At 39.0% G+C, this 257108-nt stretch overlaps 9 protein-coding genes, 2 long non-coding RNA genes and 2 pseudogenes across 22 annotated transcripts; 6 read left to right on the forward strand and 7 right to left on the reverse strand.

The window, feature by feature from the left end:
• The first annotated feature begins 7193 nt into the window (after positions 1-7193).
• LOC127631102 (homeobox protein aristaless-like 3) lies at positions 7194-15553 on the forward strand. Of its 2 annotated transcripts, none has more exons than XM_052109079.1 (4): positions 7194-7570; positions 12130-12404; positions 12787-12912; positions 13635-15553. In XM_052109079.1, exons 1-4 carry the CDS (start codon positions 7234-7236, stop codon positions 13995-13997), a joined length of 1101 nt encoding a protein of 366 aa, XP_051965039.1. In that variant the 5' UTR covers positions 7194-7233; the 3' UTR covers positions 13998-15553. The 2 variants fall into 2 exon arrangements, with proteins under 2 accessions (XP_051965039.1, XP_051965040.1); XM_052109080.1 differs by having other exon boundaries at positions 12133-12404.
• Positions 15554-18786: 3233 nt separating this feature from the next.
• LOC127630794 (RNA-binding protein 15-like) lies at positions 18787-32069 on the forward strand. 4 transcript variants are annotated; one of them, XM_052108581.1, is made up of 5 exons: positions 18787-24511; positions 26775-26846; positions 27432-27530; positions 27729-27816; positions 31924-32069. In XM_052108581.1, the coding sequence occupies exon 1, from the start codon at positions 18915-18917 to the stop codon at positions 21477-21479; it is 2565 nt and encodes an 854-aa protein (XP_051964541.1). In that variant the 5' UTR covers positions 18787-18914; the 3' UTR covers positions 21480-24511; positions 26775-26846; positions 27432-27530; positions 27729-27816; positions 31924-32069. The 4 variants fall into 4 exon arrangements, with proteins under 4 accessions (XP_051964541.1, XP_051964538.1, XP_051964540.1 ...); XM_052108578.1 differs by having other exon boundaries at positions 27432-27816; XM_052108580.1 differs by lacking the exon at positions 31924-32069 and having other exon boundaries at positions 27729-29047.
• A 258-nt stretch (positions 32070-32327) lies between these two features.
• LOC127630795 (monocarboxylate transporter 5-like) lies at positions 32328-57765 on the reverse strand. The gene is made up of 11 exons (XM_052108582.1): positions 57555-57765; positions 57250-57381; positions 56043-56169; positions 51363-51495; positions 51024-51156; positions 50770-50913; positions 49336-49497; positions 47444-48025; positions 40928-41139; positions 34014-34107; positions 32328-32538 (listed from the first exon to the last, which is right to left on the reverse strand). The coding sequence occupies exons 3-11, from the start codon at positions 56063-56065 to the stop codon at positions 32333-32335; spliced, it is 1689 nt and encodes a 562-aa protein (XP_051964542.1). The 5' UTR covers positions 56066-56169; positions 57250-57381; positions 57555-57765; the 3' UTR covers positions 32328-32332.
• A 595-nt stretch (positions 57766-58360) lies between these two features.
• Positions 58361-61249, reverse strand: lamtor5 (late endosomal/lysosomal adaptor, MAPK and MTOR activator 5). Its single transcript, XM_052109043.1, has 4 exons — positions 61200-61249; positions 61045-61106; positions 60613-60730; positions 58361-58642 (listed from the first exon to the last, which is right to left on the reverse strand). The coding sequence occupies exons 1-4, from the start codon at positions 61232-61234 to the stop codon at positions 58582-58584; spliced, it is 276 nt and encodes a 91-aa protein (XP_051965003.1). The 5' UTR covers positions 61235-61249; the 3' UTR covers positions 58361-58581.
• A 10941-nt stretch (positions 61250-72190) lies between these two features.
• LOC127631344 (uncharacterized) lies at positions 72191-78555 on the forward strand. Its single transcript, XR_007968937.1, has 3 exons — positions 72191-72548; positions 76719-76844; positions 78407-78555. It is a non-coding gene; the product is annotated as an uncharacterized LOC127631344 (long non-coding RNA).
• A 1386-nt stretch (positions 78556-79941) lies between these two features.
• On the reverse strand, positions 79942-94715 carry LOC127631342 (uncharacterized). 3 transcript variants are annotated; one of them, XM_052109453.1, is made up of 12 exons: positions 94552-94715; positions 94212-94323; positions 93879-93994; positions 93744-93781; positions 93538-93624; positions 93233-93434; positions 88819-88928; positions 88173-88481; positions 87864-87966; positions 87515-87633; positions 87384-87421; positions 79942-80127 (listed from the first exon to the last, which is right to left on the reverse strand). In XM_052109453.1, the coding sequence occupies exons 7-12, from the start codon at positions 88856-88858 to the stop codon at positions 79942-79944; spliced, it is 795 nt and encodes a 264-aa protein (XP_051965413.1). In that variant the 5' UTR covers positions 88859-88928; positions 93233-93434; positions 93538-93624; positions 93744-93781; positions 93879-93994; positions 94212-94323; positions 94552-94715. The 3 variants fall into 3 exon arrangements, with proteins under 3 accessions (XP_051965413.1, XP_051965414.1, XP_051965415.1); XM_052109454.1 differs by lacking the exons at positions 93233-93434; positions 93538-93624; positions 93744-93781; ... (1 more) ...; positions 94212-94323; positions 94552-94715 and having other exon boundaries at positions 88819-88957; XM_052109455.1 differs by lacking the exons at positions 79942-80127; positions 87384-87421; positions 87515-87633; ... (1 more) ...; positions 88173-88481; positions 88819-88928 and having other exon boundaries at positions 92353-93316.
• A 10157-nt stretch (positions 94716-104872) lies between these two features.
• Positions 104873-125586, reverse strand: LOC127631238 (zinc finger protein 335-like). Of its 3 annotated transcripts, none has more exons than XM_052109305.1 (28): positions 125447-125586; positions 123569-123778; positions 123205-123475; positions 122962-123039; positions 121473-122363; positions 121200-121346; positions 120937-121110; positions 120500-120758; positions 120165-120342; positions 119832-119944; positions 119602-119620; positions 118630-118746; positions 117723-117799; positions 117360-117520; positions 116191-116408; positions 115800-115869; positions 115569-115642; positions 114315-114589; positions 113567-113696; positions 113268-113474; positions 112976-113118; positions 112558-112697; positions 112247-112326; positions 108365-108451; positions 108074-108157; positions 107810-107875; positions 107209-107302; positions 104873-105579 (listed from the first exon to the last, which is right to left on the reverse strand). In XM_052109305.1, exons 2-28 carry the CDS (start codon positions 123755-123757, stop codon positions 105458-105460), a joined length of 4464 nt encoding a protein of 1487 aa, XP_051965265.1. In that variant the 5' UTR covers positions 123758-123778; positions 125447-125586; the 3' UTR covers positions 104873-105457. The 3 variants fall into 3 exon arrangements, with proteins under 3 accessions (XP_051965265.1, XP_051965263.1, XP_051965264.1); XM_052109303.1 differs by having other exon boundaries at positions 112247-112338; XM_052109304.1 differs by having other exon boundaries at positions 112247-112338; positions 123569-123764; positions 125447-125533.
• Positions 125587-125950: 364 nt separating this feature from the next.
• LOC127631129 (matrix metalloproteinase-9-like) lies at positions 125951-131606 on the reverse strand. Its single transcript, XM_052109127.1, has 13 exons — positions 131338-131606; positions 130650-130888; positions 130385-130533; positions 129849-129977; positions 129196-129369; positions 128864-129037; positions 128566-128739; positions 128295-128450; positions 127981-128179; positions 127742-127875; positions 127503-127653; positions 127311-127414; positions 125951-126738 (listed from the first exon to the last, which is right to left on the reverse strand). The coding sequence occupies exons 1-13, from the start codon at positions 131470-131472 to the stop codon at positions 126638-126640; spliced, it is 2019 nt and encodes a 672-aa protein (XP_051965087.1). The 5' UTR covers positions 131473-131606; the 3' UTR covers positions 125951-126637.
• Positions 131607-154506: 22900 nt separating this feature from the next.
• zgc:110353 (uncharacterized protein LOC550482 homolog) lies at positions 154507-165298 on the forward strand. Of its 2 annotated transcripts, none has more exons than XR_007968869.1 (6): positions 154507-154848; positions 155042-155102; positions 155379-155526; positions 155755-155851; positions 156094-157066; positions 163185-164053. XR_007968869.1 is itself a non-coding variant. In XM_052107954.1 (6 exons), exons 1-6 carry the CDS (start codon positions 154593-154595, stop codon positions 164279-164281), a joined length of 957 nt encoding a protein of 318 aa, XP_051963914.1. In that variant the 5' UTR covers positions 154507-154592; the 3' UTR covers positions 164282-165298. The 2 variants fall into 2 exon arrangements, 1 of the variants encoding a protein (XP_051963914.1); XM_052107954.1 differs by lacking the exon at positions 163185-164053 and adding an exon at positions 164144-165298 and having other exon boundaries at positions 156094-156350.
• A 6570-nt stretch (positions 165299-171868) lies between these two features.
• On the reverse strand, positions 171869-173279 carry LOC127631147 (uncharacterized). Of its 3 annotated transcripts, none has more exons than XR_007968923.1 (5): positions 173172-173275; positions 172858-172928; positions 172576-172678; positions 172029-172313; positions 171889-171946 (listed from the first exon to the last, which is right to left on the reverse strand). It is a non-coding gene; the product is annotated as an uncharacterized LOC127631147 (long non-coding RNA). The 3 variants fall into 3 exon arrangements; XR_007968924.1 differs by having other exon boundaries at positions 171902-171946; positions 171988-172313; positions 173172-173279; XR_007968922.1 differs by having other exon boundaries at positions 171869-172313; positions 173172-173267.
• Positions 173280-176801: 3522 nt separating this feature from the next.
• On the reverse strand, positions 176802-178471 carry LOC127630640 (tubulin alpha-8 chain-like; annotated as a pseudogene).
• Positions 178472-223056: 44585 nt separating this feature from the next.
• Positions 223057-229100, forward strand: LOC127631022 (adenosine receptor A1-like). The gene is made up of 2 exons (XM_052108962.1): positions 223057-224220; positions 227467-229100. Exons 1-2 carry the CDS (start codon positions 223763-223765, stop codon positions 228146-228148), a joined length of 1140 nt encoding a protein of 379 aa, XP_051964922.1. The 5' UTR covers positions 223057-223762; the 3' UTR covers positions 228149-229100.
• An 11492-nt stretch (positions 229101-240592) lies between these two features.
• Positions 240593-241786, forward strand: LOC127630568 (5' exonuclease Apollo-like; annotated as a pseudogene).
• The last annotated feature ends 15322 nt before the right edge of the window (positions 241787-257108 follow it).

Below are 257108 nucleotides of genomic sequence, written 5' to 3' on the forward strand. Positions count from 1 at the left end.
GTAGGGTTAGATAGAATAAATAGCTCGTACAATTAATAAGAGTCCTGAACCAACCAGTGTGTGAACGAATCTCTGACTGTGTATCCTTTGTGCAAGAATAAACCATGTCCTGCACGAATTCGATACTCACACAGGAGATAGACATAAATACATATGAAAGGTCGAATTATGACCAGTGGGTGGTTCTGTGAGGGGTCAGAGCGCGTGTCCACTGCCTCGGGGCATCAGGATGAGGAAGGGCTTCGTGGGGCGTGAAGATGTCCCGCGCTGTTCCTGTGCCGTCTCGCTTGTACAGCTGCCACAGTCTGGTGTTCAGACTGTGCCCACAACCAAAGGCCACGGGCCAAATCATTATCCTGCTTGCAATACATTGTAGATTTCAAGTTCATAAAACCATACACGTATCCTCCCGGACTTTCATCATTATTTAAACTGCTCTTTTTGAAATCTATGTTGTTAAGCGTTTGATGTTGTCGTTTTGCAGTGGTGTACCATCAACAACACACGACACGATTAAGCGATTTGTGTCGAATTTTCTCGAATTTCTGGCTGACACCGCTAATTGAAAATAAGAGTATATAAAATGCCGTTTTCTTCTATTGAACCTTGTAATCATATGAAAATCCAAATCGTAAAATATTACGAATTTTCATGAGATCTTGGATCAAACTTGCAACCTTTTGATACATTTTTTTTAATTGACGTTAAAAGTGCCTCAAACAAAAACAACATGAAATTATAAGTTCAAGTTCATTTCTGTACTACCAACATTTTAAACACACCGAAATATATAATTTTACGCGAAATATTGTGCATATTCATGTAAAAATATAGGCTGTAATAGTCCTAATGTTTATAAATATAATCGCCTTCATTCTTCATATGATGGCTTGAGAAAGACAGCTGTTACCCCCCTAAAATGGAGGGAAAAAACCTTTGGGTATGTGTCGGTTTTATTTTATTTATTTATTTATTTTGCAATTTAGTAGGCTACTAGCCTATTCCCTATTGCGCCATTCAGCCACCTCATAATTCGGTTGTTTCTACTAAATAATAAGTAGGCTACTAGATAAGTGGTCAAATTAGAAAGCAAGAACCCAATTGAGGAGAAAGAACAGATTTTCTCAGCTTAAATATTTCTTGTTGAACACTTTCTTATATTTTTAAGATTGTCATAAAAAGAATATTAGGCCATAAATACAATCATATAACGACACATGAATGATAAACCAACAGAATGCATATAGCCTAGGTTTAACCATTAAATATAATTGATATAGCCTCCTTACAGTATTTAAAATATATTTAAAGTAGGCCTACTTTGTGGGAAAATCTATAATAAATATTTTAGCTCTATTATAGTTCTCCCTTTGTGTTCGACTAGCTATTAGCCTGCTATACCAGAAATGTGACAGAGAACCTGATTGTTAATACGCGAACAGTAGGCTTACATATTTTATTGGCCGCTTTGCTATGACTGATTATGTCTTCCACAGAACAGACTGAAAACTGGCATGGATTTACTACATGCTTTGAAGCGACATGACCACTCATTCGTTTTTCGGTGACAGTTTAAAAGGGCTCTTTCTATTCCCCCTTACACATGACTCATGAAACAACCAAAAAGCTTGTGTCGAAATAATGGTCTATTTTATTTAGGAAACCAAATTGGGTACGAAAGAATAATGCCACAGTCACAAAATGTTCAAGACAGTAAATTATTCTTGTTTTCTAGCTCGCAGAAATTTCATGGTGTTATTTTTACATCGATCAAAAGTATTCTTAACTTATCTGTACTTTCCCAGCCAAAATGGTCATCCAAACGATGACACTATGTCAAAAATGCAAAAGAAACATCAGAGTAATAAATGTTATACCGCCTGTAAAGTGCAGGTCAATGAAAAGCTTCGAAAAGAAGCCTGTAGGTTTCCATGGGACACTTTAAACTTCCTTCTTGGCATATGCATAGGATGCCAGGAAATGGGGATCTCAGGAGAGAGTGCAATGGACGTTGGCACATGCTACATTAAACTCTCCTAATATTGTTAAATAAAATACATATTAGGAGTAATAATGAATACCATGTTTGACAGACCTTTATGGATTTAGTGCAAGGTGAGGTACAAATTGCATGTCAGAACAATTATATTTAGAGATGTTAGAAGACAGATGTTAGGATATTTTTTTCAGAGCAGAGGTCCTGCATGGGACAGAGGAGAGTAAAGGAGTGGGATGCTTAGCCAACTCTTCCGGATTTAGTCATAGCTAAGGAGAGGGTCCCTGCCTCAGGCTGCAGCTAATGAAAATCCCATGGCTGAGCATCTGAGCTTTAGAATCTTCTTTATGGTCATTGTGTGAGCACCTTTAATTGAATTAGAGCCACAGTTCACAGAGACTCAGTGCCACAAGCTCCCCCCATTCTGTATAAACACATTTAGGGATTATTTATTTTTTAGCTGTGGCATGCGTCCACAGCAGCCAGGTTAACTGATACCCAGATGGTTTCGCTGAGGAGCCTGTTTATGGATTCCTGCAGTCAGAGAGGAGGAAAGTGAGGATATGTCGGAATGTCGCTGATTAGAGTTACTCATCTAGCAATAATATGACCTCTGCGTGAGGAAAAATGTTTTCAGGCCTGCAAAACCAGCTCTATGTTTATACTCTCTGTTCTGTATAGCTACATTTTCTGTTGTTTGATGGATGGATGAGTGAGTGAGATGAGTGGGTTTTTATAATGCATAGGCTAGAGGAAATTCAGAAAGTGCCCCTGAGAAAAACATGGCCTCTGTACACTTTTTGTATAGCATAAATGTTAACTTTGAAAGTCATCATTGCATCAACTTTTCGTAATGTAGTCATCTCAGACCATGTTAATCTCATGGAGACTGGAGTGGTTGCGAAAGTGTTTGGGGTTGTTGGGAGGACAGTCCGTCTGTTCATACCCAATATCCCTTGCACGCACACACATACACACTGGCCCTCTCGGAGTGCTTTTCTGAAACAGACTCCCGCTTCCCAGACTCCCTCTGTCATATGTTATGACCCAGAGGTCGCAGCTGTCAATCAGAGCTTCAGCTTCAGCTGGCCATCAAACTGCTAGACAGAGAGAGTGGGAGCGAGAGAGAGGAAGAGAGAGAAAGAGCCCTCAGAAGAAAATCCATCCTCTTTTTATGGGAGCATCTCTTTGCATGCAGGGCATATAATTGAATTACTGCTCCATCCTGCCCTTTCCCTTCACATGTTCCAGTGCAAACCTGTTGGCTTGGCATGTTAGAATGATTAAGACATCCACACATTATCAGTTTGTGATTCTGATTGTTTAACAGTACAGAGGTTGCCCTGTTTGAACATAACTAATGCTGGTCTTGACCAAATTAAGTCCTAATCCCTAAATCATCCACAAAAAGTGTAGAGTGCACATTCTTAAAGGGGAGAAGTCCTTCACTCTTCAGAGCCTTAAACGTCTTAGGCATGATTTTGTATTTATAGTAAGTGTCCAACATAAAGTTTGATGTGGATTGTAGGTATGAACTGGATGGATTCTATCAACACTCAAAAACTGATCTTGTTCTAAATATTGAAATTATGTATATTCCTGGGAAGAAATAAAGTGAGAGGGATGGATAGATAGAAAGGCCAGCTTTGTGTCAATTGAGGATCTTGGCATGGTCACATCCAACTCTGCTCTTTCTGCTCAGAGTTTATCAGAAATGGGTGAACTGGGAGAGAAGGAGAGGGGTAGAAAGAGAGACTATGGGCCACATACTGGACTGATTTCCTGCATGGGGTCATGCCAGGGACAGGTTCAGCCGCCCCAGGTTCAGGAAACAAGAGTGGCCACAAAGCCACAGCAAGCAGGGTCAGCCGTTTGATGACTTATCAGAAATCGAAAAGGCCGCAAGAGATTTTCAGGTGGGAAGAAATTGGTGTTTCATCCTAATCTTTAGCCTGAGTTTTTGTGACTTGGGTTTAATGGATATTTTAATAAGGAGGCTTGATCTATCAATCTGTCTGACAAGGCTTTGTCAACCAAACATCAAAGTGTGTCTAATTTCACATTTTAGAATGGTCAGTTCCTATTCAGTTACATATATTAATAGAAATGTATGAGGAGACCTACTTGCATTTTCAATCATTAATATGTCAGCACTACAGTATTCTGAATATATGTGTGTGGTTTTTGCTCTTAAAATGGCAGCTGATCTGTTTGATCAATAGAAGGAGGCCACATTCCCTTCTGCTTTGTTGGTTGCCATTGAAGAAATGGAGAGAATCAACTCTCCGTCTGCTTTCCTGCAGATTCAAATTAAATGGCTGTGGTTGTGTGCAAGCCAACCCTGTCAACAAAAAAAGTCAAGAGCTAGTTCCTGAGGCCATCCAGTTCTGGAGTACATTTTCTCCACTGGGTTTTTGATTGCATGAACATGCCATTACCTCAGGCTAGAGTAGAATGTTTTCAAAACTTGTCTCAAACACAAGAAAAGTTGTCTAGGGTGCATTTATTAACATTAAAAAAAGATATTGAAGTTCAAAGAGTAGATGTAGAAATAGGCATAATTGTTGTGATCATCACCATTAGCAGCATGCATTCTGAATTCACTTATTAATAAATTAAATTATTTGTATGTATTTGTAGGATATATTTACTCTGCTACAATGTTTACTTCACAGCTGATTCTTGTTTTTAACACATTTATCATGTTCAATTTGCCTTTAAATGACAAGCACCTACATATGATAAGTTGGTTTAGTTTAATTAGACAGACAGCGTGCTGTGGTCCTGTTGTGCACAGGGTCTCCAATTTGCGCCCATGTTTCTAGAGCTCCCACAACATCCTAATCTAAGTCATGTTCTTCATTAATTGGGTTACAAACATGCCACTGCAACAACGAGGGTCAGTCTGGTTTATAGTGGTCATGTCTTTTTGATTAACCTCTGCTCGGTAATTAATGGTGGTTCCTCTGTCTCTTTGTGGATCATCTAATGAAAGACAGCGTTTTTATTCTAACTTTACCATCTTCATCTAATCTGTGAATGGCTCATTCTGGGCCATTACTCAAAAGTGTCAGCAAATTCGGTTTCCTCTGTTGCCATTTTTTTATAAATAATTATTCATTTGTATATACATTACCTATTATTTTGAATATTATACTGAACCCCCAATAACCGTATTTCAAAAATAAAAAAGCAGTTCGATTCTTCAAAGTATGCAACAATTAAAATCTTACATCAGAATCTGAGATTTATGTTTAGTCTTAAAGAACAGCATCATAGAAGCGATTAGGGTTTTTTTTATTAATTATCATTTTAATTAGCGAAAAACTCAAGTGAAACAAATCCGCTTGTCAGGGGAAGTTATATCTGCCCTGTCTTGGTAAATTCAGCACAGAATAAATCAGTAGGCTACTTTGTTGGCTGACGAGGCAAATGGGCTAATGTTTACACTTGTCCGTCAGGTTGGCTCCGTGAGTCCTTATAGATATCCAAAAAAAAAAAAAAAAAAAAAACTGTTAGACATCATGGAGAGCAGTGCGAGCACCGTATAAGTGCTGTATGTTTAGAGACGGATTGCAGAGATTGGCGCAGCCACACCATAATCAACCGTTTTGAATTTCTTTGATTTATGGATGTCCAAACTAAACCAAAACTTTGCAACTGCACACTGGAAGATGAACTGACAACACTTTGGACAGCGGCACGTGAGATGTGTTTGCTTGTCAAACTGAGAGAGAAAAAATACAATTAATTTATTTCATTATTTTTTATTTTTTTTATTTTTCTATATTAAACTTAAAAGATAACTGGGGAATAAACATTTCGGGCTGTTTTTTTTAAGACCTAAACTAATAAAAAAAAAAAAAGAAAGAACATTCTGTTTACTTTACATTTTATTTTCTGATAAAATATCATTTAGATATTGGACCTTTAGGTATCTCTCTCTCTCGCTCTCTCTCTCTCTCTCTCTCTCTCTCTCTCTCTCTCTCTCTCTACATATATATATATATATATATATATATATATATATATATATATATATATATATATATATATATATTTTTTTTTTTTTTTTTTTTGATGTAATTGGTCTTTAATGTTTTATAATCATGGACTTTAAATAAGCGGTTGGGTACTTTTAGTTATTGCACTTTAATCATGCATTGAACAAACGCGCTCCTTTCTCCAGTAATTTAGCTGGTGGTGTGAACATCTCTCGTCGTTCAATAAAACAATATCAATTGATTGTGTAACTGTTAAAACTATAGCCCTTTATATTGTATTGACAGATTTGAGGTAGGCCTATGTGGGAAGGCTGAATATTCAAAAACGCACTGAAAAGTTTTCTTATTGTATAATATACTACTATAGAGATAATAAAAAGTTCATTTTTAAATAGTTTTAGGCTATTATTTTATTAGTATTACTATAATATAGGCATTTTGCATCTGTGTTATTGTTAATGTACTTTATCTCTTGAACTAACGTGAGCATAGCCCAGATTCAACCATAGCCTCAGTATGAATAGACACTTTTCTGTCTGAAAAATGGCAAATATAAAGTACAATGATTTATTTACTAAAGTGTTTGCGCCTACTTTCCTTTCCTTTTATATTTGGCCTAAATCTTAATCAAGATTTGTGAAAATAAAATCTTTTATGCGATAATTTTCCAGCTTTTCCAGAAACTTTGAAATTGAAACATAAATAAAACTAAAAGGCCTAATGACATTTCAATATGGTTTGTGTATAGTCAAATCTCAGTAAATACAAATTACCATAATTTTGCCATCGATTCTTATTCCATATGGGGCGTCTCATATACAGCATTTTATAGCCCTCTTTTGCACGACTGATCAGTTCTGGGTTTTGCTTTGACAGCGACCAGCAGTGTCGCGCATAAAATCTTGGACTCAATATCTCAATATCAAATCTGGACTGAAGTTATAATATGTCATAAGGTCATGCTTTCGATAATTACAAAACAATAATAACCCATACTCATTATTTTATCTCCATTTAGGCTATATCGATTTTTTTTTATTATCGGAAAAGATATCGTTAATTGACAGGAGCCGCACGTGATTGAGTGCAAGGCATATTGAATCTGCTGTCTCAGTCGCCCCCTCCCAGTTCACGGGGAGGGGGGATCACCCTCTCGTTCGCTTATACACAAACTTGTTCTCTGTCGACAGCATCCAGGTTTACTGTCTGCGCTCTGGCGCTCGGGACGAGGTGATGGAGACGGGGAGTTGTTTGTCTTTCTCTTCGCCCCAAAACAGGATCACGGCTGAAAAATCCCCTTGTTTGGAGCATAATTCCGTCTCTTTCTTTCAGTGTGAAGATCTCCAAAAGTCCCTACATCTTCCCCTAGCGCAGCGACTAGAGTTTTTTAACACACAGTCAATGGGACGTTATGCTGACGCCGGTTCTGCGGACTTTGCGCACGGTGTTACCGCAACTCCGCGCTCATCGCCTGGAAAGCATACAAAGTATCTAGAAAATATGAACCAGGAGCAAAAGACCTTATCGGTCAGTGAGAAGAATTCGTCATTTTACGAGAATAATTCCGATGGTAAGTGAAAACTTTTTAGTTCAGTACTGCATGTCAGCGCCAAAAAGAGCGCTTTGGTCGTGGTGGTGTATGGGTGTTGTAATGATGATAATAATAGGCCTAATAATAATAATACACAAATAAATCTCATACGTCATCGTTTACTCAGCATTATTAAAACTCTTAATAAGACTAAAGAAAAAAGGACAGAGGACATTGTGGAGAAATATCACGGAAAAGCTTAAATATAGGCCTATTTCGTTTGCACATGCTATTTCATTTCCAAACTGTTTATTGGTGTGTATCTGATTCATGGGCCTAATATCATTAAATGTATCCAATTATCCAGAATTATGTCACAATGAATGTGTTTGATACATTACATGTGTTGATTATGCCTTTATTTGATAAATGTTTTTTTTTTTTTTTTTAATGATTACATCTAATTTAGTTAATTTAATGTACTAATTATTTATTTTTGTTAACCCAACGTGCTTTGTTAAGCACTTTGAAATTAGACGGCTGTATTTGACAATGTGTCATTAGGCCTATTTTAACTGTGTTTTTGCACATTTTAGAGAGGCAATTGTCAAATACAGATCTTCAAATAACAGTTCGAAAATTATTATGAATATGTAACATCAATAGGACGAAGAACCTACCAACATTCAAATAAATAAAACTAAACATAAGGGGCATAGGCCCTATTTCTTTAATGTATTGTATTTTCTATTGTATTTACAAAATACAAGAAACATCTTGAAAAATTAACTGGCCCTAATTAAGGGAAGGTGATGGTCTTTATTTTACAACAGTTTCCTCTTTTAGGCTGTAAGACAGTTTTGTCTGTCTGTTTATGTTCAGGTCATATTATCATATAGTCTAAAGGGTCATGCTACATTTTAATATTAGGCCTATAATATAAATAAATAATTGATTGCGCCTTAGTGATTGACCTTTTAAGTGTCTGCTCGGGCTAGAACTATACATTTCAACAGTTATTTGTTATTACTTGGTTATTATATAAACCAAGTTATAAAAGAGACGTCGGTGGATTGCGGAACTCCTTTGTCTCCGCAGGTCTGAGGTCGTGTCATGTGGTCCGTTTTGTTTGTTTTCAAATGTAGGCCTACCCTGTGACATATCCTAAACACGAACACTGACTTCCCGTCAAATATAACAGATTTTTAAAACATTCTATGACGCTTGAGGATTCTTTCTACATTTTCTCCAAACTTAATGGCATAAAGTTGCGAAATAGCTACAATCCTAAAATTGTATTAACTAGTTTATTATTATTTTTTAAAATTTTTTTTTTCTGGTTTAACGCCCAGAACTTAGTGCAGCATTATGGGAGCCAGGTCCAAAGATGAACAAATTCTAAACTTTCACCAATATGTTCAGGAGTTTGTGTGCTGCCAATCATAGAAATTGCACGTCATCTTTTCGAGGGGCTGAATTTTGAGAAACATTTCTTAATTTAATAAAGAAATAATGCTGGCTATAAGACAGGTTCCTGAAATATTGATGCTCAGTTTCATAGAGATTAATGAAAGTATAAGAAAATGCATTATACGTGATAGCCCATTGTGTGGATCATTGGGATTTCCGCTTATTCTGGCTGTGCTCCTTCGGCTGGAAACTTATAAGAATCACACAGAACAGGATTCCAATGACGGTCATCAGTGCTACTGTGATTCTGAATTACATGTAGGTCTACAAATCATATAGAGGGACACTATGTGAATAAAGAATGTCTGGTTTGAAGTCTGCACTTGCATGCAATATGTGACTTCCATTTTGTAACAGACAATGCAACTGGAGCATATTTGAATCTGCCATTATAGGAAGATGAGGAGGAGGAAGAGCCCAAACAGCAGACTCTCACTCAAATATATATATAGACAGACATATTTTCTTGTATATAAATATATATATATACAAGAAGATGACCCTGCATTAGTAACACACACACGTGTGTGTGTGTGTGTGTGCGTGTGTGCGTGTGTGTGTGTGTGTGTGTGTGTGTGTGTGTGTGTGTGTGTGTGTGTGTGTGTGTGTGTGTGTGTCTTACTATTGCAGGGTCAAATATTTTTTCTTGTTAAATCAATGGCACTGTTGAAATGAAGAATAGGCCTATAGGCCACCATTTAGTTATAGCCATTATCATGTTTAGACAAGCTGTGTGAGTTTTCTTTTTAGGAAAGTGTACAATGGCTTTGTAATGACCAAAATGCATTAACATAGGCTACATTAAGTGTCTGATCACATTTGAAGCAAGGAGAAAGGACTGTTTAAATTGCACATGAGTGGTTCGAGGCTCTCCTTAGTTTACGAACGTTTTTACGAGCTATTTATAGATAACGATATTATTGGGAAATTAAGTAGCCTATTGTACATGCGACTAACCTTCTACTTAGTGCTTCGAAAAACCCAGCCATACATTTAGCATTTCCATATGAACGTGTAGGGCCTAAACTAGTAAGTTCATGTTACGGAAAGAACTGCTATTACTGCTATTACGCGATACGGGACCTGTTATATCAAGTAGATTGGCATTAGGCATTTGATTGGTATACCTAACATGGAGGAGGTGTGTCGAGCAAATTTAGCATGGAGTTGATTGGTCACAGGAAAATAGTGTGAAATTGCCATGCTTAATATTATGACATTTTAATTTTGTGTAGCCAGCACTGAGAGGCCAACACAATCTGTTTTGTCTCATGGCTTGCAGTGTTAGCCTGCCAGGATATATTACTATGTTTTTGCTGTGTTGCAGAGATTAGGGGGTCTATCATGTTACTGATACATCACTAGACTCGATTTATAATCTATAATCTCTGAAAGACTGAAATTAATTAATTTAACAACTTCATCTTGAATGGAAATTAATACATTTTGAGAGATTAATTTGAAGACAAACAGAAATTTAAATAAATACAACGAGAATTTAGGTCATTGAAGGTCTTTATTCTTGACTTGTTCTAAAAAGACTAAGATAAATGACAGTATGGGATATCCATGTTCCTAAATTTGAGTTTAGTATTTTCCCAAATACACTTATGTGGATGTAGTGAATGGTTTGCTCTGATTTGGTGAGATTAAATTAGGAAGAACCATAAATATTTTTCCGCCTCATGAAATCACTGAGCAGAGAGATACTTTGAGCTTTAAAGCAAACTGCCTAAGGATATTTTATGACCCGCGATTGAGTGTATCAGTATTAACATAAATATTTTTACTCATTCAGACGCAAAACAGTTGAGTTCTTGTTAGGGGACTATGTATCACTGTTATTCTCAGACATTACTTTGAATCTAGATGTGTCTTTGTTATTATTATAATTATTTGTTTTAATTAAGTTATTTTGCCATTATATTGACCAAGAAGATCATGGTTTAAATGATTCAACCCATATTATGGCTCTAATTCTTTCTATGTATGACATACTCAGACAGCTATAAGAAATCTCAATAAGACATTTTAAAACTTTTGAATCCAACTACATTAGGACATCTAGAACATAATGCACTAGACATGTTCTTTACCTTCGTTTCCATAGAACTTAAGAATTAAATGAATTCATTTGATTTCTTTTTAGTGTGTTGTTTATTTTACACTAATTTAAAAAAAAAATTGCATTAGAATTTCCCCAAATTCCCATGAAACCGACATTTACAAACACGTTCTTTTTTTACACAAGTGTAAATTAAAAAGCCTTCATTTATTTTAAAACATCACTTCCCGTCTTTATAGGGAGAAAAAAACGCATCCTGTTTAAATTCTGTTTATTATTATAATCGTTTTTCCAGATTTCTCCCATCTATTTATTTATTTTTTTGGTCTAAAATGTTCTGTTTCTTACCACTATTTAACCTATCATATACATTTTTTTTATCGGACATTGTAATGAAGTGTTTTCTTTCGGTCCTGATCAAGCAACTCTTAATCAAGACAAGTTTAATCAAAACAAGCTCTACTGACAGTGCTTGTTATTGTCTTTGTTTAAGTATTTGTAATACAGTGTGTCTGTACAAGATTATTTCAATGGCCTGCTATTTAAACTATGAAAAGCAAAGATATTTTTGATTTTATGTGACTGTTGCTAATAATTTTTAAGCCAGTAATGGGAATTCATATATTAGATAATAACTTTTATACTTTAATTTTTTTTTTATAAATGTATACATTTTAAAAACTAATTGCATTTTAATTTTAAATGAATTTGTTCTTATTATGCTACTTAATATTACAATTATTTTGAGGTCACTTATCCTTGTCAGACAGCTATAGCTTTATTACAGGAGAGGATAACTAATTATACAGTATTAATGACAGCAGTGGGTCATTCAGCTTCTGTTTTGTTCAGCATATAAGGTCTCTGCAGCTGACATGTATGAAGGGTGAGCAGACAAAAAAGCACTGTAGCTACCTACTCATCTTTATACTATGTTGAATTAGCTTGTGCACAGTCTTGTATATATTAGAGGCCATACTGATCTCAAATCTGCTTTTAGTGCATGGCAAATCCCGTCCAACACTGCATGCCCTCAACAGCAATCATTTTATCTTGGTGTCAGCAGGAGATAAGCCCTTATCCAAGACCCTTGGCTATCCCACTCTGGACTCTGAGTGTTGCGGAAAATTAAAAGAGCCGTCCAACGGATTGACTGGAGACTCCATCGCTGACTCCATCGACCTTTCTGGCATGAACAAGAAACGGCGAAACCGGACGACGTTCAGCACCTTTCAGCTGGAGGAGCTGGAGAAGGTCTTTCAGAAGACACATTACCCTGATGTGTATGCACGGGAACAGCTGGCACTGAGGACGGAGCTCACAGAGGCAAGAGTGCAGGTGTGTTAGACTCCATGCATAGCCTATAATAACTTGCCCCAAGGTGGTTACCTGTAAATGTAAGAAGCAATGGATATTCTGATGTACATTAGAATTAGGATGTAATGCTTTCTATTCGATGAATGTTGCTCATTTAATAAATTCCTTGTTAAAAATGAATTGTTAAAATTGTCGTTTAGAAAGATTAATAAACAGTCTCGTATTAGTAGCCTACAAAAATGGTCATTTAGACCCGTTAATAAACAGTTTCACAATAGCACACGAACCAAATGTAATTATTTAAACATTTTAAGGTGGTGGATGTCTATAATTCTAACAGGGCAAGCAATGCCTCATCACAACAAATTTATTCTTTGCACCCTCACCCCACCCTCCACCACAGGTTTGGTTCCAAAACAGACGGGCCAAATGGAGGAAACGAGAGCGCTACGGGAAAATGCAAGAGGTGCGAAACCACTTTGCTGCAACATATGATATCTCCCTTCTCCCTCGCTCCGACTCATACCAGGTACACACATGAATACACAGACTCATAAGAGAGAGAGAGAGAGAGAGAGAGAGAGAGAGAGAGAGAGAGAGAGAGAGAGAGAGAGAGAGAGAGAGAGAGAGAGAGAGAGAGAGAGAGAGAGAGAGAGAGAGAGAGAGAGAGAGAAAGAAATTAAGCCTTTTTACTGGGGAGCTGCTTGGCTTCGGGTTGGATGGGACAGTAGTGCACTTTTTCATAGGCTATATTTGTTGTCCAAAACATAGATTACATTTTGGTTTCTATGGTCTGATATTCTGGTCACGTGCAATAGGCTAGCACAAACGTAATGTAAAAACATAATACAACTTGTTACTGTTCTCACACCAGAGCTGAACTCTTGTCATGCCTTCTGAGACATTATTGAGAAGTTTCAGACAAAAGAGGAGAAAACACATTTGTTATTTCTATGTGCAACATAAAATACTCTATGTTTGGACACAAAACTACAAAAATGAAAACTAGAGTGGAATGTAATACTCTGTGTAATCTGGGAGATTGAAAATGTTGCATTTCAATCACTGATTTTTTAAATAGTTTTTTAAATATATTATTCATTTCTAAATAAGTGTCTTTTGTTTATTATTATTATTATTATTATTATTATTATTTTGATATCATGCAATCATTGTAATTAATTCATGGACATATTACAATCATTTACTAATGTCTATCTTTTGTTTTTTTTGCCTTGTATGTTCTTGTAGACGCAAAATAATTTATGGCCAGGCAGCGTGGTAACGGGAGGTGCAGGCGGAGCAGGCACTAGCTGTGTCCTGGGATCGGAAAACATGGCGTCATCCTGTATGACCTCTTATCCCCATCCCCACAGCAACCTAACTGGGCTTATGGGTATGTCCGCATCCCCAGGCCATCCTCATCATTACCATCACCATCACCCACCCCACCACTCCAGCATCAATGGGATATACTCACTCCATGGCTTCCCTGGAGGCCTGGGATCCCATTCCTTTGAACCAGGACCAGAGTCTGAATTCAAACCCTCTGGCCTTGTGGCCCTGCGGATGAAAACCAAAGACCCAGGCAGCTTGTTATCCTGGCCAACATGACCGTCAAGCTGCAGCGATTGTAATGGCATCACTGAGCCAACAAACAGTTAGCATGCCTGCACATACAGGCATATACTCATAAACGAAGAATTGCACAATGCTTTTTAACACTCAATACACACCTCTTTTTTTGCAGACAAAGATATTTCTCTTTGTTTTAATCTGTTTCCATATGGAAGCATCTTGTTTGTTTGTGTGAGTATATTGTAACCCTGTGGGCCCCAAAGTCTTGGCACACAACTTGCCTTAAAGAAATATTTCACCCAAAAATGAAAATTCTCTCATCATTCACTCATCCTAATGCCATCCCAGATGTATATGACCATTTTTCTTCAGCAGAACACAAGCAAATATTTTTAGAAGAATATCTCAGCTCTGTTGGTCCATTCCTTGCAATTGAATGGTGGCCAGAGCTTTGAAGGTCCAAAAAGTATATAAAGGCAGCAGAAATGTAATCAATAAAACTCCAGTGATTAAATCCAGGTTTTCAGAAGCTATATGATATGGTGTTGGAGAGAAACAGGGCAATATGTAGGTACATATTTTACTATTAATCTCGACTTTCATTTTGACATTCTTCTTCTTTTGTTTTAGTCTATTCACATTATTCATGCATACCTACTGTGCAGAGAGTAAAAAAAGAACATAAATATCAATCAGTTTCTCACCCAAACCTATCATATCACTTCTGAAGACATGGATTTAATCACTGGAGTTGTATGGATTACGTTTATGCTGCCATTATGTGCTTGCATTTTCTGGATTTACAGAGCTGAAATTTTCTTCTAAAATATTGTGTTTAGCAGAAAAAATAAAGTAATTCACATCAGGGATGGCATGATGGTGAGTAAATTATGAGAGAATTTACATTTTGGGATGAATCATCCCTTTAATGTAAAATTTTACAAACATTTCTTGAATACTGAATTTTGCAAAAACAGTGTAATATTAATTACCAAAGAATATGTGCAGCGTGTTTAAGTATGTTAATGACAATCTCATAGTTTCAGTGTATGCAGACAAGTGTTTTAGCCCCATTATGACAGTCAATAAATGATTTTACATTTCCTGACTTTGTGCATTCAAATACATCACCACTAACGATCCACAATATATTGTTGTGCCAGTTATAGCTAGATAAATACTTTACATTTTGGATTAAATGTTTTTTTATTTGAGAGAGGAAACAGATATATTGTATTACTGTATTCTAATCTCTCACTCTGTGCCATTGTAAAATGCTGTAAAGTCTGTCAAGTGTCACTCAATGCATCAGAAGCACATGCCAGCCCTGCTAATATAAAACCAACTGAGCAACCAAAAACCCCTCACTATTGAACTGATGATGGATTCCAAGGCTCTCCATCACACCCACCAACCATAGGTCTGGTGTCTGACAACAGGGGCAGAACCACAAATCATGTTATGAGTCAACTTACATGCTATGATCCAATGGTTTTGACCAAAAATCTAAACAAATATTGAAAAGCACTGCAGACGCAAGGCTCTGGTGGATGCAATACAGTGTTTAAGGAAATAAAGTGTTACCTAACTGTTTGAAGGCAAAATTGTAATAGCAATTATTTTAAAACAATAGAAACTCTATGGATTTAAATGGATTTTAAATCAATTACAAATAAATGTACATAAATCCAAAACAATTATTCAGTTTTGGCTGGTTGAAAACTTGTATAACTAAACTGTACATCATAAGGACAGAGCTTCTAAAGAACAACAAGCATAGAAAGTGTATTTCTAAAACAAGTTAATGTCAGAAATATAGTTTCTCATGTTGTTTGTGTGTTTTGTGTGCCAATCCAATGTGTGAAATTTTTTATTTATTTTTTTGTCCCAGAAATGTGACTGGTATGGACTTTTCAGCTTCATAGGTTTTGTGACTGCATACCAATCCTGACAGCCACTCTTTCAGAGTGATTCACTTAATTTAAATGACACATAAGACCAAATTGTTTGAGATGAAAAAGCTGACAATCTGCAGTGGCAGGATTTTCAAAGCTCCTCTCATTTACCTAATTCTCTGAACGAGAACAAATCGACAATCGCTTTGGGGCAAGCAGTTCCTGCTGCTTCTTTCCATTGTGCATTCAGGATGACAAAAATGCTGGATCACATTAAGTACCAGTTTAGCGGACCATGCCGTGTTTTGAGAGAGCTGACATATGGTTCCAATAATAGAGGATAGAAAGGGAGGCTAACACAAACTCTCTCCACACCCACAGCTTTGAATTCCAGCCTGACCTTTCAAGACAGTGGAGCCAGCTCGAAATGCAAACTCATTTCAAATCCCAGATTAAAAGATGAGATAAAAACATACAGGAACACAAGAGAAGCGTAACTAAATTGATGAGAGTACAGTGAAACTGGCAGGATGTTGTTGGTTGAAGAATGCAGTGCGTTTAGTGTGCTAAAAGATGTAGGCTGAGTTACCACAGACACACCAGATATACAGCTCTGGAAAAGAATTCAGAGACCACTGCAAAATGTCTGGTTTCTCTGGATTTAGTATTTATAGGTATGTGTTTGAGTAAAATTAACATTTTTATTTTACTCTATAAACTACTGACAACATTTCTCCCAAATTCCAAATTAAAATATAGTCATTTAGAGCATTTATTTCCAGAAAATTACAACTGAACAAAATAAAAAAATATGCAGTGTTTTCAGACCTTGAATAATGCAAAGAAAACAAATTCATATTCATTTTTATACAACACAATACTGTTTTAACTTAGGAAGAGTTCCGAAATCAATATTTGGTGGAATAACCCTGATTTTCAATCAGAGCTTTTATGTGTCTTGGCATGCTCTCTACCCGTCTTTCACATTGCTGTTGGGTGACATTATGTTACTCCTGGTGCAAAAATTCAAGCAGCTCTTCTATGTCTTCCTCTTGATCACATTCCAGAGGTTTTCAATGGGGTTCAAGTCTGGAGATTGGGCTGGCCATGACAGGGTCTTCATCTGGTGGTCCTCCATCCACACATTGATTGACCTGGCTGTGTGGCATGGATCATTGTCCTGCTGGAAAAAACCAATCCTCAGAGTTTGGGAACACTGTCAGAGCAGAAGGAAACAAGGTTTCTTCCAGTATAACCTTGTACGTGGCTTGATGTCTTGCACCCACTGTGAAATCTGCTGGAGGATCTGTAGATCCAAAGAAATTAATAATATTGCAGTGGTCTCCGGAGCTATTAGCCAGATATTGATGAACTCAAACTAGAGCAGAAATGTGTAAAGTATAGGAGTTAAGTTTTACTTGTTTTGATGCAAGGCTTATAGCAGAAAAATGTGGTTTTGAACGTCAAGTCAGCAGTTGAATTTGTGTACTAGTATGTCTGTAGGCCTATAAGTAAGCTATATATTATGTTGGATTTTGTATTTGTATTAGGTGTAATCCATTTATTTCAATTAGATAGTGTTTTATTATATTTGTATAGGAAGTTTCTTTTTCTAGCACTTAACATTCTCAATTGGATGCTTGTTTCTGTTGATGACACAAGTCTCATATGTGAAGCAAAAGCACCTTTTATATATCACTCTGGATAAGAGCATTTGCTAAATACCTTAAAGGTAAACATATCTATTCTTTGTATTTCACATTATTTGTATTTATTGTATCCTCATACACAGCAACCCATAAAAAAAATCAATTATACCCTTTCTGAAAATGTATTTATCTAAAAAAATTACATTTTATATGGCTGAAACCTCTTTGACAGCTAAATTCAGCATTACACAAACATCGAGTTTACACTATTTAAATTATATATATATATATATATATATAATTACACTTCCGTTCGCCTCAGAGAAACATGCAAACGTCACCATCTGTTGGGCATAAAGTGAACTACAAGATTTGTATATTTTTTTTTATTTTATATTACAATAAACATTTTTATAGATTATGCATTTCTAATTTAAATTAAGTGTAAGGTAAGTGTAAGGAAACACCTCTTTCAATTGCAGACGAAACGGTCTAAACACTTTCAATTTCTTTCTCCCACTATCAATGATTTATTATTTGATTTAAAAATTGAATAAAACTCAGAGGTAAATAAAATGTGTATTTCCTGAAAGCCTGAGGGAAAGTTCGTTGAATGACACATCCCCCGTTTATGAAGGGGCTCAGATAAATATTTAACATTTGGAGCAAAAATTGAGATGATATTTGGTAAGAATGAGTGAACAAATGTAGGGAACGAGATAAAGGGAATGATTTCGGTAACCCCTACAAAATGGCCGACACCCGAAATTGTGCACTATTTAGTGAATAGGGGGCGGTTTCGGACACAGCTTGGGACTGTGCACAGCTAACGCAGGGTTCCCAGAAAGCAGGCGAAATGGAGGCTGCCATCTTTGCTCACGGGCGCTCAGTTCCGGGATCGGGTGTCACGTGACTGATCAGTCGTCAATGGGAATAGATAGGGAAAATATAAATCAATTCCACGCTTATAAGAGCCCTTCAAAAACAATTAGTTGCCTGATGACGATGTGCTATAATGTAATAAAATTATTTATATTGAAATAAAACACGGCTACTTTTGAATGACTTTTTAAGGAGAAATCTGCTTTTTGCCATCGGATGGTGTAGATCCAACATCTACCAGCAGGTGCTAACAGTGACCAGCTAACCAGCCTGAGTGTACTGGGCGTATGGGCAGCCTCGATCGACAGACACGACAACCAATAGTGTTGACGTTTCTCATACCTTCAAGCCAATCAAATTCGGCGGGCGAGATATGTTTTAGCTTTGACAAGATGGCGAATGCGGTTGTTTTACCGCAGGGAAACTGAACAAAAAATAACATTTCTCACTTAAATTCGCCGACATCGCGGTAGTATAATTGTTAAAAAAGTTTATAGTTAGCTGCGCAAAGCTTGAGGATATCTAACATGAAAGGAAAAGAGCGGTCGCCGGCGAAAAAGCGTTCAAGGGCCTTGGATGAAATACGAGACAGGGGAGGAAGCCACCCAACCAGTAAGAAAATGGGGGTTATATCGATTTCTGGTGGTGGAAGCAACAACGGCAATAGTTCATCTAAAAGCGAAGGGGGTTCTGCAAGACGGGGATTGATCGGAGACAAACGAGATGGCCGAGATTTTGACGGACATGTCTCAAGTCGGACTGGAAATAATCACGGATACACCAGCCCTGTTGCAAGCTCGAGCAGCAAGAATCACGTCTCGAGTCTGTCTTTAGAGGCAACCGCCCGCAGCAACTCGCGCGGGGAATCGCGCGCTCCGCTTCCCACCAACGAAAGTGAGTACAAAACTTTAAAAATCAGCGAGCTCGGCTCCCAGCTGAGTGACGAGGAAATCGAGGATGGGCTTTTCCACGAATTCAAAAAATTTGGTGACGTGAGTGTTAAAATCAGCCGAGTGAACGACGAGAGAATTGCATTCGTGAACTTTAGAAGACCGGATGATGCCAGGGCGGCAAAGCACGCACGAGGCCGCTTGGTGCTGTATGACCGTCCATTGAAAATCGAGGCGGTCTATTTAAATAGAAGGAGAAGTCGGTCTCCAGTTGACAAGGACCATTTTTCTGTCGTAGCAGGCCATAGACATTTGCATACGCAGAGGCCACTCTCTCCAACTGGCCTAGGCTACAGGGACTACAGGTTACAGCAGTTAGCGCTCGGTCGGCTTCCTCCTCCCCCACCCCCTCCTTTACCCAGAGAGCTTGAAAGGGAAAGAGAATTTGCCTTTTATGAAGCAAGGGCAAGGCCTGCTTACATTGCGGAGAGGGCCGCTCCTTTCCGCGAGGAGGACTTTATCTCTCCAGAGGACGATCAGAGAGCCAACCGCACACTGTTTCTGGGAAATTTGGATATTACCGTCACTGAAAACGATTTGAGGAGGGCATTTGAAAGATTTGGGACCATCACTGAGGTGGACATTAAAAGACCCACTCGTGGCCAAAGCAGCACCTATGGCTTTCTCAAATTTGAGAACTTGGACATGGCCCATCGTGCAAAAATAAGCATGTCTGGGAAAGTTGTTGGCCGAAACCCCATAAAGATTGGATATGGCAAAGCGACCCCCACCACACGGCTATGGGTGGGTGGTCTTGGACCGTGGGTCCCTCTGACTGCATTAGCAAGGGAATTTGATCGCTTTGGAACTATTAGGACTATAGACTACAGAAAAGGGGACACCTGGGCTTATATTCAGTATGAAAGCTTAGATGCCGCTCAGGCAGCCTGCACGCACATGCGTGGTTTTCCTCTCGGTGGTCCAGATAGACGGCTGAGGGTGGACTTTGCTGACACAGAGCACCGCTACCAGCAGCAGTTCTTGCAGCCCCTCCCCTTGCAGCACTATGAAATTGTGGCCGAGTCTTTCGTCCATCGTGCCACCCCTGAGGCCATCAGGGTCCGAGAAAGGACTCCTCCTCCACTGCACTTCAGAGACCGAGAACTGTATGCTGGGGCTGAGTGGCCAGCACCTGCCATTCGGGAACGTGTAAGAACTCCTGCATTTGAGCCCCTTGAACACTTAGAACGTGAACGACGACGAGAGGCGTGGTCTCTGGAGAGGGAGCTGTCAGGCAGGGACCCTGCACGTAAACGCCGCCTCATGGAGGATGGGAGACATCTGGAGTGCTCTCCTGATAGCAGCAGCGAGTGGGCAGCCCGACGTCGCAGACCGCCCTCCCTAGAGGGCAGCCCAGGGGGTAGCAGCCGTGACGGACGTTTCAGTGACTCTGAGCGGCCTTTGAGAGCCGACCGGGCATCCCCAGCACGAGAGAGCCGCAGCATCCTGGACAGAGCCCCCGGCGATAAGCGCCTTAAAAGCAGTGGCTGCCTCTCAGAATCCAGTATCACCGCTAGTCCAGCAGAGAGAAAACGCAAATTAGGTGATTCAGCCAAAGGTGCCTCCAAGAGAGACCGAACTGAGGGCAGCTCCAAAGGCAGCAACCCTTCAAAGCAAGATGCAGGGGGGAAGCTGAGCATGGCCTGGAATGGCATGTTACTCCTGAAGAACAGCAACTTCCCAGCTAGCATGCACCTCCTAGAGGGAGACCTGAGTGTTGCCACCAGTCTCCTTATCGACAGCAGTACAGGCGGCAAGGTCAGTCAGCTACGCATCACACAACGCCTTCGCCTCGACCAGCCCAAGATCGACGAAGTGTCTCGCCGCATCAAAGTTGCAGGCCCGGTTGGGTATGCGGTTCTTCTGGCCGTCCCAGGCAGCTGTGAGGAGACTTCGTCTTCGGACCCAGCAGCATCAACACAGAGGCCCCTGCGCAACTTGGTTTCCTACCTGAAGCAAAAGCATGCCGCTGGTGTCATCAGTTTACCTGTCGGGGCCAGTAGAGATAAGGACAATGCTGGGGTCCTGCACGCTTTTCCGCCCTGTGATTTCTCTCAGCAGTTCTTAGATTCATCTGCGAAAGCTCTTGCCAAAACAGAAGAGGACTTCCTGGTCATGATCATAGTTCGAGGAGCATCTTAACAATCATAACACAAACCAAAGTATTGTTAATTCCAAGCTTCTCTTAATGTCTCTTAACTGCATGCTGTGTAAAGCAGAAGTGGTACCACAGTAAAGGGCATATGTTATTACCTATTCTGCCAAACCTGTACAAAAAAAAAAAAAAAAAAAGAGAGAAAAAAAAACTGTAAGACCCTTTCATATAGCAAAATTTTGCTGTATGGCAATATGTTTGTTTTACGTTGCAAGTTTATTCAGATGTCTAGTTTTTGTTAAGTTTTACCCTGCATAAAAGAAGGAACGATACTGGGCATATTAGAATAGGAACATTTTAATTTGGTATTGGTCATGAATCAACTAACTAGTTATACTTCATGTATTTCAGTCAGACTGCAGAACATCTTGTACGAAATAATTTCTGTGAATGTTGATTTATTTGGTTATCAACTGAACTGATTTAATGGGTTCAACTTTGGTTCATGTGTCTTGATGCTTTGAACAATCACTTTGCAATGGATAGTGTAATATAGGTAGATATTGTAGTCCTGTAGGCAACTAAAAATAACAACAAATACTTCTTGATCTGCATGTTGATGCTAGTGTTCCATACAGTAGTAGCCTGTTGCAGAGGTTTATCCAGCTTAAAAATGAAGATGTAGACAAAAGAAAGTCATCAGTGTTATATTGATTTGTAGTAGAAAACAGGCTACATGTTAACACCATAACTTACCTTATCACATAAAAAATATACATTGTGAACAAATTTTGATTGTAAAGTAGATATTTCATAGCCCTCCATAGACCAAATCATAACATCAAAGAAATTGTGTTTAAAGAAAGTTATTCTCACATACTGTTTTCACATTTTTGGGTTATATTTCAAAGAGTTTTGAATGAAGCTAAAATCTGGTTTCAAAGTGAGATTGTTTAATGTCTCAGTTTAAATGGTAATTGATTGTCAGAAAATAATAATAATTGTAATCTGACTGCTTAAAGTGGTTTTAATTTTATTTTTTCAATAGGACTGTCATAATTTTTCCCAGATATAATCAGCTAACAGTGATAATGTTAATACTGCTGTTCTAATGAAGGTCTCTTTATAAACAAGTTTTAATAGGATTCTCACATTAATGTTAAGTGTATATGGCCTTTTATGTAAGATTTTGTCAGCACCACCCATAATTAGCTAAACATGCCAAGTATATGTACAAATCAAGCCCCAAAACTTTGTACAATTGTAAGACAGTTCTAAATGTTTTTATTGATATGCCTTAGTTGACAATGTAGACCATATATTTAATTATGATTTTAGTTGAAAGGCCAGTTATGTTTGAAATAATACACAATGTTGTCATTCCTGGGTGTGTCATTGTTCAAATGGTTTTAAAATAACTGTCTGCTCTTTCTCTAAACTCCTGAAAAAATAGAGTTTGTGTTCTTAGCCTGTTTAGCTAATTACAGTGTACTGATCTGATGAATAACTAACATCTTTTCATGTATGACTTTTATATTCTACCTACTAAATTGTGTTTTAAAAGTTGATTGATTTGTGATTTAACAATATAATAACAGCTGATTGTGTACATGAATTATTGGACATACTGCATGTTCAGTCACAGCCTCACAGGACAGGAAATGGACCGTTCAACAAGTGGACTTCACATGGCTGGAACCAGAAATGATTGTTTGAAATGATTCAGGAGCCCTTTGGATGCACAGGGGGAAGAGCTTTCCATTTAGTATTAGTGTACTTGCACAGAGAGAGCATCTACCTGCTTGTGTAATTGTTTTTGTGCTTACAGTTCCCGTATTTAAACGGAAATAATGACACTCTTGATTTATGCTGTGTTTACCTGATTTCTTGATTGGGGAAAAGAGGATTCGGTCACACTCCTTGCACAGCTCTGACGTGGCTGTTTGTACACATACACAAAAAGTGCACTGGCCCCTCATTTGATTATATCACGCTATCAATAAATTGTTTCATTTGAGGGAGAAATGTTTATTCGTTGGAAATGAATTGAAGAACGCCTGCTGCTGCTTTTTTCGGTTGTGTTTCGGAAGGAATTGTTGCTCAATTGCTTGTTTCTGCTCAGGAAAGAGAAATTCTCCCCTTTGTTTTTCGGCCCGGGATCAGGGATGGCAGTGAGAGCAAAGGGAGAGCGCTCTTTTGTTGCTCAATGTTGTTGTTGATCTATGTTTCCCACCCTTGTGTCCCCCCTCCCTCCCACATGCTAAATAACCAAGGATTCTGCTGCCCCCAGTCCTCAGACAAATCCGAGAGAAGGGGGCTGTTCTGCAAACCTATGAGAATGTAGCTCTGTTCGGTTCTCGGAGATGAACGCAGTCAGTGGAGAGATGATGTTTGCGCAGACCTTCATCTAAACTGAAATATCGGTTTCAGTACCTTCACTGGGGTCATTGAATTCTCACAGGCATGATGGCTGTTTCCTGCTGTTTCAAGCTTCCTCAGCCAGAAGTATCCAGGTTTGCTGTAACATGGCCGGCCACACTGCTGTTCACACTATGCGTTGCCAGCACAACTGCCAGCACTATAGAGGCCGAACAAACCATATAACAATGATTTCCATTTCACAGAGGATCAGGCGTTTGTTTATTCCATCCTTTGATTTCTTCTGATTTGAGTTTGTTTTGCTCCATTGAAAATCATTGAAGGAAGAGGATTTCCGTGATCAGAGAGGAAAGCGATTTAGAAAAGTGAAAAGCATTTTTAGCCTTCAAAATTGTGTTCGTCTTGAAGCGAGTTTGATAGTTTTGTTTACTTAAACATTTACTTTCAGAAAGAAATTTTAAAAACCATTACACGTTAAATTGAACCTGTTTTGAAGAAACCATCAAAGAAAATCAAACATTTCCTTCTGTACTGCCCATCTGAACGCTTGCCAGGAGCCTCATCAGAAGAGAATGAACACACCTTTCTTCCATTGCTAGGAAAAAGTCCAGTCAGCTGCATCAATTTACATGCTGCTCATTCATGTGTCTGAAGCGCAGATGTGAGGATTCAGAGTCAGACCTGTGCTCTGGTATTAGTGGTGAGTAGGGGGCATACTGGGGCTTACCTCATATGGGGCATTAGACACAAAATCTACCTGATTCAGGTAAGTTTATAGCAAGCACCAGAGTAAATAGTTTTGAACTTTTACCAGTGGTTGTAATTTTTATATTTATGTGTATATGTTTTTTTTTTTTTTTTTAAGAAAAATACAGAAATATATTTAGTATTTAAAGGAATAGTTCGACCCCCAAAAATTCAATGATGAAATCATTTACCCACTCATGTTGTTACAAAGCCTTATGAATTTCTTTTTTTCATGGAACACAGCATTTGTTAGGGACTGACAGCTTCCATCACCATTCAATTTAAATGTAGCTTTCTTTTTCAATACAATGAAAGTTAATGGTGGCTGAGCCTGTCAGTCCTCAACATTCTGCATAACATTTCCTTTTGTTTTCCACAGAGGTAATAAGGTCACAGGGGCTTAGAACAATATAACAAAGTAGTTGTTTTTGGGTGAACTAACCCCATAAATTAGCAAATGAAAGGCAACTGGTGGTGTAAACAAATTAATTGATAAATTACTATTAATTGATAAACATACTTCTTTTAAATCTATATAAAACCTAGAACAACCGTTGACTGCATTATATTTGCAGATGTGGATGAAAGAGTTGATGGTATCCATTAGTTGAAGTATCGCACACTGTAGATTATACAGGAGTTCAGCTGTCAGTGCAGTATTCAAATAATTCAAGCATTTCAAGTTACACTGTAAACAACTCAAAAGAATGCTAGTAACATTTTCTTTTTAAATAATATCATATGTGTCCTTTAATTTGTATTAATTTGTAATATTCCTAATTTAAAGCATTTACTAGATATAAAACTGGAGATAAATCATTGCTAAATCATAACTGTATTGTGAAATCTGATTGCTTAGTCACTATCTTTGAAACTATAGGCTATTTTTACAAAACTCTACCCACTAACCATAAAACCTTACAACAAACCAACAAAACATTATACATCTCTTGTAAAAGCAAACAATTCTTGAAAAAACTCTTCAAACTCTTTTAAAATATTGTTTTTGCGTCAATACAGTACACACAAACCATCATTTGAATAAGCATATGAAGCACCAACTATGCTTTGATAGTGTAAATGAAAAACACTTGTGGTTTTTGCTTTTTCTGTGTGCAGGGCATAGCAGTTTGCAATAAAGTTTTGTCATACATATTAATTGGCAATTGACAAAATAGTGTAGTAATGTAGAAATCAATGTTTACAAAAATTGTAAACTAAGTGTAAAGCAGTGAGTTGTTTACAGTTTAGCAAAAAGTGTGTTATAAAATTACAAACTGAGTGTAAAGGAGAGAACGTGCATTCAGTTTGGCACACTTGGTAAATGCATTGGCTACAAGAGTTAATGGTTTCAGAGATAGTTCTTCAAGAATCGCTGTTCGTGTTTAAGCATTCAGAAAAAAATGTAACAGATAAATTCTACTTATTAATTTATGATGTAGTGTCCCCAGCTCACATACTTTCTCCTGTGCTTTGTTAGTACTGTAGTGGGGTGGATTATTTGAGTTCTAAAGACATAATCAGGGCTCTATCACAATTACAATGATGTTAATGTTTGGGTCTCACAGGATCCTGTATTGTTTGAGCAGTGTGAGATTTTTATAAAGAGCCCAAGCTTGTACATAAAGGGTATAGATCACCCAAAAAATGAAAATTCTGTCATTTTTTCGCCCTCGTTTAGTTCCAAACCTGTATGACTTTCTTTGCTCAGTGGAAAACATAAGGATATATTAAGTAAATGTTAGGTAGGTAGCGTCAGTCAACATTATCTTTAATTGCATATTTCTTTTTTTCTGTACTGTGAACAGTGACTGAGGTTTGTCTGTCCCTAATATTCTGCCTAACATCTTTTGTTTTTATAGCCTTATCCATTTTTTTATTATAATTTTATGAAAGGTCAGCTCAACTCATTTATTGACCAAAGGTGTGAGGAAATTGTCAGACCAGTTGCTCTCTGCAAAAAGGGCTTGGGCACAGGCAAACATTAAAAGCAAGACATTATAGAGTTATCTATTTATGGTTCATGTTATTTGATTATTTTATATATATATATATATATATATATATATATATATATATATATATATATATACTTTGTTCATTTTAACATTGATAATTCAAATATAATAAAATATAATGCAAATAATCAGTTATCTGATAGCACTCTGAACATGTCACACAGACGTAGTCTCTAATATTTATAATATCTCTTACAGTATCTTCACCACAGTGCTCACTGACTGGCTTGTTCTCAGATGCTATGGAATGGGCCTGGTAACTTGGTAACTGTAGGTCTCCACAGTAACATTCTAGCCCCTCCCCTGGCTTTATTTACATAATCTCTTTGTGTAGCCTAGCTACTGTCCCCTACCCACTGCCACTGTCCCCTACCCACTCCTCTGAGTAATAAAAAAAGACCACTGTAAGTCCAACAGTCTAAAACATTAGCTCAATGTTCTTAGTTGTAGCTTAGGTCTCTCATAGCCTCTGCAAAAGCTACCACATGATGGCTGTAAGCTATTTTAGGTCTTACAAGTGGCTTTCAACCATTTGATCTTATTAAGAATACTACTTATCGTAAGTTTTTATTTTATTTTTTTTATTCTAGTCAGATGCCCAAACTGAACAAAATTTGAATTTCTTCTTTAAAGAGTTCATTCTGAATATATTATACCTGCACTGTTCATTTTAATAGCCATTATGAAGGAGGAGAGATCTGTAAAAAACAAAACCCTGTTCTACCTCTGTCTGTCACTTGGATTCAGTTGTTCAAGTTATAGATTACCTATCTTCTAATAGGTTCCTTTACTTGAACACCAACCACCACCATGAGCATCACTCAGATATTCAGAGTATATTTGCCTATTTTTCAGCTGATGTCCTGATCGGAGTCATTTCCCGGTTGACAGATTTGAGTGTCCTGCTGAGTGATAAAAGCACAGTTGGTCATCTTCAGATAAAACTGTTAGACGGTTTGTTAATTTTTAGAAGTCTCTGCTCTCATGCAGAGACTTCAAAGATACTAAAAGAAGCATATTTAATTATGCATGTAGTTATTAGCCTGTTAATGAACTTTGATTTTTGCCAGATGTTGTGATACCCACATGAGATGAAGTTTTAAGATTTCCCTACACGTTTAAATTATTATTATTTTTTTTGTTTGTCCACAGAACATGTGTTGCATTATAGCTATCCGTTCATCAGTGATTAATCATGAAAAGAGTGCAGCGTGTCAGACCACATCACAGCTCACAGTCTGTAAGTGCTATTTAAATTTTTTGCAAAGTAGAATTGAGTAGGTTTGTATTAATACAAATGATGATAATTTATATATATATATATTAGGGCTGTCAGTCGATTACATTTTTTAATCGAATGAATTACATGGTGTCCCGATTAATTAATCACTATTAATCGCATATACAAATATTTGCTGAGAAAGCCCCTCATATAACAATAACTCGATATATAATGATTATACATATTTATATCAATATATAATTATACATAGTTATCTTTAAATATTTTAAAAAATATTTGTATGTATATATATATATATATAAATAAATATTCAGATAATTAAAGTGCATTACATTCTTGTGGCAGAAGAGTTCATCATTGATAAGACAATACAAAAAGTGGTTTTAGAATACAATGTATTGTTTACTACCATATTATTGATCATAAGTCAATCATTGGCATACAGTTCACAGCAATCCATTTCACAAGTGAATTTGTCAGTCAGTTGGAGATTTATTATGAGGGCTTGTTTAAGTGCCCGTCAATTTACACCTACGTCAGACGTCTCGGGTGTGTTGCGTCATAAACATAAAATATTTAGGTCACTTCACTGTTTTCTTCACTGTATAAACTGCACGTTGCTCATACAGCTGAAATTTCACTTACTGCCCTCTGGAGTAAACAGGTGGTACTACAAGCGTGCATTACTCAGGAATCTTCCTTATTATGGTCCGTGGGCATGCGATTAATTGCGTTAATTTTTTTAACACGTTATTTGTTGTAAAATGTATCGCACTGAATTAACGCGTTAAATCGACAGCCCTAATATATATATATATTAGAATGCTGCATAAAAATTTTTGTTGTTTGTAAAATGTGATTTGTTCTCAATAAAGGTATATTTTTACACCACTTTGACTTTGTGTAATATTGTGATGAAAGAATAGTTGGAATAATGAATGTGCTTTAGGTTTACAGAATACAAGTTATGCTAATATTTTTTTTTTTCAATAATTAAGATAATTGATGGAGTTCAGACATGGAGTTCTCATAATTTGCCCTTTATAGCCAAGAGAACCTTTTTTGTTTTTTACAGAATGGCATTCAAATCCACTGCTGGCTTTAATTGCAGTCATGGAAAAATGTGACAATTGTGGAAATTGTCAACAAAAAATTATCCAAAACCTTTGACAAACGTTAAAAACAATCAAATTAAATAAAAAAGTGAATAATCACTGACTAACAGTACAATAGCTGCGTAGATCTCTGTCAGTGGCATTAAGAGAATGTTATTGTGTCCCCTTAATTGTCTTAAGGCGACCTTTTGAGTTTACGACTAATTTGCTTCATACAAAAATACTGAAATACAAGATTACTTCTAAACCATTTCTTTATTGAGAAATCAAAAGTGATAATAGTAAAAAGCTTTCTGGCAGCATCACTAGTCTTGAAACTAGTTTATGTTAACAATAACTGAATTGCTCAGAGACATGCTCATTATTTGTGGTTTCTATTAGGAGCTTTCCAAGAATGTTTTCTGTTAAATTGTTGCATTTTTGCGTGTTTTGCTCATCATCATTCAAGGAAAAAAGAAAAGATTTTCATTACAACATTGTTGATGAAAGAACTGGGTATAACAGCATCGCTATAAAACACGGATAATTGATACAAAATCCCAGCGGTAGTACATAGTTTATGCCGCAGGAGGGCAGGAGTTTACACAGAACATCTCTATCAGGCAGAATTGCAATGTCTGAACACTAGTGTACATGTGTGTCTACAGTACATATTGAGGACGTTCAAATACAATAATGAATAGATTGATACACTAAATCTCTGTTGCATCTTTGGCTCTCATTAAAGGATTGGTTAACACAGTCAGTGCCTACAAAGGCAAAAAGTGCTGATAAATGTACAGTAGTTTCACTGTAGGTTATTCAGTTGAACCAAAACATAAAATAAAACTGACAAAAATATAGAAAACAGGAAACTCCCAATATATACATTTGCTGTCAGGGCCTCCAGTACAGGTTCACAACATGTGAACCCACAAGTCAACTGACCTAATTCTTCAACTTTTGGCTAATTGGTAATAGAATTTACACTGATCAGCCACAACATTAAAACCACCTGCCTAATATTGTGTAGGTCCCCCTCATGCTGCCGAAACAGAGCCAACCGCATCTCAGAATATAATTCTGAGAAACTATTCTTCCCACCACAATTGTACACAATCATGCCACAGCCCAAATCACTGATACATTATTCCCCCAATCTGATGTTTGATGCGAACATAAACTGAAGCTCCTGACTCTCATATGCATAATTTTATGCACTGCACTGCTGCCACATGGTCGGCTGATTAGATAATCGCATGGATGATCGTTGGTGCCAGATGGGCTGGTTTAAGTATTTCTGTAAATGCTAATCTCTTGGGATTTTCATGCACAACAGTCTCTAGGATTTACTCCGAATGGTGCCAAAAACAAAAAACATCCAGTTAGCAGCAGTTCTGGGGACAGAAATGTCTTGTTGATGAGAGAGATCAATAGAGAATGGCTAGAGTGGTTCGAACTGACAAAGTCTACGGTAACTCAGATAACTGCTTTGTACAATTGTGGTGAGAAGAATATCATCTCAGAATGATATTCTGAGATGTGGGTTTGTGCTGTTTTGGTGGCACGATGGGGAGCTACACAATGTTAGGCAAGTGGTTTTAATGTTGTGGCTGATCAGAGTTTTCACTTAGAAATTTCCCACTGCAATCCGACTTAGTCATTGTTAACAACAATATGACTTTGATTTGGCACCAGTAAGAAAAAAAGAACATGTCTGGAATATTAAAATTGTCATTCTGGCCCAGAACATCTTCCAATCAGTGCACCAATGACAAAAGCAAACTTATCAATAGATGTTTAGCCATGTTGCTGTCAGCCATTGCACCCTAGCTTATACAGTTCTGCACTCTGTACTAAACTTTGTAAATAACAAACATGACCATGTAGACAAAGGAAGCAGTGCCCTGCAGGCATCTTTAACGGCTTATTGCATAGAACCACCATTTGACAAAATACATGTTTTTGTATATTAATACATGTAAATCGAACCTTATTCAATTCTAGTACACAGTGCCCCCAAACAGTATTTAAACACTTTTTTGGACACTTAAAGTAATAATTTACCCCAAAATAAAAATTCACTCATCATTTATTCACCTTCATGCCATCCCAGGTGTGTAGGACTTTCCTTCTTCTGCAGAACACAAAGGAGTATTTTTAGAAGAATATCTCAGCTCTGTAGGTCCATACAATGAGGAGAATGGTGGACAGAACTTTTAAGCTCCAAAAATATCAAAGGCAGTTAAAAGAAATCAATATAGGTGCATTATAAACTGTTCCATTCATCCAAAAACACTGTTTTTAATCCATTAACTGATAAGGCAGCTGCCATCGTTTTCCAATGCATCCAAAGTTTGTATAAAACAGCCCTAAACAAACCAAAAAAAATGATAGTTCATTCCCGGATTCAAAAGTTCTGGCAACCATTCACTTGTATTGTATAGACCTATAAAGCTCAAATATTCTTCTAAAAACCTTAATTTGTGTTCAGCAGAAAGAAAGAAAGTCATACACATCTGGAATGGCATGAATGTACGTCAATGATGAGAGAATTTAAATTTTTGGGTGAATCTTCCCTTTAAGTAACATTTAAATATGTATACATTTACTTGAATTGGAAGACAAAATATCAAAATATTTGCAGATGCAACAAATGCTACTCCTTTTCTTAGAACTAAGGTGATTGTTTTGTGGATGTATAAAGTCAGCTCCCTCAAGTTCACACAGGTGTCCTTGCAGGGTAAACACAGGTGTACATAAAATTTGGTATCCAGAAAGTGTCCCATATATATATATATATATATATATACATGTTTAACAATTACTGCATTGATTTTTAATTTGAAAACTGCTTTTTGTTAAATATATATCTTGAAAATAGTTTTTGTGCTATACAGTATTAAGCCCAACTTGGTTTTATATTTTGTTGCATAATGCAAATGCATTCATCATACAACTTCAATTGTGGCAGAGATTGTGGCTAAAGTCTGTAAATTGTCTTCTGCAGTCCGGGATATACCATCATCCCAGTGGAAGCATCTGAGGATTTTTCTGAAGAAAGATCCTTGCCAGAATGATTATGTGCTGGTCTGAAACTGTAAATGTCTGATAGTCTTTAAAGGTGAGAAAACACATGAGTGGCAGTAGGGATGCTTACCATGTTGTTGTAGCAATTTGATTTATATAAAAAAATTCAACAAACATCCATTCTTATTGCATTGCACTGTACTGTACTCCAGCATCAATATTTTGTTGGTAATAATAAAGAAATCTCAGCTAAATATTGAGCATTCAACTGATTATTTTTGACATGCTGTGGTACGGCCAAAGGTTCAGCTCAGGTTCTTTAGTGTTCAGCCCTTGGAGGGTGAACCACATGACATGGTGGAAATTGAGATGGCTTAGAGTTCATTCCTTTATATGACAAACTTTCTCTGAGGTGCCGTGCAGAAACAGCCGTTACTCCAAATCAACTCTTCATTTAGAGTCTCCTGTCGTTTCTTTCTGGCTTCCCAGCGTCTCACCAGTGGCTCCAGGAAAAGAGAAACTGATGATAACAGGTAACATACACCTGCCAGGTAGAAGGAGCAGTCATAGGTCTGAGTGTAGTCATACAGGAAGCCTTCGGGACAAAACGCAAGCGTAAGACATTCAGTATATAAGAAGTCTTGACAGATGGAATGTTTTCGTAAAGGTGAATGTGTAATTTCTGCACCACAAGCATCCACAAATGGAATTGCAAAAATGATTTCTGCTTGTGCACATCACTTATCTAGCAACATTGTCCAAGTAGGTTAAGATGGATGCTTTCTTGCACAATATGTGAGATCAGTATGAAATCGAACACTTATTGTGATGGATAGATAGAGAAAATTTTTTCGAGTTTTGACCCATAACCTCTCCACACCTGTTTTCTTACTGGATACACTTTAGAAGATACAAATCAAAACTATGGTAAATAAAAGCAGGTTTCTAGTGTCTATGCACTGGGTCATGTCCAGAAAGGCCTTCGGTAGGGTAGACCGATCAGTTTTGCTTCCCTGGCTTCTCATTATTTATGGGGGGCAGGGGGAAAGTGGAGGGGGGCCCTGACAAGATGGTTCATATTAGCATAACTGTGTTACAGAGTTCAAGGCAAGGTCTATATTCGCCTTCCTAAAGAGGCCCCTCTGCAAAGAGGCTAGCATTTCCAAGAATTTTACCTGTCTTAAGAGCTGTTCAAATGTTTTTCCACATAAGGAAATCTTGTAATGTTGTGGTATTTGCATCTGTATATTGTTAATAAACAGCAGCTAATAAGATAAATAAACTTCTGTTCCATCACCCTGAAAGAGTTCAAGCCTGTGGACTACTAAACAAAACAGAATGCTTTTTTTAAGCATTACATTATGATGAACATAACAGCATTTAAGATGAACATAACAGCATTTATTAAATGCCTTAAACTTCCTTACAGGCATAGTTCACCCAAAAATGAAAATTCACCCCAAATTTCCTCCCTCTCATGTTGTTCCAAACCCATTTTACTTTTTTCTTCTGTAAAACACAAAAATAGATGTTATTCACTATGTAATCTCAGTCACTGTTCACTTTCAATGCATATTTTTTCCAGACAATGAATGTTAATGGTGACTTGAGGCTGCCATTATTCCTAACATCTCCTTTTGTGTTCCACAAAAGAATGTCATACAGGTTTGTAATGATATATGAGAGAATAACAGAATTTTCATTTTTCTGTGAACTACTCCTTTAAAAAAATTATTGTTGGGAGGAATATGCTATACTCTAAACAAATGATAAAACCTGAAGAAAAAGTGCTCAGTGCTGCTTCAAAATGCTTTGAATCTAACCAGGTAGCTAATCCTATTTTTGGATCAGTTAATGTGTATCCCATGTGTGCTCCACTCAAAAAGAAATATGAAACTATACACCCTTAACGTCCTCTCAACACGCACATGCACACACAAACACATTAACAAGATTTGTCAAGTCTTTCAAGCACTTAATTATTCCCCCTTTTTTTGAGACATGAAGGCAAGGTTCACCTATTGCAGATTATCGCTTTACGATCATGGCCCTCCTCCAAACACTACATACCTGCCAGAGGAGGACCTGTTAGACAGCCAAGCCCCACAAAGAACATGGAGAACCCCATCGAGTTGTTTAGCTTTTCAGGACCCACCAAGTCCACCTGGAAAACATAAATATGGAAATATATGACACACAAGTTAAACAGAAAAGAGATTATATGAAGACTTCTCTGCCTAGGCTCAAAGAAATTGAGTTTTGGTTAGAACATTTTCAATATTGAACAAGGACATGATATTGAACATTACAGAAACTTTTATTTTTACATATATATAATTGAGGGAAACATAAATTCTGTTCTCTACTAGAAAATCCTAAAGGAGAACATCTGGTCATCAGTCTGTGTGTTGAAGCTCAAGCGCAACTGGATTATACAGCAAGAAAATGATACAAAGCATTGGAGTAAGTCCACCTATGAATGGCTCAAATGAAGCAAAATTCAAGTTTTGGAGTGGCTTAGTCAAAGTCCTGACTTGAACCCAATTAAAATGCTGTTGCAGGACTTTAAACGGGCAGTTCATGCTCAAATCCTTCAGTGTGGCTGAACTAAAGCAGTTCTGCAAAGACGAGTGGGCCAAAATTCCACCTCAGCATTGTGAAAGACTAATCTCCACTTATCAGAAGCATTTGGTTGCAGATGTTGCTGCTAAAGGTGTTACAACCAGGTATTAAGTTTAAGTTAAGTTTTTCACATGGGTGATATAGGTGTTGTATAACTTTTTTGCTTAAATAATAATAATAATAAAAATAAAATATATATATATATATATATATATATATATATATAATGAAAACTGTATTTTGTGTTTACTCAGGTTGCCTTTGTTTTATGTTATATCTCTTGTTTGAAGATCTAAAACAATTTAGTTTGAAAAATACACAAAAATAGAAGAAACCAGGAGAGGGCAAATTCTTTTTCATAGCACTGTATAGAAAAAGTATTTTTCACACTTTACAAATTCTTTTGGTGCTTTCAGGTTTACTTACATTGCTGAATAAGAAAAGAGCAACTGTTAGTATGGAAAGGAGGTGTTTAACATTAAGTCCCGAATTAGAACGTACAGTAGCTGATATGCATATAAAGGCTACACATGACTTAAGACATTTTCTACAGAATTCATAAAGAACCAATATTTGATCAGTTTGTAAATTTGAAGTAACGTTTGCCACAGCATTTCTACACATAATGACTACTTCATATAAATATAAATATTACAAGCAATGTTCAATTAACCCTGAAGTGTGTAATTTCAGTGCCACTGAACGGAATTGCAAAATGAAATTTGTTTTCAAACAGCCTTCCAAATACACCCCCATCTGCTGTTGATCAAAAAACATATAGTCCCACCCCCCAACTCACGTAATTTGTTGAGTCAGTAATGTTGAGTTTGGCTGGACAGGTCGCAAAGAGAGCTATTTTTATAGCGCCACAGACACAGTGTTTAAAGTTTTCGAGAAAACCATTCAACGAATGGCTTCATTATAGTAATATTTGCATATTGCAAGCCAGGTCAGACACTGAAAAAGTTGTTTTTTCAGGTCCAAATATGTTACCAGCAGAATCTTGACAGAGTCTTTTTCCCCAAGGGGTTTTATGTACTAACTTTGAACATCTGGTTCACCGAGGATGATTCCATAGGTTGTGAAAAATATTTGGTAAAACATTAGATTCCTTCCATGGAACAAGTGCCAATGCATACAGCAGTCAATCAATCTATTCCTCTCTCCTTACACTATCTATGACGTAGAGTAACAGTAAAGAACAGGCATGTCAACATACTAGAAAGAAGACCTTTGACCAAATATATTGAGTAAAGAGCAACACACGTTGGAAGGTGTGTACTTTTACCGATGAGTACTAACATCACAACTCTCCAAACTAACCATATTAAGGTGAACAGCTAGACATAATGATAAGGCTTGAAACTGATCTATTAACTTATTAATACAGCTGCTGGAAACATTGCACTAAAAAGTCACCACAGAGCTGAAACTACAAACATAGAGAACGTCTAGGTTACGTATGTATCCTCCGTTCCCCGATGGAGGGAACGAGACGTTGTGTCAGAGAAGCGACACTAGGGGTCTCTCTTGAGCGCCGATATTCACCTCTGGACTATGAAAAAAGGCCAATGAGAGTTGGCAACCAGTATTTGCATGTCCCGCCCCCGGACATACGGGTATTTAAGTGGCGCAAATACGGGAGTTCATTCAGGATTTTTCTGAGGAGCCGGAAATGGTCCGGCCACAACAGTGGCTCGGCTCAGCGACGTGGCAGGGGAGACACAACGTCTCGTTCCCTCCATCGGGGAACGGAGGTTACATACGTAACCTAGACGTTCCCCTTCTGTCGCTCTCTCCACGTTGTGTCAGAGAAGCGACACTAGGGGTCCACTTATAAAAGCACCATGCGCTGAGCCGTGTACGTGAACTGCTGATACAGGAGCGAGCAGGTATTCTTACGTGCAGGACGACCAACTGTATCAGGCTTCACGTACCCTTCCCCAATGCCCCATTTAAGCCATCAGGATTCCTTATCGTTACCCTGAAGGGGAACAAGGTGCTGGCCGCCAACCTGGGAACGGGCCAAGCCTGGCCGGGCCTCTTTTCTCTCTATGTTTCTCGCATAGAGCAACTTAGGGCGGGGCCCTTACACGCATTGAGGGAAGGGGGTCTTAGCCCTTATCCAGGGCGGAGAAGACCCTGCAGAGGCCACGCCTACCCGAGAGGGGAGGCAAGTTTAAGTGGCAAAACCATCAGAGGCCTGCTTAGGGCCTCTGTGGAAAAGTCGGTGCGGTGGTGGATCCAGCTTATAGAGGGAGGAACATACAGCACGGCAGCCGAGGCAGCCATGACTGCCTAAGGGAACACGGGAGTCAGCTCGCCAGAGGGGACAGAACCATGGTGTTACACACAGGGGGAGTCCGAAGGAGGCCTTACCTGTGGAGCACCTATACCAGTACAGGCTAGCTTCCAGTACCCGCAGTGGCTTGGGTCAGCGAGTTCCTCCGCTGAACTGCGACCCACGAGGGCTAGGGAGGAATCGACCAGTGTCCCAAACCTGAGATCTCCTGGGAATGAAGGCGCACTGTTTCCCCTGGTTAGGGGGAAGGGCGCTAGGTGCAAGCGATTCACCTGGTCAGATCGTGGGCGTGCCACCGAGTTCTACGGGCTCGGTACCTGAGAGAACATGGGACGATACTGACTCAACTCGGAGATTGTAGAAGTAGAATCTCGCAAAATTGTTAGGTGTTGCCCAGCCCGCTGCTCTACAAATGTCTGCTAAGGTAGTGCCCCTAGCCAGTGCCCATGAGGACGCAACACTCCTGGTGGAGTGAGCTCGGACCCGCAAGGGGGGGCACGGCCTGGGTGTGATAAGCCAGGGAAATGGCGTCGACAACCCAGTGGGCGAATCTCTGCTTGGAGACAGCATTCCCTTTCTGCTGTCCCCCAAAGCAGACGAAGAGCTGCTTAGAGCATCTGGTGGTCTGTGTGTGTGGTCCAGATAAATACGTAAAGCACGTACTGGACACAGCAGTGAAAGGGCTGGGTCTGCCTCCTCCCGAGGCAGCGCTTGCAGGTTCACTACCTGATCCCTGAAGGGCGTGGTAGGAACCTTGGGCACATAGCCCGGTCGCGGTCTTAGGATCACGAAAGTATCTGCAGGACCGAACTCCAGGCAAGCGTCGCTAACAGAGAACGCATGCAGGTCCCCGACCCTCTTGATGGAAGCGAGCGCGATCAGCAGGGCAGTCTTGAGAGAGAGGGCCCTGAGTCCAGCTGAGTCAAGCGACTCGAAGGGGGGTCTCTGGAGGCCCGTAAGGACGACCGAGAGATCCCAGGAGGGGAACAGGTTAGGCCGGGAGGGAGTTATCCTCCGGGCACCTTTTAGGAACCTGACGATTAAGTCGTGCTTACCAAGAGACTTGCCGTCTACCGTGTACGTGGTGGGCCGCGATAGCGGCGACATACACCTTGAGGGTGGAGGGGACAGCCTCCTCTCCAGCCTCTCCTGAAGAAACACGAGCACTGACCTAACTGCGCACTTCTGCGGGTCTTCGTCTCGGGAAGAACACCAGTCCGCGAACAGATGCCACTTTAGAGCGTAGAGATGCCTGGTAGAGGGGGCTCTGGCTTGATTGATTGTATCTATGACGGTCGGTGGTAGGCCGGCTAGATCTTCCGCATCCCGTCCAAGGGCCAGACGTGGAGGTTCCAGAGGTCTGGGTGCGGGTGCCAGAGCGTGCCCCGTCCCTGAGAAAGAAGGTCCTTCCTCAGGGGAATCCGCCAGGGAGGGGCTGTCGTGAGGAGCGTGAGGTCCGAAAACCAAGTCCGGGTAGGCCAGTAAGGGGCTACCAGAATGACTTGCTCCTCGTCCTCCCTGACCTTGCATAGCACCTGTGCAAGAAGGCTCACTGGGGGAAATGCGTACTTGCGCAGCCCCGCAGGCCAGCTGTGTGCCAGCGCATCTGCCCCGAGGGGAGCCTCTGTCCGGGCATACCAGAGCGGGCAGTGGGAGGTTTCTTGGGAGGCAAACAGGTCTAACTGAGGCTTGCCGAACCGGTCCCAAATCAGCTGGACTGTCTGGGGGTGGAGCCTCCACTCTCCGCCGGGCAAGCTTTGTCTTGACAGCGCGTCCGCTATCACATTGAGGTTGCCGGGGATGTGAGTGGCGTGCAGTGACTTGAGTCGCTGCTGACTCCAAAGGAGGAGACGACGGGCGAGCTGTGACATGTGGAGGGAGCGTACTCCGCCTTGGTGGTTTATGTAGGCTACGACCGTGGTGCTGTCTGTCCTGACTAGGACGTGTTTGTTCCGAATTAACGGGAGAAACTTCTTCAGGGCCAGAAAAACAGCCAGCAGCTCTAGGCAGTTGATATGCCAGCGCAACAGGCCTTGGTTCCACCAGCCTGCGGCTGCGCGCCCGTTGCATACGGCGCCCCAACCCAATTTGGAGGCGTCGGTTGTGACCAGAACGCGTCGGGACACCTGCTGCAAGGGTACTCCTGCCCTTAGGAGGTCTGTCCAGGGTTTGAAGGTTTGGCGGCAGGCAGAGGTAACTTTTATGTTGTGCGTGCCGCGGCGCCATGCTCGTCTCGGGACTCGAGTCCGGAGCCAGTGCTGAAGTGGTCTCATATGCATCAACCCCAGCGGCGCGGCCGCCGCGGAGGATGCCATATGCCCCAGGAGCTGTTGGAAACAGTTTAGTGGGACCATGGTGCCTGGCTTGAAGGAAGCGAGGCATTTCAGCACTGACTGAGCACGCTCGTTGGAGAGACGTGCTGTCATTGGGACTGAGTCTAACTCCAGACCGAGAAAAGAGATGCTCTGGACCGGGGAGAGCTTGCTCTTTTCCCAGTTGACCTGAAACCCCAAACGGCTGAGGTGGCTGAGCACCTGGTCTCTGTGTGCGCATAGTAACGCTCGGGAGTGGGCCAGTATGAGCCAGTCGTCGAGGTAATTGAGTATGCGTATGCCGGCTTCTCGGAGCGGAGCAAGAGCTGCCTCTGCTACTTTCGTGAAGACGCGAGGGGACAGAGACAGGCCGAAGGGGAGGACTTTGTACTGATACGCCTGGCCGTCGAACGCGAACCTTAGGAAGGGGCGGTGTCGAGGGCGAATTGAGACGTGGAAGTACGCGTCCTTCAGGTCTACCTCTGCGAACCAATCTAGATGCCGGACGCCAGATAGAATTAGTTTCTGGGTGAGCATTTTGAACGGGAGTTTGGACATGGTCCGATTGAAAACTCGCAGGTCCAAGATCGGTCGTAAGCCGCCGCCTTTCTTGGGTACAACGAAGTAAGGGCTGTAGAAACCCTTCTTCGTTTCGGTTGGAGGGACAGGCTCTATCGCGTCCTTTAATAGAAGGGAGGCGATTTCTTCACGCAGGGAGAGGGCATGTTGGCCGTGTACTGCGGAAAAATGTACGCCCACGAAGGGGGGGCGGAGACCTGGCAAACTGAATTGCGTAACCAAGTCGAATGGTCCAGTGCAGCCAGCGTGATGGGTTGGGCAGTGAAAGCCACGCCTCTAAACTCCGTGCTAGGGGCACCAAGGGGACGGGTTTTTTGGACGTACCCGGCGGTGCTTCGCAGCGGTGCGGAACAGGTAACGCGGCGTCGGGAGGCAACGTGGCGTCCCGAGGCTCTGGTGCTGAGAATGAACTCAAAGCACTTACCTTGCTCCGCGCACCTGGCAGGGGGCGGGTTCGTGACTGAGGAGGAGGTCTGATGTTAGCGTCCTCTGGACTCGTCTGAACCGGCTGGCCGGGGAACAGTCGTGGCGCTGAAGGCGGGGACACCGCGTCCGTGGAGCCGGGACTGTTGAGGCCTGAAAGCAGAGTGCCGTGAGAACGGCATTTGCGGGCCATGTGCCCCAGAGACAAAGGAAATAGCTCTTTTATTGAGAATTTGGGTACCGCAGCCCATGTTAGGGGGTGCGGCAAATCAACGCCGCTGTGTTTTGCTCTTTTAGAGGAAATTACTCTTTTAAATAAAATCACTCTTTTAGGGAAAAAACTCATGAGAGTTTTTAAATCTGCACTGTCGATGCGCCCAGGGGCAGGAATGCACAGCCGTGCAAACAGGAGAAAGCCGCTGTTGTGCGCCGTAGAATCCAACAGCATGCAGCAGAGGGATAACAGGAACTCGGTGTGTACACGCAGCAGTTGCAGACACGACCATCGGCACCGAAGAAATTTTCTGAATGAACTCCCGTATTTGCGCCGCTTAAATACCCGTATGTCCGGGGGCGGGACATGCAAATACTGGTTGCCAACTCTCATTGGCCTTTTTTCATAGTCCAGAGGTGAATATCGGCGCTCAAGAGAGACCCCTAGTGTCGCTTCTCTGACACAACGTGGAGAGAGTGACAGAACGGGAACTATTATTATATCTTTTTCATTTAAATCTACCAGTACTCACCAGTACAGGAAGTAGAAGGGCCATGTACCCCCCACAGAAGATGGCAAAGAAGACAGCGTAGAACATGAGCAAGATGTAGGAGGTGGCTAGAGGGGACAGAAGATTAACCACACCACACAGGATGAGGTAGGCCTTATGGTAGTGATATTTGTGAACAAGATTCCTGTCGGCCACCCAGCCAGATGCAAGCTGAGCCACTGTCTCTGTTATACCTGTGAGAAAGAAAATATTTAATTAACTCATTGTTTGAACTCAAATGGCTCCTCTTTTTTGTGACAACTACAATGACACTAAATTTTTTGAGAAACTCTCAAGACATGCTATCTGATCCCATGAAAACCAGGAAGTAATTATATTTACATAATCAATGATAAGCACAATACATTTTCCCTCTATGATTACATTTTATTTCACTGATGGTTAAGTTTAGGGTTGGGGTTTGGGTTAGGGCGTATGGTTAATACAATGTGCATTACTGTTGACTATATTACATCATTTACAACTAAAAATACAACCTGTTTTTGGTGCTACTCTGTGGACTTTTCCCCAAGAAACTGGAGCTCACACAGGCCCATACATTCAACAACAGTTCCAGCTTCAGCCACTGGGGGCATGTGGTTTGAAGTTTGGTAAACATTGACATTTCAGCTGAAGAATTTATGGTTGAAGAACAGAACTAGAACTTACTGTTGCCAAGTTCACAGTGAGACCAGTCTGGGCTGTCAAACTCCGTAAAAGACCAAAAACTCCATAAATGTATCATAAAAGTAGTCCATACATCTTGAGTGCTACAGCTTTGTGTGTCAAACAGACCATAATTTAAGTCAGTATTCACTGTAAATCTTCCACTACGCTGCAGCTCTAGTTTGGTAACACCATATGCAAATACTAGTGGCGTTTGGAGTCAATAACGTTAACCCTGGTGCAATGCATCTAAAGCACCATATTTTAATTTAAACGTGAGTGTGAATGAGATTTGTGAGCTCTGGCTGAGAGGCAGATGTTTGCTTCAAAAGACATTGAATATAATGGAGAATTGCAAGGTGCCTTTTTGGTATTTTGGCCAACATGAATGTGGCAGGGCGGAGGGCAGGGCCAGGTCGTGATCCTACACACCCGGTCCCGTATTAGGCTAATCAAGCCTCCGAGAGGGATAAAGGTCGTCTGCAGAGGATCATATTTATATTTATGCATTTGGCAGATGCTTTTATCCAAAGTGACTTACAGTGCACTTATTACAGGGACAATTCCCCGGAGCAACCTGGAGTTAAGTGCCTTGCTCAAGGGCACAATGGTGGTGGCTGTGGGGATTGAACCAGCGACCTTCTGATTAACAGTTATGTGCTTTAGCCCACTACGCCACCTCCACTCCAGGATCATGCAGGGGAGAGAGATCGTTTACAGACATGTCCGTCATATGCATGAGTTTGTCTTTTGTTTAAGTTTTATATTAAACTATTATTTACATTGCCAAGTCAGTTCTCGCCTCCTCCTTTCCATTGTTCCTTTTACAATGAACTGTTGTTGGATGGAAAAGGGGGCATGCACATTCTTCAAAATTTCTCCCTTTGTTTTTCACAGAATTTTTTCTTTTTCTTTTTGGGAGTGGACTATTCTTTGAATCAACCGTATATCTATCTGCATTATTAGCATACTGACAGGGCTTTTCTCACAATTTACATTATTGCAGTTGACGTCTCTGTTGGAACCTAAGAGTGGCAGTAGAACAATAGAGGTAAGATAACACATTTTGTTGTGTGTTGTTCAAAGCTTTCTCAGAGCTGGTTTGTATTTGCTGTTGTCTATGCTGCAGTCAGAATGTCTGTCAGTTCAGCGTCCATGTGTGGCAGAGCTTTATTGAACAGTCCAGGAAAAGACCAGAGGCAACAATGTTCCACAGATTAATACATAAACAACAGATCCAAAGTGTGACACTCACTGCTGACATGAAATCTTTCAATCTATAGAGCCTGTCACAAATTATTGGAGAAATAACTAATGAGTATACTGGTTTAAAAATGTACAGACCCTATGCATTAGATGTTTTTAATAATATTGTTTTAAGAAATATAAGAAAATTTGTATTCATTTTTTCAGTGACATAGAAATGGTGTACAATCTTAAATATTTCTTCTTTATTTTACTCCATAACTTTGTATTAATATTGAAATCCTAAAACATTCTACATATTTCCTAGTTTAAATGAAATTCATCTCAGGTTTTCAATATGGTCTCAGAGTTTTGAACCTTAATGTTCAAAGTATGTTTGCACAATACCCACACACACCATGATCTTGCATGATCTACCATACTGACAAGTTGAGAAACTCAACTCCAACACACTAGTGATGGCTTGAGCTGATGCTGCAATTCATACACATGTGGGGTCATTTATTTCTAGCCAGACATAAAACAAAACAGCTGCTCAATGTTTGCATGTCCTCGTGAGTCATTAAAGGTGACGTCCTGATGTGCCTCTCTCGGACCCAATGACATTTTGTGATTTGTTTGTGTATTTAAATTCCAGCAGGGCCTTTGAGTTTCACAGCTGTTTCTGTCATGCTTTGCACAATACATTTATTTAAATGACGGTGCCTTGTTCCTAAATCTCTGTAGTGTATAACTGACTTTCACTGGGGTAATCAGGCATGTGACAGGTATCTCTGCCTTTGTGGAGTTCACTCAGTGGTTACATAAGGACTGGACGAATGCAATGTTCCCACTACATCAGAGAGGGACAGTGAGTCCACATTGAGGAACAAAGAGCCCAGATGAATGTCTGATCACTAACAGCTCATTAAATCACAAAAAGTGTTTGGCTCAGCTCCACACTCGCTTTTGTCCACATTGCTGCCTCAGTAGTGCACCGCACAATGTCAGCCACTTTAGAACTGGGCATGGGACTAGGAAGCCTCACTGCAGCTATTTGGATTGTTGTCTAGCGACTTCCCTCAGCTCACGACAGTGAGTGACCTACTACGAGAAGCAGCTTTCAGTGGCCTGAGCCTTGGTTACCTTCTCACCTTGTCTGAAGTGAAAACAACTTTCTGAGTACAAGTGGGAGGGTGTGGGGAAAGGGAAATGTTTGGAAAATTGGGAATATTGGAAGCACTTCTCTGTTAAGATTTCTTTAGATCTGACAGCTTGAATCAGCACTGTGTCTGGCAAACATTAACAGAACAATGACAAATGAGTATGGGTAAATTATGCATAACATTTGAGTTTTTTTGTTTTTAGGTTAAAATATATATATGCATGTGAAGGGAAGTGTTTAATTTAGGAACTGTGGCTGATTACCATTTATTTTCATTCAGTTTTCCACAACCGTTCCATGTAATCTCTCCTTTAGCCCTTAAACGCCCACCTCGGGTTGTTAGTGACCCGGAACCTCATTCCACCCCCTGTACCTCATCCATTTTTTTGTTGTGGTTGAGCCAACATCTCTTTAGTATCTCAACCTTTCCTCATATATATATATATATATATATATATATATATATATAAATATATAATTGCCTAAGTTCCAAAAGTGTATAGGGTCATTTGAGACTCTAGGTATGTAATAGTGTCACTCCCATAAATGATATTTTTATGATTTTATATATATATATGATTATGATTACAAGTTTGCCATCACAGGATATCTATTTCTTTGTTTATCACAAGACATATGACATGTTTATTCATGTAAATGACTATTATATCATGTCGATTTACTGTGCAACAGAAGTGAATTATCAGTATCCAACATGTGTGTACTCATGTTTTTTTGTTCCCAAAAATGGTGCTGTTGTTTCAGAGATTGGCTTGATTTGAGATCGCTATTTAATGAAGAAAGAACATGGAAGTAAACTATAGCGAGTGTAACACATTAACAAGTTGTGCACCTATTTAGACTCAAAAAGTGCATTTGCATACACCTTAGCCAAATACATTTAATCATAGAAAACATTACCTGTTTTAGGTCAGTTACGATCACTACTTTATTTTAAGAATGTGAAATATCAGAATAATAGTAGAGAATGATCTATTTCAGCTTTCATTCCCAGCGGGTCAGAAGTTTACATACACTTTGTTAGTATTTGGTAGCATTGCATTTAAAATTGTTTAACTTGGGTCAAACATTTTGTGTAGCCTTCCACAAGCTTCTCACCATAAGTTGCTGGAATATTGTCCCATTCCTCCAGACAGAATTGGCATAACTGAGTCAGGTTCATAGGCCTCCTTGCTCGCACACACCTTTTCAGTTCTGTCCAAAAATGTTCAATCGGATTGAGGTCAGGGCTTTGTGATGGCCACTCCAATACCTTGACTTTGTTGTCCTTAAGCCATTTTGCCACAGCTTTGGAGGTATGCTTGGGGACATTGTCCATTTGGAAGACCCATTTGTGACCAAGCTTTAACTTCCTGTCTGATGTCTTGAGATGATGCTTCAATATATCCACATAATTTTCCTTCCTCATGATGCCATCTATTTTGTGAAGTGCACCAGTCCCTCCTGCAGCAAAGCACCCCCACAACATGATGTTGAGATGGTGTTCTTCGTTAGACCAGAGGACATTTCTCCAAAAAGATCTTTGACCTCATGTTCACATGCAAACTTTAGTCTGTCTGTTTTATGACAGTTTTGTAGCAGTGGCTTTTCCTTGCTGAGCAGCCTTTCAGGTTATGTCAATATAGGACTCGTTTTATTGTGGATAGGTCGGGGCTGATTTATTTGGATTTTCCCATGATATCAAGCAAAGAGGCACAGAGTTTGAAGGTAGGCCTTAAAATACATCCACAGGTACACAATTCAGTACACCTCTTATCAGAAGCTACTTGGCTAATTGTTGAAAGGCTTGACATCATTTTCTGGATTTTTTTTTATAGTGTATGTAATCTTCTGACCCACTGGAATTGTGATATAGTCAATTAAATGTGAAACAATCTGTCTGTAAACAATTGTTGGAAAAATTACTCATGTTATGCACAAAGTAGATGTCCTAGTTTTTTTATATTAAATCTGTGGAGTGATCAGGAAATTTGTTTTAATGAGTTCATCCTAAGTGTATGTAAACTTCTGACTTCAGCTATATGCGTTATGTGTCACAATATTTGACTGACAGCCAGTTGCGCATCATGAAATTTCAGGGTGAAAGTCATGAATCCTGTTCTAGATTCGTTCTGATATTTTGCATCATCTCTTTGATACTATATATGGAAAATCAAAAATCTAAATATATCGGAATATATCCTTATCTATTATTTTCTAATTATCTTGAAAATGCTTTGCGAATTTTACATTATCTGGGCATTGATCCATTTGTGATAGATATACTGTACCTGACCAGATTATGGCATAATGTTTTGTGAAATACCCATGCATTTAAGGGGTAATATTTAAAAGCTGCATGCATAATCATTATAAAAGTATTAGAAAAATGCTGTTTATTGGAGTATAGTATGTCACACTGCAGGACATGTCAACAACAAAAACAATTTCTGTCAAATATGATTAAAAATGGAAATATACAAAAATACAGCTAATTTAGGTAAACTCATTAACACTCTGGGTGTGTATTTTTGTTTTACATTTTGTATTCACTGTGGCATTATCGACAGGATACTTACAAATACACTGGTTTTAGCCACTGGGCCAAAGTTAAGTTTTTATGTAAGAGCAATCATTACATAACACTGCAGATTTTAAACTGCTCACAAATAATTAATGTGAAGTTGGCTGTATTTTTGCATCAGTCCTTAAAACCACATATTAAAGCATGTCTAGCTGCAGAGCACAATGGCCATAATGCATCTTTCCAACCTGGTCTCACAGAATGAACGTTACTCTATATACATTTTTGCAAACTGACTTTTACGTTCTGCTTTCTTCATTTCCATGCAGTTTCCTGGTGAAATGAACAATAGAGGCACTACAACAACTATGTGGTTTAATCATTGTCACACAAATCATGAGTACAATTGCTGATTTTAATTTTATAAAAACTTGTTTTTCATTTATTACTCATCTATTACTCACCCCCCACTAAGTTATATCAAAATATATCAAATGAAACATTTTAACACCTGTATTGCAAATGCCCTGGGACCAATTATCTCCAAGGGCCCCCCTCTACCCAAAAGTTGTTGAGCGGGTGGCTCCCACAATAACTTGCTTTACACTAAGGTTGTCATTGCATTGTTTACTGTTTTGCAAAGATCAGCACTGCTTAGATCCTAATGATTTCTCCTTCTGTTACACATTATTAGTGTACAGTTGAATGCTTTCATCCAGAAAAAAGCAATAACAAACATGCTGACTTGAGGACAATTTTTTGCAATGGGTTTTTGTAATTCAAACTTTTGAATTAGAATTACCATGTAACCTATGTTACCAATCTATTATCTCTAGATTCCCTGCCAATGCAAAACTACTTGTAAAAAGCACATTTGCTTAAAATAGATGACAGTGGAAAATCAAGACTATAGGGTTACAGAGGTTGATCAAAGGTAATATGAGGAATCAAGACTCACCAGCCACAGAGATAATGAAGGAAGCATCCATGGGGTCGATACCCAGGTTCCGGGCCCTTGCAGACAAATGGAAGTAAGGGATAAAATAGGCCAACTGACTAAATATCACTGACCAGGTGTAGATACAAAAGAAAGGGTTCTTCAAAAGAGAGAAGTCCAACAGTTTTTTGGGTTTTGTAGGGATATTTTCTGTTCTGGTCTTTTCAAGTAAAGTATCCACAGGAGAAACCCCATTAATCTCAGGGGCAGACTTAATTTGGCTGCTATCTGTTCCATTCACCCAATTCTGAATGGGTTTGTTTAGTTTCAAATGTGGGGGAGTGTTCTGCCCATGTGTTGGGTTCTCTATGATAAGGGTATCCCTATGATTGGAGGGTGAGCTATCCATTTTGGAGATGCCATTGGACACTGGTGTGTTTCCATTCATGCTGTTCTTAAAGGGGTCTTTTTCAGATCCGTGAGAGACTTTATCAAGGCTGGAGTTTGCGGAGGGAGAGTCTGCAGGTCTAACATTAATGGGCCGCAGAAGCATCCCAGAGGCCACCAGGTTCAGCATCAGACCACCCAAAATCAACAGAGCTCCTTGACACAAAAGAGATGCCAGAACAGAATAGGCACGAGTCATCTCTCTGATGCTGTTACAAATAAAAAACTATATTTGTTTATACAGTACCAGCTGAAAAATTTTATTTCATATTATAACATTGTTTAATATTCCTATTTTACACATTAGAGAATTATAATAAATTCATCAAAACTATTAAATAACAAATGAAAAATTATGTAGTGACCAAAAAAATATAAATCAAATCAAAACTCTCTCACTAAGCACTTCAATAGAAACACTATGGTCCTAATAAAGTGCCCAACGTAGTCTTCTGCTGTTGTAGCCCATCTGCCTCAAGGTTCGACATGTTGTGCTTTCTTAGATGCTATTCTGCTTACAAAAATTGTACAGAGTGGTTATCGGAGTTACCGTAGCCTTTCTGTCAGCTCTAACCAGTCTGACCATTCTCCGTTGACCTCTCTTATCAACAAGGCATTTCCGTCAGCAAAACTACTGCTCACTGGATGTTTTTGGCACCATTCTGAGTTAACTCTAGAGATTGTTGTGCATGAAAATCCCAGGAGATCAGCACTTACAGAATTAATTAAACCAGCCCGTCTGACACAAGTCATCCGACAATCAAAATCACCAAGATCCAATTTTTCCCCCATTCTGATAGTTGATTTGAATATTAACTGAAGCTCCTGGCCCGAATCTGCTTGATTTTATGCACTGCAGCCACACGATTGGCTGATTAGATAATCGCATGAACAAGTAGGTGTACAGGTGTTCATAATAAAGTGCTCGGTGAGCCTATATTATATATGTTATATTCTTTTAAGTAGATAAGCATTTCCCTAGATTATAGCTCTGCACACTCTGGGCTTTCTCTCAACCAATGTCATGAGATATTCATGCTTTATAAACACTATTAAAATAGTTTCTATATATTTTGGGCACTTCTTGGCTGATTTTACGTCCTTATCTAGTCAACTCATTTACAGTATTTAATTATTATTATTTATTTATATTTTTTGGTGAAGAGTTTCATCAGTAGGTACAATTTATACTGGTCTAGTATTAAAGTAGCTTCAAGCGTTTAAGCATAAGCCTTAAGATCGAAAGGTTTCTAAAATTATTAGAAATATACATTTAACTGTGTCCAAACTTTTGACTGGTAGTGTGCGGTACGATAGACTAAGGCTGTGTCTAAAAAGCATAGATATACAATAATATTTTATTGTGGAAACATATTGAATAATGAATATTTAAAGCATTAATCAGTGAAAGATGCACTGTGTATTGCATTACAAATTTTCGAATAAAAAGGATGAAATCCAATTACCCTGCCAAGAATACTGATCCAAAAGCAGCTGAGTGAAAGGAGCGAGGGCAAAGGTCAGACCCATGCCAGAGCGTCCAATGGAATATGCAGTTGCCAGCCTCTTCCGGAAATAGATCACTATTACAACAGATGTGGCCTGATAAAGAAGTGCAAACCCAAGACCTGGAAAGAACAAAGTTTCATTAATGATAACTTTTTCATGACATATCTTTAAATGGTTGAAATTAAATGATCACTTGTTAACCTTCAGATATGTAATAAAATGTATAATAGACAGCTCTTTAACAAATTAAGAGACCACAGCAAAATTATCAGTTTCTCTGGATATACTACTTATAGGTAAAATGAACATTTTTTTTTATTCTATAAAGTACTGACAACATTTCTTCCAAATTCCAAATGAAAATATTGTCAATTAGAGCATTTCTTTGCAGAAAATGACAACTGGCCAAAATAACAAAAAAAGATGCTGTGTTTTTAGACCTCAAATAATGCATAGAAAAAAATGTCTTAATCATTTTTAAACAACACAATACTATAGTTTTAACTTAGGAAGAGTTCACAAATCAATATTTGGTGGAATAAACCTGATTTCCAATCACAGCTTTCTTGCATCTTGACATGGTCTCTACCAGTCTTTCACATTGCTGTTGGGTGACTTCATGCCACTACTAGCACAAAGACTCAAGCAGCTCGGCTTTGTTTGATAAATCCATCCATACTGGAAAAAACAACCCTCAAATTTGGAGAACATTGTCAGAGCAGAAGTAAGTAAGTTTTCTTTCAGTATAACCTGGTACGTGGCTTACTTCCTGCATCCTTCACAAAGATTAATCTTTCCGATTCCAGCCTTGCTGAAGCACCCCCAAATCTTCACCAACCGGGCAGATTCATCTTTGTGAAGGATGCATGAATGAAGCAATGTACAAAGACGAGCTGCTTGAATTTTTGTGCCAGGAGTGGCATGAAGTCATCCAACAGCAATGTGAAGACTGGTGTCAAGATGCATGAAAGCTGTAATTGGAAATCCGGTTTATTCCACCAAATATTGATTTCTGAACTCTTCCTAAGTTAAAACTTTAGTATTGTGTTATTTAAAAATGATTAAGAACTTGTCTTCTTTGCATTATTCAAAGTCTGAGAACACTGCATATTTTTTGTTATTTTGTTCAGTTGTCATTTTCTGCAAATAAATGCTCTAAATGACAATATTTTCATTTGGAATTTGGGAGAAATGTTGTCAGTACTTTATAGAATAAAACAAAAATGTTAATTTCACTCAAACACATACCTTTAAAGAGTAATCCAGAGAAAGTTATAATTTTGCAGTGGTTTCTTAATTTTTTCCAGAGCTGTATAAATGTAAATATATATATATATATATATATATATATATATATATATATATATATATATATATATATAAAAACTCACCTACAATCAGACCCATGCTAATGTAAAGGTACAACACACTGTTGGCAAACATGCTGGTGAGAAATCCAGTGCTGACGAGAACTGCCCCCAGTATTGAGGTAACCCTGTTGCCCAGCTTGGCACAGGCCACAGAAGCCAATGGGCCTAATGGGTCACAAACCACACTGAGATCATGACCACTTAATGTGACAGAATCTGATATTGGATTGGGAGTTGATCCTTTGGATCAAGGATGGTTTCTATGGTGACTGTACCTCCAGAGAGCCTGAGGCTGGACATGATGGATCCAATCCAGCTGATGCTCTCAGACGAGCCTCCAAACTCATCCTGCAATGCCACAAAGAAGATCCCAAAGCTCTTCAGCGTGCCCATTACCAACACGTTCACCTGAAAAACACACTAACAGCAGTCCTGATCCAGTTCATTTCAATTCAATTCAATCAAATTCACATTAATTAAATGAAATGTAAAAATAATGAATGCTTATTATTTATATTTAAAATAATTTTTATGTTTTCTTTATGAAAAATAATTTTATATCATTGCAAAAAAGCTTTAAGTCAGCATCCATAATAGCAGGACTGAGAACATACCAGGAAACAATGCAGAACCACCATCCAACCCCAACCTCCATCTGGTGGGACTACGTCCACAACCTCTTTCTTTTCCTTCATCATGGAATTGACTGTACGTTCATAGCAAGGGGTTTTGGTTGCCTTGCCCTCACTGAAACCATCAAAACATCCACTTAAAAATAACAACCAATGAGCAATAAAGCTTCAAAACATCAGTCTTACAAGTGTCAACAGACTCTAAACAACATTCTTCTCAGCATGGGATGCATGAGGGCGAGTAATTGATGAGAATTGTCTTATTTTGGGTGAACTATTCCTTTAAGCATCTATTTCTACTTGATCTAACCCTTACAAATTACATTTGTTGGCTTAAGCATACAAGTCTGGTTGATTTTTATTTATTTTTGCCTTTATTACAACCATTTAATTTAGAAGTTACCACATAAAGCAAATTTTTAGGTTAACTGACAAAACATTTTTAGTCCTACTTTTTACCATGACTCTGTGTTACAGTTACTATTTAATCTCATCTATTGGTACTCCAGTATTCTCTTGCACATATTGCATTTGGTGCAGAATTTAGACCCAAAAAGTGCCAGCACTTTACAATGTGCTTTAATCTGCTGCTATTTTTGTAAATCTGTAAAAGTTTTCTGTCTCAACAGGCAGTGAACCATGTTTTTATCTGTACAATGGGTTGTTCTATTTAAAAGTATTGAAAATTTGAGTCAAGCTGAGGATGCCGCTGGTTTACACAGATTATTTGAAAAAGGTGAAGTGTTTACTATGGATCAGGCATCGAGACTGCTTTCTTTACAGCTGATACAGCTGATTACATTACGTCATGTCCAATGTTCAAAATTATAGCCAGACTAAAAGAGACTGAGCCAAAACAATCCAATGCTTAAAAGACCAACTTACCTAGCATGCAATTCCCAATTCAAATGCAGGTCTAGACTGGTTTGGTGCTGGTCTATCAACTAAAACAGCATAGCTGGTGTTATTCACCAGTAAAACTTAGCTGAAAAAGCTGGTCGACCACTATGTTTTTTTTATTTTATTTTTTTCTGATAATGCTGGTTAACCAAGGTACTCTTGCTGGTCAAAATGCATTTTTGGAAAACAAGAACACCAGCATTCCATGTTGTGGACCAGCATTGAAAATAAAACATATGTTGGTGACCTGCTATGCTGTTTTTGTTCAAAAGGGAAAAGCTAACAGGTTCATTTAAATAAACACTGGGCATTAGGTTAACCAAACGGCAAGCTCCTGTGCAAAGGTGGTGGATCATCTTTGATCAAACATGGATACTGAGCAGTCAGATTCAGCACTTCAAGTTTTTCCAGTTGAAAAAGGAACATGATGAAATGTGTGATTTGAAAGCACATAAAAGTACATTTACACACTACAACAAATGTATACTTTAGGGCTGTCGATTTAATGCGTTAATTCAGTGCGATTAATGTTATTAAAAACAACATGTTAAAAAAATTTATGTAATTAATCACAGTGCCCCCAGACGTCATAGGAAGATTCCTGAGAAATGCAAGCTTGTAGTACCACCTGTTTACTCCAGAGGGCTGTAAGTGTAACTTCAGCTGTGTGGTAACGCGCAGTTTATATAGTGAACAAAAACACCCTTGAGCAGCAGAACAACACAAACATGTGTTATGTTCTTGCGTTTAAAACACTTGAAGGAGCATAAATCCGAACTAAGGGATCTCAATATGTGTTCTAAGTATTAAACTATATTTAACTTGACACAGTCACCTAAAAATTTTATGTTCATGATGCAACGCATCAAAGACGCTACACAAGCATGTCTGACGCAGTTGTACATTGATGGGTCCTTAAACAAGCCCCTATAATAAATCTCAGCAAATATTTGTATATGCGATTAATCGGGACACCATGTAATTAATTTTATTAAAAATTGTAATAGATTAACAGCCCTAATATACATATATATACACACACACACGCACACATACACACGTCATCTTTAACAGATTCCATATTGTGTGTAGAACTTATTTGCTTATTTTGTGTGGATCCACCGCCGACACTCAAATGAATTTCCACACTTCTGCAGAAACAGGGGGCATTTCAGAAAATATGTGGTTTGTAAAGCTATTGTATGTAAAGCTCATGAGTTCAAATGCAAAGTAGTTGACTGTTCCTTCAAGAGCAGACAGATATGTGGAGAGGCCAAAGCATGCAGAAACTGCTTAGAGGATTACAGAGCAATGAATTGGGCCAGTGTGTTGTAAAGTAAAAAAAAATACTTCCATGTGCTTATCACAGAGTGCCCCAAAGTGTGTTTGTGCTGGCATGCATGTATGTGAGATCACATGTGTGAATGCTTCGATTTAAGGGTAAGGGCAGGAAGTTGTACTACAGCAGTCTATAGTACACCTATTCTTCACCACCGTTCTCTCTTTCTTTCTCTCTCTCTCAAAAGTCTCTTTAAAGCAAGAGCTAATTGCATTTTTGGTAATTGCCTTTTGGCAATAATGGATACATTTCTGTCACATATTTGCATCCTTTGGTACATGGATTTTAAAGATATACTGGAAAATTGTCAGGCAGAACAAAAACAAAACAAAATACATTTGGCCCCCAATGGCCAGTCCATCCCTGCTCTTATCTAACAGTCATACAGAACTTGTCTAGCTGCTTCATTTTAAAATGTTCTGCAAAATTAGCATATACAGTAGCTGACATGAATATGATAGCTCATCTGTAGGAAAAAACTAAATTAAACAAAGTTTGGACAGCTTTAGACTTTACAGAATAATTATACTTGCATCTTTCCCAATGTTCAGTCTGACTTCATCTGACCAGAATTTTTTTATAATGATAATAAATGTTATGATAACATGCAAAGGCAAAGGAAAATTACTGCTTCTCTACATAGTCTTATGATGTTAAAGTCCTTGAAATGGAGACATCCCCTAATCTCGAACTTGTGAAGACAATACAGCACTCAACATTAGATTAAACAGCAACAGCAAAATATATTAAAAGCTACTGTACATCAAATGTATTTGTATAAAGAATTTAAATAAATAAGAAAATATAAAGAAATAAAGAAACAAAATAAAGTACAACAGAGATGTATGTTTGCTCTCGCAAAGTACACACATACTGCTACCAAGAACTCAAATTAGAGTCTTAAAACCTAAAAACTGAGAATAATACCCAAGTACATTTAAATAATGTACAAAGTGCATTTAAATCATGTGAAAATAACCACAGTAGGTCTGTCTCAAGCGCATCTATGCTAAAGATTTGATCAAGTCCTCTTATTAAATATATGCTCACATATTTTCCAATTGACAAAAAAGCTGCAATCTAATCTTATAAAAAGTTACAATGTGCAATCAGCTTAAGAAAATGTTCCAAATATTTACCATATGTATTTATATATTAAAAGAGTCTTCAGTTTTATATATTTTCTTTTTTCCTCTCGTTTGCAAGAGAAGCATAATCCCACAAAAATGTAACAGATATACACCTATTTACTTTTGTATTCACAAACAAGGAGCAGAAACAGAAGGAAAAAAAAAATCCTGAAAAAAATTGTGTGATTTCCAAGTCATTAACATGGGAAAGAGAGTTGAGTAATAATAATGTAAAATAAATAAATAAATAATAGGGCTGTCAATCAATAAAATTAATTGATTGTCACGATTAATTAATCGCGATTAATCACATATACAAATATTTGCTGAGAAAGCCCCTCATATAACAATAATTCAATATATAATGATGAAATAATGATACATAGTTATCTTTAAATATTTCAAAATTATATATATAGCCTATATTAAAATAAAAACAGATTCAGATAATTAAAGTGCATTACATTCTTGTGGCAGAAGAGTTCATCATTGATAAGACAATACAAAAAGCGGTTTTAGAATACAATGTATTGTTTACTACCACATTATTGATCATAAGTCAATCATTGGCATACAGTTCACAGCAATCCATTTCACAAGTGAATTTGTCAATCAGTTGGAGATTTATTATAGGGGCTTGTTTAAGGATCCGTCAATGAACAGCTGTGTCAGACATGCTTGTGTAGCGTCTTGGATGCATTGCGTCGAACACAAAATTTTTAGGTGACTGTGTCAAGTTAAATATATTTTAATACTTAGAACACATATTGAGATCCCTTAGTTCGGATTTGCATCAAGTGTTTTGAATGCAAGAACATAACGCATGTTTGTGTTGTTCTGCTGCTCAAGGGTGTTTTTCTTCACTGTATAAACTGCACATTGCCATGCAGCTGAAGTTTCACTTACTGCCCTCTGGAGTAAACAGGTGGTACTACAAGCTTGCATTTCTCAGGAATCTTCCATATTACGTTATGGGGGGCATAGCGTTTAATGGCGTAAATTTTTTTACTGCGTTATTTTTAGTCAAATTAATCGCACTGAATTAACGACAGCCTTAATAAATAAATAAAAAATCTTCACTATCAGTTAACCCTAAGTACTATTAGCATAATGTTGTCACATCAAAAAAGTAAATATCTAAGTCTACATCCATACTAATCCATTCCTAAAGTCATAATTTTCAAAAGTCTCTATTGTGAAGGAAAATGCCATTCCAATGCATGAGAAGTGTAAATGTATTACAATCAATGTGTTTTCAAATGAAAATATATTAGTGTGGCATTGAAGACATACCTGTGTTGCTCTTTCGGTAGCATACTTGTTGCACAGGAAACAGAAGAACCTCTGAGATGACAGCTTATTTACTCAACATCATCTTCTGCACTAGGAGCTTAACTTGCGGATCGTGTTTTGGACAAACCTGTCACACAAATATTTCATATCTTACTTGGCCAACACCTACAGCCTATGGCTGCTGCTAGAATTTCATGTTGCTTTCTCACTATCATTCATTAACACAGTTCAGCTTTACCAATGTATGAGATGCTTGTTATTCATTGCTAGAGATGTCTGGTTTGGGGCCAGCAATCTTAAGACCATAACTTATATTTTCTGGTCTGAACAGACAGTGTTGCTTTTGCTTTAGACTTTTTAAACAGTTGTTGTGTTGGCATATCTGTATAGAACTTGACACCCCTGTTAAGATGGACACCTTTTCCTGCTGATTAATTTGTGCAGGGGGGTTGGCCTGTTACATTAGTTAAAATAAGACATTAACATGCAGAGAATTGAATAAATCAATAAATATCTCTTATTCGATGTATCTGTAAAGATAAGGGCTACACCATGTTGTTGTCACAGCCAGTGAAAGGAAATGCTATTGACCTTTTCATTGATCCACTGTAACGTTTTCTAAACACTTCACACAATGTACATTTCCATGCAGGGCAGTTATGCAGCAAAAGCCTACTAGTGCCAGTTCACTGGTGTCATTACATCAGACATTTCAGGATCTACAAAGGTTATGAAAACAAAACTTTTTACTGTAAAGTACCCACTTTTTTTTTTACAAAAGTGCCAATCCTAAATGAATAATAATAAAAAGTGTTCTCATCATAAATTATGCAAGAGAGCAATTTCACCTGGTTTAGAAGGAACAGGGTTTTTGGCACTTATGAAATACTTCCTAAAATGCATTGCCATTATCTGTTTTAATATTAAAACAATAACAGTTTTTAAATTAAATGTTTTTAAACGGGTTTTTTAGTCTTTAAAAATTCACATTGGGACAGCACCGTTCAGGACGTCCCGCACAGTTTGAAAGTGTGTTGAAAATAATTTCTCCCATCCTCAGCCATCCATCCGAATATACAACACCCGAAAAGCGTACGACGAGTTGTGCGATTGTGTAATTTAATGTCTATAAACTTGGCTTAGTTGTTCATAATCCCACACCACAACTCAAAAGACTGGAAAAGGGTCACGAGGGTGTTGCACTTACCTCAAACGCCAGCGTCTATAGAGTCGCGCGCTGTCCGCTGCCGCATAGGGCTCTTCTCTGTCTCGCGCGAGCGATAGGTGAAGCCCTGCGGCGTGCATGTGAGCGCGCACTACAGGAGTGCAATACATAAACCTATCAAAAACAGTCGATAGAACATTACCGTAAGTCATTAACATTAAATATTTCATCATAAATGAAAACTTAGAAAAAAGCAGTATAAACTTTTTAGGAATTATTGGACAACTCAACCCAAAGTGTGCAAATTCAATAATAAAACAAAAGGTTTAATAAACTATCGTACTTACAATACTTAACCAAAAACAATATCTGTCACTTTAACCGAGGGATCACTTAAGACTCGATATCGGTAGAGGTCTCCTCATCTACTGTTGCGCTGCTGGCAACAGCCGTGGATTCCCTAAATGACAGCTCCTCTTATGTGATAATATAGCTTATCAAAGCCATCCCTGACCATGGCTGGAATCCCTGTGGTTGATATCCCTCCATTTCTCAAATGTTGCCCCCTGTCTCGGAGTATCTCGGTGTCTCACATCTGACCCCTCGGACAGGCACAACTTGGATGCAGTGCGCTGAGGCGACCCCATGCCAATTTCATGGACATGTGACCGGAACCCAGAACTGGAGTGTTGAGAACATTTCAGAGATCGCTTAAAAGATTTTTCCTGGGCTGCAGCTATTTGAAGGTCAAAGCACAACACTTGCTATTGGAGCAAATTATGAGGGTTTATGTACTCAGATTTCTTGGATAATCCATGTTGGGGGAAATGACAATGAGATCTAACTAAACTCTTAAAATGTGGAAGGCATTTTAGACAATGACTATTTACAGCTATGCAACTGGCAGACACTTTTATGCAAAGTATAAATTTGCAAGCATTCCCTGGGAATCAACATGATTTTCATATAGCTCATCTCTAAATGATCTGGTAAACTGATCTCTGTGTAGTACTTGATGTCTGTAAAGTCATCGTGTTCGGTTTTGATTAACAGTTTGATTAACATTCTGCTTCATGCAAAATATAATACAAATGATTCCCCCTTCTGGACACTATGTGGTACTGCATCACCCTTCATAATTGTGTAAATTAGTTTCAGTCACAACCAGTTTCCATAAATAACACAATTTATTAATTGGGGAACAATATTGTTTGACAAAAAAGCATTAAATACAGCTGTTAAACAGGAGACATGATCTCAGCCAATCATTAAGCTTTTCTGTTGATGATAAAGGACTGTTAAAGCTACAAGGTAATGAAGTTTAAAAACTGCACATATTCAGAGACAATTAGAGTGAACAGTTTAATAGATTATTCATGATGTCATTTTATGCACGGCTACTGTCATTGTTCCATGTGTTCTCACCAAAATGTTCCTGCAATGATAGAATTACATACTTTATTATTTAATATTCACAGGTGGCTGCAACATTTATTAAAAATCACTTTATAATAAATAACTGAGATCAGTGATTACTGTTTTCAGCAGAGGCATATGAAGAAATGTGTGTGTGGGTATTTCAAAAATTAATAGGATGAATGTAGAAATGACTTAAAGTGGGGGAGCATTGCCCTAGTTATAATGATTTCTACATCACTGGTTTGGGTGTCAGTACTGAATATAGATATTAAACTGTTTTTTTAAATGATCTTGTGTTTTTTTTAATTATTATATATATATTTTAATTTGGTATGGAAGTTTAAAATTGCAATATGGTGGCTTGTTCACATTCACAACAAACATTCGGACTGAAAATTCAAACTTAAATGGTTAGTTCACCCAAAAATGAAAATTCTCTCATGATTTACTTAACATTTATGCTGCCTAAATATGCCTTTTGGACCGTCAAACAGCCAGCAGCCTGATGGACTTGCACTGTATGGACAAACAGAGCTGAAATCTTCACTTAGGTTCTGCTGAAGAAAGTCATACACATCTGGGATGGCTTAAATGTAAGTAAATCATGAGAGAAATTTCATTTCTGGGTGAACTAAGCCTTTAAACCTGCAGCGCACCCCTCGATCTAAGAGATGTTTCTTTATTAATATAAATGAGGATAATCAGCCATTAGATCTCAAATCTATTTCTTATTTATTATCTCTTATATCAAAACTAATGCTAATCTTCAACACAGAAAAATTTGTCTTGCAGTGTTCGAAATTAACTTTTAAAAAAGGTGCAGTAATTTCCTCCTGGATTTGATTTTCACGGGCATTTTGTTTTTTACGAGGGCATCTTTTATTCTAATCATGTATATGTATATACGCACAGTACTGTGCAAACGTTTTAGGCACTTATGATTTTCACAAAAGCATTTGTCTTAAGATGGTTATTTATATCTTCAGCTTTAGTGTGTCAATAAGAAAAAATATATTTTAAACTCCCAAACATTACTTTTGCAATTAGAAAAGATTAGAATTGAAGAACAGGGAGCCCTGCAACAGATGTCATGGCCCCCACAAAGCCCCCCATTGAACATCGTGTCTGTCTGAGATTATATAAAGAGACAGAAGCAATTGAGACTAATTAGATAGAAGGACTGTGGCAAATTCTCCAAGAAGCTTGGAACGTCCTATCTGAGAACATCAAAGAAAAACTGTATCCAGGTGTACCTAGAAGAATTGTTGCTATTTTAAAGGCAAATGTGGCCACATTAAATATTGATTTATCTTTTTTATGTTTACTGTACTTTATATGATGTTAATTGATAAAAGAAAACTATTTATGTCATTATTTTTGAAGACATCCTCACTATGCAACATTTTTCACAAGTGCCTAAAATTTTTGCACAGAATATATTTATATTGTATATACCGGTCAAATGTTTAGGGTCACTTACTCATTCTTTATTATTATTTTTCACATTTTAGAATAATAGTAAATTCATCAAAGCTATGGAACAACAGAAATTGTATTGTGTAAAAACTAATTCCAAAATAAATCAAAACAAGGTAGTCAACCTTTGCATAGAATTTGAAGAAACATACTCGTGGCATTTTCTCAACCAACTTGGGTATCACCCTGGGATGCTTTTCAAACAGTACTGAATGAGTTCACATGCATGTTGGGCACTTATTAGCTGCTTTTATTTATTATTTGGTCCAAGTCATCCATTTCCAAAACTTTCTTAAAATAACATTTTTGTTTTGTAATGAAATAAATTAATATTTTGGCACAATCATATTTTTGTCTACAAAACTAATTTAAAACATTTAAACATATGCCTTAAGAAAAAACTTTTTTTTTTTTTTTTTCACAGGGACTTTTTTTTTAATCAATTTTGATGCCATTTTTGCCCTGAACCCCCTGCAATTTCTGACCATGTTGTTTTAAGTAGATTCTTACCCACTGTCAGACTCCAGGCACACAGTAGGGCAGTCAGTGGGGTCTTTGGTTAAGGATGCAGCTTGCTTGGCCAGTACAGACACAACTCCTCCATGCTCATCAGAGAGTGAACCACGGCCTGAATGAGTATGAATGATTATTTATGTAGTTTGAGTCCCCTGATATCAACTGAGTTATATTGTTATATTTGCACTTTGTAAAAAAAAAAAAAAATTCCTCACAATTTAAAACCATAAAAAAAAAAAAAAAATGGTGACCGTTCCAAAAGCCAACCTAAGATGCCCACTTCCCTTTTTTACTCATTTATAAATGTTTAACTTTAAATTCTTGATTAGCTTAAGGACAAACCAGTTCATGGACATTATAAGCGGTCTTCTGTCCAACTACAGTCATAACACTGTCATCATGATGAGGTAGTGAGAGAATACTTACATCCTAGATTATGGCCTTGAGCGTCAGTGCACAAAACCCCAACAATGGCAGGATTTTTCATTCTAGCGAGAGAAAACACAGATAATCATGCAACAACTTTAGCCTCGCCTTATACCGAAAATAATGATATATGAATGATAAATATTTATCCTTACGTGTCGTCAAGATGCTGCTCCAGTGCACTCTCCATAATATCGGCTAAAATGCTGTTAAATTAACAGACAAGAGGAAAGTTCTGTGCACAGAGCGGAAGCGTTGTTTATTTTGTGCTCCTTCCGGGATATCAGCTGACATTCTAACATGTGACTCGAATACGACCTGTAAGGAATAGCGCCATCTAGCTAAAGTCAGTCTAGTAAAGAATAAACACAAAGATAATGAAAAGTAAAATAATAATAAGAAAAAAAAAAAAAATAGAATATCAGCCAAACCTTCTCTGAGCAATCTCTCATGCAGTATCTTGCAGCCCAGAGTTGGACTGCTTTATTGGTGCATTTGTGTTAATTTAATAAAAAACAATTATTTGGGAAAGAGGGAACGATATGCTACTTTTAGCATAGCATTGGTTTTGGCAGCTAGACCCTTCTTCCTCCCCATTTTCATTAAAAGTAAATTTCCAAAAGGGCACGGAAATGCGCACAATTAAAGATGGCAAGCATTTTGAGAACTCCCAGAGAAACTTCAGTGGCTTTAGTGAATGTTGAAATGTTAATATCTCTCCAGACGACCCCGTGCTCTGACCACAAGCAGAATAAAAGACCAGTTCTGCCTCTTTCCATCAATTTTACTTGAGTCTGCCTTTTGAGCAGATATTCTTTATCAGAAACAGGGGCGTGACTAGGGGGAGGCTGGGGGAGGCAGTGCCTCCCCTAGGATAAGCTCTGCCTCCCCTGAGAATTTGATAAATAATCTGTCCATCTGATGATAAATTACAATTTAAAAGTGGATTGTTTTGTGCATATTTTTCCATCGCTAGCAGATGAGTGAGGTCTGACACAACAAAAATCCAGTTTTGGCGCTGTTTCACAGTGCGCGCGAGTTCGGCGTACATGCTCAGAAAAAGTGCATTATGTCAGAACAGAACGCCAATGAAATGTTTACCTGGCAGAGCTTTAAAGCACGAGCAAACAATGAACTTCTGTGATTGCGAATAAGTGCAGTGTCCTGTGAGTGTAACTCTACATATGATTTGAAAACATATGATTTGAATGTACGTCGAGTTTTCGGGGACTGATCGAGGCACCAGAACTGCAGCTGATAGAATGTGCGGCGATGAGAAAGCAGTGTGCAGTGCACTGTATGCGGTGCACGAGCAGCGCGAGATGCTTTCACATGCTGCATTACTTTGTTGGCTAACTGATCCGCGGCTGTACTGTAACAGAAACACATCAGCGGCTGTACTGTAACAGAAACACATCAGCGGCTGTACTGTAACAGAAACACATCAGCAACTTTTATTTAAAAAAAAAAGTTTTGTCAGCATTGCGATTCTCTTTGTACGCATATACACTCTTTAATAGACGTATTCACATTAAAACCCAATTTAATCAACGTATTCAATGCATTACTTCTATACAGATGTATATATTAATTTGCTCGAGCAATTAAGTGGAAAAATATTTAACCATGTATTTATATTAAAATCGCAAACATTTTAAATTAAAACTTAAAATTGACAAAAACAGCAGACTCATACCTTTTTTTTTGCATTTAAATTTTAATACAATAAATCTTCCATTTCACAAAGAACTTGTTTTTCCACCTCCACGAATGAGACTAGAGTCGTTCATTATCCCGCCTTGTTGAGGTAAATTTTAGTTTTCCTTGCTTTACCCCGGTCTTAAAGTAAAAATGAGACTGTGAAAAATAGTAGTATTTAATTAAATACATTTATCTAAGTCTATTTTGACTATCGATCTCAAAACTCCTCCAGTAGCCCCTTAAATAAAAAATGAACAGTCCTAACTAATGTGCCGGATCACGTTAACAACCAGAGTGCGCAGTAGTCACAGTCAGACAGTCACTCTGCACACAGACGTCTCATCATTTGCTTTTTCAAGGTAGAATATGTTCTTTTTCTACCTTAAGCCGCATTCTCACCCCTCTCCAAAGTTCAGTGCTGCATTCAAGGAAGAGAGATTTGGTCATTTTGGCACACGAAAAGAAAATCACAAAAGGTCTGGACATGAATCAGTTTGTTTCTGAATTTGCCAAGACTAGCCGCAGACTGGTCCTGTAGATAGGATACACTGGATGTACTACAATAGTTCACAAAAAGGGTAAAATAATAATAAAAATAAAAAAATAAATAAAAAAAAAGTTATGTTGCCTCTGCTAATCATATCATAATTTCAATTCTAATAGTTTCACAAAAATAGCTTTTATTTCAACTCTCTAGGTCTCCTGACCCCCTGTAGCCTAATATGTTATGTTTTCTTTTATATAGGCCTACTGTTTACATTTACATTTATTCATTTAGCAGAGACTTTTATCCAAAGCCACTTACAACCAGAGAATAACATTAAAATACTGTTCTCATACCGTTCAAATGAGCATATCAAAATGTTTTTCCTTGTTACCGCATTCACAAAGAATCTTATAAGAGGCTAAAAGTAGCTTCATAACTTTAGACTCCTAATGTGTTTTACTAAGAGTAATTCACGAAGCATTTTAGCCCTAAAAGTAGCACCTAAGTCTGGAACAGCTTAGAAGAAGAAACAAATTAATTTACCTCTTGTCTATACAAACGTGACTTCAGATTCATTTAAAAAACTCTCTCGTCTCGGTTGCCTACTCGTGTAGCACGTCTTCTCACAAGCAAACACATGTCACTCATCACCAGGCAATCACCATCTGATATATGAATCTGTCAGTAATAATAATAAATAATAATAATATCATCATTATATTATTAATGTTGACCTGGTTTAACTAACTTTTATGTGATAGCCATATAGTCTAATAGGGGCCCTGTGCCTATCTCTGGGTTCCTGGCTTAGAAAAAGATATGCACTAAAACATATTGTGTGTAGTATAGCTTAATTTTGTGCCGATTTTTTCAATTGTTTATGTTGCCCCCCAAACATGATATCCTGGTAACCCCTCTGATCAGAAATCTGCCACCTCCATTTAGAACTTGTGATGTTGCGCCACTCTCTCTCTCTCTCTCTCTCTCTCTCTCTCTCTCTCTCTCTCTCTCTCTCTCTCTCTCGTCATGTGTCTGCTTTGGCAAAGGCCATTACTCTCTGTCATCTGTCATTAAATAATTTGTCAAATATATGTGTATAATACATTTAAATAGCCTCTAATATACTGTACTACTAAGTGTACATGCACTAGCAGAGTTTGGTTTAAACTTAATGTGAGGAATGCTGTCTCCTTATTCATATGATTACTCTTCTATCTCCTTGATAGTCCTTGGTTGAAAAGACAGTAGCCAACAAAAATTAAGCTTATTGTATAAATAAGGCTAATGAGCTCAATTTACTTGGAAATAGGAAGCAGAGCAACATTTGCTATTTATATTCATCTAAACCCCATCACAACAGTTTAATGTATTCAGAATGTACACAACCTTTTATTTATGGAAATCAGAGCTCTTTGATATGAGACTCATTTAAGATATTTTCCCTGTTTCTCTCTCTTGACAAATAGCTTTAATAAGGAGTTATACGGTAATTCTTTAACTGCCTTTTAAACATGGTATGAAATATTGGCTTTAGTACGCTAGCTTGCTGGGTAGAGGCTTGGTCAGCAAAGACAATTTCGATCTAATCAATTAAATTATATTTATAGATATACTGTATATCATTGGTAATAGCATAACCTTCAAAATCTATAAGATGATTCAAATTACTTCTACAAGGACATAATATATGATTTGACACTTTAAACACTGGGTGTGAATATTTTGATAAATAATGTGAATAATTACAATGCCTTCTATCAAAGGCCATTGTTACAAGCCAAAATACAATTTTCATTTTAGTATATAAACTCCTCTTTTCATCTCAGACTTTCCCACAACATATTTTATTATGTTGTTGTTTAACAGCTTCCAAGTGGATTTAGCCAACTTGGGTTCTCCCTTGCTGGCAACGGTTTAGAATTTATGCCCAGTCCTGTGCAGTTAGGGTCTGCACAGGACTTTTCTAATCTTTTCTATTTGCAAAAGTTATGTTTGGGAGTCTAAAATATATTTTTTCTTATTGGCACACTAAAGCTGAAGATACAAATAACCATCTTAATACAAATGCTTTTGTGAAACATCTTAAGTGCCTAAAACGTTTGCACAGTACTATATATATATATATATATATATATATATATATATATATACAAGTCTGTCTGCTGACGAGGCTAAACGTTGCAATGTAATTACGTGGCCTGGGCATCAGCAACATCAATCACTTTCACTGCAGCCTAGGAGTGCTCTGTTGACTAACCAATGGCATTTTCACGCACTCTCTTAACCTAAATCAAATCCTAACACATGGGAACAGCACTCTCCAGTCCACTATCCTTCACTCCAACTGCTGTCAAGTTGGATATTTTATTTAGCTATCATTTCAAAAAGCTCATTAGTTCTGCGTAGCTGCTTTCCGTCACATGTCTCAATCCCAGGGGCTTGTAGGATCAGCAGTTCATGGTGGTCATATCCACATTGTGTCACCACAGTTTCATATACATCTGATGCTGATCAAATAAGTGCTCAGCATCTTAAGCAGCAAGTCCACATGAGATATAATTAAATCATGTCTATATATGTTCAAGAATGGGTATTAAAGAGTGTCAACATTTTTTAGTCAAAATTTAGATTTTATAATTGGCTCCTATTCAGTTCATGAGTTGTAATTTGAATTTAATTGGTCGCGTCACACAGGATGTTGAATTAGAATTTATTATGGAATGACAGGAAGTAGAATTTACTGAATTTTAATTCAAAGATTTTCAAGTCACACAACAGAGATATTGAATTAGTTCAACACAACAAAACAAGTTTTGCAACATAAGATTTAAAAATGCATCTTTATATCTTGTTAATTATGCTGTAAAATTTTATAGTATTATATATTTTTACTCAACTGATTAGAAATGTTACTCTTAAAGGAATAGTTTATCCAAGAATGAAAATTATTTTATCATTTACTCACCCTCAGGCCATGCAGATGTGTTTGAATTTTCTCATGTCAGTAACCTAAAAGTTGTTTTATTCTACATGGGGCAGGGGCACCCTCATGGGGGCTGCCATTTTAAAATCACATGACCAGCTGAATACTACTCGCTTAATCTCAGTAACCATCTTGTTATTGGAAACTTTCACTCTAGGATTAAATTAATCATGGCTGATTGTGAATAGTTAATTTCTACAATATCTGTAACTGAAAACTATAGATTTTAAATGCTGCTACAGCCACACCTCTAGGTTTCACTGTAAGTCCAAGATGATACAAGCAAAAAGTTACTGAGTGCATCTTTAAATATTGATCCGTTTCTCATCCACACCTATCATATTGCTTCTGAAGACATGGATTTAACCACTGGAGTCTTATGGATTACTTTTATGCTGCCTTTATGTGCAGTTTGGAGCTTTACATTTTTGGTACCCTTTCACTTGCACTTTGAGGACCAACAGAGATGTGTACAAATATTTGTTTGTGTTCTGCAGAAGAAAGAAAGTCATACACATCTGGGATGGCATGAGGGTGCATATATGATTAGATAATATTCATTTTTGAGTGAACTATCCCTTTAAATTCAATACTGTCTAAACAATTTAAACTTTAATTAATTAATAATGTACTTGTTAAATTTATTTTAAGTTATTTATACAGCACCACAAAATGCACCACATTTTTTCACACATTTTCCATTCCATATTAATTCTGCTTAATTTAATTAATATTTGAAATGAAATGTAATTAAAATTCAAGAATTTAATTGCCATTTAAAAGCTGTTTTCAAATACATTTCTAAAGCTGAGGTGTATAATAGGTCAGCAACCCACAAATGGCTTACTTATAGTTGACTCTGCATATTAAGCTGGTATAGGAAAAAGTATTTTAACATAAAAAACTACAAACATCAGCTTTAATGATGCACAAACCTGGTGTCAGAGTTTGTGATGTTCTTTGTTGTGGAGGTCTTCTTCTGCTGACTTAACAGTAGTAAGAGCAGAATGATGGTGCACGACTGAACTTGACATGAGATACTGAACTAGTCATTCATAAACAATTACCAAGCTCCTTCTTGAAAAATGTACTGTTTGTGAGTACGGAATGTGAGTCTACCTTCACAAATGTCCATGATGAGATGAAATTAGTCTTGCTACTGCTGGGTACAAAGTGTTAGCGTTCAAGTAAGTTTACAGGCATGAGAGGACATAATGTCGAATGCGTTTAACTGTCTGTGTCTAACTGGCACTTCTAAGACATGTAAATAAGAAATTGTCAGTGAATGACAGAGCATATTATGTCATGGAGTGACTGTAGGCTTAAAGGTCTCAAATGAATTGACAAGTGCTTAACTTGTTGTGATTTACCTGCGAGCTGAATCATATTGTCAGGAAGCAAAAATACAATTTTCTCTCGTCAACCCCTTGTGCTGATGACTCATTTCCAATGAACTTACTTGACTTGTTTTGCTACTACTTGTTTTGAAACATGTCAGCAAGTCTGACATTACTTTGGCACTGTAGACTGTTGATTCAAATGAGCAGGTGACAATAGGTTATGGACTTCTGTAAAATGAACAAGTGCCTTTTGAAGAAGTGGCCAAGGGACAGGAGCGTAAATCTATTTACTTTGACCATTTGTGCATGAGATCTGATGCATATATGTGGACATTTGTTGATGATAAAGTGAAGGACTCACCAGCACATTACCAGCATCCAAAACACAACGTACAGTGCATCCGGAAAGTATTCACAGCACTTCACTTTTTCAAAATGTTATGTTATGTTACAGCCTTACTCCAAAATGGATTAAATTCATTATTTTCCTAAATATTCTACAAACGATACCCCATAATGACAACGTGAAAGAAGTTTGTTTGAAATCTTTGCAAATTTATTAAAAATAAAAAATGAAAAAATCCCATGTACATAAGTATTCACAGCCTTTGCCATGACACTCAAAATTGAGCTCAGGTGCATCCTTTTTCCACTGATCATTCTTGAGATGTTTCTACAACTTGATTGGGTGCACCTGTGGTAAATTCATTTGATTGGACATGATTTGGAAAGGCACACACCTGTTTATATAAGGTCCCACAGTTAACAGTGCATGTCAGAGCACAAACCAAGCCATGAAGTCCAAGGAATTGTCTGTAGACCTCCGAGACAAGATTGTATCGAGGCACATAACTGGGGAAGAATACAGAAAAATGTCTGCAGCATTGAAGGTCCCAATGAGCACAGTGGCCTCCATCATCCGTAAATGGAAGAAGTTTGGAACCACTTGGACTCTTCTTAGAGCTGGCCGCCTGGCCAAACTGAGCAATCGGGGGAGAAGGGCCTTAGTTAGGGAGGTGACCAAGAACCTGATGGTCACTCTGACAGAGCTCCAGCGTTTCTCTGTAGGGAGTGGAGAACCTTCCAGAAGAACAACCATCTCTGCAACACTCCACCAATCAGGCCTGTATGATAGAGTGGCCAGACGGAAGCCACTCCTCAGTAAAAGGCACATGATAGCCCACCTGCAGTTTGCCAAAAGGCACCTGAAGGACTCTCAGACCATGAGAAACAAAATACTGTTCTGATGAAACAAATATTGAACTCTTTGGCCTGAATGGCAAGCGTCATGTCTGGAGGAAACCAGGCACTGCTCATCACCTGGCCAATACCATCCCTACAGTGACGCATGGTGGTGGCAGCATCATGCTGTGGGGATGTTTTTCAGCAGCAGGGACTGGGAGACTAGTCGGGATTGAGGGAAAGACGAATGCAGCAATGTACAGAGACATCCTTGATGAAAACTTGCTCTAGAGCGCTCTGGACCTCAGACAGGGGCGAAGGTTCATCTTCCAACAGGACAATGACCCTAAGCACATAGCCAAGAAAACAAAGGAGTGGCTACGGGACAACTCTGTGAACCCAAAAATAGGTGTGCCAAACTTGTAGCATCATACTCAAAAAACTTGAGGCTGTAATTGGTGCCAACGGTGCTTCAACAAAGTATTGAGCAAAGGCTGTGAAACTTATGTACATGTGAATTTTTCATTTTTATTTTTAATACTTTTGCAAAGATTTCAAACAAACTTCTTTCACGTTGTCATTAAGGGGTATTTTTTGTAGAATTTTGAGGAAAATTATTAATTTAATCCATTTTGGAATAAGGCTGTAACATAACAAAATGTGGAAAAAGTGAAGCGCTGTGAATACTTTACGGATACACTGTATACTGCAGTCTTTTCAACTTTAAATAATGCATACTCTAATAACACTCAAATGAAACTGTCTGAAAAGAGTTTGAAAAAAAGAAAGGAATTAAAACATAAAACTGTAACATTCACTTATTATGCTAGTTAAACACAGTGGAAAGACAACACAAAATATAAACATTAACAGGTTAGTTCACCCAAAAATATGAAAATTCAGTCATGACTTTCTTATGTGGAACACAAAAGCAGATGGTGAAGTGAGTCACCATTCATTGTATGAAAAAACATGCTATGAAAGTGAATGGGTTTTGAAATAGGGGTTATTCTGAAACATTGCATATAGTGACTTGTGCTTTATTTAATTTAACTCAGTTGATTAATAACCACATAAATTCAATGGCAAAAACAAACAAATATAAAAGCTATAATCTTGCAAGTATGGATTTGTTTGAACGGCAATGTCCAGTGAGGTCTCTTCTTCATCATCCCATCCAGCGTCATACAAAGGGTGATGAAGAAGACCCTGCAGCGGTGTGGGTGGGGGTAAAACAGGGGTGAGGAAAATAAAGAGAAAGAGAGAGGGAGAGACAGACAGAGTAAGATCTCAGCCTTATTTCAGAAATTACCAAAGACTATACACTCAGGCACACTGAGACACATCGAGAAGCACAGGAGTGAAGACAAAGAAGAAATTATACAAGGAACTGCATTTCCTTAGGGCCATACATAATCATTTGGGAGTCCCACTAGCAGAAAAACAATAGAGGCTAGAAAGAGGCAAAAAAAAAAAAAGAGCAAGCAATTCGTGTTAAATCGTGTTTGTTTATCTACTGCTATGAGTAGGGTAGTAATTCTCTCCGTACTCCTGCTGTCCATCAGCTGGTGCAGATGTGCTGTCATTACAGGGGTAAGTCTCAAAAATATACCTCACAAAAATATCTTCTATTAAGTTATATTTCATCATTCATTTATGCAATTGTGCATACAGTAATAAAATATAATGTTTAGTTGGGTTAGATCTGAATAATTGGTAACAATTTATATAAGGTTAACATTAGATACAGTAATGCATTTGGTGTTATTAATAACAATGAACAATATTTGTTATATCATTTATTGATCTTGGTTAATGTTAATTTATATTTACAAATGAAATGTATATTGTTATTGAATATACTACTGCTGATTGGTACATTTCTTTTCATAATGCATTAATGTATTTAACTTTTGATGAAAACATTTATTATATGTACAGTAAACGGTAACATTAATCAAGTTGTATAAATGCTGTAAATTTTGTTCATCATTAGTTCTCATTCATTATTGTGTTAACTAATGTTAACATTTACAACCTTGTTGTAAAGTATTACTGAATACATGTAGGAAAATAATCTAATTTAATGATTCATTTTATTCATGTATACAAGTATTAAAGGGGGGGTTTGGTAAGTTATTTTGTTTACCTTGATCGCCTTTATTCAAGCTAATTGTTCTAAAAAAAAATATTGCTCACCCAGCCAATATATTTCAAATTAATTTTAAATTCATTATAGCTAATAGCTTTCAATAGCTTAAAAAATGACAATTTCTTAATAATTATGTCAGATATCAAATAAGATTATTGTAAGCTTAATAATAATGTCCCTTTTATGCAGAAGTAAACAATTGCAGGTTAACTTCAACAGCGGTGAATGGAGGTGAATGGGAGACCACAGCACATATTATTTTCACTTACCCATTTGCTCCAAGAGCAAAAGAATAAACACATTATTACATTTGAATGACTTTCCAGAGGAAAAAATAGAGATCGGTGGATTAAGACAGTCAGATGGTAGAAGATTTACTACGCAGCAGCTGTTATCGAAACCCCCTTGCAGCTGTGGAAATTCAGTTTTTAAAACTAATTCCAGGGTAATATAACACAAAGAATAATGTTATAAACTTACACTCAATATTAAAACAAAAACAATTATAATATAAAAAGGTTTTGCTAGATTTACGCTGCTAAAAAATGTGGAAACTCGTCATCACAATCTGTGAAAAAGGTCTATTACACAATTACCACTATTTAAACTAAATCACTATCACAGTTTCACACAGTCAGAAGTAAACATTTTTAATTATTATGAAACAATATTTTCCTTCTGGATTTCATTTTCAGGTGCATTTTACCATTATTAAGGTGTATTTTTTACTAACAAATAAAAGTACATAAAAACGTAAATTGAATTAATTTGTTACAATAGATTCCCCATCTAAATTATGCAAATAACTAACTAGGACTAATGTAGAAAAAAATACATCAAATGTTACAAATAATAAAAAGAGGGATTCATTATAGGACATTATTTCTTGCCCCCACATATTGATTTGGGTGTATTTTTGCTCAGAGCACTGGTTCATTTCCAGCCTGTTCTCATGAAATATACATGAGCATTGCAACATTTTTGCAAACTGAAATTCAAGGGTGGAAAGTGTTCTGAAAAATCATACTCAAGTAGAGTACAGTTACTTCCCAAAAAAAGTTCAGTGTGAGTAAAGTAAAAGTGTGATGGGAATCAAGTATTAAGATGAATGCATTTTTTATATACCTTTTAATGTTATATGTTGGTTTCTTGATTAAGTGTTTGTATTGCTATGCTCGTCTTTCATAACATATCTGTTGACAGACTAATCAGGGACCTAGTGTCATAGGCTGGTTAGGGAAAGGGTGGAGACTGTTGCCCTTTAAAACCATGCTTGAGAGACTGAGGGGTGTGTCGTTTGTGACTGTGTCACTTACGTGGAAGTCGACGGCCTGTCGAGTGTTTTGTGCGCGCAGGTGCTGGCGTTTGAGAAGGAACACGGAGCAGTGATAACCGAACCTTGTACGGCTGAGCGGAACGAGTGAGTTAGAGTGTTGTGAAAACGGTGACAGAGCAATCGCGGCACAGCTGTGCGAGACGAGTGAGTCAGCGTGCAGTTGGAGTCGAGTGCAGCAGACGGCGAGCGGAGTGATCACGGTTGTACAGCTGTTTGGAGATGAGTGAGTCCGCGGTTGGTGAAACGGCGCACGGCGACGCAGAGTTTTTACAACGCGGGAAATTGACTAGACTGGGTAGTGGGAATCGCTACCCTGTCATATTGTGAGTACAATCTTAATAACTGATGTTTGAAGATCGTCGGAGGAATATTATTGTGATTTCTTTTTGCATCTAATTCATAATGAATAGAGATTAAGAACTAATTGCCAGTATACCAGCCATAGCTCTTGGTTTTCCCTTGTAGTGGTGTGATTCATTTGGGTTGTAGTGTGTATTGGTTGGTGTGGGTATTTGTGTGCACAAGTGAGAGTGATAGCTGGCTTATTGTAGCTTTTACTTGCATTGGACTGGAGATACTGGTAGTTGTTTCTATTTTCCTTCCAGTCAACTACTGTCTGGATCTGTGGAGACCTATGTGCAGTGGGACCAAACCAGGACATTTATTCGTCGACCATAAGGCCATTATACCAGACTGTGCTAAAGACTGTCTTTTTTTGATAACTTGTTTTAATATTTAGATTATTCTGATTTTATAGTAATAAAATACTTTGTACTTCAATCTACTACTGTTTGAGTGTCAATAGTGTCCAGCCCTCAGTGAGAAATTGAATTGGGTGAACTTGGGTCCTGGGTTTTAGTAAACAACCTAGGTGGCGTAGTTGGCTATTTTTATTTTTCAGGGTTTGAAGACCAATTGTATTAGAAAAAGAGAGGAGAAAAAAAAACCCCTTTAATCATTTCTGCTTGCCACGCTCTATCGCGCCACAAAAGTATCTGCCCTTCTCAAGTGTATAGAAAAATCTACTCATTTAAAAGTACTCATGAGTAGTGAGATTTGAGTACAGAGTCACAAAACCTATGCCCCATTGTAATGAACATTGTATGCTAACATTTACATTTATTCATTTGGCAGACGCTTTTATCCAAAGTGACTACTTTTATAAGCGAACTTTTAAAATACACTACTTATCTATGATAAACACTATATGAATCTGATATCAAAAAATAAAAGGGAGACATGATAACAGAAATGAAAAGATTAAAAGTTATTTTCAATACACTGATCACCATTTTAAATTGTAATGAAACAATTTCATTAAAATCAGTTTATGTAAATTCAAGGAATGCAAACAAATGCTACTAAGCAGGATCACTTGACATGTCCTGCACAATAGAGAGGTAAATGTTGTTTGCTACAGGGGGTACATCATGCTTAAAAAGGAATAATGCACCCAAAAATGACAATTCTCATCATTTATCCACCCTCATACCATCCTGGATGTGTGTGACTTTCTTTCTTCAGCAGAATACAAATTAAGATTTTTAGAAGAATATTTCAGCTCTTTTGGACCACATATTGAAAGTGAATCAGTGCTAAAATATTGAAGCTCAAATCAGCATAAAAGTAGTCTAATCCATGTGCCTCCAGTGGTTTAGTCCATGTCATCAGAAGTGATATGATAGATGTGGTGAGAAACAGATCAATATTTAATTCCTTTTTACTATAGATTCTCCCCTCTGCTCAGTCAATATCCACTTTCAATTTCACTTGTGTTTTTGGAGATTCACATTCTTCATGCATATCGCCACCTACTGGGCAGAGAGAAGAATGTTTCTCACCCACACCTGTCATATAAATTCTGAAGTCATGGATTAAACCACACTTATGCTGCTTTTATGTGCTTTTTTGAGCATCAACATTTTGGCACCCATTCACTTGCATTGAATGAACCAATAGAGCTGAAATATTCTTCAAAAAAAATCTTAGAAAGTCATAGACATCTGGGATGGTATGAGGGTGAATAAATGATGAGAGAATTTTCATTTTTGTGTGAATTATTTCTTTAAGCAGCACATGGGGGGCCACATTGTCCTCCTTTTGACATACAATGTTCAACATTGATTTATTTCTTGTATCTTTTAAGCCCAGCAATAGTTGTGTTCTCATTCTAATGCATGATGTACAATTTTCAGAAGTTTGTGACTGGTGGAATGTTCTGCTGAAGTATTGCTCTGCAAAGGTTGATACTTTTCTATCTTTATAAAAGCTAAGCATAATTACGTTCCTTGTAATTTATTATACAAATTAACACACTCTCTACATCAGGGGTCAGTATTATTAAAAAACGAAGAATATTTTCAAAGATTATTATTATTAAAAATGCCACTTTTATTCCATTACATTAATAATTTTAAAGCTACTCAAGTTATTCGGCCAAAAGTAGTGTGTTTTCTCGTTTCCTTGTTATTGTTTGATTAATAGCCTTTATATGACTAGACAGTGCTCTTTTCGGTAACCTGTCACTTCACGTCCAACATTTTGATGCAAATATGCTTTTTGTCCCACTGTTTAAATTCGCTTTAGACATAAACAACGGCATTTACATTAAATCCTGATCAATACGGGCATTGGCGAAATTATAAAGTGTATTTGATCATTTGGGTGCCAAATTCGCATTCGCACAAGAATTAACCGACAATCAATCAAACAGCAAGCAGCTACAGATGTCAAGAAAAAAAGTAAATCTGTTATTTCATCTAGATCAACCAAACAGTGGTGCTCTTGCTAACGCGATTGATGTAATGAACACCCCGGTTTTAGACATAGAACTTTGGCTAAATGTAGAAAACTACTCTAGTTTTATTTAGGACATCTCTCTTTTTTTTCCAATAAACATCTAGATAATTTTATTGGCCAGCCCTATTGACAACATTGCATTAATCTCTCACAGCAGCCCAATAATCTCAGTGATAGTTAAATTACATGCTACGTTATAGACACACAGTATCTAGTAAGCAGAAATATTTTACCTCAATATGTTTCTTCAGATTAGAGGCAGGATTAATGCTAATATCTGGCTTGAGCAAGTTAAACTCACATGACATGATCAAGCTTTTACACTGCGAAGAGTACTTTCAGGTGCGGCCAGTTATGTTCAGCTGTAAACTGTGCTTGAAGCATCCTCCACAGTTGGCGCCAGATCTGCAGCTACCGTTCAAGGTTTTTACATGTGATTTTATTTGACGGGAGTCATGAGACTCTCCCTAGCCAATCATGTTGATAGATAAAAATAAAATCAGGACAGGGAAGTAGCGAAAACAGACGGAGGGAAAATAATTCAGTAAAAGTACAGTTAAAGCACTTAAAATATACTCAAATAAAAGTATACAATTTTAAATGACTTAAAATAGTAAAATTCTTGGGGAAAAGTAGTTAATTATAATAACGTGAGTATTTGTAATTCGTTACTCTACACCCCTTCTGAAATTTGCTTGATTCAACGTTTTGCTGCAGTTTTCAAGTGCAATTTCCAGAAGGGGGCGCCAAAACAGAGCGACGGTTGTAATCAGACCTTTTAATCAGTAAAATGTAGCCTACCTACCTGACCAAAACCTTTACCCTAAACCTGACCAAATGTGTCTGAAAAGATAAATGACAGTTTAACAAAACATAAATCTATACCCTTAGTAGTGTACTCTAGGGCATACGCAGGCATTCCCTGCATACCCACCTATCTATTTTGCGTATGCCCAACTAAATTAAGTGATGATATATATATATATATATATATATATATCTATAAAGCGATGTGGCAGCACTGTTGAGTGAATTGTGTATATGTGTGTGTGCGCGTGCGGGATTTCATCATTTTTTGGGGACCAAATGTCCCCATAAGGATAATAAAACCAGAATTTTTTGAAGTTGTAGGGACAATTTGTCGGTCCCCATGAGGGAAAAAAAGCTTATAAATCATACTAAATTATGTTTTTTGAAAATGTAAAAATGCAGAAAGTGTTCTGTGAGGATTAGGTTTAGGGGTAGGTTTAGATTTAGGGGATAGAATATAAAGTTTGTACAGTATAAAAACCATTATGTCTATGGAAAGTCCCCATAAAACATGGAAACCCAACGTGTGTGTGTGTGTGTGTGTGTGGCGTGCGTGTGTTTAAGAGTACAGAGATTCTCTCTAAACTTGAATAGGACAGCAGAAGGCAAGAGCGCAACTGATGGCACTGGCAAGACAGGACAGTCCGACTAAGCTTATCTTTATTTTCCAGAGTGAAAAATCTGTTTAATCAAATAAGTCATAAATAAGTCATAATCAGCAGTTGTACTTGTGATTTGTGTGACAATGAATAAAACAGACAGTTGCTGTAGCACATACAAATCACAAATTTCTGACCCTGGTCATTCAAATATTTTTTTTACATTTCTAATCTAGGGCATTTGTAGTGGGGGCACACTGACACTGTTGTGTTGTTGTGTATCAGGCATGTGACAGGGATGTACAGTGTGGTGTGGGTCTTTGTTGTGCAGTGAGTCTGTGGCTCAGAGGACTTCGTATGTGCACACCACAAGGACTGAAGGGAGACGAATGCCATCCATACAGCCACAAGGTACACACACACACGTTGGTGCAGATATCATTATGAGGACTCTTCATAGACATAATGATTTTTATACTGTACAAAGTATAGATTCTATCCCCTAACCCTCACAAAAATTATTATTTTTTTTTTTAAATAAAACATTGTTTAGTATGTGTTAAGACATTTGAATTATGGGTACACTATGAGAGAGAGAGAGAGAGAGAGAGAGAGAGAGACCCCGAGAGACCCCCTCGAGAACATATTGATTGGTTGACCTGCAGGAAATCCTGATTTACCATTATAAGAAGTGCTAAAGATAGATACAATGTTTCATGCGGTTTAAACAGCTAACAGTGAGTGAGGGCTGAGAAGGCTTGAAAAGAATCTGCTGATAAGTGTAACTGATATCGATCAGATGTCTGGCAGATCAGGGCTGTTTATCTCTCTGTCGGACTCTCTCAGACTGGTATTGAGATACAGAAGTCACTAGTCAACTTTGCCATTCAGCTGAGGTTAGGAAGTGAATAAAAAAACAGATTTGGAGGGTGTCTTTGACTCAACTAATAAGATTGATTGACAGTATCTAAGTCTCTATAGTTGAATGCAACATATCTTGAATGGCCTACCAAAACAACCTTCAAAGATTTAATTAAAACAATATCCATGTTGATGTCATTATAGCAGTTAGACTTAAAAATGTATCAACAAAACTATGTCTTTATTATTTTTTCATAATTGATGCAGATCTGATCAAATATTTTACTACTGCACTGAAAACCCTAATAAGTTAATTGCACTCATTTGAGTAACCTCGTTCCCTCAGTTCCATTGAGTAATGGGGTCTCCCAAAACTTGAGCATTTAAGTTAAATTATCTTGGTTTTCAAGTAGAGTGAACTTAACTATTTAAGTTGAGTCAATTACATGCAAGTAGACTTAACTCAGATTTGAATTTAAAAATTGTTGTTTCTACTTTTGTACATTTGAATGGAATTGATCAAGACAAACAGCACAGCTCAAATAAAAATGATAACTGATTCTAGGTCAGTTATTAAATAATTATTTACAGAAATGCATACATGCACATCAGCTGCACATGCACAGAGAGAACACAGATAGTGACCAGGGTCCAACTTGACCAAAAAGACACAGATCACCCTAATGGTGACATTACATCAAACATCTATTTGCAACAAAACATAAATAATACATCAAAAGAGCTAAAACATCTATGAATTCTTAACAACAATTATTTAAATTCCCCAATCTGTTCTATCTGACCAAGAAAACATAATTCAAGCAGAAAGGGATTGTGGGTATTCCCCATAGCCTCAATTTTGTACTCAGTAGTTTGAGTTATTAACACTTCAAATCTTAAATCTATGGATTTTTTAAGAAAAATAAGTTCACTGAACTTAAATATTTGAATTATGAGTCCAAAACTTGACATTTCAAGTAATACTTAAGACAACTTGATTTTTACAGTAATGACAACTTTAGGGTTTACAGTGTAATAATAATCCAACATTTATATTTTAAGATCATTGAGTTGCTAAAGAATTAATCCAAAGTGTTTTGACCTCACTGCAGTTTCCTTTTCCTGGCAAGAGACAACACCACACGTGCCCCTGCCTGCCATACCTGGTGTGCAGCAGGTACAACGACAACGGATATCGCTGCACCAGCGACTTTAAAAACATAGATTTTTAACACTAAAATGGAGAGCGAATACAAGAACAATGGAGAAGAGGGATTCTTGAAAGACAAGACTGGATAGCACAAGAAGAATACATAAGTGCCATAGCATATTTCTCTTAATTTTCATTTTTCACTATCATGAACTTTGCACTACAAATGCTGTTATCCAGCTTCCCCAGAAATAACAACATATTACGGCCATGCCACAAGGTCTACTTCAGAATCTTTGGTTCACCTTGGCATCCACGGCACTTTTATTTGATAGTAAAACATACGTTAGTTTCATAACCTGACCTCATGCAAACACAAGAATTAACAGTACACTATTTTGTTAGGAATATGTTCAGAAAGGATTCTTATTATATTAAATTATAATCTGTCTGAATGATCTTTGTGCATCTTTTTTGTTCTGTGTGAGTGTGACACACAAACACACAGAGCGAGAGAGAGAGAGAGAGAGAGAGACACATCAAGAGACATGGATAATGATGAAATAATTATATGACTTTAATGATGTAAACAATACAATTTATTTATTAGCATCACCATATAAGAACATGAAAAGTTTGGAAACACAAAGTCAAAACAGCCTGATCCTGGCACCAACTTTCCTAATGTTGAAATGTCCTAATTAAACATAACATTTACTGTATGAGGATGACTGGGATTAAAAGGGGTTATTTCTTAAAGGTTAGGCAAACAGTACTGTTCCATTTTAGATTAAATCTCTGATTCTTGATCAAACAGTGTTTTCAATTCAATATATTTGTAATGTAAAAAGCCTGTACAAAAACACACTGAATGAAAATAGTGTTCCAAATACACTGATTGCTATTTAAAAATATAAAAATAAAAGGTTAACATTAAAATAACTTATGATTATTGATTTTGTGCCATATAGGGTGTCAACACTGCTGTGTTTGCAAACTAACTTTGAAAAATTCCAATGATTCAAACTCATAATTAAAATAAAATAGGCAATTTGAAAAAAAAATCTTAAATGGTTGAAAATACGCTTTTCATTGGCACGGCAGTCAATGTACTGTAAATTTGAACATTGAAACAGTTTCTTTACTTTGAGCACATAATAATAGTCTTTAAATTAACTTCCTCTCTATTGGTACAATTTGTTCAATCTCAAAATGTCTCCTCACACTCATCCGTGATGTCTAAATGTTCACAAAGCACATCGTCAGATGCTTTATACAGAAGGGGTAGTACGCATTGTTTTATTACACAACAGATGGTGAAACTCTTCTTCTTTTTTTTACATGATAGAACCTCTTAATGTCATAATGAAACCTTTTAGAATGTAATAATTACCACTATAGTATCTTTTAAGAAAAAAATAGATCAATCAAACAACTAAATACAACAAAAATGTATCAACTGTGAAAACAGAGGATATAACATAATTATGAAAATGTTTATGACTTTGCAATAGAAATAGTGGAATATACTACACTTTCCCATGATTTGATGGAACAGTTTGAAGAACGACCAGTATCTCTTTCACTGTGGATCTGCAAATTGGCATAAAGTTCAGATGGATCCTGGTTGGGCTTGAAGTCCATCACTGAGTAGATGATGCCACTCTGCTCTTCTGGACTCTGCTACAGAATGGTTGTTGGTGTAACAATGTCGTAATGTTGATTCAGAGATGGTAAATAAAACTGAACTGACTTGAGTCAAACAAGTTAATATAGATGTTACATTAAGCACATTTTTAAGGTTAACAATTTTTATTACAGAGTTTCAAAGACTGGTTTAATGCATATGTAGCCAAGTGGAGAAATGTTATGTAATTTAACTTTAGTCATATATTGGACATGGCCCCCTTAAGAACCAGAGTTTTGTGTCACCTGCTTAGCGAAACTCTCTAATGTTAAAAATGTGAGAACATTCATTGGGCAAGAGAGCTCCCAGTTTTGTTCATCGGTTTAAGAATTCTTGGGTAAATATCACATTTTACTCAAAATGCTTATAAATTACATTAAATATGTTCAAACTGAGTGTTTGTTATGGACCATTTTTGAAGGATGCATATGGATTGCGAGTGTGGAGTTTGACCATGTTTTGGTGCACATGCGAGGATTGGGTATGTAAATTTAGAATAAATAAAATCTTATTTAACGATTTATAGCCCAGAGTGTTTTCCAGTTAAGTGAATAAGTGTGTAATGAGGACTGTATTGTTATGAACTGTTATAAAGTATCTGTGTATCTTCTGTTCATTTCATATCCGTTTTGAAATAAAAAAAAAAAAAAAAGGAAAATGAAAAAAAACGTCTCGGGTTACATGTGTAACCCTTGTTCCCTGAAAAAAGCGGAACGAGATGTTGCGCTGCTAAGCGCTACGGGGAACAGCTTTCGCTGTGAGCCGAGCTGAATAATGTGTGGAACACGTCAATGAACATTGACCGGAATTTATAGCCTCGGCTGATGTAATCATTAGATGCACCTGAGGCCAGGCTATAAATGGATACATAACCAGGTGTCGTCAGATACTTCTTTTTGAAGAGCAGTCCTGGGATGTCCCAGTGCGGCAAAGTAGCGCAACATCTCGTTCCGCCTTTTTCAGGGAACAAGGGTTACACATGTAACCCGAGACGTTCCCTTTACAAAAGGCTTCACTACGATGTTGCGCTGCTAAGCGCTACGGGGAACGCAATACCCACGCCGCCGCACTTGGGGCTGTCCGGACCCCTACGGTTGTGCAGTGTACTCACAAAAACACGAGAGGTCTCAGACATGAGCTTGAGATGTCGACTCAAGGGCATAAGAGCCCACAGTAGCAAAGCATCTAACCCACAAAGTTCGATGAATGTGTGCGAAGAGAACCCTATCGCAACACAAACTTGTCATAAAAACTGATGAATGTGAGTGGAGAGGACCAGTCTGCCGCATCACAAACTTGTTCAGGCATGAGCCGAGATGTCGACTCAAGGGCATAAGAGCCCAGAGTAGCAAAGCATCTAACCCATAAAGTTCGATGAATGTGTGCGAAGAGAACCCTATCGCAACACAAACTTGTCATAAAAACTGATGAATGTGAGCGGAGAGGACCAGCCTGCCGCATCACAAACTTGTTTAGGCATGGGCTGAGATGTCGACTCAAGGACATAAGAGTCCGGAGTAGCAAAGCATCTAAACCATAAAATGTGATTAGTGTGTGCGGAGAGTGCCAACCTGCCGCACCACAAAATTGTTCGGTGTCAACTCAAGGGCGTAAGAGCCAAGAGTGGCAAGAACATCCAAACTATAAAAGTTTAATGAATGTGCGCGGAGAGGACCAACCTGCCGCACCACAAACTTGCTGCAGAGGGAGACCTCTAGCCAAGGCTTTAGAGGAGGAGAGCCCTCTGGAAGAGTGCGCCCTAAAACCTACTGGCGAAGCTTGAACGCAGCCTCGTAGGCCCGGGCAGTAAGGTCCCTCACCCAAAGTGACAACCCGGTCACGGCTTCAAAGTGAAGAACTGCTGCCCTGACTTTACGCCACTAGCAAATGCGGTGGACATAATTCTGAAGGGCACAAACTGGACAAAGTCTGAGTAGTCTTTAGCTGCTCCGGCATTACAAACGGCAGGGAGCAGAAGGCTTAGAGAATGACTGGCCAAGGGTCGAGAAAGGCACCTTGGGCAGGTAGTCAGGGTGAGGGTGCAAAGAATGCTCTTGGTCCTACCTGGGGCAACTGAAAACAGGCCGGCAAAAGAGACAGAGCCTGTAGGTACCCAAGTCTCCTTAGAGACGTAATTGCCATATGAAAAACCATCTTGAGAGTCAGAAGTCTACCAAACGCTGACTCTAGAGGTTTTAAAAGGGGGTCTTACCCTATGAAGAGGTCCTAGCAAGGATGCCTCTTAGAGGGCACCCCGCCCACCAAGGCGTGGCAAACCGAAGTGGAAGCCACATAGAACCTGGCAGTGGCGAGGCAAGTGCCCGCTGACAGTTCTTTCCACAGAAAATCCAGAACTGAAGCAAACTGGCAGTTAGCTGGTTCTGTAATTTGAACTTATTAGAAGGAAACGCATGCAGGCGCATTTGTGCCATGTATGCGCCACCACGATCAGCACCCCCGAGGGGGGGGACTGGGTGACTCGGGGAGAAGTAGAGGAGACATTGCGCTATCAACAGAGGCGAAGAGGTCCTCTTCTGCCCTGTAAAATCTACCCAGATCAGTTCCAAGGGAGGGAGCCCTAGCACTTGCAATGGTCTCGATAACTTCAGGAGAAAGCCCTGTGAACCTCAGTTGGTACCCTACAGGGGCCAAGCATGAAAGGTTTCACAATTCGGGCCGGGGATGAATATGCCCCCTGAGCCTGAGAAAGAAGGTCCTACCTGTCGGAATCGCCCAAGGCGAGCCGTCGGGGAGAGATATTAACTCCGAGAACCATATCCTGTTTAGCCAGCGCAGCACCATTAATAGGAGGCAAGACCCTTGCTGGTGAACATTGCCAAGACTCCCGGGAGCAGAGAAACCGGGGAAAGAAACGCATACAGACGCATTCTGGGTCATGTATGTGTTTTAACGTCCAGACCCAAGGAGGCTGGGTGATTTCAGGGAGAAGTAGAGGAGACATTGCACTATTCATTCACTCTTCTGCCCTAAGATCTCACCCAAACTTGTTCCAAGTGGAAAAAGCCCAGCATTTAAAAGGTCTCGATAACCTCAGGAGAGAGCCCTGTGTCCCTCAGTTGGTACCCTTAGGGGCCAAACATGAAAGATTCCACAATATGGGGCAGGGATGAAATATTGCCCTGTGCCTGAGACAGAAGATCCTTCCTGTTCGGCATCGCCAAAGGCGAGCCGTCGAGGGAAGAGATTAGCTCCGAGAACCAAGCCCTGTTCGGCCAGCGCGGTGCTATCAGTAAGAGGCAAAAACCCTTGCTGGTGAACTACTGGGCAACTACTACCTTAGGGTGGAGTTCTTAACTCCCCTGTTGGTATGGACCGTAAATCTGCTCCCATATACGGGCATCCAGGGATATAACTGACCTGAGTGACAGGAGCTTGCCCTGGGCCCTAAGGAGAACCCAATGTGTCAGAAATTCAGCTGAAAGGATGTGGGTCTCCTTGATGATTTATGTAAGAGGCTACCGCTGCATTGTCCACCCGCACCAAGACATGGCAGCCTCAGGAGGAGGTATTTCAGGGCCAGAAATACAGCCATCAACCCGAGACAGAGACTGTGACAACCGAGCTGACGACCCTCTTATCCCCTTAAGCTGGACGACCACTTAAGGCCGCTACCCCGCCCATCAGGGAGGCGTCTGTCATTAGCAGCCTGCGACAACAAGACGCACCTAGAGTGGGACCCAAGGCAGAAAACCGGGGTCTGAACCACATAGAAAGGGAACGAAGCCTGAGGCGCGTAACCCTATTTAGCCTAGGGGTTTTGGCCCTTGGAAGAAATCCCCTGGCTTTTGGCCACAACAAAAACGGTCTCATGAGCAGAAGGTCCAGAGGGATCACTGTGGACGCATTCGCCCTGAGACCTGGAAATCATTGATACTGATAACAGTGCAACCTTGACCTAGCCTGACTTTGCTCAGGGTGATCTAAATGGACTCAATCCTAGCGGGAGACAGTTGTGCCCGCATTGAGATTGAACTCCATACAATGCCCCGATAGACAGTGTTCTGAGTGGGAGAAAGGACGCTTTTCTTGGCGTTGAGCCTCAACCCCAGAGAAACAGATGAGCTAAGACGATGTCCCTGTGCTGAACTGCCAGTTCCTGGAACTGCGCTAGGATCAGCCAGTCGTCTACATAATTCAGAATGCAGATGCCCCAGAGTCGCAAGGAGCCAGCGCTACATCATGCATTGTGAATGTGCGGGTAAAAAGGGCTAGGCTGAGTGAAAGAACCTGACCCTGGAAGACTTCGCCCCCGGAAGTGAACCTCAGGAACTTTCCATGTTGTGGCAGAACTTCTAAATGAAGTATAGAAGTGCGTCATAAGATCGATGGTGACCAGCCAAAGGAGTTGTAGGGCTTGAGACACGACCGTCTTGACAGGCATCATCTTGGACTTGAACACCCACGGGTAGTTCAAGCTTTAAGATCTAAGCCAGATGCCACCCCTCACCCTCCATGGGAAACGGGAAGTATTTAGTGTAATAACCTAACTCTCTCTCTGGAAGGGGAACACATACCATGGCCCCTTTAACCAGGAGATTGGTTTAACCAGGAGATTTAGTGTAATAACCTAACTCTCTCTCTGGAAGGGGAACACATACCATGGCCCCTTTAACCAGGAGATTGAACTACCGGTTCATGGTAGTGGGAACATGCCATTGAAACACGGAAAAGCGGCGAGTGAATTAAATCCTGACGCCCTTATAAGACCCACAGAAAATAATATATCCGGCAGAAGTTCCCACGCTGCCAGGATCTCTGAGATGGGTATTATATTTTAACACTTCCTGTTGAGGGGTTGTCGAGTGTTTCGAGTCTTGAATAAAATGCAGTAACAGCGAAAACACCCAACTGGGAGGAACAGCATAGTGTGCAGAGCAGCATAGTGTGCAGAGCAGCACCAGCCTGACCTGCTGCTTGATAAGCCCTTCCCACTAAAGTGGAGGTTGTCCTACAAGGCTTTGAGGGGAGAGAGGGCTTCTTAAGTGACGATGCCGAGCCCAGCGAGAGATAGCCCGCAAGCGTCTCTTCGACCGGCGGCATCACTGAATACCGCCGTGCCTCAGCACCCACGACAGTCGAATATAATGACGCCGAGGGTATGTGAACACGGGAAGAAAATATATATTTATTTATTTATTTATTTTTTTTAGGGGTTCTCCATGAGCGAAAAAGCTCTTAATGGAGGTTTATCAAAGAAGGGAAGGAACCCATGAGGCGTTCCCTTTCTTAGATTGGAAGATAAAATCTATCCCCTAATTTGGAGCGTTTGGGGGTCTCTTTTTCGCGTGGCCAGACCAATCTGGCAACCGCACGAGTAACAACATCGAGCAATTCCTCCATAGATTTTTTATCGCGGACGGAAAGCTCGGAGGCGGGAAGAGAATAGCGATCCACCTCATGATCCGAGAAGCGTCGAGATCATGTGAAGAAACAGCTGGGTTTGGGGAGAGAGTGAGAGAAAGGGATCAACCCGTCTCTTGCTCCTCAGCCAAAACCATGCAAGAGCCCCACGAACGATCTTCTTTTCGAGAGTGCTGACTCCCGGAAGCAAGCGAGGCGAGCACGACGCACTCTGCCTGTTAAAGCAAATCGCAGAGCTCGCACCCACCCTGCTGCAACGCGAGAGCAGCGTGCTCCCAAACAAACAGTAAAAACTGATGTGTGTCGTCTTCAGCTATGGAGCGAGAAGAGGGGAACACGCACCGTTTGCGGCTTTCAGTCATTCTCTCTTTTTTAGAAATATATATATATAATATTTTCTAAACAGAAGAGAAAAGAGAACAAAGAACAAAGTTCACTGCACACTGTCTAACTGATTCTAACTCCTAACAGAGGAAAGAAAGTTTTGACAGGGTGTGTGAAACACACAGAAACAGAATCGCTCTGAAAAAAGAGTTTCTGACGACACCTGGTGACGTATCCATTTATAGCCTGGCCTCAGGTACATCTAATGATTACATCAGCCAAGGCTATAAATTCCGGTCAATGTTCATTGACGTGTTCCACACATTATTCAGCTCGGCTCACAGCGAAAGCTGTTCCCCGTAGCGCTTAGCAGCGCAACATCGTAGTGAAGCCTTTTATAAAGGGAACAACTTGTCTTTTCATTTAAGTAAAACGGGGTTTTCCCCTTTTTAAAAATGCATTATGCATTTGGAATATTACGTTTGAGAAAAATGACCTTATTACTGATTTTGTAAATTCGATTTTCCAATTATCTCGAACTCTTCTGTAGGCCGTTATTTCCCGAAATGTCCACGGAAGTTTGCGTAAAGGCTAACGAGGATTGACACTTTTAACCTACTTTATATTCTGCTGTTCCTGTGAGGATCATAGATGCTTGAACTTAGTTTTATATGGTGAGGTGGGAAAAGTTAATAATTACCAGAGTTTCTCCCTGATTTTAATGCTGTGTGAATTGGTCATGCCAGTATTATTTACGGACTGCAATTTCACGTGTCAGTAAAGATTATCCCGTAGACTATTTTACCCTCTATAAAATGCCTGGTAAACATAACACCTGGTTATAATCCCATGCAAACTGACATGCTGGTAGTCAAAGCCAGTGAATCTGCTCTGTCCAAACTGTGAACCCTTTAACTTTCATTGTATCTCAAGTTGTTCAAGTGTCAGAAGTGAATGTTGGTCAAGAGAAGACACCAGAAATTGTTAAATGACTTTCACTTCTTAACTGCTATAACTTATTAACTGCTGATAAATCTGGCTGTTGTGTTTGGACTGATGCATGTTTTTCTCAAGTGTGTTATGCTGTTGGGTGTTTATATATATATATATATATATATATATATATATATAAAAAAATTGGTTAAGAGAAAATTACACAAGCACGTAAAATTGTATTTGTTAATAATTTTTTGGTTTTTCATTGCAGTGTGTTTCTTTTACTTTTTAAAATACATTATGGCCCCATCGGTCACAGCCATCAGATAAAAAAAGCTTGAGTTGGTATTTACAACCCACCAATTTATAATCTTGATGATTTCCAGCTAAAATTCACTACAGTCTTTAATTTAAAGAGACTCAGTTTGGCCTCTGCACTTAAGTCTTTAAATACATTGGATATAAATATAATGATATGAAATAAAAATGTGTAAACCATCATCTCAAGGCTCCAAGTTAGTCATTTTTAGCTGTTTTAAAATGGCTGATGTGTCTAAACCATATGGTCATGAGTCAACAGGGAAAGATATAGAATGCAGAAAGAGCTTACCAATGTTGTATTATGAGAACCACAAGATCCTCTTTTATCTGAATGTAAGAAAAGAATCATGCATTATGTTTAGGCTTAGATAGATGCCACCCAGAAATGTAGAGTTTTGTTTTCATTCTGCCCCCACATACCTCTGGATTTGTTCTCTGATTTCTTTAGACGAAACACAACCAGCATGACTGCGATGATGAGAGCAAATGCCAAACCACTGCACACTGCAGCTAGTTTGAAGACCATGCTTTTATTTTCACTGGTTACACATTACAAACAAGAGAGGCTTTTTTTCACTTACAATTAGCATCCCCCTAAATATAGACTTTTTTAGTACAGTAATTTTAGTGTAATAGGGACAGTTGAGCATAATTCTTTCTTACATTTCAATATATGCGTTCCAATTTTTTGTCACTTTACATACAACTGATATCAAGTGCACTTGTTTTGAAGTGTTACTAGCGATTATTAATGTGTCAGAGAGTTTACCTGGGTTCCTCAGAAACAAGGGCCACTGAGGTCAAGACTGTTGGTTTGATGGATGATTTTGGTGCTAAAGGAGCTGGGTTTATTCCACTGAATTCTAAGAAATCTAGAAGACAACAAATATATTATGAATAAGTATTTAATCATTTATTAATTGTTGTAATTATATAATACACCCAGCAAAGTAGTAAGAGAAATGCAAAGTACCAATATTTAGCCTATTGTGATGCATCAAAATGATGGCTCTATCACATCTCAACATTTAATCAATAAATGTAAAAACTTTAATTTAGAAATTGTTTAAAGTCTTACCAGATTTTGTGACTACAACATCTTCATAGGTGTAAGGTAACCCAGAGATACCACATCTGTATTTTCCAGCATCCATCATTCTTGGATTTGTAAATATTACATCAAATGATCCAATGTAATATTCAATGGATATTCTTCCTTGAAACGTGGGAGCAACATATCCATTGCTTCTCATGAAAATGAGACATTCCGACTGAATAAACTTACAGCAAGCTTGTAAGTTATTATTACTGGGGTAAATAAAATATCTTAAAATCATTGCCCTTGATGAGAAATACACAGTGAGTTTCCCCTCTGTTGGATTTATTCCTGAAAAACATTTACATAAAAATAATGCATTTTCTTTTAAAATTGAGATTAGCTAATACACCTTTTTACAACACCTAGGAAATGTGTTATTCTAATGAAATAATTATTATAACAGTTGATTATAAAATAATATTGAAATAATAGAAATACATTTAGGTAGTAGTATTTGCAACGAGTACAGCAGCTCATTGCAAAGTTGTACTAAAAGGTTACAACATAAGCATAACACTATTCAAATATAGCTAATATAGACTACAATTACAGTTTTTAATTAGCATATTTTGTACAATTTAGCCAGTATACATTTAAAAAACAAAGAATGAAGAAATGTTCTTACCATTCTTCAAGAGGAAAACGAGAAAGAAAATCACCTTCATTTTCTTCTTTTACTGTTAAATGTTCTCTAAAGAGCTGGGCTGGCTCTTGTGAACTTTTGATGTTGTCTTCCTATCAAATGAAGGAACAAACTATGAGTGCATGATGAGCAACTGACAGCAATAACAGGAAGGGTGGCCATATTTTGCTGTAAGCTGTTAAAATATTGTTCCTTAAATTTGTTAGGCCTGCCACCCATGAACAGGAATTTCTGAACTTCTAGAACTGCCATTTAAATGCTTTATGACTACAAACACAATGTTACAGATTGAAGACAAAAATAACTGAAAAATGCATTTACAGCAATACAAATTTAATGGAACCCTATAGCAAACTATCACAATGCTTCAAAAGTGGAAACATAATGACAATGCAAAATTTACATTATATGTGTTATCTTAAAAAAAACACAGCTCATGTCGTGACCAGGAAGAAAGGTAGAAAGGTAGCTGAATTGGCAAAAAAAAAAACAAGTACAGCAGCTCATTGCAACCATAGCGGTAATGAGAACAATAAAGATAACTCTAAGACTCCCCAAGAACATGGAACATAGACTCTGCAACCATGGTGCAAATAATGGTAGATACTATTTGCATCCATATTTAAATACTAACATACAGTATATGGTCATCACTGCAGTGTGTTTATTTTGAGTACAACACCTACAAAAAACCCTACCCCCTAAACCTAACCTTAATCTTCCCTTAGAAAAAATAACATTAGATTTAAACCACAAGATTCACCACTGTATTTTATATTAAAATTAACCACAAAATTAACCATGTTTACTACATTACCACCATATTACTGTGGTGACATCATTGTTAATTGCATTAAAACTATGGTTTCTGACAAAAACATACTTCAATATTACCAATACAGTGAGGCAATCTTTATACAAGCGAGTGGCAGAGCCACAGGAGTAAGATGAATGGAACGAGTTCGACAAACACACTCGACTTTCACCACAGCCAATGATGTCACTGGACATCATTTCCATCGAATACATGACAATTACTTGCTTCTGTCACACACAATAGCTTCCCATCATATTTACACACTCTACTAATCAGTTAGGTTTAGATAAGGGGTTTGGGTTAGGGCATTATATTAATAAGCATGTCCTTAATGCCTCCTGCACAGAAATCATGTTTACTTCTGCATTAGACATCCGGGCATATGCTCATGATGAAATCGTACTAATTAATAGGAATGACATCACATGAAATCATACGAAATAGCCATTTTGTAAAATATGTACGAATTTTCATGAGATCGGGTTGGATTGACAGACCCCGCCTCTCGATCAAACTCTTCTCTGCGCTCCCTGACATTCACTGTAACCAAATAATTGCTATAAAATCAATCTTTATATGAATTTGTATTCATTATTTTAAGTAGTATTAAAGGAAATATTAAGAGTGAAACAGGAAATCAGATGGATAAAAAACAAAATAGGTGAGACAAAAAGCAGAATTGCAAGGTTCAGGTTTGCTAGGATGACACCAGGGGCGTTTCTAGGACTTAAGAAGATTTGGGGCTTAGCCCAGCCCCATTAAAGTGGGTGTGGCTTTTGTACATTTTAAAGTGAAATACTTCCATCTGGTGCACTTTGAGAGCAAAATTAAGAGGCTAGTGTTGTGCTCTTGTAAATGATTTTGTGCTCTTAAAGTTGCAGTAGGCAACATTGAAATAAACTGAATTGTGAGAAACAGTGCCCCAAATTTTTTCCCATATACATGATGCTCTTCACCCCCAGCCAGGGTTTAATTGACAGAGCCAAGGCCTGCCTCGCCAAAAGCAACTGGCTAAAATTTGCTGGATTAACACTACCCGACCCACAATTTTCACTCAGAGCTAGATTCTGTGGTGCTAACTAATCTCTCACAGGGCCTCATTTAACATAGACACCATGTCTCTTCCTCATTTGGGATTTGACATCTCTAAAATATTTTTGTATGCTCATTCTGAAAAGCATGGTAAAAACTAGGGATGTCAGTTTCAGCTTTTTATCTTTTAATGTTACCTCAGACTGCTAAAGATAGCAACACTAACGTTAATTTGCATTAATCATCAAAATGTTTTTGGTTTATTATGAGACCGTGGCGGGGCAAATGAGACTGTGGCGGGCCGCCAGATAGTCAATTAATGGGAAACACTGAAGTACATTTGTTCACTGGAAATTTCAATGTGTACCTCAAAAATGGCTAATTTCCTGATATAAAAAAAATTATAATTTTGGTGTAACATTAGTTTACTCTAAGTCAGTCAGTTGCTGGTTACTAGCATATGTGACTAGCACACCCCATGCAGATCATTTATAATAGGGTTCAAAACAGTGCTTTTGAACCCTTATTATAAATTATAAATGATGCAGATCATTTATAATAGGGTTCAAAACAGTGCTACTATTAATGCAAATTTAATACAGTTAAAAAGACACTATTAGCATAACATAAATGTATATAAATAAATATAAATGTTCAACATTCTTTTGAATGTCCATGTACTAAAATAAAACATTTGATGCCATGATTGTACCTTCATTTACAATTACTATTATTTTGAATGGCCATGTAAAATGAAGCATTGTGATAACAATTTTACCTGGTCAGAAAAAGTAGTCCGTTAATTTACCTGATGAACTTTCACCTTTTGCTGACCCTTTATGCATCGCAGAGCTAATGTGTGCTTCTAAATAACTAGCACCTTTATTAGCAACTGACACATAAGTGCAGCTTTACATGTCATACATTCTGCTTCCCACGGATTTCGACCTGGACGAAAGCATGGAAATTATTTGTGCAAATCTTCTGTAAATTTGCACTTTTCTTTGGGAATTGTTTCCACTCAGCTGTCATTTGCTGCTACTGTCAGTGTCAAGCAACTGTTTGATGCCGAACACAACAGCACTTCGCGGAGAGATTGACAGGCAGGAATATAACTATTTGGCCAATAGTTGCTGCAAGCCTCTTATAATCGACCAATTAGTGTGTGAGAAGGCGGGACTTACAAAGAGGGGTTAAAGCAATGCAAATATGCTGATTTATTGTGTCTATTTGAGTCATGCTGCCAAAGATACTGTCAATAGAGCTTAACCCAGAATATTATAATTTTTTAATAAAGTTTATTTAAATTCACATTGTGTCACATTTTGTTCCCTTGAATTGTGTGCAACATCCCAATATACGCATACCTGTAATATTCACATTTTTGGAAAAGCAGTAATACTTGTGTGAGTTTAAATAAAGACGTTATGATATATATATATATATTTTTTTTTATGCACTTTGAGTATGCCTTTCTGTAGCCATCTGTAAAGACAGTGAGCAAACATCTCTGAACAAGCTAAAAAAAAAAAGAGGAAGATTGTTGCATAATGTTAAAAATTAATAGACCTTGTTTTTATAATTCCAGTCATTTTTATTTGTATTACACTTTTCACAACATTGTTTCAAAGCAGCTTCACAGAAAATTATGCTGTAACAGGAAACAGAAAAGTATGGCGTGATGTCTTTAAGTCCTCTCATTGAGTGGTTTATATGAATAATTCACATGAAAATGATACCTTCAAAATTATTACCTTAGGCTTCCAGTGAGCAAGCCAAAGGTGACTATAAGCACTTAATCTAGGAACCTGATCATAAATCATAGTATAAAAATGAACACAAAATATAGTTATTTCAATATACCTTTTATTCACTGATCCTGTCTTATTCATCAACTGCAGTAGGCCATATCAAATTAACAGAGAATTTGGGAGTTAGTCCCGCTTGAACATCGAGCGATGGCTACATATCCAAAAGCTACACACAAACACAATGGCCATTTCATCACCAAGGGCTGGTTACTTCCATCCCTCAAACTTCTTTCTTACATTTACAGTTCTTTTGTTTGATTAGACAAAAATGTGTTGTTTATTGGAACCTCTGCTTATGACCATTGTCGGTTAAATCCTAACAAATCAACTGTTCAAAATCAAATCAAATCAAATGGGACAATTTCTCTACCCAGTCCAGCCCTGAATGTAAGTGAATGGTGATCAGACCTTTGTAGTATCCACTTGCATTGTAAGCACCTACAGAGCTGAGATATTCTTCTAATTTTTTTTTTTTATTTTTGTTCCACTGAAGAAAGAAAATCACATCTGGGATATCATGAGTATGAGAGAATTTTCATTTTTGAGTCAACTATCCCTTTAAAGACAGACAATATGAACAATAGAACACTATAATGAACTTATTCAATTTACATAGCAATGTGCAAGTCTTGATATCTTACAATACTGTAGTTAGAATAGAAAATTGAAGGAAAAACACTTGTAGGGCATTATAATTCTTGGATTTTGGACATACTGTTGAAGAGCACTAGCAAACCTGAATGTGGCTGCCATCAGATATGACCACATGTTCATGTGGGATTAAATGTTGAACTCCATCCTGAAAGATGATGTACTGGACCTGCACAATGGAGGGCAGAAGATCAGATGTAGATAATACTGTCAAACTGTGATCACTTTTGATCAAACAGAGTTCCTTCCTCTGACTGAAGGCCTTGAACATAGAACCTAAACTGATACTGTCCAAAACACATAAAGCAGGCAATGTCACATTTGATGTAGCAACTGATATTCTTGCAAACCTTATGCAGGAACAACAATCTCTCAGAGAATCAGTTGTACCTTAGTCATTTCATTGTCTCTTGTCATAAAGTGCAGTACCGTCTGTCCATCTGCAGGGGTGATCTGTGATAAATATATTGCCACTCCCTGAGAAGTAAAGCAAGACTCATAGTACAAGTGTTTTAACTCACTATTTTGAAATATCTTCACTGAAGGGTCTAAAACATGTATGAGTCAGATGGGGAAGATACACACAAAATGCTTACCCAGACAGTGTCAAGAGAACCACAAGTTCCATGTTTATCTAAGTGTGAAAAGAAAATAATTTGTTATGTTCATTTGGATGGCATTTAAATCAATGGCATTAATGCTAAAAATGCTGCGTTTTTGGCTCTACCTACCTTTGGATTTCTTCCATGTCTTTAGAAGAAACACAACTAGTGTCACTGAGATGATGACAGCAAACACCACAATGCTAAACAGGACAGCTAGCATATGGGACGTTCTCTGGTTATCACTGGTTAAACATCACAAACATGGGTGGCTGAATGTAACAAGCCTCCACGATAAAACAACACCATTAACATAAGACATGTTCTGTGAGCATAATATTACATTACTTTTGAGATGTTTTTTCACTCTACACTTTATAAGTTCAACTTAAATGCACTTTCTTAGACAGGTAAGATATGGAATTGTATAGTGTTTATTTATAAACGATGTGTCACATTTACCTTGGTTTCTCTGTGTTTTTCTCAGAAACAAGGGGTGTTGAGAGACAAGTAGGGGTCCTAATTGTTGGTTTGATGGGTTTTTGTGGGGAAATTACTGGGAAATCTTTAAAGTCTTAGAAGAAAAAATATTTAGTATAATTATTTAATAATGTATCTAATATTGTTATTATATAATAAAACACCAAACTAGTATGAGAAACATATGGCAGATGTAAGACTGACAGTAGACCCTATCGATATGTTTACTTGTTACTTATGACGCATCAAAAAGATCATATACCAAGGATGTTGTTACTTAATAAATGCAAAACTTGCATTTAGAAATGGTCTGAAGTCTTACCGGAAGTTTTTACTTCAGCATCTTCATAGATGTTACTGACCTCTTTGATTCCACATCTGTATCTGCCAGCATCCATTATGCTTGGGTTTCTAAAATTTACAACAAACTCTTGATTGTATAGAGAGATGTATATTCTTCCTCGATACATGGGAGCAACATATCCAGTGCTGTCCACGAGAATGGAACACTCAAACTGATCAAACTTACAGCAAAATTTTTCAGAGATTGTATAATAGGGGTTAAAGTAAAATCTGAAAGTCATTACTGATGACATATGCACAGAGAGTTGTCCTTCTGTTGGATTCATCCCTGAAAAAAGTTGAACATTAATGCATTTTCTCTTAAATGAATATGACTGACATTTTAACATTTTGCTGTTAGTTGACATTAAGGAAATGTAGTAGCCTGGACTAAATATATTTTACCATGAGAAATGTACAATCATTTCATTATTAAATTAAATAATAAGTAACATAAGTGTTTGGTTTTATTTAAAATTAGTAACAATTCTAGTTTACATTTCTGAATTTACATATGGAATTCATCACAAACCCTGACATTCAATCTAATGACAGATTTAACTTCAAACTCCTCTTTATAGGTAAACATCCAAAGAAAAAAGAAACATTCTCACCATTCTCCAAGAAGACAATTAGAAAGAAAAGTCGCTTCATCTTAAAAAGCAAGTTAACTCTTAAAAGTATTTGACAGTCTTCTCGTGTCAAATTGAGGAACTAACTAGTCGGAAGTGAGGTGACATTGTGTTGAGGGCATTCAAAATCTTATTCCTCAGATTTGTTGTTGGAGCTTCTCACTAGAAAATAATTATGCGAATATAGAAACCAATTCAACAACTAAGTTCATCAGTTCTCAACAATCACAGCAGTGTAAATAATAATTTACTATAATTTATTTTTACATGTTATATTATTTTTAAATGTACAATAATATTTTTTTTTTTATTTTTATATTTTATTTATTATTAAAGTGTCTTGCACTTACATGCCCTGCCCTTAGGCATAAAAGACACTAATGACATAAAACAAACATATTACACAGAAATGACCATCATACAAAGCACATAGGAAGACGACCATCATAAAAGATACATCACCATCATTTTCACAATATAAACAAACAAAACAAGACAAGACACCGTCAATTTAGGTCAGGATATAAATTCCTTTGCCTAAGTTTCCATGCCTTTTCCACATATCTAGCTAACCTATAAATTTCATTTTCAAAGAGCCAATTCAACATATTCCCTCCGTCATCCAAAACAAATCAGGCTTATTATGTTGAATTCTCTCAAACATACCCATTCTTAACTCATGATATAAAGGACAAAAAACAAAAAATGCCATTCATCCTCAACAACCATTAAATCACACAAAACACATAATCTATCCTCTTCTGGGACACCTTTATAGCGCCCCACCTCAATCTGCAAGGGCAACACCCCAGCTCTAAGCTGGGCACACAAAGACCTCTGTAATCTAGTTAACCAGCATTTGACATAAGGCTCTGTGGAGTATTCATTTTTAAAGTGAACATAACTTCTCAATTTGGGCTTATTTAACACCTGCCATTGCCATTGCTCTTTGTAAGAATTAAACAAAAACTGCCTGACCTGAGATATATCACATTGTAAAGTATTTTTAAATATATACTGTGCTTTTACTGATGAGAGTATTCCAAGGACCTCCATTGACCAAGGATAATTGTGAGCTTTATCCCAATCAAAAACTTTCCGAGTAAGTCTATCTTCAGGTAATCTTATAAAACGATTCCATAATCGTATTAACTCCACCTTTTGTTTCACCATACAAGGCTCCCAGCCCATATCTCCCTCTAGCGCAGCTCTAGTAGTGAACCTGTGCACTCCAAGGAAACACCTAATGGCCCTGCTCTGCAATCTAGTACATTCAGGAGCATCTTCGAAGCCCCAGACCCCAGCTGCATAAAACAAAATAGATCCCACCATACTGTCAAACAGCTGGGTAAATGTATAACATATTTCTGCATAACCTATTTCTGGGCAAAGCTTCATCCTATTTATAACAGCTCCCAGGGCCCTCCCTGCAGACTCAGACAAAACCTTTCTCCCTTCTGAGAATGTCATATTTTCATGAAAAAGAAAACCAAGATATTTATAAGTTCTGGAATACATAAGCTGTGTTTGTCCAAAAAGGAACTCAAATTCACTGCGTAACACAGATGGTTTCCTAAAATGGACAACTTGTGTTTTATCCCCATTTATAGAAAGTCTCCACTTATTACACCAATCCTTCATAATACCCAACATTCTTTGTAGTTTAGTTTCTTCATCTGCGCAAACAACAATATCATCTGCATATAATAAAATGCTGAGGTTAAAACCATCAATGTCTATACCCAAATTTGCTAACTTTATCTCTTGTGCCAGATCATTCACAAAAAGCGCAAAAAGAGTGGGTGAAAGAACATCTCCCTGCTTAACCCCAAATGGAGTGGGAAACCATCCTGTCCTCATGTCATCAATCTGTACACAGGCCACTGGAGCCTTGTACAGAGCTCTGATGGAATTATACAGGTGACCTGTAATACCAATAGAAAGTAACTTATATTTCAACAAATCTCTATTAACCCAATCAAAAGCTTTTTTAAAGTCAACAAAACAAACAAAAGTACTTTTATTTTCCTGCAACCTTGCTCTAATGACAGATGATAAAACATAAATATGATCAATACATGCTCTGTGTTTTCTAAACCCATTCTGTTCATCCACCAAAATTCCATTAGTTTCAATATATTCACTTAGTCGGTTGTTAAGAATACCAGAAAACACTTTACATGCTGTACTTAGCAAACTTATTCCTCTATAATTCAAAGGTACTCTTGGGTCAGCCTGTGTGGTCTTTGGAATAGGCTTAATGATCGAACTATACCACACCGAGAGACAGTCCCACTCTTAAAACAATATTGGAATAACATGTGGAGAGTATTTAACAGCTTGGGGCATTTAAGAACCTCATTAGAAAGTTCATCCACACCAACAGCTTTATAAGGTAATCTATCAATTACCTTCTGAACTTCTAAGGAAATATCATTGTTTAGCACACTACTAAGATAGGGTGTTACCAACATAACAGATCCAACTTCAATTAAATTTTTCAATTTACATATCTCAGCTAGAAATGTATCATTGAACTGGTTAGAGGTAGAACAAGTGTACAAATCTCTATAATCTTTCTCCCATCTGTCCAATATTTTATTTATCTCGAATACTGACCCCCCACTTTCCGTGACTATTTGAAATGGAATTAATTTATTTCTCTTTGGGCCAAGCTTGTTTATTTCTTTCCAAAAATGCTGTGGATTAGTATTTTGAGAAATATTTATTTCAAAAGCTTTACCTCTCCTATAATGCCTTTTATACATTCTAAGTTTTTTATCAAAATCATATTGACAGGTTTTAAATATACCGTGCAAATTCTTTCTTAAAACAGGCTCCTTGCATTTTAAATATCTTTTCTCTGCCACACGAAGATTTGACCAAATATTATGTAATTCATTATTCCAAAACGGTTGTTTAATTCGATACCATTTCTTGTGGGCCCGTTTTCCATGCAGTTTTAACCCATATTGACTCATTTCCCCATACAAAACCCCACAGAAAAGTTCATAACAACAATCAACATTATCCTGTGCTTCCCTGCCCTTGTCTAATTGTACTATAACATTTTTTAAAGCTTCATCAAAAGTTTCAGAAGAAAAAAAATTGTCCTTGATGTTTCTTATTGGTAGTTTACAAGGTGATATAATATCAGCACTATTTATAAACATCTCTGCTGTTTGAAAACTTAAATAAAGCATAGAATGATCAGGGGGTCTACTCTTCTCATCTATTAACCCTTGCGACCCAGTTCTTTCCAATAATTCAAATGGAGTGAATACTTTAAATTCACTACATGTTCTTAAATCTTCATGTCTCGTCACAATATAATCAACTACCGCCTTACCCCTAACAGAAATAGATGTGAAATTATCATACTCCGGGTTTATTCTTCCATTAACCACACAGCATTTCGACTCTAAGGAAATCAATCAAACTTTCCCCATATTTGTTCAAGCCCGAGTCCAACACCACTCTAGGACTAATATCATCCTCATCGACATAGTCTTTGTGGTGCGCAACACGACTATTCAGATCCCCACAAATATAAACAGAATCAGCCTCAACCATAAAAATCAAAGACAATAAGTGTGCTGAAAAAAGGTCAGCATTACGGCCCCATGTCGAAGTTTCAGGAGACAAATAACATGAGATCAAAATAAATGAGTATTGTGAGCTCGTGTGCTCAAACCGCAAACACAGAATTCCATCATAAGTCTTGTCCTCAATCGTTACAGAAAAATTGTCCAAAATCGTTTTTTTGATAAATACAACCACACCCCCGGAGGCTTTGACAGCTCTTTTATGAGCCACACGACTATGTCCAATCCAACTGTATCCATGAAGCTCAGGTATAAGAGCGGATAAATGAGTCTCATTTAATGAAATAATTCCTGGATCAAACGAAAGTAGCAGTTGCGCTCTTAACTTACTATTTGCAAGCGTCCATCCATTAACGTTCCAATGAACTAAAGCAATATAATCCGTATTTACAGGCTGGGCATGACGTTTTCAATCCGAAGACTGTGGTGTCGATCCCACCGTGCCCCTGGCTTGACCACGCTTTACTAGCCGTCCATTGTTGGCCAAATAGTAATCTTTAGCAGCTGGGATCTCTCTAAGCAAAGTCCTAAGATTGAATTCCATGAGACGCTCAGCGTGTGATTTCGCTGACGAAACATACACCCTTCGGTAGCTTTCGTTGTCCTTAAGTTTAAACCGCCGCCGAAGCACCGCCACCTTCTCCGGCGTTGTCTCGAGTTCCACTCTGATGAGTCCGGGATTTCGCCCTCGCGCCCTCATGCGCTACACGGCCACAATTTTTGGCACCGGCTCACAGCCCAGTTCCTCACCCAGCAGAGTTTTTACTTTGGCCTCAACATCTTCTCCCTCCGCTTGCGACAGTCCCATAATTACCAACGACACGTCAGGATCAAACTGCTTGCCCTTAGCTTTTTTCTCATGCATTTTAGTTTCCATCTGATCCATTCTGGAACAGAGAATTCCCACTTCCAGATCCAACGCGTGTTGTATCTCCTTAATTGCTTTAGCCACCTCGCGCTTGAATACTTCTTTACTCTCACTAATAAGTTTTTCCATGGACTCACGTAGACTTTCCATTTTATCATTCATTTGTTTTTCAATTGTAGTCTGCATAGTGTCCATTTTTGCGCTGAGCGCACGTAGTTCATTCATTAAAGCCGCGTGGTCGCTATCGGCGTCTTTCTTACGGTGTCTAGTACCATCAGCCATCTTTACATCTTTCTGATAACTCTTTATTAAAAAGAGGCTGCTTTGCAATTAGTTTTTTGCTGATTACACACATGCTCAACGTCAGGCCACAATTTCTTCACATGCTGAATTCACAGTGCAAATGTAACCGCAGCCAGCTGGTACGTGATAGCTGTGCATTGTGTAAACCTCACTCTCCTGGCCACATCACACACATTTCAACTCAACTGAATTTGAACTGCTTCAGTGAGATAACTACAGCACTCTTAAAAAATGATTTTCCAAATGATTTCTTCTGTTTTTGTGTATATCTCATACAAATGTATTAAAAAAATTCGAACTAAATCTAACATAAAACCAAGCCAATCTGAGTAAACACAAAATACAGTTTTTAAATGATGTCATTTATTGAAGCATTTTTTTTTATAAAATTTTATTTATTGAATGCATTCATAATGGGGGGTTCAGCTGGACTAACCCAGGACTGATTACGGCAAGCCCTGTTCAATCAAATCAACACCAAAAGTAACCAGTTTTTGAGCAGCATGAAGTTGGTTAAAAGAACTCAGAAAGTAATACACTATGCCAAGGTGGATATAAATTCTAGAAATTATGAGGTGAAAAAGGTGATTGAAATACATCAGTCTGGGAAGGGTTACAAAGATATTTCAAAGGCTCTGGAACTCCACACTCACAAAATAAATAAATTGTTGGTCTAACCTATTTTAATTATCACACACATTTCAACACAACTGAATTTGAACTGCTTCAGTGAGATGTAGCATAAAGTTATTGCTTTTGAGTTAACTGAACAGTTTAATTTACTTCAAATCATCTTGTCTTTTATTAAAAAAAATTCAGGAAATTCTTTGCCACCCAATTTACATGAAAAACTCAGCTAAATAAAAAAAAAAAAAAAATATATATGTATAAAAATAAAATAATACTAAAATAATAGACAAAAAAATAAATACATATATATAAAAAAATACATATTAATATAAGACTCTGACCAAAAAATGATGATCCATGTAATTGTCTCGGTAACTGCCGTAACCTCTGTTCCCTGATGGAGGGAACGAGACGCTGCGTCGATGTAGTGACACTAGGGTCACTCTTGGGAGCCCCAAAACACCTTCAAATCTTTGAGAAAAGGCCAATGGGAATTGGCGAGTGGAATTTGCATGCCACTCGCCCAGGCATACGGGTATTAAACGGAGCTGAAATGCAGGATTAGACCCCGAAGCCGCCGCCAGGCGCCGCCATTTGCGCCATTTAGAATTTCAGCCGCCGCCAGCCAATAATTTCGTAAGCCAAATTGAGAAACATCTGATAAAGTTTGGCTGAGCCGGCTAGAATTATTTGCATCAAATAATAATTCTATCACATAGAGACATACACACACGAAATATATAAACAATACACAAGATCTATTTTCCCACTGGATTCATAACAGCACAGTCTTGTGCTCGTTGCTACGATACACAGACTCACAGTGAATTGACGACCAATTAAAATTGCTCGTTTTCCATACAGAAGAAGCAATGCATTTTTTTCTCGCACTGAGGTGAAATGGTGGAAAGAAGCAAGCAACGTAATTTTGATCTCAATTCTCACATACTTTCCTAATTCCTACTTACTTTTTTTTTTTAACTTAGGCCTACCCAGACTTTTGTTAAATCTTCAGGGCACGGTTGCACAAACACCTGAATCAAAGATTGATGTTATGAACCAAATATTCTGGAACGGAGAGATTTATAGCACTGAACGTGATATTACTGCAGTAACAAACCACCGTTTCCACATTGCTAATTCACGACGCATGCTTCAGTGTACATTGAAGTGAAATGTGCAAAACTTTGTCCAAAATAATACTGATAACAGTGTGTGTTTATATTAAGGCGAGACACGGCAGGCAAAAACATCGGTTTTTTTTACTGGTAAATTTTGAGATTTTTGGATATTTGTCTTCAATAACATGTCTTCTTTCAGACTTGTGGTGAAAAAAAGTCTGAAATACACATTTAGGTCTTTATTTTACTACACTTCGTCTGTTTGCATCTGTAGATTTCTCATAAATTCAACAAAAGTTTGCGTTCTTAATCAACATACTTCTCTGCGATCTCTGCCGTCACCCTCTCATCACAGTATTGCATTTTGTAGAAATATAGTGTAAGCCATGCATTGCTTGGAAATATTGAGATCTAGTAAATCAGTATAACATAGACATCTGTAGACATGAAGTGGAAGCTTCAGCCATTTGCAGCTATGAAAAGTTTGGCGGCTGCAGCAGCCATTTAGGTTTTGGCTGAGCCGGCTAGCCAGCCAGTAACTTCATCAGCCAGCCATTATTCTTCATAATGGCTTCGGGCTCTATGCAGGATTCATTCAGGTTTTGTGCTGAGGAGCCGAGACAAGGTCTTGGACATTTCAGGTGGTAATACAGCATTGTGGTAAGAGGGACCAGGGAAAGAGGTTACAACAGTAACTGAGACATTCCCCTTCTGTCAATCATTCTACATTGTGTCGATGTAGTGACACTATAGGGGTCCCTATACAAAAACGCCACAACAGCTGAAATGTGTTATATGAACTGCTGATGCAGGTGTAAGCAGGCTACTGTGAGCGTAAGAACAGATGCACTCGGGCTGCACATAGCCTCCTCCAATACCCCAAAAATGCACGGAGGGGGTTTGCATGTGGCAAATACCTCACATGGGCTCAGGGCCGCACATGGAAGGGGCGCGACGATAGGTCCTGTCCTTCGAAGGGGAGGAGCTCTATAAACACAGCGACCGGGGCAGAGAGGGGTCTACTGAATTCAGAATAGTTGTACTCTAAGGTACTAAGTGAGCTGTTTTTTGTTTTGTTTTTGTATTTTATCTGACACTACCCAAAAAATAATAATGCATAAAAATCAATGTTATTGATAATCATTGACATATCCCAGACTGTGATAATCCAAAAAATTAATTTCCCCTTAACATTAAGTATATGGAAAATAATTCATTTTTATTTCTTTTTAAAAAACTTCCGTGGCATTAAGTAAACAAACTGGCATTTAAAGGATTCAAATCCTTAAAATGAATGAATATTTGGTAGCTATGATAAGGACTGATGTTGGTTAAAATGATTAACTCATTGAAAGTGGAAAATAATATTAATATATAATATTATTTTGGCAGTTCTTGGCATGGACATTTTTGTCCTCTAAGGACCTCTGAATAACTTTTTTATTGATGCACAAGGGTTAATTTAGATTCATTTAAAATAACTGTTCATTTCATAAATTCTTTTGTTTTAATTGTTTCAAAATAATTTATTTCATTTTAGCAAACAACAGCTATGTTTAATTTTTTTGATTGCAAAAATCCACAGTAAGAGCCATTATCTCCAGAGAAAACTTGGCACAGTAGTGAACCTTCCCAGAAGTGTCCGACCTTCCAAAATTCCTCCAAGAGCACAACGATGACTCATCCTGGAAGTCTGGGTACCATTACATCTGGCGTAAATCAAACACAGAATTCCACAAAAAGAACATCATATATGGTCAAGCTTGGTGGTGGTAGTGTGATGGTGTGGAGATGCTTTGTTGCTTCAGGGCCAGGGTGACTTTAAATAATTGAGGGAAATATGAATTCTGTTCTCTACTAGAAATTCCTATATGAGAACGTCCGGTCATTAGTCCGTGATTTGAAGCTCAAGCGCAACTGGATTACACAGCAAGACAATGATACAAAGCATTGGAGTAAGTCCACCTTTGAATGGCTCAAATGAAGCAAAATTCAAGTTTTGGAGTGGCTTAGTCAAAGTCCTGACTTGAACTCATTTGAGATGCTGTGGCAGGACCTTAAAGGGGCAGTTCATGCTCGAAAACCCTCCAATGTGGCTGAATTAAAGCAGTTCTGCAAAGACAAGTGGGCCAAAATTCCACCTCAGCATTGTGAAAGACTAATCTCCACTTATTGGAAGCATTTGGTTGCAGATGTTGCTGCTAAAGGTGTTACAACCAGGTATTAAGTTTAAGGGGCAGTTCGTTTTTCACATGGGTGATATAGGTGTTGGATAACTTTTTTGCTTATATACAAAACAATATATATACATATTTTAAAAACTGTATTATGTGTTTACTCAGGTTGCCTTTGTTTTATGTTATATCTCATTTGAAGATCTAAACCATTTAGAATGAAAAACACACAAAAATAGAAGAAACCAGGAAGAGGACAAATACTTTTTCACATCACTGTAAATAACAAAATGCAAGTATAAGCAGCTCCACACACACAAAAAATACACAGTAAGTACTTTAGTTGATTAATATCACCCAGAGTTTGTGTGAGTATAGTAACAGTAAAACTGAAAAATAAAGTGTGACCAATGAGGTTTACGTGTTAAATAGTTTTTCTGATCCAGTTTAAAACTTGAGTATATGTTCTTGTCATGAATGCCTGGAAAGTTAAACTTTCCAGGCATTCATGATTTCTGATTTAAAATAAAAATAATAATATTAATAAATCACTTTATAGATGATCCTGAGGCAAATTTTCTAATTGTACGGCTGGTAATTATCCTTTACATTAATAGATTTAAATGATTATACTTATCAGTACAAACGTACCAGATATAACCATCAACAGACCATTGTTACACTGTCTGGATCATTTAATTTTACGTATCAATACACTGTATATTCAATGCAATATTTTAGATGTGCCAGGGAAAATCAAGTGCATGGTGCAATTATTTTGTTGTTTTTTAACTAAAGAGTCATCCTCAATCTTTGATCCACAAACATAAATATCTAAAAGGTACAACAGATCTGTTCCCTTGTACTGTACATCACAATATCTGTGATGTTGATCTGAACTTCAAAAAAGCATAAATACTTTCACAATGTAAAGTTCAGATAAAGAAGACATGATTTATTTGGTATGCACTTAATTTCTGCAGGCATCTTTATAGACTGAAAGTAAAAGTATTTTTAAAACTGAAGAAGATAAAGACGAAACAGTGTTTCACATAAAATGAAAATAAAACCCACCTTTATTTTAGCTACAGCGAGGAACCATATGAAAAAAGATATATCAATCGTCCAACACTTTTTACACACTTGTACAATTCCAATTCTGTCTAAATCAGAAGAACAGTAGAAGTTGAATCCATGGTAGTACACCACAGCAACACAGAATTAAATACAGAATTCTCTATACAGGTTGCACAGTTTTCTTTTTTTTTCTTTACAAGGAAAAAACACTGTAGGCACACAAAGATAAATAATTTTAAATATGACAAATAAATATAAAGGCATGATTTGTATAATTTGCAGAGTGCATCTAACAGTACATTCACCCTCTTCCTGGACAATTCTGGCAAAAGATAATTTGAGTCTGTGAAACATCTCGGTCTGATTGATGATCATCAGAGTCTGTGATGTCCACTGCAGTCATATGGAGCAGCCACGAGCCACACAATTCTGTGTGTGTGTTTCTGTTGGTGTTCAAATCAGAGTGTATTTATTTTCTACTCCTCAGTAAATGTTATGACATCATACTGAATGCCTTGTTGCTGCAGCTGTTCAAGTTGTTCAGGTGTGGCCTCTGTGTAAAACGTCTGCTCCTGAGCCATGGCTGCATCTGCAACAGCTACACACAAACAAACCCATCAATCACATCACTTCCGATACACAAGTGACGGTTGCTTCCAGTGTTGGGGGTAACACGTTACAAAAGTAACGCAATATTTTTTTTATTTTAGACCATGATATCAGAGTTACATTTGAAATAAAGTAACACGTAAATTTTGTACACCTCTACTTTCCCTATATGGTGAGAAATCAGTAGACAAAGTGTGCAAACTTCGGGGAGGAGATAGTGTGCATGATAGGCATTGTAGTTCTTTAGAGTTTGAGGCCAGAGACTATTTTGCAGAGTCAAGTCACTTCTATTTAAATGAATGGGAGAAATTGGAATGTCCAACCAGAAGCTCTAGCACCCAACAGTCAATGGATGTAGAAAGGAAGTCCCGCCTTGCAGGTAAAAGAGCCAATCACCTTTTAGATACAAGTCAATCAACTCGCTAACGCGCATGAGCTATAAATGCTGAGAAAATTGCTTGTTTTAGGGTAATATGAGGTCAACATTCAGATGAGTGAAACGTGATTGATTCATATTAATACACACTGCATTAAAAAAATTAATCAGTAAGCATGTTTAAGCAGAGGGATTATAAGATTAGTCTTCCACAGGCCATGACATGATACACAGGGTGAAATACTTGGATTATGCATCCAAACTGCTCTGTTACAGATTACTGTAACTGGGTGACTGGGATGAAAAAGCTGACTCTGGATCACTGACTCCATGCAAGTTTAGACATTGATTGTGTACGCAGAGAAAACATCTTAATTTCTAAAAAGATTATACATTTTTGTTTTATAATAAACAAGTAGTTTGATTAATGAAACAAACTGTTTTTATGACATTTTGGTAGCATTAATAACGATTCCATTCAATTGTATTAACACACGCATTTGAAGTTGTATGCGATCAACCAGTGGCGTCTGTACGCACAGTGGATCAACTCATAACAAGCATGCACTGAGATGACTTCAGAGAAAAATATTATTTTATTGTCCGTCACATTACTTGAACTTGTTAGGCTGGCATTCCCCACTGAATTTTATCCTGACTTTTGAAAAACATCTTAAGTTGACTCTGACATTGTCGACGGGCACAGCACATGATGGCATATATGATGCAGGTTCAAGTGTTGGACTTTGCTGCTTTAGGTATGACCATGCCATGTTGATGGAAAAACAAATCATGCATATTCATGTTATTGATTCTTTAAAATAGATATAATGTGAAGACCTACTTTCTAAATATCTGTTTGACATGAGTGCTGTACAGTAGCTAGCATGACCTGTAATGTCTCTTGTATGCAATGCACTACTTATTTGCGTTGAATGCATAGCATAGCAGAAGAGAAAATGACTGTGAGATAAAAAGTAACGTAAAAATAACACAAAAGTAACTTAACGCTTTACTTTCCATAAACATTCAATTTTAATTAAGTTACTTTTTAAAGAGTAATGCAATATTCTAACGAGTTACTTTTAAAAGTAACGTTACCCAACACTGGTTGCTTCCATCCCTCAATATTCTCTCTTACATTACCACAAAGTTATTTTACACATTTTGCTCTTGGCACTGAGGGTGACCAAACTTGTCCAGGTAAAGTATAATAAGGTCAGAGCGGGTGAAAGATTATACCTGTGACAGCGGAATGGGCGGCAGCCTCCAGGTCCTCAGGGGCAACAATCTGTTGCTCAGCAGTGATGGGAACATACTGGATCTGTCCATCAATCTGACCACCACAGAAGAAAGTTAAAAATAAACAACAATGTGAAATATTGATTATAAATATGATTCATGAAATAATGAAAGGTGTTGCTAAAAATGGTTTAGTGTTCTTAAAATGTGATTATTTGACTCAATATATTGTGTGTGCTATGTATTTTTATGCATATTATAATTGTATCAGTTTGTTACTGATGTCATACCAAAGTCACACTACTGAAATAATTTGTACGTTGAGTGTACTGAGAAGAGCACCATTTGAGTGGCACACAGATTTGCTGGCTATGTGTACCAAATATGTTCCAAATGGGTTCCATTAAGAGGTTTCATGCTGGTTAGGACGCTGCCTTAGAAAGCTGCTGCCTATATAGGCAGTATGTAACTGAATATGTTTTTGGGAAAGAGCATATGTGTGCTTTCCTGAATTGAAAAAAAGTGTTCACAGACATTTATGCTTTTTAAGATATGCAGCAATGCAAAAGCATCAGTATTCGTGTTCTGCTGTGAGTTCAACCTGCTGCTCCTGCAGAAACGTCCCATCGTGTTCGTAATGAATGTGAGTGATCTCTCCATCCTCCATCTAGAAATCACAAACAGAATTTTTTTTTCTTTACTTAACGTCCTACAGACCAAGAATGACACTCTAAATGCATTTCAAGTTGCAGTCACAGAACAGTTGAGCCTGTTCTAATCTTTTAAAGGACCTTTCATTGAAAACCTCTCCTTGAGGATTCTGGACCTTTTGGTTAGAGATGTCCTTTTGTAAAGACACACTAACCTGAATGTGATTGCCATCAGACACCACCACATATTCCCGTGGTATTAAGTGCTGAACTCCGTCCTGGGAGATGATGTACTGGACCTGGGAGAAACATGCCATAGGAAGGAATGATAACCATCAGAATGTGATTTGCATTGATCATGAGTGCATCAGGCTCTCAATGAACCTGTTTAGTGGCATTGTTTCATTCGGCCCTTACAACATTAATGAGACATTGTCCCATCTGAGACAGCAGCTAAAAGTCATGTAAATGTAAGCAGAATCAAAAAAGTGTTAGAAAACTAGTACCTCAGTGACTTGATTGTCTCCAGTCATTAAGTGCTGTACCGTCTGTCCATCAACTGTTGTGATCTGCTGAATATATGTCGCCTCCTCCTGAGAAATAAAGCATTTAGTCTAAAACAAGTTTTTCAATCTATTCAGTCAAATCTAAATTTACCTTAAACCTGGTAAAAGAGAATAATTAAAGCTTTCAGTCCGTTACAAATAAAGTAAATGCAAGCATACTGAGCTGCTCTGTGATTGGACAATGGCCAAAAAGAATTAGCCAATCACAAGCTCTTCCTCTCAGAGTGCCAGAGGGTCAAGGTTTAATCGGTTAGCATGATCCAGCTAGCACCTTTCATTGACAGCCATTCAAAAGTTGTCATGTATTCTGTCTGACACACATACAAACGTAGGTGGCATATAAATCGCAAAAAATAAAAGTAAGTTTGTTGTCAAAAGTGATACCAAGAAACCTGTTCTCTTTAACAACTTTAATGGGTACTCCATCCATAAACAGCTCTGGTTCATTGTGTAGTGAACGAAGCCAATAGAAATGCATACAGATGGTTTTTGTTTGTGAGAACTTGAAATCGTTCTGTGTTGACATGGAGTGCCTTTTGTTTATCTTCAATTGGATTTTTTGCTGGACAGTATTCATGTACTTGCTCTTGTAGCAAATGCATATATCATCTACAGCTAAACTACAGAGGACATCAGAGCCAATGCCTTTTGGAATGTTATTTATTTTAATACTGAAGAGGGTTACTGATAGGATACTTCCTTGAGGTACTCCAAGTCCTTGTTTATGTAGGTTAGACAAGGTGTTTGCTATTTTAACTCTAAAAAGTCTGTTCGATTAAAAAAAACTTTCAATAAAGTTTGGCAGTCGACCTCTAAAATTAATTTGGTACAGATCTTTTAAAATGCCATGTTTCTATGTCGTGTCATAGGCTTTCTCCAAATCAAAGAAGACAGCTACAATGAGATCTATTCTGGTAAATGTGTCACAGATATAGCTTTCAAGACAAATAATGTGATCTGTAGTGCTTCGACATTTCCTGAAACCACATTGGGCATTACTTGTGTGTTGTTTAGATTCTATTATCCATATCAGGTGATCATTAACAACCTCTCCATTGTTTTGCATAAACAACTGGTTAAATGCGGTAGTTTTATGGGGTCGTTATGGTCTTTTCCTGACTTTGAAATGGGTAATATTTCTGCTTCATGCTAGGCAGATTGGATTTTTCCTGATATCCAGATGGAGTTAAAAATTCTAAGGAGCATTTTCAGGGAAAAGTGGATTCTTTTTCAGGGAAAGGTAGATTGATAGTGGATTTTATCTGGTCCAACAGCTGTGCTGTGGGATTTTTTAATGGCTCGCTGTAGTTCTTCCATAGAAAAAGGTTGGTTGTATGGCTCTGTTACTGGAGCTAAAAGTTAATCTTTTCTTTTTCTTGTTGAGCAAGAAAAGTCGAAAAGCAGGAAGGCAGTTCTCAATAGATTAATTGTTTTCGAAAATTTTTGCTAGAATGTTTGCAATTTCTTGTTTTGAAGTAAAGAGTGTGGCATGCTGATTGTTGTGTTTTTGAGGACCGTTGTTTTTTCCCTTCATTTTCCGTATAAGGTTTTTATGATGGAGTAATTGTTGTCATGCTGGAAACAAATCTACTTCCTTTTTTACTTCATTATTCACCATTTATAATACTTTTTGCTCGTGCTCTACTCATCTTGAGTTTGATAAGATTTTCAGTTGATGGATGTCTGAAGAAAAGTCTTTCAGTTTTTTTTCGTCTCTTTTATAGCTTCCTTAAATGTATTATCAAACCATGGAAGTCGTCTATGTTTTAGATTTAAAGATGTTCTTGGGACTGTATCATTAGCTATAGATATGAGCGTTTCAGTGAAATTCTGCATAACATCTGTCTTATATAAGTGTTCTGTCTCCTGGAAACAGTGTCATTTTCTCATGACAGAGGGTTTGAAACTGATACTAATTTTATTTTTTAATTTGCCATCTTTGTACATTTGTTTCTTCCTCTCTACCTTTGACGGTTACTATGATTGGGAAATGGTCACTTCCACAAAGGACATGCCAAACTTTCCATGATAGATCTAAAAATAATTCAGGCTGACAAATTGTTAGGTCGATTGAAGAGTACGTTCCATGTCCTGGATGTAAATAGGTATTCAATTAATTATTTAAAAGACATAAGGTGTGGTTATCTATAAAATCTTCAGTCTTCTTTCCTTTTGTGTTACAGTGATTACTGCCCCACAAAGTGTTATGACTATTAAAATCACCCATGAGATTAAAAGGAGATGGGAGCTGAGCAATAAGGTGATCTAGGTCCATGTGTGTCAAGTTTAAATTTGGAGGAATGTAGATAGAGATGACTGTAATGGTTTTCTGCAAAGTCAGGCATACTGCTGTTGCCTGTAGGCTGCCATTAATATTTATAAGACTATGGATTACATCTTTTCTTATTAAAATATTTGAACCACCAGAAGCCCACTAGTCATTGGGGCCGAAAGTGTTAAAACTTCTAACATTTTTAAAAGAGAGTACCGTCTGGTGTTAATTGTGTTTCTTGAAAACATATGGTTAGAGGGTTAATAATTGCAGTTAGACACTCCAGCTCCGTAAAATTTGCCCTGATACCACGACCCATTACGGAAAATAGGGACAGTTTTCTTGGTTCTGCCTTTAGGGTATGGACTTCTACTATGGTGTTCATTCTCTTTCATTTCCACATCTTTTGATTGTTTTGTCTTTGAGGTTTCGTCTTGGGATACTTTTGATTGTGAAGAACTTGCCTTATCATTGTTTTTATTTGCCTTTTGGTTTCCTGTTATTGAGTTCTGACTGGAGTGAATGTAATTTAGAAACGTTTGCTCTGGGTTCCGGCGTTCTTCATCTTTGGGGGGAACATTACTACTGTTAACGGTTTGGGGTTTATCTTTATGCATCCAGGTGATATCTGTCTGGCAGTCTATTGTTCTCACAGCTTTATTTTTGCAACAGAGGTGAAGGGTTTATTCAGCGTAAAAGGGACGACACCATAATTTTATTTGCTTCGAGATAACTGATTCTATTAGTACACCTGATCTTCTGTACTTCCTTTTCTTTGATCCACATGGGACACGGTTTTGATGCAGTTGAATGCTCACCTGAGCAATTACAACATTATGATGGTTTTTCCACAGCTCTCTTTGTCGTGGCCTACCTCTCCACAGTTACAACAGGTATGTTTGTTGTTGCAGCCATTAGAACCATGGCCGTATTTTTGACAGTTGAAACACTGCAGAGGGCTGGGTACAAATAGGTCCACTGGAATTAATTTAAGGTGAGGACGTACGTACCAGTTTTAATTGTGCGCTCTTCTCTCTTGATTATTATTCTTTTGACGTTCACGTTCACAGTCAGTGAAGTGAGACAAGTAGTGGTGTAACATGTGCTTTCTTTGGTTAATTAAAGACCAGACGTGTTGCTGCATTCTGGATCATTTGCAGGGGTCTAATTGCACATGCAGGGAGGCCTGCAATGAGAGCATTAAAGTAGTCCAGTCTAGTTTTGACTAACAGAGCGGAGATACTTTTCTAAAAATATTTGTTTATTTTCAGAAGAAAGAAAGTCATTCACATCTGGGATGGCATGAGGATTAAACGATGAGAGAATACATTTTTTTACTGAACAAATGTGCGCATTCCTGTGGTGCTATCAGCCAATCAGTGCTGTCAGGACTTCATTTGTGGCTCCAGAGTAATTTGGTCGCACGACATTTATGGCTCATAAGCAAAGATGGCTCTATTCAAATCACATACTTCCAGGGGGGCCTGTGCCAGCTAAAAACTGCCATTGACAAGAATATGAATGTTAACGGATAACTTATTGGGATATACCTGGTCAGAAAGTGTCTGATCCTGGGTCACAATGATGTGCTCCTGACCCAAAGCCTGTTGTAACCTCTCTGGGCTGATCACTGCCTGACCGGCTTACAGATATAGAATACACCCACACACACACACACACAACACGAGCAAAATAATAATTTAGCCGGGAAGTAGAAGTATTATATCATAATTGTAACATGGCAAATCTTCACGTAATCAGTTGTGAGGGAGAGAACAAGGCTGTGTGGGATTATTTTTATATCAATTAAATGCATCAGTTTCATAATGAGTAAAACTGAGAGACAGTAGTCAACACTCACTCTGCAGTGTGGCTAAAGCCTCTTCATCACTGTTAACAATGATGGTCTGCTGAGAGGGGACAGAGCGGCTTTTAGGGAGAGAGGCCTCCTGAGTGTGAAGCCTCTCCATATGGAACTTCAGATGGCCATTACGGTTGAACCTAAAAGAGAAACTTAGACTCAGTGTGTGCTGTCTTTATCCACCCTATACGTGGTTAAAAAAAAAAAAAAAAATTTTTTTTTTTTTTCCACAAAGTACCTATTCTCTAATCATAACTGACCAACAATATTTGAATGTTGCAGAATAATAACAAAAAAGATGTATATGTGATAGAAAAACAAATCAATACTTCAAAATAGAACAGACCACCAAAGCTGTCAAACAGAGATCAACAGAATCTGAAAATAATGAAGAGTCATATATCATGTGTTTCCTCACCTTTGTCCACAGACCTGACAAGCGAAAGGCTTCTCGTTAGTGTGTGTCATCATGTGGCGTCTCAGGTCTTTCTTGTTCTTGGAGGCAAAACTGCAGCTGGTGCATTTATGAGGCCTCAAATAAGCGTGCATGGCCATGTGAGACTAGGATTATATAACTTTATTATAAGCATTTCACACACCACAATTATTCTGGACAAGGTCATGGTGCCAATTTATTTTTTAAACAAATCATGAAAATAAAATCTAAAAGAAAACATTGATATAAAATGTAAATGATAAGACCCTCATACCTTGACATCTGGCCAGGAAGGTGCTGTGAAGTCACAGTCAGGACATTTAAACGTTTTGGGGTCTATGTGCGCCCTCTTATGGTTCTCCATGTCTGAGCGGCCATGGAAAGCTTCCATGCAGATCCGGCAGGAGAAGCGTTTGTTGTTGAACTGTTGAGAAGAGGGTGATGGACACAGAGAAGGGGAGCCTGGAGCTTCACTGCTCAGCTGCAAGAAAATTATTTCATCAATTGTGCTTTCCACCGGGAAATAAAAAAACATTGATTATTCTTTCTGTGAAGTACCAATCCCAATCTCACCTCCACCTGCTGCAGGACTCCATCCGTGAGACCTGAGCTCAGGTAAAACTTCTCTTTACTCTCTTTCAGAGGTGCAGTGGGCTCGGTGCTCACTTCCATCACCTGTGGCTCAGCCGAGGGCTCCTCTAAACTGCTCTCACACACACACAACCATAAAGGATTATCATCAATAAGGTTTTGTATACTGCATAATAAAAATAAGTCTGATTCCACTACTGAAACTGCTACGATTTTAGATTTTTCTATTTATATATTTTATATTATATTACCAGAATAATAATTTGAGTGTAAGTTTTAACTGAAAAAGTAACATAATTTCAGACTTTCTAGGTGTTTCTGCACGTGTCTGCTGTGTTTTTCATTTGCTTTCCTATGTAAACATGCGCTAGATGGACATCTTTGACCATTGCACCACGTCTCACTATATTTTCCACATTTTTAAGCACCGTGTCAGATTTACAAAAGAGTCATTTTTGTAAACACGTCAAGACACCTGCGTTCTGTTCTATTCGTTGTGCTGTGTCTAGTCTTATGTGCACAAGAACGCATTCAGTCTTTACGGCCCCTTAGAATGTCCCCCCTAATAGCAAGCACTCAAGCTTGCATGGACTCCACAAGGGTGCACAAAATCTGGCGATCCATGTTATCCCTGCATGAGAAGGAAATCTGAATTTTTAAAAAAAGCATTTAACATGATTAGTGACCTTGAAATAGTGCAGGATCTTTATTTTATGACATTTAAAGACACCTGTGTGTTGTTCCAGTGGCAGGAACAGCCTGTTCCACCACACTGAACTCTTCTCCCTCATATGTACTGATGCCAATCTCTGCCACTTCCTGTGACACACCAGTAGCCTCTTCTTGCTTCACGGTACCTTCAGCTGTCTCAAACGCCTCCTGCACCACAGTATCTCCATTCTCTGACACATGGAAGGTCACAATCTTTTGAGGTTGACCCCCAGAGCCAGCTCCAGGCCAAGACCCAGTCTCCAGAGTCTTACCATCTGTTTTCAGCACCGCCACCTGAGAGGGGTCATCACAGAGAACGGGCACTGCTTATATTCTAAAGATAAATGCTATGCTGGACCTACTCTCCTTTTTCCATATAAGCATAGCATAATGCGATTCACCAGGAGATAAAGGTCAAAAAGTAATCTTATGTCAATATTCTGGTGACTTCTAGAGTTGCTCCAATATATGGAACACCGATTTATCAGCCAGATTTTATGAAAATAATAACACCATTGTAAATCAGCTATTACCATGAGCAAGGCAAAGTTTCTTAATAATTACTTGGGTACATACAGTGATGTTGCATAGGGTTTTTCTGCATATGAAATCACCTACACCAATAGTCATTGATAATCACTTAAAATACCTACATAAAAGAAACACATCTGGAAAATGTAAAGCATGTTGGGTGTTTCTTGTCCACATGTCTGTATACACAACATGCGTAACAAAACTGACTGAGCTGTGAAAAAGTGAAAAAGTTTATTTTGTAATTCTTGTCCCATTTTTCTCTCTTTCTAAAGAATAAAGGATTTGAGTCAAGTTATTTTTTATTTTTTGTATGTTCTGTCATAACAGGTAAAAGCTGTTTAGTGCAATTATAACAACCTCTATAAAAAAAGGTAATATTTGAATTTTTGTTTTTTAATTTTTCTTTCAAAGTGAATGTCTTATAATTTTAAGCCAGTAATGCATCCAATTAACAGATCCAATCCAATAATGCTCAATGTAAATTGCTAAATGCCTTTGTAGGGGTGTAATTAAACTGTGTTTATTTACAAGAGTAATTCAAAAGTAAAACAAAAATCTGGTTAAAAAACAATTCTGAATCAGTATTGGCCTATAGTTTTTTGGTATCTGAAAAAATGTCTAAAGCGCTTGATTTACTTATTGGTACTTTCATATCCTATCATTACTATCCTAAATATGTGTTTTTATCACCTTATTCTATACATAAAAAAAGACAGACGACAATGTGTCAGTATAGTACCTGCAGTTCTCTTGCGTTACTCATGTTCAGCAACAGGTCTAGGGCATTCTGGGCTGAGAGGTCAGCAGTCTGGGCTGAGCAGGGATAACAATCAAATTTACCACTGTGAGCTGACTATTAATATAATACAAGATATGTGACGGCAAATTCAAAATTACACACAGCAATTTAAGTGGCTGCCAAAATAAAAAGGGCTCGACTAGCCTTAAGCTGGAGAACTTTTCTACTGACCTTGCTCGTAAATTATGGTAGTGTTTCCCATGGACTCAATGGTTTGGAGAGTGATGGGGTCCACTGACACCTTAGAGTATGAAAGAGGATTATCTTATTATATTAAAACTACATTACAGGGCCCAACTCATTCATGCATATTTAAATGCTTGTACTGTATATAGAGTGGCAGTGAAATGGTGATAAAAGGTTGATGGTTTGAATATAGATAGAATATAGAACAAACACACTTTAAACAAAACATAAAAAAAAAAAATAGATTTTGAAATGATAAATCGGTAGATATATTGTATCACAATGAAGACAAAAAGTATTCAGACACTTTCTGATTGTCAAAATGCTGTGTGTGAGTAAAGTGTCCAAATACTTTCTGGTGCGTGTGTATATTCACAATTGTGCCCTGAAGTCCCTGCGTCTCATGCTGCAACCTAAGGTCTTCAATCTGCTGAGAGGTGAAAACAGGTTTCTGGCGGTGACGGATGGGCTCCTCAGGGTGCACATGACTCCACTCCTCGAAGGCCTCAGGGTGACGACACTGCACATGCAGCCGAAGGTTCTTCCTGTGTCGGGTCGTGAAATGGCACATGTCACAGGAGAAGGGCTTTTCACCTGAGTGGGAGGTAATGATGGACAGATATGGCAGGTCAGGAATATTTTCAACACTTTCAAGAAAGTTAAATATGTATGACATTACAAGCTTAATGAAACTTCCAGTAGTTATGCAAGTGGTGGTTTAAAAGGCTATTAAAAGTTGTAGGTTTGATCCCATCTATAAGTGAATTATGGAGACCTGTGCCTTTGAGAGGGTAAAGCTGATACAGAGAGATATCTGTGTGTGTCTTTGCAAGATGTTTGTTGTAAATTGCTTTGGATGGAGCAGTTTATTTTTTTGTTTTAACATAGTAATTAACATACAGTCTAAATACTTTGTGACTACTTCATTACATTAAAATGACAAAAGATGTTTTAAAAGAATATTCTGGGTTCAATACAACTTTAGCTCAATTAACAACATTTTGTGGCAAAAAAAAAATAAGAAAAAAACAGATAAAAATCGAGGTTACAGTGAGGCACTTACAGTGGAAGCGAATGTGGCCAATTCCTGGAGGGTTTAAAGGCAGAAATTTGAAGTTTATAATTTTATAAAAGCACAAATCAATTCTTCTGTTAAAACTCCTCATGTATTATTTGAGCTGTAAAGTTGTTTAAATTGTAATTTTTATAGTCATTATAGGGTTTGGTGACTAAATCGTCATGGCAACGAAGTTGTTAAATAGGCTATAACGTTACATAAAATCATGCTTACATATTGTTTATGTCTTGAAGCTATACTTGAAAAAGTCAGTATTCTGGCCCCCATTCACTTCCAATGTAAGTGCCTCACTGTAACCTTGATTTTTGCTTTTTTGAAAAAAAAATAAAAAGGAGGTGCATGTAAACATTCATTTTTGTGGTAATCAATATTATTTCACAAATGCTGTTGATTGAGCTTAACTTGAATTGAACCCAGAATAACAACCTTTAAAAACAGTGAAGTTCTTATTCATAATGTGAACTCACCTGTATGTTTAATGGCTATGTGGGACACCAGGAAATCCTCTTTACTCGTAGAGTATTTGCAATCTTCACATTTGAAAGGTTTGTCATTGGTGTGGGATAGCTGATGATTGAGCAAGTTTTTCTTGTCATTGCAGGTTATTTCACAGAACTCACACTTAAACCTGATAAAGGATAAGAGAGCATCACTCTTCTAGCAATCTGTCCTAGTATAACCACTTTATGGGCAATATGTGCACTTATGCCTTGTTAAAAAAGCATTAACCAAGAGCATAAATGTAAAGCTGAACTTCAGAGTGTTTAAGACAGAGTTTAGCTTTTAGGGAGCAAACAGACACATACACTGAGACCTAACATCTCACTTACAAGCTGTTGCCGCAGTTTTGTATGTGTGTGAGAAGATGCATTTTGAAAGTGTAGCGTTTCTTGAAGGATTTCCCACACTGCAAGGTAGATATATTTTAATTAGAATAAGCAAAGAATAAATCCTGTCCAACCCATAAAAACCAGTCCATTTGTCTATCTATATGCACAAAATATTATTTTACATGCCAAGCTACAGCACATTACAATTTCAGCAATGATTAGCTGTAGATTTAATGAATGAATGTTACAATTATATAGCGCTTCTCTGACACTACACTCAAAGCGCTTTACACAACACTAACACAATACCTCTCATGTAATGTGTTGTGATAAAACCCAAGGGCATTACTGACCTGATTCCAGCTACAATTCCGGACAAGCCCCCATACTTTGCAAACCACAAGACTAAAGGCAGAGCAACATGAAGGGGAGGCCACACGAGGATAAGGTTTAAACAAAAAGTATTATTTATTTTAAAGTCAAAAGTAACAATCATAAATAGGTAAAAGAAAAAAACAAAAGAAAAATCAAATCAAATTAAACAAATCAAGCTGCTGGTGAGGGGGGGCAAACACTCCCTTTTTATAAATAGGGGGCATTTGGCCAGGACACAGGGGTTACACCCCTACTCTTTACGAAAACTACCCTGGGATTTTTAATGACCACAGAGACCTCAGTTCAATGTCTCATCAGAAAGACTTTACCTTTTTAACAGTACAGTGTCCTCCAGTTAGGACCCAAACAGACCACAGGGTGAGCATCCTCTGCTGGCCTCACTAACACCTCTTCCAGCAGAAACCTTAGCTTTCCCCATGAGGTCTCCCATCCATGTACGGACCAGGCTCAACTGTGCTTAGCTTCAGTGGGTTACCCAGGTGAGAACTGCAGGGTGATATGGCTTTCCTACCTTGTCACACATGTGAGGCTTCTCTGTGCTGTGTGTCTTCATGTGCTGCGTGAGGCGTTTCTGCATTGGGTACACACGGTGGCAGATGGGACACGGAAACTCTGACACTTTGGGAACCTGTAAAGGATTAACGTAGGACTGCTGTCGCATGAAAAGCTACCATTTATCAAACCATTAAGAGTTAGAGCTAGTTCACCCTAAAATAAATTTCACAAATAAATGCCATCATTTACGCATCCCCAGGTTTTTTCAAACCCATATGACTTTTTCCGTGGATCACAAAATTTAGGCAGAATCATTGCATCAGTCTCCATTCACTTTCATTGTATGGGAAAAAGATGCAAAGAAAGTGAATGGTGACTGAGGCTGTCTAACATTATGCATAACTGCTCCTTTAGTGATCCAAGTAAGGTAGTAATATAGGTTTCGAATGACTTTCTAAAGGTGCTAAGATGCAGATTTTCTTGACAGGGAGATGCGGTTCTCGTTTGTGCACATCGTTTTCGCATGCCTGTACTAAAAGGGAATCACAAAGCAGCTGTAGTGGGCATGCGTCTAATGCTTTAGTATTCTCTTGCGGTCAGTACACTTTGCAAAGCAACGCGAGCCAATCTAGAACGCACAAAAACGAAGTATACCTGGGCCTTTATGGATTACTTTTATGCTGCCTTTATGTGCTTTTGGAGCCTCAAAATGTTGGTACCATTCACTTGCACTGTATGGACCTACAGAGCCAAAATATTCTTCTAAAAATCTTCATTTGAGCTCAGCAGAAGAAACAAAGTCATGCACATCTGAAATGGCATGAGGGTGAGTAAATTATGAGAGACTTTTCATTTTTGACTGAACTATTACTGTAATGTAATCCTAAACTGATATATCATATGAATGAGAGTATAAGATGCAGGTCATGTGATTAATTTAAATGTGATTGCTTGTTGTTAGTTAGCATCATGACTTCTGGAATCTTACCATATCTGTCTTCCGAGTCCTAAACGGGATTAGAAAAGTAAAAAGAATATTAATACCACTGTAATAAGATTTTATATAAAGTATGAATATGAAATTAATTCAGATCAGATTTTTATTCATATTCCAAACAAGTGAGCATTTTAAAATTAGATTTTTAATAAGCAAATCTTATAAAAATAACATGACAAGAAACCATTTGAAAGGAGATGTTCTCATGTGTCAGGTCTTACTTGCTTTTGTTGTGGACAGCCGAGTGCCGGATGACATCTTTCTTATAAACACTGGAGTAATCACATGACTCACACTTATAAGGTTTTGTACCTTCATGATTGAACATGTGCTCCTATGGGATACACATATCAAGAATGTTAGAAAATAAGCTTTTAGGACTTTATGATAAAAATGCAAAGAAATAGATAATACAGACAGAACAAGAACTAAAGTCAATAAATCACAGTATATTCAATAATATCAAATATTTGTATGATATGTCAATGATTAAGATCTACTAATTGAAGCATGAATTTAACCTTGGTCCTCAGTTGAGGGGATCTGGTTCTTACTTTGAGTGAGGACCAACGTTTACAGCAGTAGCTACACTGCAAACACTTGAAGCGTTCAGGGTCATTTCCTTCATGAGAATCCACATGGAAACGGAGATCCTCTTGTGAAAGAAAACGGGAGCCACAGATCCAGCAATTATGAGGCCTTAGTAGAGGCTTCAGGGATCTGTAGTACTTACTTAAAAAATAATATAAAAGAAAATGAGACTGACAATCCTGAATATATAGCTACATCTTTGAAATTAATGTCATTCAAGGTTTTGTTGATTTGTACAAATCAACCTATCAAAACCTGCTTTGGATGATCAATGACTGGTAAATCCTTCATCACATACTTGCGATTCATGTACTTTTTGTACTTCTTCTGAAGGAAGCGTTTAGAAGGCCGTCCTCGTTTCCTTGGCAAAAACTCTATGTCATCAGGGCCAGTGTTTGATGAGGGATCTTTGTTCTCTGAATCTGACTGGCTAATGCCTGGCTCCGCTGTACTCCCATTGGATAATGAGGAGGTTCCGATCTCCAATCCAGTGGAGCTTGCCTCTTCAGGAGCTTGAGGGTCACCTGGATAGTTTGTCTGAGACACTGCTGGTGCTTCTGTTTCATACACAGGTGAAAATATAATTTTCTCATAGATTTATAGTACACTTTCTTGGAAATGTAAATTTTTGTGAATTTCTCAAATGACCAGCTATATAGAAGAGCTATATAGAGGTTTTATTGCAATTCTGTATCCTGGGAAAACTAAATAAATACACAGATTTTTTAAACTGACCTGAGAAACTTTGGGAGAAAATGAATTTGCGGGGTGGGCCCACCATTCTTCTGGGCCGTTTACGCAAAATAGTGAAAGATGAGGAAGAACACGGAGGAGGAGGAGGAGGTGTGCTATGACTGGCAGCTGATCTGAGCCTAGCCTCTTCATCAGCTGGCTTATAATCACTGTCGCCTAAAAATCCAAATAAAAACACATGTATTTAAAAACAGGACATTATGGACTTTGGAAAATGCAAACTGTATTAAATTAACCCCACTGACCTTCAAGGTCATCAATGGCACCAGCATCAATGATGTCATCATCCTCTTCTTCAGGTGGCTCTTCCTTCTTGACTTCAGAAACGGGTTGCTCTTTAGTTTCTGATTTTCGTGGACGACCCCGGCCACGTTTTTTGGGGGGCGGAGCACCTTAGTGTGAAACAAGAAAATTGATAGTTGACCCAAAAATGAAAATTCTATCATCATCATTACAGCGACCATAACCAAGGGGGGCAGAACCTAGCGAAGGGTCATTTATAACCTGTCGTTGTTTACCTGGTGGTTTAAAATGTCTGTCCCTCATGTGGTTGATGAGCGTATCCTTGGAGACACTTTTATATGGGCACATCTTACACTTAAACTGCTGTACAATCACCACCTCCATCATTTCCTCCAGCTCTGCCATATCTGGGGTTCTGTGCTCTAGTTCAGACACCTCCCCAGAGTCCAACACCTCAGGCTCTGTTTGGGTAGAATAGTTCCTGCTGCTACTTATGAATGGTCCAGGCAAGCTGTCACTGCAGTACATTTGATCAGCGAGCTGCGAACCCACTGTGTCGGCCAGTGAGTGGCGAACAGCACCCTCATCCGCATACGGCGTGTCCTGCGGCATGTACAAATGTTGGGACTCCTCTGCCACACTCCCTTCCTGCTCTGAGCCTGAGACACGCTCCCTGTAATCCACGCTGCTGTCGATGTAACGGGAATGCCCCGACTGCTCCGTCCCTTCTGCTCTGCACTCCAAGAACCTGTCACTGCATTCCACAACATAGCGCGAGGAACAAAACGGCCATCTCTGAGGGCTAGAATTCGTACCGCTGCACTCGGCCACGCTGTAGTTCGTGATCCCAGAATAATGTGGGGTTTTGTCTGGTTCTGCTCCTGAGCACTCAATGCATCGAGCCTCTCTGGTCTGGTCTGAGTCATCCCCTTCACTGCACTCAATGTACTGGGAGTGCTGGGTCTGGTCTGGGCGGCTGCTACTGCTGCCTTCTTCATGTCCATAGTAACCAGAGTGTCCAGGCTGGTCGGGTTCCACGCTGCCCTGCGGGTTATCTGATAGGTCTGCTTGATCCTGGCATGTGGAGGTGGGTCCATCCGCAAGAGCTTCAATGGCAATGCGACTCAACAGTGCAGAGGAAGACATTTGAGGAACCACTGGTGCTCCTACACATTTAACACACAGGAAGTCTTATTAAAAAGCCAAAACAAGTCCACTCTTCTTGTATCTTTTTTATTTTTGTTAAAAAAATTTAATTAGGCAAAACTGTGAGTTTGAAAGGTCCTTTCCATCCATGAATGTGTAAGTACAGTAATACCAGCAAATTTGAGCCAAACCAGAAATATATAGATTTGTCACACATTAATTAAGACTAGAATGTGATCAAAGGGGAAAGAAAAAGTTTATCCATGAATGAAAAGTGATAATTTACTCATGCTGATGCCATTTGAAACCAGTGTGATTTGTCTCATCTTGTTTTAGCAGAATGGCTAGGTTGGTAGGAATGGCAGGGGCTGTCAAGCTCCAGAAAGTACCAAAAAAGGTAGAAGATTTGGAATATAGCTATTTTTCTGCCAATTTATTGTTCTTTGTTGTATTGAAAAGAGAAGATGAACATTATTCAAAAACTAATTTTGTGTTCAACAGAAGAAAGACAAATCAACCAACATAAAGGTTAATAATGACACAATTTTCATTGCTGGGTTAATTCTCCCTTAAATTTAAGACTGCACTTTAACTATGAATGATCTGTATTGTTCTCACCATCATCAGGTCCTTGAAGTATCAGATACTGTGTTGTCACTGCGCTGCCATCTTCTGCGCTCGTAACGGCAATACATCCTTTAAAATGGACATTGATAGAAATAATGTAACCAGCATTTAGTGTATATGAATAAAACATCAAAGATGATAATGACTACCATATTAACTACCTTTGGTGTTATAAAAATTAAGAAGAAAAAAAATACTTAAAAACGTATTACTACATTGTCAGTGTTTTTCTACCATTCATAATATCAGGTCCAATTGTGGATTCGATGATCTTGTCAATAGCCGAGCCAAGATCTGAGGAGGTGGAAGCAGTAGAATCAGAAACCATCATTCCTCCTTCAGACACAGCACTGGAATGCACCAGGACCTGGACAGACTCCGACACCAGGACCGATTGTGTCACCGTAGAGACGCTAGACACACTGGTTGATTGGGCGACAGAGGAAGAGTCTGGGAGATGAACTCTTCGCACATCTGTGCTTGAGCTGGTCTCTGGGATAAAAACCTACAACACACCAGATAAAGTAACCTTGATATGAAATCTAGATTTACACTTTAGCATGTGGAGCTACACAAATGTTAATGTTGTCTGTCTTACCACAAGTCCCTCAGAACTCTGTCCTACATGACAATCTGATTCTGGGGCCTGGGCAGGAGCAGCCGAATCGCTGCTATCAGCAGACATGGCCTCTGAAGACTCCATGCCCATGCCACTTTCTGATGGCTCCTCCATCCCAGAATGTCCCACATCACTGCTGCTCTCCACCTCCATCTCCTCCGAGTCCATCTCTGCTCTGTGAGAAAGTGTCTGTGACACAATATTATAGCTAGATTGGACCGAGTGCCCCGAGAATGATACTGAGATGGGCTGCACTGTGTGCATCTGAAAACATGGACCAACCTACATGTTTAGTTTAGCTTTAGCCCAAAGTAAATTGTACGGATACTAAAAAAATATTTAAAATGTAATATTTGGTTAGATTCATGATCCTATACAGTTAATTGCTTGACAATCTTGTATACTACCGGTAACTTAATCCAAAAAATGTAATTACTTATTTCATTAAAGTTTGATTATCTGTATTTTACATTGTGACACATGGGGTGGTCATCTATTGCTAAAAAGAGATATAAGCCAAAGGGAGATGCGCATTACTGTTTTGACTAACAATATCTTTGAGTCATTGCCAATGAATGTTTTCTGTAGTGAAATAATGCCAAATGAAAAAAGAATATTGTTAAAAAAAAAACATGTGTCAAGTTCGTAGAAACAGAATATTTATGCCTAAATTGGTTTAATAAATGTTTGGTAATTTATAGCCTACCATTTTCAAAACATATCAATAAATAATTAATTTTAAAATGTCATGTGATTAAGTATTAAAGTACATCCTTGCACTTTAAATAAAAACAGTGTACACTTTATATTAATGTAACAAAATATTCAAGGTAATATTTATTGGTAAAATATTATAATGTTTTACAAATACATGAAAACAAAACAAACTACAGGACATTAACAAAATTGTGGGTTTTAAAAAAATTATATTTAAAAAATTATAAAAATCTCAGTTTTATTTTGAAACCTCCCACTAAATTTTGTCTTCTCTGTTTTATGTTTGTTTTTGTCAACAAAAAAGAGGGGCAAAGAGCACTTTTATAAAAATCGGTATCGGATGATCTTAGTGTTAATATCGGCCTCAAATTTCCTGATCAGTCCACAACCAAAAAAATCACAAGCACGAAACATAATTCTGAATCAGTTTAATTGCATTATAAATAGTACTCCCTGGTGAAAATAAAAAGCTTGGTGACAACCAATTTAGCACGTTCTTATATGGACTATTCGCAGGAAAATATAGTCAGCATACTTCAAGCACACACTGCACTTGATAACTCACCCTCAGGACAACAGCCCGACAACAACGTGGACTTTGTGTTAAATGCACTTGATGAACAAAACGTCATCTAAACCATTTGGATTTCACCCAGTGTAACACTGATAATACCACCACACCACCTCACATTTTATAGCTAGGATTTGGGCATTTCTCACAGAACAAACTTCTCAAGGACAACTGCTTGTACACGGCTTGGGTCACTGTCCAACATTAATACCACCAAACGTCTTTTACAACAATTTGAAGGGAAGAAAATGTATCTATATTCATTTTAAAACACGTATTTCTTCACAGGACTGATTGGCTACTAGTTGCTTGCTTTCAATCCCTCTAAATGCGTGTATATGTGCTGCCCTTTCTCCTGCCTGATCGTGCAGCGCCATTTTCCCTCCCGCCGCTCTTGGATTATTTTTTCCGCTCAGGCGATATAAAGAACGACTCGGGGACCTCGAGGGCCTACACGGGCAGGGAGCACCCAGCCTGCCGGAATATTTTATCTTGCCCACCATGCAACACATTGTGTATATATATATAAACAACTTGCCCCACTATTTAGAGCTATAGAATTTTCTTACCGTAGATGGACGACTGTTCGCTCCTCTCGTTCGCGAATGAGGTTAAATAAATTAGGTGTTCGAAAGCGATTAGTTGCTAGTGTTTCTAGTCGGGCGCCATCAGCGTCTCCTCGCTTCCTGTTCTCATAGCTGGCCGGAACTCATTTATCCGTCACGAGGAAAAGACGAGTGAGGAAACGCGTGCTCGCTTTTAAGTTATAACGTATCAATGTTTATCTTAAGTTTACGTATTGGCGAGGAAACGTGAATATTATCCCTGTTGCCTCATTTTTGGGTGTTATGAAAATTAACGTTGTGAAATGGAGGACTATTCCTCTGTGGGGTTGAATCCAGCGAACGACTCGCGGATTAATATGGACGCTAATTATTTGTTTTAATACTTATTTTAAATATGTGTTTAATCTGGGTATAGATGTGTAAGACAAATACGATTGAGTAATCATTTGTTTTTGACTAGGTTTATATATCAAATTGTAAGGACACAGACATTGCACAAGTATCGTATAGTATTTTTACTAATTTATTGAGTAAACGTAAACAACAAACAATGCAACAAACAGACATATAAATAAGTGCAAAGTGGACCATTAAATTAATAATACCAATATCCTAATTTACACAAGGCAAATTATTTTTACAATACACAAAAATCTGGGTTTAATAACATCTCAATATTAGCTCTATGGCTAAAAATAAACCTTTGCATTGGAAAAGATTTGAGTGGGGTCAACACAGAGAATGGACAAGTTGTACAAAACTACAATTAATGTATTTGATCTCTGAATGTTCTTGTAGTGACTCCACTACTACATTTTAAAACATAAAGTCAATTCCTAGGTTAAAACTGCTGTTTAACAGTTTTATAGCACAAGATCTAAGTTTTTGTTAATGTTCTGTTCAGAAAGACATTTATACCTAAGCAGTTATATAGTGCGCTGAAATAATAAATTAAAAGATCATGTTAAAGCAGACAAATATGCCTAAAATCCTGTTTCATGTGCCTATCATAATTTCAGTGCTAAAACTGTTCTTCTCCTGTAACAGTTAAAGTCAAGATCCCCATAACAGAGACCTTAAATTTAATACATTCTGCCTGTATGCACCTCACTACATTTTACACTGAAGAGAAATGGTTTCCCTATTAAAAAGGGCTCTGTCATCAGGTTAGGATGTGTCTAATGACTGCTGTCATTAGCATTTCAGGAGGTCATACTTCACATATCCAACTCTGTCAACCTGCCTTCTGGAATTCATTCTCCAGTAGAAACTTTCCCGGCAAAAGTAAAAGAAACCTGCAAAGTATAAACAATAGACATGATCAATTCAGATAATTAATGCAGTAAATATAATTTTGTTTAATAATTTAAAGGTGCACTCAGTAATTTTTTCCTCAAAAAGTTTAACTTCTAAAGACATGAATTGTAATTTTGCAATATATGTAGGAAATCACGACCACTCAAATTAAAATGAAGACTCCAGTCATATCGGTAACCTCATAAAATCTGTTTTGTTCTACATGGAGAGGGTCCACACATGGGGGCTGCCATGTAAGACTCACATGACCAGCAAATACTACTAGCATAATCTCAGTAACTGTCCTGTTATTTGACACTTTCACTCGTTGATTAAAATAATCATGGCTGACTGTGAATACAAAATTTTTACAATGGCATCTGAAACTGAAAATTATTGATTTTAAATGATTCTGCTGCATCCAAGCCGCTAAGTATCAGTGTAAGTCCAAGATTTGTATATAAGGCAATAGCCACTGAGTGCACCTTTAAAATTAATGGCCAAAAGGAAGAAGCATGTTATATGTAATGAGCTGGTTGACCGTTCTATATTTTGGATTTAGCACACCTACCTTTGTAGAGGAATGCGTCATGTGAATCGAGGGGCACTCCACCAAAAACGGAGTCAGTGAGTCTAGGGTACCCTCTGTCTATCAACTGATCCTTTACATCCAGTCTGTGACAATAAATAGGGCATAAGAATATAGCTCAATACAAAAATAAAAGTTTTTACTAAAGTCACAGTATTAAAGCAGTGTACTTGCCTCCAGAAGTTTTCACCACTAAACAGAAGCACTTTGCCTTTTCCTCTCTGTATTGTTCCCTCCACTCTCTCTAAGTTGCTTGGTAGGCCGAGCTTTTCAATTTTACGTGGTCCAAGCACTTCATTTCCAGTATATACCCAGAACTGTTTTTCTGTGTGCACAAGATACAGGTTTAATTGAAATTTCTATTTATTCAGCTAGGCATTATGGCAAAATATCTCAATCTGTAATGCTAGTACCTGCAAAGAAGTAAAGCTTTTTAGTGAGTTGATCCTCAAAGGCAGTGTTAATGACTGCTGGCAGGGCAGGCCATTTCTCAGATGTCAAGAATGGACCTTTGCGTTCTCCAGTGCTTGAAACCTTCCAGAAATGTCTTTGTTATTAAAGAGATGAAAAACAAGAGATTAAATATAATGAAAATGTTTATATATATATATATATATATATATCAGCCTATTTGTAGAATGATGGCTCATACCCGTCCTTGAAAAAGTGAAGCTCTTTCTGGATTTCAGTGATGGCATCAAATTCTTTGAACTGACAGGCATCCTCAGAAGGGACTACTACATGTGTTGTGGTAGAAACAGAGGTTGTTGTCTCACTTGGGTTGGGTCTTGTTGGAGAGGAAGTGGTCGTCTTGGGTTGTGGAGGAGTGGGATCAGGGCCTGTTTTGGGTCCTGAAAGGAAATAATTAAATACAAATATAGTTATTGTAGGAAGCAAGAATCATTGAGAAAAATATAGAATTTTGTATCAATCAGTATATAATCGATTGTTTGACTGAATAAATACCATATAGATACTGAATGCCCTCGATATCATCACTATTCAGAGAAAAATCCTCTATGTATTTGTACATGGGATACATCAGAGCGTCTTTGATGTTGGAGTGGTCCAGACCAATTGCATGTCCGAACTCATGGGCTGCTACCAGAAACAGACTGTATCCTATGAGGGGAAATCAGTGTCATTCTGATTAGGAACGTTTGTTAATGTCTCACTTTCAAATGTATTGTTGTATTAAAATTTTGTTAATGTATATTGCATCTCTCAATACACTCACCCCTGTCAGGGCAAAATCCCCATTTTTTGTCTGTGTCATAGTTGCTGGTAGTTCCACACCAGAGTTTTCCATCGCTGCGGCCTTCAGTGGTGCACGAAGTGTATGTCTGTCCCAGGAAGGTGAAAGGAAACTGGCATGGCTCTCCCTCTGAATTTCCACCTATCACAGCTGTATCTGTGAGGTGGGAAAAAGCAACTTTTATTTGCTGTGGAAAAGAGCATAGTTATATCGAGTTGCAAACTGCTAATCTTGTTTCTGTCATAAGAGGGTTCATCCTGAATGTATGAGTGCTGCTCACCTCTATTAGGGCAGAATCCATATTTTTTATCGGTGTCATAGTCAGCTGTAGTGGCACACCAGCGATATCCATCAGTTCGTCCATCTGTGGTGCATGAGGTATATTTTACCTTTTGAAACACAAATGGAAAGACACATGGTGCCTCATTGCTGTTCCCGTCAAATGTGAAGAGAACTGTTGGGGAGAAAGACAGATTGTTAGATTAAACATTTTAATTTGCTTGTTATATATTAATTCCATACTGAGGGCCAAGGAATCAATTAAAAGTGACCATCTTTAATAATCTTTTACAATGTTTTGGTAAAGGAGCCCTTCTAGTCTGGAACACATACGTTCACTGGGACAGAAGCCAAATTTCTTGTCCTTGTCATAGTCTGCAGTGGTGGCACACCAGAGGAGTCCATCTGTGCGCCCATCAGTGGTACAGGTGGTGTAGGACCTTCCCTCAAAAAGGAAGGGGAAGGAGCACATTGCTCCATCGGCGTTACCATAGCGAGTTTGAATTGCTGAAAGAAACACATAATTGTTATTTTCTAAACTAGTATTTCCCAACTGTTTTTCCTTATAAATTATATTATACTGGATTTCAGGTATAAAGCAATCACTTCAAAAATTATGGGATTAATTGTAATTAATTATTGTCTACTATTGTAACTATTGCCTTGTTCCCCTCACCTTTTAAAAATACTATTTATACATTGTCGTGAGCCCCCTGGACCCCTGGTGTGGGCCCATAAAATCATTCCCCCCTTTTACCCACTATGGCCCTGACCCCTTTCCATGTGGAGAATTATTGCTCTAGTCCTCTACACCTCAAATCGCAAGGCACAGTTCCTCTGTCAATATACAATCCAAACTGTAGAGGGAATTATTGTACCACTATGCAATCTTTTCAATCAGGGACTTGTACTTCTACATTATGTTTAAAATTCCAGCCTCTTATAAATTTTTTTTTTTTTTGAGAGGGAGCATGAATAACTCGTACCTGGTCCAGAGCCCAGTGTCCAGTATTCATCATCATCAAAATGGGCATCCCCCTGTATTCCTTCACCCGGAGGATAGGCGTGAGCCAGCAGGCCGTCTTTTCCATCAAATGGATAGGGATCACCGTGATCTGAAACAACCAACAGCAACCCATTCAGACCTTCTCAGAACCCCCAAGTGTTTTGTGTTACCTATACTTTTTCCATTAAACAAGAAGTGTGTAATTTCTGTATCACTAGCACCACCAAACAAAAATGCAAAAATAATGTTTTCAAAATTTTGTTGGACAAAAGATCCCACCCTAAAATCATGCCATTGGTTGAGCCAATGTTGCTGTTATGGGCTGGAACAAAGAAACAATGGCCAAGTGCCATAGCTACAGTGTTTACACTTTTCAGCTGGATCAACCTATGAGTGGCTTACTCATAGTTGGCTCTGCATATTAAATTGGGATAGGAGAAAGTAGGCTATTTTTATATTGTAAAAAAGAAAAATGCAAACTACATCTGAAATTGTGAGTGGTTTCATAGGACTCACCTGTTTTCCCAAAGGAGATCATGATGTCAGCAGTGTCCTCATAGAGGCGGGTAAAAGTCAGTGGGGTCACATCACTCCACACCTTGAAAGCTCTGTCAAAGGCGTCATCGATCAAAGTGGCTTCCATGTCGGGAGAATAATTCAGAATCCTACGATTCAAATCAATGCAATTTATTGTCTGTTCACCACAAATTAAAGGGATTTCAAAGTGCTTGACTATGTTGCTGGTATAATATATCTCTTTGTCATGCAGTTAATACTCCACCTGTATGTAACATCATTGTGGTCCCATTTCAGGTCCCCTGCAAAAGTCTGATAGTTGCGGATGTCTGGGACCCCACAACGAGGCTGCTTCATTGCATCAAGTGTGGTTTTGTCAAGTGTCCCCGTCTCATCCAGTCCGAGCTGCTTTTGGAGCTTCTTCAAAGCTTTTGAAGTGGACAAGACTGACTGCATTCCACTCTTCTGCAGGACATCTACGTAGCCATAACGCTTCAGGTACTCCTGGAGCCAAAAAAAAAAAAAAAAAAAAAAAAATATATATATATATATATATATATATATATATATATATATATATATATATATATATACATTCAGATGAATTCAATTCACTTGTGTTCTATCTATTCCAACAGTAATCTATCACTGTAAAAACTGGTAACCTGCAATAGTTACCTAAAAAAGCTAACCTGCCTGACTTTGTTTAGTGTAATCTAATGTTTTCAGGTTGATACAGTAATGTATTATTTTTGACTAGAACCAATCCACTTAATTTAGATGTTACCATACGAAGCACATTTCATAATGTGAATGAATTAAAGAGGACTTAGAGGAGGTATCTATATCATATAAACCATATATATATCATATAAACCATATTTTGTCTTTGATTTACAATTCAAATTATACTAATTTTAACTGAACCATGAAATACAACTTGATGTACTCACATCTGCCAACTGAATGTCTGTCATGTTCTTGATCACATCTCCAGGGAATGTCACATACACAGATTTCAGTGGGTTGCACCACACTGTCAACGAGCAGGTTCCTAGAACCAGAAATGACACGACTCCAAGTCTCATATTTAGAGCTTTGATCGCAGATCAAAATAAATGTTTATAGGTAAACAGAAAACAAATCTGTCTTCTTGGGAGAAACCAGATCAGATGAAGCCAGAAGTGAAGAACATGCAATTTTGTTGTGTCTTCTCCTCTTGGTCTTTCTGTCTTCTCTTGCGCCCTGAAGGCAGTATTTATATGGTCTGTAGGGATTAGTCACTGAGCACCCACCCACCTCCTGTAGGACATTTTAGCACTCCCATTTACCCACTGAAAGGAGTGATTTTTTTTAACCTATTTAAAAAACAAGGGGCTTTCCAGCAACCACTTATTGTGAAGACAAAATGTATTTCTATCATTCTATCTAGTATTTTGCAATACATTTTTGCTTGCATTGTAAATATTTAAGTGAAATGTATTAGTATAAAGTTTATTAAATAGTTTTTAATAAACTCCTTAAGCAAAAAAGAAAAAAAAGAGAAAAAAAGAAAACTAAACTAAAATGTACATTTTAATTGATTTTCATACATTAGGTTACACCAACAAAACTCATTTTAAAGTTGATATCAGGGAGAATTAACTCTATAAAATGATACGTGGGCTACAATTTTTTTCAGTGTAGATTTTTAAAACTTAAGTAGGGTACAATGGGGCAAAAGGCACACATTAAAGTAATTTTTTTTCTGGTCACAAAGTGTATCAAGATTCAGTAAATAAATTTATTTTATTGAAAATTGATGGAGCAACAAAATTAGTTTGAAAAGAAATAACAACAGAAGGTTGTGTTGTATAAAATGATTAAAACAAAATACTTTTTTTAAGATAATGCTTATTCAAAATAACTACCTAGAAAAGGGTGCATAATTTCTTGTTCATTTCAATCATATTTGACATTTTATTACATCTCAAGTATAAACAATTGAATCCATTGTGATTGGATCAGTCAATGTGAGCCCACTCTAAAACATTATTCATAACAAATCTATTTTTCCCACTTAAGAAAAACAGTGTGTTTAATACGGGACTTTAGCCATGCAACAGGGGGGCTTTTAACCCCAAATACTATTCTTTCATTTATCGAACAGTTATTGCTTTTTTTTTATTATTATTATTTATTCAATCACCTTAAAAAAAATAGAAAATGTAAAATAAGTATTTTGTCTTAAAATAAATTTTATAATTTCCAGTACAGTACAGTAAGATGTTCAAGTTAATAATATCTTCCAGTAACTGTTTGAAATTTTTATGGATGGATGGATGGATGGACAGATGGAAAAATGTATGGATGGATGTATATCAATCATTTTGGGAAAGTGGAAGATTATATCGTTTGGGAGAATTGAGTCACTAAATCACAATTAATCATTCCTTGTGAAGAATGGGCAAATAAAGTTGTTTTTCTCAAATATATTTAACAACATTCATGATGAGGTTGAATGATGTATATTTGTGCAGGTGTTCTGACAACATAGCTCCATAAACTTACTAACCATAAATTATGCAACTGAATTCATGTTGGATAGAACTGTGCATTGCATTTCTCTAGTTTGTGGTCAGAAATCCAGAAGCCATCAGCTGGTGTTTCATTTTTTACATGTAAAATGTTGCCTAATGAGAAAATGAGAGAGTTGTGTTGGTAAACAGTGCAAGACTCATTTGCTCATTTCCTAATTTCAATACAAGTCACCAGAATGTGCCTGTATGTGTTTCTTGGGAAACTTTTGCATTTTTTTTTTTTTTTACAAATGCATTGTGACACACCTGAAACAGGAAAGAACTCTCTCATTACTTGGTGCTAAAAGTAACTTGCATGTCTCTATTTCTGACACATTTCCCTCTATTTCTCCTCCTCTGACTGCCTGTATGTTTTCTTTTCTAAGCAAATGGTAAAAATAAGTTCTATTACAAAATACTTTTTAATGTGCATATTAAATGACTTACTAGGAATTCAGAATAATGTAGTAACAAGTGTAATATACTCTTTAAATTATGGAAAATAGTTTATAGATAAGTTGTGACTGCAAAGAAGTATAGTTGGATGTGCCAAATTTGAACATTTGGTAATTACCTATTATGTCACAGACATGTGGTTTAACTGCAGTTAAACAAGACTGTATTTAAACATCCTGTAGTCTTAACTGATCAACACGTCCGACACAAATGCAACATCCTTTTGAATTATTTCATCAGGAGCCAATTTCTAAATTTGCTGTTTTCAGTCAGGCTGATCACAAGCACATTTTAATCAAATTTAACAGCAGAATTACACAGATGCTTAATTGGACATAATTGGACATGCGCAAAACCCCAAAACTGCTCTCTTTCGGAGTTTATACAATTAGGTCTAGAATATTTGTTATTCATAAATTAAATGTAAAAGCTGATTTAAAGCTCACACAAATATATCTGCCTGACTATGCATCCATTGACCCATCTATCCATCCATGTATCTATCTGTCAGTCTGTCTGTCTTTTAACATATGGAAACAAGAGCATCAGTGAGGTCAGGCACATGACATTTGTTGATGAGGCTTGGTTTGCTGTCAGCATTCCAATTCATCCCAACTGTGTCAAGTGGGTTTCAGTCCTGGGCTTTGTGCACAATTCTGACTCACTGACAAGCAGCAACTGCTATCAGATATTTGCATCAGCTCCGGCATGTTTAACTTGTGGTGCGACCGGAAAACATGTTGCGTCAGCAGCGTGGCAGACCGGGTTTGGATTCTGCATTGAACATATGCAGTAATCACGTTCCCTTAATCAGTGATTGGTGCGAATTGGAGGCTGCATTTTTCGTTTAGCATTACATTTTTACTCCAATAATTGGTTATGTTTATGTTTGGGTTTGGGATACAGATCATACAATTTGCATCCCTGTTCAGGTTTACAGCTTGTACAGCTGAAAACAACTCACATCATAACTTGCTTTTGGCACCCCTCTGTTGACATTACACCCAGAAAATGGAGCTCAAACATGCCCATCCGTCAACAACACCGCTTTGGACACTGGGGGCAGTGATTTGAATTTCGGTCAGCCCAGGCAACCTACTGTTTCTGATTTTCTTGGCAGCCAAGTTTTTCCACACCAGACTTGGTTAACCATTTCTTTATGTCCTTTGTGCACAAGGACACTGCCATTCTGGAAAAGAAAATGCCCTCCCCAAACTGTTAAAGAAAAAGGTGGAACCATAGAATTCCTTACAATGTTACATGGTGTAGCATTCCGATTTAATTTGACTGGAATTGCCAAAACCGTTAATAAGAAGGTTGTGCCAACATGCTTGAATAGTTTCTTTGGTCAGTATCAGATTAAGTGGATGCCAAAGGCAAAGAACACATTCATTTAACTTTGAGATGTTTATGATATGATACAAGACGTTGGAAAAAAAAAATCAAAACAGAATATTTAGATGTTATGTTTCCATAAACAACTGCCCAAAAAAAAAATACAAATAAATTCTGTATTGAGCAGTGTTTTTTTCTTTGTTTTTAAGAAATTTAAAGTGAACTGATATCAGGGAAAGCATGTCCTTGTATGGTAGCATATATTGAGAGCATCAGAAATAGTTATGACATACTTTTATGGTGTAGTGTAATGTCTGTAACCTATGGGTGGAGTTGTATTGGAAAATGGATTTGATTTGTTAAAAGCACAATAAAGATTTCTATAATATGAAGTAACATTTAAAAGAATAAACAATAAGCAGTGTGTGTGTGTATGTGTATGTGTCAGGATATGGATATGATTTGTGTGTTTGAAGTGTCTTTCTACTACTGCTGAGTAACGGGCTGAGTGAGAAATTAATATAAAATTACTTTGAAATTTGTACATCCTGAGCTCATTTAAGTTTAATTTCTTTTCACACTTTCTCACATTCCTACCTAATGCAATAAAAATATTGAGGAACTTCCAAATTCGTGAGTTTTAGTCCTGCCAGCAAGTTCCTATCACTTTCCCTCAGTGCCATACAGTGAAATCATCATTTTGAACATGAGTTTGGAATAACCTCAAGGCGGAGGTGACGGAGGGGTGGGTGGTGTTAGAATTCCTCCCACCTCAAAAATCCCAATTTATCCCTGCCGCCAACGTGTAAGTCACGTAATGACTTTTAATAACCTGATTTGTGATTAGCAAGTTTTTTTGCATGTAAACATGCTCATTGGCTAAAATACTGGCATGAGTTTAGGGAAGAGACAGTCTATTGTGTGACAATTAACAGAATGGAGGAGTGTTCAGGAAACCTGCTTTAAAACAGTTATTACATTTGCAATTACATTTGGCAACACTGGTGGTGCATAAATTACACACTTCACCTTTAATAGTAAATTTAAGAATATGGCAATGCATTTTGGTCTGTTAGGAGTGTGAGGTCTACTAAAAGTACCAAATATATTTCTAAAATTTGTTTGATCTTGCTGAGGAAGATTAAGTCCTGAGAAGTTGTATAAGGCACAAGAATTGGCACAATTATCTCATTAGACACAAGGGAGTGACTCTTTAAACTTAAAGAGAAAACACAAAAATATACTTGTGTTTATGTTTTTCAGACACACGGTTGCCATTTGGCTTTTATGTGGAGAACTTTTTTGCTCATGTAAAGTTTGGCCATGGAACTCCTTTTGAGGATGATTCTTCCTTCAAGGAGACTGAATGTCAACAAAACCAAATAATTCCAATATAAATTAGAGTAACAACCACACACATATTTTAGAAAGCACCAACAATCCCCCCAAAAATTTATTTATGAGGACAAAATCGACTCTCTATTTCAAGTCCAAGTCCTATAGCTATAACTGTTCATAGGATGTGTGTGGAATTGGACATTACGATAATGCACTACTGTATGCACAATCATATGGGTGATACTATTCGTATTGTTCACATATCCACACAGAGTTGCTTATACAGACACATCTGTATGTGTTTAAGCATGGCGTCAATTGAGTAATGAAAACGGCCACAGTGTGCACAGAATGCCACAGTGTTTTTGCTATTCCTCTTCCAAAAAACACAAACATCTTACACAAAAAAATGTCACATCTTGTTTGGCAACAGTACATTTACTGCTCATTTGAGAAAATATTTCTCATGTTAGAAGAGGAAACAATTGCAGACAGAAAAAGTGTATTGCATCACAACAATGAGGATGTGTGTGTGATGTTGACAGGAATTAGCTGATGTCAGTGTGAATGTGACATTATAAAAATATATTGTGGTTTGATGTGTACAACAAAGATTCTGTGTGATAACAGCAATGGCTTGTGTGAAGAGTCTATCCTCTGGAGGAGGCAGGGAGCGACTGGCCCGCACTTCGCCTCTTCTTAAAGCCTCAGAATGATGCATGAAAATAATTATGTTTTAAATGCTGCAGGCCGAGATTGCTGGCTATAAAGCAACCACAGCTACAGAGTCTGCCCTGCCCTACTCCTCCAGCCAAAGCCTACACAGACACTGAGCCCTCACACTTGGCTGCATTCCACTCCACCAGGCTGCTTTTTAGGAAAACAATACTCTAATAATATTTTATAATATGCTTGGACTGTGGGATTTGTATTACAAAACGGCTGAACAGCCATATAAACTGTTCATAAATTATTGCAAGTAATTCCTTATTGTGTTTATCACAAATCTGAAATGGTGGGTTGCACCTCATCCATGTACTCTGTAAAAAGATGCTGATGTATAATTCAACTTAATTGAATGGGAATACACCATCCAGAAACCCAAATCACAAACTGTTTCAAAGGGTCTGTTCTATAACCTAGTGAGCTACCTCCTGCCTATAGAGGTAGCTGCCTTATATGGCAGCATCCTAATGGAAATGGGCCTCTAATAGACTAAGTTGAAGGTGGAATACCCTAGTTGAAATTTCCCACTTCTGACCTTAATGCATTATGTTCAATCACACAATATGGCCACATGCTACATATATCAAACATTATGGCATGCACAGTCCTTCTGATGCTAGCTAGCTGCCTATTTAACAAGCAAAAGTTGAAAATTAGGAATGCCATAAAGTTTCAAAACATCGACTATTGATCGGCATGTTATTTACCGATATGTTTTTATTGTGTGTTTAATGTCGACATTTAAATTAGGAGCATCATTTGTGTACATTTCAATCCACTGTCATTTGGCCTTTAGTTTAATGTAGTCTGGCATAATAGCCTTAGGAGACCACACAGGGTAATAAAACATTTACTATTCTTAATGCTGAAGGAAGTGTCGATGGGGTGCAGGTGGCAGTCCAAAGTTGTTAATCTAGTCACCATACACACAAAAGTTTTGAAGGTTTTTGTACTTTTTCGAGAATGAACAAAGTGACCTTGATGAGTTTGAAGGTATGTGTGTAGGCTATATAAATCAGAATCAACTTTATTGCCAAGTATGCTTACACATACAAGGAATTTGTTTAGGTGACAGGAGCTTCCAGTCAACAACAATACAAACAATACCAAAAACAGCAGCAAGACAATAATTAAAAACAAAAAAGAGCACAAAATAAATAATTATACATATACGTACATACGCTCACCTTCATATATACCCATACACACACGTAGTGCAAATCTAATACAATCTGTTATATAAAGAACAAAAAACTGTATATTATGTACAGAGCAATGTAAGTAATGGCAGAAGTGGATATGTTGGATAATATAAATTAAAATGAAAATTAAACTGTGTATTGCACATAATTATTGCTCAATGGGGCAATTTAATTGTTCATTAGATGGATGGTCTGAGGGAAAAAACTGTTCCTGTGTCTGACGGTTCTGGTGTTCAGAGCTCTGAAGCGCCGGCCAGAAGGCAACAGTTCAAAAAGGTAGTGGGCTGGGTGGGTGGTGTCCAGAGTGATTTTACCAGCCTTTTTCCTCACTCTGGAAGTGTATAGTTCTTGAAGGGGGGGCAGGGGGCAACCAATAATCCTCTCAGCAGACCGAACTGTCCTTTGTAGTCTTCTGATGTCTGATTTCGTAGCTGCATCAAACCAGACAGTTATTGAAGTGCAGAGGACAGACTCAATGACTGCTGAGTAGAACTGTTTCAGCAGTATGTATATGTAAAAGATACATATACACAATATATCATCTAGTGATTGCAAGAGGAGTGGTGGTGGCGTAGTGGGCTAAAGCACATAACTGTTAATCAGAAGGTCACTGGTTTGATCCCCACAGCCACCACCATTGTGTCCTTGAGCAAGGCACTTAACTCCAAGTTGCTCCGGAATGTGCCATGTCGTCCGCCAGACTCGTCCAGTGTGCAACTCACTTTACGTTACCCTGCCGCTCACACTTTACCCAAGTTGTGTTGAGAAATATATATGAAAATTACTGTGCAATGATTAGCCCTATTTATATCTGAAAAATGCAGATATATAACAAAAATCATATGTCAATTTTTCTGAATAGCGATGTGAGCAAAAGACATCAATTCCAAGCCTAGTCAAAACACAAACAATTCTTCTTAGTACACTTGTATATTTCTTGAATATTCCATGTTCATACATTTCATGCACTGAAAATACTTAAAAGTTTGTTTTTATGTTTCACGAATCCCAGGTCTGCATAATGCTCGTTGGTCATTGCCATCTTGGAAATTATGTCAAATGACGCTTCTCGCTAAGGTTGGGGTTGATCGAATTTCGAGCAGCTTTCAGTCAGTTCCAGACCAATTTTGAACGCTCTATACAAGTCCACGCATCATCGTAAAGTTCTCTGTGTTGGGGTGGAAAGGAGGATGTGGGAGTCGGTGTTGCAGTCCACATGAGTGTTCTTTTTATTCTCAAGGTTTCACTCAAACTTTGTCTTTCAACAAGAACTTTAGTTCACATTCATAAATAAACTCATTAGATTCAACATAAAATACATAGAGTTGTGTGTGTGTGACTCAGACTCTCTAACTCTCTTCAGGAGCCCTGAACAAACCAAATGGAAGAGTAATGAATTGGTGTAATCCAAACAGTGTGGAAAATGTTGTTTTTTCTCTGGATAATGGAATTAAGGGGATCTGCCAATACCCCTTTGTTAAATCCAGTGTCGAATAAAATTGAGCCACACTCATCCGATCGAGCAGTTCATCAACTCAGGGCATTGGGTAGGCATCAAATGTAGACTCTTTGTTGACTTTGTGATAATCTACACAGAACCAGACTGACCAGTTGCTCTTAGGCACAAGAACAACTGGGCTGGCCCTTTCACTGTGTGATCCTTCTATTACTCCCATCTCGAGCATTGCCTCTAATTCATCCTGAATCACTTTTTTTGGTGTTCAGGCAAGCGGTATGGCCGACTACATACTACTACTCCTGGCAGAGTCTCGATATGGTGTTGTATGAGGTTCGTACAACCGGGGAGAGGGGAGAACACATCCGCAAATTCCTTAAAAAAAAAAAACAATACTTTATCAATTCTTGTATTTGAGTCATGTTAGACACAACATCCGCTGCTATGTGGACAACAATTTTAAGTTGCAGAAAATAAAGCATCATTGTTTAACCAAGTAAGTGCAGGTAAGAACAGTTCTTTGTGTTGGAACACAAAGGCACATGAGCAGAATTAAACAGTATAAAAGGTAGCACTGTCATGCTTTAAAGTTCAAAGGCACTTGCTGTTTTAGTTGTTTCTGGCACAGCAGTTGCAGATTATGTGTTTGCCTAAGAGTTTGAATCATTTCCTGTGGCTACACACATGATGACACTATACAATGAGTTTGGTGGGACTTTTTTCTTTTTCCTAATAAACATTACCAGAGAGGTGTAGGATATGAGCCACCACCAGAATCATACATTGACACCTTCCATCTTCATAAAATGCTGATGTCAACACAACAGTTTGTTGCTGAATTGCGGAATATGGACCAACTTAATTTTTTTATCATCTACTCCCTCAGATTAAGTGAGCATGAAGTGTCCTCAATCCAATATTTTTCTACTTTTCCTCCTCTTGGCAAATGCTTTCCACACAACTGCCTTCACCTTCAGCAACATCATTGTGAAAGTGCAATTTCCCCTGCTTGTGTCATGAAGAAATCTGATGGAGCCGCTGGCCATCAAAGTCCTATGCAGTTTCTCCATTAGATGGATTGACACTGACTAAATCCCATCACCTGTCACCTTTAGAATCATCTCAGGAGAGCTGTCCTCCTGCCAAACGAGCCTACCTTCACTTCCATCATTAGACTAACTACTGTGGACATAATCTGCAGCACTGATAAATCCATGTATGTATATTTGACATGTTGTCAGAATTAAATATAAAACTCTATTCATTTGTTGAAGGAATAGTTCACCCAAAAATAATAATTATCACATCATTTAATGTCGTTTCAAACATGTATGACTTTTTTTCTTCCACAGCATGCAAACAAAGATATTTTAATGGACATATGATGTCTGTTTGTCCATACAATGCAAATGTATGGTGACCAAATGTAAAAAATCCAAAAAGGACATAAAGGTAGCAAAAAGGCAATCCATAAGACTCCAGTGCTTTAATCAATATCTTCTGAAGTGATCCAATCGATTTTGGGGGAGAAGTGACCAAAATATAACTCCTTTTCACTATAAATCATGACATCAGCAGTCTGCTTGGTAATCATGATCTCAAACTTGAATACACTCCCTAGCACCATCTAGCGCTGTGCGCATTGGTCAAGCGCTAGGAACTGTAATCAAGCTTAAAACCATGATCGTGCCAAGAGACTGCAATAGAAAGATGCACAGTGACAATTAATTTTATTTTGGTCTGTTCCAATCCCACACCTATTGGATCATGTAGATATAGATTAAACCACTGGAGTCATATAGATTCCCTTTATGCTGCCTTTATGCTTTTTGGAGCTTGTAAATTTGGTCAACATTCACTTACATTGTATGGATAAACAGACGTCATATGTCCATTAAAATATCTTCATTTGTGTTCCACGGAAGAAAGAAAGTCATTCAAGTTTGAGACGGCATAAGAGTGAGTAAATGATGTGAGAATTTTAATTTTGGGGTGAACTATTCCCTTAAATGCTGACTGGGTTTACATGGTTTCTCTGGCACAGTCTTGGATCTTTTTACATATCTTTTTAACAATCTTGTAAATTATTAAATCAAATTCATCATGTTACCAAAGCAAATCTTTTGAACCTGTGTCATGCTCTCCAAATTATGGTGATTTTTACTTATTCTGCCATAGTGTATTTATAGAAATACCATTTCAAACCATTCAATTATGAATGACAGATGAGTGCTGGGAGTTGAAGGTCTTTTTATTTGTGTTATTATGCCTCATTTCATGCTGCCTTCGTGTGCTATCGGAATTATCATAAATATGAGTTTCGCACTCGGAAGTTGCACATGAATGACCCATCAAGTCGTAATTATGACTGGGAAACTCGGAGATAATGTTGATACCCAAGATGGGAGGAGTCCTAAACTTTCAACATGGCAGATGAGACTACAGTTCCTGTAGTGAATTACAGGTTTTGTTAACTTTTTTTAAACACAGCTAATTGTTAGTGCTTGCCATTTTGGTTATTTACATTTATGTTCCATTATCATCAGCAAGTTAACTGAGTGATATTTATTATGGTGTTGTCCATGTTCCCTGCTCTTTCGACAACAAAGCACTTGAAAAGCGACTTACTCGAAATTACCACTTCAGAATTGGGAAGTAGGATCATTCCGATAGCACATAAAGGCAGCATCAACACATAACATTTTAAAGCATTTGAATTTCAATAGCTTATACAATCAGATACATTAACATATTATCGAAGATACATCATATATAATAAATAGACTACATACTTTCAATCTCACACTCCACTCCACTGTGGATATTTTGAGTAAAGTGAAACGTTTAAAGAAATAGTTCACCAAAAAAAAAAAAGATAATTCTCTCATCATTTACTCACCGTCATACCTTCCCAGATGTGTTTGACTTTATTTCTTCAGCAGAACACAAAGATTTTTGGAAGAATATTTCAACTCTGTTGGTCCATACAATGCAAGTGAATGGGTGCCAAAAATGTTGAAGCTCCAAAAAGCCAAAAAAGGCATGATAAAATTAATCCATATGACTCCAGTGGATTAATGAATGTCTTCTGAAGCAAAACACTAGGTGTGTGTAAGAAATAGATCAATGTTTAAAACTTTTTTTTTACAAAAATGTTTTCGCTTCTGGCCTGCTGTGGTATGCAAGTTCACAAGGTCGAGGTCACACAGCCTCTCGCGTTAAGTAAGCGTGTTGGCAAGATCATGCAAGAACTGACACGTGAAATATGAAAAATACAGAAGCACAGGGTTGTGTACAACAGATGAGGAGGAATATTGTACAGAAGATGAATTGGTTTGCTATAGTAAAGTATTTGTATCTGTTAATCTTTCAAAATTGTACTTTGGGCTTATCCTGGATTCCTCAACCTACTGAAAAACGTTAGATTGCATCCCTGAGAATCATCGCAAGAGGAATGACTAACTTTTCACAGATTCCCTATCCATTATCCTGATCGACTGAAGTTATGGCTGCACGCTGACTTCAATTTCAGCTTAAGGATCTGACAATATCGTCAGATTTTGGTGGCAGTTTGAACTACACCCTCATGTACGTGCGCACCACAGCTGGCCGGAAGCGAATTTGTTTTGTAATTGTTTTTTAAATATTGATCTATTTCTTACACACACCTAGCTTTTCACTTCAGAAGACATTAATTAATCCACTGGAGTCATATGTATTACTTTTATGATGGCTATATGTGCTTTTTGGAGCTTCAAAATATTATATGATATATTATAAAATCCCTTTATCCCTTTTCTATATTATAATATTCTTCTAAAAATCTTTGTTTGGGGTGTGCAGAAGAAATAAAGTCAAACACATCTGGGATGGCATGATGGTGAGTAAATGATGAGAGAATTTTCTTTTTTGGGTGAACTATCCCTTTAAGTAAAGTGTCTCTTAAAAAATAATTGGTTCAATTGTGGAGGCAAAAAACACCTGTCTGGATAGAACTGAAGAAAAAATCATGAAGCTAACAATTATTATTCAGAGCCTAGGTTGTCATGCAAAACTATCCTGAATATTAAATTCAAAATCAAAATACATTCTTGTCTGTGATCCTCGGGATTCGTGAGTCAAAGATGTGATGTTAATAAAGCTCAGATGACTCTTCTGTCTGGCTGAAGAGAAGTTCTGCTAAATCTTTTCATAGAACAGGCCTCATTGAAATGATTCATTTAAAACCTTAAGCTGCACAGTTTCTAGGTGCAATTATCCGCATGATGCTTTTCTTGAAAGAGTGTGTTTGTATGTAAGTAAAATAGAGCGAGATGATGAAGATGATTAATGATATCTAAACCACAACCCCTACTTCTATTGTTGAGAACAATACCAAATTAGAAGCTGATATTGCTTTTACAGCAATACCATTATATAAAAGCAAGATAACTGAGACCAAAGTTCACAAAAACTTAAAAATAAGATAAAACTGTGAAGGCAAAACAAAATGTGTTGTGCAAAACAGGGAAAAAACCAAAAATGTTCTTCCATTTTTTGCTCAGCATTAACCGATAAACTTTGTAAACTTTGCACATTATCCAGCATTTACGGTCACTTTAAAGCAGCCACAAGTTGAACTCAGCAAAACCTGTAACGACCGGTGGTTTTACATTTCCATATCACACCATTTCCTCCCTTCCCTCGAATGCACACTGTGGCACTAAATCCCAACAGCATATACAATGAGACACTTGAGAAATATCTGCCAAACCAGCAAGGCTTTAGCCACATTGAAACCACATTCCCTCCAGAAGTTCAAGTATAGAATTAAACATAATACATAAACAGGCTTGTTCAACAAGTTTAAGAGGCAATTAGAATATTTTTGAATAAGGAAGAAAAAAAACACCAATTAAAACAAAAAAGTGAGGTGGGGGTTAAATGTTTCAACACCAAACTGGCGGCTACATCTTGAGGACAAAAGATTTAGGATTTTACCAAATACAGTTTGTGAAAAGAGCGTGGGTTAAGTGGAAAGGAATATTTAAGCTGGCACAGGAAGAAGTTGTAAAGCTGTGGTTCATCACTTAGTACCACAGAGAGAGAGAGAGAGAGAGAGAGAGAGAGAGCTATACCACAAACCTTGATTAACCCATATATAATTAAAGCTTATTCGACATGTTGGAGTGCACAAGACTACGCCTCTTTAACAGTTTAATTATGTTTGTTTCTTTTCCCTCTGTGGGCAATGTCTGAGACACAATATGTCCTCAGAGATGTCTTCTGAAATAGTATGTGTGTTTGTGTGATTGTGTGGAACGATGAGATAATACCTGGTATTTATTACTTATTTATATATAAGTTATGCATGCAAATAAAATTACACAACAGTTAGTTCTGATTCTCTAATCTGATTAAACAACTGCCATTCTAAGAGTGCCGATATTTAGTCTAATGCTGTCTGTAACTCCACTTGTCTGTGTGTGTTGCTTAGCGACACACAACTTCGACCATACTTTGGATTCATTTGGAACTATTTTCAATAGCCGAGTAAAAATAGATAAAATAACTGCCTATATTTTGTGTAAAATGTAAGTTACTCTATATAGAATTCTGTTTTTTATAACTGTATAAAAGCAATATCACACTTACAATCACGCTATTGTACGGGATGTCAGCATTCTTGCTCGTGAACATATTTATAGTATATATTATTAATATATATTATATTAATATAAGTTAAATTAACAATATAGTTAATATAAATAAATAAATGTTATTACAGTGAATACAATTTATGAACTTATATATTATATTTTATAATTAGGTTTCAGGAAGCAAAACATTCTCCAACAACATTTTTTGAAGTGTTTAATGCCATTTATATCAGCAAAAAATTTATTAAATACAATTAAATAAAAATCCTCTCAGTATCTACAAACATAGACAATACCATCATCTGCATCTCCAAGTTTCATCTTCATGTTTATAAACAAGTTCCCGTCAAGTTCCTCTGCATGCAGAAAATTGGGAAATTCCCTCTCCCCTTGTTGAGTCAGGAGCAGCTGTTATGCCACATACAGGCCCTGACATGCTGAGGTGAGGTGCATTTTACATATTTGTGTGAGACTGCATAAGTGGTCACACTAAGGTGAGTTTATTTTCTGGACTGATAATTTGTGAAGAAGTTCTCGGAATGCTGATGTATACCAGCAAGAAACACACATACCGTTTGTGCTGTGCGGATGAAACCGAAACACGACAATGTGCAGAGAGGAGACAAGGAGGATCTGAAACCTGGATAAGGTCATGAAATAGAAATAATGAACTACTGTATATGAGACAAATTGCTTTCAATGAACAGTTTGCTATTCTACAGTACACACAAGTTTTTGTTCTACACAACTAAAAAATGGTAACCTTCAATTGTTACCTTAAGGAACTATTTCTACCTGGCCTAACTCTTAAAATGTGTTGTGCTTGTGTGACCTAATGACCTAAACCTTGATTTAGTGATTAAATAATATATTTGACTTGAAGCCAATTAATTTAGACGTCACCACAAATGAAGTGAGAGACGCTTAGCTGTTGTATGAACAAAAATGTTTGTTTAAACCTTAAATTAAGTCAAGTACATGAACAACACAAAGTAGCAATACTTTGCAGATGACAGAATAACCTTTAGCATCATTGTATGAATGCTTGCCAAGTATTTACTGTACTTAAGGGTAGAGTTAGGTTGTGTTCTAGGTTGCTGTGGCAAATTACACAAACACACACACACACACACACACAAAGAATATATACTGTATATATATATATATATGTATATATATATATATATATATATATATATATATATATATATATATATATATATACAGACACACACACACTCAGTTGTGGCCAAAAATATTGGCACCCTTGGTAAATATGAGCAAAGAAGGTTGTGAAAAATATGTCTTTGTTGTTTGTTCATTAGATTTTTCATTTAAAATATTCATAATTTGGGGGAATCTCATAATGAAATAAATATTTTTAAATATTTTTCTCCAAAACAAGATGGCCATAATTATTGTCATAATTGTCATATATAGTCATAAATCACAATGGGTAAGACCAAAGAATAAAGTTATGATGTGCAGCAAAAGGTTGTTGAGCTTCACAAAATGTGAATATGTCTTTATATAAATACATAATTTTTCACAGCCTTCTTTGCACATATTTACCAAGGGTGCCAATATTTTTGGGCCACAACTGTATATACACTGATCAGCCACAACATTAACACCACCTGCCTAATATTGTGTAGGTCCCCCTCAGCCAAAACTGTGCCAACCCACATCCCAGAACAGCATTCTGAGATGCTATGCTTCTCACCACAATTGTACAGAGCAGTTATCCGAGTTACCGTAGACTTTGTCAGTTCGACCAGTCTGGCCATTCTCTGTTGACCTCTTTCATCAACAAGGCATTTCCGTCCGCAGAACTACCCCTCACTGGAAGTTTTTTGTTTCTGGCACCATTCGGAGTAAATTCTAGGGACTGTTGTGCATGAAAATCCCAGTAGATCAGCAGTTACAGAAATACACAAACCAGCCGTCTGGCACCAACAATCATGCCATGCTCCAAATCACTGAGATAATTTTTTTCCCTATTCTAATGGTTGATGAGAACAATAACTGAAGCTCCTTACCCATATCTGCAGCATTTTATGCACTGCACTGCTGCCACACGATTGTCAGATCAGATAATCGCATGATTGTTGTTGACAGACGTGCTGTTTGAGTATTTCTGTAACTGCTGATCTTCTATATATATATATATATATATATATAAAATAATGTATATAAATAAATCAAACTTTGTTTTATTTTTAATTATTTCCAGGAAACTCATACAGTCAAATACATATTACCTTCAACACCATGGGAAATCCAGGACCATGTAATCCAAAGTGGATGATGTGAACATTCTTGAGGATCCAAATAATCACTTGCAGGACTAAAAAAAATTTAATGAAATCCAAAGGAAAGACATTGCGGTCTACTAAAACTCATGGTGTGTCAGAAAGAAAGAGTGACTAAATTACACTTTCTAAAAATATGTGTATTACTGTAAAAGGCCTAGAAAGATTTGTTTATTTATTTATTTATTGTGCAATGCAATTCCCGAATCTACCTGTAGAGGACACTTTACCTCTGTACAACTGTTCCTTTATCAAGTCAAGGCAACATCCTACTGAACACACCCACCCACACACAGCAGTGTGAGGACACCAACCACAAAAACAGACAAACATGTTACATTTATTGTAACAATTTCTCAAACTAAAATAAAATGGATAACTTTTCTGCCTACTTACTGCCAGAAAGTGGAGACCAACTCATGCAGTCAGTGTACCAAGTAAAATAATCCACATTCTGTGGCTAATGTACATCTTTACAAATCACAAGTCCCTATTAGGCTTTTATTTTGAAGCCCGCCTGAAGTAAATGTGTGCATCTACCACAGGCATATATATATATATATATATATATATATATATATATATATACACTCACCTAAAGGATTATTAGGAACACCATACTAATACTGTGTTTGACCCACTTTCGCCTTCAGAACTGCCTTAATTCTACGTGGCATTGATTCAACAAGGTGCTGAAAGCATTCTTTAGAAATGTTGGCCCATATTGATAGGATAGCATCTTGCAGTTGATGGAGATTTGTGGGATGCACATCCAGGGCACGAAGCTCCTGCTCCACCACATCCCAAAGATGCTCTATTGGGTTGAGATCTGGTGACTGTGGGGGCCATTTTAGTACAGTGAACTCATTGTCATGTTCAAGAAACCAATTTGAAATGATTCAAGCTTTGTGACATGGTGCATTATCCTGCTGGAAGTAGCCATCAGAAGATGGGTACATGGTGGCCATAAAGGGATGGACATGGTCCGAAACAATGCTCAGGTAGGCCGTGGCATTTAAACGATGCCCAATTGGCACTAAGGGGCCTAAAGTGTGCCAAGAAAACATCCCCCACACCATTACACCACCACCACCAGCCTGCACAGTGGTAACAAGGCATGATGGATCCATGTTCTCATTCTGTTTACGCCAAATTCTGACTCTACCATCTGAATGTCTCAACAGAAATCGAGACTCATCAGACCAGGCAACATTTTTCCAGTCTTCAACTGTCCAATTTTGGTGGGCTCTTCCAAATTGTAGCCTCTTTTTCCTATTTGTAGTGGAGATAAGTGGTACCCGGTGGGGTCTTCCGCTGTTGTAGCCCATCCGCCTCAAGGTTGTGCATGTTGTGGCTTCACAAATGCTTTGCTGCATACCTCGGTTGTAACGAGTGGTTATTTCAGGCAAAGTTGCTCTTCTATCAGCTTGAATCAGTCGGCCCATTCTCCTCTGACCTCTAGCATCAACAAGGCATTTTCGCCCACAGGACTGCCGCATACTGGATGTTTTTCCCTTTTCACACCATTCTTTGTAAACCTTAGAAATGGTTGTGCGTGAAAATCCAAGTAACTGAGCAGATTGTGAAATACTCAGACCGGCCCGTCTGGCACCAACAACCATGCCACGCTCAAAATTGCTTAAATCACCTTTCTTTCCCATTCCGACATTCAGTTTGGAGTTCAGGAGATTGTCTTGACCAAGACCACACCCTTAAATGCATTGAAGCAACTGCCATGTGATTGGTTGATTAGATAATTGCATTAATGAGAAATTGAACAGGTGTTCCTAATAATCCTTTAGGTGAGTGTGTATATATATATATATATATATATATATATATATATATATATATATATATATATATATATATATATATATAGCCTATATAATTTTTTTTTTATTGCCGAATTTACAAACAAACATGGCAACATATAATCCACAACTTCAGTATAAGGATATACAGAAAACAGTCAGTGGAAACCGCTCTTAATAACATGAATAATACAAAATTAAAATAAAATGAAATAAATAAATAACCCAGTGATAAGACATTGTCGTACCAGGGGAGAATTCAGTCTAAGTTCTGTTTTTTTTTTATAGTCGGGAAGTGTTTAGGACATTTTTTGTTCTTTTGGACCTTTTAGAATTTTTTGAGATTTCAAATACAATTTAAATTATAAAAAAAAGAGAGGTCTTTTGCTTTATCCAGTTATGCATGTCACACCAAAATATATGTACCAGGTTGCATGTGAAAAAAACATGGTCCGTAGTTTGAACAGAATTTTCCAAAAATGTGCATGCATTATCATCAATACCAAAGTGAAGTCTAAGTAATTCTTTAGAGGGGTAAATGTTGTTCATAATTTTGAAGTGTGTTTCTTTCATTTTGGGGTGTATGCACATATAACATTTTCCAGTATTTGTTATTAAATGAGTATTAAATGAGCCGCTGTGTTTGACAGGTTCCATTTAGACAATCAAAGTCAATAATTCTAAGTCCTCCATCCTTTATATCTTTAACCATACTATTTTTGTTCAGATAATGAGGCCTGTTTCTCCAAATGAAGTTAGAATTTATTTGGTTAATGGATTTGACCAATTTGTGTGGAATGGCCTGGAGTAGGCTGGGTAAATACATCTTGACAAACATTCCATTTTAGTTAGATAAATTTGACCAAGTATTGATAGGTCTCTTTAAAGCCATAAATTTAGTTTTGACTTACATTCTTTAATTTTATTTTCCACATTTAGAGATTGGCTTTGTTTTTGGTCAGAAATCCAGATATCACAGACACTACAAACAGACAACATACAGCCCATGAGGTTTACTAATTCGGCATCTTTCTTTCAGATGTCAAATGACTCACAAATCAAAACTCCGACACAACTGACTGCAGAAAGACAGTCAAGATGACTTTGTAAAAAACAAAACAAAAATACATAATCATGGTTCATATAACAATGATTGGCAAGTGTGTGTGTGTGTGTGTGTGTGTGTTTAATAGTGATTAACGACTGTTTGTCACTGTCTATAACAGAAAATAAATACTTATGAAGATTTCCTTCCAGTAAGATCCTTATGAGCAGTGTGCCACATGATACCATTTTTCAAATGTGTGTGTTGATATATAAAGAGATTATATACTTAATTTAACAGCATCAATTAATTTCAGTTTCTCCTTTTATGCCCCATGGCAAATTATAGATTGACTTGATTGCTGTTATCTCTGCTTTTCTCTTTCTGTCTGCCTGAGCCTTTTAAGCCAGATAACTCCTCCATAAATACTCCGCTATTCTATTGATCTGCTCTGCTGACAACCTAGATCATAACATCTCTGTAATGTCATCATTTTACATGGCACTTGTTTCACCATCTCTCAGAGGCATAAAGGACAAAACCCCTCTTTGTTTGTACTTTCAGGTGGTAGAGCGGGTTGTCCACTAATCGCAGTGTTGGTGGTTCGATTCCCGGCCCACACGACTCCATATGCTGAAGTGTCCTTGGGCAAGACCCCAAGCTGCTCCCAATGGCAGGCTAGCGCCTTGCATAGCAGCTCTGCTGTCATTGGTGTGTGAATGGTTGAATGAGATGCAGTGTACAGCGCTACGGTTAAAAAGGAATTATATAACATTAACGATGTTATAATTTTCAAATATTCAGTACAAAGACGTTCCTATAGGTAGAGCATGGCGCTAGTTATGCCAGTGTCATGGGGTTTGATACACACATACTGATAAAATAAATACCTTGTACACTGTCATTTGCTTTGTAAAAACAAGGTTTTAATTCACAGCAGGCAACCCAGCAAATCCAGGAGGACAGATTTCTGTTTCTGATGCATTAAAAGCATCCAAAAGTTCCATTATGAAACATATGGCTTTCAGCATCATTGAATTGGCTCTGATTTAGTGGTGTTTAATCAAGCTTGAGCCTGAGTAAATAATTGGAGCTTCACCAGAAGAAGGCAGCACACTCTTTATTCATGTCCTCTGAACCAACTGTGTCAGATAAGACTCCTCCATTATGCATGAGCTAAATAAAACCAATCTTTTGCTGGCACTTTAGGAGGTCCGTTCAGACCAGACTCACTGTGGCCCTTAAGCAATTGGACAAAATTAAAATAAATAAATAAATAAAATAAAGTTTGAAGTTTGCTCTGTCTATGATGAGAACAGGTTACACTGCATTAGTCACATGGGACAAAGAGTAAATACAAAGTGACCCCTCACACAAATAAAACACCTATGTACACACCTGTATGGAGATTTATGAGAAAAAGTATGTTATAGGCTGAGCTAAGGTAACTGTATTATATTAATGCAATAAATTTTTCTTGTCTGCTAGCTGTCGAGTCTATGACATAAATTAATTATTAATGGTCTTATTAAAATTGCCAGATGCAAAGAAGGCCCAATAATTTGCGTCCAGCCTAATATATCTAGACAAATCGAAAGCTAAAATAACTTTCAAATAATTGAATTATGGCTAGCTTCGAAGCAAATTATTGAGCAGCTTCACATTCAAACTTACATAAAATCAAGTGCTGCAATTAAACCTGTATTGGACTGAATCTGATGACCCTGATCTTGCTTGCATATTGGATTGTTTCACCATGTCTGTATCAGCTTTGAATCAAGTACAGTCATACGTGAGTGTGTTTGGCTGTTATAATAATAATATTCTTTAAAAATATTTAGTTTTCGTTTTTGTTGCGATAGGTTTTTAAACTTTTAATCCCGCTTTCACCTTAACCTGAAGATACCAGTAGGCGGCGATAGTAATATATGCATTCATGGCGAACCCCCAGGTGTCCCAGTTTGAGCCTTTCAAAATCTGGTCACCCAATACAAAACGCACTAGCCGTCTCTGGGACTTTAATAATGACACATTTGAACTTTTATTGGAATGACTGTTCGTTGTGTTGCCAATGCATGATGTTAAAACAAAGAGAACAGAAACAATAGAATATTCAGTAATATATTCTGACTCTCTCTCTCTCTCTCTCTCTCTCTCTCTCTCTCTCTCTCTCTCTCTCTCTCTCTCTGCTCTCTCTCTCTCTACACACACACACACACACACACACACACACACACACACACACACACACACACACACACACACACACACACGTTGTGTTTCCATGTTTTATGGGGACTTTCCATAGACATAATGGTTTTTATACTGTTCAAACTTTATATTCTATCCCCTAAACCTAACCCTACCCCTAAACCTAACCCTCACAGAAAACTTTCTGCATTTTTACATTTTCAAAAAACACAATTTAGTATGATTTATAAGCTGTTTTCCTCATGGGGACCGACAAAATGTCCCCACAAGGTCAAAAATTTCGGGTTTTACTATCCTTATGGGGACATTTGGTACCCACAAAGTGATAAATACACACTCACACACACACACACACACACACACACACACACACACACACAGGTGTGGCTATCTTTATGAGGACTCTCCATAGACATAATGATTTTTATACTGGACGAACTATAGATTCTATACCCGAACCCTACCCCTAAACCCAATCCTCACAAAAAACTGTCTGCATCTTTACATTAAAAAAAAAAAAAAAAAAAAACATCGTTTAGGATGATTATTTTAAGCGATTTGAATTATGGGGACACTAGAAATGTCCTCCTAAACCACTCAAACCAGACCACACCCCCCCACACCCACACTCTTTTCATAAGTATTATTTAGTATTATTTACAAACTGTACATTTTGGTGTCTAGATACAGCCCAAGTTTCACAAATGCCTGTTTTCCCCATTCTATATGTATCACTTGATATATAAAAAAAATAAAAAATAAAACTTAATGTAATGAAAAACTAAAACGAAACAATCATTTATTTAAAAACTAAAACTATCAAAGGTCTAAAAAAAAAAATTAAAACTAAACTAAATTGGAGTGAAATATTTTAAATGAAATAGAAATAAAAAAAGACATTTAAAACTATTATAAGCTTGCTCACAATGTTGCCTCGGCAACAAACACATTTAAGCAATTCCTCATACCATACAAATATTTACGACTCTAAATGTTGCAAATTTACTCACTAACAAATGTGAATTATATTTTTGATGTGTGAAAAATCAGTAGAAATTGCTTTTTTTTGTTAGACAGATTTGCAGAGCAAATGTTTGCATCCATCAACATGGATCATGCCAGAATATTTTTTTTAACGACCATCAGGATGTAGTGTGACCGAGAAAATTTTTTGTTGGCTTATTCAAAGTAATCTCTAGAATCTAGAATTGACCATTATATTGCCAATTTATATGCACTATGTGCTTGCAAAGTGGAGAAAATGGATCACAACAACAGAAATATTCAGCTGCTCTGGTATCTCATTCTACACATTCCCATCCAACACATATACACAATATTCACTGTTCATTGCCAACAAAACTTATTTGCCTCATCAGTCATTGCAATTTGTAAACATAATGTGCATCTAAAAATAGTTTTAAGGGCAAAATTGTGGCTTACATTCTCTTTAACCACAAAACAAAAAGAGCCACAAAGAACTATAGCTCAGGTTCACTCGCAGGTGCACCGTCATCAGAGCAAGTTTTGTTTTTCCAGTTGCTGTATTCTCAGCTCCTCCCTCACAATGCCCCTGTTTACTCTACCCTGCTCTAAACGCAGATTCCCAGAAGGCTCTCTGACACCATAGAAATATTAACAGCACTCTCACTTTGTCATGTGTTTAAAGAGATTGTTCACCTAAAAATGAAAATTCTGTCATTCTTTACTCTCCCTCACAAAAGAAGATGTTGGGCAGAAAGTCAGGAACTGGCAGCCTCCATCACCATTCACTTTCATTGAATCTTTTCATAAAATGTGTACAAATAGTGATTTGTGTTCCATAGAAAAAAGAAAGTCTGACAGGTTTGTAAACTGTTACAAGTTTTGAGGGTGAATCATTTATGGGTAAATTATCCCTTTAACAGTCAATTTACATTCTAGACCTATTGTAGTAGATGTTGTCAGGTAAGAGGCGTGACTTGTTAAGCCAGTTTGGTGAGCTCTTCGTCAGTGCGGATATCCCCAGGTTACTCTTCCACAGAGTGTTACAGAAAGCAGGAGTGAAAATTACAACTCCAGGTATCCTACAAATCCATTTACAATACCATCAGTTTCATACTTGCTTTTCCAGGAGATGACAATCAAGAGCTTCGCCATTGAATATGATGCCTTAAATGACCGCGGCACCTTCAGTAATGGGGATACTTTGACAGGCAGAGTTATCGTGGAGGTCTCAAAGAAGACAAAGATCAAGTCTCTTACTGTCAAGGCAAAAGGCAAAGCCAATGTGTCATGGACTGAGACACATGGGGAAGAAAATGTGACCTACTGGGATAAAGAGAAGTATTTCTCACAAACTCAGTCTGTCTTACCAGAGGATATATCAGATGGTATTTCAAGATACAGATGCTGTTATACAATCACTCATATGTTCAAATCAATCCTTGCACTTAATGCCAGATTGTTCTTTGTTTTTAACATTTATGTTTCTATTTTATACAGCACAGATTATCATCTTGTTTAATATTTTACCCATATGTATTTTTGTGTGTGTATGTTGTTAATATTTGTACCTTTTTTAAGGCTCTGTCACACTTGTGGCTGGACCACATGTGTTCCCGTTTGCGTTCCAACTTCCATACCAGTAAGTCAACAACATATTTTTCTTCCTCTGACACACAGTTTATGAATCTGGTTGATGAATATGACTGATTGTCCTTCTTTGAAACGGACAGTGTGAACTCTATAGTTAGAGCAACTACTTTTTAAATGTAGTCAATATCTGGATATGGTAGGAATTGTAAGCGGCTGTACATATATGCTGCAAATCTGACCAATTGATCTATCATAAGATGACAAAGACTTTTTTACCTGAAGACTGTCAGTGCTGTGATTAATGCAGAATGTCCCTCTCTCACAGAGGTCTACCCTCATCTTTTAAAGGTGCAAATGGTAAAATCCACTACAGACTTTTGGCCAAGTTGAGTAGGTCTCTGCATGCTGCAAGCAAATCCGAAATAAAGTTCACCTTTGTTTCCCAATCTGATTATGATCAGACAACACTCATGGTATGATCACAATCCTTATCAGTTAAGATAGAGGTAATATTCAAAGACACAGCTAATGCAGTTTGTGTTTTGGTAAGTCTATTAAATAAGTGAAACAATAATAATAATATAACTCATTACCAATTTAATCCAGTAGTGACTGAACAATTATTACTAAATGAGAAGCAATACATGCTTAGATTACTCTGTGATGTTTTGTTACTCAGTGGATGGTATTTGTTTTTTCAGGCACCTCAGCATGGCAGTAAAGACAAGAATGTCATATTCTTTGCCTCTGGAAATATTTCTATGAATATTTTTTTGCCAAAGACAGGCTATCAGCAAGGTAACACAATCAATATAATTAGAATGTAGCATCTGAGACAAAACTACCTTAAACATCAAAGTTAGAAGCACTGTAAATATTCCCAGTGGGATGTTCCCTGGAACTGAAGCATCAAAGATATTACATTAGCATGTTAGAAGGACAATCTTGACAAAAAGACCATTAAATAACAGGGAAACATTGATTTGATTCTTATTTATTTATATATAATGCTATAATGCATTTGTTTTCTTCTCAAACAGGTGAAGGGCTGGTTGTCAATGGTGAAATCATCAACAGCTCAACTCGAAAAATTGTGCCAAAGTACATTATCTACCAGAAGCAAAGCTTCTTTGCTGGGGGTAACAGAGCAGTCTATACCACTGAGATTCTGAAGGAGAAGGGAGACTCTTTAGCTTCTTCCACCAGAGAGAATCTGTCTAAAGTATTAACCATTCCCTCAGGAATCACCCCCACCATCCAAAACTGCCGCATCCTTAATGTGGAGTATAGACTAAAGGTACATATTCAAAAACTCTACTATGATTTACAAGGTTTTCTAAAAGGGTTTTATTTAATTTCCACAGCAGATGATTTATGTGGTTTGTATTCCAGCAAGGACATTTGTGGAGATTTTTGAGAAGAACAATGTAATTCAACAGTAATTGGCTAATTTGTTTCAATAATTCCCCAATTACAGTAACATTATTGGGTCCACCTCTCTTTTGAAAGACTTTTATGTCTTATTTCCTGTATTAAACAGTGAAAGGGGAAGTGTGGCTTGTGTATCTTGCAACCTCTACAGTATGTGTGTGCAACATATGCAGAACAGCAACAAAATCAGCTTGAAATTTCCTAATATCCACCCCTCTTACCATCCACCAATATCAGACTTTAAAGTATATAACCAAATCAAACAGATTTAAACATTATCAATGTGGTAAATTTGTGTAAAAGGCATTGTGATATTTCTTTGTTCACTGAAAATAAATAAATAAAAATAAATGTTTGCTCAACGTATAAAAATAAAAAGCTTCTACTAAAAAATGCACATATTTATAAAAGTTTTAGTTTTACTACATTTTCGTTAATGTGTACAACACAAAATATACATTTTAAGGTAAACTTAAGAGAGTTACATAAAGTAAATTAAATATTGTGAGTTCCTTGAACTTCTTTAGCTTACAAATCAATAACATTTTATGTAATACTAACTCAAACAATTAAGTACAGAACGTTTGGTTACGTATGTAACCTCCGTTCCCCGAGGGAGGGAACGACACGTTGTGTCGGAGAAGCGACACTAGGGGTCTCTTTTGAGCGCCGATATTCACCTCTGATCTTATTGAAAAGGGCCAATGGGAATTGGCAGTCAGTATTTACATACCCCGCCCCCGGACATACGGGTATTTAAGCGGGGCAAATACGGGAGTTCATTCAGGATTTTTCTGAGGAGCCGGAAATGGTCCGGCCACAACAGTGGCTCGGTTCAGCGACATGGCAGAGGAAAGACACAACGTGTCGTTCCCTCCCTCGGGAACGGAGGTTACATACGTAACCAAACGTTCTCCTTCTGTCGCTCTCTCCACGTTGTGTCGGAGAAGCGACACTAGGGGACCCATTCCAATCTTGCCATGCGCTGAACCTTGTACGTGGACCGCCGATACAGAGGCGGGCAGGGATTTCATCCAGTGCCACGCATCGCCTGTACCTGGCTGCACGTACTCTTCCCCAATGCCCCATAAGAACATCGGAGTCCTTCTAGTTACCCTGGGAGGGGAACAAGGCGATGTTTGCCAACATGGGAACGGGCCAGCCTGGCTGGGCCTCTTTTCTCTCTATGTTTCTCGCATAGAGCAATCACGGCCGGGGCCCTTACACACATATAGGGAAGGGGGTCTTACCCAGACCCTGCGGAGACCACACCTGCCCTTTTTCTTGGGGAGGAAAAGTGGTAGACACGTCACACGGCCGTCTTAGGGCTCGTGTGGAAAGTATGGTAAGGTGGTAGATCCAGCCTCGAAAGGGGCTACAGCACGGCGACCGAGGCAGCTGTAACTGCCTAAGGGAGATACGGGGGTCCGCTCGTAAGGGGACAGAACCGTGGAATTACACACAGGGGGAGTCCGAGCAGGAGGCCTTACCTGTGGAGCACCTATACCAGTACAGGGTAGCCATCAGGGTACCCGCAGTGGCTTGGGTCGGCGAGTTCCTCCGGTGAACCGCAGACCCGGAGGGCTGGGGCGGAATCGACTCGGAGTGGGGCGCCCTGGGAAGAAGGCGCACTACTTTACCTTGACGTCAGGAAAAGGGCGCTGGGCGCAAGCGATCCACCCGGCCGGTCGGTCTACGTGTTACCGAGTTCTATGGGCTCGGACCTGAGAAAACACGAGACGCTAACCGACTCAATCGCGGAGGTTGTAAAACCTCGCGAAGGTGTTGGGTGTTGCCCAACCCGCGGCTCTACAGATGTCTGCTAGGGAGGTGCCCTTGGCCAGTGCCCACGAGGACGCAACACCCCTTGTTGAGTGAGCTCGGACCCGCAAGGGTTGGGGCACGGCCTGGGTGTGATAAGCCAGTGTGATGGCGTCGACAACCCAGTGGGTGAGCCTCTGCTTGGAGATGACATTCCCTTTCTGCCGTCCCCCAAAGCAGACAAAGAGCTGCTCAGAGCATCTGGTGCTCTGTGTGCGGTCCAGGTAAATGCGCAGGGCGCGCACTGGACACAGCAACGAAAGGGATGGGTCTGCCTCCTCCCGGGGCAGCGCTTCCAGGTTCACTACCTGATCTCGAAATGGTGTGGTAGGAACCTTGGGCACATAGCCCGGTCGCGGTCTTAGTATCACAGACGTATCTGCCGGACCGAACTCCAGGCAAGTGTCGCTGACAGAGAACGCTTGCAGGTCCCCGACCCTCTTAATGGAGGCGAGCGCGATCAGCAGGGCCGTCTTAAGAGAGAGGGCCCTGAGTCCAACTGATTCGAGCGGCTCGAAGGGAGGTCTCTGGGAGCTCTCCTGTAGGAACAGAAGCACTGACCTAATCGCGCATCTCTGCGGGTCTTCGGCTCGGGAAGAACACCAATCTGCGAACAAGCGCCACTTTAGGGCGTAAAGGTGCCTGGTAGAGGGGGCTCTGGCTTGGTTGATGGTATTCACAACGTGTAGGTTCCAGAGGTCTGGGCGCGGGTGCCAGAGCGTGCCCCGTCCCTGAGAGAGGAGGTCCTTTCTCAGGGGAATTCGCCAGGGAGGAGCTGTCGCGAGGAGCCTGAGTTCCGAGAATCAAGTCCGAGTGGGCCAGTAGGGGGCCACCAACGTGACTTGCTCCTCGTCCTCCCTGACCTTGCACAGCACCGGTGCAAGAAGGCTCACTGGGGGAAATGCGTACTTGCGCAGCCCCAAGGGCCAGCTGTGTGCCAGCGTGTTTGTCCTGAGGGGAGCCTCTGTTAGGGCGTACCAGAGCGGGCAGTGGGAGGTTTCCTGTGCGGCAAACAGGTCTACCTGGGCCTTGCCAAACCGTTCCCAAATCAGCTGGACCGACTGGGGGTGAAGCCTCCACTCCCCGCCGGGCAGGCGTTGTCGTGATAACACGTCCGCTACGACGTTGAGCTTGCCGGGGATGTGAGTGGCACACAGCGACTTGAGTTGCTGCTGGCTCCATAGGAGGAGACGGCGGGCGAGTTGTGACATGTGGCGTGGTGCTGTCCGTTCTCATGAGGACATGTTTGTCCCAAACTAACGGGAGGAACTTCCTGAGAGCAAGAAGGACGGTCAGCAACTCCAGGCAATTGATGTGTCAACGCAGCGGGGCCCCTTTCCAACGGCCCGCTGCTGCGTGCCCGCTGCACACGGCACCCCACCCGGACCGGGAGGCGTCGATTGTGACCAGGACGCGTCGGGACACCTGCTGCAGGGGCACTCCTGCCCGTAAAAAGCAGAGGTCTGTCCAGGGTCGGAGTGTTTTGAGGCAGGCGGGGGTGATCCTTACCCGATGCGTGCCGCGGTGCCATGCTTGTCTCGGGACTCGAGTCTGGAGCCAGTGCTGGAGTGGTCTCATATGCATCAACCCCAGCGGCGCGACCACCGCGGAGAACGCCATATGCCCCAGGAGCCTCTGGAAAAGTTTTAGAGGGACCACTGTGCCTGGCTTGAAGGAAGCGAGGCAGTCCAGCACCGACTGAGCACGCTCACTCGTGAGACGTGCTGTCATTGAGACTGAGTCTAACTCCAACCCAAGAAAAGAGATGCTCTGAACCGGAGTGAGCTTGCTCTTTTCCCAGTTGACCTGAAGCCCCAAGCGGCTGAGGTGCCGGAGCACCTGGTCTCTGTGTGTGCATAGTAACTCTCGAGAGTGTGCTAGGATGAGCCAGTCGTCGAGGTAGTTGAGAATGCGGATGCCGGCTACTCGTAGCGGGGCAAGGGCCGCCTCTGCGACTTTCGTGAAGACGCGAGGGGACAGAGACAGGCCGAAGGGGAGGACTTTGTACTGAAATGCCTGGCCGTCGAACACGAACCGTAAGAAGGGTCGGTGTCGTGGCAGAATTGAGACGTGGAAGTATGCGTCCTTCAGGTCCACCGCTGCGAACCAATCTAGATGCTGAATGCCAGCCAGAATATTTCTCTGCGTGAGCATTTTGAACGGGAGTTTTAACAAGGCCCGATTGAAAACTCGCAAGTCCAGGATTGGTCGTAAGCCGCCGCCTATCTTGGGTACAATGAAGTAAGGGCTGTAGAAACCCTTCCTCATTTCGGTTGGAGGGACGGGCTCTACCGCGCTCTTGGCTAAGAGGGTCGCGATTTCGCGGTGCAGGGAACTGGCGTGCTCGCCGTGTACTGCGGAAAGCGGACGCTCCTGAAGGGGGCGGAGCCGGGCAAACTGAATTGGCGTAATAGAGTCGAATGGTCCGGTGCAGCCAGCGTGATGCGCTGGGAAGCTGAAAGCCACGCTTCCCAGCTCTGCGCTTAGGGGCACCAAAGGGACGCAGTATTTTGGACGTACCGGGCGGGCCTCGCGAGCGGGCAGAACAGGTAATGCAGCGTCGGGCGGCTTCGTTGCGGCCTGAGGCTGAGGTGCTGAGAATAGGCTCAAAGCACTTACCTTGCTCCGCATGCCCGGCAGGGGGTGGGTTCTTGACTGAGGAGGAGGACTGATGTTGGCGTCCTCTGGACTCCTCTGAACCGGCCGGCCGGGGGACAGTCGTGGGCAGGCGGAAGGCGGGATCGCCACGTCCGGTGTACCGGGACTGTTGTGATCTGAAAGCACATTGCCGTGAAAACGCCATTTGCGGGCCAGGTGACCCAGAGGCAAAGGAAATAGCTCTTTTATTGAGAATGTGGGTACCACAGCCCCCATCAGGGGGTGTGGCAAATGAAAAAACAAAGGATTCTCCTCACGGCCCTCCACCGGGGGCCGGAGCGGTCTTACCACCTCCGGAGCTAACGTCTTCGGCTCTGGGTCGGCTGTCTCAGGAACGCTTGGGAGCCTTCCGGTCCTGGAGAGGGTTCGTGAGACAGGGGGCGTGCGCCGCCTGCGGAGTGCTCGACGCTGGGGCTGAGAGCTGGGCCCGGGTTGAGGCAGAGCAGGAGCTGGTTTCCTCGCAGGGGGACGCCCTCGGCGGGCAGACGGGGCAGGGCCCGTGGCGGCAGGTCTGCAGCGGGGCATGATGTGCGAAATGGCCTCCGTCTGCTTCTTCACCGTGGAGAACTGTTGGGCGAAGTCCTCGACGGTGTCACAGAAAAGGCCAATCTGGGAGACAGGTGCATCCAGGAAGCGGTTTTTGTCAGCCTCATGCATCTCGACCAGGTTGAGCCAAAGATGGCGTTCCTGGACCACTAGGGTGGCCATCGTCTGTCCGAGAGCCTGCGCTGTGGCCTTCGTCGCTCTCAGGGCGAGGTCGGTCGCTGAGCGCAGTTCCTGCAGCACATCAGGATCAGGTCCACCCCGTGCATGTTTCTGAGAGCTTTGGCCTGGTGGACTTGCAGGAGGGCCATCGCATGCAGGGCGGAGGCAGCGCGCCCAGCCAGTAGTGTAGGCCTTCGCTAGCTGAGGATGTTGTCCTACAGGGCTTGGATGGGAGTACGGGCGACCCCGCCAGGAGGTAGGGCTACCAGGGCATAGATGGTGCGCAACTGCCCTATCAACCTGGGGAATCGCGTCGTACTCGTGGCGCTCCGCCGCCGAGGGTGGAGAGAGTGGAGCAGGTGGTACCTAGACGAGCGGAGAGCGGGGCTCTCCACGTAGACGCCAGCTCATCATGCACCTCCGGGAAGAAAGGGACCGGGGATGCGAGGTCGCTGAACGCGCGCTGCCCCCAGGAACCAATCATCCAACCGAGAAGGCTGTGGGGAGGATGGAGGGTTCCAGTCCAACCCCACGCTCAAGGCGGCCCGGCAAGCATGTCGGACATCTGAGCGTTGGCCTCAGCCTGGGCCTGCTGGCCCGAGGCGGCAGTCCAGGGGAGTCCTCGGCATCAGACACCGCGACTCTCCGATGCAGCAGCGAGCTCATCTGCTTCGGACTCGGGAGGATAGACAGCCGGGCCGTGAGGCGAGCCGCTATCGCCGCGAGCGTGGACGGAGACCAGCGAGCGTGTCGGGGAACGGGAGGTTCGAGGGGGGTTACCCGGCGAAACTGCACCCGCAGCCACCCCCAAATTGCCCCGAGCGCCAACCGCACCGTCCTTAATCCTGTGGGAAGAAGGAGCAATGCGGGGTGCAGCTGGGGTGGCTTGCTTTCTGTTGAGACTTTCTGTTGTCATGGTCATGTTCTCGCAGTGAGAACATGAACCATCCACAAACGCTGCCCCAAACACACAAGACAGCGCCTGTGGCCGTCTGAAGCGGAGAGCACTCTAACGCATCCAGGAACGACACAGGGGCGGAAAGGCATCTTGAAAAAGACGCGTCCTTAAAAGGACGTTCAACGCCGCTGTGTTTGCTCTTTTAGAAAAAATTACTCTTTTAGTAAAAACTCTTTTAATACACAGTGTGTGTGTGTACGTGTCTGCGATGTCTAAGCACTCAGGGCCAATAATGCACGCCGTGCACTGAGAAGGAGAAAGCCGCTGTTGTGCGCCGTCAAGATCCAACAGCATGCAGATCGTCAGAGGAAAACAGGAATGTTTAAGTGGCGTGTAACTCGCAGCAATCTGCAGACCGACCATCGGCTCCGAAGAAATTTTCTGAATGAACTCCCGTATTTGCCCCACTTAAATACCCGTATGTCCGGGGGCGGGGTATGCAAATACTGACTGCCAACTCCCATTGGCCCTTTTCAATAAGATCAGAGGTGAATATCGGCGCTCAAGAGAGACCCCTAGTGTCGCTTCTCCGACACAACGTGGAGAGAGCGACAGAAGGGGAACTAAGGTTGTTGGGAATAACCATAAGCCCTTGTGCATAAATAATTTAAGCATGTTTGTTTTTTCAAAAGGAAGTTATGTGGGTCAAAAGGAAGTTATATAGAATAATTGATGCTGATTTACTGTTAATTGCCATTTCGTGTAAAGTCACCATTTGGGTGATTAATGTCAAATTGAATTCTGTTCAGTTGATGCCATCTTTCCTTGAGCATGTTAATATGCATTGCTAAAAATGCAGCTTCATGTGCACTTCTTTGTGGAAACAAGTTTAAAACCTGACCTCAGTTATTGTTTTCTTTAAAGTAAATGAAGTAGAAACAGTTATATAAATGTTTCTTTAAAACAACTTGCTATTTGTTGCTAAATCTTATTTGTGTGACATACATTTTTAAGCAAATAAAGTGGAATGAACTGATACATTTGTGTATATTTCACAAAGGTTTTCTAGTTGTGCTCACATGAAATGACCATAAGATGAATTTACTTAAAAAGCATAATGTAGAAAGGTTACGTTTGTATTGTAAGTAAATCCAACAACATTTTTTTGTTGTTGTTGTTAGTGGTTTTTATGTTAATATTTATGCATTTGGCAGAAACTTTTATCCCAAGCGAATTACAGTGCAGCTGAGGAGTACATTTTAATCATTTTTGTGAGGATTGAACCCATGATCTTTGCTTTGCTAGCACCATGCTCTACCAGTTGAGCTAGTTTTTTTGTGATTGGGTTTATTTTGTTTGGTAAGTGGATATGTGTAAATGACTGATTTTACAATGAAGTCTTTGTTTATGAATAGTGTATTTGTTTAAATGGAACTAAAGGATGAAAATTAAAGACAGGTATCTTGCAAATAAAACACATTCATGGATAAATTACACTCATTGTTTTATGGTTTGAAGTTTTTTTTGTTTTTTGTTCTTTACCTCACCTAAAGTCTAGTTTGTTCTCTCTGTTACAGGTTATTTTGGATGTATCATTCACAAAAAATCCTATGATTAAACTCCCGCTGATAATCTTGCCTTTGATTGACAGAGTCTCAGCCAAAGCTGTGGAGGCAGGACTATACCCAGACCTGGCCAAACTAAATTTAAACTGAATGCCTCAAATTACTTAATGCAACACTTAATTTACAAACATTATGAAAACAGCCATTTATTCACAAATATATGTTATGTATGTATAAAAGTGTCCACATATTTTTTAGTTAAGCTGTACATTTTCTCTGTACAAAGGTGTTTTTTTCCTGTAAGAATTCTCTAAATAGTTTCCCATATCTGATAATGCTCTTATACACTTGAAACGATGCCGTGTAGGCGTGCCAGCATTTTACGACAATGAATTATCTTCTAAAGTTTATGGATAGATTAAAAATTAATTACTTCTTAAAAATAGTGCAATGACTCTATTATTGGCAACATTTTCTCTGTAATCTCATTTTGTATTAGTTCAGCTCGGTTAATTCAATTAAAGGAGAGAGTTTGTCATATTCCTTTAAGAAAACTGACATGTGACGAGAAATAGAACATCAGAATGGTATTTGCCATGACAATCAAGCCCTCACAGAAATATAGAAGAAGACTCTGCCTGTCAACCTGGAGGCCACTGAGCTCCAACGGATATCTTCCACAGAGGCCCATAGCATTTTCCCAGACAACCTTTCTGCTCCAGTGTACTGCTGCTCTTCCCAGTGTATACTAACTCACAGCTCCTCATTTCAGTGCTCTATAGTGCTGACACTATAGTGAATAGGAAGTGAATCAATATCACAGCCAGTCTGTGACCTTTGACCCCTCAGAGTCAGATGAAATATGGAATGTCCAAGTTTCCTAAATGGATCACAATGCATTTGCTATGAATAATCTAAAGAGAACTATGAGACAGTATATGCAAAGTGTCGGGAATTTTTTTTTTACAGTTTAATTTTACATTTAAAAAGACTGGAATCAAATTCACCTAACTCCACATTTCATTTCATTTTGTCTTATTTAATGAATGCAATTTAACAGAGGTAATTTTACTGTGAATATTAAGCAGACCTTGCCCTTTTTGGATGACGGTGATTGGACAAGATCAGTGTTTAGCCTCCCCCTGCTGGAAAACAAATGCTGTTACTTTTGACTTATCTTACTTGACAGTTTAATAGAAGCGGTTCCCCTTCTGTCACTCTCTCCACGTTGTGTCAGAGAAGCGACACTAGGGGTCTCTCTTGAGCGCCGATATTCACCTCTGAACTATGAAAAAAGGCCAATGAGAGTTGGCAACCAGTATTTGCATGTCCCGCCCCCGGACATACGGGTATTTAAGCGGCGCAAATACGGGAATTCATTCAGAAAATTTCTTCGGAGCCGATGGTTGTGTCTGCAACTGCTGCATACTACACACCGAGTTCCTGTCATCCCTCTGCTGCATAACTGTTGGATTCCACGGCGCACAACATCTGCTTTCTCCTGTTTGCACGGCTGTGCATTCCTGCCCCTGGGCGCATCGACAGTGCAGATTTAAAAACTCTCACAAGTTTTATCCCTAAAAGAGTGATTTTATTTAAAAGAGTAATTTCCTCTAAAAGAGCAAAACACAGCGGCGTTGAACGTCCTTTTAAGGACGTGTCTTTATAAAGATGCCCTTCCGCCCCTGTGTTGTTTCTGGATGCGGTAGAGTGCTCTCCGCTTCCGACGGCCACAGGCGCTGTCTCGTGTGTCTGGGTAGTGATCACACCGAGGCTGCGTTTGTGGATGGTTCATGTTCTCACTGCGAGAACATGACCATGACAACATTGTGGTCGCGGCTTGCTTACAACCGTGAGCAAGCCACTCCAGCCGCCCCCCGTATTGCTCCTTCTTCCCACGGGATTGAGGACGATGCGGCTGGCGATGGAGGCGATTTGGGGATGGCTGCAGGTGCAGCTCCGCCGGGTACGGCCCCTCGGACCACCCCCGCCCTCGCCACTCCCTTCCCGGACCTGTAGAGCAACCTCCTCGCTGACAGCGAAGGCCTACAGCGCCACCGGACGCGCCACTTCCGCCATGCATGCCATGGCTCTCCTGCAGGTCCACCAAGCCAAGGCACTTCGCAACATGCACGGGGGTGGCCCTGATCCCGACACGCTGCAGGAACTGCGCTCAGCGACCGACCTCGCCCTGAGAGCGACGAAGGTCACAGCGCAAGTGCTCGGGCAGGCGATGGCCACGCTAGTGGTCCAGGAATGTCAACTGTGGCTGAACATGGTCGAGATGCGTGAAGCCGACAAGACTCGCTTCCTCAACGCCCCTGTCTCCCAGTTCGGCCTCTTCGGCGACACCGTCGAGGACTTTGCCCAGCAGTTCTCCACGGTAAAGAAGCAGACGGAGGCCATCTCTCACATCATGCCTCGCCGCAAGCGTGCCGCCACGGCCCACGCCCCGTCTGCTCGCCGAGGGCGTCCTCCCGCGGCCAGAAGACAAGCTCCTGCTCCACCTCAACCCGGGCCCAGCTCTCAGCCCCAGTGTCGAGCAAACCGCGGGAAGTACACGCCCCCTGTCTCACGGACCCCCTCGAGGACCCGGAAGGCTCCCAGGCGCTCATGAGACAACGCACCCAGAGTCCAAGAAGTTAGCTCCGGAGGTGGTAAGACCGCTCCGTCCCCCGCCTCCCGACGCCACGTTACCTGTTCCGCACCGCTGCGAAGCCCCGCCGGGTACGTCCAAAAAACCCGTCCCTTTGGTGCCCCTAGCACGGAGTTTAGAGGTGTGGCTTTCACTGCCCAACCCGTCACGCCGGCTGCACCGGACCATTCGACTCGGTTACGTAATTCAGTTTGCCAGGTCTCCGCCCCCCTTCATGGGCGTACATTTTTCCGTAGTACACGGCCAACATGCCCATTCCCTGCGCGAAGAAATCGCCTCCCTTCTATTAAAGGATGCGATAGAGCCTGTCCCTTCAACCGAAACGAAGAAGGGTTTCTACAGCCCTTACTTTGTTGTACCCAAGAAAGGCGCCGGCTTACGACCGATCTTGGACCTGCGAGTTTTCAATCGGACCTTGTCCAAACTCCCGTTCAAAATGCTCAACCAGAAACAAATTCTATCTGGCGTCCGGCATCTAGATTGTTTCGCAGCGGTAGACCTGAAGGACGCGTACTTCCACGTCTCAATTTGCCCTCGACATCGACCCTTCCTACGGTTCGCGTTCGACGGTCAGGCATATCAGTACAAAGTCCTCCCCTTCGGCCTGTCTCTGTCCCCTCGCGTCTTCACGAAAGTCGCAGAGGCAGCTTTTGCACTGCTCCGAGTAGCCGGCATACGCATACTCAATTACCTCGACGACTGGCTCATACTGGCTCACTCTCGAGAGTTACTATGCGCACACAGAGACCAGGTGCTCAGGCACCTCAGCTGTTTGGGGCTTCAGGTCAACTGGGAAAAGAGCAAGCTCTCCCCGGTCCAGAGCATCTCTTTTCTCGGTCTGGAGTTAGACTCAGTCTCAATGACAGCACGTCTCTCCAACGAGTGTGCTCAGTTAGTGCTGAAATGCCTCGCTTCCTTCAAGCCAGGCACCGTGGTCCCGCTAAAATGTTTCCAACAGCTCCTGGGGCATATCCTGGGGAAGGACCTTCTTTCTCAGGGACGGGGCACGCTCTGGCACCCGCACCCAGACCTCTGGAACCTCCACGTCTGGCCCCTGGATGGGATGCGGAAGATCTAGCCGGTCTACCATCTGCCGTCGTAGATATAATCAATCAAGCCAGAGCCCCCTCTACCAGGCATCTTTACGCCCTAAAGTGGCATCTGTTCGCGGACTGGTGTTCTTCCCGAGCCGAAGACCCGCAGAAGTGCGCAGTTAGGTCAGTGCTCGTGTTTCTTCAGGAGAGGCTGGAGAGGAGGCTGTCCCCCTCCACCCTCAAGGTGTATGTCGCCGCTATCGCGGCCCACCACAACACGGTAGACGGAAACTCTCTTGGTAAGCACGACTTAATCGTCAGGTTCCTAAAAGGTGCCCGGAGGATAGCTCCTCCCGGCCTAACCTGTTCCCCTCCTGGGATCTCTCAGTCGCCCTACGGGACTCCAGAGACCCCCCTTCGAGCCGCTTGACTCAGTTGGACTCAGGGCCCTCTCTCTCAAGACCGCCCTGCTGATCGTGCTCGCTTCCATCAAGAGGGTCGGGGACCTGCATGCGTTCTCTGTTAGCGACGCTTGCCTGGAGTTCGGTCCGGCAGACACGCTCGTGATCCTAAGACCGCTGACCGGGCTATGTGCCCAAGGTTCCTACCACACCCTTCAGGGATCAGGTAGTGAACCTGCAAGCGCTGCCCTGGGAGGAGGCAGATCCAGCCCTTTCACTGCTGTGTCCAGTACGTGCCTTACGTATCTACCTGGACCGCACACAGAGCACTAGACGCTCTGAGCAGCTCTTCGTCTGCTTTGGGGGACAGCAGAAATGGAATGCTGTCTCCAAGCAGAGACTCGCCCACTGGGTTGTCGACGCCATTTCCCTGGCTTATCACACCCAGGCCGTGCCCCCCCCTTTGTGGGTCCGAGCCCACTCCATCAGGAGTGTTGCGTCCTCATGGGTACTGGCTAGGGGCACTGCCCTAGCAGACATTTGTAGAGCAGCGGGCTGGGCAACACTGAACACTTTCGCGAGATTCTACAATCTCCGAGTTGAGTCAGTATCGTCCCGTGTTCTCTCAGGTACCGAGCCCGTAGAACTCGGTGGCACGCCCACAATCTGAACGGGTGAATCGCTTGCATCTAGCGCCCTTCCCCCTAACCAGGGGAAACAGTGCGCCTTCATTCCCAGGAGATCTCAGGTTTGGGACACTAGTTGATTCCTCCCTAGCCCTCGTGGGTCGCAGTTCAGTGGAGGAACTCGCCGACCCAAGCCACTGCGGGTACCGCAAGCTACCCTGCACTGGTATAGGTGCTCCACAGGTAAGGCCTCCTTCGGACTCCCCCTGTGTGTAACGCCACGGTTCTGTCCCCTCTGGCGAGTGGACTCCCGTACTTCCCTTAGGCAGTCACGGCTGCCTCGGTTGCCGTGCTGTATGTTCCCCCCTCTATAGGCTGGATCCACCACCGCACCGACTTTTCCACATAGGCCCTAAGTCAGGCCTCTGATGGTTTTGCCACTTAAACTTGCCTCCCCTCTCGGGAAGGCGTGGCCTCCGCAGGGTCTTTTCTGCCCTGAATAAGGGCTAAGACCCCCTTCCCTCAATGCGTGTAAGGGCCCCAGCCTAAGTTGCTCTATGCGAGAAACATAGAGAGAAAAGAGGCCCGGCCAGGCTTGGCCCGTTCCCAGGTTGGCGGCCAGCACCTTGTTCCCCCCTCCAGGGTAACGATAAGGAATCCTGATGGCTTAAATGGGGCATTGGGGAAGGGTATGTGCAGCCTGATACAGTTGGTCGTCCTGCACGTAAGAATACCTGCTCGCTCCTGTATCAGCAGTTCACGTACACGGCTCAGCGCGTGGCGCTTTTATAAGTGGACCCCTAGTGTCGCTTCTCTGACACAACGTGGAGAAAGCGACAGAAGGGGAACGTCTAGGTTACGTATGTAACCTCCGTTCCCTGATAGAGGGAACGAGACGTTGTGTCTCCCCTGCCACGTCGCTGAGCCGAGCCACTGTTGTGGCCGGACCATTTCCGGCTCCTCAGAAAAATCCTGAATGAACTCCCGTATTTGCGCCGCTTAAATACCCGTATGTCCGGGGGCGGGACATGCAAATACTGGTTGCCAACTCTCATTGGCCTTTTTTCATAGTTCAGAGGTGAATATCGGCGCTCAAGAGAGACCCCTAGTGTCGCTTCTCTGACACAACGTCTCGTTCCCTCCATCAGGGAACGGAGGTTACTTACGTAACCTAGACGTTCTCTCTACTGCATGCAAAGCCATGTAATTGCAGTAATTCAATTAGCAATCATAAATCCTTTACTGCTGTGTGTGCAAACTTGTACCATCAGGTAATACTGTCTGCAGCACAACATAAACAAAACTACAGAAGACCAACCAAAAGCTATGCCCCATTTACAGTGTATTCAAAATAAATCCTTAAACCTAATTCAAGAATCGGTGGTTAATACCTTGTCTACATTGACAAAGAGGATAATTGGTGCAGCACAATGGGTTTTTGTCCACATTATACCATCTTGATCATTAATTAAACTTTAACATTATGATAACGGTGGTGACATTTTATATTCCATGTGTGCACTGTATCATATTGATATTTTATTCAATGGCTAATGTCATATTACAGTTCTCTGTTCTATAATTGTTTTATTTATTCATGTGAAATTAACTGATACACTGCTAAATGAATAACTAATTAACTGGAATGAAGCCTCAAATGAGATATCAGGGTGACGAACAATTCCCACACAAGGTTCTGTGGACCGAGGTACGCATCGCGGTACCAAACCCGAAACTACCTGTAGGAGGTTCAGTTGCAATGGAACTGTAGCCCGATTCGCCTGAATGTGAAAGCAACTCGACTCGGGTGCGCACTCGTTCAAGATGTAAAGTAACCTGCGCTTGCGTTTTAGCTGATGACGACATCATTAATTTCGATAACACACGACGATCCACACATTTCTGAAAATCGCAAAAAAGTAATGACACCACAATGACATACAAGTACAATCAACTCTATAAATACTGTCTGTCTGTCTGTCTGTATACCTTGTAAATACTATTATAGGACATAAATATAGGGTCTAATAGGAGATGACAGTGGCAATAACTTCACCTTGGACACGAGCGTGAGTAAGCGTGCAGTGTAAACAAAGATGCAAATGAATTCCTTTCAATCAACCCAGCGAGCAAAAAGTCGTCTAGACCACGTCTAAAAGACGTAATTGTTAGACATCCAGAAGACGTCCTCACAGGAGCCAGAATGAAAGTTTTTTATACGTCTTTTCTGGACATTGTTTAGACGTCAATTAAAGACGTGCTACAGACGTAATTGTTAGACATCCAGAAGACGTCCTCACAGGAGCCAGAATGAAAGTTTTTTATACGTCTTTTCTGGACATTGTTTAGACGTCAATTAAAGACGTGCTACAGACGTAATTGTTAGACATCCAGAAGACGTCCTCACAGGAGCCAGAATGAAAGTTTTTTATACGTCTTTTCTGGACATTGTTTAGACGTCAATTAAAGACGTGCTACAGACGTAATTGTTAGACATCCAGAAGACGTCCTCACAGGAGCCAGAATGAAAGTTTTTTATACGTCTTTTCTGGACATTGTATAGACGTCAATTAAAGACGTGCTACAGACGTAATTGTTAAGACATCTAAAGGCAGCCAGAATAAAAGTTGTATTAGACGCGTTTTCTGTAGTAGAAATGTCAAAGAAGACTGTTAAAGACCCATACTGACATGGAAATCCCATCTGTGCATATTTGCCAGGATCCAACTTTAAAATGTTTTTACTTTAAAACAGTGGCAGTGAGTTCGTTCTCACTGAGAAAAACCCAGTTACTCATTGTTAATGGTTGTCGTGTCATGAAACTGCAGACACGCAGACCATAGACCTAAATTAGATTGTAAAGAATATTGATAATATTGAATATTCAATTGAATAAAAGTGTAGCCTAGTGTATATAGTCTTGCATTTTTATATCTTATAATATATTTGTAATAAACTGCTTAACATTTTCCTGTAAAACAAACTGATCACTCCAAGAAATAAATTATTTAAATCTGAAAATATATTTTTATTACAAATTTTACCCAAGCTTAAAACCAGAACAGTAAAGTATAAATTAACACAATACAACTTAAAACCTGAACAGTCAAGTATAAATTAACACAATACAACTTAAAACCTGAACAGTCAAGTATAAATTAACACAATACAACTTAAAACCTGAACAGTCAAGTATAAATTAACACAATACAACTTAAAACCTGAACAGTCAAGTATAAATTAACACAATACAACTTAAAACCTGAACAGTAAAGTTATAAATAAAAGTGCTATAAAATTTTGTTAAAACAGTAAACAATTAACAAAATGTGGCTGCTATAAGGTCCACAATATATTCATTTACAGCCACCACCCCTGACTCTCCCGGGGCATGTTTCAGATGATCAGATGCAGCAGACTTTATTTGGGCCTCTGTAGCAGCTGGGTCCCATTTCATGACAGCAGCTACAATCAAAGCAAAAAAATCCACATGTAAAATAAATATACAAACGCCACTGTTGTGGTCTAGCTTGCAGCAGAGATACATAGTATACATAGATGAAAATTTGAGTACTCAAATCAATGAAATGATTATGTCTAGTTTATGAAATGCCTAGTTATCAAATCAAAAATCAAGTCAAATTACATCAAGCCTGATATTAAGCATTCCACACACACATACATATATACACACTTTTTTTTTTAATGACCATAATATGAAGCTCACCTTTTATTGCTGAAAACAATTTATTGTCTTCAATTCAAATTTTATCTTTTTTGCCCTTCCCTTCATATTGAATAGAAGTTCAATCAGCTGATTGGTGAAGAGCCTAATCCAATCAAAGACAAAAAATAATATGCAACACGATTCCAAAACAATACAATACGGCACAATACTATAAGGTACAATACGGCAGTGAGAATACTGTACAAACAAAACAACATAAGTACATTTTTATATTTCCCACTTACATATCACTTGAAAGAAATTAGAGAAAATAACACTCACGTAACAATCAGCTCCTACAGAACATCACATTCACCTCACGAGGGTTGAAATGCTCAACATACTGTTGTACACTGTGTAAATAATCACATTAAATACAAATCACATGAAAAGCACAATGAACATTTGAAAAAAGTGCATAGCATTTCTTAATGTCAAATGAACAGGCCTGCACCGCATGGTGTGACGTCATATCATCGCGGACATTACACACGACATAACTTCTCAAATATGATAATATATCCATATTTACACAACAAAGTATACATCCACAAATGGTATTTATCAAGATTATTACCACATAACATTATATTTACCCGTTCCCAGAGAGTGAGCGTCTCTCTCACACTACTCGTTGCATGTCTATCAAAACAATGACCGAGGTGAGAATGCATGCGCATAATCTCGTACGCAACACACATAGCGCCACCTGTTGACAACTCCAGGGAAATACAGGTAACCGCTGCCTTTCCTGTCTCCATAATTCACTCAACATATCAAATAACAGTTTTAAACATACAAGGCGAAAAACAAACTTTAAGGGGTATTTACCACCCGGTTACATATAGTTGTAATGTTATGACAATGACGATGTTTGTTATATTTTTTGTTGTACTTGCAAACTTGATGTAGTTTTCTTCTACAAGCATTTAATAATAATAAATAAATGACGTTTCGATTGTGGCTTTAACATATTTTCTGTCATTTATTGACTAAATCTGGATGTTAACGGACGTTTAGATTGTGGCCAGATTGGACATCTTTTTCACGTCATTCATCGACTAATTCTGGACGTCAACGGACGTCCAGATTATAGCCAGTATGAACGTCTGTTCTGAACTAGTTCTGGCTGTCAGTGGACGTTTAGATTGTGGCCAGATTGGACATCTTTTTCACGTCATTCATCGACTAATTCTGGACGTCAACGGACGTCCAGATTATAGCCAGTATGAACGTCTGTTCTGAACTAGTTCTGGCTGTCAGTGGACCTATAGATTGTGGCCAGATTGGACATCTTTTTCACGTCATTCATCGACTAATTCTGGATGTCAACGGACGTCCAGATTATAGCCAGTATGAACGTCTGTTCTGAACTAGTTCTGGCTGTCAGTGGACCTATAGATTATGGCCTGATGGGACATAATTTATCAGTGTCATTAATCGACTAATTCTGGCTGTCAATGGACGTTCAGATCATGGCCTGGACGGACGGACGAGATATCAACCTGTTTTGTATGTCCACAGACGTCGCTTGCTCAGTGGGAACTGTCTCCTCAAAAAACGCAGTTTGCGAGCAGCAGCAAGCACCTTCCCCTGGACATCTGCGGAGTTACGCAATGAAGTGTACATATACGCAGTTGTCGTTCACTCTGCTCTGCATAATGGTATAAAAAAAACCTCACTTTGAGTCGCTTTGTGTTCACCATGCGCTTGTTATAATGTAAGATGTACGCAAATGGACTGGGGTTCTATAGAATCAAGTGAGTGTGAAACCAGACCAACGCTGCGGGGGGCTCTGGGAACAATCGCACTCGGAATCCGACAGCAGCAAAAGTGCCCAGTGTGAAAGCCCCCTAAGGATGTTTTCGCACTAGCACTTTTTGTGCTCACCCGGGGTCGAATTATGTCAAATCTCAGTTCGTTTGGATAATGTGAATGCTGTTTTTTGAACTCGGGTGCGCACCCGCGAATCGCACACTGTACCACTTGAAAATGTGGTCTGGGGTAAGGTCCATGTGAACTCCAGTAGCCTACAGTTTGCTGCTGATATGAACACAGTCGGACCAAATCGCTAAAGTGAACGGCTTGGGATGATGTTACTTTGTGTCTTTGCAGGCTCCCCATAGCAGTTATTATTGTATAATGCATGTATCCTACCTGCTTGTTTCCAAATACACCACCATAAGAATTTTCACTACTGCAATTGCAACAGTGCAATAATAACAAGAGTTGTACTGCTAACAGTGTGGCATGAGATATGAGGGCTTTCAGCTGACTACAGGATGAGTGAACCACATGAGGCCAACAGACATTTTGCACACAGTATCTCCAGGCTTGATTCTATTACCACTGAGATTCACATTAAATAAATTCTGCAAGGATGATGGACTGGGATAAAGAGATGTGACTGAGCTAGAACAGTTTCAGCACCTCATTAGGCCTAGTATTTAGCACATGTTTAGGCAGCTGTCACACTTTCCAGTCACTAATGAGGCAAATTCATCGATTTACAGATGTAGTTCACCCCAAAAGGAAAATATTCTCATAATTTACTCACCCTCATGCCATCCCAGATGTGTATAACTTTCTTCTGCAGAGCACAAATTTTCTCTCTAAAAAGCACAACGACATGCTAAAAGTAATCCATATGAATCCAGTGGTTAAATCCATACCTTCAGAAGGATATGATAGGTGTGGTTGAGAAACAGATCAATATTTATTTTTTACTAGAATTTCTTCTCCCTGCCCAGTAGGGGGTGATATGCATGAAGAATGTGAATCACGTTTACCGTTTAAGGAATGAGCATTACACCAAGGCGTGTACTCTGGAGCAGGATCGATTTGGAGGTGGAGGGTTCATCATGGTCTGGGGCAGTGCGTCACAGCATCATCGGACTGAACTTGTCACTGCAGGCAATCTCAACGCTGCGCATTACAGGAAATACATCCTCCTCCATCATGTGGTATCCTTCCTGCAGGCTCATCCAGACAATGCCACCAGCCATACTGCTCGTTCTGTGCTTGATTTCCTGCAAGACAGGAATGTCAGTGTTCTGCTTTGGCCAGCGAAGAACCCGGATCTCAATCCCGTTGAGCACATCTGGGACCTGTTTGATCGGAGGATGAGGGCTAGGACCGTTTGGCTCCAAAGAAAAAATCTGACTGACAGACGCACGCCCGCTTCCCTTTATACCCGTATGTCCAGGGGCGGGACATGCAAATTCTGTGTGCCAACTTCTAATTGGCCTTTTCTCAAGTTCAGATGTACACGAGGCTCTCAAGAAAGACTCCTTGTGTCACTACATTCGACTCAACATCGAGTGAGTGACAGAAGGGGAACATATTTTAGCAAACCATGACCTATTGGTCAGGCTATATACTGTATATATCTTGTCAGTTACATTTGAATTGTCACATTTTAGCTTTTCTATGTACATTAGCAGTTTGTATATTGTGACAATGGTATAATCATATTATAGTGGTTATGACAGATATTTTTTATTAGTTGCCACTTTTACATTTACATTCAAAATGTTTAAATGTGTATACTGCATTGCAACCCTCTTCAGATGCATGATTGGATATCATTTTAATCACATTTTAGCTTTTTAAAAATGTACAAATACTTAATTCTAGCAATAATTTGATTTAAGAATATTGCATATAGTATCATAATGATGCCACTGTGTAATATGTCATGTCAGCTACAGTTTTTCAACAAAAACTATTCACAAGACTTGAACCTAAATATGAAAATAGAATTACACATCTGATATTTAACAAAAAATTGCCTTAGAAGTCCATTATGACCTGCCTGATTTACCTAAGTGGGCATCAAAAAATAATGATTACCATTTTATTACCATTTTATACTACCAAGTTAATATTAGGTTTATGGAGCAAGGCTCTGCATGGGTTTCACCAAACCATCCATAAATGCTGTTGAAACCAATTTGTTAAATTCTTCAATATTTTAATTGTTTGATGACGTTAAATATTTAAAAATGTACTATTGTTCCTTTAAATATGCATGTTTACACATTTCACACATTACATACTTGTTTTTGTATTCATAATTTGCAGTATTTACATTGATATGTATAAGAAGCGCTAAAATGGCATACTTTCTCTTAAGGAATAGCGCCTGCTCACCACATGCATTTCAGTTGAGATTTTTATTTTATTTAATAAATTTTTTATCAAATTTGTGTCAAATGCTCTTATATTCAATACTCTTCCTCGTCCTCCTCACCATCTTGAGAGGAATCAGCACCAACCTCCTCGTAGTCCTTCTCAAGGGCAGCCATGTCCTCTTGAGCCTCTTGAGAATTATCCTTCCTCCATCCCTCCACCAACATAGCAATGTACGAAAGCCCTTTTGGCATACATGAGGTCAAACTTGTGGTCCAAGGGCACCACGATTCTGCAATAGCCATGGTGTTACTCAACATACAGATGGCTCTCTGCACCTTGGCCAGATCACCTCCTGGCACAACAGTGGGCAGCTGGTAGTTGATGCCGACCATAAATTCTGTGGGACACCTGTCCATGAACAGGATGGAGTGTCATGTCTTGATGCTGGCTATAGCAGAGTTGACATCTTTTGGGACCATGTCGCCATGGTAAAGCAGACAGCAGGCCATGTATTTGCCATGGCAAGGGTCACACTTCACAAGGGTTTACCAGCTCAAAGCAGGCATTGGTGATCTCCGGTACAGAGAGCTGCTCGTGGTATGCTTTTTCAGCAGAGATGATGGGCAAGTAAGTGACAAGTGGGAAGATGATACGAGGGTATGGGACCAGGTTGGTCTGGAACTCTGAGGTCCACATTCAGATCTTCATCAAAATTTAAAGATGCAGTGATTGAGGACACAATCTGGGATATGAGCCGGTTCAGGTTGGTGTAGGATGGGCGCTCAATATCAAAATTTCTCTTGCAGATGTCAAATATGGCTCCATTATCCACCATGAAAGAGCAGTCATAGTGCTCAAGCGTGGTGGGAGTCATAAGAATACTATTGTAGGGCTCCACCACATCAGTGCTCACCTGTGGGGCAGGATACACTGAGAACTCGAACTTTGACTTTTTACCATAATCTACAAACAATGTCATTCAATCAGGAGAGATGTAAAACTAGAGTCTGTTCCTCCAAAACTGTGAAAGATCAGGAAGCCCTGCAGCCCAGTGCACTGATCCGCCTAGAGAGAGAGAGACAGCAGAAAGTGGTTCAAAATGTGTCCAGTTTTACAAAACACTTGAATGCCATTGAACACACCATTTTGCACATAAATATGACCGTATATGGTCCAACACGGGGTCTATGATTTATTTGCCGATGGTATAGTGACCTCTTGCATAATTATTGGCCACATCCTCTTTGCCACTGATAAGCTGCACAGGGTGGTAAAGTTGTCGATATGCTCCATTACGGATCTCATCTACAAAGCAACATTGTCAAAGAAACTTGAGCCACAGACACCCAATCTCCAGAAACCTTCCGATTTTACTGAAAAACAGTGCAAGAGTTGTACATTTAGGGGTACAAAAGTGATCACTGGGCAGTACCCTCAATGTTTACCCACAGTAACACCTTGAAGTCCCAATACATGACATTTCAGGACAGATAAGGTACAGATACACTCCAAATTACATGTAAAGAGTACAGTGGGTGTACCTTTGAACTGACTACCCCAGTGACAAAACAACAGTCGGCTCCAGATCAATGAATATCCCTCGAGGAACGTAATTCCCTGCACAGGTTTCACTGAATAAAGTGCCAAAAGAAGAGTCAGCCAATGTGCTGCAGTAACCAACGATTATTCCATCCCGCTGGATGCCATGCTCCAAACAGTACAACTCCCAGCAGGAGTTTCCCATTTGAACTCCTGGTTGACCGATGTGTTGATATGTACTCCAATGACAATGATACAAATCACTTTTGCTGATCACACATGAAAATGAAAACATGCCTGAAACCACACAATCTCACCATTGTACTCAAATATCACAGCAAACATGAATGAAAATGGAGCCTTCAAACCCTGTGACAACAAAAAATTACAACAGTAATTCTAAACTTATCTGGCTGGTTGATGATATAATGCCAAAGAGAACACCAACACACCTTCTCAACTCAACCAATCCACACACCTGGGCTTACTTTATAATTACTTAAGTAGGGTGTGGCTTTTACCTGGAATCATAATGTAAACTGCGCTAATGATGGTAACTAACTAGATTTTGAAATCCATTTTTTTACTCCTATAGACAAATCAGAACAACCGTAAAATGATGTTAAATTGTTGATACCTTAAATATTTAATGTGACACTCAGTGAACATTTTCACAGATATAATATATTAGGATATCTCATGCAAAAAAAAAATTAGCCGTACTATTGTACATAAGAAAAAAAGAGCAGAACAGGAATATTTTATTTTCTGTGATCTGAGGGGAATTTTAATATAAACTCCAGATGTTTTAATGTTATTAAATGAAAAGTCATTCAATTCAAATATATGTATAGCACAAACAAGCTCAATTGAACAAGAATTTAAAAGTAGATTACAATTAAGACTGGCAGACTGAATTGGCATGTAGGGAAAACCAGAATTATGGATGGCAAAGTGAATTGGGAAAATGTAACGGCAGAAAAAACAATATGACAAATTAAGACCTAATGCCTCTTTTTAATGAACAGTAACCACTAGAGATAGGTAGTGCCATTAATGTCTCATTAAGACGACAGACCAATTTGCAGCCAATTCCACTATAATGAATTATTTGCATGAGTACATGAAAGTGTTGGTCTTTTTGGTGGAAAAAAAGATGATTCCTTCCCATTTGGGTTGGTGCAGGGGCTAGGACTGATACTGAACAGCCTACCACATATTCCCTGGACTAAATCAAATGTAATGATCATGCTTTCCTAATTTTCCATCTCAAGCGGAACAGTTTTTCAAATAGTTTGGAATGTCAGACATGAACAGCTGTAGAATGAATCTGAAGAATGAGAGAGTGAGATCCAGAAAGAGACGGCCATCTGTTGTCATTGTGTAGATAAAGTCAAACTTAAGCTGTTCCCAATAAGCCTACTGAATTTATTGTGTGCAATGAAGCAAATCACATGTCCTTGAATATTTTTAGTATTTGTAACAAGTTGTATTCTCCCACAGACAACTCAAAGTCAGTTTGCTGACCGTCCAATGCATATTTAACATAAAAATGTCAGGAGCTGGCTGAAATCGCCAGTTCTGATCTGACTGGCTGTCTTGAAGCAACTTCTGGGAATAAAGTCACACAGGTTTTTTTTATCAGACCGGCTGAAAACCGGCATTCTGAGGATGTTCCTGAAAGAAATGTTTCTGGAAATGAAGTAAGAGCAATTCCTTCACACCATTACGCATCTATCAAAGTGTGAAGTCTGAATGGGAGATTTTAATATCTCATAACATCTGTTCTGTTTCATTTTAGGCCTTATTGCCATACATACCCAAAAAAGCAAAAACGGCAACACACTCAGCAGATGGGGAGGAGGAGTTTGAAGAGCCATACTGCATCACTGCTCACAGCAAAACAGAAATAAAGATTCATTTATGTAAATGTCTGACCACCTGCACTTTTGTTGAGCTTATGTGAATTGTATTGCTGGCAGATGGATGCAGTCATATTAATTAGGCCTGTCACGATAACTACTTTTGTTGGATGATATATTATGCCAGAAACAATTGTGTTAAAAATAATAAAATAGTAAAAATATTTTCATTTTAAGACTATTTTATGCCACTGATATAATGATAATACAATAGCATAATGATACAAGTACACCCTTTCAAAGAGCAATTCACTTTTAATTCTTAAGAATACTCAGACATTGGAATTGGAATGTCAAAAAAAAAAAAAAATTAAAGTCAGGAAGGCCCCTCTCCATCTCCATCTGTGTTTTTGGTCCCAGCTCAGAAAACTGGAGGGGATGGTTGTTTTAAATGAGCTTTTAGGTTAGTTGTATTGCCGCTTTTAGTAGCATACCGGCTTGTTCACAATAATGGGCTCTCCTCTCTCGTTCGGCTTAAAGCCAAAATGTTCCCACACCAGAGCTCTAGAATGTGGGTTTGAAACCAAGTCCATTTGTACTTATTCTTCCAAACGTTCTGGCTGGCATTATGCAGTTGTTGGGAAAAACACCAATTAAAACACCTATTAGCCTCGAGTAACGCATAATCACCGTCCAATTTTGCACTGGGAATCTAAAGAAAGTCACTGGCAAAAGTTTCCATATGGTTGTGGACCTGTTTTTGCAGGTTGTAGGGGTTTTATTCTCTCGCTGTTAGTTTGTATAGCTTTCATGCATTAGGCAGCCTGGCCTCAGCTTGCCTGGGGAAATCCTTGGAAAATCTCAGTGATTTGTGTGTGGTGCTGATGGAAGGTTTACAGGCAGAGCTGTGTCCAATTCAGTTAGACTTCCTGTTCCAGTATTTTCTCAGTTGATTAATTTTTTGGAATGTTTTGTACAGATTTGCATTCCAAGGCCATGTCCACGCTGATGTGCTTTTGGTTGAAAATGGATTGAGTTTGCTACATTTATACCTCTCATCTCTCTAGTATTTTGAAAATGCTCTCTTGTACCATGTTGTGATTCATGTTCTGGAGGCAACTGAAGTGTAGACATTTTAAGGAGTGTTCGATTATGATATGGACTGTCACCTTGCCATGGTGTAGAGGTTTGCAAATAGATTTCTGTAAGTGCCATAACATCTTTTGTAGATGATCTGATTACAGTCTTAACAAAATTGCAAGTGTTCCCATCATTAGGGTTTATATTATGGTGTTTTAAATGTACTGCTACCTACAGTTAATATTATAATTACTAAACCATTTGGCCATTACTGACCTTGTTGGTGCATTTGCACTTCTACTTTTATTATCTTTCGCTTGTATTTTTCCTGAACTGGTGAATGGGAATGAATTAAATCTTGATTTGACTTAGGAGTTCTAAAATAATCCATGAGAAATATAACACCTCTCAAAAAGAGAATAATGAAGCAGAAGACTGCCTACAGTCCCTATGAGGATGGTTTCTGTGTTACAAAGGTTTGAACTATATTTTAAATTAAGAGTGCCGATTCTGCAACTGAAAGGAGAATATTGCTACTGTGCTTCAGTTAAGAGCAGCAAGCCAACCCACATTTTTATTTAAACAATACTGTTTGGCTCCTCTTTTACCTCCCATGCCTTGTTTGGCTTTGAGTCATGCTGCTTGACACAAGTGCTCCTCATAAGGAGGAAAAACCAAAAGATGCTTTACTCTCAACCAGAGCACACCTGCAGCGAGCTGATGTTATAAAAAAAAAAAAAAAGGTCTGTTTGGACAAAGACTTCTTTTACATGCAGAGATGTGCAAGATGTACTAAAACAATGTGGGATCAGCATTGTGGGTCTCATTTGTTACCAGGGAATCCTTTGTACCATCTCAAGTTGATACTAGTACTGAGCTCAGAAAAACTGTATAGAACATCTGCTGCTGCTGAGAGGAGCTCCATTGAGACATGTTACTTGTGCATTATTTTCACTGGCCAAATTCCCCCCACTGGCTCTTACCAATCATGACCTCCTAATAATCCTGATCCATTAATTAGTTGTATTACTTGACTCTCTCCTCTCCACCTACAGATGGTGTGTGATGATTGTACTGGCGCACTATGGCTACCATTGCATCATCCAGGTTGATGCTGCACACTGGTGGTGTTGAGGAGTCCCCTGCTTGCTATGTAAAGCACTTTGAGTGTTGTGTCAGAAAAGCGCTATATGAATATAATTAATGCCAAAAAAGGCCAAACGTCTTTGTGTTTCTCAATACGACTTCAATACTGTACATTTAGTATCTATCCTTATATAACATTACTGATTTATCAGTGACCTCAATAGAGTGTTATTAAATTGTGCATGTATTGTCTGCAAACATAACATACTTAATGTTTGCTCTATTGTTGTGCATTTGATAAATAAACTCTGACTTGACAGATTAGTGGGACCCCTCAAAAGTGCAGTGCTGTGGGAATCCCAGGAGCAGAATTGGTAATCATATTAATCACATAGCCCTGTTCTATTTGCCCTCTGATTAAACCTAATCCTCCCTGTGCAAACCAAGTTAACGAAATCTAGCTAAGTCTGGTAGAGCATGGATATGCGACGGCAGTGACAAGGTCATGAATTCGATTACCAGGGAATGCACTTACTGATAAAACAAAGCTGGAATGCACTGAAAGTTGCTTTGGATAAAAGCACCTGCCAAATGCATGTATGCAAATAAATGCAATGAACAGTTCTCTCTACAAATTTTTCTGCGGTAATTTTGATACTTTAAATTTCCAATATTTCTGCGAATTTGTTAAATTCTCAACATCAATTCCACCTAATAGGAATTGAAAATTATACACTGTAGGTTGAATTTGCTATTGTCAGGCTTCAAACATCACAGGAAGACACTGCCTGTCTATAGTTTTATCTACGTATCATTGTTCACGAGGACATTTCAAAACCCTTTTCATCTTCAGTGCCATCTCACCTAGCAAATATAGCCTTCAGGTCACAGCGTAATACTGCTTTATGTTGTGTCTTATGAGAGTTATAAATAACATGCTTTCCTCCAGAGACAGAAGCTTGAAACAGTCTTCCAACACTCCTCCGCCCTTGGCAGTGGCTCCAATGCTCCAGGTGGCCAGCAGTGAGCCCCTCCTCCCCTCGCAGACGGTGGCTGTTCCTCCATGTCCATGCGTCCGGTAGCAACTCCTCCATTCCCTGGTGAATGGCCGTGGCTGCACCTTTGGCGTGGATGTTAGTGGCGAGGACTATATGACAGGGTATCCCTCCCCCTTCCTGGGTTTTGGCACCAGTGTAATTGTTGGCAGCAAGTACGAAGCTGAGGCCAGTTTGACAGAACACATAGACATTTATTGTTGCACTTTTCAGACGCACACAATAAGGCTGCTTTCAGCAGTACACAAAAGGTTTGCTTTTCACAACACAAATTCTGTTGGCTTTTCAGCTCAACACACTACACACAGGCAGCTTCACGCAACTCCCTCTGCCATCTGCTGCCATCCCTTCTCCTTAAGTAATCCCGCTGCCCCTCGCTGGAAAGCGAGACCGGTGTGGCAGGCAGGTAAAAGTCATTCGCCACATATCTTCCTGGACTCACTCTGTCCAGATGCCACTCGGCTCTGCCCTGCTCACCACAATCACCTTTGTCCTGAACGGATCCACCTAGCCTGAAATTCAATAATCTCCTGTAACACATTTGTCTTTTTTGATGCAGTTTTATATAGCATTTATAAATATGAATGTTTGTGTATATCTGTGATATTTGGTCATTGAAAATAGAGACACTGTTCAACCTCGTGTGACCCTAAATCCTCATTCTCTTCACTATGCACTGCATAATTTAGCTTAATTTAAACCCACTTATCTCAGTTCAGTAAAATGCGAAACTTTCGACACAGTCATGTGATAAAACAACATAGTGCCGATTACAGTGGAATTTGTCTTTGGGAGAAAAGACAACAAAACTACATCTGGTAAGAAACCTTATTACATTTTACAATTTAAAGCTGTTTGCGTCAAAAGACTGGAATCTCTGGTTTCATATGATATTGCATTTTGAAATGTAATTTATCGTGAAATGGCACACTGTTAAAAACAATGACTCCATATGAGGACTATAGGATAACTTTCCCTTAGAAATTCTATATTCACTGTGTATTATCACACTGAGAATCAATGGGTACTTCCAAAACCTGGATTTCAGAGGCTGTATATGGAGTTAGGATGAAAATGAGGTGCAGGTCAAACTGTTATGAGACCAGTGCTCACAGACAGAACACTGGAGGTTAAGTAATTCACTAAATAGGGAGCATTCTATAACTTTCTATAGATTGCATACACTCCAAATTTCTAGTCAAAAGTTCAGTTTCAGGCTGCAGATGATGTTTGGACCTAGTTGGCAGACATGGGACAATGGTAATCAGTACATAGATTTAAAATGTATAATGCTAAATTTATTTGAGGATATACAGTTCTGTGCAAAATTCTTAGGCACATAAGATGTTTCACCAAAACATTTATCTTAAGATAGTATGCATAACTTCAACTTTAGTGTGTCAAGAGGAAATTGAAATTTTAGACTCCCAAACATTACTTTTGAAAATAGATTAGAATATAAGAACAGGGAGCCCTACAGCGGATAGCATGGCCCTCACAGACCCCTCCTGAACATCAAGTCAGTCTGGGATTATATGAAGAGATAGAAGCAACTGAGACAGCCTAAACAGATAGAAGAACTGAGGCAAATTCTCCAAGAAGCTTGGAACATCCTATCTGCAAACAACCAAGAAAAACTGTGTCCAGGAGTACCGAGGGAGAATTGGTGCTGTTTTAAAGGCAAATGTGGTCACAATGAATATTGATTTAGCTTTTTTATGTTTACTGAACTTTGCATGACAACTGATAAATGAAAGCTATTTATGGCATTATTTTTGAAGACATCCTCACTATGCAACATTTTTCACCAGTGCCTAAAACATTTGCACACTACTATAGTTGGCAGTGATTGGACAATGCTGGCCACTGAATCAGAATTAATTATGGTAATTTCTGATTTTCAAAATGCTTCAGCACAGGTTATCACTTCTTTTTTTGTCTGTGCAAAGAAAGTCTTTGATTTTTAATAGAATTTAATAAATTTTTTATAAAATGAATTACATGGTGTCCCGATTAATTAATCGTGTTTAATCGCATATACAAATATTTGATGAGAAAGCCCCTCATATAACAATAACTCAATATATAATGATTATACATATTTATATCAATATATAATTATACATAGTCATCTTTAAATATTTAAAAATTATATATATATATATATATATATATATATATATATATATATATATATATATATATATATATATATATATATATATATATATATATACACACACACACATATATACACACACATATAAATATATATACACACATGTATACATATATATATATATATATATATCGTATATAATATATATTTATCATGAGTGCTTGTTTAAGGGCCCGTCAATTTACACCTACGTTAGACGTCTCGGGTGTGTTGCATCATAAACATAAAATGTTTAAACATAAAATGTTTAGGTCACTGTGTCAAGTTAAATATAGTTTAATACTCAATCTTTAAACAAATCTTGAGATCCCTTAGATTGCATTTGCGCTCCTTCGAGTGTTTTGAACGTAAGAACATAACGCATGTTTGTGGATCAAGTAGTGACACTGCTTATTGAAGTTTTTTCTTCACAGTATAAACTGTGTGTTGCTCATACAGCTGAAATTTCACTTACTGCCCTCTGGAGTAAACAGGTGGTACTGCAAGCTTGCATTTCTCAGGATATGGTCCGTGGGCATGCGATTAAATTTTAATACGTTATATTTTGTTAAAAATACAATTTCGCACTGAATTAATGCATTAAATTAACAGCCCTAATTCTATTCTTCTCACCACAAATGTACAGAACGGTTATCAGAGTTACTGTAGACTTTGTCAGTTTGAACCAGTCTGGCCATTATCTTTTGACCTCTTTCATCAACAAGGCATTTCCATCCACAGAACTGCCCCCCACTGGATGTTTTTTGTTTTTGGCACCATTCAGAGTAAATTCTAGAGACTGTTGTGTGTGAAATTCCCAGGAGATCAGCAGTTACAGAAATACTCAAACCAGCCCATCTGGCACCAACAAACATCCATGCAATTATCTAATCAGCCAATCATGTGGCAGCAAGGCAGTGCACAAAATCAGGCAAATATGGGCCAGGAGCTTCAGTTAATGTTCACGTGAAAAAATTTGATCTCAGTTGTTTGGAGACTGAATAATTGTTGGTACCAGAACTTACAACAGTTGGACTAATGTTTTGATAGCTCTTCAGAACCACAACATTAACACAATTCAGGGAACTCAGCCTAAGAATGTCTTTTAGTTGTATCTGCATATATATATATATATATATATATATATATATATATATATATATATATATATATAAAAACTTCTGTTTTAGGGAGCAAGATAAGTATTTCAAATTGAAAGTATTCTGAGGCAGTGTTCATTAATGTTGTTCAAGTCTTGCACCATTTAATGAGCCAAATTCAGGTGATTACTAGAAGAGCTGCTTAAAGAATACATTTCTGAACTAAATTTTAGATAATTAACTGGGCACAGTTGGGCTAGACTGCTTTGTTCTAGTGAACAGGTTGTTGCATTTGTTGCTGTGTGTACTGATTTTTTTTTACAACGTTCAGTCACTTTCTCCAATGCCAGATTCACATACAGAAACAACTTTAAAGGGATAGTCAGGGTTGTTTTAACAAAGTATTCTGAGCTGAATACTAAATACTCCTTCTAAAATGTATTCAGTAAAGTATTCCGAAAACATCAAATAAAAAGTAACATATTCAGAGTACTTTTAGAATACATATTTATATAGGCAAGGCACAACTGGAAGAATTATGAATAATATGTCAATATTATCTTATCTGAAGTGCTACACCTCCACTTTTAACTAATCTAAATGAATCTAAATGAAGTTGGACACAAATGTATTTCTTAATGGAAGGCCGAAGGCAAACAGAAGGCAGTTTGTGGTCAACTACAATATTTTAACAACTTTATAATCATCCTCTTAACCTATTATTTGATTGGACTGACAAAGAATCATTTATTTTGACACAAAATTAGATACGAATGCAATAAACCATATTTATTTTCAAGATGATTACTGGACACCATGTGCAGAACTTAAACAAAATAGTGAGGCCATATGACAACAAAATTGTATATTGAGCTAATGATTTTAGCTTGCTTGCATATTTCCATATTAAGCCTATTTATTTATTTTTATATCTCTTTTATTAGCCTACCTACACTTATTTCTTTACTGATCTTTTGTTTTTATTTTTTTTACTGTTATCTTGTAAAAAATTTTATCAATTCCTATGAGTTGATTTTTTAAAAGCGAGATATACATTTTCATATGTCTGTATGTTATGTGTCACACTGAACTAGCCTCAATAATTTTACAATAGTTGTTTACACAAGGTTTTTCTGTATTCGTTTGGGCCTTTTCCCTCTTTCATTCATTGCAGTACTTTCTCCCATATTTGACCTATTCATATTATTGTCGTTAATAACTTCTCAACAGTTCTTCATTCCCCTAGTTTCTGATGTGGACGTGACTTTGCCTACCAAATGCTATCGAGAGCAGTCCGTCTTTGCCCCGTCTTTAAAAGCATTTACAGAGCAACAATCGTGGAATCAATGCATGCGAATGTTATATTTGTGTAAGAAAAAAAAATGTTGCTGGCTGGCTTGATGTTGGTGCACAGCTGAAAGTCTGCTGATTGTGATTGGAAATCAAACCTTTTGGTGACCGCGGTCTATTTTTAAAGCATCTCAAAAACGCAATCCGCGATTCTGAGATTTTAACCCGTGATTGTGTTTTCAAATGAGCACAATTAGGCATGAAACTCTGGCAATGCTGCAGTCACTCGATGCAGCTGATCTGGGGAAGAGAGAGCAATAGTGCAGCTCGCATCTATGCTGTTCAGAAAAACTCTTAAAAAATGTCAAAAAGTTTCTCACTCGATTGACCAATTTTTTTCTTTCTGCCTTATTTTGTGGTTATTATGAGAGAAGTATTCTAACAAATGTTATAAAGTAACTCTTAATACCGGTGCTTGAAATCTTAACAGGGCTGAATACAGTTACTTCATATTTGTATTCTGAATACGTAACACTGTTACATGTAGGCCTATTCCATTACAGCACAACCCTGGGGATAGTTCAATCATCTAATAATTTTCTTACTCTCAGGGCTGGACTGGTAATCTGGCATACCAGGCATTTTATCGGAGGGCCGACGCAGTTTGGGACCGATCAGGGGCGGAATGGCCATCGGGAGAACCGAGCGGGCTGGTGGGTCGGCCTCGAAACGTGCTGTATGTGCCGCGATATGCTAAAATTAGCCGTCGCGTTATGCAGAGCAGACCACAAAACAGCGCTGCAATATTCAGAAAAGGACAGCGAACACCGGACTATTTCTCTTCAGGAGTGCAGACCCATATAGATGCCTTGATAGTCCTTCAGACTCAAATTATACAGGTTTCTCCTGACCTCCTAACACACATGCTCTTGACGTGCACATCCACAGTTGTTGTTGTTTTTACCTTTGTAAAGTCCTGTTGTTTTGCTGCACATCTAGAGCAAGTTAGTCAAAACAACGGCTCGAATGTGAGTGTTGTCACCTTGTGGACACATTAATTAGTGCAAATAATTACAAACGCACGTGTATTCTGCACGTTCAAAGACGCGGTTAGAAAAATCATGCTGCACATGTTCAGTGCTCCCGCACACTGCTGATGATGAGATTTGCGTTACACGTCCGCATTTGACTGAAGTATACCTTGGGCTTTAGCTTTAACAGTGACAGAGTCCAGATTCAGAATTTATTTTTTAATCTTGCGAATACATGAATGTGTCAAATGAGATTGTATCATCAAAAATGTCACAAAAATCATCAACTGCATGTAAAACAAAAAAGGTTTATTTGAAGATCTATCACATTTGCATTCTGTTGTGGTGCAGTTACTCCTTTCCAGAAATTCACATAGCATTTGGTCTGGCCTATTGGTGCAGAAAGCTGTGTTTTTGTGAAAGCTGTTGAGATGAGAAATGAAAGCCTGGGAATAGAGAGGAACACTTGTCTTATCACGCCTGGTGTGCAATAAAAGTGCCACACAACTCAGTGTGCTCAAGAGGGAGTACCAGTAAATGACAAAACTGGCTCAGAACCGGTGACAACACCAGGGTTTATCTCTAAGCATATTTGTCTCGCTCTCTTGTTCTTTCTCCCTCTCTCTCTCTTAATTTTAAAATACTTTACTGCCATGATTACTTAGCAGAAAATATTACACAAAGAGCAGTCTCTCTTTCCTTGTTCCTCACTCTCTCTCTGTGGCTTTCCCATATCAAATCAGACTTAAGGTAAAGTAGATGACAGCTGTCTGAATGAATGAACAAATGATTTGGAATATGTTTTTGTTTTGTGTGGTATAAATTGCTGTGTACTCACGGCCCGAGAGAGAACCAATAGCATTACAAAACTCACAAATCAGCTTAGTCAGAACCATGGTAAGATCTGGAGCCTTTTCCATTATACTCTAAAAAGCACCACAAGCGTCACTTTGACCTTTCTTTTTGCTGATATGTAACAAACAAATGCAGATTTGTATTGTGTTAGACAGGTGCTGGGGGTCACCTTCAGCAAAACAACACTACTGTAAGAAGAAAAATGGGGGTCTACTATGGCACCAAGGTCACATATGACTGAAGTAAAGCCATAAGCATAATTACAACACATTAAATATTGTCTGAAAGGTGGGATTCAGTCTGACCTGAAGCCATGTTCTGTTAGTGGCATCAAGGAATTGGAACTGACAGTTGCTAATGCACTTTACCACTCCCATGTACCACAGTACCATGCACACCCTCATTACCACCTCCATAGTCTCTTCATCAGATTCCCTGAATAAAACGGAAGATAATAAATCTTCATATGCATACCAGTTATTGACCACAGTGCTGGGAGAAGAAATATGATACTGAACTTGAACTAAATCATAATGAATTATTGACTTCTTTATATTTAGTAAGGGGCACATTTATAATTAATAAAATAATGACTGCCAAAGTTTGACACACTAAGCTCTGATGCAATTTCTGACGGTCTGATTTTTTCAGATGTGTTGAACTTGAATCAATGAAAGAATTAATGAGAGAGAGAGAGAGAGAGAGAGAGAGAGAGAGAGAGAGTCAGAGAGAGACAAAGATGAATGCTCTTTTGCAAAACTTAGTGAACTGCCTGGTGCAAATAATGGTATATGCAATTTAAACCCCAGTGCAAATAGTGGCAGACATTATTTGCACCCCAATTGATGCTGACTACCACACATGGAGTTGCGAGTTCGAATACAGGGCGTGCTGAGTGACTCCAGCCAGGTCTCCTAAGCAACCAAATTGGCTAGGGAGGGTAGAGTCACAGGGAGTAACCTCCTTGTGGTCGCTATAATGTTGATCGCTCTCGGTGGGGCGCATGGAGAGTTGTGCATGGATGCCATGGTGGATGGCGTGAAGCCTCCACACATGCTATGTCTCCACGGTAACACACTCAACAAGCCACGTGATAAGATGAGCGGGTTGACGGCAACTGAGATTCATCCTTCACCACCCGGATTGAGGCGAGTCACTTGGCAACCACGAGGACTTAGATTGCATTGGGAATTTGGTTTTTCAAATTGGATAGAAAAAGGGAGAGAAAAAAAGGGGGGATAGATCACGCAAAAATGTAAATTCTCTCATTATTTACTCACCCTCATGATATCCCAGGTGTGTATGACTTTATTTCTTAACCAAAACACATTTGAAGAAAAATATAAAAATAATCTCAGCTCAATAGGTAAGTGGATGGTGATCAGACATTTGAAGCACCAAAAATCACAGACAGTCAGCATAAACTTCATTCATACAACTCCAGTGGTTAAATTAATGTCTTCTAATGCGATACAATCACTTTTGTTGCAAAAAAATATAAATATTATGTATAATATAGTATTTTTTACTCTAAACCATCGCTTTCAGTCAGCAGCCATATACGCATTCATGAGAGCGCTGCATACATGTCTCTCGTGTGACGAATTTGCGTTGGAATGTTACGGGTGTAATCTCATGTTTTTCTCTTGGTTGAGATATCCAGGATAAGCACACAAATGCATCATTGTGAGTAAACAACAGTTAAATACAGATCTATACTAAAATCAATGAAGCTTCTTTACAGCGTTCTTCCTACTCAGTTGTAAACAGTGCTGCTCTTCTGCGTGTCACACGCAGTTCTCGCGTGAAAATGCCAACACGATTATGTCACAAGTGATGATTTAGAGTTAAAAAGTACTTAAATATTGATCTTCTTCACACCAAAAGCAATTGTGTTTCCTTTGAAGACATTAATGTAACTGTTGGAGTTGTATGAATGATGTTCATGCAGACTGTCTGTGGTTTTTGAAGCTTCAGAAGTCTGATCTCCATCCACTTGCTCATATCTCACTTTGTAAGTATGTTCTCTTATAGTTTTAAAGATGTATTTTTTGGAATGCTTGACTACTCAAGAAAAAATGAAGAAAAATTTTACATAATTAATTTATGTTTCCTAATAGCAAATTACTGTATACACAAATGCAAATATAATGGTTCTAAACCTTTCTTTCCTGTCTTTAAGATTGAGCTTGATGAGTATTTGAAAACTATCAAAAGCTCCAAAAATCCCAAAGCTATGAAAACTGTGCTTTTTGAACTTTTGTGACCTCTTAAGTATTTGTTTTGTCCTTCTGTTGATTTGAATATATATTTGTATGTATATCTGTTAAAAAAAAAAAAACTCTCGAGTCACAAACGAATGCAGGTTGCGCAATGCGCATGTTCAACCAACACAAAATGAACGAATCACTCTCTGAGACTACTCGTTCTTCTGAGTCACATAAAAGGTTTGAATAGTTAAAGAATGACTCATCACTACGTGAGAAATCAATTGTTCAGTTGAAAACCATTCATAAATCTGCCCATACTAAGATATGCTTATCATTCCATTGTCTGTATTCTGCCCATTAATACTCTTTTATACATCTTTGCAGTAGTATCAGTGTCATAATAAATTACAATAACCCAAATGCATATTATGGCCGCTTATGGAGTGTTAGGGCATTAGCGCCCTGAATGCGAAAGGTAAACATTACAAATTACACTTTATCTACTACAGATTACTTCACATGATCTCATGTGAAATTCATATAGACCCCGTTTACATCTGGTCATTTAAATGCCTCTACTGTGACCACGATTCATGATGACATACACCAATCACTGTGTCAGTGTGTTACTGCATGACTTTAATGACAAACTACAAAAAAAATTGAGCATTATTTCTCCCTGATTCCATTGAAATGTAATCCAAGCATAAAATCAACATTTGCCTGTATTAACCTGAGCTTCATATGTTTGTGCTTCTCATAAGTATCCCTGATGTCGGTATCAAATACACTGAAGAAGATCCTTGAAGTTTGCATGCTTGTGTGTGTATCTGCTTTTTTAAATGTCCAATCAGATGGTTTATTCCTTTAAAGCTGCTCATAACCAACAAAGTTTAAACCCTTGTTTTAGCAGTGGTTGATTGACAGGTGAGGGGTGTTGCTTCACTGCTGCTGGGACATATGCAGGAGCGTTTACAAATCCAATATGACGCATTCACATGTGTTTTTGACCACATTCATATGTGTTTTTTGTGATCCGATCACAAAATGTTTTAGACCCTGTTTAGACCTGTATTTATCGCTGACCACATGTGATCCGATCACTAAAAGCGCATCTTCGTACCAGGTGGAAACAGGGTCATAATGAGGCATGACATCATTGATAACACATTTTAAAATCATATTAGTCAGTGTGTTTTACACGTAGTTGTAACAGGGTTAATGTGTGGGGACAAAGAGGAAGATGGAAACGTGACATCAACTCAAACATGTAATTTTGTATTTCCTTAAATCAAAAACATTAATTTAAATGGAATACAGTCAGGGCATGTGTGTGCTACCTCTCTCTCTCTCTCAGTCTCTAGCGTGGTCCCGATTTATCGCTCTCCCCATTGCTCACTGCAATCAGAAACGGGTGTTAAACCTATTGTGCTCAGGTATGTGCACCCTTACCCCTTGTCTCTCCAGACGAATGCTCCCCCGTGCCTCCTCCACATCAGTCTTCCGTAGTTATATTTAATTGTACCTCTAAACACCTCCCCAGCAGCATGGTGGGTGTATGAATGACTGCAAATAGTATGGTGTTGTTTAACTGTTTCAACTTCTTTTTGACAAAGAACGAAGAAGCACTTTGTCGTAAGTCTCTAATGTTTGAAATTTTGGTTTTGGGGGAAAAAAAATATATATATATAGTTTGTAGAATAACAGTACATATATTTACTCTGTCTACAACCCCAATCCTGAAAAAGTTGGGACTGTCACGATCCCCTGTTGTCTGCCCCGTGTTTCACTTGTCAATTGTCATGCACTACAATTCCCATGATTCCCGGCCCTCATCACTCTCTCATTGTTTTCACCTATTTGTAATTTAGTCTCATTACCTTGTGTATTTAAACCCTGTTTGTTTTCCATTCCCTTGTCGATCATTGCTTGTTTGTAGATGTCTGGATGCTGTTGTTTTTGCCCATGTTAGAAGTTGTTGTTTTGCCTTGTTCACCCAGTTCGTGTACCCTTGATGTTTTCGTGTTTTTGGTTACTTTTTTCCCATCGTGGATATTTCCTTTGTTCCTATTTTGTCTGTTTCCACTTTGTTTAATAAAAACCTGCATGTAGATCCTCACTCCTCGTCTGCCTCCTCCTACAATCGTAACAGGGACAGTATGAAAAACAAAAAGGAGTGATTTAAAATATATTCACCCTTTGTTATATTGAAAGCACTACAACCAAGTTACATGATGTTTTACATTGTATTTTTAAATGTACAGTAACTTCAAATCAGACGATTGCACATGCCGTAAAAGTTGGTACAGTAAGTGTTTATCACAGTGAAATATAACCATTTCTTCTAATAACACTTATTTACCATTTAGGGACTGAAGACACACATTTAAGATTATGATTAGTTGTGATTAGACCTGGCCCAGAGAATTCGGCAGCACTTCTGGACAGTGCTAATGTAGGGCTTCTGCTTTTCATAGTAAAGTCTTTTCTTGCATCTGTGGATGCAGTGGTGAATGGTGTTGACTAACCAGCAATATTTACCATGGGTCAGATTTGACCCAAACACAATAGGTGTAGGTAAAAAGTTTGACATTAAGTTCAAGTCTAGTTTTTCACTGTTTTTAACATGGTCAAAATGACCCAACCATAACAGGAGGGTTAATATAATATAAAAACAAGTCTTCCTATCTTCTGCAACTTTGCTTATCATAGTAAATTTGTCTTGTTCTGAAGATAGATATTTTTGCTAGAAAACAAGGTGTAAGCAGTACTTGTTTATTTGGGTACGTATATGTAAAATGGCAGGCAAAACTGCTAAAAATACATAGATTTGCCCCTTGAAGGTCTCTGCGTTATTCTGTCTTTTCTGAGCACTGAAGTAAAGCAATTATTGTTAATAATTTGCACTTTACAAATTCATCCCGATATTAATTTTATCTGACTCCAATTTTATATTAATCTGACTCCAATTTTAAGTTGACCTCTAATTTAGATTAAAGCTCTAAATTCTTTCTGATTATTATTTTATTTTAATCATTTAAGTTATTGATTACTCTGAATCCTCTTCTATTCATTTACCTTTTGATCAGTTTCTAATGAGATTCAAACTGATAGTCTTTAAGTGGCTTCCTCCTACATTAAAGCTTCAGTTATGATAGAAATGATTCTTAAAATGGGATTCTCCTGCTCTGTTCCTCCAGAGTGGTTTCTCCAATTTTAAAGACCCAGTATTGATATAAATGATTTCAGAGGAATACAGAATAAATCAAAAAGTAACAATTTATTTGCCTGGTAGGATTTAAAACACAAGTTAAAGAAACAAGTCAAAGAACATACCTGGCAGTTGAGAAAACTACATGTAATTGCAAAGCATGGGAAATCTGAATGCAGATTCCAATTATTACAGTTACACACATCGAGGTGTGGGATCATCTGACTACAGAGAACCTTGAGCTCTGGGCCAGCTTTCCTTAAATATCCAGAGAGAATACACATTGTGTACCAAATGGTATTATCCTTTGATCAATGAGAATTTGGGGGTGAAAGGGTTCTTGGCTTCCTGGTGTTAAACCTTCAAGGAGGGGGATAGACCTCCAGAGTTATTCATTATTTGGCATAGACCTTATAACTTTGTTGTCATTAAGTTTTATAAACCTGAGGACAAAACACTATACCAGACACACCAAGACATTTTAAATGATACCAAACATGTTACACAAGTTACATTATTTGTATACATCAGATATGGTCTTTTGTTACATACAGATCTTAGGTGAGTTTGAGGTGATTCTGGGCTGAAGGGGAATGGATGAGGAGGAGAGGGGAGAGACCTTTGTTTTCAATGTAAATTTTTGTTATTTTTATTGATTGAAGAGTGTAACAACTTTCCATCTCTCATATGTTGGTGTGGCTATCATTCAGGACTCTCCATAGACATGATTTTTATACTGTACAAACTATAGAGACCCTTATACCTAAACCTCACAAAAACAAATTTCTGCATTTTTACCTTTTCAATAAAACCTTTTTTAGTAGGTTTAAGGGATTTAAATTATGGGGACACTAGAAATGTCTTCATAAACCACATTTATAGCAGAATACCCTTGTAATTACCAGTTTGGAATAAACCACTTAAACCTGCCCAAACAGGTTATTTCTAGTTCAACAGAACAATGTTATTTAGAAAAAGCTGACAATGTTTTTGTTGTACAATAATAAAAGCTCTTTTAGCAATATTCCTATGGTTGCCGTTTTTCTAAAACCATGATTTGGTTTTTCTTTCAAGTTAAGTAATAGGAGTATCAGATTATTTTAAGTACTGCAAATCCTCAGTAAAGCCAAGGATTTGGCAAATTGTTTTTCCTTGTTTCAAACATAAATCAAACAAAAAGTTGATTACAATAAAAAAAAAAAAAGAAAATTCTTGACACCTGTTCGGCCGATACTGATAATTTCACCTTTTAATCGCTGTCATAACTGGCTATGTATGCTTTCTGCACACTGTCACTATTAATCGATTTTTCCTCTTCCCAGTGTGGCGTGGCGTCAGGGGGTAAGCAGGGCAAAACTAAAGCTGTAAATATAGCGGACTATGCCACCCTGTTAAACAGGGACATTTTTACATTTAATTAAATCACCCATAAAGGGCACACAGGTTCACTTGTTTTTTTTTATTTTTTTTAAAAAGGACCCAAGACGTGGATACCAAAAATACAAAACCTTTTATTTACTACAATTATCAAGCCTTAACTTTAAAATATTTAAAAGACTGTATGACCCAGGCAGAAAAATGCACACATGAACACAAACACTGCAAAGAGACCGAGGCTTACCAGTGGCAGGTAGGCTAGCTGACGAGCACAAGGCTCCCATCATGAAATCTTACCACCCAGTGCACAAATCTCACCATGCACACAAATTAGGTTAAGCGTGAATACACATCACTCAGGACGTACCACCACCGCACAAGGAGGCTAGCTAGCTGCCTGCTCTGGGTCTCAGCTTCTGTAAACAGAAACAAGTTAAATCACAAATAATGAATTAGTTAAACCATGAAAAACAAACACTTCAACAGCACAAGAGAGTGGTCACAGTTGTTAGGCTGGGAAAATGGAGACGTGAAACAGCGGTTTATTTGTTAAACCATTATGAACAGTTCAAACACCTATAAAATACCTATATTTTTATTCTTTCTGGCAAACAGCAATACAAATTTATGTAAATTACGGTATGTGTGCTACATTTTAAATTGCAGAATAGAGTTTTATTTTAAAGGGGCATAGCTTTCGCAACTCAGTACTCAATAATCACTACTCATGAATACTTTTAAATGAGCTACTATTTTACTCTTACTTGAGTAGATTTTATGACAGGTAATTTTACTCTACTCACAGAAATTTTTTTAAGATGTAACAGTACTTTTACTTGAGTATTATTTTTCAGTACTCTTTCCACCCCTGATCACAATATAATATCTTTACTAGTGTCCATCAAACTGTTGTTCAGGATAATTTACAGCTTACCAACTGTGTCCAGTAGTTTCAAATCCTAGAACCTGTTGTCAAAATTGTGAAAAAGCTTGGATTTTGATGCACCGGTATCACCTCTCTGAGCCTTTACTGAGAAATAATTGGACATATAGGCAGGTAGTACCCTGCAGTGTCATCCTGTCAAAGTGGGTTGAGAGCCACACAGAGAAAGTAGGCTATTTCGACATTCTTTCTACTTTGGGTCCATTGTAGTTTCTGAGAATGCTCCAACGTCTTTGAGAGCTTCCTTTCTCCTCTACAGCAACAGGACATACATTTGTATTAATTATCCATACTTATGCCATGGCCCAATACAATAATTCAGTGGCAGACTTAGAATAATTCAGTGTGATGAGACTCAAAATGATGAAGTGTTATGATTTTGTTTTGAATAATACGATTTTGCAAACAGTGAAACAGTTGTCCAAGCAATTTTCCCTTTCTCTTGGATAGTTATCATGAACATTTCTTTGGAAGAGTTCACAGTGGAAATATTTATCAGACAAGAATTTACTTCTAATACTGCCGGATATGCAAAAATGCTCCTGAAACCACTTAAAAAATTGTGAATTATATTAATAACATTATTTTCATTAAACTTATTTCATTATGATCACACATGTTTTTACATTTCCATTATTTAATGTGAATGAGAAGTAAAAACACACTCAAAAAATGAATACGACACATTAAAACTATAACTTTGTTACTCTAATTGATTAGTGTAATAAATAACAATACATTTTTAAAGGGATGGTTTACCAAAAAAAATATTTCTGTCATCGTATAGGATATTCCAAACCCGTATTGCTTTTTTTTAATCTTCTGTGGAACACAAAATGAGATTTAAAAGGAGGCACTATGTTAGTCTCAGTCACAATTCACTGTCATTGCATCTTTTTTCCAAACAGTGAAAGAGAATGGTGACTGTGACTGTCATTCTGCCTAACATCTTCTTTTGTGTTCAATGGTAGAAAGAAAGTGAAACGGGTTTGGAACAACATGAGAATGAGTAAATGTTTCATGAAACTTTATGAAATATTAATGGAAACACTAATGTCAGTGAGAGGTTAAATAGAGTTGGAGAGAAAAAGGAGAATGAAAGAATGTGTCTGAATGTACCCAGTGGTGTATAACCCGATTGGGTTGCAGAATTTGAGTTAATTTTTCCTGCTGAGTCAACCTATTTAAATTCCATTCAAAATGAGAACACACTGTGAAATTATCTTTCTCTGCACTATACCTGAATTACCAGCTGTGCTTTCTGATAATAGAGGATTCCACTCACCCCCACAATGCAGTGGAACAACTCTAGATAAGCACCAGTAGCAACTGGACTTGAGATAATGAGACTAAATTAAAGAGAAAACTATAAATAAATCAGAGGTACAAACAACCCAGACAGATAACATTGTGTTGATTGCTGTGAATTTAGTGAATTCATAGATGTTAAACTAATTATTACTCAGTTCCTCAAGAAAATTAGGCATGAAAAAAATAAAAGCTGATAGATTTTGTAATTTCAAGGTTTAATCTCCATTATTATCAGGACATTCCAGAAGCAGCTTCCCTTAAAAAGAAACATACTGAAATAAATAATTATGCTCAAGGCTGTTACAAGTATCTTCTGATCTAGCTGAAGTTCAATGTAAAGTGCATTTTATCTATCAAAACTAATATGACGAGTCATTTTAAAGAATAGAAGGCACACTGAAACTCAAATGTGGTTATGAAGCGTAGCATTAGTTTAGGCAGGTCACGTGAGTCATGCTTGCAATTAGCTAATGCTCATCTAATTCTGACATCTACCAATACAATTCAGATGCTCATTAGAGCGATTCTATTTAATTCCACCATTTATATGCAATGCCTTAGCTGCCTTTCTATTGCATGGATGCAAGCTGCACCTGATGCCCTGTCCATCCCCAGCTCCACCTCTTGGAGGGCAGCTTTGCTTTTTAGTTTTCTCTACATCTGTCTTATTATTCTGTGCTCTAAGACCACAATTGATTGCCAGTTTGAAATTCTGAAGTTATTGCACTTTGTTCTTGAATTACAAACCGAAGTTTTTTATTTAAGTGTCCATTTCATCTATTATGCAATGTAGGATTCAGATCAGAATGTTAAAAATCTGGATCTGTTGTGTTACCCCTGGGGTATTTTCTTCTTTGCTGCACTCACTGGTTTGTCCATGCATGGTTGTATAGACAGGCAGAGAGTTTGCCCAGAACAGAACCATACCACCAACACCATTAGATGCTTCATCACTAAGTCAATAAATACTCTTTCAAGTATTCAAGTCTATTCATTTGACGTAAGTGGTCCTGACTGAACTATATATATATATATATATATATATATATATATATATATATATATATATATATATATATATATATATATTATGGCTGCACGATTTGGGAAAAAGATCATATTGCGATTATTGAGGTTAATATTGCGATATGCGATTGCGATATAATAAACAAAAGGTATCATGAGTAAACTTGCTTGGTTATCAAGGAAAAATCAAATAGATTACTGACAGTGCTGAAATGTGTATTTCTCAACTCAAACATAAAAACTAGCAACAACAACAACTATAAATGCTGTGTTTTCAAATTAAAATATTTTTACAAAATTAAATAATATCTTTGCATTACTGCAAACTTGTTATTTTCTCAATATTACATCTAAATAAAATAGAACAATAAATAAGAACATATTAATTTTCATGAAAACAAGATTGTCCAAACAAGCAGGGACATTTAAGCAGGATGTACCATGCACTTTGTATAAACTCTTTTGAAAAGGAAACTGGATATATAAGTGTGGTTCACTCAATCAAACCACAGAAACTGTTTGTTGTTGTGTATATATGTATTTAGGATATATATATATATATATATATATATATACAAATACACACACACACACACACACACACACATTTTATTTTTGTTGTAATTTTAATGTTATTTTTCTGGTTGAAGCGGCGCTGACTGCACCGAGAATGACAGTTTTGGAGTTTGTGTTTATTTACATAGCACACTCCCGCATTATATTAACTTTAATTATTTATGAAATAAAGATATATCGCCAAGCTGAAATATGTGTGTAATACGTCAATGAACATTGACTGAAATTTATAGCCTCGGTTGGTGTAATCATTAGATGCACCTGTGACCGGGCTATAAATGGATGTGCCACCAGCGTGTTGTCAGATCCTTTTATTCAGAGCATTCTCTGTGTGTGTGTCTCACAAGCCTGTCAGAAACTTTCTTTCCTCTGCTAGGATATACAAACTGTTGTAATTCCTACACCGTTCACCTGATTTGGATGTAAATACCCTCAAATTAAAGCTGAAAGTCTGCAGTTAAAGCACATCTTGTTCGTTTCATTTCAAATCCATTGTGGTGGTGTATAGAGCCAAAAAGATTAGAATTGTGTCGATGTCCCAATATTTATGGACCTGACTGTACTTACCGTGTTCACGTACCCTCGACGTCTTTATACTCGACTATCGTGGGTGCTGAGACACGGGGGTATTCAATGATGCCGCCGGTCGAAGAGACGCTTGCGGGCTATCTCTCGCCGGGTTCGGCATCGTCTTTTAAAAAGCCCTCTTTCCCCTCAAAGCCTTGTAGCATGACCTCCACTTTAGGCTGGTGCTGCTCTGCACACAATGGCTGTATTACAGGCTTACCAGGCTGACCTAATGAAAGACCTGTGTGCGGGTGCAACGCTTGACGAAGAAGCCTTCTCTGGACTACGTCGGGCCACAGATTTATCTCTCCGTGCGACCAAGCAGCTCATGCAATTGGCCGGACTATGTCCGCTTTAGTCAGCATGGAGAGACATGTATGGCTTAACCTTTCGGGCATCAGGGATAAGGACAGATTTTTCTTACTTGATGCCCCGGTTTCGCCTTCTGGTCTCTTTGGAGACGCAGATTCCAGGAGGCGAAAAGCCACGAGGAAGCCTTTGAGCAGTTTTTTTCCTTGCCGCACTCAGGAGGCGGGGCTGTCTGCCACCCAGTCCCACCCCGACTCTGCTAGGAGGGAGGCTCAGAAACAGAGCATGGCGAGTCGTGCTCCCCCTCGTAAGGACTGGGGACAGGCTCGTCGCCCTCAGCAGCCCCCCAAGCAGGACCTCAAGGTCGTGATTTCTAAAAGAAAGAAACTTTGACGGTCTTGTGCCCAGCCTTGTGGGGGTAGTTCCCCTCAGTATGGGGCATGTGCACCATCCACTTCGGCCCTCCCGATACCCTCACGAAACCTCTTCACTCCCGCCACCTTTGGTGTTTCGGGTGACAGAGGCTTCCAACAAAGAGTTGGGTGTACCGTTGCTTCCTGCCTTAATCCAGGACGCGGAACACTCAACACCCCCTCAACAGGAAGTCTTAAATTAATACCATATCAGAGTACCTGGCAGTGTGGAAACTTCTGCCAGATACTTCTATGTGGGTCCTAAGAACAGTAGAAAAGGGCTACAGCATTCAATTTGCTCGCCTCCCTCCGTGTTTCAATGGCGTGGTCCCCACTACCGTAAACCAGAGCAGGCATTTCTACTGTGGAAAGAACTGCGAAATCTCTCGGTCTAGGGGCCATAGAACATGTTCCCCTTCCAGAGAAAGAGTCAGGTTATTACAGCGAATGCTTCCTGGTTCCCAAGAAGGGTGGGGGGGTTGCGTCTGACCTTAGATCTTCAAGCTTGAACTGCCCAGTCAGGGTGTTCAAGTCCAAGATGCTAACTATCAAGACGATCGTGTCACAAGCCCAACATCATGTTTGGCTGGTCACCATCGATCTCATGGACGCATATCTTCATATAGAAATTCCGCCACAGCACAGGAAATTCCTGAGGTTCGCTTTTGGGGGGCGAAGCCTTCCAGTATCTGGTTCTTCCATTCGGCCTAGCCCTATTAACCCGCACATTCATGAAATGCATGGATGCAGCACTGGCTCCTTCGTGACTCCGGGGCATCCGCATTCTGAATTACTGTACATAGACGACTGGCTGATCTTAGCGCATTTCCAAGAACTAGCAGTTCAGCACAGGGATATTGTCTTAGCTCATCTGGTTTCTCCGGGTCTAAGACTCAACGTCAAAAAGCGTTCTCTCTCCCACCCGGGGAATCACCTATCCGGGGGTCATATGGAATTCGATCACGATGCGGGCACAGTTGTCTCCCGCTCATATCACGTCCATTCAGAACACCATGAGCAAACTCAGGCTAGGTCAAGGTTGCACTGTTCACCAGTATCAACAAATACTAGGTCTCATGGCATCTGCATCCACGGTGATCCCTTTGGGCCTTCTCCATATGATACCGTTTCAGCTGTGGCTAAAAGCCAGGGGATTTCATCCAAGGGCCAGTCCCCTAGGGCAAATAAGGGTTACGTGCCACATACGTCGTTCCCTTTCTATGTGGTTCAGACACCGGTTTCTTAGCTTGGGTCCCACTCTAGGTGCGTCTCGTCGTCGCAGCATGCTAATGACAGATGCCTCCCTGACGGGCTGGGTAGCGGTCTTAAGTGGTCGTCCAGCTCAAGGGGATGGGAGGGTCGTCAGCTCGGTTATCACAGTAAATGTCTTGAGTTTATGGCTGTATTTCTGGCACTGAAATACTTCCTCCAGAGGCTGCCATGTCTTGGTGCGGGTGGGCAATACAGTGGCAGTCTCTTACATAAAACATCAAGGAGGTCCACGTTCACATCAGCTGAATCTCTGGCATGTCGGATTCTCCTTGGGACCCAGGGCAAGCTCCTGTCACTCAGGGCAGTTTATATCCCTGGATGCCCGTATGTGGGAGCAGATTTACTGTCCAGACAGAAAATACAGACGGGGGAGTGTAAACTCCATCCTGAGGTGGTGGAACAAATCTGGGTGAGATTTTACAGGGCAGAAGAGGACCTCTTCACCTCTATGAACAGCGCAATTTGTCCTCTACTTCTCCCTGAGTCACCCAGCCCCCTGGGTCTGGACGCCATGGCGCATACATGGCCCGGAATGCGTCTATAATTAATGCTGCGCTATTACTGCCTATGAAAAGTTTGTGTATATGTTTGTGTGTATTGATGTTTGATTATAGTTTCAAACATCAGGAGGAACCTTCTGTCTCAGGCACAGTGGACAATAATTCATCCCTGGCCCGAATTGTGGAAACTTCATGTTTGGCCCCTGAAGGGTACCAACTGAGGGACACAGGGCTTTCACCTGAGGTTATCGAGACCATTCTAAGTGCTAGGGCTCCCTCCACTAGAAGAATCTGTGCCAATAAGTGGGGTGTCTTTGAAAGATGGTGCAGTTCACATGGTGCAGATCCAGTTAACTGCCAGATTGTTTCAGTTCTGGATTTTTTGCAGGAAAAACTGTCAGCAGGGCTATGCCACGCTACTCTCAGGGTTTATGTGGCTGCCATTTCGGCTTGTCATGCCTTGATGGACGGGGTGCCTTTGGGGAGGCATCCTCTACTCGCTCGCTTCATTCGTGGAGCCATGCGACTGAGGCCTCCTGTTAGGACCAGGACGCCTTCTTGGGACTTGGCAATAGTCCTGGAGGGTCTGGTTGAGACCCCCTTTGAACCTCTAGAGTCAGCGTCTGACAGACGTCTGACTCTGAAGATGGTATTTCTTATGGCGATCACCTCTCTAAAGAGGATTGGGGATCTACAGGCTCTGTCTGTTTTTCCGGCCTGTTTAGAATTTGCCCCATTGGCTAAAGCAATTTTGCACCCTCATCCTGACTACCTTCCTAAGGTGCCTTTTTCGACATTACATCTGGTCAGTCTTGAAGCTTTCTGCTCCCTGCCGCTTTTAACGGCGGAGCAGGAAAGACTTCACAGACTTTGTCCAGTCCGTGCCCTTCAGACTTACATGCACCACACTAGCCAGTGGCGTAAGTCAGGGCAATTATTTGTCTGCCATGGGGGGCCGCAACAAGGGGGCGGCCGCCACCAAGCAGACTATGTCACATTGGGTGAGGGATGCTATTACCCTGGCCTACGAGGAACGGGGACATGCTTCGCCAGTAGGTATCAGGGCTCACTCCACCAGAGGGGTCGCCTCCTCTAAAGCCTTGGCTAGAGGGTTCCCTCTTCAGCAAGTTTGTGATGCGGCAGGCTGGTCCTCTCCGCACACATTCATCAGATTTTATAGTTTGGATGTTCATGCTACTCCATTCTCTTATGTCCTTGAGTCGACATCTCAAGCTCTTGTCTGAGACCTCTCGTGTTCTTGTGAGCACACTTCACAACCGTAGGGGTCCGGACAGCCTCAGTGCGGCGGCGTGGGTATTCTCGTTCCCAAAGCGCTTTTCTTAGCGCAGCATTCTAGTGAATCTTTTCGTCTCAGGTTATGTAACCCTTGTTCCCTGAAAAAAGCGTAACGAGATGCTGCGCTTCTTTGCCGCACTGGGATATCCCAGGACTGCTCTTCAGAAAAAATATCTGACAACACGCTGGTGGCGCGTCCTTTTATAGCCAAGTCACAGGTGCATCTAATGATTACACCAACCAAGGCTATAAATTCCGGTCAATGTTCATTTACGTGTTACACACTGTGTAACAGCTGTTTACAAACATGTAGGATTGTTCCCAAAGCGCTTTTCTCAGCGCAGCATCTCGCTCCAGTTTTTCAGAGAACAAGGGTTACAATACATAACCCGAGACGATTTCCACGCTGAACTCCAGAAGCTCACATGACATGACCACACGTGCCACTCCCTAAACTGAGACTGACTGGTCATCTTTTTATTAGCGGTGTAGAAAATGGGCAGATGGCTCTCAGAGAGAATGGGCTGTCACGTCCACACATGAACTTATTTATTTAATAAAATTTAATTTGCAAAATATAATTGCACAGGCTGACATCGCGATTGCGATATGATTAATCGTGCAGCACTAATATATCTGTGATTAGGCATTTCTGGCTATTTATAACATGTTGTCAGGTCTCATGTACTAAAAAAGAACTGAAAATGATGTGAAAACGCATCATAGCGCTATAATAATCGTGTAATGAGGGTCAATGAATAACATTTGCTATTAAATGTAAAACTTAACGCAGTTAAAAATAGTTTTGACACAAAAAACTACCAAGCAACTTTCAGACAAAACACTACATAGCATAGTTAGCTATATTCAGATATGTTTTCTGTTAAATGTACAGCTAAAAAGAGCGATAATTAGCTAGAAAAAGGGCAGGAAACATTTTTAAGTAATTTTCTGACAGAAAAATCGAGTTAGAAAGAAACACTTAGCCCTATCACATTTTAGGTAGATAAACATCCAATATAGTATAGAATTTATAATGAAATAAGCAAAGTTGATGGATACAAAAACTATTTTAAATATCACTTACGTTTTCGCATCCAGACTCCAGCGTTGAACACAAAAGACGCAGCACGGGTGTCGTTCAGCTGTGGAGTTAAATTTGTCTCCTCCGCCAATGAAATTAGACCAACTAAACCCAAAGCATTTGACTTGCTGTCAAGAAGCACACAAACTGAAATATTATCTGAATAAAGTATGTGAGGGAATCGACATGATGATTTTAGCATCTTTACAATTAAAGCATTTTAAAATCACTCCTCTTAAGCTCCACTTTTATAGTTCCCATGCACAGGTCATCGCATCTGCGGTATTGGTGTGATATAAATTACTCCAACCAAAACCTTCGAGCTTTAAAAGAACACGCTCCTCGCTGCAGACAATTTCACACTTCTCTCTCCATTCCACATTGATTTGCTTTTTTTATTTTACACACACATTCCTATAATGAGCCCTGAAAACCCAGACGGGCAGAGTGATACTATATAAACACGCAAGAGAACCATTGGAACTTGTTTGACGTCACGTGCCTGCTCTCGATCACGTCCGCACTCACAACCCAGCGCTGTTGGGTTACTGGTGAGGAATGGTTGCCAACCATATTTTGCTTGCAATAAATTGTTTCGTCAGGGTACAAGGTTACTTTTCAAAACTTGATCCGACACTGAATGCTCAAGCAGCCTAATTTACACTACAGAAAACTCCAATTACCAATTTGCTTGAAGTGAAAATCAGCCCTCCTTTCCTGTTTAATTAATCAATCGCACGATCATGCAGAACATCTCAGGTTTTTAAATCCATAAGGATCTCTTTCTCAACGGCAATAACAGCCCTGATGACAGATCTCGCGGTCTTCGCTTTCAAATTATATCACTTAAAGTGCAATTGCGTCACTGAACACCAGCTAGTAGGCCTGGGACATATCCTAAAGACCACACCCACAAGAACAAATAAATCAATCTGATTGGCTGATGAATATGACAATCTGACTTTAGATGCCTATTCACTGCAGTGTTGAGGAATTCTGTGGATATTATGAAGGCCTGACAGGGTGGAGCTCAAACTCATGCGCTGCTTCGGCTAACGAGCATGGCTTTGGGCATGCGATTTGTGAAACAGTTATCACAATTTGCTTGTAAGCATCGAGGAATTGGATAAATGTTTATTTTTATTATTTTGCTATTCATTGTAGATTTATTAGAAGTGGAAAGCGATTGAAAATTCAAGTTCAATGAGAATGAAAGGATGAAAAAATATGTATTTATTAGGCATGTTATGCAAGCAGAGAAGGCTTTGCTGGCCCTGAGAAATTGCCACTGCTGTATACTGTATATATATATCTATGGGGGTGAAAGTATATACAGTCACAGTATCTCAAAAACATTTGGGCAATTTCAAAACTGAAGTCACACTTGTGAAATATATATTTATCAATACACTGCATTATAATTACAATATATAGAAAAAAAAAACTATTAATACCACTTTGGTTTAATATTTTACAAAAATGCCAAGACATTCATACCAAGTGGCTTAAGTGTGCAAGCACTTTTTGAGGACACTGTATGCATAAGTACATTTTCAGCCACGCTGCACCTTCCCCCATTGTTAGAAATATGTCTTATTAGTCAGCCGCAGTTTTGTCTAGCTCAATGGAATGCTCAAGGACATGAGAGGGTTTGATCGATGTCAGGAATCTGTATGGTCTGAAATGTTTAGGCAGCTTTTTTCCTGATGCCCTTTAAGTTTTTCTAGCTTTAGAATAGGGAAAAAGAATCTGGTCAATAGCTGGTCATTTCACCTTTAGACAGCTTTGTGGTATGGAAAATGAAACCAGGAAGGCTCATTCAGATCGATTGCTATTTTTGGTCTCTGTCACATACATGATCTCTCTCTCTCTCTCTCTCTCTCTCTCTCTCTCTCTCTCTCTCTCTCTCTCTCTCTCGCTCTCAATCCAACACCGATCGCCCAGTGAATGCTGATGTCTTAACTCTCTTTGTCAGTAACTTTCAGTACAGTATATACTCTCCCTGCCTGTTCTTCTATGATGTATTTATTCCTCCTCACATATCGTCTGACATGTACTACACTACAGCTAATTTTTGAAACATGCATTAGAACTTGAATTATATAGACGTTTATAATAAGACATTCTTGTAACTCCAAAGCACTCATCATAATGAGAACACTTACCTTGAGATATCTCTGAAATATAAAGAGTTATTTGTAACTGCCTGGGCTGGGCTGATGCTTATTGATAATACAAAATCAAACACCTTTGAACAATATCAACACTTCCTTATGTTTCTGCACTGACCATGCCCACATTTGTATTAGCTCAAAGCTGATTCTTCATCACTAAATGCAGCTGGTAGCAGATTGAGGGAAGTTCACTAACTGAATCGTGCCAGCTGACAGTACAGTTCATCTGCTCACACTTTCTGTTATTTAACTCCCAATTAACAAAGGGACTTATGCAAATCAGGTAATGATGCAAACATACCCCAAAGTTTAGTGCTGAACACAGATGTGTAGTGCTGGCACAACTACACATATTGCGGGTTGGTTCTGAGTGCTCAGACTGCTGCTATACTTTACTGGAATTGTACAGCATTGCTCACCCACTGAAATCCAAACACCTGAATCTACTCTTTTTTTTTATTATTATTCTAAAATGAGCTCGACTACAGTGTATGTCTAAAAATATCCACTTGTAAATCTCTTCTCCATCATTGGAAAATTGCCATGATCAATAGAAACTATAATCAAACATCAATACACACAAACATATACACAAACATTTCATAGGCAGGGTTAGGGTAACCTAATTGTGATAGCTCTAACTTTTGAGTTAAGTGCAATCAAAAGCCTAAGTTACATAAAAAGGCATGTTTGTGCTGATTTCTTTTTTACTATGGTCTGATTTAAATACACATGGCAGTGTCAGCACGTTGAGTGCCTGGTAAATCTGGATTGCGGAGACTGATCTCACTGTGAATTTTACGATAGTCGGTCAAAAGTTTAGCTGAAGTCAGACTGTGCTTCTTGAAATTCACACCACTACCCACAGTGGCTGATGTTAAAATTGTTATTGAACGTATGGGCATGTGTGCGCTTCAATTTCCAGGTAAAATACCCACAGGGTGGCACCAAAAGCAAGTAGTAAAGCAAGTTGTTTTTAGTTGTAAATTATGTAATACATTCAACAGGAATGCATATTTTGTTAACCACACACTCTTACCCAAACCCCAACACTTGCTTTACATTTGAGTACATGTTTATCTTAGAGGGAAAATGGAACTTTCGATTCTTGCTCACCATTGATTACATCCTGGTTTGTGTGGGACCAGAACACGTGTTTCTTAGGCTGCCCACTCAACAGGCTGTTATTAGCACCACAAGAAAAGGTAACTTCAAAGATGTCTGATGAGGGAGATGGCACTTGTCAGTAATTCAGCATAATGGAGTTACCATTGGGTATACCAGCTCTCTCCATATCTCACAGATCTTTCCCATATCCTGCAATTTTCAAAAACCAGAGAAAAAGGTAAAGAAGTGGACAACTGCAATTTGGCATAAATAATGCAACATCATGTCCATATGTCCCTAAATGTGTTATAAACACACATAGATGTGTAAATCAATGGTTTGTGGTAAAACTCAAATAGAACTGAGAGAGGAATTGGTTTTTCAGGACTCTGCTCAGGCTGACATGGCATATTAATTCTATTACAGTCTGAACTGTCCAAATGCATGTTGTTAATTAACCCACTAACTGAAGTAAATTAAAGTGTATACATGCAAAAAACAGGTGGTAATAGACTGAGAGCTCTGCTTTTAAAAATGGCCTTCAGTCAAATGTAGATCACACACAAGGAAGTCTGAGTCATTGATTACATTTAATTTATCTTTGCTAAAAGGACACAAGTTCTAATTAAATATGAAATGAGCCCTACCCAGACATTTTCATTTCTGAAAATTGGTTTTCAGCAACTGTTAAGAGCACTGCAGGCCCTTTTCACCTCCCGAAGACTTTGGGTATGTTTTTGCCCATAATTTTAACTTTTCCAATGTAAGAATCAAATGGAGCTTTATCTTAGTTACTACAGCTCACCTGATCCATCAGGGAATTAAAGCTTCAGCAGTGAATGCTGGGATGGGGGAGGGGAATGTGTGTTAATGTGTGTCAGTCTCACCAGGATGCAAATGCATATAATCCACCAGATTGTGGATGTATTTCCTTTTCTTTTCTCTTCTCCCAGTAAGAGGCCTCTGATGACATTCATAATAATAATTTAAAAATTCTAAACAGAAACCCACACTCACTATTTGCCAAGAGAACTTTCTAATCTCCTTCATTTTCCTGATCTCACTCAGAGCACAATGTAATTCCTCACACCATTCTCAGCAAAACTCATCTGTCCTATTTTCTCTGAAAATTAAAAGAAAAAGTAGATGTGCTAATACCCCAGATAGATGCATGCATTCACACACATTTGCATATTATTTAGGCATAGACCATGTTTAGCCCTTATATTCTTCTCACAATTTTTTCTCTCAAAAGAAACCTTCTTCAGAGTGTCTTCTGTCTTGGAAAAAAATTTTAGGAAATCCTAAAGGTTTCTTTCTCAACATCCATCTCTTGCTCTTAGGCAGCTTCTAGCACTCTTTCATTCAGAATCAGAATCAGTTTTATTGCCAAGTATACTTACACATACAAGGAAATTGTCTTGGTGACAGGAGCTTCCTGTGCACAACAATACAAAAACAGCAGCAAGACTTTGATAATTATAATTAAAAAATATTATACACATATGTACATACACACACAGACACACACATACGTACATGCACACATGCACATAGGTAGTGCAAAGCTAATACAAATCTGTTATCTGTTATGTACAGTGCAATTTATTCAAAAAGTTTTTCCAGAGGAATGAAATGGCAGAAGAGGTTGGATATGTTGGATAAATATAAAAAAGACTGAACTGTGTATTGCACATAGTTGTTGCTCAATGGGGCAGTTTTAACTGTTCATGAGATGGATAGAGTCAGGGGTGGTTCTAGAGGTGGGGCCACGGGGGCCCTGGCCCCTGCTGAAATCTGATTGGCCCCTGATTGGCCCCCGTTCCATCAGTCGTCGACGAGAAGAGCAACCGGAGAATTCTTCACAACGATCACAGATGCAATTCCACCCCCAAACAATTGGCGGCACTGCGGCAGTAATGTGTCGATGTAACTTGGGAGAAGAAGCAGTGTTTGAAACTAATGCGCGAAATCGATGCGAATCGCCAAAAAAAAAGGAAGAAGACGTGCTTGAAACGGCTTTGGCTTGAGTGATACCAAAACATTCTCTGACGTTATGCCAGTACGCGTATGGCAAGCCAATTTAACTTTTATTCATTTCCAGGATATGAATTCTTGATATCAACGATTCAATTTTCACTAGTTAAAATGATAGTTATTGATATCAGGAATTCGATATCTACTAGTAATGGAAATTTTTGATATCAGAAATTACATTTCCACTAGTAACAATGCTAATTCTTGATATCAACAATTACATTTTTACTAGTTAAATGCTTATTCTAGATATCAAGAATTGTATTTCAACTAGTAAAAACTATAATTCTTGATATCTGTAATTGTATTTTCACTAGTGAAATGTCACCATAGGCTGCCATTCAAAATCAATTGTTGATATCAAGAATTGATTTCTTACTAGTTATAATTCCGAATACACATATCAGCTTTGTATTTATATCATTTTTGATATCAATAATTACATTGTTACTAGTAAAAATGTGAATTCTTGATATCAAGAATTACGTGGTTACTAGTAAAAATTTATATTCTAGATATCAACAATTGAATTGCTACTAGTAAAAATGTTAATTTTTGATATCTGAAAATGTATTTCTGATATCAATTAATTATCATTTTAACTAGTGAAAATTGAATTGTTGATATCAAGAATTCATATCCTGGAAATGAATAAAAGTTAAAACGGCTTGCCATAGTACGCGAGAGAAAGAATCCATCTAACAGTTATCCAATTTGAAGACAATTCTTGGTGAGTCACAAATCCTCGTGTTGGTTGTCATTAAAATATGAAAGGATATTTCGCTGCTGCTCTTACTTATTTTAGGTTTGTTAACTAAGTTGTGGAAGAAGCACTGTCGAAGTAAACCAATAAACTTGTAAGCCACTAAACTTGTTAGCAAAGTTAACATGTTTTTGCTAAGATAGCGCTAGCAAAGATTCTATAGTTAACTTTATCAAACGTCTGTGGCGCTTAACTTTAGAGTTTTTGCATGCACTAACCACCTTGTATGTAATTATACCTTTGTGATAATGTTAACTATCGTGTTTGGCAGATATAGTGAGCATGAATAAAAAGCGACAGACACAGGGAGCCATTCAGAGGTTTTTTACCAAATTAAACGATGATACCACTGAAAATGAGGGTTTAAGCAAGGAGAGGTCAGAGGACAGAATCAACCAGCAGGCAGCTGAGGACCAGGGTAGCCCAAACCCCTCTTCACCAGGTCAGAGAAAACATGATGTAGGCAAAGCCAGATGATAGACACAATGCAATGTATTAAATGGTATTCATTGAAATTACAACGAGGAGAAATGTACTGCTTGCTGAGGGTCTGAAAATAATGACGCCAAAATGAATGTTTCTGCTAGCAGCTAGTATCAGAAAAGTTAGCAATAACTGCTCATATTAACCTAATTTTCAGAAGAATGCATGCTGATGTCAAGTAACGTATACAGTTCAACTTTAGCTGTCATTGTTACCCTTTCTAGGTTAACATGATTAATGCTGTATGGATTGCATTTTATTATTTTATTTCTTAAACAGAACTAAATTTATAGTTGTCAGATGGCATGTTCAAATCAAATCACTTTATTGTCACACTACCATGTACACAATTGCAACAGTAGGTGAAATTCTTGTGTGCAGGTCCGAGCAACATAGCAGTCATGACAGTGACGAGACATATGCCAATTACAATAAACAACATATTTACACTACACAATTTACATATCAAATGTTTCATCATTGTCAGTGATCAGACCTACCACCGTCGTATCGTCAGCAAACTTAATGATGGCATTGGAGCTATGTGTTGCCACACAGTCATGTGTGTACAGGGAATACAGGAGTGGGCCTTTATGAACAGTATAAATAAATGAAAAAAAAAATCATTAAGATCTTTAGTCACTTTTTTTTTATTAGAGTATTTGAAAAAGGAATGACTGCCAAAGTGTATTTGCACCGTACTGAATAAATTATTTTGTGTGCTTGAATGTACCCTCTACTTGGCCCCTGAATGTAACATGTGGCCCCTTAATGGCCCCTGTTACAGAAAAATCCTAGAACCGCCACTGGATAGAGTGAGGGATAAACTTTTCCTGTGCCTGACAGTTCTGGTGCTCAGTGCTCTGAAGTGTCAGCCAGACGGCAACAGTTCAAAAATGTATTGGGCAGGGGTGTAAAGTAACAAATTATAAATACTAACATTACTGTAATTAACTACTTTTCCACAAGAAGTGTACTTTTTAAGTAGTTTAAAAATTATATACTTTTACTTGAGTGTATTTTAAGTGCTGTAACTGTACTTTTAATACGCTATTTCCCCACCGTCTGTGTTCGCTACTTCCGTACTGATTTTATTTTTATTCATCAACATGATTGGAGACTTGTGACTCCTGTCAAATCAAATCACACACTTGAACAGCAGCTGCAGATTTGGCAGCATCTGTTAAAGCACTTTTCACCTGCACATCTCGGCCGCAGCTGAAAGGGCTTTTCGCAGTGAAAAAGGCCAATTGCTTGATTGTGTCATGTGAGTTTAACTTGCTCAAGCCAGATATCAGCATTAATCCTGCCTTGAAGAAACATATTGAGGTAAATTTAATTTTTCTTCTAACTAAATTCTGTGTTGCTGTGGGCTGGGCGATAAAATAATCTGAAAAAAAGAGAGATGGCCATGATATGGATGATATCTAGATGATCTCGATTACATCGATCGCGATAGCAAGACAAACACTGGTTGGTTGATCTAGATCATTTACATTTTCGCATTTGGCAGACGCTTTTATCCAAAGTGACTTACAGTGCACTTATTGCAGGGACAATCCCCCTGGAGCAACCTGGAGTCAAGGGCCTTGCTCAAGGGCCCAACAGTGGCATCTTGGTGGTGCTGGGGCTTGAACCCCTGACCTATCTTGGTGGTGCTGGGGCTTGAACCCCCGACCTTCTGGTCAGTAACCCTGAGCCTCAACCACTGAGCCACCACTTTTAAATGACCAACTCAATACGATCTACTAACTAAAAAAACACAGTTTTGTTTTTAAAAAAAAAAATGCTTGTTGGGACTACTGCATTTATGCCTACATGGAATTAATCTTCTAATTAATAAAAAAAATATATAATAATGTTCAATGTTGATATCATTCAATTTTAATTCTAAACCCAAAACACCTACAGCACAATATAAAAAAAATAGCCAGGGCATTTACCTTATTCTGATGACTTGCACTGAATTGAAACTCCAACCTGCATCACCTCGGTCTATTGATGGACTACGATCTTGAAATGAAATGCTTAGACTAACTATTTCCAACAAAAGCCTTCATCAGCCAATTAACAAGGACAATTGCATCTATGTGAACTGCAATTAATCAAGATGGACTTCAAAGACTTTGGTCATTAATCTTACAGTTCAAACACAATCGATGTTTAATCACTGACCCTTAACACTTAGTTTAATAATTTTAAACCATGATTTTACCTATACATAATTAATATTTACAATACATTCATAATGTTAGCCAGAGGGGAACTGGCCCCCACAGTGAGTCTGGTTTCTCCCAAGGTTATTTTTCTCCATTAATCTACATCTTATGGAGTTTTGTGTTCCTTGCCACAGTCGCCTACAACTTGCTCACTGGGGTTATTAATACAATTATCATTTAATTATATTTAAACACTATTAAAAATCGTATTTTATCTAAATTACACAATGATGATTAATCGACTTTATAGACATTACAGTTTTATCGTCTGTTAATGCTGATATTCTGTAAAGCTGCTTTGAAACGATGTGTGTTGTGAAAGGCGCTATACAAATAAAACTGACATGACTTGACTTGACAGTTTTGTATAATACGGGCATTAGCTGCTGGTAGCTAGCCTCAAAAACTGCTAGCATCGCAATTTCGCGCTCTGTTCTCAGAAGCCCTTGGAAGGCCCGAACCTAGTTGTCATGGCAATTGAATAAACAAAAATCTCGCCTGGTCAAAATGTACTCGTCAAGTGCAAGTCAGACAGAAACAAAAATATGGAAAAACATTATATTTATTTGTATTAAAATGTAGCTGGAGTGCCGTTCCTCCTTAAAAAGGACAGCCGCGACCGCAACTTGCCATGGTAAGGTTCCCGCAGTGAGAACACGAACCATCCACAAACACTGCCTCAGTGTGATTGCTCCCCAGACTCACAAGGCAGCATGACCGTCAGGAGTGGAGAGAAATCGACCGCATCCAGGAACTACACAGGGGCGGAAGGGCATCTTTATAAAGATGCATGCTGAAAAGGATGTTCAACGCCAGCTGTGTATTGCTCTATTAAAGAAAATAAACTCTCTTTTCAGAAGCGCTGTCGAAGCGCCCAGGGGCAAAGCTGCACTGCCATGCAGAGAAGGAGAAAGCCGCTGATATGCACCTTAGATCCAACAGCATACGCTCTACAGAGGTGAGTGGAACAGTAAGTGACTTCAGCTCGCTGACCACACAACCGCTTGGCTCCGAAGAACAAATTTGAATAAACAGATGCATGATTCCCTCCTTTTATACCAGTATGTCTGGGGGAAGGACATGCAAATTCTGTCTGCCAACTGTCTTTTTTATTTTATTGTCTTTCTGGCAAATGACAATTATAAAGGGGCATAGATTTCGCAACTCAGTACTCAATACTCACTACTCATGAGTGCTTTTAAATGAGCTACTCTTTTACTCTTACTTGAGCAGTTTTTAGGACAGGTAATTTTACTCTACTCATAATAAATTTTTTAAGATGTAACAGTACTTTTACTTTAGTATTACTTTTCAGTACTCTTTCCACCCCTGGTAATGGGTAGGGTGAGTGGGGTCTGGTGTGATTTTTCCAGCCTTTTTCCTTAATTTGGAAGTGTATAGTTCTTGAAGGGGGGGCAACCAATAATCCTCTCAGCAGTCTTAACTGTCCTTTTGATGTCTGATTTCATAGCTGAACCAAAACAGAGAGTTACTGAAGTGCAGAGGACAGACTCAATGACTGCTGAGTAGAACTGAATCAGCAGCGCCTAAAATTCATCCTGTGCTAAACAGACCTAATTTAGCTGGTCAGGTGCATTTTCTGGTGAACAGCTTGGTGTAGGTCCATCAGCTAGACCAGCAAGAACCAACATAAATCATCTTGGACCAGCAATCTGAGGTGGTCTTTCCTCCTTTCCTCATCCTTAAATTTCTGTATGTAATGTGTCCTCCTGTATTTTTAAGCTCTCTATCTAACCCCATCATCACTTTAACACACACTTGCTTGCTGTTTGTCTCTCTCTCTAATAATAGCCTCCTCCCTGCTGAATGTCCTGCTGATGCTGAGTCCACTTCTCTCACAGAGGTGCTACTTCACTCATCTGCCTCTGTGAAAAGACATCTGCACTGTTCTGCACCTGGTATTTCTCATCACCTTAGCCATTCTTCTTCCACTAAAAAGTTTCTTAAGCAGCCAGAACGCATTTGTTAGGTTGTTCCCATTCTGTTCAGTTTGATTAGATTTTATAGCTAATAAAACAAATTATTTGAATGCAAACTGCTTGGCATGCAGGATAATGAGTAATGAATGTCCTTGCAGTGTGCAAAATTGTGCTTCTCATGCAAACTATATTAAAGGAATACTTAAGTGTCTGTCTCAGAGCTACCTTATATATTCTAGGTACACCTAATAACTTTAATATAAGCAGAAGACAGGAGATATGATGTAAATGCAGGTGCTGAAACATTACAAAAGGAATTGCTCAAACAAGGAATAGTTCACCTAAAAGCAGAGATATTTGTAAACATTTTGTGATCGTTGATTTTCATTCACCTGGTGTTTGTCATTAAAGCCTAAAAAAGAACCCAAAAGTATCACAATGTAAAAGTTGTCATTGTGACTTGTGTGTCATGTTCTAAGGGCATACGATTTTGTGAAACAAACTGATTTTGAATGTAATTTTTTTATTTATGAATTTTTTGTATTATAGTAATTTCACATTTCATGTTTTAATAATCAGAATTTCATATTTAAAACATAAACATTATTTCTGCAATCTGAATATGTACTTAAGCTGATGTTTAATGAGCACCTGATTTTCACGAATTGACTGATTAGGTGAGTGTCTCCAAATGTGTGTGAATATGTTAGTAAGAGAGAAAGACATGAGAGAAGAAAAAAAGAGTATAGGAGGTAACATTAAATGAAGAGACCTTAAGGCAATAATCCTGCTTGGTGAATGGTACCTGATAATGAAGCTTTGTATGACGGCCTACAGCATCGCTCAGTCTCTCTTTGTGCTCCTCAGAAAAACATGGCTCTCTTATAGACCTATGAACCAACTATGAATCCCACAAATTAAATCCTAATTTCCTGTGCAGTAATAGCCTAAACAAAAAACATGCCATGTTCCTTGTATGCTCAGAATGAAGTGGGAAATTAGCCATTTAGAAAAGAGTGCTGACTGAAATTTAAATTGACTAGGGAGGAAAATAAAATAACATGAAAAGCAAATTCAATAAAAACAAACAAACTAAAAAGTAAATAAATAAATTATTAGTGAAATTTTATTAAAGTAACATTTACACCCTAAAGGTATTTGCAGTGATGAACTGGGACTTAAAAAAATGTGGCTTCATCTAATCCAGTTCATAAGAACTCACAGCTTATATTGCCCCACTTTAAGTATCACATATGTATAGGGGAAACCAGGGCTAGTTGTCACAAGGGCTGTGTGGCAGAATGTAATGATAAGATTTCGAATCAAAAGTTCAAATGCGCAAATCGTCTAGGTTACTGTTGTAACCTCAGTTCCCTGATGGAGGGAATGAGACGTTGTGTCGAGTGAAGTGACACTAGGGGACTTACTTGAAGGCCTTGGTTACCTCTGAATTTGAGAAAAGGCGAATGAGAAAATGGCAGACAGACTTTGCATGTCCCTTACCTGGACATACGTGTATAAAAGGAGAGACCAGAGCAGTGAAGGCGGCAGTCCAGTCGAGTCTTCCGTGTCAGATGCCAGAGTGCTCTCCGTGCAGTGGCAAACTCATCATCCTCGAGGGAGTAAACAGACTGGCCATGATGCGAGCCGTCCTCACCTCGAGCTTGGACGGAATTCAACGAGAGTTCCGGTAGGCGGGTGGTTCATAGGGATCTACCAATGGAGCCCGCTGCCATCCCCAAATCGCCTCCATCGCCAGCCGGGTTGTCCTCAATCCCGTGGGAAGAAGGAGTGACGCGGGGGGAGCTGAAGTGGCATTCCTCTTTAAGAAGGAAAGCCACGTCCGAAACTTTGCCATGGTGAGGTTCTCGCAGTGCGAACACGAACCACCCACAAACGCCACCACAGTGTGATCGCTACCCAGACACACGAGGCAGCGTCTGTGACCGTCAGGAGCAGAGAGAAATCGACCGCATCGAGTAACTACACAGGGGCGGAAGGGCATCTTTATAAAGACACGTCCTGAAAAGGATGTTCAAAGCCATCCGTGTATTTGTTCTTTTAGAGAAAATAAACATTATTACAAATATTCTCTTTTAGCAGCACTGTCAAAGCACCCAGGGGCTTTGACAGAGAGGGAGGAAGCTGCTGTTATGCGCCATAAGATCCAACAGCATAAGCTCTGCAGAGGTGAGTGGAACAGTAAGTGATCTCAGCTCGCTGACCGCACAACCACTCGGCTCCAAAGAAGAAATCTGAATGAACAGACGCATGATTCCCTCCTTTTATACCCGTATGTCAGGGGGGGACATGCAAATTCTGTCAGTCAATTTCTCATTGGCCTTTTCTGCAGTTCAGAGGTAACTGAGGCCTTCAAGAAAGTCCCCTAGTGTCGCTTCACTCGACACAACGTTGAAGTGAGGGACAGATGGGGAAATGTGTTTTCTCTAACAGAGGTTTTGTGTTTTGATTTCAAACACCTAGTTCAAACCACAAAAACATTTATAGTGAATAGTGAATTATATCCTCCAAACTAAGCTTTCAATACCATGATATTTGTTATAGCTCTTCGGTAAAAATCACACTGGCAAACATTCTGGAAGGGCCTACTATATTTTGAAGGCAGATAATAATTGAAAATTTGAAATGTGTTCTTAGGACAAAGGTATTTTTCATAAACGTCTGGTCAGGGCATGTTGTTACATTTTTATCGGGGGAGGGTGTCTAATGTGTTTTAAATATCATACAATTATCCAATTTATCAATTACAATATTTGTTAGCTAAAACAATGTTTAAATTACTTTTCCATTTTTGTTGTATTATGAACGGTTTTATGTCTCTAATTTTTTTACCATCTGCTGATATTTCTAGTTTTAAAAATCCAGGAGCGTGATGACAAGCTGCTCTCACTCCATGAAGAGATAGCTGACAGTTTCTCTATCCGTGCCTGTGGAGATGAGAGCTGGCAGCTTTTAAAGAGGTCATGCTCTTCACAGAGGATTCACTCAAAAGTTGCAAACAATGGAATGTGTAATTAAACTATAATTTATACTCACTGCCATGTGTCAACTCATCCTCATACAGGCAGAGCTTGCCTTAATGTCAGTCACTGTGGGAAAATTCCCCATTCATCTATGGCATTGCCAAGGTGAAAGGGGGATAAACTGGCCTTGTTTGCTTATTGCTTTAAGCCTCAGACATGTTGGTTTAAAGGCTGCATTAGATAATACTGACTAGTATCTGTACAGTTTCCAAAAAAGGGTATGATGCTGATTATTACTGTACTACAAAGCCAAAAATCAAATCATATCCTAAACAACCAAAACATGCATTCACAAAAGGTCTCCATACTTGATTGCATATATGCATTTGGCAGACGTTTTTATCCAAAGCGACTTACAGTGCAATTATTACAGGGACAATCCCCCCGGAGCAACCTGGAGTTAAGTGCCTTGGGGTTCGAACCCACAGTGGGGTTTGAACCAGTGACCCTCTGATTAACAGCCCTGTGCTTTAGCCACTACGCCACCACCACCACATAACATGGATATGGTTAGTGTGAATAAGCTTTTTGTTATGAAAGGTGTCTTATAAATGGAACAAGGTCATGGAACCTGTCAGTGTGAGTTTAATAATGTCAGCTGCAGCTGTTCAAATTACAGATGTTTGCCTAATAAAGCCCAGAAGTGCGGACACTCTGAGTAGGTTATTAAGGTGAATGAGCAAATACTATTGTGGGTAAAGTGCTACTCTCAAACTGTGGACACAGCAAATGTTCCCCAAACATTGATTCCAAGCAAGAGAAAGACAGAAATAGAGAGAGCTGCACATCTCTATGTCTAACTAATTACTACAATAAATCTAAGAATTGCCGTGATTGTGAGCATCAGAAATTTTAGATATGTGCATACTGTAGATGAGAAGGAACTGGACACAAAATGACTTGGCCAATAAAGATCTATACAAATAAGTAAGAGAAATGGTCTTGCTGGTGCAAAAGTGCTTTCCACATCACATTTTGAGCTGTATTTCTTTTCATGGACCACATTCAATCTCTGCTTCCCAAAACCACCAATAGCAGAAAAGGAATACTTGCAATTCTTGGGATATTCAAATGGGGTTAAGAAAATAAACATGCCAAGACTGTGCTAAGTTAAATGCCAAGTTAAAATGTGATACAGATTTCTGCTTCATTTGATAGTACAAATAAACAGAAAGTAATTGAGAAACAATCTTTTTTTATTCCCCAGAAAAGAGCCAGATTCTCACCAGGCATTGTTGTCTTAGTCATTAGTCTTTGGGGTTGTGTACTTTACCGTCAGTCAGATGGGAAGATGTTTAGGGTTTCCATTATCTGAGAAGAACTGGTCAGCAGGAAGGTAAATGTTTGAACAGTTTGTTCAGTATTTGTTCAGTATTGACAAGAACTACAATTGTTTGAGTGTCATTCGCATGGGCAGTTTGTGTTTGTCTACTTCTGTAACTTAGCAGACCACAGTTCTGTTAGTAATGAATGCACAAATCCAAGAAATAAAAAGGTTTTTCAAACTTTTAATTGCAACTGTATTTAAAAATCCACACTGTTTTGTGATATGAGCAATTCAAATCTAATACCTCAAGAAAGTATTTATGGAAAAGACCATTCTTGTGATTTATCCCCCTTCTATCACAAACAACAGCTTTCTATCATGTTTCTAAGGGGTTTGGGTAAGGGAATAATATTAATAAGTATGTCCTTAATGCCTCGTGCGCAGAACTTGCGCTTACTTCCGCATTAGACATCAGGGAATTCATATAAGTTTATGATCAAGCAATAGGTTTCAATGACATTTAAATGTAGCCGATCAGGTTTTGATGCATTTATTTTTGTCACATTACAAAGTTGAAAAAGTTGTTTTTGCTGTTAAATTTTGTGTTTTGTTTTTGGACTGGGTAGGAAGTTTGGAGATCTGAAGTTTTTCATAGTGTAATTAAATATTTTCTTGCAAAAGATCAAGAAAAAATGTATTCCTTGTGACATGACCCCTTTAACCTCCATTTGTTAAAGCCTTGTGATTAGCAAATAATACCATCACCCTTCCATATATGCCACCATGTGATTTGCACACCCAGCTTCCTTCTGACCTCTCACCCCCTTGATTTTTGATCTCCTGACCTTAACCTTAAAACAAACAATGGACAAAGCTCTGATGAGAGCGAGATCATTAACCTGCATGGAAAACAAAACAAACAACATCACCATCCGTAAACTTCTAAGCAGTTCTAATTTCTTGTTGGTCCTTGAGTGAGATGGATCAATTAATCCTGTCACATCTTCATGCTGCTTAGCTGGAATTTGAATATCTCAGTGGCAACCGTTCACTGTGTAAAAAAAGCTGTCTGGCATCTATAGCCCATGGAACAATTCCCAGGCAAACTAAACCTGGGAACTGAATCTAGAGCATGGATAGTTTTTCTATATTACAGATTTTTATGGCCAACGTGACTCAGCAAATCTTTATTTTAGAGGAGTGTTGATGAATAATTAATTACTGCACAGCTGTGCATTGATCTTACAATTGATGTTGTGCCATAGTGCACATTGGAGTGAAGTAGAACCTATAGACATGAGTCCAAATTTACAGCCATGGCACACTTGCAATCTTTTCAATCCCTACGACTTTCACTACAGCCAATGGTGCCGCTGGACTTCATTGCCATCTAATGTGCGTCAACTTGCTTCTTTCACACACAACAGCTTTCTATCATGTTTACACACTCTACTGATTGGTTAGTTTAGATAAGGGGTTTGGGTAAGGGCATAATATTAACAAATATTTCCTTATGCCTCGTGCGTGGAACTCGCAACGAGCCACGTGATAACATATGTGGATTGATGGTCTCAGATGCGGAGGCAACTGAGACTTGTCCTCCGCCACCCGGATTGAGGTGAGTAACCATGCCACCGTGAGGACCTACTAAGTAGTGGGAATTGGACATTCCAAATTGGGAGAAAAGGGATAAAAATGATTGGAAGCACTGAGAGGGTTTTGGCAGGGCATGACAGATAGAGGAAGACTTCAATATGAAGCAAGACGTTTTCCACTGTCTTGTCATAGGCTATATTTTGATTCACTTATTTTTAACTTAAACATCAGAAGGACCTTGCAAAGTGTGTCAAACACTATTACTGGAAGGACTTCATGTGTTAGATAATTAGATCATGTGGTGATTTTATTTTTAAACTAGAGTCTCAGTTAACAAATTACAGCCATGTAGATTATTAAAACCATTAGTTATGTTGAAATGTATATTGAAATAAAATTTCACTATAGACTATACCTTCCATAACACATCATTAGAGTGTTTAAATTAGTCACTGTTCACCACGCACTGTCACCTACTCCCCTCCACTCTCATGGGTGCACCGTTGTCTCATATTTAAAATAATGTTACACTACAAAGAGGGGCACGGTCTGGCTCTCTCGTTATCTTGAGCATTATTCTGTGTCACCCTTGTAATTAGACGAATACAAACGGGGGGAAGAGTCGTGGCGGGCACCAAAATAGACAGCGCCGTGTTTGGGATGGTGACGTTCGTCTTTCCCCACTTCTATCAAAGGAAAACAGAAAGACGCCTTTGACGTTCTCGCCGCGACGGGGAACCAGATCATCCACACGGGTTAGTTGGACTTATTGTCCTCCAAAAAAGTGCTTTAAAGCGGTAAGTGGGCGAGAATGGGTGAGACAAAGGGATCATCCCATCGACAGTTATTCTGGGGCACCGCATAGCTCACGAGAGTGTTGGAACGAATCACTGCGCGCTGGACAATAGTCTTGTTTCGCTTATCCAGCAACAAATATGGTGCGTTCTTTTGTTTCTTTTCCCACTGTTTGGACATCCAGAGAACTGCCTGAGAGTTATAGGTGACAAACAAATATTTTTGTATTACATTGTAATAAAAATCTGTTTTACATTTTTTATTACATTGTTTGGATGAATAAGAGATGCGCGCACGAGCCTTGCACGAGCACAGGTGGATGTAAGAGGCGCTGTACCACACAATAAACTGGGTGATATTTTCTATGGAAGACACTTATGAATTTTTCTGGAATGTATTCTGCCCTGTTCGTCAATTTTCCAGTGTAAATAGGCATGTGTGGAATACAGATACTATTTTGATGGGGCAATCGCTTTAATGCGAAGATTCTTTCTCTGGACAGCAGTTAATCAATTTACACATAATTTTCACGCGAAACCTAGCAGTCGCGTGGACATTCACCATCTTATCGATTCTCGTCGTGGAAGTGGAAGAATGCCCGAAGAACTCTCCGCGGCCAAAGCCCTCTATATGGGCATGGAGGTGATGATCGCTGTATCATCGGTCATAGGAAACGTGATGGTGGTTTGGGCAGTAAAAATTAACAAATCCTTGAGAGATACGACGTTTTGTTTCATTGTTTCTCTGGCGCTCGCGGACATCGCAGTGGGAGCGCTGGTCATACCATTGGCGATAACTATTAGTGTCGGACTTCAGACTCACTTCTACAGCTGCCTGATGGTGGCTTGCACTGTGCTGGTTTTGACCCAAAGTTCAATCCTCGCCTTGCTCGCTATAGCCATTGATCGATACCTTAGGGTCAAGATCCCAACCAGGTAATTTGATTATTCCCTCAAGTGCAGAATATCCCTGTGGGGCAAGAATTTTTAAATCCTCTTATTACATATATATTGTACATCATGATGATGACACACACACACACACACACACACACACACACACACACACACACACACACACACACACACACACACACACACACCCTGTACATTATATTCATTCACGTGTGATTTGGCCTTTATATTTTTTATGAAGATTTTTCATTGACAAATAATCATAATTATGTTCATTAATGCATATTAGCCACTAAAGCTGGCCAGACTACTTTACAGAAGCATGCTGTTTTTTTTAAAAATAATTTAATTATGACTAAAGATAGTTTTGGGACAGATTTACAGCCAGGTGGAAGTAGCCACCTTCACATGGCCTATGATGACATAACTGGAATCATGTATTTCCATATTGCTTACTGTACAGCCATGTGTGCACTATTTGCAAAGCTTGCCATAAACACACTTCTGTACATCACACTTCAGAGAATGTTACTAACATTAAGTAGTATATCAAAGGATCTAAACGTGATGTCACGTTTTCCTTTTCCTTGACATTTTCAGTAGGCTATAATTGCTTAATTATTTTTTATATTTTTGGTCTGTTTTGGTCCCTTTTTGATGTTGCAGTTTGTTTCTCATTTGTATTATTCCAGGAACTTGTCTAAATCTACTGTCTAAGTATCATTAAATAAATTAAAATAACAAAAGAAAATCCCAGGAACAAATATTCCAACATTAAAATATCACCTGCTTTTAAATTCTGCTACCTTATATTCTGAGACTTGACTGCAAAGGGTTACTCTCTGTCCCCATAGAGTTGCATGCAAAATACTCAACTATGTAAAAGCCATTACATTTTTAAAGATGCTTTTTGTGTGTAAAACATAGCTATTTCTGGGTTATTTATTTCTTGCTGCTTGAATAGTCAGGTTTTTGTAATGGTGACTGTATTCATGTGGAAAGCATTTTATACCGGAAGGATGATTAGAGAGAGAACTCTGCTCCAGAAATCTCAATAATTGAATACACCATCAGATCTACAAACAATTGGAAAACAAATGTCTAATTCAGAACTAAAATTGATTAAACTTATGTTGTCAGAGTGATCTATCTATTCAGATTTTCAAGTTGTAGAGCACAAGTAAAAACAAATCCATTCTTAAAGGTATAGTTTACCCAAAATTAAAATTCTCTTATCATTTACTCATCCATATGCTATTCCAGACATTTATACATTTCTGTCTTCTGTAAAACACAAACAAAGGTTTTTAGACCTTCAGCTCTGAAGATAATTTCAATGCATGTGAATGGTGGTCAGACCTTTGAAACTCCAAAAAGCAGATAAAGACAACATTAAAGTAATCCATTCAACTCAAGTAGTTTAATCAATGTCTTCTGAAGTGATCCAGTCGTTTTGGGGTGAGAACAGACCAAATTATAACTCCCTTTTCACTGTAGATTAGATTAGATTCAACTTTATTGTCATTGTGCAAAATACAACTACAGAGCCAATGAAATGCATTTAGCGTCTAACCAGAAGTGCAAATAGCAATATAGTATGTATATATATATATATATATGTAAGTATATACAATATGTTTTTTTTGAGTGCAAAGTTATGATGTAGAGAAGCAGAGACCAGCTCAATGCAAATGTCTATAATACAGTACAAGGTGCAAATGAAGAAGCATAAACTGAAGGTGCATTGTACAGAATGAGGTATAAATATGTAAATGTGTAAATATATGTATATGGCCAGTGGCCATAACAGTGCAAGCAGCATCAGGAGGTTTAGGAAGTGTAATCAAGCTTGAAATCATTATCACCAAGGAGACTGCTCTCAAGTTTTATAGTGAAAAAGGAGAAATATTTTGGTTTGTTCTCACCCAAAACAATTGGATCGCTCGCGTCTGAAGACATTGATAAAAACACTGGAGCCTTATGGATTACTTTAATGCTGCCTTTATCTTCTTTTTTGACCTTCTGATTTCTGGTCTCCATGCATTTGCATTGTGAGGACCAACAGAACAGAGCTGAGATATTCTTCATTCCTGTTCTGCAGAAGAAAGAAAGTCATACACATCTTAGATGCCATGAGGGTGAGTAAATGATAAGAGAAATTTTCTTTTTTGGAAGAACTAAACCTTTAAGTGTTTTTTTTTTTTATGTTTATCTGTTCAATAATATGGCTCTTCTACTGTATGAAGTGCAGAATACTGCATTATAGCATTACAACTTTCGAGACACAAACATACTTCTATATTATTTTAGATTAGTACTTCAGAGCAGAAAATAGCACATTAATGATAACAAAAAATAAGCAAACACCACTTTCTTTGAGCTATAATGTGTAAGTGGAAACATACAGTAATAGCCTAAGGCTTTGAGCTACAAACAGATCAGAAATGATGTGATGTATGAATAATGAGGTGGAAATAACATTTATCTTTTAATATTTAAAAAACAAACATAAAAATTACAGCTGTACCATCTTTATCTCCCAATTTGCACTATTCAGCATCGCCAATGAAGATACATATTGGACATATACTGTATAACATAATACCAAAGAAACTAAAAAATCGAATTAAAAAAATAATTTTAAACTTAAGGTAATAAAATCAAGCAAAGATACTGGCTTTCAACTTGTCTTAATATGGAACTGCCACTCGAGAGACTTCAAGGCCTGTCATTAAATCACAGGTACCTTGTTCTGAAAACAGTTGCACAAAAGACAGGGCTTTTGGAGAGAGTCCTAGGATGAAAGATGGCATCTCAGAGAAGAAGACTCTATTTGGTGGGGGCACAGCCTTGACTTAAACAATCTTTCTGATTCTTTGTTACTATTTGGCTCTGATTTAGGTTAGACTGCAGATAAAAGAACATGTAATTGTTGTGTGTTGTGCCTTGGCCATTTTCAGCCTTAAGACTTGATTTCAAGAATAGCTTTTCAAGGTGACCATGATTCTGTAATCAAAAGGCACAATGCAACAACATTGAATAAGATGCTGTTCTGAGTAGTTTCTATTTTATATTTGTGCCCTATTAATCTTCCAGAGAATGTAACCTTTTATATACTTGAATAATGGATACTGTGGACATATTTCTTTATTTAAGATCCAAAATGATTCTGCAATTGTGTTAATAATAATCCATATAATGGCATGCCATTTAAAATCCATGACTTGCAATGAAAACCATCTCTCCTGCATTTCTTCTGTCTTGCAGTTATAAGCGTGTGGTCACTCCAAGACGAGCTGGAATAGCAGTAATTGCGTGCTGGACGGTGGCCTTCATAGTTGGCTTGACTCCCATGCTGGGCTGGAATAATTTAAATAACCTGCAACATAAAAACAGCTCACTCGGTCCCGACTTTATCATTACCTGTCAGTTCGAGAATGTCATCAGCATGGAGTATATGGTCTACTTCAACTTCTTTGGTTGGGTGCTGCCCCCTCTGCTTCTCATGGTCGTCATTTACTCTGAAATTTTCTACATGATCCACAAGCAGTTGAATAAGAAGGTGACAAGCCATGCCGAACCAAACAAGTATTACAACAAAGAACTGAAGCTGGCAAAGTCTCTGGCACTAGTCCTTTTCCTATTTGCTGTAAGTTGGCTTCCTCTTCACATCTTAAATTGCATCACACTCTTCTGTCCAGGGTGCAAGAAGCCCATGTTCCTCATTTACATTGCCATTCTACTCACACATGGAAACTCCGCCGTCAACCCCATCGTTTATGCTTTCCGCATCAAGAAGTTTCATACCGCATTCCAGAGGATCTGGAAGCAGTACTTCTGCTGCAAGGAAGCTCCTCCCCTTGAGAGTCATCCAAGCGAAAGACTGGATAACAACCACTACAATGCAGCTGATGCTCCTCCAGAAGCTCCTTTCGAACAGAATGTTTGACTGACATTTCAGCACTCTCTGAGGAGGTCAAATGGATTCTATTGGCTTGATGTCCAATGCTGTCAAGTCTTGGTTTTCTACATTAAATGTAAATCAGAGCGACATCACAGAATGTTATAGCTGAAAATTGTTAATTTATTGGAATTATGAGACAACATTGCTTAAAACACACAGGAATACAAGAGACCAAATAAGTGAGTCAAATCATATTAAGATATGATACATATTAAGTGCAGGAAATCTCGCTTAAAAAAGCAGCCATGAAGAACATCTCAAATGTTTACTAGGAGACTCTTTTACTTTTTTGTTTTAAGATTTCACTTGCAAGTGGACAATAAGTATACAAATTATAAAGTTTCTCGGAAATATTAAAGATCCACAATCCAAAATTGCACAAAAATGTGCAGTATTGCCTCTAATAGAAAACATTATTATTATGGTTATAATGGAAACATCCCATAACCAGTAACTGTTTCTTTTTTTAATGTATGCAGTACAGACATCAAAGTGAAGTACACACTCTTTTTGGGTTATTCTGCTTGTAGCTTTGGATATTCGCAGGCAGCTGAAACTGGATTTTACGCAAAGTTGTAAGGTTTTCTTGACTTTAAGCAAAATTGTGTGTGTGCGTGTATGTGTGCATGTAAAAAAAAAAATGAAAATGAAGTAAAGATTCACTGCCAATAAATACTCTACCATTTGGAAGTATTCAGGGTTTAAAAAAAATATATATATATATATAAACTGTTTGTGTTTTCTTTTTGCATTATAGCAGTATTCAGCTTTACTTTTTCATAATACAGTATTTATTTATTTTAAAACAAACAGAAAATAAAGATTGGCTTTGGTATGATACACTACTGGCAAAACATAATTCACAAAATTAAATTTCAGTTTCAATTAAAGGAATAGTTCACCCAAAAATGAAAATTGTGTCACCATTTACTAACCCTCATTCCATAACTGTCTTTCTTTCCTCCATGGAACACAAAAGATGTTTAGCAAAATCTTTACACTGTTCTTTTCAACACAGTAAATGCATACATGCTCTTTTAGATTGGAACAGCATAAGGGTGAGCTAAAAATGAGTATACATTTTGAGGATAGGGATAGTTCACCCAAAAAAATTACATTATCTTATCATTTAGTCACGCTTATGCTATCCCAGATGTGTATGACTTTCTTTTTTCTGCAGAACACAACAAGAATTTTAGAAGAAGATCTTAGCTCTGTAGGTCCATTCAATGCAAGTGAAAGGTGGCCAGAACTCTGAAGGTCCAAAAAGCACATAATGGCATCATAAAAGTAATCCATATGACCCCAGTGGTTAAATCAGTCTTCAGAAGCGATATGATAAGTATGGGTGAGAAACTTATAAATATTTAAGCCCTTTATTTCCTATACACTAGCGGCCAAAGGTTTTAAATAGTATGCAGGTTTTGCTGTTTTGGAAGGAAATTGGTACTTTGATTCACCAAAGTGGCATTCAACTGATCACAAAGTACAGTCAGAACATTACTGATGTAAAAAACAGCACCATCACAATTTGAAAAAAAGTAATTTTTGATCAAATCTAGACAGGCCTCATTTCCAGCAGCCATCACTCCAACACCTTACCTTTACCATTGAGCTTTTGTGGGATCAGCTAGACTGTATTTTAAAGTTAATGGGATCAATGGGCTGATTCATTCTGGCACAATGTTTTTACTTACCTTTAGGCAGACAGACACAAAGTATAAGATCAAACTATATAACCTAAGTGATGTGCTGTAGCATTTGCCTGAATGTGGAGGTGGGGGCTTCCTGTGCGTGACACCCATGCAGTTAAATTCAGTGAGTAACAAACAGGAAATATCAGTTGACCATCATTGGAAAATTAACAATTCTGCCTCTGCAGATCATCATCATCATTATTACTAGCCAATCTGAGTACCAATAAAACATCCAACAGAGATGGGGAGAAAATGCATGGTATTTTGATGATTGATCTCTTTATACACAGACGCCGCCTTCTCAGAGTCTAGATATTTTACTGGTCAATACTAACACTTTTGAGTGAAGTAGCCTATGTGGTGTGCCTGTTGTTTTGGTACACCTTGAGCATAGTTCAGTTTCCTGCTAGAGAAGAGAATAATGTGTTTTCTTGGGTGCTGAAAACTAGGCCTAACCCCAGTTTAGGTTCTCTTTAGTATGACTGTTGGGTTCAGATTGTATTGCCAAGACAAAAAAAATATTTAAAAGTCTGAAATGAATAGGTTTTTCTCCTAATAAACATCTATTATGCCATCATCACTCCTATTTAACTGTAGTTTTTATTTTTATTTAATTTTAGAAAAAGGCATTTGTGGATAAATTATCATGTAAATATCCGACTTAATAGGCCCCAATTATGCTTAACCACTGCACGATGCTCATATTCTCTATTAATATGGAGGTCTGTTCTGTCTGTAGCACTCTTAGTAATACTCTGTCAAGAATTCCACAAGCTTTATAGTGATGTGTAAAAATGATAAAGCCCTCAAAAAAGTAGCCTACTCTTCGCCATTGCACCTTTTCACTGTGTTACATTGACCTCTAGTGGACTATGCAGTCTTCACTCAACAAGAAATGTTGTTTATTAAAGGAGTTTTGTCTCATTGTGTATCAAAAGTGTTTTTTAAAGTTTCTCTGTATTTTTCACAGAGACAATGGGGGCTCAATCTTGAATAAATGCTTTAATAATTTTGCCAGATTTAAACTGGCAAGCCTAATGTAAAAGCATTTTTTATGCATTTGCTAAATAAACATTTTCTGTAATACTATTGCCGGTATTTTAATATAAAAATAAAAAGTAGGCTAAATATGAATCCGTAACACTGTAAATATACAACGAAAGCGAAATATTCAGATAATATGCAAATAGTGACACCATGTGGGTGCATCATTGAATTTCATTTTGGGAAATATGCAGTAGACTATATTGTGAATGTATATCTTAATTAATTCTGAAGGGTCTCAGAGGCAAATACAACACAGTGAAAATTTGAAATAAAAAACGACCAACCCAGAAAGATACATTTGAAGTTGGTATTTGGTCTGTGTTATAAATAGCAATGTAAAACTATTTTAATTCTTGAGAACTAAGTATGAAATTCTAATATCTGACAGAGACAGTATGGCGATTTTAGGGGTGCTGAGCACCCAATGAGCCCCACTGCCACCACCCACCCTCTTTTCACACAAAAACAAAAAATATGTCTATTGAAAAATAACTTTATCATTTTAACATTGGTTCAACTAACTCCAAAATCCAGATTATTTTTTCTTTTTTTTGAGACCTTTTCAGAGCACCAGCTTAATTAAGATGGTGCTCTGAAAAGGTCTCAAAAAAAAAAATAATAATCTGGATTTATTTTTATTATTGAGTTCAAACAGACAGCCCCCTGTAACAAACACAAAACCTTCTTCACTCAGCTGGTTTTCCTGACCGTTAACTCCATGTGCCTCCTTTTGTATCAACAGTCATCAGAGTGGTTAGATTAGATTAAAATTTATTGTCAATGAACAAAGTAACAGGTACTTGGACAACAAAATGTAATTCCCTCTCATCCCTTATGGACTCTCCCTGTTGTTTTCCTCCTCCTTTATTATGAAAAAATGTGGTGTAAAATAATGTTACAAAAAGTAAATGTAATATAGGCTATTTAATGCCAATAAGTTAGTATAGGTGTATGAGTAGTTACTGTTTTGCTTGCCACTATTCACTGTATGTCAATTTATTGTTGTTGTTTCCTCACCTGGTTCTTCCTGCATGCTCTCCCTTTCCTTTTCTCCTCCATCTCCCTTTCTTTCCCTTGGCACTGACAATCATACACAAATATATTGTAGGCAGGAGAGTTGAGGTCAGTTTGTCATGTCACAAAAATGTTATGGAGACCATTTACAGATTCTAAGGATATGATCAAAAGGCACACAGAGGCGTGTCATTTGAAATGTCTTTATTATTATTATTGGGCTTAGAAACCTTTCACAAGAGAAGCTGTATTCTCCATTGTGGGTTTGAAATGAATAAAAGCAGGGGACCATTGCCTAGATAAGTAATTTGATACAACAACAGATAGCTGGTTTGCATTATCTGTTACTTTAGCTTAACACTTTTCAGAAGAACAAAAAAACAAGACAGAGGTCATCATGGACTGTCCCTAGTCTCTCACCTGAATCTGTCTTTTATCTTTTAAAGAACTGTCGTATGTCCATTGCTCACTGGCAGGCCACACACACACACACACACACACACACACACACACACACACACACACACACACACACACACACACGCACGCACGCACACACGAGAGAGAGAGAGAGAGAGAGAGAGAGAGTAATGCTAGGAGTTCAGGAGTTAAGCCTGGTTCAGGTTAAATCCTCTATGTGTCAGGAATGAATAAATACAGCAAAAGAAAAACATTTAACTTTCTTTTATTGTCTAGTTTGATAGTCAGCCACAACTGAAAAATAACAGATATAAATCTAGGAATGAATAACAATTCATTTAAAAAGCCACAGTGAGTGTTTTCACACATACTGGTGGTATACAGTGATATGTTTGATTTCACTCTGGTCCAAACGCCAGGGCTTCATGTTTCCATGACGACTGACCAGAAAAGACGCACGTGATGTCATGTTTACATGACTCCCGATTGTTAAAATGAGTATCAAATTAACGATAAACTTTACCAACAGAGACACACGTACGCACTACACAGGTACGCAGTTTATTTGTCGCGCTGCTGTTTTTGTTTCACGCTCTAGCAGTTAATAAACAGAACTGCACGCGTCTTGCGGAAGAACATTGTAACAGGCGCTACTTCTCTCCGTTTATGACTATGGACGAGTCACCCAGGTCCTGTGCTACTCCACAGTGGCGGCGACCCGCTGGACTAAAATAGTCCGAAAATAAACACTTATTATAGGTGTACCATGGTGATTCAGGATACTGACTCCAGTACTCACCGATATGGTTTCGGAATCGGAACAACTCTAGGTAAAAGGAAAGAAGTGTGAGACACAGCTTTGGAGCAACTTAGTTGATTCACAACACTACATAACGGGTTCTCACTCTGCGTGTGTTTCGCGCTGGATGACGGTCGTGCTGAGCGGTGCAGGTACAGAGGAGAAGTAGAAGAAGAGAAGAGGATGACACCATTTGCTAAGCGGGGGGTGTTTGCATTTTCATCCTTAACACATACATTTTAAACCACAAACTACGGAGTATGTTTTGGACATTATTTAACCTTGTCAAAGACGAACAAAAATTTTAGAATAACAACATTTCTTTCTCCAATTTTTAGGGGTGCTGAGCTCCTTTTTAGGGGTGCTGAGCTCCTTTTTAGGGGCTAGCCTCGCCCTTGGACAGTATCATAAACATATCAGAGATATAACGACATCATTGTCCTTAAAGACTTTCTTAACTTTTGAACCAGCTGCAAAAAGAGGGCAATCGGCTCTAAACCACATTAATGGCAGCAGGGCACTGTAGGCCTACATGTTGTTTCAGTACAAACAAATACCATGGTAAACAGAATACCAAAATGACAATAATTATTGTTACTAAAACAAACTGTAGTAAATTGGTAAAATTACAATAAAAAATACAATAATAACTCTAAGAGCATCATATGTTTGAAGGAGAGCCAATACAGTAAAATAATTTCAGTAACTTCAGTAACCATTGTATTTTGGCATTGCATTGTTAAAAAGGAAAGAGCAAGAACTAAAGAGCTCTCACTTCGAAGGCTGCATGCTTGGTAGGACGCGTCCTTTGAAGGCTGCAGTTTTCTGAGCATCCCCCTTGAAACAAATCTTGTTTAAACAAGACGGCCTACGGACAAACGGACACGGAACGTAACATTATTACTTTGACAGCACGCCACTCTTTAACAAGCACCAGCATTTCTATTTTATTATTGCAATTTTAACAAACAGAGAATACACTAACACACAAACAATCTTTCAGATAATAAACAAATTATGGCTCGATAGTTAAAACATATTTAAAAACATATTCACAAAAACATTCACAAAAATGACTAAACGCATATTACTTAAGAATATTAAACATGGTACAAATTCTAAATGTTTTATTACTTTCTTATTAACAGACACTGAGATTGTTTTTAAATACAAATTCAATTCTTGTTTGAAGATGTTAAAGTGGGGTTTACATCTTGTATTTTTACATTTATGGATAAAAAACTTTCCAATGAATAAAAGAAGGTTTATACAAAACCTTGTTTGGATTAGATTCTTGTCATTAATAAAACACCCAAAAAGAATGTGTCTATAAGATAAGGAAAAAAATCACAAAACACATGTTGGACAATAAAGGCATTAAAATTACTCCAAAAAGACTGAGCAAAAGGACACTCCCAAAACAAATGGCATACAGTTTCAGAAGACTTCACTTCACAACTTCACAAAAAGAGCAGGATGTATCAATGTCATTTCTAAATTTCTGCAAAAAATGCTTAAAAGGATCAAATCTGTAAATAATTGTAGAAGATATTTCTTTAACTTTGTTTGTTAAGAAAAATTTCTGAGGGAGTAATATCATCAAGTAATATCTACAAAATTCCAAAGAGATGGCTTTGAAAATTAGATTAAATTCTTTCCTAGATACTGGAAATTGGTATCTTGAAATACAGTCAGAGTAGTTGAATAAATTACCATCATTATCAAACAGCTGGTTTACTAACTTCACTCCATTACTGAACCAAACCTGAATTGATTTTTAGGGTATTATTAAGGGAGTTAAAATCAATAAAATTGAAGACGCTCTTATTATAGGACTTTAATACAACTGATTTTCTAATATAGTGAGTTTTATTTTTCCATAAAAATTTAAGCACCATTACATCAATCAACTTGCAATTAGACTTATCCAAAAATAAGGACTGAACAGCATAGGACAATCTGGAGATACCTTGCTTAAGTAAGCAGAGTTCTGCCTTTCAGGGATAAATCTCTTAATAACCAATTAAGAGATTTATCTAGACCCAATTGTCTAGAGTTTTCTTTGAAATCTTTGAATAAATCTTTGAATAAATGCTTTATAAAGCTCTGCATATAGCCCATCGGTACCTGGGGATTTGTTAATTTTTTGATTATTTATTGAGTCAGCAATTTCTAAAAGACTAATAGGTGCATCACATAGACTACAATCTTCTTTATTAATTTGTTTTAGAATCAGAATCAGCTTTATTGCCAAGTATGCTTACACATACAAGGAATTTGTCTTGGTGACAGGAGCTTCCAGTCTACAACAATACAAACAATACCAAAAACAGCAGCAAGACATAGGTAATTAAAGACAAAAAAGAACACAATATAAATAATTATACATATACGTACATACACTCACCTTCATGCATACCCACATACACACACGTAGTGCAAATCTAATACAATCTGTATATAAAGAACAAAAAAACAGTATATTATGTACAGAGCAATGTAAGTAATGGCATAAGTGGATATGTTGGATAATATAAATTAAAATTAAACTGTGTATTGCACATCATTATTGCTCAATGGGGCAATTTAATTGTTCATTAGATGGATGGTCTGAGGGAAAAAACTGTTCCTGTGTCTGACGGTTCTGGTGTTCAGAGCTCTGAAGCGCCGGCCAGAAGGCAACAGTTCAAAAAGGTAGTGGGCAGGGTGAGTGGTGTCCAGAGTGATTTTTACCAGCCTTTTTCCTCACTCTGGAAGTGTATAGATCTTGAAGGGGGGGCAGGGGGCAATAATAATCCTCTCAGCAGACCGAACAGTCCTTTGTAGTCTTCTGATGTCTGATTTCGTAGCTGCACCAAACCAGACAGTTATTGAAGTGCAGAGGACAGACTCAATGACTGCTGAGTAGAACTGTTTCAGCAGCACTGGTGGCAGGTTGAACTTCCTCAGCTGGCGAAGGAAGTACAACCTCTGCTGGGCCTTTTTCACAATGGAGTCGATGTGTATCTCCCACTTCAGGTCCTGTGAGATGGTAGTGCCCAGGAACCTGAATGACTCCACTGCTGCCACAGTGCTGTTTAGAATGGTGAGGGGGGACAATGATGGGGTGTTCCTCCTAAAGTCCACAATCATCTCCACTGTTTTGAGCGTGTTCAGCTCCAGGTTGTTTTGACTGCACCAGTGAGCCAGCCGTTCAACCTCCTTTCTATATGCAGACTCATCATCATCTCGGATAAGGCCGATGACAGTGGTGTCGTCTGCAAACTTCAGGAGCTTTACAGAGAGGTCCTTGGTGGTGCAGTCATTGGTGTACAGGGAGAAGAGTAGTGGGGAGAGCACACATCCCTGGGGGGCACCAGTGCTAATGGTACAGGTGGTGGAAGTTAATTTTCCCTGCCTCACAAGCTGCTGCCTGTCCGTCAGAAAGCTGGTAATCCACTGACAGGTAGAGGTGGGAACAGGGAGTTGGTTTAACTTAGTCCGGAGTATATCTGGGATGATTGTGTTGAAAGCCGAGCTGAAGTCCACAAAAAGGATCCTTACATTTGTCCCCAGTCTGTCCAGATATTGCAGGACGTGATGCAAACCCATGTTGACTGCATCATCCACAGACCTGTTTGCTCAATAAGCAAATTGAAGGGGGTCCAGAAAGGGTCCAGTGATGTCCTTCAGGTGGGCCAACACCAGTCTCTCAAATGACTTCATGACCACAGATGTCAGGGCGACAGGTCTGTAGTCATTAAGTCCTGTGATTTTGGGTTTCTTAGGGACGGGGATAATAACGGAGCGTTTGAAGCAGCATGGGACTTCACACTGCTCCAGTGATCTATTGAAGATCTGAGTGAAGATGGGGGCCAGTTGTTTAGCACAGGAATGAAGGCATGCTGGTGAGATGCCATCTGGACCTGGAGCCTTCCTTGACCTTTGCTTCCGAAAGACACGGCACACATCGTCCTCACAGATCTTGAGTGCAGGTAGTGTAGCAGGAGGGGGTAGGAGGTGGGGGTTGCAGGAGGTGTTAATGGTTGTGTGAAATGAAGGTCCGAGTGCATGTGGGGTGTGAAATTGGGCCTTTCAAATCTGCAATAAAACACATTCAGGTCGTCAGCCAGTCGTTGGTCCGCCACAGGGTTGGGGGTAGGAGTCCTATAATTAGTAATAATTAGTAAGTTGTTTCAGGCCACTCCACACTGAGTTTTATGTGAGATAATGAATCAGACAATTCTGTGGTGGATTGCTGGCTGAATTTAGAAGAATATTAATCATTATAAAATTTAGCACAAAAGTCTGCAATTGTCTTAAAGTCATCATTCCCATCAATAAACAGTTGTTGAATAGAAATGTAACTCGTTGCCTCTCCAACCTAAAGAAATAGGTGGAGTTCTGCTCACCTTCCTCTAGCCAATTTCTACGAGATCTCATGAAGGCACCTTCAGCCTTCCATTTATATATATATCCTCTAAGTGATGTTTCTGATCAACAAGCTAAATTCTCTCTGAATTTGTAAGATCCTCCACGTTTTAATGTGATAAAGCAGTAATTCTAAAACAATTTAGAGATTAAAACAATTTAGAGATGAATTAATTCACATTGCTTACAGAGGTCGTCAAGAGGCTTAAATAAAGAATCTTATTTCCTTTTTAAAAGTTATATAAGATAAGCGCTCAGAAAGACAAAAAAAAATGGTCTGCACTTATATAGTAGATCTTTAACCTTAGCGGTATTCAAAGCGCTTTACACTGCGTCTCATTCACCCATTCACACACACACATTCACACACCAATGACGGCAGAGCTGCCTTGGGAGCAACTTGGGGTTTAGAGTCTTGCCCAAGGACACTTCGGCATGTGGAGTTGGGTGGGCCGGGAATCGAACCACCAACCCTGCAATGAGTGGACAACCCACTCTACTACCCGAGCCACAGCCGCCCCCAGTTATCCTTTAACACCCCTGCAGCAGAAGTATCATCACGACATCCCGCTGCTTGTGAGTTTCCGTTAACTTTGTTATCAGAGTTAGCCAGAGCCTCCGACACTGTTTTGCACCTTTTCTCTTTTCTGATCCTACCATTGTTGTTGTTAACAAAATTAAGGGTAATTTCTCAAAAGATCCTCTCAAGTTTCTTTTACAACTACAATAACACATGCTTGGGATTGCTGAGCTCACAAACACACATGTGCTCAGCGGTGCCATCTTGGACTGCCTAAGCGCCTGCGCATTGAGGGAGAAGGGAACAAAATCCCTTTGAATGGGAATCTACGAGGTAAAATTTAGGAGAGTTATAATTATGTAAAGAGAAAATAAAATAGTGGTGTATCTCTAATTTACTGGTGTTGTTTTAGTGTAATACTTTATTTTAATTATCCTCTTAATTCCCTTGATAGAAGGTTGTATTCAAAGGCTGCATTCGGAGTGTCCTACTCACTTTTCTGAAACGAGACAGTCTCGATGACGTATGCGGCTGACAAACGCGATCTCCAGAGGCCGCAGCCTTCCAAACAAGACTTGTTTTTGGGAGTAAATGTTCATTTCTATGAACTTGACACATGTTATAAGCTAAACTTTTAAAATATTTATAATTTTTTATCATTTTAGACAACCTTATTTGTCAGTGTCCCTTAAACCACAATCTCAGCTTTAAAGTTGAATCCACACATTACACCTATTTTCTAGATTAATTTATAAATGAATACTTGTGTTCTCTTGTTTTCCTCTGATCCACCAGTCAAAGAGAAACGGATTCGTCCCTTGGAGATTGGGGGACCCCACATGCCAGATGATCTTGGGAAAGAACGCCTGACCGTAATGCTAATAGATGCCAACCACTGTCCTGGGACAGTTATGTTTCTCTTTGAGGGATATTTTGCCACCATACTCTACACGAGAATTGGTTTTCTTAGTACATTTAGAAGTGAATGTTATTGAGAAGCACAGTAATCTAACACATTTCCTTTAAGACAAAAATCCTCACTGCAGGATGTTGCTGCATATAATAATATAGTAATAATAATAGTTATTATAATATTATAATAATAGTAATAATACTGCTGATACTGTTACATTCATTGGGCTTAAGCCACACATACAATACAGTATATTAATGTCATTGCACTAGCAAAGTATTAAATCAAGTGACATGCAAACAAATGATGCTAGACCTAGAACTAACTTTAGTTTTCCTAGCCATTTTGCAATTACTTTCAACCGAATTGCCCCAGGGTTAGTTCACCATAAGTCCACACTGGTGTTCTATCAGAGTAACCACTGTTCCACTAAGTTTAACAATAATTTTTAAGAGTACATCTATTGTTTTATAATTTAAAAGCTAACAAACTCTGTGAAATGTTTTGAAAAGTGTGCATATGTGCTTTATTTAAAATAAGAGTTGGGAGGATTCTTGGGTTAATATTTTGTTATCTAATGGAATTAAAACATTTTTGATACTTTTTAGGGCTTCTGTGTAAACAGTATATTGATCCATTGGCAAATTAAATATAGTTAAATCCGGGATGTTGAAAACAACTTTTTTGGCCTTTTAGTAATTAAGGTATTCAAGAAATTTTGAAGTCGAGAACTGTAATCCACAAAAAACCAAGTACTCTATTACTCATATATTAAAATGTAAGTTAAAAATAACAAGTATGATACGAACCTGAAATTTATATTTTGATTTTATTCACAAACGTTAACAAGAACTGTTTCAAAATAAGATAACTTCAACAAACTATGCTTTCCTTTTGGGAAATTTGTTTTATTAACAATGTGCATTCATAAAACTGGGAAAAAAGTTTAAATAACAGTCATCATAACAGTAAAAAAAATGTGCATTCACCTGGAGCTTACATAGAAACTAATACTGACATTAGGCTATCATTAAAGGCTATCACTTTTTTGATTTCACATGTTATTATTCAGAAAAAAAAAGTGGTTACATTTGTCTTTTTATAAAATGGGCTCTGTCAGTGTTCAGGGATTCCACACACATACCGGTGTTGTAAGCCTTGAAATTTCTTGCACTTACTCACACCACTTAGCATTTTTTTCCAACATTAAAGCAGATCCTCATCAGTTGGTGTGCATGAATCTAACAAGAATCGAATACCAGTGGAGTAGATTTCAATAAGATTCAAAATATTACAGGTATTGCCACACTTGGCTTTGCTTGAAATACAGTTGCAATCATATCATCCTCTCTCATCCAACACCTCAACAACACATCCACAGCAACCCCCAATGGACTCATTTGTAACTGTGAGATTTGGTGAGAGATTCAAAGGGAAAGTACAGTGTAATTCAGCATTGCTAATGACTGGCAAATTCAGAAGGAAAATCAGTTTGCGGTGCAGAACGATTAGTCGAGTACTCGTGCACATCCCTAATTCAAAATAGACTTTGTCACTAAACACATGTCACAATGCATTTTGAATTATTTTTATGATATATTATATTGCAATGACTAGTTATGATTTTAAAACTAATGATATTCTCCCTGCAGGTCTGTACTCGCTGGGTAAAGAGTCTCTGTTGGTGGAGCTGGCTATGGAGTTTCAAACATGGGTGGAGGTTGATGTAGAACGTCTGACATCCCCACGAGTTCTTGAGCTACTAGATTTTTTCACCACAGGGCCTGGCACAGGCTGTATTCGTGAAGTCACTCAGTCTGAGATTAATGCCGCCAACCTGCTCGCGTGGAATAACAAGCAGGCTGCTATAGTTATACTACCCACCATGGTGGTCGCCCCATGGTATCATGCCACCCTAACGTCCATGTAATGCCTTACTCTGACCATTCCTCCTACCAGGAGCTTGAGGACTTTGTGTCAGCCCTGCGTCCCATCTCACTGGTGCCTATTGTGGGCAGCTGCTTGCCTTACTTCTCTTCCCTTCTGAGCCCTCGCAAGAAGCGCAGAGAGGTGGCGATTCCAGAAACTGTCCAGCTCTATATGATGACCCAGTCTAATATTCGAGCCTCTACAAACAGCATGACAAATATGTTTCAAAGACCTCTCATCCAAAATCTTGCGGGGTGCTGTTCGAATCTCCTGGATATAAACTAATCCAGATTTGTCAGGATGAGGGGCACTCGGAAATGGATTGACACTCTGACTGTATCCTTATAGACATGAGCACTGACTCGTACCATCGAGAGAACGGCCCACACAGCAAGCATCTTTAGAGTTGATTTAGAAGACATTTTCACGGCTAGCAGCAGCTCTCCAGGTGACAATGAATCCATCACCACTCTTAAAGATGTAGGATCACCTAATCCCAACTGCACATGCAAAAGTGAGTGTGAATCTCCTTCGAAAGCACCCAACAAGAAGAGTCCTCAGATGGGCAGCACCAATTCTAGACAGATGTGTTCTTCAGTGGACAGCATCAGAATCCATGACTGCACCTGTGTTAGTGTTGTAGTTGCACTCACACTCCCTGAAACACCTCTGGTGACCTCCGCCTTGACCCTCACGTCAGGCAGAGAGCAGATTAAGCATTGGCTCTTCAAGAACTTCACTATACCTGTGGAGGATTAAAAAGTGGATATGTGTTGTGGGGCCTTCATGAAAAGTATCCCCTCACTCCAGTAATCCTAAAACAGCAGGTGACCCCCTTGAAGCTGCTATAAAAAGAATCAATGCTGCTTTATGAAAAGAATCTGATATAAGTTGCTCATCTGTATAAGATATTTTTTTTGCCCTTAGCCTTTAGCCTAGAATTCAAAATCAACAGTATTGTGGTTATGTCTCCATAATTTTCTGTGTCTATAACTAATTGTGTTGTACATTGTGAGGTGTTTTTTTTCTTCATGCAAGCTTGTGTTCCTGCCTTTCAAGCCAAAACTGTTTAAATCTGATGGGGTTATTTCCCATCACATGAACACTGATTCTTAAGTTTGACTTAACTCTCATATGTAGCATCACTAAGCACATTTTTGTGGCAACACTGTTGTTTTCAGAAAAGAAAAAATAAATAAATGTACTGCTGGGACAAAATTGGCTTGCTTATGGTATTGATTTATTAATTATAATAAATCTATTTAACTCTTAGGAAAGTTTTATATATATATATATATATATATATATATATATATATATATATATATATATATATATATATATATATATAAGTTATAATATTTTCAGCAGAAGGATTTTGAAGATTTTATAAGCTATTAACATTGCAGTCTAATTAATTTGTAAAGAACAGAAGAAACAAGGGTTTAGGCTTTTTGACGTGTAGGATTTTGATATATCCAGAAGATGGCAGTGTTTTTTAGTACTCAAAAACTCAAACCAAGCCACATAACAAACAACTATTTCTGCATTATGTGGAAAATTATTCAGAAATAATCCTATTGATTTTAGGGATTCTTATGAAATAATAAGAGTGTGCAGCTAGCAATGCCAAGATCGAGAATTTTATTTCAAATGAGCTTGCATAATAATAAAATTCACTGTAAATAACTTTAAATTAAAGCATTTGCCAAATGCACAAGTGTAAATGGGCATAGCAGATTTCTACTTATTTCACATTAAGATTCAAAAGCTATTAGTGGAATGCTGTGATTTCTCTTAAAATGGAAATAGAAGCAGTTTAACCTCTGCAGGCAAAAGTTCTGTTACTGTAGATGGGAACATTTACAACACTGAGAGTCTGATTAGATTATCACAGACATTAGATTAGCATTGTCGCCTTCACATCTGTTGTATGATCATACATCACAGATGTGCACAGAATCTGAAATTGCCACAACCCCTACCAGCCTAATGTCAATGGAGATAGATACATTATAATTTGACTATAGTGAGACATTTCAAGTGGGTTGGATCAATTTAAAGCCCATCAAAAATTCGGGCTAATCCATTCCACAGTTTGAACAGATTATCCATAAGAATTTTTCCCTGTCACTGATGCCAGTGCTTCAAATACAAAATGAAAAGAACAAAATAAAAGTGGATCAATGTATAATTTACTTCTATCATTCCTTAGAGATGTCAGAGGTTTGTAATTTAGCATTCACCAGCTTGTGTCAATGCCTGGCTTGCATATTTAGAAAGATTAAACATTCCAAATGCCTCAATTTGACCATTGTATCCACATATTGAGGGATTGTGGGTATGTGATTGGGGCTGCTAGAAAATACACAACTAAGCCAGGCTGTCCTATAGCCGTTCCAGTGGAGGGATGTTTACTTCACCTCTTGTTTGCATGGACTCACTGTCCTCATGAAGGATGAATGGTTTGATGTGTTAGGGGGACTGTTTGCATTCTAGATGAGGCCAAATCCACATTAAAACGCTTTCTAAACTGAGCTGAACCAGCACAAACATCCATATATCAGCTGGCTAACATCCCCTATTCAGCCACCACAGGGAATCAACAGACTCACAACTACAGCCAGTGAGAGAGAGCTATTTGCCTAAATGAGTAAATCAATCCCTCTGTGTTATCATTGGAAGGTTGAACATCAGACTGCATAGTCATAACATTAAAAATTGACATCATTTTTTGGGGTTTGTTATTTCATGATTCAAGTGAAATGCCTTGAGGTGTTTCAAGAGAGCTAGTATTTAGTATAACAGCACTAGGATGTTTGTTTGTATTACTCCACTTATCTGTTCGCAATGTGACAATAATCAGTGTAAGTGCTCAGATTTCCAGATTTATGGTTTGGGTAGGGGTTCTCTCACCAGTGAGTGCAAAATGGAAAGACTGGCATGGTGTTGGATTGGAATAATTACAAAATGCTTTGATCAGAGAGGGAAAATTGCTGTTGTTCTACTCATTAAAACCTCATTGGTTCTTGTGTGTCTTGTGACCAGTGAGGTTTAATGTTATAGATGTGCCTCCTTATTTGATATGTCTCTGTATATATGAGTTAAATGATTTGATTTGAGAGTGAATAATGACTGTTGATAATTAAATTCCAGTATGTTCATCATACAAAGTGTTTGTATGCCTTCAGAAGACTTGTAATATGATGCACATGTTGCATAACCTACTTTTAAGACAACTTTGAGTGCTTTTTTTAAGCTTTAATGTTGACATCCACTGCTGCTGAATGAAAATCAGCGATTGCAACATTCTTAAAATATCTTTTGTGTTCTGCAGAGGAAAGAAAGTCATATGTGTCTGGAACGATGTGAGTGTGAGTAAATAATGACAGAATTTTCATTTTTGGGTGAACTATCCATTTAATCCTACATTAAGCAACCAGTCTGACTCTAGTGAACACTCCTTGTTGGTTTGTGAATAGGAAGTAAGAATTTAAGAAAAGAACTGAGCTTGCTTGCAGATTGGCTTCATTCATCTTCATCTCAACCTTTTTATACACTGAGACTCACTCAGCTGTAGACATATTACACTGTTTTCTCACACCAATGCAACTGCCTCACCTCGAGACAATCAACCCTGCAGCCCTCCACCCTTCTCCAAAGAGAGAATCTGACTTTCCTGAATCTATAGAAGCAGCAGAAGACAAATGGAAATAAATGATGCATTCCCTCATGGTCTACAGCAGAGCAGCAGGACAAATCTAATAGCTTGCTTGCGCACCCCATTAGGTTATGCTGGACACTAACGGTAGGGAGTCAAACAGGGGCAAGGCATTTAGACTGAAGCAGAAAGAGGGTCTTTACTAAATAAAACCCCTGTTAAAATGTTCCTGGCCCATCCTCCAGGAACAGCTGGTATTTGCTGTGTGGTTTCCAAATATTATAATGTTATTCTTTTTTTACTACTTATTTTAAACTATTTGACCGTGTTGATTTCAAATATATTTAATCCTTTTCTATCCTGCCATCTATGACATTTTAGAACAATGACTAATGGAAAAAAAACTCCATATGCGTATGCAAATTATAGAGGTGAATAAGAGTAAAGCTATGGGCAAATGAGAGTGAGTGAGGAAGTTATCACAGGAAAATAGTTTATAGGTGACTTGTGTTACAAGGCCATTGTGGATACTGTAATACCTGAACATTGTAATAAAATATTTAATATAAACAAAAATATTTAAAATTTGTTCATAAGAATTACTTCAGAATGAATTACTTAAGAAAGACTTAAATCACCAACAATGGGGCAATGTCAAGGTTCTGAAACATTCTGTAGCAGGGTTGGGGAGTAACGGAATACATGTAATGGATTACGTATTTAAAATACAAAATATAAGTAACTGCATTCCACTAAATTTACAATTTAAATCACTGTACAGGCAGAGTTTTGAGAGTCAAAAAAAGTGAAAAATTCTACCAGTGCTGAAGAAGTAATCAAAAGTATTTAGAATATGTTACTGACCTTGAGTAATCTAAAGAAATACATTATAAATTACATTTTAGAGCAAGTATTCTGTAATTTGTAGTGGAACACATTTCAAAAGTAACCCTCCCAACCCTGTTCTACTTCCCATGTGATCATTTTGTACATTCTGCCAAACATCTCTTGTGTTCCATGAAAGAAAGGAAATCATATGAGTTTGGAACAACACAAGGGTGAGTAAATAAATGATGACAGAATTTTCATTTTGGGAGAAAAATCCCTTTAAACAATTGTTTATTAAATTTCCACAATTCTTTCCTTCATCTGAAACACATAGATGACCGTCCCAGAATATTAAAACCATGCTGTCCTGCATTTTAAAAAGTATTCAATATAGTGAGACAAACAAATCTTATGTCACTGTTAGGTTAATGTTTTTACAACACTTTCACAATTGAGATCGCATGACAACCCAGCTAGAACATTGTAATGTTAACATAGACTTGCTTTTAATATATCAAGAAACATCAGAGCTTAGGTGTGCCACATCATCCTAATTACTCTGAACTCTGACCTTTTTTTTTTTTTTTTTTGCTTAAAGTTAACCAGGTAAAACTTGAAAAAAGCTTGAGCCAGCAGAAGTGATGTGAGAATGTGTGATATATAAAATCTAGGGTAAATGCTGTTGAAAATGTGTTGGATACTGATACCCCCACTCCTCTGAAAACTTCCCTCTCAGTTTGATCTCAAATCACAGCTTACTTTTGGTCTCTGATCAGCACATCTGCTGTGCAGGATACAGCATCATCTCCCCAAGCATAATACGGTTCTTCACTCTCTGAGTCAGAGTATTGTTGGAATCAAAGCCCTGTGATTTTGAGCCTTCCTCCTGAAATAGGCCATCTTACGCAGTGACTTTTATGTTTAAGCCAAGCTGTTGTGGTGCTGGGGGTTTAAATTGGGCATGGAGCAGTCCAACAGTCCCTGTCCCCACTGCAAAATCTTTGATGTTCCCCAGACAGGGGGCCCCCATACAATATGAGCCAAGACAGCTAAAGGGAAGCGAGGGAGAGTCATGGTTATACATGTGTGTTTGGGTGCAGTTTGGTCATTTGGACTACTTTTTTGTTGCTTCACTGTCTTTTTTGTTGGAATGTGGCTATCACTAATAAATTGTTGTTGGAATAGAGTTGTGTGAAAATGTATATTTTATTGTTTCTCTGTTGCCCTTTATTGAGAAGATTCGCTCTCTTGATACAGTGTTAGGTATTGTTAAAACGTACTGTACGTGTATTACAAAATGTCAAAGCTTTAATTCACACTAAATAAAAAAATAAAAAATGTTAATGCCTCTGGTGCAATGAAACACATCTTTAAATGTTTTGATTTCTTTTGTCTTCAGATGTCCCAGATTTCAGATGGCAGTTGTAAAAAAATGTCTATGATTTCCTATTTTGGGCCTTTTAAATTTTTTTTTTTTTGTATTGTGTTTTGAAAGCCAGACTGGCTTACGGCAAATTGACAGAGAGCATTAGTGTTTTCAGCACGTTGATTACCTCGGACCTGTCTTCCCTTCAGCCAGATCTCTCATTGAGGGATCATCCTCTCTGCTGGAATGGAAACAGACAGCAGACAAATGCCTGACAGTGGGCCATGGTCAGATTATTTGTATAACCAATCAGAAGTCTTTGAAGCACTTTCTGCCTGTCAATCATTCTATGAATTCACAGGGCAGCCCATATATGGGCAAAAGGAAGCTGAGAGCATCAGTTTGAGAGTTGTCTATTTGTCACGTGAGAAGCTATTTTGTTCCCTTTCTGTCACTCACTCAACGTTGTGTAGAATGTAGTGACAAAATGGGTCTTTCTTGAGAGCCTTGCGTACCTCTGAACTTGAGAAAAGGCCAATGAGAAAGTTGGAAGACAGTATTTGCATGTCCCGCCCCTGGACATACGGGTGTAAAGGGAAGCGGGCGTGCGTCATTCAGTCAGATTTTTCTTCGGAGCAAAGTGGTTGTGCAGTAGCAAGCTGAAGTTCACTACTGTTCCACTCACCTCTGTTGGCAAAGCACTGCTGTTCTACGATCTATGGCGCATTACCAGTGACTTTATCCCTATCTGCGCAGTCCATGCCACTGGGCACTTCGACAGCACTTCTGTCTGAAAGAGTATTCTCTCCTAAAAGAGTATTTTCTTCTGAAAGAGTTTTATTTTCACTCACAAAAGTGCAATACACAGCAGGCGTTGAACGTCCTTGGGTCAGGGCAGCGCCCGTTACTCCCCTCCAAGGCCTCCTCCGGACAGGCCACCTCCGCCCTGCATGCCATGGCTCTCCTGCAGGTCCACCAAGCCAAGGCCCTTAAAGAACTGCACCTGGGTAGTCCCGACCCCGATGTGCTTGAGAAACTGCACTCTGCCACCGACCTCGCTCTAAAAGCCACGAAGGTCTCAGCGTGGGCACTCTGGTGGGCGATGGCTTGGCATCAATATCCTACAGTCCCGGTTCCCCGGACCCAGTCACCTCGCATCCTGACCCGCGGCTGCCCATCCCCGGCAGTCCGGCGCTGACGAGTTCCGAAAACGCTTCTCCAGGACCTCTTCCTCATTCTCTAACCCGGGTGCGGAGCAAGGAAAGTGCTTTGAGTCTTTTCTCATCACCCAAGCCTCGGGATGTGCTTTTGCCTCCCGACGTGTTTTTACTCTTACTTCATCGTACCCAAAAAAGGTGGTGGGTTGTGGCCAATCTAGGACTTGTGAGTTCTCAACCGGGCTTTACACAAACTCCCGTTCAAAATGCTCAAGCAGAAAAAGATATTCATTTTAAGATTGGTTTACGGCGGTAGACCTGAAGGACGCGTAAATGCACGTCTCCATCTTGCCTCGACACTGACCCTTCCTACGGTTCGCGTTCGACAGCCAGGCATATCAGTACAAGGTCCTCCCCTTTGGCCATCCCTGTCCCCTTGCGTCTTCACGAAAGTCACAGAGGCAGCCCTTGCCCCGCTACAGGAAGTGGGCATCCGAATACTCAACTACCTTGATGACTGGCTCATTCTATCTCACTCGTGAGAGTTACTATGCACTCACTGGGACCAGGTGCTCAGGCACCTCAGCCATCTATGGCTTCAGGTAAACTGGGAAAAGAGCAAGCTCGCCCCGGTTCAGATTATCTCTTTTCTTGGCATGGAGTTAGACTCAGTCTCAATGACAGCACGTCTCACAAAAGAGTGAACGCATTCGATGCTCAAGTGCCTCGCTCTCTTCGAGCACGGCACAGCGGTTCCTCAAAAACAGTTCCAGAGGCTCCTGGGGCATATGGCATCCTCGGCCGCGCCACACGGGTTGATGCATCTGCACTGGCTTCAGACTCAAATCCCGAGATGGGCATGGCAACACAGCTCATACCGTTTGTTAATCACCCCTTCTTGCCGTCAGACTTTCAACCCTTGGACAGACCTCTGTTTTCTTCGGACTGGAGTCCCCCAACAGGTGTCCAGAAGTGTTGTGGTCACCACAGATGCCTTTCAATGGGGTTGGGGCACCATGTGCAATGGGCACACAGCCCTGGATAGGGCCCGGCTGCGTTGGCACATCAACTGCCTAGAGTTGTTGGCTATATTCCTTGCCCTGCGGAGGTTTCTCCCGCTGATCCAGGGCAAGCGTGTCTTGATAACATAAATCGCAAAGGCGGCGATTTATTCCGGGCAACCAAAATATGGCAGCGGACGTGCTGTCGCGACAGGTCTCGCCCAGTGGAGAGTGGAGGCTCCACCCCAAGGTGGTCCAGCATATTTGGGGCTGGTTCGGCATGGCACAGGTAGATCTCTTTGCCTCCCAAGACAATTCCCACTGCCCTTTCTGGTACTCCCTGACAGAGGCTCCTTTCGGAACAGACGCAAGTAGGCATTTCCCCAAGTGAGACTTCTTGCACTGGTGCTGTGCAAGATCAGGGAGGACGAGGACAGGTCACCTTAGTGGCTCCTTACTGGCCCACTCTGACTTGGTTCTCGGATCTCACACTCCTCACGATAGCACCTCCCTGGCAAATTCCCCTGAGGAAGGACCTTCATTCCCAGTGACGGGGCACAATCTGGCATCCATGCCCAGACTTCTGGAACTTCCACGTCTGGCCCCTGGATGGACATGGAAGATCTGAGTGACCAACCACCTGCCATCATAGACACAATAAACCAAGCCAGACCTCCCTCTACCAGGCAACTTTACACCCTAAAGTGGCACTTGTTAACAAATTGGTGTTCTTCCTGGTCCGAAGACCCTCAGAGATGTGCAGTTCAGTGAATCCTCCCCGGCAAAGCCTGTTCCCCACTACATTACACTGGTGCCGAAATCCAGGAAGGAGGAGGGAAACACCGTAGTAGAGTTCTCGCCACTACCGTCCACCCCACCTGGAAGCTAAGGATGGCAGCTGACTGCGAGGGGAGAAGGGGCTCCTAACCGACCTCCTGGAGCGGTCAGGGCTGCTTCCAGGGGCGGAGGAGTCCCCTACCAGCCGTTGAAACGGGGTGGGGCTCTCTGCCAACCGCCTGGAGCGGGTGAACCGCTGCCGGGTGCAGGGGAGACCCCTTCTGTTCCCCAAGAACGCGGCAGGGCATTCCGTCCGCCAGGGGTTGGAGGACTGCCTCCAATCCGCACGGAGAGGTGCAGCTGTCGTCCATCTCTCTCTCCTCTCACTCTCTCACTGCTGCTCCATGTTGGCCTTTTTTGGGGAGTACTACACTGTTACAGGAAGTACCCCCCCCCCCCATTTTTATTATTTCTGTTTCCCTCCCCTTGTCCCCTCCCTCATCCAGGTGGACGGGGATGACCTGCCGGCAGACTGGGATTCGGGCACGCCCTCCCCCAGGGAAAGAGATGGGGGGATGTACGTCATGCCGGGGGCTCCCCTGCCTGAGAGAACGATGGAGGAATGTGACAGGGCGGAGGGCGGGGCTGGGTCGTTATTCTAAGCATCCGGTCCCTTATCAGGCTAATCAAGGCTCCGAGAGGGATAAAGGCCGACTGCGGAGGATTGTGCGGGAGAGACAGATCGTTTACGGACATGTCCGTCATGTCTGTGTGTTGTTGTCATCTTTTGTTTAAGTTTATTATTAAAATATAATTTATATTGTCAAGCCGGTTCTTGCCTCCTCTTTTCCATTAGACTACGTTACACATATAAACCTTTAAAGGTAGACCTACTATAAGCTCAGAGGTTGTTCATCCATGGTGCATGCTTCCGTTGAAGCCATTAGTCTTCGTTATTTTGACATCATTGTTTAAACATTGTTTTTAATAGCAGAATTCCTGGTGAACAACTACCTATGGTCCAGCAGAAAATTCACCAATCAGTGTACCGCAGCCAACTTCCAGAATATACTTCCGTAACCCTAACAGCTGAAAAAGTAGGACGGCGCTGTTGCGCTCCATTACGAGAACATAAACAATTTAAAGGTCTTTGTTACAAGGAGGAGGGTGGGGCCGGGCCATGACTATGCACGCCCGGCCCCCTATCGGGCTAATCATCTGAGGAAAGGAATAGGTGCAGCTGTCTGTAGCTCTCTCTCTCCCGAACTGCCGGATCTCGCTGAAACTATCCACCTCAACTGCTGATTAGCCAGTTTGGGGGCTGGGCATGCACAGTCACGGCACGGCCACGTCCTCCTGCTTGTCACAGTCTTTTTCATTGCTCCAATAAAACTCTATGGTATTTTAAAGATATTAGATTGTCCGCTGTGCAAAAAAACAGTTAGAAAACACACTAAGTCAGAACAGCCTGTAGGTCTGTTTTGCTTTGGATCTGTTCTTTAAAAAAGAAACATTGTCCAGACTTTTCACTTTTTTTTCTGTTAGAATGATATGATGAGTCAAGCTGCCAAAGAAAAGTGCTTTGTGCTGTTTCTTCACAGCAATTTCTGAAATTAATTTGCCATTAGTACTCAATCTGATGGGCTTAAACACTGGTCTTTGAAGGGACTATCAATCAGTCTCCATCTCCTTTGGTAACCGTGAAAAATATATTTTGATTTCAAAGGGTTCCACTAATTATGGAATAGCTGAAGGACTCAAGATGCAGGATGGCAATTTAGTCCATGCATTTCTTCACTAGAGAAAACCAATAAATTCAGTATCAGTTATCTCTCTCCCTCTCTCTCTCTTCAGGTGATGGAGCTGATGTTTCAGAGGTGAACGTCACCAAATGCGGGAAAGGCTCTTGAAGGAGGAAACACCAGCTAGCCCCAGGGAGTGCACTGATTGGACAGGAAATTCACTGCAAAGTGTCTAAAATTTTTCATTGCTGTTTGGCATACTGTGATTACATGACAAGTCTGGACAGTACGTGCAGTTTCTATTGGTAACCATTGTCAGTTAGCTGAAATTATACCCAATCCTTACTTTTTTATTGTATCAAGATGGCCTGTTGTAGTCACCTCCATTTCAGTCTAAACACAAATAATCATTTTGCATTTAGCAACAAGCTAGTAAATACTATATAATGATCTACTATATAGATCCAATGGATGACTAGCTAATGACATTTATTGCTGCTTTCACTGTTTGAGGAGAGGAAACTACACCTATATACACCACATAGCCACTGTAACAGCAATCAGTCGCATGGAGAGAATAGAGTGACTAATCACTCAGAATGGATGTGACAAACCTAGAGGACGTACAGTGAATATACTTATGTAAATGCCCACCTGTCTCTGGAGGGGACAACTGAGGCATCTAACATGAATTAATGAGAAAATGTCTCTGCTCTCCCATTAAAGGCTGCTTCAGTTTGCAATAGACTGTTTCTGATGGATTATTCATGAAGAAGAAACTCATGCAAACAAAAAAAAAGAACCTCTCTTCAATCTTCTCAAAAAGTGTTGGCATTGTTTTATTCATTGTAATTTCAAGGCAATCCATTACAAATATCACACACCATGGGAATGACAACAGCAATGTTCTATGTTCGGTTTGGAAATAGCTTACCATGCATATCGACTGAGATAAAGATGAAGAGAAAAAGAGATAATGAAAATGAATCCTGCAATGATGGAATGTGTCATGCTTTGCATTCAAGTACATTAAAAGAAGGATGACACAAGCAATCGAAGCTTAATGCAGAGCAACAGGTCACGAGGACAAAGAAGATTTCACTGAACCTGCCAGCCATTTTGGCACAATCATGCATTTCCACGAAGGGAACGTTCGCACTGCACAAGGTTAAATTTTCAGCAAATTTACACCTACTATTTGTCATTTCCAGTCTAACTTTGATCTCTCATTTTGCAATAATGTTCTGAACGAATATATGACTATATATATTGGCTTTGCTATAGTGGGAGAAATAAAATATGATTTGCTAAATTTACACTATGCCATTGTAATGGCAGCTGGTAGGTAGCTGTGCAGTGTGTAAACCTCACTCTCCTGGCCTCAAGAGATGCACTAGCGCTTGACGCTAGAGGATGTAGCCTTTACACTCACCCCCCTAAACCTCACTCCTATACAGATAACAGCACCACTGTAACCAGTCCAGCTCGACCCGATCTGAATGGGATTCGAACCGGCGTCTCCGACATGGGAGGTAGGGGCGCTAACGTGGAGGCTAAAAGCATCTAGCATAAGTCGCTAGTGCCCCTCTTGAGGCCAGGGGAGTGAGGTTTACACACCTCACAACTACCTACCAGCTGGCAACCATTACACTCACCCCCCAAACCCCACTCCTATCCAGGTCACGGCACCACTGTTACTGGGCATGCTCCAAACAGGATATGAACCGGCATCTCCAGCATGGGAGGCAGGCGTGCTAAAGGCTACAGCCTTTGGCATCAGTCGCTAGGAGAGTGAGGATTACACACTGCACAGCTACCTACCACCTGGCTACCATTACACCATAAAATTAATCCATTAGAATTCTCTGGATAGTGATATGTGTATACATGTATTTCAGGCTGCCTGTAATTTGTTCTCTGGTTTTACAAGCCACCTAGCAGCATAACTTGATGAATATTAAGTAGGATTTAAGAAGTTTATGTTTATGCAAGTACAAATTCCAGGGTTATTTCTGTAACCCAGAAATATCACAGTAAAAAGCCCCTATAAAAGAAAAACATGGGGCAAAACAAGAAATATTCTCTGTACTGATGTTAAGACACTTGGCAACAAGGTTCCCTTAACATTAAAAGAACTAATAGCTTCCCTGGGCTATTAGTTATTAACAATTCATTAACAATCTCCAATGAAGAGTAAATAAGCCTTTAAAATCAATATACCTGTTAACACACTCAAACAAGCACTTTCACCCAATTCTGTCTTTGTCAGACCTAATCTTCGCTTCCTAATTGATTGATGGATCACTTTGTTCTCAGTAACTCGGCCAAGGGTGCTAATGACTCAGGTAAACAGAGATTCTGATCACCATCTACTTGCATTTTTAGGGCCTACTGATACTGATATGTTTGTACTTTTCTTTAAATGTGTTCTGTTGAAGAAAGTCATAAACATTTGGGAAATCATGCATTATAATTTTTGGGTGAACTAACCCTTTAAGAATTTCAGCAAAAGAACAAAATCATTATTGGGGGGTGTCTATAACATTTTGTTAGTTAAAAAGTAGTTTCTCTACAGTTCCAAAGGACCATTTTTAACTGTTCACAATATCAAGTTCAAAATGTAAATCTAGTTGTAGATAGAAATATATTAACAGTGGCCTGTTCCAATTTCAACAGAGAAAATAAGGCAATGTCCACACTAATATATTTTAGTTTGAAAACACATTGATTTCGCTATGTTTTCACTTCACATTCACACTAGAATAGTGTATCCTTTATGAAAAAATTAAGTGGTTCAAAAAATACTCTCCATTACAACACTTTGGAAAACAATAAGTCAGACTAGTGTGGATTTGCGTGGGTGTGTCCTAAAATTTTATTAAAACCATAATTACATTTCAGTTACGTCTTGGGACGAAAAGAAAAAAGATTCAAAATTTTACAGAATGAAGGGAAAAATCTTCTCTGTACTTATATTAAGACACTTGGCAACAAGGTCCCCTTAACATTAAAATAACTGTTAGCTTCCCTGGGCTATTAGTTATTAACTATTCATTAACAATCTCCAATTGTTATCCAAAGAGTAAATAAGCCTTTAGAATCAATATATCTGTTAACACTCAAACAAACACTTTCACCCAATTCTTCCTTTGTCAGACCTAATCTTCGCTTCCTAATTGATTGATGGATTTCTTAGTTCTCAGTAACTCAGCCAAGGGTGCTAATGACTCAGGTAAACAGAGATGAACTCCAACACATTATCTAATTACTTGGCAGCAGATTTTCCAAATTTAAAGGGATAGTTCACCTAAAAATAACAATTCTCTCTTCATTTACTCACCCTCATGATATCCCAGGCATGTATGACTAACTTTCTTTACCAAAACACATTTGAAATTAACATGCACAGCCGTCAGTACCCTATTAGTAAGATATATAGTTAGAACTATAGTTTTTGCAATAGCACAAGGTGAATAATTCCTTAATGTAAACATATGTAAGGCCAGTATTTCAATTAACTGTTTTTGATTACTATGCCAATGCCATCATTTCCATGGCTATAATATCCAAAACAGCATTATGTTTGCACTCCTGGCAATGCATTTTCTTCAAGTTGCATGCAATGTTTTTCATCTTTTGAAGCAATCCAAATAATACCCGTCAAACTGAATAATAGAAAAGTGTTTTCAAAAGTGAGAATGCAGAGAATGTAAGGGCAAAGGTTCAGCATGGCTGGACATGGGCACCAGGTGAGTCATTAGTAGAACCTCAACTGCTACTATGAGAAAAACAACAGACAACCCCCCTCTCTCTCGTTGCCTCATCTCCAATAATCTATATGCTATCAGTGAGCAGTGAAGCATCTCACTCTTCTTCCCTGAAGGTCTGTGTGCATCCAAAGTCCTGCAGCAGAATATCTAGATATACTGGCTTCAGAGCATTAACGGAATAGTTCACCCAAAAATGAAAATTCGCTGATAATGTACTCACCTTCAGGCCTTCCAAGATTTATATGACCTTCTTTCTTCATCAGAATAGGATTTAAGATTTTTAGGAAAGTATCCCAGATTTTTAGCTTCACCCAATGCAAGTGAATGGTCACCAATTTTTGACGGTCCAAAAGGAATATTTAGTAGGTCAGTATCAAAGTAATCCTCATGACTCCAGTGAATCGATACTTTTGTGTGAAAAACGTATCGCTAATTAAAACTATTAACTTTAAAAAAAATAGCTTCCTGTAAACACTGAAGGCCTCACGTCACTGTCGCGTGACGTCATCACGTTGGTGCTTTCACGTGAGAATTCAGAAGTTCTGCTCTGTTTACTACAGAGGAACGTACTTCTCATGAGAGTTAGGTCAATTCAAACAGCTACAGATAGCTGGTGGAAGCACAGATTTAAAGTTAAAAACATTTTAATTAGTGATTTGTTTTTCACACAAACATATTGATTAACTACAGAAGACATTATTTAATCGATGGAGTCATGTGGATTACTTTGATGCTGCCTAAATATGCTTCCCCTTCTGTCACTCACTCGAAGTTTTGTCGATTGAAGTGACACAAGGGGTCTCTTCTGAGAGCCTTGTGTACCTCTGAACTTGAACTTGAGAAAAGGCCAATGTCAAGTTGGCAGACAGAATTTGCATGCCCCGCCCCAGACATACGGGTATAAAGGGAGCGGGCGAGCGAATGCCAGACAGATTTTTTCTTCGGAGCAGAACGGTTGTGTGATCAGTGAGCTGTGTGACACACGACTGCTTCACCAACCTCTGCAAGAGAGCTTGCTGTTGGATCTGATGGCGCATTCCAGCGGCTTCTGCTCTCTGCGCACCATGCAGACTCTGCCCCTGGGTGCTTCGACAGCGCTTCTCTTATAAAAGAGTTGACATTTCTGAAGGAGTTTATTTTCCTCTATAAGAGATTGATTCTGGTAAAAGAGCAACATACATAAGCGAGCGTTGAAAGTTCTTTTCAGGACGCGTCTTTTTAAAGATGCCCTTCCGCCGCTGTGTAGTTCCTGGGTGCGGTCGATTTCTCTCCACTTGTGCGTCAGAAGAACCCTTCCCGGCCAAGGCTGTTCCCCTCCTGGGATCTCTCAGTGGCCTTCAGAGACCCCCCTTCGAGCAGCTTGATTCAGTCTAGCTCAAAGCCCTCTCCTTGAAGACGGCCCTCCTGACCGCGCTCACTTCCATCAAGAGGGGGACCTGCAAGTATTCTCTGTCAGCGACACTTGCCTGGAGTTCGGTCTGGCAGATGCTCACCATATCCTAAGACCACAACTGGGCTACGTGCCCAAGGTTCCTACGACCCCCCATCAGGGTTTAGGTTGTGAACCTGCATGCGAAGCTGGCCCGGGAGGAGGCAGACCCAGCCTCTTCGTTGCTGTGTTCGGTACATGCTTTGCGTACCCATCTGGACCGCATGCAGGGCTCTAGATGCTCTGAGCAGCTCTTTGTCTGCTTTGGCGGACGGCGGAAAGGAAATGCCATCTCCAAACAGATGTTAGCTCATTGGGTTGTTGACACTATTTCCCTAGCCTATCACACACAGTCCGTGCCCCCCTTGCGGGTTCGAGCACACTCTACGAGAAGTGTGGCATCCTCTTGGGCACTGGCCCACATCACCTCCTTAGCAGACATCTGCAGAGCGGCGGGTTGGGCAA

Source organism: Xyrauchen texanus, chromosome 37, assembly GCF_025860055.1.
Source record: "Xyrauchen texanus isolate HMW12.3.18 chromosome 37, RBS_HiC_50CHRs, whole genome shotgun sequence".
NCBI classification, from domain to species: Eukaryota; Metazoa; Chordata; class Actinopteri; order Cypriniformes; family Catostomidae; genus Xyrauchen; species Xyrauchen texanus.

Coding starts and splice junctions, on each gene's coding strand:
- LOC127631102 (XM_052109079.1), top strand. CDS start 7,234: ATGGAGACGGGGAGTTGTTTGTCTTTCTCTTCGCCCCAAAACAGGATC. Junction 7,571..12,129: donor TTACGAGAATAATTCCGATG/GTAAGTGAAAAC, acceptor TCTTGGTGTCAG/CAGGAGATAAGCCCTTATCC. Junction 12,913..13,634: donor CTCGCTCCGACTCATACCAG/GTACACACATGA, acceptor ATGTTCTTGTAG/ACGCAAAATAATTTATGGCC.
- LOC127630794 (XM_052108578.1), top strand. CDS start 18,915: ATGAAAGGAAAAGAGCGGTCGCCGGCGAAAAAGCGTTCAAGGGCCTTG.
- LOC127630795 (XM_052108582.1), bottom strand. CDS start 56,065: ATGCTACCGAAAGAGCAACACAG. Junction 51,496..56,042: donor CTACCGAAAGAGCAACACAG/GTATGTCTTCAA, acceptor TGATGGTTTCAG/TGAGGGCAAGGCAACCAAAA. Junction 32,539..34,013: donor AACAGGTCCTCCTCTGGCAG/GTATGTAGTGTT, acceptor TTTGTCCCGAAG/GCTTCCTGTATGACTACACT.
- lamtor5 (XM_052109043.1), bottom strand. CDS start 61,234: ATGGAGAGTGCACTGGAGCAGCATCTTGACGACAC. Junction 61,107..61,199: donor GAGCAGCATCTTGACGACAC/GTAAGGATAAAT, acceptor TTCTCTCGCTAG/AATGAAAAATCCTGCCATTG. Junction 58,643..60,612: donor TGCCTGGAGTCTGACAGTGG/GTAAGAATCTAC, acceptor CTATCATTGCAG/GAACATTTTGGTGAGAACAC.
- LOC127631342 (XM_052109453.1), bottom strand. CDS start 88,858: ATGAAGGTGATTTTCTTTCTCGTTTTCCTCTTGAAGAATG. Junction 87,967..88,172: donor TGTTGTAGTCACAAAATCTG/GTAAGACTTTAA, acceptor GTTGTCTTCTAG/ATTTCTTAGAATTCAGTGGA. Junction 87,634..87,863: donor CTTGTTTCTGAGGAACCCAG/GTAAACTCTCTG, acceptor ATGTGTAACCAG/TGAAAATAAAAGCATGGTCT.
- LOC127631238 (XM_052109303.1), bottom strand. CDS start 123,757: ATGGACTCGGAGGAGATGGAGGTGGAGAGCAGCAGTGATGTGGGACAT. Junction 117,521..117,722: donor CAAAACTGCGGCAACAGCTT/GTAAGTGAGATG, acceptor ATCCTTTATCAG/GTTTAAGTGTGAGTTCTGTG. Junction 115,643..115,799: donor TACCATAATTTACGAGCAAG/GTCAGTAGAAAA, acceptor ATCCCTGCTCAG/CCCAGACTGCTGACCTCTCA.
- LOC127631129 (XM_052109127.1), bottom strand. CDS start 131,472: ATGAGACTTGGAGTCGTGTCATTTCTGGTTCTAGGAACCTGCTCGTTG. Junction 127,876..127,980: donor CTTCACTTTTTCAAGGACGG/GTATGAGCCATC, acceptor TTAATAACAAAG/ACATTTCTGGAAGGTTTCAA. Junction 127,654..127,741: donor AAAGCTTTACTTCTTTGCAG/GTACTAGCATTA, acceptor TTGTGCACACAG/AAAAACAGTTCTGGGTATAT.
- zgc:110353 (XM_052107954.1), top strand. CDS start 154,593: ATGACAATCAAGAGCTTCGCCATTGAATATGATGCCTTAAATGACCGC. Junction 155,527..155,754: donor ATGATCAGACAACACTCATG/GTATGATCACAA, acceptor TTGTTTTTTCAG/GCACCTCAGCATGGCAGTAA. Junction 156,351..164,143: donor ATGTGGAGTATAGACTAAAG/GTACATATTCAA, acceptor TCTCTGTTACAG/GTTATTTTGGATGTATCATT.
- LOC127631022 (XM_052108962.1), top strand. CDS start 223,763: ATGCGAAGATTCTTTCTCTGGACAGCAGTTAATCAATTTACACATAAT. Junction 224,221..227,466: donor AGGGTCAAGATCCCAACCAG/GTAATTTGATTA, acceptor TCTGTCTTGCAG/TTATAAGCGTGTGGTCACTC.